This window comes from Phyllostomus discolor, chromosome 6 (genome assembly GCF_004126475.2).
Source record: "Phyllostomus discolor isolate MPI-MPIP mPhyDis1 chromosome 6, mPhyDis1.pri.v3, whole genome shotgun sequence".
NCBI classification, from domain to species: domain Eukaryota; kingdom Metazoa; phylum Chordata; class Mammalia; order Chiroptera; family Phyllostomidae; genus Phyllostomus; species Phyllostomus discolor.
In genome coordinates, this window is record NC_040908.2 from 147,722,716 (window position 1) to 148,011,073 (window position 288,358).

At 46.5% G+C, this 288,358-nt stretch overlaps 2 protein-coding genes and 1 long non-coding RNA gene across 11 annotated transcripts; 1 reads left to right on the top strand and 2 right to left on the bottom strand.

Annotated features, from left to right (window-relative positions):
- Positions 1-20,097: 20,097 nt before the first annotated feature.
- Positions 20,098-163,518, bottom strand: SLC1A2 (solute carrier family 1 member 2). 8 transcript variants are annotated; one of them, XM_036029246.1, is made up of 12 exons: positions 162,390-162,556; positions 77,378-77,517; positions 75,411-75,563; positions 73,334-73,584; positions 68,055-68,223; positions 63,826-63,952; positions 55,253-55,486; positions 50,138-50,332; positions 46,327-46,461; positions 33,834-34,065; positions 30,277-30,347; positions 20,098-29,578 (listed from the first exon to the last, which is right to left on the bottom strand). In XM_036029246.1, exons 1-11 carry the CDS (start codon positions 162,404-162,406, stop codon positions 30,312-30,314), a joined length of 1,689 nt encoding a protein of 562 aa, XP_035885139.1. In that variant the 5' UTR covers positions 162,407-162,556; the 3' UTR covers positions 20,098-29,578; positions 30,277-30,311. The 8 variants fall into 8 exon arrangements, with proteins under 8 accessions (XP_035885139.1, XP_028371519.1, XP_028371520.1 ...); XM_028515718.2 differs by lacking the exons at positions 30,277-30,347; positions 162,390-162,556 and adding an exon at positions 163,351-163,518; XM_028515719.2 differs by lacking the exons at positions 30,277-30,347; positions 162,390-162,556 and adding an exon at positions 163,136-163,234.
- Positions 162,741-164,465, top strand: LOC118501325. Its single transcript, XR_004903959.1, has 2 exons — positions 162,741-162,805; positions 164,112-164,465. It is a non-coding gene; the product is annotated as an uncharacterized LOC118501325 (long non-coding RNA).
- A 13,404-nt stretch (positions 164,466-177,869) lies between these two features.
- On the bottom strand, positions 177,870-242,620 carry PAMR1 (peptidase domain containing associated with muscle regeneration 1). 2 transcript variants are annotated; one of them, XM_028517297.2, is made up of 11 exons: positions 242,248-242,620; positions 225,381-225,557; positions 219,983-220,111; positions 208,621-208,735; positions 204,785-205,002; positions 201,327-201,434; positions 187,096-187,308; positions 185,239-185,305; positions 181,792-182,024; positions 180,280-180,572; positions 177,870-178,970 (listed from the first exon to the last, which is right to left on the bottom strand). In XM_028517297.2, the coding sequence occupies exons 1-11, from the start codon at positions 242,318-242,320 to the stop codon at positions 178,434-178,436; spliced, it is 2,163 nt and encodes a 720-aa protein (XP_028373098.1). In that variant the 5' UTR covers positions 242,321-242,620; the 3' UTR covers positions 177,870-178,433. The 2 variants fall into 2 exon arrangements, with proteins under 2 accessions (XP_028373098.1, XP_035885141.1); XM_036029248.1 differs by lacking the exon at positions 242,248-242,620 and adding an exon at positions 225,959-226,289.
- Between the last annotated feature and the right edge of the window lie 45,738 nt (positions 242,621-288,358).

A 288,358-nucleotide genomic window follows, 5' to 3' on the forward strand; every position in this document is an offset into this window, starting at 1 on the left:
AATCGTAAATCTTTTGTGTCTCCTGAAGGCTTCTGTTAAATTAGCACTGGGTAAAAAAAAAATCCAATAGGACAAAAGACACTTTCCTATGTATATTTTGCAGATTTTAGCTTGCAGAATGGAGTGTGCCAACAAAACCTCTCAAAAAGTTTTACATCGAGCCCATGACGCCAAGGATCAATTTCATAGCCAATGTTCATTCCATTCTGGCACAGTAGGAGTTGGAGAAAGGAAACCTCCCACTTCTCTGGGAGACTAAAATATACTTAAGAACAAGAAAAATGTGATTCATTCACCTTTCTGCCTTTTGTAAATCACCTCGAGTTTTTGAAGAATAGTCTGTTGTTCGCTCGTGTACAATGACCATTGTTACTCTGATTTTTCACAGCACTCCCTGCCTCTGACTTCTGTGTATTTACTGATGGTCCAGTAATAAGAAGGAAAGCATAATGTGTATATTGCCCAGCTAAGCACTTACTGGAAAACATTAAAAGGTTACTATGGAAAAGTTAAAGAAAATGGACTCGGGAGTCTCTGATTTAAGGGGCGTGGAAGCCTGGGAGGGGAAAACAGCTGGGGTTATCTGCCCATCTGGGTAATTTATAAGCACAAGGTTAAAGGCTTAGGAGGTGGCTGAAATTTCACACTCACATTATTTTTTCTAAAAGGAAAAAGTCATGGATTTCTATCCTTGAGCGTCTTCTTTTGGAGAAAGTTTAATTTTCCATAGAAGGTGTATGGTCCACGTATTTCAAACTAAAGGAGCTATTGTGAAGTGTTAGTTCTTTGAAGCCAAGAACTACTCCTGGACTTCTGGGGAAAGAGAGGAAAGTGAACATACCTCCCTTTTCTTATACAAGACTCAGAAGACAGTAAGAGGTACTCCAAAAAGGCATAAACTAACGGGGCTAAAGAGAATGGAAGAAGAAACAAGAGTAACTCAAATTTGATGTTGGAAGTGATGGTTCATTGTTGACTGGCTGAATTTGTAAATTTGGAAAAGCTGAATCTTAAGCCAGAAATTGGGAAAGTGGAGAAGCAAGCAGATCTGTGTAGCAGAACCCCTCAGAGGCTCAGGAACGGGCAGCACCAACCTCTGGATGGGGTAGAGAGGATGGGTTTAAAGTCTACTTAAGACACAGAGTTAGAAACCCAGATCTCCTCCCCCGCTCTGAGTAGCTTTGTGAGTGTTCTTTATCAATTCCAGCAAATGACTGGAAGTTTGTCCTCTGAAGAGGGCAAAACAAAGAGTCTCTGGCTGAAAGGCAATACGGCACCCACAGTTGACACTAGACGTCCCATACTGAAAAGGGAAGCCGTGCATGAAGAATGCTGGGACTGCCTTGCCTTCTCCCCCAACTCGGCTCCCAGAATGTCAGCCCCAAGCATGAGTCCTCCAGGCAGAAGTTCAGTCTTTCTGGGCAATCTGATAAGCCTCAGAGAAAACCATGGAGTTACTAACATAATGGTTCCCCAAGGAAACACTGAGCATAGCAATCTACAGTAAAGATCACATCTCAGACTTCACCGGGACCACACAAGACTCTTCGCTTTCTGTGGCTCCCTCTTACACATGAGAAGCTGAGATGATTCACAGAGAAGAAAACTTAAAAATAAAAAAAACATCATTAATAACTTCAATAAGATAAGAGAAAATAGTGTGTCTATGAAACAAGAACACAATGCTAGGGTAAAAAACATTCAGAGACCACCTTAAGAAAAGGAGATCTTTAACATTTAAACATGAAAGCACAGACTTAAAAGTAAACTCAATAGTAGGTTTAGAAACTACAGTTAAAGACCTGTCCCAGAAAAAAGCAAAGACAAAGCAATGGAAACAGAGAAGAAAAAGGAAGAAAAGTGGAAACCATTCTAGGAAATCTAACATGCAGATAATAGGAGTTGCAGAGACAGAGATGAGTGAAAATGAAGAAAAAGAAATTTTCGATGAAATAAATCAAAACGATGTCCCAGAACTGAAGAACATGAATATCTAAGCAGAACGAACCAAATGAGTGCTTAGCACAATAGATGAAAACAGATCCATACTAAAGCACATTATTTTAAGAATTCATAACATTGGAGGCAAAGAGATTATTCTATAACCTCTAGAGAGAAAAAAATGATAATACAGAAGATCAAGAATCAAAATAGAATCAGACTTTCCAAAACCACATTGAAGACTGTGAAACAGTGCCTTCAAAATTCTGAGAGAAAGATTTCCAAGCCAGAACTCCAATGTAGCTGAACCAAACTAAGTGAAAGGGTAGAAGGAAGACATTTCAAATATGCATTGTCTCCAAACCTGCTCACCCATTCTCAGGCAACTCCCAAAGAATGCACTCCAGCAAAACAAGGGAGTTACCAGGAAAGGGAAAGGCATGACATTCAGAAAACAAAGTGAAAGGAATTTCTAAAATGATAAAGATGAGATCCCGAGATGACAGCCGCCCAGTCCGTCTAGGGAGCAATCAGCCCAGATCGGAGTACAGACTAGAAAGTGAAAAAATAAATGCCTTGGCTTCACCGACTGCTAATTAAAAAGAAAATTACTCTTTGGTTACATCAGTTAACTCTTGATGCATTAAAAACCACTCTAAAATGCAATAGCGTAAAACAACACACCTTTGGGTTTTTTTCATGAGTCCACCCATGGACTGGGTGCTTCCGCTGATGTGGGCAGGGCTCAGTCGAGCATGACCGCACTCACACAGGGGCCTGTGGTCAGCAAACAGGTCCGCTAGAATCTATGGTGGCTTCATCTGGGATGGCCGGGTGACTGAAGTCTGTCTGTGTGTCCCTCACATGCCTTCAGCTGCCCAGCCCAAGCCTGGCAGGGATCCAAGTCATGGCAGATGCCCACAAGACTTCATGAGGTGTGGGCCAGAACTAGCATTATATCATATACTGTTGGCCAAGCAAGTCACAAGAGCGGTCCAGATTTAAAGGGTGGGAAATATATTCTACCTCATAATGGGAGGCACTGCACGGTCACGTTGCAGACAGGGTGGCTACAAGGAGGCCAGTGACAGGGGCCATGAGTGCCATCAGTCCACGACAAATGGGTTGAAAAATTCTCGTGCTCGAGGGCACCTCTCGTGTTTATGCGTAATAGATGCACACCACTTGGCCATAGTGGCAATAGCATTACTTTAGAAAAACCATGACCAACTTTATAAATGCCGTGTTTATTGGAAAAGAAAGGAGCAGGATCTGGTTTACATACTTGTCCTCCGGATTACCTGGTCTAGTGAAAAGGGCATGAGCTTTGGAATTAGACAATCCTAGGTTTTAATACCTACACTACCACTGAACTGTGCAAACCTTCTCGCACAGCTTAACTACTTTGAGCCTTAGTTTTCTCATCTGTAAAAGGGGGACGATAAAACCTTCATAGGGTCATTATGAGGACTGAATGAGGTATTAACTTCACAGCAGTGCCTGGCATATATTAGGCTCTCAAAAAGATTAATTCCCACAAGAATATTAAGTTATCTCCCTCAAACACACAGTAGATACTAAACCCCTCCCTGCATCATCCCCTCCAGTTTCCTGACCTCCAGCCAGTTTCTAAGTGTGTGTTGCTATTAGTGTAGGGTGCCAGGGACTAGAATATTTCAGAGTCCAAGGCTCTTTATAAGGGAACCCCCCGACTCTAATAGAAACGCTGTTTGCTTTCAAAGCAAGACTGAAAAGTAAGGAGTCCAGGAAGCAGATAAGCTGACATCCCTTGATGCAATCTTGGCCATTCCGATTGTGGCTGCAGACCAGTCAAAGTTGGGACTCCACCCATGCTCTGATCAGAACCTCAAGAAAACTGTCTCACGCCACCTCCGCATGACCTGAGCACATTTGCCCCTGTCGTGCCACCCCTTTGCCTTGTCCCCACATGTCACTGAAGCAGCTCTGACCCCGCCCTTTCATTAATGTCCCCATGGCCCTGTCCCTTCCATGAGAAAGCAAACCTCCTAAGGCAAGATCTGGCTCTGTATCTCCAACACACAGTGAAAGGCCAAGATCAACAATCACTTCATAAGTTACCATTTACTGAGTGCTTATGGATGCCTGCATTTACAAATCTTTGGGTCTTTCCTCCTTGCAGGGAAAGAGAATTGTTATCCCATTTTCAACAGGCGAGGTGCCTAGGGGTGTCAAGAAGCTCACTGTGGTCCCCAAACTATACAAGTGGGGAGTGGTAGCTGGATTGGAGCTCAGCTCTGTCCAAAGTCTCTGCATTAATGTGCTTCATTGCCTATTGTCAGGAGCTTGTTAAACTGAATTTGTTAAAATTAATAGACGTTTCTGAATGCTGCAAACCAGGTCAGCATGCCCTCACTCTCCATGCTTGCTGGGGCCAAAAGAGGCTTCCAGAAACCACAGGAAGTGTTTGGGGATGAATAAGTGAAGACACACTCACCATTTAGTCATATTGGAGATAGAATTAATTTAGGCAACAGTAAACAACCTCATAGGTGCTGTGTTTATTCAAAAGAGAAGGAGCAGATCATGAACAAATATGATTTTTGCTGCAATGCCCAGGGCAAAGGGTCAGGGGAGCAGGAAGTCTGGCTCAACCACACTCCTTTCCCAATAACCAGCACCCCAGCCTCCAGCCTCATCCCTGGCCCGTGTTGACATATGCCCTTTGCCACTAGTGGTTTGCGTGTCGGGCCTCCCCATAACCCGCCTCCTCGACCCGCGGCCCAAGGCTGACAGACTGCCTGCTCACCATGGGATGACTGCTGTTTTCCAGGGGTCGAGTCCAAACCACTTCCTCCTTCCTCATTCCCTAGAGAGGAATGGCAAGAACCTCAGGAAATGCAGCTAAAGTTTAGTTAGAAAATGGTGGCCTTTAAAATAAGACTCCAAGTTCAAATCCAACCCCTGCCACTTACTCCCTGTGCGGCCTTACAGAAGTTACTGAATGGCTCTGTGCCTTAGCTTCCTCATCTGTTAAACAGGAATAGTAATTACTAGCAGAAAGACTGCTGGGGGATTAATATGATAATACACGTAAAATGCTTGGAATACAATAGATGCACACAGGTGTTTCTCCCTCCTTCCTGCCGTCTTCGTAATAGGGACCTAGGTGGAATATGAACCATGATGTAGTCAGGGCTAGTCCAAGAATTTCTGAGCCCCTCCCGAACCTTTGTAAGAATTGGGGTTCTAAAAACCTACACCCTCCCACTCCGAGGGATTCAAATAGCCAATGGAAAGGAAATATGCTTCCCCTCTGTTTTATGGGGAAGGTTGGAATACGCAGGCTTATCACTGCCAGCCTTACCACACAAAGGCCCTGCCAGAGCCAAGCCTCAGGGTGGCTCCCACATGAGGAGGGAGAGGAGACAGGCTGGGCATTCCATGGGCCTCGCTCCACAGGTCCCAGGCCCACACCTTGGGAACTCTTCTGGGCAGAAGTGGCCAGACAGGTTTTCAACACTGAAGGCTTAAGGGCAATTCAAACTCCAGGTGAGGTTACTGGAGTTCAGGAGGAGCTTTACTTTTTCTTTTCTGCTCCTCCCAGGACTCTAAAGCTCATTAAGAAACGAAGAAAGAAAAGTCAGGGAAAGCTGTTAGATGGATAAAACTCAAGTTAGAGGAATACCAAAAAGAGGAAGGCTTGAAGGATTGTTCTGGAAGAAACGAAGTTACTGCTTATTTATTAAGGACCTTCTGCATACAATAGGTATCTAGATCAAAATAGGTATCAAGTAATCCCTAAAGAGGCCCAGTGAGGACAGCGTCTCTCTTCTGATTTTCAGGCGGGTCTGCGGCTGCACTTCCTGGGCAGGGTGGGCCCCACTTGGCCTCTCCTCTCCTCCGCCCGGCTGCAGCCACGTTCCCTGGGCTCTGGGGCACAGCCCCTTCAGGAGCGCAAGCTCTGGCCTGAGCTACAGAGAGTCCTTGGTGATGCTGGGCTCTGCCCTAGGGCAGCGCCACCCTGGGACCTCTCTCAACAGACAAAGACTTCCTGACCTCCTTCTCTGGATCATTTTCTCCTTCCGCAGAGCTTTGCGTAAAAGCTAACTGAAAAAAAAAAAAAAAGTCCTACGCATCCGTCTGGCCAGCCAAGGATGAGCTCAATGGGAATTTTTCCATCTAAGCGCTCATTCTTTCAGAAACTGGTCTTTTCTCTGTTCCTTCAACCATCTTGTCAGCCTCCGCGGGCCTGTTGATCATGCGCTCCCTAGTGGACAATTCAGGATCTCGCCCTCTTCCTTGTGGAAATTGGGTCCTGCAGCTTGACTCAGTCCTTGAATCCTCCAAGTAAAACCGGGAAGGAGTGGGTTAGGGTGGGTGTCCTTGCACTGACAGCTCGGTGTGAAGCGGGAATGGGACGGAGTTGCCCGGTGGGACAAAGGGTCAGGATACAACTGATGGTCCACACTTCCTTTTTAAGCAATATCTTGTATTTCAGAAAGGGATTCAAAGATTTTGAGAAGGAAATATTAGTTAAGTGCCATTTAATCATGATATGGAATGCCTCCTGTGTGGTGGGCACTGTGCTGGGCGCTGTGCTGGGCGCTGTGCTGAGGGCTGGGTACATGCTTGTCTGAGAGACAGAGCCACAGCAGAGGGGTGCATAGGAGGGCATCTACCTGTGATGCTGAAATGGGGCGTTTCCTATATCCTAGGTGCTCTTCAAAACCTATTGTATAATATATAATATAAAATATATAATGTATAGTTAACTCAATTAAGGTATTTAACCTCTGGTTAAATGGATTGTAGAACCTAGCTTATAGAGTTATCAGAACTAAACAAATTAATCTGCTACTTTAAAAGATTTTATTTATTTATATTTAGAGAGAGGAGAAGGCAGGGAGAAAGAGAGAGAGAGAAACATCAATGTGAGAGACAGACACTGATCAGTTGCCTCTCATACATGCTCCAACCAGGAGCAGAACACAAAACCTAGGGAATCGAACTGGCGACCTCTTGCTTTGCAGGACGACACCCAACCAACTGAGCCACACCAGACCTTTAATATCTTGAAGGTCTTGGAACAGTACCTGGCACAGAGCACTACATAAGACTATGCTAACACAAGAAACTGAAAGTAGACTCAGAACAGCCATGTGAGATACAGTACCTTATTTTCTTCATTTGACAGATGGGGAAACTAAGGCACGGGGTGTCTACTAAGTGGCAGAGCCAAGATGCCAACATGGGCAGCTTAGACCCAGGCCCCGCTTTCATAACAGCCACCCCACACTGTCCTGCCCGAACACACCGATCCTTCGAACAGGAATGATTCTCCCGGCAGCTCCTGAAGACGGCTGGTGGCGACACCAACGGGCTCTGAAGTGAGTTTCAGAATCATCTGACTCTAAAACCATTTATGTCGATTAATCAGTTTTAAATGCAGTGCACATTCCTTGTCTGTCTGGTGTCTAGGGAGAAGTTCACTTCCATATCCGATTTCGGCTCTCAGTTCTGGTTTGGAGTTACAGGTAGCCCCTGCTTTTTGCAAGTTCACTTTATACCATTTCCCTTTGACCAAAGGCCTACCTTAGTACCTGTTTTCACTAACTGAAAGAAATCCAAAGGGGATTTTTGCTTTTATAAGCAAAGGTGAAAGTAGCATTCAGTGTTTGCTTTGCAGCCCACTGTTACAGAGGCATCTCCACCGTGAGCAGGGCAAGGGGACCCGCCAGACCCCTTCCCAGAGCACTACACCACACCTCCGCATCAAGTCTGCATGGCTTTGAACTGTGTCTGTGAGCATCTGTGCTTTCATCTGGGTTCATTCGGTGCATCTGTTAGCAAGATGTATCCTGAGGTCATTGCTTTGCTTTATGTTTTTGGCTTATGAAAGGTTTCATAGACATAATACCCTACATTTGGATAGCAAGGGTATTCTTTTGGCTAAATGGATTTGCTAAAAGAATATAGGGATCCTCAAAGAAGATATTAGCTCATTTGTTCCGTAAAAAAAGATTTGACATTAAAAATACAAAATTAATGGTCTATTGCACTTCTTCTTCCTCTCTCTCTCTTTTTTTAAGATTTTATTTATTTATTTTTAGAGAGAGAGGAAGGGAGAAACAGAGGGAGAGAAACATCCATGTGCGAAAGAAACATCAATCATTTTCCTATCACACCCATCCTAACCAGGAGCTGGACTGCAACCCAGGTATGTGCCCAGTCTGGGAATTGAACCAGCGACCTTTTGCTTTGCAAGACAGCGCCCAGTGAACTGAGCCACACCAGTCAGGGTGGTCCACTCTATTTCTACAGAAGGGTAAACAGACAACCACCCATCTGTCTTCTGGGAAATTCTTTATTCCCAGAAGTTTTATGCTGGAAATGTTTCCTATTACAAAAAAGTTAATGAGTTAAATTTTAAATTTTAAATAATATCCGTGTGACTGGATAAACTGAGATTTCCTCCCGCTTCTAGGGTTTAGGGAAACGTGATTTGGATAAGATATTTGTGGTCTAATGAGAGTAAGTCATCTGATAAATTACCTCAGGGGCAAGATGGGTGTGAATCTTTAAGCGTATTAAGTCCATGGTATTAATTTTGTGAGGAGGAATGTCAAGATGAATGGGAGAAAATAGTATTTGTTATTTGTTATTAGGTGAGGACAGGGGGTTTCTGAAAGAAATTAATCCTAGAGCTGATGAGACATGTTTGATTTTAGGTAATCCAGGGGAAACCCAGCCACCACCCAGGGTGGCACCCTCTCCCTAGGTCTTTCTTCCTGCCTCTCCAGTTCCCAGAGACGAGGGCCCATCCCTGGGAGCCCAGAAGACACCAAGACAGAACCGCCACTAGCTGTGGAGCAATTATAACGTGAAGGAGGAGAAAAGCAATGGACTTCCAACATGGTAGGCTGGGAAAGCTGAGGGAATCAGCAAGACCTGAAATGCGCAGAGATTGATTATTTCCATGGGACCGGCCAGGGGTTACTGAGAGAGAGGAAGGATTGTGGGGACACCAGAGGTAGATGGAGTTAATGCAGGAGAGATGGGGGACAAGAATTAAAAGGGAATGGAGAGCAAATCTTGCAAAGGTACATCTCACATTGCCCGCTCCAGGAGGAACCCCTCCCCCCACTCTGTGTCGCTTACACACACACACCAGCTGATGTGGTTGGGGTGAGGAGGTCAGAGCAGGTTAACTATGTCTGGTCTCCCTCTGCCCATAGTTAGAACTGTGTAAGGATTTCCAATAATCAGTAGCTAGATATACAAACTTCATATTAAACTTCCTTCTCCCTGCAGTGTCCTCTCCACCTAGGAGAATGCCTGGCATGTAGCAGGTGTTCAACCACATATGTTGAATAAATACACAGATGAATCATAGCAAGAGACACCTCTTACGTGGCAGAAAAAGGGGAACCCAATTCATTGGTTGTATTTTGGAGGTTTTTCCAGAGTATTTGAATGGGGATGTGATGTCTGGTTACTTTCAATCTAAGTCATAACCTGGAACGAAGCTGGGAATATATTCCCCAGGCCAGCTGCTAAACAGTAGAATGCCACCAAGTTGTCAAAGTGGACATCGTAGCTAGTGGAGCACTGGAGTGTATGAGTTCCTGACGCAATGCTGTCTATGAGCAGGGGCTGTATGGGGGCCAGCTGAGCACTGGCCCAGTGCTGCCAGTAGGAAGGGGTGCAGTGTGTGCTGTTGCTCCATTTGAGGATGACTATTCCAGCTCAGACTTTCCACTGAGCCAACTTTCCTTCCTAAGACTTACTCAAATGACAGTAAACATAGTGAAAGAGCATAGACCCACAAATAGAAAAGGAAGGAAAGAGGGCACTTTAGCAGAGAAAGAGATCTCAGCTGATTTTGGGAGACAGAAAGTAGAGGGTGTTTCTTGGTTTAGCTGGTGTGGGAAGCTGTAACCCAGAGTGTGTGCAGAGTGAGAGTATCTCTGAGAGGGGCTCCCCAGCCCTCTGGGCGGTGCCTATGTCAGAGGCACCAACTGATCTGAGAGTGAGGAACACAAAAGCATGACTTAGGTTTGAGCTGGACAAGCTGGGCCAAAAGGACCCTGCTGCCCAGGACTTTGAATCTTGAGCAAATGGCACACAGATAAATGAGAGGGGAAGAGAGCTTCACAGCTGGAGGAACGTGGGAACTCTGTCCAGTGGCAGAGCTAGAGTGTGGAAGCTGTGATGGCAATGTCCTTGCAAAATTGATCTGCCTTTCAGCCCCAGGTATCCAAGAGAACAATAAAAGAGGGGTTTCCTTTCCTCCCTGATTATTACTTACTGAGCAGGCATTATGCCTGAGGGCATCTAAGCATCTTCGGGCCTCAGTTTTTTCATCTGGGAAATGGGGCTAATAAAGGTACCTGTGCCATAGAGTCGTTGTGAGGATATGGATAAAGGTGCCAGTGTCTGGCACCTGATAAATGCTCAGTAAACATTGCACAATAGCACTCTGTGCCCCACTAGGCAGGGCGAGCATTTCCCCACAGCAGGAATCCAGCTGGAGAAAGAGGCAAGTCCATCTTTCTGACTTCCGTCTCCTCAGAGGAAAGCTAGAGACCCATTTCATGGGGGAAAAATAGAAGTGTAACATTAGTTTTCAGTCATTTTTTATCAACAAAAACATCATTTTAACTTCCAAAAATACGCCTGTTTTTTTAATCCCATTTTTAAAAAATTATATTTTATTGTTTATACTGTTACAGTTGTCCTTATTTTTCCCCCTTTGCCCCCTCCACCCAGCCCCCTCCACTCCCTCAGGCAGCCCCCACACCATTGTTCATGTCCATGGGTCATGTGTGTAAGTTCTCTGACTACTCCATTTCTATACTATACTTTACATCCCCGTGGCTATTCTGTAACCACCTACTTGTGCTTCTTAAACCCCTCACCTCTTCACCCATTCCCCCAAAGCCCTCCCATCTGGCAACCATCAATGATTCTGTCTCTGTTCTTCTTGTTTGTTTAGTTTGTTTTTTAGATTCAATTGTTGATAGATATGTATTTATTGCCACTTTACTGTTCATAGTTTTGATATCCTTTTTTTTCTGAGATAAGTCCCTTTAACATTTCACTTAATAATGGTTTTGTGAGAATGAACTCCTTAGTTTTTTCTCCTCTGGAAATTCTGCCCTTCGGTTCTAAATGATAGCTTTGCTAGGCAGAGCAATCTTGACTACAGGTCCCTGCTTATCATGACTGAATATTTCTTGCCAATCCCTTCAAGCCTGCAAAGTTTCTTTTGAGAATACAGCTGGCAGTCTTATGGGAACTTCCCTGTGGGTAACTAACTGCTTTTCTCTTGCTGCTTTTAAGATTCTCTCTTTATCTCTAACCTTTGGCATTTAAATTACGATGTGTCCTGGAGTGGGTCTCTCTGAATCCATCTTGCTCAGACTCATTGAGCTTCCTGGACTTACATGTCTATTTCCTTCACCAAATTAGGTAAGTTTTCCTTCATTATGTTCTCCAATAGATTTCCAATTTCTTGCTCTTTCTCTTCACCTTCTGGCACCCCTGTGATGTGAATGTTGGAACACTTGAAGTTGTCCTAGAGGCTGCTTACACTATTCTCGGGTTTTGGTATTCTTTCTCTTCTTGTTGCTCTGACTCATTGTTTTGAAATTGGTGCAGAAAAAATTTTTGTGATTCTGTAACACTCTGGCCTCAATCTTAGAGAAACAACTTTACATTCCATCAGCTGCCGCTACCTTTACCTATGCTGCCTTTCCTCCCTCCTGACTTGGGAAGTCTTTGGTGATTGAATTTCCCTTTATTCAGGACAGTAGAACATATATCATTTCTATAGGTGTCATTAGAGAGTTACTGGCTCATAAAAAGTGCTTAATTTTGTTTCCAACTGAGGCTACAACAGAGAGGAAAAAATCTAAGCTGAAACCCCAGAGCAGGAGATAAAATTTGCCTAGTAGATCAGCAGGCTGTTTACAGAACCAACAAGTGAAAGTTGTCTGTGGCCCCAGTAACAAAGGCTTATTGCTCACTCAGGCTATAGGCCCATCACAGGTCCGAGACAGACTCTGTCACTGTAGCCACTCCGAGCCTTGATGAGTGATGCAGCTGTCATCTCAAATATTTTCATTGCTCGCCAGAGGGCAAGAGAGATTCTAGAATGTGAACTTTATAGAGTTAGAAGAGGCAACTGCTTTGCAACCCCAAGGAATAAAAGATAAATTAGTGAGATGATTTATTCACTAAAAGCCAGGAAAAAAATATATATATCAAAGGACATGGTTCTCTGCCTTAAGGCTGATTGGCTCAAGGTCCCCACAGTTAAGAGAAAGGGATGTGTTTCTAGAAGGGCTGTGATTGTGGCTTTTGGCATATGAAACTAGAGGCAAGCAGATAAACACCAGCAAAATTTTAAGAGTTGTGAGGCCAAAGACGCCACAGGCTGCAACTAGAAAATCCTGTGACTGATTAAGACTTTAAAGGAGCCCTGAACCTTAACTTTTTATGAGCAACAAGTAGAGGATGTTGCCACAGGAGAGATTATTCCCGAATGCTCTCTCATAGGAGCAGTGACAGAGTATAACAGAAAAGGAAGGGTTTTCCAGGAGGTGGACCAAAGGGCCATGCAGAAAATGGACTGTGGAAGCCCTCCTAGGGAGTTGGAATAGAATGTAATCAGGAAATTTTCCTCATTTGTAGTATAGGGAGCTTCTAATGTCTGTTCACCAGGATTTCTGAAGTGTTATGGTTCAATGACTTGTAAGTCTTCCATTTGTTCCCACTGGGAATTTTTAAGGTGACTGAACTGTCCTAGTTCACCATTGGAGCATGTGTGTGGATGGTGGAGGGGAGGGGAGGAGCTGCAGTACACTTGTATTTTCTCTTCATTGATTTCTGGGCCAACAGGAGCCATATCTGAACCACACATAGGGACTTAACATGCATCACCCCTAGATCCTGGACTTTGAGCTTGATGCCATGACCGGAGGAGACTGTGAAGTGCTCTCCCTTGGGAAGTTGCTGGGTACATTTTGCATTTAGAAAACACAGTGCACCAAATATTAATACTAGGTGACCAGAGAAGTAAGTGGACTGTGGTAATTTATTGATTTTGTTCAACAAATGTTCCTAGATCTCCCCCACTCTGAGAACATGGGGTTGCATTTCATTCTCTCTTGAAGCTGAGTGGGACCGTGTGCCTAGTTATGGTCAATGAGTTGTGAGCTGAGATGACATTGAACTTCTCCCATCAGGATATTCCTAGAAACCTTATCCCCTCTGGCATGGCAACAATCCTATTTAAAATAGGCTGGCTTAGCATCTAGAGTCCCTGAGTAACTGCAGTGAGCAGAAAGGTCTTTGCAGACCTGTGGTAGGACAATGCTATCAGCCCATGATAAACTTATCTTGCTGGTGCCTGCTCAGACTTGGGTGTGGTTTGTCACAGCAAACAACTCATCTTGATAGAATTAAGGAAGACAGATGGAAGACAAACATGACTCTGTCCTTCTTCCCTCTTCCTTTCTGTCATTGATAATCAATTGTGCTTCTTTCCTAGTGAGCATTGATAATGCCTGAGAATCTCCTTCAGTCTCAGTTGACCAAAGTTGACACTCAAGATGACACTCAGTGGCCTGTCTATTTAGGGAGCACTTTAGAGAAGAGAATAATCTGTTCCCACTATGTGGTCAGCTACCACTATAGGTGCCTGTTGGGGCTCCAGGTATGCTTTAAGATCTCTTTACCAAACATGAGGTTCATGACTCCAAGGAGCTGCTAAGTAGGTAATGTTGGACCTTATGGGATGACAGGGATTACCCATCCTCTTTGAGTTTCCTTAATCTCATGAATAATTGGGTTTCAAGATTAGACATCAAGGAATATTGCACTAGTCACAGAGGTTCAAACACCATGAAAAATTGGTAACATGGCAGGCAATACACTCTGCTGGGTTGTCTTGGAAACCAGAGCCAGTTTAGTGGGAAGCGTTGAAACTAGAAATACCTGCTGGCCAACCTCTTCATTGTGTATGTTTCTGGTTCTCAACTTCATTACCTGTAAAATAAGAAAGGTGATAACACCTAACTCACAGAAATGTCAGGAGAACTAAATGTGCTAATGATAAGTACAAGAACCTGCCACGTGGCGGGCCTATGTGGAAAGAAAGGTTTACTAGACACTGTGGGTATTTGACCCTGATCCCCTTTCTCAGGTTAGTGTACCCATCCCCCACCTCAGTGAGTTTCAGCCTCTCCCATCTCCTGGCACACATACTAATTACTAAAATCCTGCTGCATGCTGAAAAGTGTATTTTTTGCCAATCTGACAAAAAAATAGGCATAATTTTGATTCATTCACATCAGATGGCTATTGTTGTGTTGGCTGTTGTCTTTTTTTTTTTAATTTGACAATCTAAGGCAAAAGAGGTCAGTGCCCCTGACCAAATAGTCAGGTATTGCATGTTTTAAAAATTCTTGCGGCACACCGGTTGAAAATTGTTGCCCTAACTGATGCGTTGACAACTAACCACTCTCAGCTTCCTCCCTTCTCTAGAGAATGGCTCTCTGCAGACAGGACCTGCCCTACCCTGGTAGGGATGTCTCCCTCCCACAGTGCCTGACTTACACGGGTGCTCCAAGACGAGCCTCCTTTCCTCATGCACAGACGACTCGAAGTTAGACTTTTCCCGAGACCGTCTGTTTGCTCAGCTCTTTCTCTTTCCTAGCCTGTTTCCCTCGTGACCTTGTGGAGTTTCCTGAAAAGTCCTCTTTCAAGAAAAGAAAAATTGTGGGAACTTGAATCCTGTCTCAGGTGCTGATTCTAGAGAGATTGTACCTAAGACAATAGCTACTATTAATCATTTGTGTGTATGTGTCTGTATTTTTTTTAGTTATCTAAAAACATGTCCTTTTCACTTTCTGTCACTGAGTGATATTTCATACATGTGGTTACACCAATAATAATGGGCCTTGTAAGTCTTTTGACCATTCATGAATAATAAAAAAAATGTGTATTGCTGGTTAAAATATATATATATATAAATAGGTAGTGGTCATGCCCTAACGTTGCTGAAAACTGTAGTGGGCCACCACTTTGAGATGATGGAAATGGATGCGCTCCCCCAGAAAATGCTCCAAAAAGTTTCTTCCATGTCCTGCTCTTAAAGCTGTCGAGGGGGAAAGCGAATGCCATTTGTGACAGAACACAGGGCAAAGGAGAAAGCAATGATGGGAAGGGAAGCTGCTGAGAATAGACCCGGCCAAGGGAGTTCTGGACGGTCCTGCTGGGGTGAGTGCATTCCACAGAAATAGCCTTTCTCATGACATTTGTCTCTTCTAGGACATGCAGCGCTGTGAGCTGGGGACTCCCCGGGGGACTTCTCCGGTACGGACAAGGTCGCCTCATTTCTGGATGTCCTGTTTCTCGTCGGGAGAGCCAGCTCAGTCTCCCATCCTGGTGAGAGGCCGCTTTGGCCAGGCTGAGATTCACTTTCTTCCTCTAAAGAAATCCAGTGTCTTCCCGTGCTGCCAAGAATCAGAGTCTTGGCAAGTAACAGTGGAAAGTGTAGAGGGGCATCTGTGATATTGGATAGTGTAGGTTCGTGATGTCCAGGAAGTGTCTCCAGGAGTAGCGGCAGCATTAGCCCAGGCTGGGTCAGGAGAGGTCTGTCAACAAAGCTCAGACTTTGGGGCTGAGCCCTGGGTTACATGCTAGTGTCCATGCGATGTGGTTAGAAAAGAGGCCAGACTGAGAAGGAGGAAGCTTGGCTTCTTCCAGATGAGTCCCTAAGAAGTTGTGATCAATAATGCTGAGAATGATAATGTCACTGGCAATGGTTGTGACAGATCAGATTAAGTGAACCCTTAATATGAGCCAAGTACTGTGCTAACTGCTTTATGGGTGTTTTCTGGTCAAGCCCCCTGTATCACAGGCATGGTCAGCCCATCCCACAGAGGAGGAAAGTGAGATGAATTGGACAATCCGATGGCCCACAGCTAGGAAGGGGACAGAACCAGGATTTAATCTTGGTTTGCCACTGCGTTACCTCTGATTCATTTTAAACTAGGGTATCAAGTTCCTCATCTTCTCTCTGCAAAAAAGCCATGGCTAAAACTTCCCATATTTGCCCTCTGAGGCCCTTTCTGGATTCCCAGTCTGGAGAAACCTCTGCCTTCTTCACCAACAGGAGTGGTTAGTTTGGGATGAGAAGGATACACAAGCCACTGGAGACAGGAGACGGGCCTCCCGCTGAACTTTTCACGCAGATGAAGGCAGTTCAGAAATTTCACGGCCCCTCCCGCTGAGACCGGTATGTAATCCAGGCCTGGAAAACATCTGGGAAGTGACAGAAACCGTTGGAGAATTCTGAGGGAGCCAGGTCATGCTACGAAAGGAGTGTACCACCGATGACTGCAGTTCTATATTGGCCTTTTTTCCTTCCGCTGGACGACACCAGATTTTTCCAGGCAACGTTTGGACGGCTAACGTCTGATCACCTCAAATCAAGGATAAAAATAGATCTTTGGGTTTAACGTATCCATTCTGACCCAGTGAAGAGGGGGCGTGAGGCGCAGTCACTTTTTATTTGTCTGCTTTTTGGAATTCGTAAGAGTTTAAAGTCATTGCTTTTAAATGTTTGAAAGTTAAGAGCAGCATTTCCATTGGACGGCTTTATTCTCTTCATACTCTTTCTGACAAGCTTTGTGACCCAAAAAACATTCATGAATGTAAGCCTGACTCTGTGGTTCTTTTTTTTTTTTTTTGTCTTTCTTGTTTTTTGTTGTGTTTTTTTTTTGTTTTGTTTTGTTTTGGGGTTTTTTTTTTTCTTAAGACATGAGAAATATGGCCCCTCACTGCTTCCGTGGGAGGAGGAATTCACTGAACTTTAAAAACTACGAGGAAGTAAATTATCAGGCTAAAAACATTTGTGTTTTTGCCAGGAACTCTAGCCTCCCATTCTCGCAGGGCTCTGTCCAGTACGTGGGCATCTCCACCCATGCCTTCCTGTCCGGGCTGAGACGCTGCAAGTGGGGGTCGCACCTCAAGAAAACTCCCCTGGAGGTCCCTGAATCTTCTGCCACCTGAGGTTCTTTGAAGTACAGAATCCTGGCTTCCTGTTTACGCCACTGTGCCTAGATGGAGGGGTGCCCAGAAGTTCTATGTCTTCTGCGAAAGCCACACAGCTTGTCCCTGGCAGATACACTGCTCTGCATAGATCTCCAGTCTTCTGTTGTGGGGCAAGCAGCTGTAGCCAAAGGGCCCACAAGTGCCTCCTGGCGTGTATGGAAAGGTTGCTTTACTTCCTGTAACTTTTCCTTTCAGACAACCTGTCACATCCCAGCAAAGACCCTGCTGAGGGCGGTGGAGCTGGCCAGGCCTAGCACCTTGCTGTTCAAAGAAGAGATTAAAGATTTAATGGGCCCTGTGGCTACCAGCAGAGCTGTACCCACAGCCTTACCCTGTGAGCCTGAGGAAAAAAGCCTTCAGCTTAAACTTACCTTCCCTTCCTAAAAACACTCCGATTTCGCCTGCCTCAGTATTCCTGTTAAAGAGACGGACTCCATTAAGCAGTGTGTGGGCAGCCGGGATTGCAGCAGTGGTCCGCAAATGGGCCTGCTGAAGGCACCGTAGACAGGTCGGTGGAAGATTCTAGTAGAAACTTTCCCATCGCATGCATATGCATGCACACAGGTTTTTTTTTAAAGACTTTTTTTTTAAAGAATTTATTTATTTTTAGGGAGGGAAGGGGGGGAGATAAGAGAGAGAGAGAGAAACATCAATGTGCGGTTGCTAGGGGTCATGGCCTGCAACCCAGGCATGTACCCTGACTGGCAATGAACCTGCGACACTTTGGTTCGCAGCCCGCACTCCATCCACTGAGCTACGCCAGCCAGGGCACACACGTTTTTTTAATAGTGTGTCTGGGAGTGCATGTCCAAGCCTCCCTGGGTCAGGGCCCCAGAGGACATATACAAGAATGTTCATAGCAGCACTGTTTGACACAGAAAAGACAACTGGAAATGAGGCAACTGTCCACTGGCAAGAAAATGGATAACCAAAGTGTGGCACGTTTTACACACTATATCATACAGCAGTGCAAATGGGCCAAATACAGCTACTGGTAAGAGCATGGGTGAACTGAGAAACACAGTGTTTGCTGGAAAAGAGACATGTTCAAAAAGACAACGTGCAGCACGATGCCCTTGTTATCAAGTTCAGAAACAAAGAAAGCTTGTTTATGCATTGCATACGTGTAAGTTTAATCTTTTTTTTTTAAGCAGGGAATGAGAAACACAAAATTCCTAGCCTCAGTTTCCTCTGGGCAGTAAAGCAGGTGAATGGGATAAAGGAGGCACACAAAGGTCAAGGGCAATTACTGGTGATGTTCTGGTTCTTGTCCTGAGTAATGGGGACTGTGTGCTTCTATATCACCCAGTGTTATAACTTAGATACATACAGTTGCATATATTCTGTTGTACGTATGAGATATTATGTTAAAATAATAAGATGAAAAATAAGCTACCTATAGTCATGATGGCTGATAGGATTCCAATTTAGGAGTTCAAAAGTTTAGACATTATTTAATCCAAACCCCTAATTTTGCACAGGCAGAAATGACTTCCAAATTGTGAAGGGACTTAGCCACGCTTCTTCAACTTCTTACTGACTGTGAGGAGGAGATCAGAAGTCCTGTTTCATAACTCTTACTCCACAATTCCTCCTTCCATTCTCATCCCCCAAATTATTATTATTATTTTTTTTTGCAGTGGTAAGTAAAAGCAACATTTAACTGTCCTTCACAATGACAATGAATGGAATAAACGCCTCTGTTCCAGAAGAAAAGGTAAGAAACATGGGGATCATACTCTCTAAACCAGCGCAGTCAAGTTTTCTCTGGCTGTGTCCTCCTGTGATGGAGTGGCTGGCATTGGCGAAACTGTCTCCATACTAAAGTGTTAAGTTTGCCACAACTCTGCTCTGTGACTCTTTGCTGCCATAAAACAGAATGGCCACCTGGATTTTTACCGACCAACACATTTCCTGTAAATAAGATTTTAATAACATTTTAAACAAACACTGATGTGATATAGACTTGAATCCAAAGAAAGAAAAGGAGTGTCTTCTCAAATGAAGTGTCAATTTTCATCAACAATTTAAATAAATTGCTGACATTGGTGAAAAGAATTGCGATGTATCACATCTATGTTTTTAAATTTATTTTAAAACAAATATTTGCCTCCTTCCCCCCACCTCAAGGAGAAAGAGAGAGAACAATTCAACGGGTCCAAGCCATCCTCTTCAGGCTGGGGGTGCCCTGGGGTGTAAAAAGGGAACTTGCTGCCACTCTCTTGTTGTGTTTTCATTCATATATATGTATGTATGTGTGTATATATATATATCTTCCTTTGCCTGAGAATCTCATTATGCTATATGATCCTACTTTTGAAGACCATGCATTTTATTTCCTCAACATGACTGTTAAATGCTTGCCACTTCCTCCCGTAGCAATGATTGTTTCCAATCCTAGAGAAGGACTTGCTGTGTTGGGCTTACTGAAAGACTATATATGTGTACACTCTCCTTTATGAACGATTGAAGGAATTTTTATCAACTGATAGTCATTAGAGCTTTTCACCAACTACTTCCAGTTTTCTTCCTAGGCATCTAGTAAGGCTGAACTTCCCTGCCCCCTTGAAGTTAGGTAGAGCCATGTGACTTGCTTTGGCCATTGAATTACGAGCCGAAGTGAGGTATGTAACATCTGATAGTCAGTGTAAGATTTTCCATGTTCCTATAGATGAAGTCCCTCTCAGACCCTCTCAGACTCTTTCAGTCCAGATGACACTGGGAAAGAGTGCCTCTGTCAACTTGTGATGGACATGCCACGTAAGCAAAAATAAAACTTGATTGTTTTAAATTGCTGAGATTTGAGGGTCAGTCCATCCATAATGGCTTATCCCCGGGGATCCTTTTGATTATACACCGTATTGTCCAACTCGCTAATTTTAGATCATAAGATCTGACTCCAACATATATCTAGACTCCCTAGAAAATATTTATTTGGGAACGGCAGTTTTCAATCCCCAATTTTCTCCAAAAGGAACACTGGAGGCCCTTACTAGGGAAACCAGACTAGCTGAAAATGGGAACCGAAGGCAAGGCAGACAGCAACCAAGAGAAATTGAAATCCACATTTATTGATGAGATATATATGTACATAAAAGTTAAAACACTTAGTGAAATCTTGGATTCACAGATTATTTCCAGTATAGAAAGAATATCCAGTTATTTTATACATGAAATGTTACAGTAATCAGTCCACATTGTAAGAAAGCTTAGGAAGCTAAAGGTGAAGACAAAAGACCCCAACTACCCAAAATGTGCTTTGCCAACCAGGCATTTCCTAGTACCGTACAGAAGAAACACCCACAGATTTAGTTGATGTTTTTACCTTTGTTCCTTCATTAGTCTTTATACACTACGTGCTATACAGATGCTCTACGCTATGTGACTTCAGACCAACGGGGATTGTGAATGTGAGGGAAACAATCATTCTTGTCTTTCATTCTGGACACACAAGAATCTTCAGAGAGAATCCTGCCCAAAGGCTAGCTTTCCTTCAATAAGGGTTCTACCCTGAATTGGACAGAAGTTGAAGAAGCTACATTTTCAAGGAAAACTGTGGCTGTTCACCATGTGTAGACCCCCTGACTTCACTCCCTGGAGAAGCCACTGAAAATTAACCCACTTTGTGCCCTTAGGGGATCTCTTAGGCTTCACTCGTCTTGCAGAAAGAGAAGAGGCCCAAATGCACATGGCCATCCTTCTCTGTCCTTGCAGAGGAGGAGGGGGTTACAGGAACTATAGACTCCACAGCATCCCATTCAGTGATAATGCGTGTTTTAGGCAGCAAGTGTATCATTGCATTAGTTAGTATCACCTTCGGTCACTCAAAACATGCACGCAGAGCCTACTAGGTAGAATTCATACTCCCTTCACTTATGTGGGATCTGTGCTTTATCAGTTGCCTTTCTGCAACCCCAAAGCTGTACAATGACCGTGCTTGTGCTTCTAGTGCCCAGCTTTCACTGACACCTGTGCAGTTTATTGCCAGAACTGTGCTTTCGTGGGGTTTGGCCTGCATGGCAGCTAGTCAGGAAATACCTATTCAGTACCATGACTCAAGAAACCAAGGGAGACAAGGCTCTTCTGAACCTTTAAGTCGTGAGCATCATGATCAGCATTTGGCAATCAGAGAGGCAGACCTTTACCTGAGGACGTGATGCTAACACGCACAGAAACAGACTGACCTTCTGTGTCTCTGAGCCCCATCCACCAAGCAGAGGAGGGCTGTAGATAAATGCCCTCATGCTAAACCTGGCTCGGCTTAGGCAATCAAAAGCTCCACAGCTGCATTCACCATGGTGAATCATACAGGTGGCAGACGACCTTTCACTGAGGATCATGGCCCACGGCTAGCTAACTCTCCCTTGCGCTGAATTGCGTGTCTACAAAGATGCTCGATGCACACAAACTTCAGTCATTGGTACAAAGGATTCATGGATAAGTTCTTCACTGATAGGCATCCCCAAATCACATAAAGAAAAAGGAGAGCTGACTCACTACTAGGTATCTAAAAAAGAAAACAAGGGTTTTCAAAACACCAGTGAACAAGTCTACTACATTTAGATGAACAGTCAAGAATAACATTGAAATTATATCTATGCACCATTTCACTGAAATTACACATAGATACCTACAGTATTGCTACACAAGTGCATAGGCACTGTTCTTCATGCGTGAACCAAGTGTTACTGTGTACACACAAGAACTTCATGCTTTGACAGCTATCTGTACTTGGAAATCACAGGTACAATCGTTGCCAGTTGAGGGAACTTCTAATCTGTTTGCTTGATGAGGAGCAAGCTCAAATATATCCCAGTGCACTTACTATGTAACTGACTACATCTTAGAACATGGCAAGAATGCTAGCCCTATGAGCATATTGGAAAAGGTGTGTTTGGTGGAAGGAACTGGGCTGTCTCCAGTGCAAGGGGAGGCGTGTGGCTACATGGGCTCCAGGGCCAGTGCTGACTCTACAGAGTGGTGGGGGTTTAGCCTCAGCACACCAAGGCCCTCAATACCAACCAGAAGGGCTTTTAAAAACATCTAAATGGATACTTGCTCTGGAGGTAGGAAGGTGGAAGAAAGACCCCCTTTGAAGTGACTACTGATTTGCCTTGGGAAATGACATAGACTATTATTCACCTGAGGACAGAATCTACCTGGGCTGCTTCTAAACAATTTCAGTATGACTTGAACTCCCACCTATAGCCCCAGGATTGCTTTGTTGTTTTTTCCTGAAAATATGTGTCCAATTCACATAACAATGTGACATTTATTACCAATTTCCTTGGCAAGAATGAACTGCAATACATCTGTCCTGATTTGCTTCCTAGCATTAACCTCAATCTCAGCTGTTGGAATTTTCCCAAGCCAATTTTTACATAAATTACTAAGAAGGAGACTCTGGGATACAGATGATCCTGCGATTATCACCTTCTTTTCCAGCATCTCGGAGAAAAGTATACTTCAAATGCTTAACTGGAAAAACAAGGCCTGGTGTCAAAAATAAGAAGTCAGCACCATCCCTCGAGTTACAGAGACTAGCTGGTAAGATGCATATACTAATCAGCGAAGGGATTTAAGGGTTCCTTGTTCTTTAGGGTCATTTTGTTCATCGCACTGCAAAGGGCAGGATCCCTGCCTCTTTGCAATGTGGCTCAGGAAACAACTGATAGCTCTAAGTTGCTGCCGAAACTTCTTGTGCTGTGATTGGTTATAATTCTACGTAGGTGGTTATATAGAAAATACCATAAGAAAATATCTGTCTGCAAAATTACAGATACTAAATAGAGGAATTCAGTCTACACTGAGTTCTTTATGATTTATGAAGAATAGATACAAACCTGGAACATTATTAAAGGCTAACTCAATATTAAACATATAATATCCAGGACTATAAATACATTTTCTCATGCTCTTTATAAATAATAGCAAAGAAGTCCAGGGATTTGTTTAAAAAAAAAAAGAGTATAAGATTGGGCTGGAGGAATTCGTGAGTTTGGGGTACAATACTGACCGAGGGCAATATATTGATTGGCTCTAGTAGCATAGATTCTTATCAGGAAGCCAAAATAGATCTGCTGGCAGCAAGATCCAATTAGATTCACAGTTTGCCAGCTCTCTCCTCAAGCTGTAGAAAACAAATAGAAAAACAATATACAAAAATCCTCACAAAAGTAGTTTTTTTATATACAAATCTCTATAGTGACCAGATCATCTGATCTGTGCTGTGCAATGTGGAGCTACGAGGCTGAGGTTCACCGGGGGAAGGAGGAAGGGAGTGCGTGAAGGGGGATGCGTGGGAAGGTCTGGATGCCTAAGGATGAGCTCCTGGTGGGGAACAAACTCTCCTGGAATACTAAGCAACCAGAGTGCCAGCTTTCTGATCTTCCATCTCAGGGAATTCACTCCACACGGAGAAACCTCAGAGACACGCTCGACTGACTTCCTTGGCTCGTGTGTGCGTCTCTCTCCTACCCAAGGCAGCAGGCTGGTGTTGAGCCAGGCGAAGTGGTTGCTGAGAGAAGAAATGGGGCCCCAGGAGGAGTGAGGCTCTGCTTGCATCATCCCCATCTCCGTGGGGGACAACGGCAAAGGTGTCAGTGGCCCGTTACGTTCCAACACTCACCCAGAAACTGGGGTGTCTCCAGCAGAAGTGGAGACTTATTGCTACCCATGCCCTAGGTCTAGTGCTGATGCCGCAAGGCAGTGGGTTCTGTTCCAGTAGCAGGTTTTATTCTCAGCACAGGAGGGCCTTATATAACCATCAGAAGGGCTTTAAAATAGGAAAATGGACACTTGGTCTGGAGGTAGGAAGATGAAGCAAGGCTGGACATAGCAACAAACAGATTAGTCATTATGCAGAATATTATGTAGAATGAATGAAATAAGAATCAGGGGGCTTCTCTTACTTTTCTACAAGTTCGTCTATGGGTCACTTAAGGAATGATCTTTTTCTTGCTGCTCTTGCATCAGGTCTTCTGCCCTAAAAATGTAATGATGGAAAAAGCTAACCCAGTCCTTTCAGTCCTAGTCTTATATCTGGTTACCCCAAATCTAAAGAGCCGAAGTCTCCTCTAGTGGTAAAGGTGCTCCCAACACAATACACATCAAATCTGTTCCATATTTAGCAAGTTTGGACACAGGGCAAGGAAGCAAGCAGTGGCTCACTACAGCAGAAACAGGAAGTACAACAGCTTGTTCAAGGCCATAGCTGGTAGCACACGCCTCACAGACAGACCATGCAACCTGTCAATCCTAGAAACTCCTCAGGCATTGGAGAGGGCGGCAACAGCCAGCCTGACTCTATTCTTGTCAGATAGAACTTTTCTACCTGTGATGTGAAGCATACCAAGAGGAAAACTGGAAAATGAATTCGACCAAATACCCCTGTGTATCTCTCTGGAGAAAGGACTTGCCTCAGGCCCTGCTGCGCATGGGCCGTGCGTGTCTACGCACAGGAGGAGAGGGAAGGCATTTACAGACCATTGCTGTTATTGTGTAAGTCTTGCACCAAATTTCATAAGACTGTTCAGTTCATTTGCCAAAGGCTCCCAGACTCCCATACTGGGTTGGCAATTGGGATTGTTTGGAGAAAACTGTGTTTTGGGTGTTCAGAGTGGGCTCTGTTGCTATAGCAGGAATGATGCAAGAGCTCGAGTGAGGCTGTAGACGCGTCCAGTCCCGTTATGGTGACTCTGGCAGTATTTTTCCCTGAGCTGAATTGCGACTTTGACTAGGACAGTGAGTTTAAGTAAAGAGCAGTTTTATAAAAGTATGTCTGTTTGTGTTCCAAAACACCAAGTGGTGGATTAACGTGGCCATCTTCCAAGCTTGTAAAACATCAATAAAGAGAGAGGCTTGAATTTAATTTCTCCCAAAGGGAATGAGAAGAATCCAAATTGATTAGTCATTATTGTGGGCCCCTCTGACTTAAAATATAAAGTAATATTTTATAGTAATAAGCCTCTTAGGAAAAAAGAAATTAAAGCAGAGGTCATAATATCAAGGATTCTTAGGGCTGGAAGCTGGTTTTAATCATTTAATGCAACTCCCTCCCTTTATGTATGGGAAGGAATGAGGTTTGGGCATAAAGCAACTTGCATAAATTATACAGCTGACAACTGGCAGAGTCTAAGTCAAGTGTTTCCTCTACCCAACTGTGTTATTTCTCACTGTTTCTATGGCACTACCCAAATTAGCTGCGTTATGCTCTAAAATCAGATACTGTTCAATGAAGATCCCCTGTCATCTTTTCAACAACTAACCCTTGTACTCACTCAGGGTCATTTATGAAACTGTCTCTTCAGCAGCAGCAATGATACATGGAATAAGAAAGGAAGCAAAAGAGTGAGACATTGGGCTTTCATTCTGGGAAAACCATAAGCAGCTTTGAACTTAACTCCACTCAAGGAGAGCGGTCTGCCCGTAACGCAGCCTGCTCCCAATGGCACTCAGTAGCCTTCCTTCCGGGTGTTAGCCAGAAATGACCACAGATACAGAGACCACTAATCTCCTCTGACAACTGGAATTACAAAACTCTCACTTTAGAATGACTTCAGGCTCTCAGCTTAAACTTAATCTTCCCGGGCTCTCAGGTCCTACTCCCCTTATTCAAAGAGCAAGTATTACAATAACTGAAAATTTCCATGTGGTCCTTTGTCTCCTCTTGGGATGAGGTCATCTGGAGAACAAGCAAAGCAAAAGCAGCGACCCAGACAAGTGATGGACCCACGAGTCTGACAGCAGTGACGTGGCAGAGCTGCCCCACTGGGTGTAACTGCTGAGCACTTTCAGTGATCAGACCAGGCAGGAGCTGCTGAGACTTGTTGAGCAAGTCAGAACTACAAGGATTCTCTTCGAGCTTGTGTGTACCTATTTGAACTTGCTGCTGTACTCCTGGGAAAAGATAGCACAGACAGAAGCTCTGACTCGGACAAGAGTGAAATACTGTACCCTCACTTTTGCTGTGGAGAACAGAGGGAAGTGTGGTATTGCAAAACCATGGCAGGGTTGGGTTTCCTTTTGGGGACCCAGTAGGTGAGTTGCCCAACTCCGGAAGGGCTTCTGGACTTTCAACACACATGAAAATGACATACTTCTCAATCCACGAGTAGAAATGACCTGAGACCCTCGAATCGCTCAGTTGTGGGATTGCTGGTGTTATCTACCAGGAGAACATCCACCCCAAACTGATTTTCCCCTAAGCCTTTCTCAGCTTCCAGCCTAAATCCAGGTACAGGCATCTTGGTATCCTTGCTTTAGGTTTGCAGAAACATCCAGGCTAGCTAGCAGTTGGAGAACAGAAGTAAATATGTCTTTTACGAGACATGGTTAACTTCCGCAGGAAATGAGACTACAGGTGGTGTTTCTGCACCCAATGGCAAGTAAGGAGTTGAACCTGATAGCTATCTGGTTTGGATGTCATCACCTGAAGTCCTACACTGAGGTTCTCTGTGACCTATGATTGCCTTGATTCTCTGGTGCACTTTGCATGGGAAGTACATCCTCAAAGACCTCAGATAAAGCCTCACCTTGAGAGATACATCATTAGATTTGCTACATAGAATTGTTAGTAGGTAATCTAATGATAATTCCCCTTGGGTTTCCCCGTGGGCAAAAATGAGATAGGGAAGGATAAAAGTCTGCTTAGCTGGTTTTCTTCTGAAACAGTTCTGATGCCTAAAAAGAGTAAATGAGTTTATAATAAAATGGTTTTGCCAAAGCCAATTTACAAACCTTACAGAATGCAGTGTATGTATCTGGCCTGCCATATCTGTAAATAAATGTAACATGTATGCATCATCACATATTAATGGATGATTATAAGCATTTATATCTGTGTTGGAGCTATTAACATCAATCTAGATATATCACTGGCAGGTCACACATGTCCTATTTAGAAAAAGTCATCAGAGGTACACCCTGGGTCTATGTGTTCTGTTTATGGCACATATACGGGGCAAGGAAAACCCCAATGAACATGGCAGGAGAAAAATGAATGAGGCCAAAAAAAAAATCAAAGGACACAGTCATATGTCAGTTCTACATGTATCCTGGATTGTCAGGCTTGCCTTGAATTTGAGAAAGTGTTCGTTTTTAATATGATTAGTTGAATCCAGATTAAATGTGATCTCGTAAGTATATATTCTCATGGAACATACTGCATGTGGTCTCAAACCAGAAATGTCCACTTAGTTAAGCTGTGCACATTGTTTCTTCTGAACACATTGTCCCTTATATATCTATGAGCTAACTGGGTGACTAGAAGAGAGGTGAAAACAAACAGACAAGAGAAGACATTTAAGCAGCGTCTTGGGAAGACAGCCTTAGACTACCCCTTCAGGCGTGTACGCGTGTGGGAAGCTGGCCTTAAACAGCAAAGCCCGCAAGCTCCTAGCTGCCTTGCCCAGCTCTTTCTCCTCTCACAGAAAAGCTCTTGCAAATGCCACTTACAGACAATCCTTAACAGTTTCACAGCTGAATCCAGAAACCGTCCCCTTGGCCCACAGCATCTGCTGCAAAGGATACATTTCCCACAACTACAATTCAGCACATCCTTGGCCACCCGATGTTAACTGTCCATTGAATGAAAATAAAGATCAGTGCCACCTTTCAAAAGCAAAAATCTGCTTAATACTGCCCCATAATAATCCTTACCCAACATAACCAGGGTTTGAGAGACAAAAACAACAACCACCACAAAACCTGAAGTCTCATGTCTTTTGTATGATCCAAAGGTGTCTGATGTGGAAGGGAAAAGTCACAAGGAGTAGGTAATAAAGGGTACGTGATGTCCATGGGTAGCCTGTCTTTAGGGAATTTAGGGTCTGTCCCTGTTCCTGGATATCTCAGCATCTCTGCTGGCCTCAGGTGACCACCTGACTCCCATGTTTGGACCTAGGTTCCCGCACATGCCTCAGGGTCAAATGTGACTTTCTCCCTGATCCCTGTTCACGTCCTCAGCACAGTCCCAGGGCCAGACACCTTAGAAAAAGACTATGGGTTATCCAACAGAACATGATAGTAGAAACATTGAAACATTTTAACTTACACACTCATTCAGGACACGTTGGGTGTCTACAGCATGCAAGGCACGGTGCTACTCCAATTACATCATTTGTTCCCCAGCCTTGCACAGCCTTGCTAGCGTTCCATCTATGAGGTTGTGTGGAGCCATCCTCTGTCCCCACTGCAAGGTTCCAGGCTGCCTGGACTTTGCCAAAGGAATGTCCCCTTTTTAGAATTTTGCACATGTGCTTGTTTGCTGTTCCTTTCCACAGAGGAGACGGGGGAGGAAGGCTGGCTCTGCTCCCAACTGTGTCCTGTTACTGGTTTTATGTGCTTTGATATGATATAACAAACAGCCTTCTGCAGTACATACTAGATAAACGACAGTCTTCCCATTTATCCAGAGACAGTATTAAAAGAGGCATAGTCAACACAACTGTCCCCCATGCATAAGGAGAGTAAAATGGTTAGTTAGGCCTTCCGGTTAACTGAGAATCTGGAGGAAATACCTTGAGGATCAAAAACGTCTTTTTGTTAGAAACCCTAGCCAGAAGTTTATGGGGGAGACAAAGTGGAGCAGAGATCAAAATAATCCCTCTTGATTTCACTATATAGCAGAGGAACGCAAACCAAAGATAAATGAATTTGAATATTTGAATCTGGTCAAAATGTATGCTGACCGTGTGCTCCCTTACACAATATATACAGCGGTTCTACGCAAATTACATTCTAATCCATTATCACATTGAGAGCAAATCATGTAACACACTCTGAAATTTCAACGACAAATGCCCACAGACTAGGGAGGACAGAGCAGAGGCCCCATGGGGTCCATGCCAGCTGTCTTTAAGACTGTGGCCCCCACGACCACCCTCTGAAACATTTACCTCAAAGAGCACACAGAAGGTAAATGGTCACAGTTCCCCAAGACAGGTACTTGCTTTTATCAACACAGGGGCAAACTCTACAAGACATTGAAGGAGAACTACTTCTAGAGGCTTCTGACAGAATCTCGTGTGTGTGTGACAAGGTGAAGAAGCATGGAGAACACTCAAATAACACACTGGGTGTCCGCTCGTCATCCCAAGCCCCTGGAGTGGCGTGCTCTAGTCGTGTCCCCTGGGAGAAGAGCGGCCACGGCTCTGCATCGGGAGAGAAGAGGGAAGCTGGCAAGAATGCACCTTCAGTTCAAACCGGTTCCTCCAGCAGCCTCCATTCCGACGATAATACAAGTGAGAAAATTAGACGGTTACGAAGCATTATTTGGCAAAGACACAGCACCATGCCTATCACTGACTCACAACAGATCCTCTAAGCCTCAGCTAACAGATTAAGTAAACATAGAAACATAGGTATTTTTTTTTCCTTTTGAAAGAATGCTTGTTTATATCCTCTTTTACCATACGATATGCTGGGGATTTTATTCAAGAACTTGCTGAGAGTCATATTCTTATTTTTCACGTTTCCAAGGTTCTTCCTCAACACTGCCGTCTGCCGACTTTCCGTTGGCTGCCAGAGTTACCTGAAAATATCATCAATATCCAGCTTACAGGCCGAGAACCAGAAAAGCACCCCATGGGTCATGTGGAGGAGCACAAGATCCAGGTTAGACTACACGACTCCAATATTAGTTTTAAATGTGGTTCCTCACAAGTGGGTTTTGAGCTGGTCTTGGTTCTCAACACTGATTTGCGAACATTAAAAAAATAATACTTATTTGCCTTGGGAGTTGATATTGAGGGACCGGAGACACTTGGGAATTTCGGAGGATAGCTTTTGATATGCTTTTAGGGCTGTGGGGGTGTCAAACTACCCATAGACCCATCACACAATAACGCAGTCTTTAAATGACAGTGCCCATGTGCTACTCCATACAACCACAGAGAAAAACATCTAGAACTAAGCAGCTAGTTGTACTCATGCATATGAAAGGTTCAGTTGCCAGGAGGCCAGGTGAATTTCATACATGTCCAATTTTAAAATCAGATAGCCTGATGGTCTGGATACCAAATAAGCTCTGCAAGCTTTAAAAATTAAAAATAAAAAGGGAGGGAGTGAATCCGGAGATCAGGGACATGGATATGTAAATTACTTCAGTGCAGACATTTAGCAATCAGATATAATCACCAGACTGTACACTGTTTTCCTGGCTCTAAGCGAACTGAACCTTACACAGAATGGGAGGTTTTCCCCTCTGCTTCTACGTTGTTCCTAGCTTACCTTCCATCTGTCTGTCCTCAACGTCATGTGCAAACTTAAACCCACGACTGATATTCCACATAATGGAGAGACTGGATTTATGGAAGCATTAGAATATGGAGACATGACAAACGCAGCAACGTTTGAAAGAAATCTGACCTTCTTACCCAAGTGGAAGTGAAACGCATGCGTCATGAACACACACAACATGCTGGGAACAGAAAGTCAAGCGCCCCTCATGAACCAAGCAAATGAAAATAAAAACTAGTCATTCCTCCAGTCCCCATTGGCCCCCAAGTGTTTTTTTTTAGAAAAATCATGCAACAAGCAATGACCACCTTACATGCAGTTACTATGATTAAAATAAAAAAAAAGTTATTGCATAACTTCAAACTACTATCACAAGGCAAGAATTTGAAAACAGAGAGACCAACATGACATAACAATGCTCATCGTGGTTAAAGTTTTGACCAGAGCTGCAGCAAATTTGTTTCCCCTTCAGTGAACTGTCAGGAGAGACGTCCAGAAAGGAACAAACTGTCTGCGTGGAGAAAGCTGCCCGTTCACTCTGACCTTGAATGTGCCTCTTTGGTTTTCAGCGATGAACCAGATCCATAGCTGTGCAAAACTATAAATCACAGTGTGGTGCCTTTGCAAAACCAGACAGCACTTGGGGGACAGGGCTGTTCTTTTTTCTTTTACTTTTTTTTTTTAAATGGTGAGCCTTGTGTTTCAAAAGTAGCTGGGAGAGCAGCTTATTTGGCATTTCTTTTCTGGCTGGGCTAAAGCAATCTGGGACTCCTCTCCCTGATCCATTCCACCCCTCCTGCTCCAACCACCTGGGTAAGAGGAAAGCAAAAATGGGGAGGACGCTGCCAGTAAGCATTGATGTCACCCATCTCAGTGTTTGAAACAGTGAAACTAAGAATGGGCCAGAAGGAAATTCAAAGGCATGAATAAATGTGATTCAGCTATTCTGGGAAAGTGTGCAAATTCATCTCCATAGATCTGGCTGCCTCCTCACATTCGCGTCAACTCATTTAGTTGGTCTAGGGCAAGAAGAGTCTATTTGCCTCACCTAGTAAAGGCTGGGGACCAACTAAATTTCCCTGAGCTGAAGCCAGTCACTTCGCTAACAGAATGCAAACAGCCAAGATAGTTGTGAAAGCAATAAGGCCATATCATCCTTTCCATGACCTGCTCAGTTTCACCATTTGACATCTAACTGCTAATTCATCAATAACTTTGCAGGTGGTTGGTTGGGTAGTCACTTATAGAGAGAGGCTAAGCCACTATCTGTATCAAACTGTCCAGCAAAAAAAAAATGACCTGAATTAAAAAATAGGATCAAGATGCTAAAAGGATACATCCAACAGATACTTTTGGAGTGCCTACTGTATGCTAGATTCTTCTTTGGGTGCTAGGACATAGCAGTGACAAATGGTGACACAGTTCCTCTCTTCACAGCTTATTTCCCACTGATACAGACAGTTGGCAAACATCTCCTTTTAGAATTTAAATTGTTTTGCTTAAAAAATAAAGTAATTTTCTCCTGATGTACTTGATGTCCGTTGAGAAAAAAAATCCAGGAAGTCTGAAATCTAAGACATCTTCATGCCTATACACCTTCTTCAAAACCTGTCTTACACAACATTGTTAAGCCTTTGGAGATACTCCAGAAGAATCACAACACAGACAATTAAGCACTAGGATTGGTCTTCTATATAACTTGCAAAGTTAGAAAATGTATGTGATTTCATTTTGTTCCATACTGCTATGTTTCCTTGAATGGCAGTAATTTTGGATCAAGCCTTATTGCCATCACAAAATCGCACTTTCATCTACCTGTTCTCCCATGGCTAATTCAGGGCTTTTCAGATAATGGCCACTTGATAAACACTTGGTGAATGATCCAAATGTAGGTGGTCATAGGAATGAGATCGGAGTGCTCAACCAAAGCTCACAAGGCACACAATAAATTTCAGTAAATATAGCTGAGGATAAAGTCATTCCTTGGAAATGTTGACACTTGTTGACCCAAACTAACATTTTAATGGGATAACCCAGCAGCATATTTATTTAAATGTGAGAAATACTAACTTTCTAGAAGAATGGAGTATACTCTTTAAGTATATCTGGATTTCTAATCATTTAAATCATTTTCACTGAGTCAATTAATTTGTGCAGTTGCCTCTTGATGGGTGGGAGCCTCTCCCTGGTGGAGTCCCTTCCTAACTTATATCAGGGCTCTGGTTCACCTATACGTGTACCTGACACAGAAGGATGAGCTAAAGGCTGTGGTTGGCCCACTAGCCTTCTGGGCCAAAGTAACAGTCTAGTAGAGAGAATTGTTTCTGTGTCATCCTTAGTTGCCTGGCAGAAGCTGTTGTATATCTTGGGAATCATCCAGAAGTAACACAGAAAGAAATCAACTATTAAATGAGATCTTGTCACTGTGACTGGTGTGGGTCAGTGGACTGAGCACCATCCTATGAACCAAAAAGTCACCAGTTGGATTCTCAGTCTGGGCACATGCCTGGGTTGAGGGCCAGACCCCAGTTGGGGGCATGCGAGAGGCAACCAATCCATGTGTCTCTAGCACATCAGTGTTTCCCTCCCTCTGTTTCTCCTGCCTTTCCCCTCTCCCTAAAAAATAAACAAATAAAACCTAAAATGAGATCTTGTCAACAGGAGTCAAAAAGGTATCAAAAATCTGTGCTGGGTTCCAACTGTCCTCAGATGCTGTCTGGAACCATTTTAGCACCCCAACCCCCAGGGCTGACTCTGCTCACCTGCCAGGGTTTTTACAAGTTTGCTTCACTCTGGTCATGACACTCTGTCTTTGACAATGTCAAGTTAGTTACAGTGAAGGCTGGAAAGAGCCTATCAAGCTTGGAAACTTAGTACCCAACAGCTTGGAAGGGTCCAAAACATCTTGCCACAGGAAAGATGGGGCTGCCAGGCAGTGAGAAGTGTTGTGGTTTTTAGAAGACATCTGTGGATGATCGTACTGACGGATAGTTATCCTTTCCTTGAAATCTTCCCTAGACTTGGAGCAAAGTGACTACCAGGTCAAAACTCACATTCTCAGAAAAAAAAGGAAGACAAAGATAGCTGCACAGCTATGTGAGCACATTTTTGACCAATACATGATACACAGCAAGGAGGAATACTTGTGCTAAAAAAATAAAACGATTCTGGGTATTTCTCTTGGTGCTTCACTAGAGGAACAGAAAATCTGAAAGCCAGCAAAATCTTAGAGGCTGTAAATTCTTGGTCAAAATATTCAAGAAAACCAATCAGATTCGTGGAGTGGGTGGATGGGGGAATCAGAATGACAGTTTTACATCATATGGATGAAAGAAGCAACAGATCGGCTCTTTCACTGTTAGACCTGTTGATTTCCAGCCCTGTTAGACACAGAGTTAGATGATCTTGGACCCACAGATGTTTGGGTTACACTGTTCGTTAGAAAAACAAACGGGACAATAATACATGCAGGGCTTTGGTGTTCATTTTAACAAATCGAGCATGCACTATTATATACAGGTCTCAATATCCATGAATGGGAAAGGTACCTTGCACTCATCTACTATGACAGAGTTGTGTGCGGCATAGACACATTGACTAGAGTTGCTTTCCCTATGGTTCTTCATGTCATCGTAAATGGACTGAGTCTTGGTCATTTCAATATCTTCATGCGCCCGGTGCTGAGAGTCAATGGTATCCAGCTCGGACTTGGAGAGGTGGTAGACAATCCCAGCCCCAAAAGAGTCACCCACCACATTGACTGAAGTTCTCATCCTGTCCCTGGGGACAAAGAATAGAAATGTTTAGTGAGGAAGCAGAATGCTAATGGTGGTTAAAAGGTCAAGGCCTAGAACCAGAGACCTAGGGTTGCGTTCTCTACCTTTCCCTCTGCCTGATCTCGGGCAGGTTGCTTAAACTTGATTTCCCTGTTTGTCAATTGGAGACAACATCATACTTCTCTCATAAGCCTGTGTGAAAATTAAATGAGAAAGTGTATGTAAATTGCCCAGAAAATTGCCTGAGGAAGGTAAGCACCCGATAAACAATAGCAAAGAAGAAGGAGGAGGAGGAAAGGAGTGATTAGGGGGAAATAATGTGTCCAAGTTTCAGCATCAGTATCCTGACTCCAGACACTCCTAGCTGAGCCTGTCAATTCTTGGTTTAAACTGTTTGTAAGAGACTGTGTTTCAAAGATAACCTCCACTTACATTATTTATGAATTCTATAGGAAAGACTAATCACCTATGAATTCTAATAATAGAAAATTCATCTTTTTGAAAGAATCAAAACTAGCCCTGGCTGGTGTAGCTCAGTGTATTGAGAGCGGGCTGCAAACCAAAGGGTTACCGGTTCGATTCCCAGTCAGGACACATGGCTGGTTGCGGGCCAGGTCCCCAGCAAAGACCACATGAGAGGCAATCACACACTGATGTTTCTCTCCCTCTCTTTCTGCCTCCCTTCCCCTCTCTCTAAAAATAAATAAATAAAATCTTTAAAAAAAAAACAACTAACATTTCCTCCCACCTGCACCCCAGTCACCTCACAACAACAACAAATACACAGACATAACTGTTGAGTAAGAAACCCAGACACAGGTTTCCTCTTAACCAATATGTGTAGTGACCATGCGTTTTGGAAAAACCAAAATATTTTGTCTTTCTCTCTTTATTAACCTAAAAAAAAGCAAAACAAACAAACAAACTTCCAGAGTGCCTTTTGAACAAGAAACTGTTAAGAAAAATCCTTCCTCAAATGTTGTTTTTCAAGTTCTGATTTGAAAAAAATAGGATGGTTGATAACTCCCCCCTCTGAAAAGGTCAGCAACTGGAAAACTAATCAAGTGTTTAAGAGTAAGCTGTGCTTTCTCATCCATAAATTCAAATCAGTGTGAAGAGTCCTTTTGACCATGTTGATGAGATACTGAAAGGCCCAAAGAGAAGAATGCTGAAAAACCACACACACACATTAGAGAGAAGAAGGAAGGAGAAAGAATTTTTGGTAAAGATTGTGCTGAGACATCTTAGTCTAGAACACACACACACACATACTGTATACATACATACATACATGAATTAGTTCAAGTAAAAGTAGAAACATTAATACACTTATCATACACTGTCCTACACACACACACACATAAAGGAACAAAGGCCTAAAATAAATTTCAGTTGTTATTACCAAACCTAGTTCTCATTAGAAAATAATAGTAATGAAGCAATACTAGGAGGAGTCTGGCTTAGCTTCCTTGCAAGGAGCTGGTGAGCCAGCTGTCCTGGTTTCAGATGGGAAGATATTGCCTGACTTCAACTCTCAGGGGCACCTCTCCATCTGAGGCTGCTCTTTTCCTCTTTTCCACTTTGGAGAATCTGCCTCAGGGTCAACATGAATGAAGACTGAGTCTTGAGGTCATTCACAAAGTCAGGCACTTGTAGATATTGCTAAGAAGCCCCAGTACGAGGGTTTGGGAAGGAATGCCTGACAGTCATTAAGAAAAAGCATGGAGTCTGGAGGCAGCCTGACTTGGATTCAAATGCCAGCTCCTTTCCTTACCTGTTGGACAACCTTGACCATGTCTAATATTTGTGAGCTTAGTTGCCTCAACGCTAAAATGGAAATAATAAAAATGTCTACGACATTAGGATTGTTGAGAAGATTAAATAAGATAAAGTGTTAGCAGTTCCAGACATTTAGCAAGAACTCACGAAACATTAATTATTACATGATGTGCACTTTTAACTTTACTGTAAATCTCAAGTCAATTAAAATATATTTCTGACAGCTCCTAAGAACATGCCCAAATGTGCCTAGCTAAGCTACTATCTCTGCTTGAAAGCATTAACCCTGCTTATAGGACCGTTCCTATGGCAGCATTCCCAACGAGCTAGCTGAGTTATTTGTCCACCATACAGGTGTGGTCTGCTTTGTTGCTTTTCAGCTATGCTTTCAACCTTTCTTGGCATGTGTTCTGAGTTATGCACTCAATACCTTTGACCAACTGTTACATTCTTAAGAGTACAAAGTCTTCAAGAGGAATGGTCTGAGTAGCCATTCGTCTCATAGACCAGAAGAATCTGCCTTTTAGCAAGAAGAACAATCAAAGCTGGTAGTGTTAATGATGATAATGATAATATGTATAGGAATATGCTTTCTTGATATTACCGTATTTAATCTTCACCACAACTCCATAAGAAGTACTACCATCCACATTTAAGAGATGAAAACACTGAGGCCCAGAGGGATGAAGTGGTTCCCCAAAGTCACCCAGCCTAGTAAGGTCACAGAACCAAATTTGAACACAGGTAGTGAAACTCCAGAATTCACAACCTGCCACACAACACAAAGCATCTGGGAGCCATTAGCTCTGATTTTTTAATGTAGCTCAGCTACTTACTAACAGTGGGATCTGGGTGACTTCTCAACCACAATTTTTCTCATGCAGCCAAAACACCTATTTTATTGGATTTGGAGGAGACAAAACCAGTTTCTGTCCCAGAGTTGATACCCATTATAGGCTCCTTCCCCTTGGGGGATAACCATCACTCATACCCTATCATGTGGGCAAAAGCACAAAATACTGTGGTCAAGGGTCAATTACTTCTTCATATTAATAAGTCCATTTATCCCACTCAAATGGGTAACACAAGTTTGTAAACAGGTAACACCTATTTCTAAACTCCTTGACTTTCTTTGATACTGAATTGCTACTCTCCTAAGCAACCACTTAACCCACTTTTGGAATAGGATTTCTGGGTGAGCTTTGCCCAAATTCACTCACTGCTCATATCATTTCCATACTCTAAGATTTCCTTGAATTTGAAAGGGAATTCTGGCCAATGGAAATAGCACCAGGACAGAATTGAATGGAAGACAAGAGTTGGGTAGAATCAAAGCATACTGATGTTTGACTGACACCAAAATCAAGATGGGAAGGGCCCTGAACTTAGTGCTAAAGCTCTATCCCAGATATCCTGGCTCTGTTACCTTGAGCAAATCACTTTTCACCTGAGCATGAAATATGGAATGTGGCTAATCCCAACCTCGCAGGAAGTTGTGAGGGTCCAATGAAATGAGAGAAACATTCAGCATGCTTTAAGTACTCATTAAAGATGGCAGAGACACATAAGCATAAAAATGGCTAAGTGGAAAGAAGAAGAGAGCATAGATTCTAATACTTGTTAAGTTCCTTCTTAGTCTATTCATTCATTCATTCATTCATTCATTGAACAGATGTATAATAAGCATCTTGGGGTGTGCAGGGCATTATGCCAAGTGCCCAGGCAGTAAAGAACAAGTAAGAACTTTTTCCATGCTCTCTTTTCCCCAGGAACCCACAATCTCTCTTTATTTGTCAGTATCCCCCACTACAATGAGATAAATGTTCTAATAGCAATGAAGGCTGTGTGCTATGGAATTTTGTAGGTAGGACATTTATCTATCCTTGGGCTCCAGGAAAGGCTTGAGTAAAAGTATCTTGAGTTACAGTCTAAGGATAAGTCTGAGACAATGCATTAGAGAAAAGAGAAAAATAACATATGAAATATCAAAGGTAGGCACACTCAGGAGCCTTCAGGATGGCTAATGAACACAGTGAGAAGCAGAAAGTAAGAACTGATCAAATCATGTAAGGGCTTATCAGCCCAGTTCAGGAGTTAGGACTTTAAGTGTAATGAGGAGCCACTGAAGACAAAGATCATACCTGTTCCATTATGAAGAATGGACCGAAGAAAGGTAAGCCAGAAAGAGCAAAATCCACTTAGTGAAGAGGTGGTGGATATGGAGTGAGATGAATCTGAGAGAGATTTAGGAGACAGAATTACAGGACTTGAGGACTGATTGGTTATAGAGAATAAAAGAGAAAAGAGTCGAGAATGCCCCTCAGGGTTCCGGTTTGGGCAGCCAGTGTACAGGGCTACCATATCGATGGGGCATAGCCAGCTGGGGTGGGAAAGATTCTGTTGTCGCCTTGTGAACACAGAGAGTGGGAGGGCCTTGACCCAGCCAAGGGGAGATGTCCCACAAGTGGTTGCAAATATGGACTAAATAAAGATCAAGAGGGGCATCTGAACTATAGGTAGTGAATCAGGAGTCAACACCTAGAGGGGCCCTGGGTGGATGTCACAGGAGTGTTCAGTTTAATCCCTGGACAGAATCCAGAGTGAGAAGAGCAGGCACACACTTTAGGAATCAGAGTCTGCAATGGTGAAAGGAAAGTAGAGGTGTTTGGGGGGAAGTGTGTTCAACAATAAGGGCGTGGTGGGCAATGCCCATTACTACCTAGAAATCGTGTAACATGAGAGAAAGAAGCGTCTCTTGGTTGTAGCAACCCAGAGGCCATCATTGACTGGCCAGGGTACTTTTAGTACAGAGGCAGAGAGAGAAGTCTGCTTGCCACAGGTGGAAGATGGAATAAGAGGTGAGGAAGTGGAGACATGATGTATAATCAACTTAGTCAAGAAGATGACTGAGGAAGTGAGGAGAGGGAACAGTAGATAGAGGGAGACAGAAGAGGAAAGAATTTTTCATTTGATTTTGAGGGGAATATCTGGCCCACTCTGGGGAAATCTGACTCTGGCCAAAAGCAGGATATGGGAGCCTGTGGCTCACAAGTGGAAAATTTCTTCACAGGCAAACACTTTCACTTTCTCTGACAACCAGCTCTTATCTCTTAGGGAACTCTGCTGGCCTCAGGAGCTTCTAGGCTACTTGGTAGAAAGAATTTTAAAGCGTTTGACACTATCCTTGGGCCTGGATGCCACGCATCTGTGAGGCAGGACTGTGAGAAGGAGGCAGAGAGGAGAGCAGAATGGTTAATTGGGTTGGGTTCACTACCGATGACATAGTGTTTGGAGCCGCCAGGAACCGGAGATGAGAGAGGGGAATCGGCTGTTTCATGCTGAGGCCCTGGGTCTGGTTCCCTGGAAGAAAAGCCAAGGTGCTCTCTCTTGTTCTTGTCTATCTCTCCATCTAAATCCTCTAGCGGGAAGATGGTGGAATTGTCTGGGAGTCCTGGTGCACACAGAAGAACGGAGCCAGAGAAGCAAGGTCACCCAGAATTCATCTGGGTTGTTCTATTGGGTTTAACCATATGAAATTGCCATAGGTCCCCAAACGTCAAATATTGGCAGTTGTATATGATTCATCTTAACATCAATAGAAACAAGCCATCATGTCTGCCTCTCAGAATGCAGGGTACCCAGGTGGCAGAGGGGTCATCTGAGGCCCTAGACCTGAGAGGGTGGCACAATTCTGGGAATCCAAGGGCTAAAGCCACGTATGTTTGAGTAGGGAAGGAGAGCCCAGGAAGCACTGGCTGGGAGAGATTTGGATTCAAGCCTGTACTGCCACCCTGGCTCCAGCAGGGCCAGTTACGTAGCCTTTCCTGCTCAACATTCTCATTTGTGAAATGTGGGAAGTAATGCCCACCTCCAGTCATGTGAGAAGATAATAACTGTTAACATGTATAGAGTGCTTACCACCTGAGAGGTCCTCTGCCAAACTCTTTATATAAAAGGCCCAACACAAACAGTGATGAACAACCGTGGCTGTTATCGTATTATCATCATTATTACTGTTATTATTATTAGTATCATTGGTACTACTAAGGGGAGTATTACTTCCTCTTTTATTCCTTGACCAACTCTTATACATTCCTCTTTTTGCACCTGGTACATTCTGTTGGGATGTTTTTGTTCACCACATCTGTCCCCATTACTAGACTCTTTAAGGGCTTATTCCATGTTTCACCTCTTTATGACATGGGCAGGTGGTGGGCGAACAGGACAGGCAGGCTTATGAAGGAGGTGGTGTGGGGACGGATTATTAGTATAAGAGGGCAGATTAACTCTAGAAAAAGAACTATTTTTTGGTCTGGCAAATATTGTTTGGATGCTTCGGTGCTGAAAAGTTAGGACTCTAAGCAACACCTACAGGGAGGAAGAGGGAGACACAGAGAGCCGAATTCCTTTGCCTGTGGACATGAGAGAGGTGTCCCGAGAGCTGGGGAAGGAGCAGGAGGGCAAGGAGGCCCGGCGAGGTGGGGCGATGCTGAGACAGGGGCTAAACGCATGTAGGGCGAGATTCCCAGGGGTGGGGAACATGAAAGGATTTTCTCAAGGAAAGGAATGCCTAACATTACACTCTTACTTTTGGGCCACTAAAATTATTCACAATGATTAGTTCAGAGAAACCGGACTTGAGATTGTAGGGGTGGAAACACTGCCCTTCTTTCCCTTCTAGGCTCTTTGACTGGTCTAATAATTAACTGAACATAGGACAGATGAACAGGAAGAAAAATGAATTTAATTCTATACATATGGGAGCCCCAGAAAAATATGGGACTCCCAGCACTCAGGCAACTGAGGATCATATACCACCCTGAGCTAAGGAGAAGGAGTGGTGGTGGGGGGGGGACCTGGGACTTCAAAGGGAAGGAAGACGATTCCCAGGAAGATGAGAAGAGCCGATGTTTGGTAAACAGATGTTCACCCTGCCAAGCAAATACGTTGTCTCTGGTAATAGCTCTCTTTCTGGTAAAGGCCACCTTTCTAAATGCTTTCAGGCAGTAAAGCGGGGAAGTAAAAAGTTTTCCTGAGTCTGTTGTGTCTTGATTGCCTTCAGCTCGAAATAATCCACATGCCAACTGGAACATTTTGGTGTGGCCTATTCTGCTCCCCTTCAAGATCCAACTGTAAATGAAGGGAGTTGTTTTTTTTTTTCTTTTTCATCTTATAACTCTATGGAGCTTGGCCCCTCCCCTTGTTTGACCAAGAGCACACAGTTCTCTTGTGATACATGGAGAATGGTTTTGCTGTGCACAGCGATAGCCCCACCTCCCTGATCTGCAATTATACTGCATTGAATCAGGGACACTTTGGCAGGGGAAGGAAGAACTGAGCAGACAAGGGCCACATTCCAGGCTGAGCTTGACATAGAAGCTGAGGTAAGTTGTAGGAAAGAATTCAGTGGAAGAGGGAAATCAAAGCAAAAGACTTCAACATAAGCCCTTGCAATTTTCAGAGATACAGGAGATTTAGGAATAGCTTTTCTTTTTTAACAGACATGGAGTTAGGGGTTAAATCAGTTGTGTGTGTGCATGTGTGTGCACGTGTGTCTTAAATAAAGGAATGAGAACCCAAATTGGCAGGCCTGGGACGCCCAAGGAGCAATGGCCTGGTCGTTGGGTTTGAATTCCAGTTTAGTCATTCAATATCCACTGAACTGGGATGGGCTACTTCTCTCTGAGCCTCAGTTTCCTCAACTGTAAAATGGGTGTAGTACTACTAGCTGCCTTGTAACTTGCTCTGACTTTTAAACAAGTCCATGTAAAGTGCATAGCATGGTGTCTAACACTTAAGGAGCACTCATTCAGTATTAGTTATTCATATCCTGTGCCATTTCCATCGATTTTCATTATAGAGAGGCATGAACCGTCAACTCTGTCAACTGGTGCTCAAAAATGTATAGAGATGCTCAACCACCCATAGCCAAGAACTCCTGCTCCCCCTCCCCATCTCTAGTCCATTACTCCTGGAAGTGAGGTCCCTGGACTGCATCGTCAGCCTCACCTGGGAACTTGTTAGCAATGCCAATTCTTGGTCCCCATCTCAACCCTTCTGAATCTCCAGGAGATTTTGGTACAAGCTCAAGTTTGAGAATCATGGCTCTATTCCCTCCAGGGAGGGATGCTGATGGGGGAGCTTCCAAGCACCCCCTGCAGGGTGGGGGGCCCAATAAGACCTTTCTTTTAAGTGCCGTCTCAACTATATCCAAACTAGTAAATGGTTCACCAGAAATGATCTCACCTGCAGTCTCATGTGATAAATGGACCCATAATCCACTTGGCTTTCACTTTATTTTGGCTTTCCTTTCCCCACCTGGGTCAGACCTGGGTGTTTATTGCTTCTCCCTGGTACTGGCTTCCAGTTTTCACCCCACCTTATCACCTCTGAGTGAGGGGGGTGTCTGAAAGGACTCTTAAAAATATCCGCCACTGATTCCTGACATAAATTGCTTCCTGGACATTGGGGACAGCTCTAGTTCTACCAGCCCTGTCCATCTGGTGTTCTGGGACTCCAGCACATTTCAGGGCTCAGAATCTTGGTTTTCACCATGACATTTACAGAGCAGCTAGCTTGCCCTTTGAAAGGCATCCAGGGCTTGGCGGACAGTCATGAAGCTGGCTGGTCTCCAGCAGTTGGCAAACAGCATGGCATATTAAATGTCACTGCAGGCTTGGTTTGTTTTAAATTGGAAAATTGCTCAAGTTATGAAAGCTTACAAATCTGGCCGAGAGGAAAAACACATCCCACTGTACCTGGAAATGACCAGCCTCCCTCTGCACCCCAGTCTCAACTCATCCCCCTGCTGCACTCACACAGTAACGGGCACCCAGGAGGTTCGGTGCCCACAACCAACAGTGTGTTTCCAGAGCTCCTCTTGCCGGTGGGAAAGAATGTGGTACCATTACTAATTCAAAGCAGATCTGACCTAGCTACAGATCCCTATGCACATTTTCCCAGGATCCTCTACCCTCCCTTTTTCTTCTCTTCTTGAAATGAATATTCATGCTTATTTGTATACAAACACTCATCACTGGCAGAATCCTGGTCTGGGTCTTACAACCAGAAGGACACTCAAGGGCACTGGGTCTAGACTCTTTCAAGCTGGGAAGTCATTGTTCCCATTGTACACACGATGTGGTTGAGGCCCAGAGAATGAACAACCTGCCCGAAGTCCTACAGAGAGTAAGTGTAGGGCTCAGACCTAGGGCACCTGCCTCTCCCCCTCTCTTCCCTTGATCACCAGAGATCAGACCCCAGAACATGAAGACAGCTCTTCACTTGTTCCTTCCTTTCCAGCCCAGCTTGGGATGGAGTTTTCTCATATACAGTGTCATCAATATAGCTAATCCCAATGTATCATCATCTTGTTGTTGTTCAGCCAACTCCCTTCTGCGAGCACGTTTCAGCCCTGGAGTTAGGACACCCTGCTCTCTGCAAGTGTGAGCATGTGGGCGCCTGTGTGGGGTGATCAGGGAGGCCCGGCCCTTCTTTTCCATTTGCTAACATTTAGGTCAGAAGTAGGCAGAGTCTTGGGTGTTTTGTGATCTGAGTCTCATCCCACAGGCCAGGGAAGGAAATGGCTGCTGAGAAGACCAGGTCCACACTGGTGGACCCCCGGGGCCCAGACGACTTGAATTCTAAGAATGGCTGAGCCCTTGAGTGTAGCCTGTTAGTCCCCATGTAGGCTTTTTGGTTTGTTTTGTTTTAATCCTGGGAGTAGGAAAGAAAAAGTGGAACAAAAATCCTCTGGGTAGCATGTAGAACCAGAGGTGACACTAATAGGTCAGTCTTCCCCTGCCTTTCCAACTCTGGACCTTTCTGCTCCCATGGCCCACCATTCCACCTGCTAGGTACTAATTAGGCAGTGGTATGGGCTGGTGCGAAGGGCCCTAACCCGGCCACACAAGCTGTCCTGTGCCTTGGGCAAGAGATTTGGCCCTTCTGGTTCCCAGTTTCCTCTGTGAAACACATACAAGGCTCTTTAGGAATTAATTGTCAACAGGTGTAAAGAACACTGCAGCATCCACAACCATCAGCTCCTTTTTTTCATTCCTGAGTAATACTAGTGCATTTTTCTCCACTCAAAGGCATTTGCATTGTAATGGGGGGCAACCTTTTTAATGACAATTTTTAAGAGCTGAATCTCTGAGAGTGAATTTTGAGCCTCAGAAACAAGACCAAGGAAAGACTAGGCAATGTCATCGCAGCAGGCAAGGAACACTTGTTGACAACACAGGTTTGAGAGGGACAAAGAGGTAGTGGACTCAGTAAGCAAAAGTCACAGGAGAAGTAGATGGGATTTTAGTAGCTTCCTCTGTGTTTCTTCTTGTGTAAATAGGCCCCTGGTTATTGTGCAGCAATTCTGTGGTTTACTTGAGCATGCACTTATTGAGCTCTTACTGTGTGCTCTGTCCCCAAGCAATTGTCAATGTCTTTGTTTTCTCTTTCTCTTCCTTTCCAGCCAAATCCTACTCTACTACTTTGTCTTCTTCATCCTATTCTCCACCTGTCCTTCCAACCATACCCCACCTTCACATCCCAGCTGCCCCACAGCTGCCTTGTGTACAGACATCATGAGAAAGGCTGAATGCTGGGGCCAGCACGAGGCCCCCCACCACCACCCGAGAGAGATGAGCAGAGACAGAGAAGAGGTAACTTCATGTGCTCCTCATCTTCCCGCTAAAGCCACTTCCATAGAATTTCTCTGGTGACAAAAGAACAAGTCAGGAAGATTCCTGACTTTCCTTATGGCCCTTCTGAGTTAAGGAAATGATATCCAGGGAGCCACTTCTCATTTTAACCTAAACCTCAATAGTGGGCAAGTTGAAAGAGACCAGGCTATCTTCTAGCCTTCCCTGATGTCTTTTTTCCCTTCAGCCATGAGCATGGCTCTCTCTTTGGAAGGGTAAATATAGAGGGAAGGAACTTATTTTAACTTTGGGGAAACTCAAGTCCATCAAATGTAGCTTCTGGTTCTTAAAATCTCTGCTAATCCATGTCAGAAAAACTGCCACTGGTGTGTGAAATGGTTTTAAAAATGTGTGGGTACTTTGACCTGGACCTCTGTGCTAGCACTTGTCACTCCGTGCCTCTGACACTGAAGTCCATGGTACCCCCAGCCCCTGTCATGTAGCTCCAAGACTGGACAGGAGGCACCCGTGTTCATCCCACAGAACATCAGAGCCTGAGTGCACCCTTTGCAGGGGGTGATTCCAACCTCCATATCAGGGACCATCTGGCTAGACTGGCCCACCTTTGGGAATGGATGGGGAGTGTCCTACTCTAGGAAAATGTCCTTCAGTGGGAAAGGTAGCTGGGCTATGTATACATAGCCAAGTTCAAGCTTCTCTGCATGGCCATTATGGCTGTCCATCTTGCCTCACCTTTTCCACTCCCTGCCTCATACCTCGTGCTCAAACAATACTAAATCACTCATGGGTCCCCACAATGTTGCCTCAGTGCCTTTGTGTGGGCTGGCCTTGATTGGAACGTTCTGTTTCCCCTTCTGCCTATGTATACCTGGGTAACTTCTACCTACCAGTTATGACTCAGCTCAGCTGCCACTGCCTTTAGGAGCTTAAATATGGTCATAATTATGAATAGGATGGCCTCCAAAACCAAGCAGACCTCGGGTTAAATCTCTGTTCATTTTCAAATCACATTACCTCCTTAAACGTCAGTTTCCTCATCTATAAAATAGGAGTAATAACACCAAATTTCCCAGAGTTGTCAACGGAAGAGATAAAGTACGTGAAGCGCTCAGTATAACATAGCTGGCACTCAGCGGACACTCAAAGTCAGTAGCCATTCTCGTGGTTTCCTGATTTCCCTACTCTGCCCTCCCATCCTGGATGGAGCCTCTTTGTATCACTATCCTTTTCTCTGTGTGCTATCTGTTAATGTACTACATTGAAAAATAATTCACACACAACATATGTACCCATTTTAAATGCCTGGCTTGATGGGTTTTGACAAATGTAGACACCTATGCACACCTGTGCATGCGGAACACTTCTGTTACTTCCTAAAGATCCCCTTGTGCCGCTTCCCAGTTAATCCTCAGGCTCCCACTCCAGGGCTCAGGCAAACACTGGTCTATTTCCATTGTAAGAGACTGTAGTGCCCTTCATAGAGCTTCATATAAATGGAATCATACAGTATATACTCTGTGCTTCAATCACGCAACATAATCACTTGAGGTCTTTTGCATGCATCCCTAGTTGGTTCCTTACTGGTAAGCTTTTAACCTTGTATATAATTTATCTGATCCCTCTACTCAACTGTGAGGCCCTCAAAGATCCTATCTTTTTCTTCTTTGGTTCCCAGACAGGCACTCTGTAAATGTCAGAGGAAAGAAAGGAGGGAGGAAATGAGGGAGTTGCAATGAGGCCTGGCTAAGATCTCGGCTGCAACCGTGCATCTCGTCCACCTTGGAGGCAGCGCTCACATCCCTGGCCAAACCCCATCTGCAAACACTTACAGCAGCCAGTCCACAGCCACCAGCAGGCTGATGTCCTCCGTCGGCAGGCCCACGGCTGTCAGAATGAGGAGCATGGTGACCAGCCCAGCACTGGGGATACTGGCTGCACCGACACTTGCCAGCGTGGCCGTGAGGCTGTGAGAACAAAGAAGGTCAGGTCATGGGAAGAGAAAATGGCCTTGGCAAAACCATCTCTGGCAAGTTTAAGCTCTCATGTTCCCGGCAGTCATAAATTCTCTTTCCTTACCAAGAAATAGAGAACCAAGACCCAGGCATTAGGGTGTATTTGGATTCTGCTGAACTATGATGGAAACTTATAAATTCATGATTTGGAGCCTTATCCCCATCATGATATTCAAGTAGACTAGACTAAAATAAGTGTGGCCCTAAAAGCAGGTAAGAAAATATTAAAGAAGAAAAACAAATCACCCTCAATGCTCCCATGGGAGCTTATGCTTTTATGTCTCCCTGAGCACCCGAGACTTTTGGACCGGATGGTAAGAGTCAGCAGAGACCATTGCCAATGTTAATATGAGAACTCAGAAGAGCAAATATCCAACTGAGTGGACATTGAGGGGAACAAATCAACAGATTCCAAATGATATTAAGCTTCAGATGCTTGGACGTTTCATCACGGACTGGAAAATCCATTATTCAGACAGGGTGCCAAGAAATGATAGTGAAAGAACAGGAGGTTTTCTTTTTGAAGCATCTCATCGTTTTCTTTCCAAGCAATGCCGAGGGCACAGCCAGCACCATTTCGAAGTCATCTCTGGAAGTGGGTTCCACCTAGGACTCAAGCTCCCTGTGGAGACACCAGGGGCCTCTGTGGTCTAGCAAAGGGCAGTGACTTCTTCTCCTTCTTCCTGGATGCCATTTATAAAAGCTGTCATTTCCACGTGGAAGGATGCTTCTGAGAATAGATTCCCAACTTGCTTTGGTGGATGCTAGAAAGAAAACGGGGGCTGATTTCTTTGCAGGAATATCATTCTAGAGTTTCTAGAGTATTTCCTCCAGTTCCAAACGAAGAATCAGGCTCCTAAACTGGTGTAACCAAGGTTCAGACCACCAGTGTAACTAGGTTCAGAATCCCAGGTTCTTGCAGTTGGGAGGGACCTGAGTTTATCTAATCTCATATGTGAGGAAAGGAAGGCCCCGGGACATTTTGTGGTTTGCCTTGTTTTTCCATATTGCCCTCCTCCCATACTTAGGTCTGTTACAGTAAAAACAGCTCCCCTAAGTGGGATCTACAGAACCCATCTATGCTCTTCCCCTGCCCCACCAATACAGAGTTGGGTTCGTGGTTTAGAGAACTCCATTTTCCTTGGACCCATCCGGGTCACCAGAAGTAGCAGTGTGCTGTGGTTATCATAGAAGGTTCTGGAGTTGAATGACCTGGGTTCAAATCCCAGGTCTGCCACTTATTAACCACATGACTTTGGACAACTGAACCTCTTTGTGCTTTGATTTCTTTATCTGTGAAAAAGGAGATAATGATGTTGTCTCATTCATGGTGTCCTCAGAAGCTAATAAATGAAAAGCACTTAGAAGAGGCCAGGCACATTTTGCAAACCCCCAATAAATGTCAATCACTATTCTTATCAGAAAATCTCCACAGGGTGAGGCTGTTTTGCAATGAAAACTTCCCTAAAGCCCCAAGAGTTGGAACGTGGGAATTCTCAGCCAGCTCCCTGACATGGATAAAGCACCAGGAGAGGGGAACTTCCTGAGTTCCAACATCTTGCACTCAACCGTTGTATTTATAATACCACTTGCTTCTATTATGAGTCACTCTTACACATCCCTTTGCACAATGGCCATATTGTCTGGTTACTTCTTGGTTGTGTGTGGTAAATCCTGTAAAGAAAATGCTTGCTGGCAGTGGGTTCCCCCTCTGTGTTCCTCCACCTCAATCATGTCCTCATGGGCTGAGTGTCTGTGCAATTCTAAGTCCTATAGAAGCTCCCTAGGGGTGGTCTCTCTTCCATCCTTTTATCCCTTGCTGCTTTTCCTGCCCTTCCCCTCGCTGGCTCACTTCTCTAGGGCTGGTTCTTGAATGCTGTGCAAGGCACTACACACATGTTAACAGAACTTCAAGGTAGCTCTGCAAAGTTCACATGGTAGTACCTGTTCCACAAGGAAATCATGGATTGGGGGTGGGGAGAGAACTGTAGGGTCACACAGCTCTAATACGGTCTGCTGGGATTTCAACACTCGTCCACTTGATTCTAGGTCCATGCTGTTCCTAATGTCCCTTGATCCCTCCCTACGTTAAAAGTGCTGAATTCATGAATCCCAACCATGAATGGGTCACTGATCCACTCTCCCATCTCTATGTTCTCATCTAATGGTGTGAACTTGATGGGCAGTGTGGTTGCCTTCGAGGTCAAGAATTCAGGGACTGGAAATCATCTTTGCTTGGCTTCCAAAAGAAGGGGCTTTTGGAACCCCTTCAGTAAGGAACCCTTTTCATTTTTGAGTTTTAAAGCAAGGGGGGCTGGCAGTCTTCCATGCAGTCTGTTAGGCCATAATTTAGAAGGTTTGATGCTCTGACCTGAAGCATGTTTTCCCTCACTACATCACTGTCACATTCTTCTTTCTATATCTCATTTAGTGTCCACAACAATAATAATACTAGCAGCTAACATTTATTGATAGGTGACTATGTGCCAGGCACAATGTTCTTGACCCTCTACTGTTCCCATTATACAATGAGGAAACCGAGGCTCCGCTATAGTACTACTACGAGCTGAGCTGTGTCTCCCCAACACTCATTTGTTTAAGCCTCACTCTCCAGTGTGATGGGCTTTGGGGAGATAATTAGGTCATGAGGACAGAGGCCTCATGACAAATTGGTGCCCTTATGAAAGGAAACTTACGAGAGCCAGCAATCTCTATTCACAGACCAAGGACAGGTCACGTGAGCAAGCAGTGAGAAGCAGGTTAGATATAAACCAAGAAGAGAACATTCAGCAGGAGCTGAATCTGCTAGCACCTTGATCTTGGACTTCCCAGCCTCCAGAACTAGGAGATATAAATGTCTATTGTTTAGCTATCTGGTCTATGGTGTTTTATTATAGCAGCCTGAGCTGATAAAGACAAGCACATGCCTCATAGGGTGGCTGTGAGAATTAAATAAATCAATATAGGCAAGTAAGAATAATCTTTAAGTTCATGGGGAAGCCATGCGTTTTTGATGACCTCTTGGGAAAGAATTCTTTCTGAATGTTTTAAATGGTGAATATATATGGTAAAAAAAAAAGCTTTTGTAAAAACAGAAATATTTGCTATTTATTTGTAATAACATATTTTCTGTTGTGTTGCCGAATCTTTTCCTTCCAGTGTGTCATCATGTCATCCATCATCCCCTGGAATGCTGAAGGGAGCATATTTCAATAAAAGGAAAACTGGATCCAGAGTCCGATAATGTTGGCCTCAGATACAGCCCTGAGGGCTCATTGCTAATGACGTAGCCTCCAACAGCCCCCGAAGCCAGCACTTCCTCACCTACTAAATGAGCATAGAAATAACTGCCTTGCAACATCGCAGGGTTATTAACATTCAAATAATATCAAGTTCCCAAAGCTATTTCATCGGTGCCATACCAACAGAAGGCATCGGTATGATCCGGCTTCCCTCCCATCACAGTCTTTTCCCTTTGAGACCGCCAATAATTCCTCTCCCCTGTTATTTCCTTCACCATTCTTCTGCCAGGAGAACTGAAATTCAAGCAGCCCCTGTCAAAGGCAGTTAGTGTGGAAGGGGGTAAGGTGAAAGGTCGCTTCAGGGCCTCCCCCACCGCTTCACTCACCTCACAGTCACGATCTGCCCTCCATCCAGGACGACGCCGTTCATCTGGGCAATGAAGATGGCAGCCACCGCTTCATAAAGGGCTGTGCCATCCATGTTAATGGTCGCTCCGACGGGGAGGACAAATCTGGTCACGCGCTTGTCAATCCCCAGATTTTCTTCCAGGCAACGGAAGGTGACAGGCAACGTTCCAGCACTAAGGACCAGAGAGAAGGAGGGAGGGGAGAGGTTGAAGGAAGGGCAGGAGAGAGAGAGAGAGAGAGAAAGAGAGAGAGAGAGAGAAGAGAGAAGAGAGAGGGGAGAGGAGAGGAGAGGAGAGGAGAGGAGAGGAGAGGAGAGGAGAGGAGAGGAGAGGAGTTAGGTCTACTGTAGAGAAGCAGAGCAAAGAAACTGGAATGTCACCACAAAGTTTTTGTCCTGTTTCAACTGAGCAATGTGACATGAAAAATAAATAAATAAATAAATAAGGAGTGTCTGGAGCCAAATTAAAAACAGTAATTTGGAGGTTCAGATTCAACTTATTAAGATGTTAATAGGCTGAAAAATATTTTTGTTGGTTCTAGTTTTTGACATCTACTCAAAGCTTCAGGTTCTCTTTTCCCTTTGGTCACTGTTTCCATCTTGGATTCATACTGAAGTCCATCTAATTGCCCACATTAATTGGGATGCAAGAAAAAAATAGGTCAGAAAAGAATCAGCTGTCAACAGTGAAATGGAATGGGGAATTTTTGAATGACCCATAATTTGATGTTAGAATCGCTGATTCCAAGAAGATGACTATGTGGGTTGCGTCAGCCCCGGGGAATTGACCCGAGCCGGGCCTGTTAGTTTTGCAAATGCTGGACAAACACGTTCAGCACCATTCAGCCTGATCCCACACTTCTAACAACCCACTGGGGACCCTCACAGGCAGTCCAACTCCCTGAAAAACAGCCAACTCTACAGTCTCTCCAGAGACACAGGGCAGAAAAGCATGTGCTTTGTAGTTAATCAAAGACCCAATATGGAGTGACTTCAGCCCCACTCCGCCCAGGCGTGGGATGGGGATTCAATGACCACATGACCCAGCCTCTAAGGTCAGAACGCCTGGCGTGTTCATATGTCCTCTAAAATAGGCGACCTGTAGGGATAAGATTTACTGAAGGCCAGAATATTATTTCCATGTGGCTAGAAATGTGTGGGAGGGTAGGTGGGTTGGCTTCAAAGTTTAAGCAACTTGGAAAGCAATGCCAAACACGCAAACTGTCCTGGGAGTGCTTTGTGGTCTATTCTCTTAGTTGTTTGTTTGTTTGTTTGTTTGTTTGTTTTTTATGCAAACCTCCAAAGCAGACAGCACTTTTTGGGCTTGCATTTACATCCTTAGTCATAGTTCTTCCTTCTACCAGTCAGAATTAGGGCTCCAGCCGAGCTGGACAGACACCTGCCAAGGTCTCCATTTTTTGGAGAATGGGAGAGTACCACCGCCTTCTGAGAAGCTACATGAAATGCAGATTCCAGGGCCTACATAGAACCATTTCTTAGCCAAAGAATTGGAAGTTCTAAAACTAGGGTCACCTGAGTCTGCTTCTGATCAAACCACAGACCCACAAGCTACTGATAACAATCCAGGCAAGTCAGAGTCATCTGACTGGAACATTCTTAGTGATTTTAGCTCAGGCTTCTGTCTCAGGCCCCCTGCGTGGCCTCAGGTAGGAAGAAGAACTGAATTTTTGGAGAGCTCCCATTACTGAAATCTGAACCCAGGGAGAGACGTTGGGGTCTGACTTCACTCAGCACACCTGGCTTGCTGTCCTCGCTGCTGTATGAGAAGTTAGGGTCCCTGAATTCCTCTGGTCCCTGCACCTGGGATCCCCATCCTGCGCTTTCCCAGGACCCCGCTGAAGGATTGCCAGGACACCGTGACTGGTCTGAAATGGCAGCTCCGCCATGGTTGGCGGGCGGGTTTTCAATGGTATGAATCATTGGACACTTCTGGGAAGACTGGAATACGTTAACTCATATTACTGCATCCATTTTCCCAAAAGGAATCCTTAGATAACTAAACAGATTAGGAAAAATAATTGATAAAGACTAAAAATATTCTCAATTTCTGTACTGGACAGACTTCTGTCTTAAAAATCCATGTATACCTAACCAATGTAAACTGAGACGTGAGCACATTAACTCTTTCCTGTCTGTCCCACATTCTGACATTGGTTTTTTGGCTCCTGCCTCAATGACCGTATGACAGTCTTCAAATGTTCCTAATAATAACAATCAGATACTTGAGACCTGTTTCTGTTTTTTTGCAGATTAGTTCTAACAGCATGCATCGAAGTCAGAGGGAGGCAGAGAGGCGTGTCCCGGGCCAGTCCCCTCCACCCACCCTCTGACACCAGCCTCCATGCCCCCTGAGAAAAGGAGGCCAACCCCGTCCACAGCCCCAGACAGTCCGAGGCCCAAGGAGGGGCAGAGGATACTCAGCTGACAGTCCTGGGCTTTGCGTTTCCCACTCTGGCCTTGATGGCAAATGTCATTCTTAGTACTTGACTCCTGTCACATTGACTTCTCTTTTATTCTAAGAAATTCCACATCCACATTTTTTAACTAAAGATTAAAACCACATTGGTTTCATTCTTTCCTTTTTTTCTTTTTTTCCAAATGAAATACAGGGTAAGGAGGGAAAAAGGGACTAACATTTGTGTGGCTTTGGCCAAATAAACTGATCATTTGTCACATTTATGTACAAATGTGCCTTCAAGATTTACCTTGACCTATAAAGGTACTAGGGTAATTGTCTAGTTATTCAAAAAAAGGATGATAATAATGTTTTGAAATAGTTTAAAGATCAAAACCATAAATGTTTTGGAACAAAATATAATGTTTTATAATCTTTTGTGGAGGTGTTCCTGACCAAACACTAAATTCTAAAGGAAAATATCAATAGCTCCAAGAATATACAAATGAAAAACTTCTAATGGCAAAAAGTAATGTAAATTTTTAAGACAAATGCAAAGTAGAGGGGGACATTACTGGTGACATTTGACACATGAGTTAATTAATATGCTGATACATGAAGAGAGGTGAAAACCAATCAGGAAAGGATGAATACCCCGACAGGCAATGACGACCCCCCACGGTCCACAGAGTGGGGGAGGGGAGGGCAGGATGGTCAATAGGAACACAAAGAGGTGCTTCCTCTCGCTCGTAATCAACAAAATGCAAGTTCAGTGAGATCATTTTTCACAATCAGACTGGAAAGTATTAAAGTAACTGATAACAGCCAGTGCTGGTGAGGAGGTGGTGAAAAGCATTCTCTCACGCCGGCGGAGAGGGACTTAGACTAATGCGCTTGCCTAAATAGCGATCTGGTGATATGTTTTAAAACCATTCATGCGCTTACCATTAGACTCACAAATTCCACTTCTAGAAAGTTATCCCGAGGGGGTCATCAGACAGCCTTGCAGAGATGCATTTACAAGGATGCTTGTCACAGTCCCACTTGATAGACACGCCTCAAGTGTACGTCACGGGCTGGGGCTGGGGGGTGTACTGTGGTACGTACGGAATGCTGGTTACGCAGCTTTTAAAACGGTGGAAAGCCCTATATTGACAGATATAACTTATATGGTATGTTGACCAGTGAAAATAGCAGTTTACTGTGTCTCCACGTAGGAAGAACTGGAGAAGAATGTAAGTGTAAAGGTTAACTAGAAGGTTGCTTCCTACCCATTATCCCTGGGAGGTGGAGTCACTGTTGATGTTCATTGTCTCCTCCAAAATTTCACCCACTCTCTGCACTTTTCAACAATGAGTAAGTAATACCACGCTCATCACCAGAAAACAAAAATAAACCGAAACACCATTGTTTTTATGTTTGGAGAATAAAAAAAGATTTACTTTTTCTCCAAAGAGAGAAGGATCTTTACGGTTAGAGATACGTAGCCATAAGAAATTTACAGGCCTGAAAAAGAAAAAGCAAATTCTGGAATGTCTCCCTTCACCTTCGGGAACTGAACGCAGACTCCAGATCCCCGGGATTATATACATTTCAGACCTTTTCTGAAACCCCACTCTCTAGTAGACCTGAATTTGCATTGATTGGCTAGATGGAAATATAATCTGGCTTCCCAGGTAGTCACCGCCATTTGCCTGTTAAGTCACTTAAGGAAAACCTGACTGCCTGCTCAATAGCCTGGGGACAGCGGTAACGCTGTGTCACGGAGCGGCCACCTCGGGGGCGGTGCACAGTCCTGGGCTCTGTAACAAAGACCTGCCGGCTCGTGACGCCAGAGGGAATGCTGGGCCCTGGGTTTGCTGGCCTCCCTGCCACCTGCCGTATGACCTCGGTCTTCGCTGGTGACCCAAGGAAACACAAACAGCGATTGCAGACTGAAAGGATGAACTGCCAGGCATTTCTTATGTACTTGCTCCTGTTTGTTTTTGCTACATTCAGTCCAGGGTGACATAAAAAAAATGTGTTTTCTCTCCTGAGTCCTCATTGGTTTCTGACTTGCTTGAGCTAGGTAATGAAAAAGGAAGTGACCCTCAGTTAAGGTCAAGTCAAAACAACGCCAGCCTGATTTCCTTAGAATCGGTGGGGCACAATGGCCCATTAGAGGTTCACGTAGAACCCAAACACTTACCTGACTTCTGGTTCATTAGAAAAATCTCACCCAATACACCATTTACCCTATAAAAGCTCCTTCTCCTAGTTTTGAAAAATTACTCCAGTAGACTGATATTTGGGGATAGCATGTTTCAAATCACTGGTGGGAGAACTCCTTAAATAGAATAACGTCCTGTCATATCCTTTTGGAAAACATTTAAAACAAATAACTCAATGCTGCATGTGACAAGGCAGGCATGCCAATTAACGGCATGCATTCGTCTGAGAAATTTAATGTGAGGTCATATTTCCAACACAGTTGCCTACCAGCAAAAACATTCATCAGAAAGCTCCAACGTTTCTAGAAGGAACCAAATATACAAAGTGTTTGCCTTTTTCAAATATAGGTTAAGAAGATGTGAAAAGTGCTCTCACTGAACTTTGTGATGGGAAGGTTTCTGAAAATGAAGAAGTGGCAAAGAGGGTCAGACAGTGCGCAGAGAGAAAGGTGATTTCTGCGTTCTCTACCTGGAAGCGGTGCCCAGGGCAGTGATCCAAGCTTGGAATATGCCAGCAAAAAAGGAGAAAGGGTTTTTCCTGGTCACTAGAAAGTAAATCAAGGGGAGAAAGATGCCCCCATGGATGATGAGGCCCACAATCACTGTGACCATGTACATCCCCAGTTGCTGAGCAACCACTTCTAAGTCCTTGATGGCAATGATCTTCCCACAGATCAGGCAGGCAATACCCAGGGGAGAGTACCTGAAAAACATAAAAGGAAAAAAAAATACACTGAAGACATCTGTTCAGTTTTGCTGGAAGAGGGCCATGAGGTTCAGTGGCTGCTACTTTTGACTTCAGATTAATGGCATTATATGCAATCTGGTCCGTGGATTTGGTGGCTCCTGCTCTGATTAAAAAAAAAAATCCAAAGGCAAACTTTGTTGCTTGGGTGATTTTTAGGAATAGAGGAGACAAGCTTTACCACCTCTTAGGTAAGCACCAAACTTCAAGTTGAGAGACCCACAGGTTGTGTCTTTGAGAATCTTGTTGGATTTGTCTTGCCACAGCTCCTTCCTTGAACACTGGGAGAAGCCCTGACCAGTGTAGCTCAGTCAGTTGGATGTCATCCCACAAAGTGAAAGGTTACCAGTTCAATACCCGGTCAGGTCACATGCCAGGGTTGCAAGTTGCATCTCCAGTTGGGACATGTGCAAGAGGCAACTGATTGATGTTTCTCTCTCACATCAATATTTGTCTCTCTCTTTCTCCCTCCCCTCCCCCTCTCTAAAGTAAACAAATGAGATTTTTAAAAAAAGAAAATTGGGAAGAAATCTTGAGTTTCTCAGAAAGCTGATTAGCGTTTCAAGAAGCTATAAACTGGTGTTTGTAAATTTGCTTTGTTTTTGCCTCGGAAGATAGGAAATATATTTAAGTGAGAAAGAGAACACAAAGCAACCGTCTCAGCCAAACAGTACTTTAGAGAAACGTGGTTTTATCACTTCTAAGTCTGCAAGGATTTCTTTCCACACTTACTCTAACAATAACATTGGCTCTCTACTGGAGTGCTCCTCATTTAATTCTTACCACAATCCTAAAATCTAGGCATCATTATCCCTATTTGGCAAATGAGAAAATTGAGGATGGACAAAGTCAAAACACCAGCCCAAGACCACAAAAGCAGAAAGTAAAGAAGAGAACCATCCCAGATCTGAAAAACTCCACTAGTAGGATTTTTCCCCACCAAGCCAAACTACTTCCCTTTAATGAGTGATCGTAGCTCTCTGTAGATAAGCAGACAATTTGCCTTATACCAGTTCATGCTGTGTAAACTTATTTTAACTTCTGTATTAGTATTATGTTACAGTGCACTTGGAAACAATTTACTGTTGCGCTTCCTCTTGAGTGAGGTAACCACGTTCTCTCTCTTCTTGACTGTATTTTTCACATTGTTGGCAACATCCCTTTTGTATTGCCCAATCTGGTGTTGTGGGAGCTTGAACTTGCTCAGCTTGTAACAATGTCTGATTGAAATGAATGTGTTAGTGGGAAGCTTGACACCTTATTAAGAATTATGAGAGAAAGACGTGAGGAAAATGACATCCTGGGATAAGGCTCCCAACCAGAGTAAGGGAGCCAGGAAAGGAAGAGGGCACTTATGCCAGATTTTGTAGAGGATTTTTTGTTTGTTTGTTTGTTTTTGTAATTGTGCCCAGAGCAAGCCCTTCCATGGCTAAAGGAAGGCTCTTAGAAATAGATGAGAGTCACATACACAGTCACATAAAACATGGAGCTATCCCGCCACTTACCAGCTGTGTGACCTTGGTTGGTGACTCATTCCCGTTTTACAGATGTGCATGTTGAGGCCTCCTCTAACCTCTAAGGGTTGCTGTGAGGATTACATTGTGAGCACACGTATGCATGTGCTGCCCACAATCCCCCCATCCCTGCCAGCACCATTACTTCTCTGACTCCTCACAAAGGCATCCTTGTATGCTCTGTTCTCACACCCGTGTCTACGCCCTCTCAAAACCCATGCTTAACGAGTTCAGTTGAGTTAATGGGGTGTTCAGAAACATCTCACAGGCTCCTGCCACCCAATTGAGGATGTTCTGATGAGCAAAATATTTTCTCAAGAAGAACCTTCTCCTGAAAAAGGTCATTTGTAACTGAGATGAATTCGTTGAAACATCAGCATAGCCCTGACTGGTGTGGCTCAGTGGATTGGGTGTCCTCCCACAAAGAGAAGGGTCCCTGGTTGGATTCCCAGTCTGGGCACGTGCCTGGGTTGTGGGTTCAGTTCCCAGCTGGGGTGTGTGCAAGAGGCAGCCGATCGATGTTTCTCTTTCACGTGGATGTTTCTCTCTTTCTCTCTCCCTTCCCCTCTCTCTAAAAGTAAATAAATAAAATCTTTAAAAAACCCCAAAACATTAGCATAGCCACCGCCCTCCTCCCAGATAACCTTCTGCCTGTAGCTGCACTTCTGCTTTCCTGGGGGTGGAGGCTGGCCGTGTGTGAGTGCTGCTTCTGCAGGCCTCAGGGAGTCGTGCCCCTACACCCTGGCTTTCCCCTCGGGTGCCACAGTCACAACAGCTCATAGATCAGCGGGTGGTCTCAGGGGCCAGCTCTTTGTTTCCTGGGATTGTAAATAGCGGAGAAAACTGTGCCTTCTGATAAAACCAACAAACATTTATCTTCATGAACCAAGAGATTAATTCTCTCCAAAGCACCCATCACCTTTTAAAGATGTCCAGGAAAACACACACACAAAAAAGCTGTTTGGGGTGCCATCCAATTTTCCTGCTCTTTTGGGATGAGCAATTTGTAGAATGAAGAGAAAATGTTTTCGAGGCTCTTGGCCAAGCAAGACCAGCTATTGAGTCCCCTGGAGAACACATCTAGGCCGGGATTAGAGAGGGTGACAGGTCACCTCGGAGCACTCAGCTCTCTGGGAGAAACACGAGTTCCCACTGTAAATGGAGAGTGTTATTCAAAGGGCAGAAGGTAGAGTGTTCGGGGAAATGAATATGGCAAGCAGGGCTCTTGGTCTCCAGAACTAGAATGAGCATTAAGTAGGACAAAGAAAGTGTCTATGTGCTATGATATTTTTGAGGGCCATTACTTCCCTGCACCTGTTTTCAAAACAGGCAGCTTAAGCTTCCACTCAGAAGCGAGAGTTTTCAGTTCCTGGGCTTCCATATTAGTGAATTATTTCACTGAAAATGACACTCCATGGAAAAGACGGGGCTGATGCCCAGGGTCCCAATTTATCACTCGAAGCTTCTGAGCTGAAGCAAACAGTCAAAGCCACAAAACAAAGCGCATGAACAGGCTGAGGGCTCCAGGGAGTGTTCTGCAGCCACATGATGCCCAGGAATCGTCGGGCCAGTTTTCAAATGAGAAGAAGATGACTATTGAACTAGGAGGAGGGAACGGCTTCCATGCAGCCCTCAGACTAGTCGTACCCTCAGCTCCAGGCACTGTTCTCAAAGCCACTGATTCATCCAGGACTGGCCTGTAGAGTCTTTTTCTTACTGTTGCGTCCTTCTGTCTTTCCTCCGCCCACACGGTGCCTCAGTCCTTCTCAGGCTAAGCTTCCCACTGTGATGCCCCTCCTAGGTTCTGCCCTCTGCTCCACAAGTGCAAATTCATTCACAGCACTTAACCAACGCAGAACTCCATCGGTGTCTCTGTGCCTGTGCAGACACCTGCTTCAGAATCACGCCCTCTGCCTGGTAACAATGTGGATTCCAAGGGTCCATCACGTACCTACTGAGTTAGAATTTCCTGGGACTGGCCTGGGGACATTTCTATTTTAAACAAGTCCCCAAGGTAATTCTGATGTGTTGGGGAACTACTGTTTCAAGGAATAAAATAGGATCTGCAACTGATGTAATGCAGATATTGCTTGGTCAGCTGTTGGGAGCTGCTGACTTTAGCTTCGATGTTATTCAAGGCCTCTTTGGTCTTAACGTGCTCAGTTAAGTCAGGACGTTCAGGCACAGGACAGATGGTGAGCCAGACACTTGGAGCGGAGGTGAGTGGAGTTAAATCTCTAAAAGTTTTGGTTTCAGTGAATAAAAAACTCTCAGTCCTGCCGTAAAGCCACTCTGGTTCTGTCCCATGCATCTCCCATTGCAATGCCAGTCTGCCAGCTTGGGATACAGATCCCAAAAGAACTCGGAATTGGACGAGTAGGTCAATAAAGAGTTAAAGGTACACTCCAGTTACTTAGAGGCGCTGTCTGTACTGAGGCTCAGGAAGTAACGTAAATTTCCATTTTTGCCCGATCCGCTTAGACAGAGAGGTGTTTTGGCTATCCAATTTTGCTGACAGATGGCATATGTGGATTGAAACTTTTCATCAGATCGAGTAAAAATTAGCTCACTGGGCCTCCAGGCTGCTATCCACCCACCCCACCCACCCCACCCACTGACTTCCTTTCGCAAATACATAAAAGCTCAAAGCTCACGGTGGCCTCCAGGGCCCTGCAGGCTGCCCACCTCTCCCTCTTCTCCCCCTTCCACCATCCACCTCTCTTACCAAACAACCATATTCCAACCATTCTGGACCTTCCTTTTGATCCTCAAAAATGTCTCCCTTGCTGTTTGTTTCCCTGGCAAGATCTCCTCTTGGTTCTTCATATACCTGCCTCCCTCTCATTCTTCAGGTCTTCACCAAAAATCACTCTCCCAGATAGCCCCGCCTGTGAGAGTTCACTCCTTGCTTCCATCGCCCATCACTCTCTATCCCATTTCCCTGCCTAGTGCCTTCGCAGCACTGATTACTCTCTGAATTCTTACTTGCTTCCTTTTACTTTCTTCCTCTCTCCTTTCAGTAGAACGTGAGCTCCCTGAGGTCAGGAATCTTTCTCTGTCTTATTCACCGTTATGTTACCAGTGCCTGATATTGTTGTTGGCACTGAAGAAGTGCTTGAGAAATATCTACGGAGTGGAAGGATGGATGGGTGCATCCGTGCAGGCACGGATGGAGGGGGTTTAACTGCGAGGGAGAATGGAAAGAGTGAGCAGAGACTTCACTTCTCACTTTATGTTTCTATCACGGTGAGATTGTGAGAAGTTTCACTCTCTGTATAAGTTTCTAAGATTAAAAAGTATTTTAAAGAACTTTGCAAAAAATAATAACATGAAAATCACACCAAAGTTAAGGGTTTCTCTCTCTCTCTCTCTCTCTCTCATTCTCTGTTTGTAGAATCAGAAAGCCTTGCAGGCTTTTTGAAGCATTACGAAACAGAGAACAGAGAGAAACAGATTCTGGGTTGCATCAATGATGGCCATGATAATCACAATATAACCATAATAATTCTAGTTCATGCAAAGTGCTTGGGCAGGTCCCAGCACATAGGAAATGCTCCACCTCTGGTGGTCACAACTTCACTTGCTTCTCACGGCGATTCTATGGTGAGGATTTTAGAGTCAATCATTTTACAGATCAGGATGTGGGGTTTAGAGTGTGTCTAACTTGCCTCAAGGCACACAGCTAGCAACACGAGGATCCTGGGTTCAGTCCAGCCTGAATCAGACAGAAGTTGAGCCAGGTACCACTCTCATCCAGCTCCCATCACTTAGGCTGTGCAACACCAGGCAAGTCAGCCTCTGTGCTTAGTTTTCTCATCTGGGAAATGGGGCTAACAACAGTAGCTATGTTTGCCAGGTATTATTATAAAAAATAAATGAGTTAATGCATGTAAAGTAGTTGGAATAGTAGTAAGCCTAATTCAGGCACTTGGTGAGCCTTAGTTATGATTTAATAATGACTGTAATAATAGTCATTATCTGCTCAGTAATAAATGGGTAGAGTCCAGTACTCAAAATAGCACTGAGCATAGAGCAAGAATTTAATAACTCTAAGCTATAATTTAATAATTATTAGAATAATAATAACCTCCTCAATGTTATATCTGCTATTATTAATATTCTTACTACCACATAGAGAAGAATACACAAGAACTCTGATTCTTTAAGCTTTGGGGGGTCAGCTGAAGAGCGGTTGCCCATTTTACCCAGAACCTTCTCACACTTTTTATTATCAAGTGCTGACACGGCAGCTAAAGAATGAAAGAAATGTGCACAATTGTCATGTAACACCCTCCTAGATGAGGTAACTGAACAGCTGTCAGAAATCAGTCCACAGGTCTCATTCCTGACTCACAATTGCTCTTCATCTCCTGGGACATGATGCTGTATCTTTAGGAGTTCTGTTTTCAGTGAATAGGAAACTTCTGGATCCACACCACCCTCCATCCCCAGGGAGAAGAAAGACTGCATTTTATCCCATGACTCATCTGATTTCCTAGACGATTCCTTTTCTCTCAAGGGCTCAGTGACCATGACGTTGGTACAGATGAAGGAAGGAGCTTTCATACTCTGCCCACATCACTGGCATCATAATGCAGAGACTCGAACTGCACTGTTAGAGCAAGGATGCTCCCTCTGCTAGAAACTCTAGGAAACAAGAGGCCTATTCTGTTTTATGTATTACCACGTATTAAACTTGGCAAGCTCACAATGGATCGAAAAGACTTTTGCAAAATTTTACAGCGTCAAATTTTGTGTGACTTTCAATTTTTACACAAAAGAAATATTCAGAAATCTAGTGTTGCCTGGGGAGTTGAATAATCAGTACAATAATAGAGAACATATTATTTTACTAGCATCCTTTCCATGTTTTAAAAGTATAATAAAGCAATGATCTGAACAAGCCAGGTGTATTAAATATGGTTCATGAAATCACAAAGAGCATCTTCATAATCTGAGACTGGGGGTCTTCAGCTAGACCACTCAGTCCTGAAGTAAGAATTTACTGCACCCATGTCAGTGTGTTTGGGTTGGCAGTGATTAAAAAAAAAAGTAGAGAACAGACTTTTGCATTTGTAAGGTGGGAATAGGGGCCGAGAAAAAGAAGAGAGAAAGAAGGTAGAATTTCAGTGGAAGGCACAGCATAGAAGGGGAGAAGACAAGAGGGAGGTTGGTGACGAAGGTGGGTAGGACTGGGACATGAAGAGAAGAGGAATTCATCACCCAGAATTCCTATGGTAAATAGAATATAGATGTGGTTTAGTCTAATTGTGCTTTTTTTTTCTAGTCAGGCATAAGGACCATCATAAGGGTCTCAAACAAACGTGTGTAAAAGTCTGTCCGATACATGACCACTAGAAGGTTCCCGTGACAGAGGGTGGCACAGCTTCCTTAGTGAAGGACTGGGCACTCATGATCTCACAGGCTACCCAAGATTTCAGAACCACAGACCATAAACACACATGTCGTGAAGTGGAGACAATATTGCTTGGATGAGTCAGACAAAAACCTGGCCCTGGCTGGTGTGGCTCAGTTGGTTGGAGTGTTGTCCCATACACAGAAGGGTCTCATGTTTGATTTCCGCTCAGGGCACGTGCCTGGGTTGCAGGTTGGTCCCCCGTTGGGGGGGCATGCAAAAGGCAACCAATCAATGTTTCTCTCCCTCTCTCTACCTCCCTTCCTCTCTAAGCATGTCCTCAGGTAAAGACAAAAAATAAAACTTACCCCTACCCACTAACCCATTAAGGACTTTAATATCAATATGAACTCCAGCTCTCCCTAGCTATGTGATCTTAGGCAAGTTAATTCACCCCAGTGAGCATCTGTTGCTTTTTCTATAAAATAGGAATAATAATTCATCTTTGCAGGGTTGCTGGGATTACATTTGATTGGTACTAAGCAACTATCGTAGCTCTCGGCAGGTAAAAGAAAGTCAATAAATGATAGCTTTTATTATCATCATCACGATGTTAAAGAATCAAGATTTAGTGTGTTTGGACCACAGTTTTCACTTCTGTAAAACTAGAGGGTGGGGCCATATTCCTAAGAGCACTTACATACAGTTCTAATTTAACTCTGTGATTTCACTTTTGCTTGCATGATCTGCCCCTTTTTTCTTCTGAGTCATGACTAACTAGGTCAAAGATACATTGCTTTGGATAGCAGAGAACTGGAGCAATGGGTCACGCCGTATTCCTTGTATCTTGGGCTTATTTTAGTTTCCTGATACTGCTCAGCTTCAGCATTCCTGACTGGGTTTTCCAGCTTGTTTGTTTTCCTGTCTCTCTCTGTCAGTATTTTTGGTGGTGGTTGTTGTTGTTGTTATTGTTTTATTTTCCCTTCCAGGGCAGGGATCAGCAAACTCTTAAAGGGAACAGCCTAAGAGTAAATATTTTAGGCTTTGCAGGCTGCACAGTCTTGATCAGAACTACTCAACTCTGCCATTTGGCACAATAGCAACCTAGACAACATGCGAACAAATTGATGTGGCTGTGTTCCAATAAAATGTTATTTATGGCGTTGAATGTGAATTTCATGTAATTTCCATCTATTGTAGAATATTACTACTTTTTAAATTTTTTTCCCTGCAAAATAAATACACAAAACCCATTCTTAACTTGTAGGCCATACAAAACAAATAGCAGATAAAATTTGGCACGTGGGCTAGTTTTCTGTCCCATTTTCTAGGAAAAGCTTCAAAGAAAGAGAGAGAGAGAGATTTTCTGGGGACCCCATGGCCTTCTGACACCCCCACCATGATGAGGTAAAGACAAGCCCACTTACCACATGATCATGATCACTAACTTCATTACGATCTCGTTCAAAATGTTGAAGAAGTCCACCATCAGCTTGGCCTGCTCGCCCATCTTCCCCATGGCGATGCCGAAAGCAATGAAAAACCCAATCAGACCTGTTGGGTGAATCGCAAGGCACAGGAGAACACATTATAAAGCCCGTGTTTTCCCCCTTGTTCTTCCCCATTCCCGATATACAGAGACATGTGCTCACGCCTGCTACCCACCCTACGGATGCGGCGTGGAAAGACGAGAGCGTCAGATGTCACACTGAACAGACTGTCCCCCGAGGAATAATGGCTTTCCTCAACACTGTCCCTGAGCAAGTGCAACTACCAGCAGTGTGTTAGTTCCTTGATGAAAAACAAATCCGTTTTCATTCCAAGCTAAAATGTACTTCTCCACTCTCTTCTCACTCATGAGCTCACATATAAGCAGGTTTATTAGTGTATAGATTGATGAAGGAAGGCTTGCTGGGACTTGGAGCCAATATGAAATTAGCAGAGATCAAGTCGCCAATCGAGTCTCTGCCACGGTTACGTCTATTCTGCTGTGGTGTTATCCCAAATGAATACGTGGCTGGCATATTTCCCTCTAGGAAAATCAAAATGAAACATTATTTTTCTTCTATGGCCACATTCCTAACATGAGAAGGAGAAGGAATGTCAAGAAATCAAATGGAAAACAAAGAGAAATCCAGAACAGTTGGGAAACCCCAAACGACTGAGTGTATTTGGGTTTAAACTGTTATTTATGGATTGATCATAAATCTTTTCATGGTCAAAACATTAGAATGCAGTTTTTAAATTGTATTTTTTTCAAGAGCTTAAACACAAAAGGTAGACTTTGTTACTTCCTGGCCCCTCAGCCCTTCTCCACTCACTTGAGTGGAGAGCATTTGACCCACACACAAGCCCAGACCCAGCTCAGCCTCCAGGGTCCACCCCGATCGCGGCCAGAAGGATTGGAGGAGCTCCATCACAGCCCCTCGTGTCAGCATCGAGTTGCATGAGGGCCTGGACCAAATCCAACACTCAGCCTGGGTCTCATTTCTGGATCGGCTTTTTCCCCACTCCCTGTGCCTCCAGTTTTAGTTCTGGGAAGCTGCCCTCTACTTCAGTTCCTCTAAGACCTGGCTTTTCTCTCCTCACCAACCCCATGCCTGGTCTGGAGCCTCACTCAGATCACCCTGGGACTGGGCACACTACACGGCGACAGGTGTCTCCATACCTGCTTGGGAATGTCTGGATTTCTGATGGCCAGTCACTATGTGCCCCCTCCCCCAACTCCTGGCCCAGTATCGCCACTCTTGGGGGTCCAATGCTGATGACTTGCATGGACTATCAACCAATGTCCCCTTGGCCACAGGACCTTGCTGCTGCCCATCCGACTCTTCTCTCTGATCTGCAGCGTGCGCCAGCCTCTCTCCCCGCTCTGCTCCTCTTCTTTCCCATCCTACCCCGACCCAGTTTGGTAGGCCTGGTTTCTACCCCTCCCTCTGATATCCAGTTTCCCATTGTGTCCGGTTGTGCCTCAAGTCTTGAGCTAGATCTGGGGAATGATAGCACTATAATCGGATTCTCTTAGAGGGGAATTTTTTTCCTCTCTGAACCTCTGATTTTACCCTTTCCATAGTTACCAAAAACACTTAGCACCTCACCCCATGCACATTATCAACCCAGATTATTCAGCCATCCTTCAATGGACCTCGCCATCATCAGCAAAAAGAACCCAGTACTTGTATTCCAGATTGCTAACCCTCTATATTTAATATTTTCCCTTTTCCACCCTTGGCTGGAAAGACTGACAAGTGACTTACAAGGGAGTTACTGGCCATGAAGGCAAAGGCTCAATAAGAATTAGATCCAGGACAGAGTGGCCTCGTTCTGCAGTAATGTTTGAAACCAAATCCAGGCTACTGTCAAGCCCTTCTCTTGAGCCTATGGAGAGGAGTTTGCGAGGCGTACGATGAGAAACAGTCTGAACATTCTGGCCTAGAACAGCTAGTGTTACCTGGTTCATTGCATTTGTAACTTTTAAGAGAAAATGAGCAGGGTCTCAAGGTCCCGAAGAACTGGCATAAAAAAGTTCCCCTTGCAGGGTCAGCAGGAATGGGCCGTATGGATAGGTACCAGAGAGAGCTGGCTAAGGGGCGACCTCACACTGTTGATTTAAGCAGTTGGGCTTAGAGTAGAGCCCAGATGTGCTCTGGAGGCTTTCTGGGAAAGAAAGGAAACTTGAAAGAAGTGTGAGGCCAGAGCCAGGGTTTTATCTTTACTTATTGCAACGCTTGATCCTTGGGGCTTTCCAAAGCCAAAAACAAAACACAAAAAAAGACACCATCTCTGCCTTTGGATAACCATGGAAAGAACCGTATTTCAGCTATGATTTGTAAGTGGGAAGTTAGGCTGTTGAGTCTAACGTCCCTTGGCTTTCCAGGGCCTCAAACTGCACTTGGAAACCCACGTCCAGCTTGTTATTTCCCTCTGGAAACACTGACTCATTCAACTCACTCTGGAACAGTGGGGTTTCATTTGAACAAAGCCCTCTAAGACTTCGTCCTTGGGGTTGAGGGAGTAGTGAGCTGTTGAAACTCCCCAGTACAGTCAAAGGTCACGTGTCTTCCCAGAATCCACCAAGACTCTACAAACGACCTTGAAAGTCTTCTGAATGATTCACTCCAAAGCTTTGGCCCCGTAACTCATGGCTTCGACCTCCTCCAGAGTGTATGGAAGACTGGGGAGCCACTCTGGCCACAGGGTTCCGGAAAGCAAGGGTAGTTGGGAAGGTCCTGAAAGGGTCACAGATGTCTGGGCAGTGGGAGACAAAAGCTACTCGGGGGGTAATTGCTGAGGATATTTGTAAACCTTCCCTCTCAGAGGACTCTCCCATTCTCTCTTCTCTCCTTCCTCCTTCATCTCACACTGATGCAAACAGTGTTTACTGATTTTTCCATTGCCTGGCAACCGAGTCAGCTTATCACCACCCTCGATCCCCGCTTGCACAACCTGCTTCCTGCCAGGCCGGAAAAAAAAAAAGATGTCTTATTGAAGCTTCTGCTTTTCAGTAGCTGGACAATCCTGCCCCCTCTACCTCTTTCAACTATTCTGGATAAAAAGGAATAAGGTTACCCAATTTAAGACAAATAAACAAACAGGATACCTAGTTAAAACTTGCATTATAGAGAAACAATGAGAAAAAAATTTTAATATCAGTATGTCACATGTAATATTTGGAACATACACTAAAAATTATTTCTTGATCAGAAATTCACATTTAACAGGGCACTCTTTATTTTACCTGACAAGCCTGCTAAGGAGACAGGAGTCACTCACATTATAGAGGGTCTCTATCCCTGGTGGAGGGTGTTTCCTTATTGAGTTCCTCAGCTCACCTTTAATAATGATAGTAGCTCACATGAATAAAGCACGCGGCATGTACAGTTGTGCTGTACACACACAGTCTCACTTCATCTTAGCACTGATCTACGAGGGAAATGCCAGTCCATCCTCACTTTACCAATGAAGCTCAAGAAGTGGGGCAACATCCCCTGGTCAGATAGACAGAGAGCGGTCCATAAGAGACTGAAGCCCAGTCTGTCCAACTCCAGAGCCAAAGAACTTCTAGGATGGCATGCTAAGGCTCCAGGCTGGGGGAAAGCGCTCATTAGAAGTACAGAGAGTTAAACAAGGTCATCTCCTGTTGGGAAGCTGCTTTGGACACCAACACGTTGTCCTCCTGACAGCACTGCATTGTTTATAGACCGGGGGAGGTGGGGGTAGGGGCATCACCCATGCCCAGCACAGTACTGGTATCCAAGGGCAGCTAAAAACGTGCTCAGGGAATGAGAGAATTGCATGTATCACTTTATGAAATGGCGAGCCAGAGAAAGTGACTTGCTGATGCCACAGAGAGTATGAGGGAATGTGCCCATGAACGTTCATCCCGTCTGTTTTCCCACACCGGACCTCTTGTTGTCATGCCCCTCAGGCGACTGCTTCTGCCCATCTGCCTCTCCCTCAGTCCCTCAGCTACCAGTCCCAGTGACCCTCGCACTGCGCCCCAGAGACAGCCTCCTGCTCCCCCTAGAGGACGGCAGAGCCATTGGTTTCCCGGGGAGGGAGGGAGGGATGCCAGGTGCCGAGAGGCAGGCGAGGCTGCCCCTTGTTGTGCAGGCAAAGGCCCCTCCCCCAGGGAGTTGAATACCAAGTTGCCTACCTAAGACATTCATGCCGTCCTTGAACTCCAGTCCCTTCTTGATAACCACCTTCGTTTCCTCAGGTGCCTCTGTTGCAGCCTCGGCCAACAGGGAGACGACAGAGTTGGTGACATTGCTCTCTTCTTCTGACTGAGGTGCCACCAGGACTTTCTTCGTCACTGTTTGAATCTAATGCAGTGAAAGAAAGAAACACATGAAGATGAGGCTTGGTCCAAAAGGTTAAGCCTGGCCACTTACCTATTTTAAAGTTCCTAGTTATGTTAAAAAAATAATGAACAAATACCAAAACAAGGTTATGGAAACTGGGGAATAGTTTGCATCTGTGTTTAACAAGGTGAGACCTTATTCTTCTTATCCAGTGGGATGTGACCGTCCTCATCACATGATAATTATAGGATTTGTAACGTTCATTCATGACTGGCTACAGGCAGAATGGTTCCGTCAGGGGACACGGGCTTCAAGCTGGGGGTGGACGTCTGCTTCTTTAGTCCCGTGACAGTAGCTCTGTGCCTCGGGACAACATCGAATGTCCACCATGGACGTTCCTCGTAATTGTGAGGCCCAGCTGGATGGCCCTGGGGCCCCTTGTGATGGATCCTGGTCCAGGAGAAGAGGACAGGGGGCAGCACTTCCTGCTCTGCCTGTTTGTCCCCTTCCTGCCTGGTTCCTGTGGGACAGTCTTCACAGGCCAACTCATGTGGGTGCTTCCAGGGCCAGGCTCTGCGGGCATCGCCATCTGGGTGCCAGATGTACCAGCCTCCAGCAGCCGCCACAGCAAGGGTGTCGGCTTGTGTTTCAGACCCAAATGTAAGCCGGGAAGACACCTGCTCCTTCTGGATCCTGATGCCAGGCCTTATTCGATGTCCCCCAGGCATCCCTGTGCAGATGGCTTCCCAAGAACCTCTCCTGCTATTCCTCGACATCTGTGGCAGCCATCCTATTTTTAAAGGTGCCAGGCACCCTGCATGCACAGTGCTGTGAAAACTCACATCCGAGCCCAGAGAAACACTCCCTCCAGGGGCACTGAAAATAGAACTCACGCAGAATCCTAGAATGTCAGCACTGGCACGGAGTTGGCAACAGATGGCTGAACCCTCAATAGATACAGGAAAGAAAAGCCTGGGGAGCTCAAGTGACTTTTCAGACGTCATAGAGCTACTGGCAGAGCTGGGACTTCAACTCAGATGACATGACCACCGCTGAGTTCTTGGCACCACAAGTGCTGCATGATAAATTCTACGGGCCCCGTCCTACTGCAGCTGGGCCCGAGGGCAGGCAATGCTTAATCGGACCATTTATCGGAAAAGACAGAGAAGAAAGCAGTGTTCTGCAAGGTGAGGCAGCTGCATTCTGTTCCAGCCCAACCACATGCTCGCTCGTGTGCAGGGAGGAAGAAAGCCCAGGCTCAGTGTGTGGTGGGAAATGGGCAGATATGGGCCCCGTGGTCTGGGCAACGTTGGTATGAAGAGAGGATTCAGGAGTGATCATAGGGAAGATTCTATGAGCAATAGAGCCATGATCCCAGTAACAAATGGGGGACAAGAAGCCATCTGTAGACCTATCCTAAGAATACTAAAGAAACCAAAGCTTCAGAAGTTCAAAGTTGTAATGGCCCTAGACCGAAATAAATGGTGGCTTCCAGGATCATGTTGGAAGCAGGTGCTCCACATTTGACACCTATTACCTCTCATTGTCAAGACTAGGCCCTCAGGCTCACGGGGCTGAGTAACTAACCCCAGGACTGACAGCTAGTAGATGCTGAAGCAGGCTTCAAAATGAGTGATATTTGACTCGAAAGCCCAGCTGTCAAGTAGCACAGAGCAGTGGTGTAAGTTGAACATAGGGAGATCGGGATATTAAAACACAGGCCTGGTTCTCTAGCTGGGCTCTCAATTCAGTGCCTGTTTGTGTTGGACAACCCCACCCGGGTGCCAAGTCCAGTCTCCTTGAATGCAAACTGCCAGGGTCTCTCACCTCAAAACCTGCAAAAGCCTGCTCAGTGACCTTCCCACCTCTCTTCCTGTCTACCTGCAATCACCAGGTTAGTATAGCTACCCCGAGCTCTGTCTATATCCATAGATGCCAGGCTGTTGCTTTTTTAAATAGAAAAAGAGTCATCTCTCTGCCTAAAACTCTCTTAGAATATGAACCCAAGTCTGACCCCAGACCCCCAGGCCATGCCTGAGCTGCATTTTGCTTACTCCACTCACCCCACTCCGCACACACTGGCCTCCCGTCTTGTCTCTGAACCCACTAAGTACCTTCTAGCCTCTGCACGCCTGGGCATGCCTAGGCCATTCCCCGCAGTTCTCACCTAGCTCATTCTGACCCCTCAGTGCCTCGGCTCAGACGCCCCACCCCCACCCCAGGGACTGCCTAGCCCTCCATCCTGCCCCGGCCCTCAGAGCACACGTCTTCATTTCTAAGTATCTTGTGTGTTCACCTGATATTCTTTCTGATCTAGCCCCGCTCACCCTCCCCCAATGGAAGTAAGCTCCACAGGGCAGGCACTCCCACCTCCTCATTCCCTTGGCCTCCCGAACGCAGCAGAGAGCATGGCACCGGAGAGGTGCTCACAGCATCTGTGGAGCGAGCAGACACAGATCACTGAATTGTGTGGGAGAAAAGACCCACGGTGGCCCCCGTTGCTGAGTGCCGTTGAATATGACCAGGCCATCCCGTGCAGCCGTGGATTTCTTGGCAACCCCACCTAGGTTCCCAGTCAGCCTTAAGCAGCAAGCAGGAGGCCTCCCCGCTCTCAAAGACACAGGTCCTCTCAGTGGATTGAGCGTGGGCTGCGACACCAAAGTGTCGCAGGTTTGATTCCCAGTCAGGGTACATGCCTGGGCTACAGGCCATGACCCCCACCAACCGCACATTGATGTTTCTCTCTCTCCCTCTCTCTCTCTCTCTCCCCCTCCCTTCCCTCTCTAAAAATAAATAAATAAAAGATTTAAAAAATATATCAATACATTAAAAAAAAGACACAGGTCCTGGCACCTTGGGTGAAACAGACCCTGCTCTGGGGACAACCCACCTTCTTCTTGCCTTTGTTTTTTTTATTTAATCTTTATGGCATTTTTTCCATTACCATTTAGTTCCCTTATGCCCTCCTCCCCCCAGCAATCACCTCACTGTTGTTCACGTCCATCAGGCACTTTCTTCTTTACGTCTCTGTGTCTAACTGGTCACGAAGCCCCCTCTACCCAGGGAGGCGATCTGAAATCGCTTTGAGTGTTCCCTGTGGACAGGAAGGCACCTCTCCAGCACCCTTCCTCTCTGTAATGGAATGGTCACCCTGCAAGAGTTCCCTTTCTTCTACCCCTCTCCAAGGTCCACCTGAGTCCATGCAGGGTGACGACTTCAGGTGCCCTTCCTCTGGGCTGCTTAAAGTCTGCCTTAAGGAGTCTGTACCCTCCCTCTCTCTGAGCCGAAAGATTCCACCCAATTTGTTGTCTGTCTTAGCCCAAAGGGAATGTGACTCTGGGCTTAGCTGGGGGACTAAGGGCTCATTCCTCATATGAATCTTGCCAGTGGAGGGGGTGGTCAGGGTGGGCCTGGGACAGAGAATGCTATGGTTCTCTATTCTAGTGTCACACAGTACCCCCTGGCCATGCACAGCCATGTGAAGAGAATTCCCCTTGACCAGAGAGGTCACCGAGCTCAAGTGTGGCAGATGCCACCAAAACTCACCGCAAGACCAGAGCGACAGCACCGAGTGCCTGCCTGCCTGCTTCTCAGTCCTGCTTCACCCACGGACCTCCTGCGTGGGGCATGGTCACCACCAAAACCGGAAGGAGGCTCCAATCTGTCCCTCCTCTGTCCCTCTCATCGGCCCCCACCCCCAACCCTTCTACCAGCTTACCTATGGTTCCAGGGTGCTCTTTCCAAAACAGTAAGAATAGACTTGGCACCCAATTGTGTCTATCACCTCAAAGCAAGCAAATTCATCTCCTAAGCAGGCTGGCTGAGGGGCGAGCACAGTCTACAAGGAGAGGGCCAGTCAGCACCGGCTTCTTCCTACCCACTCCCCGCCCAGCTACCCCTGCCTGGAATGGCTCCTGTTAACACAGCTCCTTGCTACAGGGGCACCAAAGTGGCTTTGGGAATCAGGGAACATACCCCAACCCAGAGTAATCTACACTGGCCGTGGTAGGCAATTACATTTGGGGGCAGCTGGGAATCCAGAATTTTCGTCTAAGTGACCTATTTCCTAATCCCAGAATGCTTCTGGGATTCCCAGAAATGTCGGAAGGAAGTTTCTTGGTTCCAGTTCACTTCCCACTTGAGCTAATGAGCACTGACGTGTATTCTAACCTGAACTGGCCTTCGAGCCAGGCAACAGGCTGCCGAGCGGGGCCCAGGCAGCTGGCTCAGTGGCTCCGCTCAGCAGCCTCATCTGTTCCTAAGCACCACAAGTTTTCAAAAACACAGACGTGCCTGTACGCAGTGGGTAGGAGTATGCACCGCTGCAAACCTTTGCAGAGCCATTTTGCAACACCCAGCAAACGCAAAATATCAAACTTCTTGGCAGGACATTTTTGCTTCTAGGAATTTATCGTTTAGAAATGCGATGCAGACATCAAAAAGCAAGCAAGCAAGAGAGAATGCTGAAACACTCTTCAAGGAAAAAGCAAGATGCAACAGGGTACATATGATGCAGTAACACTTGGGTGGAATTTTTTTTGAAGATGGTATACACATGCATTTTACACACATACACGTACACAAGCAAAGTTCTCAACATGAGCAGCTCTAGGGAAGGAAAGACTTGAATTTTTCCTTCATGTACATACATCTGTACTATTTAAACATTTCACAAGCCTCATGGGCTACTTCCACAATTTAAAAAATACCCAATTCCCAGGCCCACCCTGGAGATTTTGACTTCGTGGCACATATGTATTTTTCGAACACACCGCATGTGGTTTGGCTATACTGCCGAGATCTAGAACCACTGGGAACTCTAGAGGGCTGTGGGCAAAGGCGATAAAAATGTGCCCTTGGACGATGCTGAGGCCAGAATAAAAATAGAAAGACAAAAAAAAAAAAAAAACAACTAGAAGTGGCACTGTGAGCTAAAAAACGGCAGTATAAAAAACCCCGCATGACTTCAAGTCCCAAACCCTGGCCCAGGTCACCTCACGCATACCTAGACAGAGATCATTAAATATTAAGAAAATTGCTCCCCAGAGCTGGTTCATTGAAATAGACTCCGTGTGAACACCTGGGGAGCCTGGGGGTTTGGACAGGCAGGAAAATCAGAACTTTGCGTCACCTGTTGGAAACAGGCTTGGACCAGGTTCTCCGGGAAGAGATTTCGAATAAGGTCCAGAAAGGCATCCAGGCTGGACACTTCATCGTTCTTCTTCCCAGGCCCCAGCTGCTTCTTAAGTCTGGGGTTCCCCGGGTGGATGGCCAAGACCAGGATGACCCCCAGCACCGCGGCGATGATGGTCGTGGACATGTAATACACCATGGCCCTCGTGCCTAGGCGCCCGCTGGCTTTGGCGTCCAGGCCTGACAACCCTGCATGGGAAAGAAACCCAGAAGAGTTAACCTGTGTCGTTCCTGTTAAATACCCATCTCCAGGTGCCTGTAACTTAGCCTCCCAGCATTCAGATGCATTAATGCTTAATGAAACCTTTTTCTACTAAATATCCAGTCAATCCCACAGTTTGCAATTCTATTTTTTTTAATCAGGGTATTTTTGAGATTCTACAAAACTGGGGAGAAATGACGACCTCTGACCCAGATTTATAAACTGGTTGGTGACTCCTTTTGTCAGTCTGCAATAGTGCGTTAAAAGAAAGTTGAATAAATTTAATTTTTAATTCTGAGAGTATGTCCTTCCCACTTATTTGGTACCAAAATACCCTTTTGTGGAGTGACGGTGCTGGTGCATGCTAGTTTTTCACTTGTTTTCTCTACTGTTGTTGCTCTTCATGCCCTCGCGTGGGAAAATAACAAGCTGGTGGCAGCCTGTTGAGCCTCAACATTTTTTAACATATTGCCGGTCATGGAAATCGAGTCTGGAGCAGGGAGGTAGGAGAGCCCTCTCACATTCTCCCTCTTGTGTAGGGGTTAAAGAACTCATGCATAAGGCACCTCCAAAAGATGGGGGCTTCATCGGTACTGTGGGAGGTTCTGTGATTGCTGGAGGGAATTCCAAGCAAGTCAGAAAAACTCCAGCCTTCGTGGGGTTTTTTTTTTCCAGTTGCTTCTTCAATTTTCTACTTCCTGGTTTCAGTTCCTGTTTTTACTAAACAAAGAGACGGCACCCCATTTTTTTGGGCATGGGGGAGGAAGTCCTTGATGTTAATTTCTCTGAATTAAGCTTACCCATGTATGACGTGACCCATTTCTTACAACCTAAAGCCTAGTTCTTGCCAACGAAAGCTGCGCTTCCTTACCAGGCCCGCCAGCATACAATCTGTTCCACAGGCGTGGAGAACATTTTCTCCAGTGTGGAAAGGAACATTTAAGGTGAAAGCACAGCTTCCCTCGATCTGAAGTTGATCAAAATAATAAGACTTTCTGGAACCCGAGACCCAGCATTTCTAGTCACCGGGTTCACTGGTCAAAGCTCTGAGACTTTAGGACAATCTGCTTTGGCATCTGAGTCACTTGGAATTACCAGAGGCTTGCTTCCTTCGTAAAGCGGACAGTCCAGAGGGACAACTTTCTCAAGGTCACCCACCCTGCTGGCATCTGGATATGGACCGAAGCCCAGCATTTCCCTTCATCTCAGAGGTTAGAGTCTAAACTACCACAATTTCCATGCTGTTCTAGTAATAGCACTCAGTATGGAGGAAAGTACCAGTATAAACTCATGAAGGGGAAATACTCTTTCATATAAAACAATTTTTTCAGCCAAAACAAGTGACCGTGATATACATAAGGCTAATTCTCTTCTGAAAAAGTCAAAGAAAGAGCTTTCCTATCTAGCATTTCATTTATTTTAATACTTATTTCCCTCTACACCCAATTAAACAATAAATTTTCTTTTCTGCTTATCACCTGTATCAGTTTCTGAACAAACTGTAGTTTGGAAAATGAGAAAAAGTATCCACTAAGAATTAGAATCATTACAGATACTACCATTTTTAACATAAGGCTGTTTCCTTTTTGTCTTTAGTTGCTGGACAGGCAGAGGGACTGGCCAATAGATGGCAAACTGCTTTTCGGGTTCATTGTCCCTGTCCCAGAGACAGGGAAACAAAGCTTCTAGTGTGAAATGACACAGATGATCACACTCATTCCTTCAACTAAACTGAGACGCAATGGCCGATCCGAAAGCTGAAGCGAGGGTGGGGCCCACTTCAGCCGGGCACCGGAGAGCGAGGTGGACTTACCTGTGATTAAACTGGAGATGATTAGAGGGAGAATGAGCATTTTTAGCATCCTCATGAGTATATCCCCTGGGAAGGCTATTAACATGACCACATCAGGGTGGATGGGGGACGCAAAGCGAAGAAGCCCTCCACAGACTGCCCCCAGGATGACACCTATAAATAAGGAAGGGGGGAGGAAAAGGGAAAAAAACTGGATTTATTTATTTATTTATTTATTTACCCTAGTCGAATGAATATAGCTCTGAGATCTAATCTCGGTGACATTGACCTTTCCCACCATTCTCTATTATCAGATGATGCATTACATGTAACCAAAATACCACTAGATAAGTGAGGCTGATGTTGAAGACTCGTCAGAGAATATTTTGTACCTCCAGCTACTCTACAAGGCAGCTCTGGGAGAGTCAAGGACAGCCTGCGCCAGGCTTTATGGGAAGTGTGTCACGGCACCTGGACTCCAACTTTTCTGAGACTATTGTCCACGTGTAGGGTCAGAGATTTGTCAGCAGAAACAATCCCAGTGCCGGAGATTGCTTTTCCTCTCAGCCTGGCCACATGGCACGGTGTTTCGTGCTTGTCTTCCCTTTTTCATTGCATGCCCTATAGAAGGGACATTTGATTGGCTAAGCTAACGTGAGTTTCCTTTTTTTCTTCTGTTTCCTTTAACTTCCAATCATTTCCCCATGGTCTACCCTCAAGAGTTTTTGTCCTTCACTTCTATAGCCTGTTATACAATCTTTAGACTCAAGAAGGGTCTCTAAAATTGTGTCACTTGGGAAGAAACAATTTGGGCAAAGACGCTGGCAGGAGCTTTTTGTTTTGCATGCTCAGGGATTCCACAAGGAAAGCTTCAGATTTCTCCGACCAGGCGGCCAATATAAACAACCCTTGTGGAAACCACAAATCAGGTCATTACACCACTGACTCTGAGCGAGGGGGGAGTTCCCAGTCTGTGGGCGATAGTGTTCGCCCTGGGGACACGAAGGGAGTCACGTGGCCAAAAGCCTGGGCTTTCCTTCTTCCTCAGGTGAAAAATATACTTCTTCAAAACCTATGATGAATGGCATGTCCTTATGTGGAGGCTAACCCTTGGGAAACCCTGCCATGCCTGTGGCTTCTTTTCATTAAGGGAGCTGAGCTACGGCAAGCTGCCAGTGCTGGCCCGGGTCCACTGAGATCCGAGACGACCGCTCAGAGCAGAAGCCGTGGCAGAAAAGGTGTGGGGAGGTGCGTGGGGGTGGGCAGATGAACTGTTCATTGCTTCTGTGTGTAGCCTGCGTGACAGAAGAAGACCAAGGGAGGGACCATAAAAGGAAATGGTGTGGTTACCTTTACAAGAAACTGCAATTTACCCACATTTTCAATAAACCCTGATTGAAGACCTAAGACCAAAACAGTCACACAGGACGACCGTGGTGGGGTGAGGCCTGAAGCAGGGGAATGAGGCATCTGCGAGAGTGCGGGAGCAGACCCAGGCTTCGGTGCAAGCCTCTCTCACATGGACCTCGATGAGCTAACGTGCTAAGTTCATCTAAGTCAATAAAACTTCAGGCTTGATCAGACCTATCTTAGTGGGGTTTTCTGCACCTGTCGCCTTTGCCTTGATGTAGGCATTTTTCTCAATGGGGTACATGGACCACCTGCTTTGGAATCTTCTAGAAGGTTTGTTAAGATAGAGTCCAGGCCTTTGTTTTAGGTGGCCCATAGGCAAGTTTCCACACATGGGTAGCCCTGGGGATCTGCTGCCCTCATGGGCCACATCTGTGCATGCTGAAATTTGGGAACCACCAGCACCCCAGAGAGGAACACTGATGCCCAGGGCCGGTGATGGGGGAGTGGTACCGTGGAAGCAGCCATGCTGGAGTCCACCAGAGCATGTGGGAGGGCCGGCTGCCAGAACCAGCTTCCTCACAGAACCAGGAGGGACGGAGAGAAGAGGGGCAGGTGGGGAGGTGCCCGTCACCTACCGAACACCGTCAGAGTGAGCAGCAGGTTCTTCCTCAGCTTGCCGCACAGCCGCCGCCCCAGGTGCCGGGGCTTCGGCTCCTCCGCGCCGAGGTGGCTGTCATGCATTCGCACTTCAACCTGCTTGGGCATGATGTTGGCACTGAAACAGAAGCGAAGGCTGTGGTTAGAGACGGCTGCGCACCTCCCCGGCCCTGTTTGAGGGGCACCCGTGGGAGGAGGAGTAACAGGCTTCCCGCAGGCATAGTTGGGAATCCGGAAACATTGGCAAGAAAATCAAAACAAAAAAAAAAGCATTCAGGTTATCCTGAAGTCGAGTTCCCCCAACAGCAGGACACAAAGACACACTGAATATCTACATACCAGATGCTCTGGTCCCTGTGACCTCGCATCATCACAGTAAAGAAAGGAAAGACTGCAGGAAGAAGCAGGCTTTTCCCGAGTTGTTGACCCCAGAACTCTCACAGGCAAGTATCCCCATCCCATTGGACAGAAGGAAACTGGCCCAGGGCCACAGGCTAAGAGAAATGGAGAGCAAACCCAGACACGTCTGGCTCCAAAACCTGAGCTCTTCCCTTCTTCTATAACAGTTGCAAAAGGGTGACTTTTGAACAACTTAAGTCACAGCCTAAGTCGTACCAAAGTAAAATGCCTCTGAGTTCTAGCCTTCCCCATCCTGGACACAGAAAAGTCACAAATGCTGGTACTCCAAGTTTTGTCTCTCCTTCAGAAAAGATGGTTTATCCAGTTTTTTTAAAAAAAATTTAATCCTCTGTGGCTTTCCAAAGATCACTTGCATTATCAGGGCTCCGCTAATCCACCCAAGAGTCCATGTGACTCAGCGTCAAAGAAGTAGGGTCTTAAGAAGCATGTGATCACCTTTACCCTGGATGCAGCCCAGCCCTTTTCCAGATAAACCCACGTGGCCCCAGGCTGTGCCGAGAGTCTGCAACAGAGCCCTGGCCAGGATAAGGGGCATACTTGCTCTTTTTTTTGAGCTTTGTCATTTCCCAAATCAACAAGGTTTCAAATTTAAGCTTGAAAATTGACATCGAGGGGCCAAATTTTTACTCTGACAACTTAGAGCACTTTTGTTAGCTGCCCTTTGCAATTACCATCATTTGACAAAAGAAAAAGATAGTCTTCAACATCTAGAAAGGCAGGTCACGATCTCTTAATAAATGACAGTGCCTTGCAAGATAGAGGGTGCTAGCTTCACCCAGATAATCTCACCACAGACTGGGGAAAACGCCCTTCAGAACCAACACCAATCTGCAGGCCTGTGGTTTGCCATCACTGGGTATAATGGAAATAGCATGGGGTTTGCAGTCAGAGAACCTGGGTGTCAGATCCTGACCCCATCATTCGCCAGCTGGGTGGTGTGTAGAAACACCAGGGCTCGATGCCAGCCTTGGGGAAATTAAACATGACCACATATGGTAGAGGCCTGGCATGGCAGCTGACACAGGTAGTTCCTTTCTCCAGGGACTATGAAGAAGAGACACACCATACTTGCCAAGTTCATGACACAGGTGACATTTAACCCAGGGATCTGCCCAGGTGCACCACCATTCCAATTAGACACCACGCTTAGCATCCAGTCTCAGAATTAAGTCCAGGGACCCAAATACAGCTGCACACTTACTTTTTCATAATAGGCTGCTTAATATACTTGCTACAAAAATGCAATAAAATTGGGAATAATGTTGTATGGTCGGGTAAAATAGCCAGAGGAAATTGTTAGTCAAAATTATAAGCTTCTTTGTGTCCATCCCCTCAATGGCCTAATTTCCTATCCATTTTGTTAGTTTCCAGGCGACCTTGGACCGTCTAGCATGTGTGTGTGCTAATGAGCACTCAGACCATCTGAGAAAGAAAATCGGACAGGGCCGCTCACAGCCAGCAGATGAGGCCCCTTCTGATCAGCAAGCAGTGACTCCCACTGCCTCTCATCACCGAGTGAAGCAGACAGAAAAGTCCTCGTTACAACAGAGCAGGGGGAGAGGATCAAAACGGTCTTTTCAACACGGAGAGACCGCATTTTTATGTTTGCATTGGGATCTTTTTATATCTTTAAACATTACCCTAGCCAGCCAGCATGCTGAAGCCCTAAGCCAGAAAACTGGCAACAAAGAGCAGAGGTCACGTGGTGACCGTGTTCCATTCGCCAGCCCTTGGCAAAGCTCTGGGAAACCCCTCGGGTTGTCACCCCCGCCTTCTGCTTCCACTGAATCCCTCCTGCCATTGAAGTTCGAATCGGGCACATGGTTGCTATTTAAGTGAGACTAACGAGTACTTAAAGCAAACATTCTGGCAAGAGCCATATGATGGAATGAGAGCGCCAGGCACTGAAAACAGCCACGTCAAAGGGAAAACACACAAATGCTAGGTTAACGCACACACCCGGCCCAGCAACGTGTTGGATGCCTGCTGCACGCGGTTCCAAGTGGCACAAAACACGTTTAATGGTGTGTTTTTTAAGCCATGACAAAATGTCCCTGAAGCCCTGAATCAAAACAGCCACATCAAAGTGGCAACATCAAAATGCTATGAACCCACAAGTATTTATTGAGAGGATTCCTGTAACTTGCCCTCTCGGAATTAAAGCAATGCTCCAGGCTCATAGGAGTTCCTAACATCTGCACATAGAAAATAATTTTTACAGCACATCAAGGCTTCAGCTTGCATCTGGGGACACAGGGAGTCTCCCGAGAACTCTTTGTAAAGAGTCTGTGCCAGTCTAAGTGACCCCTCCATGCCCAGGACCCCAAGAGCCTGAACGGGGGGATATTATAAAATATAATGTTACATAATGTTACATAACATAACACAGAGATGCCTCTAAGCCTCCTCATCTTCAGGACAGGTAGAGTTTCTGAAAGGCGGTTACAGACACAGAGAGCTATGTAAGCGCTGGTTGCCGAGCACACACATAGCAACAACGGCGACAAGGATAACTGGTATTACTGAGACCCTGTGTCAGACACTGTACTTGGCAATGAGGAAGGTGAAACCCTCGCTCTCCAGGACTTACAAGGGGAAACAGAAATTACATTGTACCTTACTTGTCTGCTTGACATATGGGCCATGGAAAAGTACTGCCCAGGATAACACAGGAAATGGTAAGAATGGTGCCTAACCCAGATTTGGGGAATAAGAAGAGTGTTCTAGAAAGGCTTCCAGGAGGGGCTGGTGCCAGCGTTGGATCTTAAAGGATGGATGGAATTTAAATGTGTCCATCCCCCACCAGCTGTGCACCCTGGGAGTGCAGGTCTGTGATCTTGAACACCCGGTACCAAGTGCTCGATAAATGTTTGCTCAAAGAAATGAAGAATTAGAAAGCAGCCATAAAGGGCACCTTGCTTTCTCCTGGGAGCGAGGCCCTTCTGTGGTGGACGGGAGCAAACCGCTTCGGCAAGCCCCCTTGCCTTCTTGCCTTTGTTCCACAGATTTCTACTGGGCACGTATCACAGGCCCCGTGCTGTTCCAGGAGCTGATGATAGGGCAGGTGAGCAAGACAGACAAAGCCCTTGCTCTCATGCAGTGAACATCTTAGTGGAAGAGCAAATAAATGGGTAAATACATTTCAAGTGGAGATGGGTGTTGGGAGGAGGGAGACATGTGGGAAGAAGGCAGAGGTGATTTTGCATCAGGAGACCAGGGAAGGCATCTGTGATAAAAGGAGGCATTTAAACAGAAACCTGAAAGGGATGAGAGGTCTCCTAAATCCACTGTGTGATATGTCCAGAGCTTAGCAAATACATGGAACACACACATTTTGGAAATCTGCATACCCCAATTAGAGCCTGAAGCTCCCACCGGATGTAACTGCTGGTGTCCATGTGTTGGTTTTTAGCACGGTGCTGATTGAAATGAATGACAATTTGGTAATGCTAGGCCCTATTGCCACCCTGAATATCATAGGTTTTCAACGACTCTCCCAGCTCCCAGTGAAAGAAAAAACAGGCCCAGGGAGAAGAGAGTCGGACACAGGCAGAGGCCTGAGGTCACAGCAGCATGTGGTTTCCTTCCCTGGCAATGAGCAGACAGGGCAGGAGCTGGTCCAGGTAAGTACACTGGGTAAACACAGTAATTATTGCAAGTGAGCACACTTACCCTTTATGAATACTCCCTCCCCGCCATCTGTGGCTGTGCAGAGAGACCTGAATGCTAGGGAACTGCAAAGCCCAGGTGTGGCTTGGTTATACCAAATACACCGAGCCTAATGCTTCCCAGCACTGCAGGCCATGTCTGGTTCTATTGGAGCCCCTTCTGAATGGAAAATTTAGCAAAGCAACTCCTTAGTAGTGGAAGTTTCTGCAAGCCGACACTGCCAGATCCCTCCCCACTGCCCAGCAGAGCAAGGCCATGTGATGAGACAGCTGTTGGATAATTAGAAGCTTAAACAATGAGCCTATAATTTCCTTCGGCCATAACTTCTCCATTAAATTATTTAAACAGCTGTTAATTTTGCAGTCGCTGCCCTATTCTTTCTCACACAAATGCGTGAGTCCTGCTCCCATGACGAGCTGGAAACTCTTTTTTTTTTTTTTGACTCAGAAAGGAACACATAATGGGACTGGTGCTAAGTTTTAAACTATTCTCAGAACCTGCTTTTTATTAGCATCTGATATTCCTCCCTCCGCCAAGAGCCTCTAATAATAGGCTCATTAGGTATGGGGTCGGATTCAGAGTCCCTGCCTGCACACTTCAGCATCGCCTAAGCTGGCACCACATTCTGTACTCCTCCCTCACTGGTTTGGGGAGGTAGTCACGGAACATTCCCTACGGAACCTAAAAGCAGCTGGGTTTGAGGTCTGCAACAAGCATCGCCCCCTCTGGCCTTCTGCTGCCCAAGCCCAAGAGCGTGGGGAGGAAACAGGAGATCCTTAATGGGTCAGATCCTTGAGAACAAAACTTGGGTTTGTTGCAGGGACTTTCCCCTAAGGTACTTGGTATGTTTGGAAAAGAATGCTGGAAATACCACTGGTGTCAGCTCTGAGCACTGGGCACCATGAAGCAGAGATTACAGCTGTGGCAGACCCACATCTGGGATTTCCCAGCTCCCTGGAGAATGCCACCGTTGCTGCGAAAGGCACTGGGATTCTAAGACAGCTGGGCATTTCCAGCAGCTCCCCAGGCCCTCCGCCCTCACTAGAGCCTGTAACACCCGGTTAATGTGGAGAACATTCATTGACCAAGAAGTCAGAATCTCCGTCTGACACAGATCCTAGGAAGGAAACCTAGAGGTTCACAGTCTTCACAGCTCCTTTCGTCCCTTCTTCTGTCCATTTTTAGCCACCGTGTCCATGTCTGGGCCACAAGAACACACGCGAGAAAGGTTCTGCCAGGGAACTCCAGACTTCACAAATGACACAGCTCTTCTGTAACGTCTTTCTGAGTGCGGGATGGTGCAGCTGGAGAGCACGGTGCGTGGTTATCCTGGGTCATGATGGGATCAGAACTGGTGGGTAACATGAGACGGAAAGTTGGGGGGTGGGGTCTGGGCTCCAGTTCCAGGGCTCCTGCTAACTGTGGTGTCAGAAATAGTATGTGTATAAAATGGATGGAAAGTTCCTTGACCACAACCAACAGAGGGAAGGGCGAGAGCTATGAAATGATAAAAACGAACTCTCACTGTAAGATACCAATAGCAGTTAGGTATCAATTTTGGCTGATTTTCATTTTTGAGGTCCCAGGCCCTCAATCTTTAAAAAATGAGGGTTGGATTGGAAATTCTTTAATGTTCTAAATTTCCACAATTCTCTAATGCTTGGGTTCAAGGGGGCATCACCAGCCCTCAGTTCCAGAGACACAGCCTCCACTCTCTCCCGTTCTGCCCAGGACTGAGAAAGCTGAGAACCGACCATGAGGCAAATCACTGCAGCAACCACCAGAGGACAGCCCGGCGGCTGCATCACAGCCCTCCCGGGGGAAGGCAGACGGGTGGCTGAGAGACAAGAGAGAAACCAACAACAACCACCCCTTCTTTGTCTTTATCTCCATGTTTACCTTTCCTATCTCTGCTACAAAATTTTCTGGCACTACTGGAGCTGAATTAGGGGTCAATTCCAGTACAGGGTTCAGACATGGACATCATCTTAACCACCATCCACACCTGCCCAGTTCTCAGTCTAGATTGCTAGGATGGGCAGGTCAATACCATGAGAATCTAGACGCACAGGTGAAAGGGCACTGGGACCAACCAACTGCCGAATTCACCACGAAGCCATCAAAAGGCCACCCACTGCATTCTCAGCCAGCTGCTTGGAACTGGACAGGCAGCTCTTCCAGAAACACTCAAGGTGTAAATTTGAGGGAAAGAGGTCTTTTCTCCGTGTCGTTTTCTAAGTCAAGGGACCCAAACTGGCTAATAAGTTAAATGGCAAATATGGACGCAGCGGGGGCCTTTGGGCGTCCTCACATAAGGGGGAGGGGGAGGCAGCAGGAGATAGAACTGTGAAAGGATCGGTAAAGACAGCATTCGTTTTGCCCAGGAACCGGAATGGGAACACCAGCACCGATAAGCAGCGTCGGAAGACAGCTTCGTGGACGACAATTCTATGGTTGCATGGCCGCTGGATTCTCGGTTAAAATCCTTGTGTGTTCCAGCCGTGGCCGGGACGAGGTGCTTGTTTGCTGTCTCGGACAATAACACCCAACTCCCCAGGTCACTACAAAGCTTAAATCACACTTACGAAAGCACCGGCAGTAACATAACTGACGCTCACTTTTAGTTTCCTTTCCCTCGTCTTCAATGGCTAAAATAGTGCAAGACACCATTAAGATAGTTTATTTACAGCTGAGTTTTTGAAAACCGCTTTGGCAACCAAGGATATCTGTGCTTTTTTACTAAAAGAAAGTCCCAGAAGAGTCCAAGCGGCTGGGGACCTGGAAGGCCCCGATGCTGTAAGCTCCCACGCTGTGGAATGACTGGAGAACCTCTCACAGAACATCAGGAGCACAGCCTGAAGGATAACACCTCCAAAGTTTTGTAAAATCCTCCCCAGGGTAGAGGCCCGAGCTGGCCTTGACCCAACGGATTTGCCCGTTTCCCGAAAGGCTCACCACCAAAGCAGAAGTAAGGAGGCACCAAGGAAAAGTGAAACTTCAGGCCTGGGTGCAAGACTGGGGTGGGGTGTTTGATCATCCCCAAACTGGGGATCTCTTCTAAAAATACAGATTATGCCACAGCCAAAGAGGCACACTGGCCAGCCCAGTCTCCGTAGGCGTGTTGATTCTGAAGTCATTTCTACCCGCCTCTGGTTCATGGAACAGGAACATGTGCTTGAAAACCTCACGCAACTACAATGAACTAAGGGAGATGCATTTGGCACGCACCCTGCATTCGAGCCGCAGGGAGCCTGGCTCCCGTCCAAGTTTGCCTTGAGGCGAACGGTGTCCTCCAGCTAAACCATCCTCCCCGCTGTCTCCTCCAACCCAGTTCTGAGACTAATTTCTATTTCTTCTTCAAAGCCCAATTCAAACACAAATTCCCTTGGGAAGTCTTCATGAAGTCCCAAGTTTGCTTTTTTTTTTTTTTTTATGTTCCTCCTGTAGCTTACCTGTGCATACCTGTGTTTACCTCCCTCAAGGTATTTTTGTGCTTGTCTTTTCTCCCCACTAGAATAGTCACTGTTTGAGGGCAAGGGCTTGACTTACTTGAATCTCTCTCCCCCACATCCAGCATGGTTTCTTGCATAAGATAGATGCTCAACTATTGTATGTTGAATGGCTAAATGAGTAAGTACGAAATAGACTTTTTAAAAAGCATGTTATAGTCACAGGTTCTATGTGACACTTGGTTTTAGTGGGTAGTGTTCTGAAAGACTAGCAAATCTGAAAAGGAGCAAGAAATGAGGGCAAAGGCACAAACAGCCGCATTAGTAAAACCAGTGGGTGGCAGGAAGGCGCAGGTCGGCACCGCACAGAACTGACTGTTCCTTCCTCGTGGCTATGACCCAGCCCCACCCAGGTCATGGTGGCCCCAGCACACAGGAGAAAACGCCGCCATGAACCAATCTTGGCTCTGCAAAAGCAGCCTTCAGGGGAAACACCCAATTGCCAAGACTGACCTCTCTAAATCTGGACCCTCCAAAATGTGATCTTTCTACCAAAGAGCATGAACACTCACTGTCTGCCCGGGACTCGATGGAATTATGATTTTGAGATGCTCTCTTGATGAACAGAGCTCTGGATGTGACCTCAGGTCTGGGAGGGTCTTTCTCTGGCCCCTGAAGCTTCCCCAAATGGGCCTTCCCCATCAGTCTCCGGGACAGGGGAGTGGCTGGGAGGTGGACTAAGTGCATTAATTAGCTGCAGTGCCTTTAGGCACCTGCAGCAGCTGGGCAAGGTGTGCAACAGCTGGGACTTTCTGGGCACTCTGGTCACACCTTACAAGTGCTTTTCCCATCCTGAGAAGGACAGACTGACTGTGTGTCTCTTCTCTCCTTTAGACGAAGCAGCCAGCCTTGTACCCGTGTCTGTTCCAAGCAACAAGACAAGTCAGCATCGTGACCACACAAATGGTGGGATTTCCCAGGGCTGGCATCCACAAGGCCACACTATGCTTTTGAGGGGTGATATTTCAGGACTTCTGAAGCCCCTCACTCCTGGCTCCAAGGGGCCTGCAATATCCTGAGAGACCTGTTTCTCTGCATCCCAGCCGGGGCCCCAGATCGAAGCCAGAAACCCATGGAAAAGCAGCCCACTGACTGACCTCAGTGTTAAAGAGCCTCTCTGATCTCTCCCTAGGAACAGGACCTGCTTGGGGAACCCCCTGTCGTGGGTCCTGGTCAGAACCGCATCCAAAAGCCAAAAAAAGGAGGGGAAGTCAGGACACGGGAAACAAACTTTGCCAACTCCGTGCTACTGCCCAGTCAGTTCCAAAGTCAACTGGTTTAAAGCTCTCTGACCTCAACAGGGTTTCTTGAAAGCTAGCAATTTTCTTTTTGCTTTTAATCTGGGTGCAAGTTTCACATGTGTACAATTTGTGAAAACCAACCAAGCCAGTCACTTAAAAGTCGTGTGGTTTTCTCTATGCACGTTAGGCTTGAAGAAAGCATTTGAAATAAACCAGCAAACTAAGTGCGGTGTTAGAAGTAAGTATATATAATTTATTTAGCTTTGGCCTTCCAGGGGCTGATTCCCATATTAATGATTTGCCAGCAAAAGCATAGGTGCTAATTTTGTCCAAAAAACCACTTATACTTCAGGCTCGTGTAAGAGTTTCCTTCCGAGGAAATGAGGCTTTGGGGCTGCCCAGGCTACAAGACAGCGATCCCTCTGGCCAGCGCAGAAGTCTGTCGTCTTCGTCTGCCTTCTCGTCCCCCGCGCCTCCAACTGCAAACTATTCTCCCCCGTTTCCTTGTTCATCTCCCACAAGAAGAGTCCCTGCAGGCTCTTCTCCTATTGTTTAAGTGATAAACAATAACCATCATTCCATCAGTTTAACTTATTAACAAGTAAGTTAATAATAACTTCACATTGTGGTGTTCACAGAATATTTTCACACCCATTAACTCATTTTGTCCCTGTGACCAAACAGGTCCATCTCAGAAATGAAGAGGCCGAGGCTCCGGGAGAGTCTGAAACTCGCCTGAGCTCACGAAGCCTGGATTCCAACCAGGGGGGTCCACAGCCAGAGTTAAACCTGTCCGTCCCCTGCCTTTGAGCCCAGGGTTCTCAGGGTACATCCTTTTTAGGGGTGTTTGCACAGCGACAGACACAAGAAAATGTCTACCTCCACCACGTCCCTAGTGACTTTTGAGATAGGCAGTCCTAGCTTCTGGGGAAGGAAAAGAGAGAGAAGAGTGGGCTTCCAGGCGAGGGGGAAGGCGAAGAGAGCTCTGGGAAGCCATCACCTGTTGCCTGCCTCAGACAATCCGCGCTCCTGCCTCCCTGGCCTCAGAGGCACCGTCTTGGAGAGTGGAGTCTACTTGGAGAGTGGAGTCCGCAGACAGCCAGAGGGCGCAGGTCCCATCCTGTTCCCGCGGACTCAGCCCGCACAAGCCGGTGTGCAACAGCCACACGGATTCGCTCTAACCCCAGGTCTTCACCTGGAAGGGCTCCTCACCTCGGAGGGGCTCAAATGTCTGGTGACTGGTAAGGACAAGGATAAAAATTATGATGAAAACAATGAGAGCAGCTAACATTTATCCAGAGCTTACACCACCCAAGACACTTTTCTAAGTGTTTTAGATGCATGAACTCATTTAACTCTCACAATAACCTCAGGAGGGAAATACTATTATTAGCAACTTTTACCAAAGGGGAACCTGAAGCATTAAATTGTTAAACTATTTGCCCAATATCACAGTTTGTAGGTGGTAGAGTCTGGATTTGAACCCAGGAAGAACTTGGAAGAACAGGTCAGCCCACTCTCTCTGCCCAGCTCCAAAACAGTTGCTCTCTGATATTCTGTAACTTTGTGCTAGCAGCAAGCATTGACCGGAACCTCTGGCCGAAAGAGTGATTTTGCTTTGGGGGAGAAAAGTCCAGAGCCTGGTGCAAGAGCTACACGCCGTCGTCAAGAATCCCAGGACCTCAGGCCTCGAGAGGCTTGCAGTCCCCCCTCAACCACGGACGAATGACTGCCTGGACCAGAGAGCCCAAATCTGTCTCGGGATCACTTGTTATAATTACAGGTCTTCAAAACTTACGTCCACACAAAACCTACACGCAAATGTTCATAGCAGCTCTACTCACAGTACCCAAAACTTGGAAGTGACCAAGATGCCCTGGGTAGGTGAATGGACAGATAAACTGTGGTACACCCACACAATGGAATATCACTCAGCACTGAAAAGAAATGAGCTATCAAGCCAGGGAAGGACATGGAGGAAACTTAAATGCCTATTACTATGTGAAAGAAGCCAATTTGAAAAGGCTACATATACTGTGTGCTTCTAACTACATGACATTCTGGAAAAGGCAAAACTGTGGAGACAGTAGAAAAAGAAATCAGAAGTGAGAGCGAGATGCATAGACAAAGTACAGAGGAGTTTCAGGGAGTAAAAGTACTCGGAATGATACTACAGTGTTGGATACATGTCGTTATACACTTGCCCAAACCTGTAGAAAGTGTAACACCAAGAGTGGACCCTGATGTACACAATGGGCTCTGAGTGCAAGTGATGTGTCAGTGTAGGTTCCTCCATTGCAGCAAATGTGCCGCTCCGGTGGGGGATGTTGATAGCGGGGGAGGTTGTACATGAGTGGGGGCAGGGTGTACGTGGAGCTCTCAGTTTTCCTGTGAACCTAAAGTTCCTCTAAAAAAATAAAGTCTATTTTAAAAAATATACATCTCCAAGGCCCATCCCTGTAGATCTCAATTCAGTACGTCTGGGTGGGGCTTGTTCCTCCGGACTTTTGTAAAAGCACCTAGAGCCCGCCCCTTCGGCGGTCAGTACGCATGCGCATGTCTAGGCAGTGCCTGAACAGTGCAGTGAGGCGGAGCTTGCGACTTCACCCAACTCACCATCGTGCCCTTGGGCAGCTTTGACTATGCAAAAGCGCTTCCCTTCGGGCAAGCCTAGATCCACAGTGGACTACATCCTCTTGCATTACCCACTTCCCCGCTTTTTAATAGCCATTTGCAGCTCATGGCATTAAGGACTGTATTACTTATTAGAATCTGAAATCTTAATTGACTCTTTGATGTGGCTTTTTGAAAAAATCCTTTCTTGGGCCTCCAACCTCCTTCCATGCCTCTGGATGCTGCACCTCACATTTCATCGCATTCATGCTGTTTTCTTCATGTCTGGGTGTCTTCCCTGCTAGACTTCAGACTGGGAGGGAAGGGCCCATGTCTGCCCCTGGACCCAGCACTTGCTCCATAAGACTTTTTCGAGAGACGTGATTTGCAGGCACTAGGGGGACCCAAGTCTACAGGGCCTGGGAAGCGCCTTAGGCAGCCAGTGGCGGGAGCCTGCCCAGCTCAGGCGCTGGATGAAAGGTTCCTCCTCTGGATGTGGGTATGGAGAGGAGCCTAACAAAGCAGGAGGAAAGGATGTACCAACTCCTCACCCTGGAAGCCGACCAGAAGCTGAAACTAACGTCTGAGGACCTCGCCAAAAAAAACCAGGGCTCCTAATTACCACACGCAGTCACAACTTGATTTTATGCGCTTCTTGAAGTCATTCCAGCCCCACCTGTCCATCACACTCGTGGAAGTGGTCCGCTAATGCCGGCCACGGGACCGTCAACACCACTTTACTCCACAGCCACTGAAGCGAAAGCCCTTCATCCCAAGGGCTTGGGAAGAAAGGTTCAATCTTGCTCACCTTGTAAAATCTTTCATCACGGTTTCTTCCCGTGTCAGGGAGTTGTCTGGGTGGCTCTTAAATCATGACATCAAAACAAAGATCACGTCCTGTCTTTACTTGAATCTGCTATATAATGGCAGGCACCATGCCAGGCACCTAATAGGTGTTCAGTAAAAACTAGTAGAGCAAATTAAATGCTAGGACAAAATGCAGTCATAAGGGTTAGATAAAAATCTGCAGTGTAACTTGAAAGGCATCCCCTGGACTCCAGGGGCATCCTTAGGGTTTTGAGTCAATACAGGCTTTTTTACCAGGGTGTTTTGTCTCCTTCCTCTGCTCACCCCCTCCCTGTCTACCCTGGTCCCACATTCAGTTCCACTCGGCCCACCACCTCTTACTTGAGAACAGATCCAACTCCACAGTCCATGACGGAGAACTCATCATTGCATGGAATCGGGCAAAGAGAAAGAGGTCTGACATCACACACCACCCAGCAAACACGGGATGAGATGTCACTGTAAACATCTTTGTTCCTCCGCCTTGCATTCCCTACAGTTTCTTACTCTCGACTTCCTCAGCCCCTGGAGCAAAACACAGGCCTGGTGGATCATCCAACAGCTGCCCAGCCGTTGCCCCTCAAGCATGCTCCTTGGAGCGGGTGTCTTCCCCATCCCTACACAGCTTCTCCGGGACTCCCACTGAAGTCTGCTCCTCGCCACCCAGAAAAAGTTCCCTTTTCCTTCAGGGTTACACCAGAAATAACAGATTAGGCATGGAATCCATTCGCCCCCTGTAGGCAGAGTCCTTTATTGCAAAGTTCAACAACCAATAGCTTTAACAATGTTAATGATAAAAAGTTGGGAATTAATTCTAAAACCTCTTGTAGTTTACAGTAAAACAATTCCAGTGAATTGTCAATCATGTAAAGTTTCCTTAATGAAGCATTGAGGTTCTTTGTTCCAACTGTGTTATTGAGAACTGCTAAAAGTGTTTTTCCACTTTCCTGTCTAAGGAACAGGATAAAACTTGAGTGAAATAGGCTGGCTTTTCCTCTGGGGGAGTGTTGCAAGAAATGTCATACACGGTTTTTGAGGTGTTAGTCTAGTGACCATTTTCCCCCAACAGTTCACCCTCTCCGTCTATGTAGGTGCTTATAAACTCAAGAGGTAACACAGAGAGTTTTTAAAAACTGAATTCTCTACCATTTTAAAACTAACAGACTTTACATTACAATCCACATTTCTCCAACCTCTTAAAGTACTGGAAAATCTAGCCGTCTTCAAATCTTGATTCCTTTAGTGGCAACAATCAGCTGAAACTGAGAAGTGATTGCCCTTCAGACAGATAGTGTTCTTCCAGTCTGCCACAGTCCCCTCCAATCCCTATTGCTCATTGACACAGAGGCCAAGGGTCAACTGTCCTTGGTCATCATGCTTGCACTGCTGTTTCCCTGAAAGAAGTATTACAAGGAGAGTAAACTACCATCTGGTTTTGTTTACACACCTGCCTGGCTCCTTTGAGTTCGCAGCCCCCTCCCGCTGAGTGGCAACATTGTATAGATGGGGCTTTCCTTGTGTGCCTAAATGAAACCCCCGAACAAGAATAGTATCTATTTGCCAGGCGACAAAGTAGGTCTAGTAAGGTTTAACAGAGTGAATCACATTGCTACTGAAGATGTCACATAATTCACAACTTTGACCAAAGTTTCCCCGGGGACAAGTGTGGAAACAGAAAAGCGAGTGCTCCGGAGCTCGCCTTCCTTGACAGCAGGTAGAGGCAGTGCTTGAGGAACAGCCAGTGACTCACTAGCTGATGACAGAGGGTGGAGCAGGGTTTTCACGGTCTTCTCAGCACGTCTCCTTGTTATCAATAACCCCAGGGTTAGAACTCCCTAGAGTAATGACTCAGCAAGCGCTGAATGTGGAGAATGACTTCAGCCTTTTCTTTTTCACAAACCTACAGTGGGGGACGGGGGAGTGCAGAGGCGGTCATTTGGACCCCAGCCTGTACAGTCAGGCTGGTCAGCAGTTTTTTGCAGCATCTCTTAACACACATTTTATACAATGTGAGGAGTGATTATTAGTCATTTTACAGATGAAGAAACACGGTTAAGTAATTTGTCTGTTGTAAAATAGCTAGGAAAGGGCAGAGGTGAGAATCACACCCCGTCTGTCTCTATCAAAAGCCCAATTATTTCTTACCACAATACAGTGGCTGCAAGAGCCTGGAAATTCAATGTGAGAATATATAAACCTTAGATGTTCCTTCAGTTACTGCATCATAGACATGGCCAACCTCAACCTCCTAGCTCATAATTCTTCAGAAATATTTATAAAACTTCGTTATTAAAAGCTGGATTCCCCCAGGAGGTTGAGCATATAGGTGGCTTTTAGCCAAATTCTTTCCAACTTCAGCTATAGCAACAGGAGTTGCAAAATCAAGGGCAGCAGGGTGAAGTCAGAGGAAACTCATTAGCTGAGGCCCCAGAGCTCCTGTGGCCCACAGTCACTCCTCACCTGTTGATCTCAGCCCACACTGATAACCTCGGCCTGAGACAGATCATTTGGCTTAGCTCTATGGCTGAAGAAAATGTTCAGAGAATAATTTTTCCATTTGAGATTTTTTCATTGAAGAATGTGAGGCCTCTTTTTTTGGAGAAAGGAAGATGGCCTGTCATGATTTAGCATTAGGGTCTTAGCAATGATGCAAAGCAAATATGATCTGGGCTCATATTATTTCCCGTAGAAGATAATGATGAAAAAAAGGTTACTTGGTCAAACTATATTACAAAGCTATAGTAATCAAAACAGTGTGGCATTTGCATAAAAACAGATACAAAGATCAATGGAACAGAATAGAGAACCCAGAAATAAAGCCACATCGATAAGGTCAATTAATCTATGGCAAAGGAGGCAAGAATACACAATGAGAAAAGGAGACTCTCTTCAGCAAATGGTGCTGGGAAAACTGGACAGCCACACGCAAAAGAATGAAATCGGGCCACTACCTTTCACCAACAGCAAACATTAACTCAAAACGTATTAAGGACTGGAACATAAGACCTGATACTATAAAACTCCTGGAAGGAAACAGGCAGTCAGCTCCTTGATACAAGTGTTGGTGATGGTTTTAAAAATCTGACCCCAAAAGCAAAGGCAACAAAAACAAAAATAAAGTGGGATTACATCAGAATAAAAAGCTTCCACATAGAAAATAAAACCATCAAAAGAAGGAAAAGGCAACTTACTGAAAAGGAGAACAATATTTACAAATCATGTCTGATGAGGGGTTAATATCCAAAATACATAAAGAACTCACTAGCAAAAAAATTAAAATTAAAATTAAAAAACCCAAAAATCTGAATAGATGTTTTTCCCAAACAAAACACACAGCTATCCAACAGGTACACAAAAATTTGAAATGGAAATCAAGACCACAATGAGGAATCACCCACACCTGTTGGAATAGCTGTTATCAAAAAGATGACTAATGACGAGCGGGAGGTTGCAGAGGGAAAGGGAGTCCTTATGCACTGTTGGGGGCGGGGTGTGAATTGGTGCAGCCACTGCGGAAAACAGCATGGCATCCCTCAAAAAGTAAAACATAAAACTACCATATGGTCCAGCAATTCCATTTCTGTGTACTTATCCGAGGAAAATAAAACCACTACCTTGATGAGATACGTGCACCCCCACCTTACAGCCAAGAAACAGAAACAACCTGAGTTTCCACGGAAGGATGGATGGATAAAGAAAATGTGATATATTCCACGCACATATACAGTGGAATAGTATTGAGCCAGATAAAACAAATCCTGCTATTTGCAACAAGATGGATGAACTTTGAGGGCATTATGGTAAGTAAAATAAATCACACAGAAAACAAATACTATAAGACCTCACTTATATGGGGAATCTAAAAATAAATAATTAAGGAGAACAGAACAGGCTGATGGCTTCTAGCAGAGGCAGGAGGCGGAGGGCAGGGGACATGGGCGAAGGGGGTTGTAAATAAGTCATGGTGACCTGTGTCAATGTATGGCGTGGTGACTGTAGTTAACAATACTGTATTGCATATTTGAAGGCTGCTAAGACCTTAAAAGTTCCCATCACAAGAAAAAAAAATCTGTAACTATGCAAGGGGGTGGGTGTTGACTAGACTCATTAGGCTGATCATCTTGTAAAGTATACAAACATCAAATCCTTGTGTTGCACACCTAAAGTTAACATGATGCTATATGTCAATTATATAGCATTTTTGTAAGAAAATAAGAACTACACTAGATTCTGCAGAGTTTCCCTTGCTGAGAAGTTGGCGTTAACGGTTCCTTACCAGGCATTCTCAATCACTGATACAAATTTTTAAGAGATGGCTTTTCTTGGCACTCCCCACCTAGTTCCCTTTGACAGTGGCAAGATAGGTCAGTTGCTTAACTGTACACTATCGAACAGTTTCTTTTATCCATTGGGCTTGATTATCAATAACTACTGATTATGCTGCTATCATTCAGAGAGCATAGCAGCTCTGCAGTGTGTATAAGGGGGACTGTTGCCATCCCCACTTTGTAGACAAGGAAACCGAAGGGACTAACAAACCTGAAAGCCCCCAGGAAGCAGCAGAACCACAGAGCCAAGGCCGCATGCCCAACTCTGAAGCCCAGGTGTCAAAGGCCACGTCTAGTAACTGAGCAGCCGGTTCAAATACTCCATCCTTTGGTCTGCTCTTTCTGACTAATGAGAGCTTCGAGCAGGAGTCAGCACATAAGTCATGGCCCACCAGTTGGCCACAAAGCCTGAAATACTTACTATCTGACCCTACAAAAAACAAAAGAAAAGTTAGCTGATTCTTGGCTTAGAGGAACGGTAAACTAAATCCCAAATGTTCCCTTCTGTTTACTGAGTTCTCTGTTGTGCTTGCGGCCAGAGGATGCTATGGCTTGTTTTTTGATTCATGACATATTTTTTATTGAGCCTTTGTAATAAAATAATTTGGGGGGAAATCAATAAAAGCTCAAGAGCTGTGGTTTCAAATATTTACCTCCTGGATCATTGCAGGGCTATTGGCTAACCAAAACCCAGGAGGGTTTTGCCAGTGGTGAAGAATTTGGCCCGTGGCGCTGACCCACTGAGGGTAGATGAAAGTGCTCCGGGCTTCTCTGTGGCCACGATGATGGGGGATTTGAGGGCACCCTTTCTCCAGCATGCAGCCAAGCTGCAAACTAGCTTAGATGGCTGCTGGCTTGCTAAGCCAATAGCAACAGGGACAAAGAGGGCAATAAGTAAGGCAACGAGTAACTATTCGTTTTATTCATTGTTCTCAAATGTAGCCAGAGGTGTTTGGTAACCCTCACGTAAAACAGATGTGTGCATCATCCCAGAAGCCGGGAGTTCTCGAGTCATAAAACACAGGGTGGTCCAGAATCAGGTCTTTCCACTGGTGCAAGGATGTGCCAAGAATCTCACCAATACTAGGTCATCACACAGTTTATCTTGTGTGAAAAAAAACCTGTCCTGGCCAGTGTGCCTCAGCTGGTTGGAGCATTGTCCTGTAACTGAAAGGTCACAGGTTCAATTCCTGGTCAGGGCCCATGCCTGGGTTGCAGGTTTGATCCCCTGTTGGGGTGCATATGGGAAACAGCCTATAGATATTTCTCTCCAACATCGATGTTTCTCTTTCTTCCTATCCTTCTTCTCCCTCTCTAAAGCAATGAAAAAAGAAGTCCTCTGGTGAAAATTAAAAAAAAAATCAATGCCTCTTTATTGTCTGACTCCATTTATGTGGCCAAGATTTATCTGTATAATGAGGCGTTGGCATTGGTTTTCTCTGCAGTTCCTTCTAACTCTACGGGTATGTGGAGTGGGCGCTCCACTAACTGTGTAGAAACACCTGGGAATACATTGCTGACTGTTACTCATAATTCATTATAGCTTGTTTATCCTGGTAGTGTTATTATAATGATCATCAATGTTATCATTGTTAATCATCCTTACTTGCAACATAGATAATAATAATAATAGCCAGCACTTATTCAATACTTTGAACGTACCAGAGGCCGTTCGTTGAGGTCTCTGGAACAGGTGCGTGAGGAGCATCCTACGCTCTGCCTGTGCTTCCTGCCTCTTAGACCAGAGGTCGGCAAACTACAGCTGTGGGCCAAATCCAGCCCACTGCCTGTTTTTGCAAATAAAAGTTTATTAGAACACAGCCAAGTCCATCATTTACCTATTGTCTACGGTTGCTTTTGTACTACAAGGGCAGAGTAGAGTAGTTGTAGCAGAAACACTAAAATTGTTTAATGGCGCCTTACCAAAAAAAGAAAAAGCCCACCTTGCAGACCTCTTCTCTGCACACCCGCTGCTCTTGCCTACCGAGTGTCATTTTACCACTCTTTTGGTTGGAGCCTCCGGGCTTCCCCCCAGGCACCTCCCCTCTCCTCCCTGTGGTTTGCTACAGCTGACCCACTTGCCCATGGCAGGCCTGGCAAATCAGTGCTTTTTGATTTGGTCACAAATATTCAGGGGTGGGAGAGTGAGATTCAGACCTCAGAATTTTCCCAGAAATAATGACAAGGAGAGTCACTTTTTGCTGAGGTTTCTGAGCTACTAGGATGCAAGTCCAGAGCTGCCAAGAGCCTGCAGGAAAATGACCTGCCTGTATTTGAAGGCAAAGAGAGATGGAGAAAGAAAGAGTTCTGATGATAAGATGTTAGCCTCTGGCTCCAACTACTTCTAGACTCTTCAGCTAATAAGCCAATACATTCACTTGTTAGTCTCAGTCAAATCAAGCTAGTTTTCTGTCACTTGCAACAGCAGCAAAACAATCCTTTGAAACAGACATAGTTATTTTCCGTACTGAGACTCACCTGCCCGATGTCACATAGCTAATGAGTAGCAGAGGCTAACACCCAGGCCTACAATGAGCATAAGTTGAAAAGAAAGGAAGAAGGGATAGGTGGATGGATGAATGGATAGATGGATGGATGGATGGATGGATGGATGGATGGGTGGATGATTAGGTAGATAGATACATAGATTGATAGATATATAAAAACACACACATATTTGTACCTACAAAGATTACGGATAATATTTCTGGAAGGTTCACAGGAGAATGAATAAAGGGGCACCTCAGGTGGGAGGGAGACTCACTGATCATCGTACACTCTCAAGCACAGCTTGCGTGGTCTGCCACGTGTTTATTACGGTTTCAATGTAAGAATTAACTATAAGAGGGAATTACCAAAATATTCCATGACAACCCCTCTTGGTTTTCTACTCCTTATGACCAGAACCCCATTTCCTCGGGCTCCCTGGTTCAGCGTCTCCCTCTGAGACTTTGTTCCACGGGCCATTGCACAACTTACCCTCGCGTGAGCTCTACTCACGTGTCACTTCTCCGAGCAGAGAAGAAGCTCGTGCCAGGTAAACAAGTTGCATGGGACCTGCTATTTTGGGGTCTGCCCCAGCTCAAAGGTAAAGGAAAGAGGGTGGCATTAGAGTCCAAAGTCTCAGCCACAAAGCCCCCAGTCCATCTGGGCATGGCCAGGTCCAGGACAGAGATTTGTTTCCCTGGCTGGTCTCGGCCTGGCCACCAAGGCACTGAAAGTCCTCAGAAAGGTCTGAGCTCCCTATTGACATTAGATCAGTCAGTGAACAAAGTTGAAGACTTCAAAAGAATGGGATATGATTCTGCCTCAGTCCACGTGCCATGACCCAGACACACACACGTCCCATGGGAAGAACATGGGTCTCCTGTAGAGCCCAGTGCTACCCCTCTCTTGTTCTATGATCCTCGGCACCTCACTTTCATCCTGAAAGCCTCAGTTTCCTTTTCTGCCCAAGGAGAGGGGATTGTAGAGAAGATTATACTGGATGCAATCATTTCTGCCATGTACCTGCCACATAATAGCCGCCCTGTCCTTTTCTTAGTTCCTCTTTGCCTTTGGCTATTTTGGAAATAAGGAATGCTTTGTAAAGAATTCAGTTGAGTGAATGACAACATAAACCTCTGTCCGAATGAACTTTAAGACTTCGAAAACTCCGCAGACACTCCAGTGAGACTCTGATCTCTGCACGCTTACATAACAAGTTACATAAGGGCCATCTTATTCCCCATCATGCCCTCTCAGATTACGCTGTGCAGGCTAAGGTCAGAGGAAATTATGTAAGCATAATCCCCGGAAATCAGCACACAAAGCGAGGACCAGTTCAAGAAGCAAGCCAGCAGTAAGTTAGTGAGAATCTCTCAGAGGCCAGAAACTGCTAAGCATCATAAAGCACAAGTTGAGTACATTTGGTTGAGAGTCGGGGAGGAGATTGCCAAGTATTTTTTTAATGGTACATCAGGCTGCCAAACAATCTGCATAGAGGCTGGGACTGTAAGAGACCAGGTCTTGCAGGTCCCCTGCAAGGCTGCAATGAACCTCGTAAGTGCTGCCTCCCAGGGAGGGGGGGGGAGGGGCCAGAGAGGCAGGGGGCGGAGCAAGGGAACTGACACTTAGAGCGGGGGCACGTTACCAACAAGTATGAAAATATCTCGGTATTTTAACCACCAGCTGCCGATCAGCCCTGGAGGAGAGACGGTTCGGAAATAGTCCTGGCAATGAAAATGCAACCATGTCAAAGAGAGACCGACATATGAACCGTCACAAGCCATACACAAAAAGGTTCCCAATCGCCTTGGAAATCAGGGAAAAGTAAATTAAAACACTTCTGGCACATCGGATTGACAAAACTTTTCTTTTCAGTTATAACATCTACGGTTGGCAAGGACACGGGAAAATTAACATGGAAGCCTAAATTGTAAGGCAGGGGTGGAGGGAGGGTTGATTTCGTCAGTTTCTATCAAAATCAGATGTATGCAATATGGTTTGACCCCTCACACATTTTTCTTAATATCTTGTCCTGAAGAAACGTGTGTGTGCACAGATGTGTATTCTTTGCGGGACGTTTGTAAAAGTAAAACCTGAGGAGTGACCACAATTTCATCAATGGGGGCTGGTTGAGTATCTGCTGCATTTTGATGCGATGAAAGACTAAGGCACCTGTTAAAAAGCATGACGCATCACTACACTGACTGACATGGAATAATGACCAAGATATAGATATATAAAAATTCCATATGTGCCTGTACATTTATTAGGCGTGGAGAGAAATTCTGGAAGAAGAAGCAAAAAACTGTTTGCAGGGATTAACTTGGTGAATGAAAGAAGGTTTTGGCACAGTAGGAAAGGGGGCTTTTAAAATATAGGGTGGGGCAAAAGTAGGTGTACAGTTGTGAGTACACCCACAGTTGTGAGTAGGTGTACTCACAACTGTACACCTACTTTTGCCCCACCTCATATTTTTGTTATCTTTTTTGTAGATTTTGACTTTTAAAACAATGCTGTATTCAAATGTCATGCTGTATAATTAAATCATAGTTTGAGGCATGGTGAGTCAGCTCTCTGAAAGTTTAGAAGAGAACAGTATATATTTTTAATTTAGGAAAATATTAATTTTTAAAAGAAGCTGTTGTTTGTTTAAAAAGTTATCGGGGAGGTCCTCAGCTCTGTGCGCTGAAGTGACTTTCAAGCTCACCCATCACGAAGACGGACAAAACATAAAATCTGTCTGAAGTGATTCTGAGGTTCACACTCAGGAAATGAAGCAAACGGCCTGTACAGAAGGGATCAGGGCTTATTTCTCTCCGAGGGAATATATCTCCTGGGAGAGTGTGTTGCCTTTTATTCTCTCCTTTAAAATTGGGTGAAATGTGGAATCTGTTCCCCAGTCTCATTCCACTTCCCCTTGACCAGAAACAGAGGCAGCCGTGCCCACTCACAAGGGCGTCCGTGTATCGGAAACAGCAGCCCACACTGGCCCTGGCCAGTGCAGTTTAACCCTGGGACATCTCCTCCAGATGTGATCATAATCACAGGGCACAAGTAGGGTGTCCACCACCACCCCTCTCTGACACATTGCGCAGGCTCAAACAAGGCACAAAACCCCACATCGGTGTGTCCTGCAATGTCAGGACGGCATCTTCAAATGAGGACAGCCCATCATCTGTGCAGCAAAACAATAACAATGAATAATAATAATAATAATATCTGTGCACCAGGACCCGAAGCCTCCATCTTTACGCACACACACACACACACTCACGGATCTGGTGTGTTCGAAAGATGACCTTAGTGATAGATGCACCAACATTGTGAGATTCCTAGAAGACTTCTGCCTAAACACCTATTGCAGTGCCCAGGTGCCTATTTCACAGCAGGCGAAACATCTGGGACCCAAGGTTCACACCCGAGAAGTGGCTCCATGGAGAACTCAGACCCTTGTTTCTGTTATTAAAAAAATTTTTTTACATCTGAGACCCAAATGTGATCACAGTTATTATTTTTTTCATGCACACATCCATTCAGTAGATATTCGCTGAGCTGGGCTTGGCCCTGTTGACCTTCGACAGATTCAGCAATGGACACAGTGGAGGCTTCGACACTGAAGAGTGGTTGTAAACAAATAATGTCATGGAATGTGGTAACTACTGTAAAGAACAATGAAGTGATGCAATGGTGAGTGGGCTGGAAAGGATTACTTTATACAAGGTAGTCCAGAGAGTGACATTTAGTCAGTGATGAAGTAAGTAGGGGTGACCATGTGGGATCTAGGGGAAAAGTATTCTGAGAGTGGGAACAGCACGTGCAAGGGCCCTGAGGCAGAGGCAATCTGGTGAATTCTAGAAACAGGGAACAGGACGTCCTCACTACTCTGCCCACTGGCAAAATTGTGTGAGTGCTTCTTTGATGGGACTAAGGGGCTCTCCCTGAACATGCACATGCAGCAAAGTTCCCCTTACAACTTAGGACCCATGAAGCCCTTTATCCTGGGCCCTTGGTTAAGAACCTCGACGCCGCCCCAGCCACCCAAGGTTGTTGCTCTGACACGGCAGCTCCAAAAGGCCGAGTCCTGGCTGCCATGGGCGCAGGAGAGACAATGGGGAAGCCACATCCATTCTTGAGAAAATCTGCTGGTGCTGAAGTTCAAAAAGGATGGGAGGCCCTGCCCTGAGTCTGGGGGACTGAGAGCTTCACCTGGAGCAGTGAGGAGCACAGCCTGGGCTGCTCACTGCCCTCGGTCTGCAGCAGACCTGAGCGCCTGATCGGACTCCACCCCTGCTGTGAGCGGAAAGTGACCGGCGCGCATCTGTAGTCTCCAGAGGCAGTGGGAGAATGGAACCACTCCGCTCGGCTAAGGAGCTCTGTTTCAGACCCAGAGAGAGTAACTGACGAATACTTTGGGTCTCCAAGTTATGTTCTGAATGCTCCAAAAGCCAAAGAATTAATAACAGAAATTTTAAAAACAATAAATAAGTTGATTTAAACAGCGCGCTAGATCCAAGCAACCCACTCCAGGACGCTCGCTGCGCCTGTTTCTCATTCCACTCCCGCCTCACCCCAGTCCCCGCCGGACTCGCTGTGTTAAGACCATCACGCCCAATAATTCTTGCTAACTACCAGGGTTCCAATTACTGCTTCACCATAAAACACTTCATAAAACGTGTGGACTTGGCTCCTGCTTTTTGCCGTCTGGCCCTCCCTCCTTCCTCCGAGTCCCGAGGAAACCCAGCCCTCGTGCTTGCTACTGTGTCGTGTGATGATTGCATCTGCCCCTTGGAGGGGCGGCAGGATGATTTCATTTCCTGATCGCACTGTGAGACGCGCTGGGTGCCAATCATGACACCATCCAGGGAGGCTGCTGGGACTGGGAGGGACAGTCTTGAAGCTTGCACCCCACTCCCTCCTCCCGCACCACGTGCACCAAGAAATACACATCGGGAGGGCCAGGGGCAGGGGCTGGTGGGGTTAGCTGTGATCCCATTACCTACCAGACTCTTTTCTGGTCTCTTAGAAAAAATAAGAAATAGCTTTATAGTATGTTTTTCAGATTATATAAATAACATGCACTTTCTTTAGAGAAAGCTCTATAAAAGAAAGTGAAAATCATAGCAAATCCTGTTGTCAGGGAAGTCTAAGTAATAGCCAATGTTTATGCCAAGCATTGTTTTAAATGCTTTACATTCACAAACTCATTTTCTCACTGAAACCTCACAACCACTGGGTAAAGGTGGAGTTATTTTAAGGCCCACTTTGCAGATGAGAAAACTGAGGCACAGAAAAATGAAATAACTTGCTCAGGTCTCACGGTCAGTCAGCAGAGGAGCTGGAACTCAAACGCACTCATGTTCTTCATGCATTTTGACCTCGACTGCTTTCTATGGGAGGCTCCCAGCTCCTGCAGCTCCGGGGTCTGGCATAGAGCAAAGACGTCTCCCTCTCTTAGCCTCCGCAGGCTGGCCCTTCTTTTTCCAGCCCTTCAACCTTCGGTGAGCTTCCCTAAGGACCACATATTCACCAGCATCTACAGCAACCCACTCAGCATGTGCTGAGCATCTAGTAGCTACACAGGACCTTGGGTGGACACAGTGACTGGGACCCAGCCCTTGATCACAAGCAGAGATGTGACATAAAAACCAGATTAACGAACAACAGAAATGCGACCAGACTCTAGACTCCCTGAGGGCAGGTTCCTATCGTCTTCGCTGCAGATGCATAGGAGGTGCGCAGGAACTGTTTGCTGAATGACTGAAAGAATAAGATCATCAGGACCTCAGCCTGTGACGTTGGCCCTCTTCTGAAATGATGAAGTCAGAAATGACTTTCCAGGTGAAGGGACTGTTCAGCTGAGGCTGAGAGGCTTGCTGAGCTCTGACAAAGCAGAAAGAAGGGGCAGAGGATGTGCCGAGGAACGGGGGCAAGATTCCCCACACTGACCCCACACGCCTTGGACCGCAGTTGAAGAGCATGTGGTCACAGCGGAGGCTCTGTGGGCGAGGAGTGGAGCCTGCAGGACGGTTGGAGAGAGAAACAGATTCGGATCCTACAGGTGCCCCAGTGCCAAGTACAGGAAGTTAGGCTTTGGGAAAAGACGTGTCTGAAGACAAAGATTTGAGAGCTCACTACTTCGACGGAGAGAACGGGCAAGAAAAAAGACCTCAAGAAGGATGAGAGTTGAATCTTGAAAAACAGGTACCTCTGGGGAAAGGCGGGGGGAAGAATCCTCTGTACCTTGGGCAGAAAGGAGCCGCGGGAGAGTGGAAGAGGCATGCAGGTGTCATAAGGGGCAGCCTCAGGGGCGCCCCACAGCACTGGCACTTCGGAACACCCTGCTGAAGGAGCCCCCTCATCTGCCCTGGACAGACGTGGCAGCTCTGCACGCTGGCTCTTCTGAACACCCTCCAACGCAGTGGCCTTTGGACCATTTAAAGACCAGCCCGATTACACACTGATTTCATCTCGTGGGAAAAACCCAATCCAGCAGGATTGGAAAGTAGGGAAAGTAGGAAAACTTTGGGGAAAGTTTGTTCTTTCCCCAGTTGGGAAAGTAGGTTCTTCCTGGAGCCGTGTGTTCAGAAGGGTTCTGAAGCTGAATCCAGATTCAAAATGAATGAGTTCCGTGACAGATGAGCAGTATCTGCCATGGACTCAAAATTGTGTCGTGGCCACACTTGTGACCACATTTGCCATCCTTGTGTTCAGTAATTAGCATTTCCTTTGTTTCTTAGATCCGGGCCCACTGAGAGCGGAGGCTGTCATGTTTGCTGTTGTGTCAGCCCCTGCTAGGTGGGCGCTGGGAAAACAGATCATTGTGCTCAGCACACGCTTGTTAAAGAAAGGACCAAACTCATTGGTTCCTAAGAAGAATAAAGACAGGGAAGCCGGATGCTGTGAGGTTTAGAAATGCAGAAAAGGCCGGAAGGGCCTCTTTCTCTGAAGCCAGCTTCCCATTCTGATGGTCCCTGGAGCCAGGCTCCCTGTGACAGGTCTGGGCTCCGCCTGGATCCGGGCTGGGTCATCTTGCTCAAGGGCAGTGCCCAGCCCAAGGACGGCAACGGGGACAGTGTTACCAGAGGAGGAATTGCGAACATAGCTAGTGAATCCTGGCACTGATGAACAGAGCCACAATAGGAGCAGCTGTGAGCCAGGGCCAACAGAGAAGCATTCTGCAGGCATCTGCTTTTACAGAAGAGCGACATGAACGCAAACAGCAGAAGCAGGCCTGGCTTGGCCTCCCCTGGGGTTGGTGAAAGTACCGTCTTGAACTGGGTTGGGCCAGCGAACACTCATTTCTGAGGGTCGCCTCTCACGTAGTTATTGATGAGCAAACCCAATATCCCTCTTTGCTGTCACCCAACCCTCAGCAGGGTGCCTCGTAGGGAGCAAAGACACAGTACACTAGAGAGAAACGTTACATTTAAAGAACGCCTCAATATACGGAGAGGAGGGCAAACAGGTGAGAAGTTGGGGTCCAAGAGATAAATAGCATTCTAGGAGGAGATAAGAGGAGGTGTGTGATTCATTGCCCAAGGAGACGCTGGAGACACACAGCAGGGCTACTGGAGTTGTGACGACAAAGAGGTCGATGGACAGTTTGAAACTGAGTCCCAAGGGGAAAGGATGTGCGCTGGGTTTGGAGGCTGTGGGAGACTGAGAGGGGGAGAGGAAACATCAGGCATAGGAAACAGAGACCAAAGCTCGGAGACAGGCTGGGAAAGGCCAGCTTCTGAAACAGGTAGAATACGGTGGGAGGTGAACCTGGGGGTGAGGTTCAAAGCAGAGACGTGAACGGGGTGGGGTAGCATCACAGGAACCCAGGTAGTGAGGTAGGAAGCTTGAACTAAGGTGTGAACTCTACAGTTGAAAAGAAAGATGAAAACCCAAGGCTACGTTGAAGGGGAGAGTCAGGAAGAAACCAAAGATGCAGGGGGAATCAAAAGCCCACAGGCCACCAGGAACAAGACATGAAGGGAAACGATGGAGCCAGGGGCAAGTTTCCAAGTGCCCTTAGCAACACGGATTCTTTCTGTGAACCACAGATCCCCCCAGACTTCCTCCAGCAGATGCCCGGGGCTTGGAAATCAATAACACGGATGGCGTGTTCTTGTGAAGCCCGCAGAGCTGTCTTCCAGGTCTCAGCACCGGGGCTCTGCCTTCCTGTCCCTTTGTGGGGACGTAACGAGGGAAAAAAATCCTTCCTCTCTAGATGCTCAGGGCCCTCTGCTCCAGACTTCCACCTGGGAAAGTCCTGAGAAAGTCCTGGTCTCTCCTATCAGAGACAGTTTTCCAGTTGCTACTCCTCATAGGGCATCTGCATGTCACAGCAGCCTGGCCCGGGTGCCTGGATTTCCCGCACGTTCCTCCATGACTTCCTACTTGCTGCGTGCCCGGGAGGGGGTGGAGAGGGCAGCACGCAGTCCTGGGGTTCAGGGGGCGCACAGTTTAGCAGTTGAAGGGCCATTCTAGTCTGCTTTGTCCTGACTTTTTCCAGGAGAGGGCAGAAGTCCCATAGCTGGGATGGTCATGAAGAGGGGCTCTGGAGACAGGAAGACCTGGATACAAATCCCAGCTCCACCCCTTACCAACTGAATTTCTTAAGGTCTCTGAGCCTCAGCTTTTCTCCTTTATGAAATGAAAGCCCCGAAGGGGCTCACCAGGCAAAGGGCTCAGTCGGGCACCCCCACATAGTGTACACTCAGTGGCTATCTGCCAGGACCTGCCAGGAAATATTGGAAGCTCACTACTGATTTTCAGGAAACGCTGACTGAGGATCAATGACAGGAGGACCAGTTCCCAGTCTCCCAGGATGCAAAAGGCTGCATGAGCCTGTAACTCATTAACTCTTCCTGTTCCAGTTCCTTATCATAGATCAAGACACCAGAAACCTCTTTTCAACCTTGTTTTATCTTACAGGAAGGGGAGTGAGGGCGGAGAGATGACGGTATCAACATTTACTGAGCGCCCACATTGACGGCAGCACAGTGCTAGCGGCGTCACAGGCTTTATTTACCTCTTCTAACCCTTACAAAAACTCAGGAGGCACAAACGTTTACCCTGAATTAAGAGAGAAGGTAGAGAGGGGCTGAGGTTGTGAGACTTGCTCGAGGTCCCAGAGCTAAGGAACTGCAAACGGGGATCCCAACCCAGGTCTCTCTGACTGCCTCCCGCTGCGTCCTGGCTCCTGACTGGAACCAGACCTGAACCCCACCACCAGGGGCTCTTTCTGCAAAAGCACACTGGGATGAGATTTTATCCCAGCTTCTGAAGTTGAGGCGCTTGGCTGACGCAACAAACATTTTGGTGATTTATTCCAAAACTCTTAGCTGCCCCATCAAGCCTGATTGGGAAGGTGCCTGGCTGGGGATGGAGCATTTGCCTGGTCCGGAGGCAGACCCTGTGGGGGTGACCCCCTGCCAAGCACAGAAGGCACCCTCAGCTCACCGCCTGGAAAATACCAGTGGAAGGAGCCTTCAGGTTCCATTCTTTGACCCCCTAAACCTCGAACCCATCCTCTCTCTGGAAGAACATGCTACAGCCCACCAACGTTCTTATTTCCAAATAGAGATTTTCTTACAGAGTAAACCCATCTACCCACTATCCTCTTTAAATGGAATCAGCTGACCCAGTCTTCATTTGAGAGATGAATCAGAATCATAAACTAATGATTGCTAACACGTATCAAGTACTTAGCTCTCCTCCAATAACCCAGTGAAATAGATATTATCATCAGTTCCACTTTATGGATGGGAAAACTGAGCTTCAGAGGGATAGCTGGGTTAATTCAAGTCAGGCAGCTGGTTAGTGGCAGAGACAGAATACAACACAGAATACTTTCCTTAGGAGCCCACGTTCTACCCACCGTCGACCGCTTTCGCCAGGGAGGCCGGGCTAATTCCCACTCCCTCTCCACCGCCCCCACTGACCCACACCCCTCCCCTCTCACGAACAGCCCAGCAGCTGCTTCTGGGACCCTGGAGCTTGTCTGAGGAACATTCCAGACCAGAGCATCTTCCTGCCCACACGGGCATGTGTGCCGCCATCCCACCCGCTCAGCCCTGGCCCCAAGGAGCTTAATAAGCTAAAACCAGTCTGGCTTTCAAGTAATATTTCATGACCTCATGAGCTACAACATCACTGTGAGGACTCTGCACGTACAGTTAAAACGCAAGGCGGAAAACTGCGTAGGATTGCAGTTTTACAAAACTGCCCATTGTGTCGGGGTGCAAAGTGAAAAGGCATGGAAGGTTTCCAGTGGCTGCTTGGGATGCTGGGATGATGGATGGGTTTTTGCCTCCTTATAGATTCTTTCCCTTGTGGTCAAACTCCCTACAACAGCCATGAATTAACCTTTATAATAAGAAGCCAAAAGTTACCAAAATAAGCTGATTGACCATGACAAGTGTCTACGTTACTCAGAGCAAAGACAAAGAGCGGCTTCATCTATAGGTAGCTTTACTGACACAGGTTCCCTCGCCTCGCCGCTCACCCTCCGTGCCCTGGCTGCGAACTCACCCCTCCGTCTACCACGACTCTCAGGCCTGCCTCTGATGTGAGAGGGAGTGTCAGCGTGTCAGCTGGGGGCGGGAGGGAGCGAATTACCTTAACCCGTCCATGGCCCCTTTCCAGTCCAAGCCACAGCCTTCTCTGGAGGGAAGGTTTAGTGACTGAAAGCCCGTGACGCAGCTGGACTATTTTTGGCTGGCAGGCGGGGCAGGTTAGCTCTTTATCCACTCCTGCCTTGGCCGAGGTCACAGAGAGGAGGCTTTTCTATCCTGTCCTGGTGCCAACCCCGTCTTTCTAGAAGCCACTTCGATGCTGTCTCCGGAGGAACCAGCCAGGCTCCAGCTCACTCCTCCGAAGGACTCACACATTATCTCCCCCTGCTATGGTCACTCCCAGCTGGAACCGTGAAACGCCTTAGGGTGTGCTGTTCTTAACCAGAGGGAGTGAGCACCCTGGTTTTCTAACCTGTCACAATGGACACCGCTCACCCTGAGGACGAGGCTGGGAGAGTGGAGCGAGATTACGCTAACCCGCACCACGGGTGAAATGGAAGGGAAAATTCCCTTCACGCATCCATGGCAAACATCACCAACAACAGGGTGGATGGGAGCTCACCCTCCAGAGGAGGAGAAGCCTTGTCATCTCCCTGCCACCACCGGACCGTGTTGCTGTCTAATCCACTTCCTGTTAAATAACATTTTAGGCTTTATTGTTATTTGTTCCTTTTGCTCTACTGGCCACTACTCACTGCTCCTTACTCCTATTTCATTTATAAGCCAAAGCTTCACCCGAAAGGATGTTAGTTAGATAAATAGAGAACGTGACTGCAGCAGTCAGTGCAATATTAATATCCATTGTCAACCGAGGAAGGAAGACTTCAACAGATGCGTTAGAATGGTGATCTGGGTTGTCATTATTACTATTCTTTACAGTCCTATAAGCTTATCAACCACTGAGAAAAATTTCACTTGTAAGAAAGGTCCTTAGAAGCCTGTGGGCATGGCAATTTCACAGATAATGGGCCAAAGACACAGGCTACTACGAGATGACAGAGGTGTCCTACTGGTGGCTCATGGGGACAAGAGACCCCTTGCAGGAAAAAGAAAAGCATGAAGGCAAAGGCCCTGCATTGGCCCATTTCTTCGGTGTATCTCTTTTTCCCTGGCACAGTGGCTCCCGACCAGGGGCAAGTTCATAACATCTGCAGATATTTTTGGTTGTCACGCCCGGGAGACTCCCAGGATGCTACTCCTGGACAGAGACAGGGACATTGTCAAACGCCTCCCACAACAAAGCATTATCTGGCCCCAGATGCCATAGTGCCAGGCGGGAAAACACTGCCCTGCTGGAAGTCAGAGAAGGCAGGAAGAGCCAGGAGAATACAAGCAACTCCTCCCGCTTCCCAGCCCTGGCCGCAGCATACACGCCCCCTGCCCCCCGCCCCACAACACACCTAAGGCCGTGCACCACACGCCAAGGCACTCACGTGTACTGTGACATGTATAGGAACAGGTGCCAGAAGGCAGGCCCGGCCCCACCAGAAACATGCCACATCTTCCAAGAGCAGTGATTTTACTCAGTGTATGCTGAACTGCCTCAGTTCTAAGATACACACTGTCCCCATACTTTAATATTTCTGAAAATGGAATGGAACTTATAATTAGTTCTCTCTCAAAAGGCTGTTGTGAAATCAGCCTTTATAAATAATAACATATACATAAATAATAAATAATAATAACATATACATCGGGAAGTTTTATAAATAATAACATATACATCAGGAAAAACATGGTAGTTTAAGAAATAATGTTGATACTGAAATAAACACAAATAGACAATGGAGTGTGATGTACAATCTGCTTGAGTTCCAAGGACAAAGCACAAGGCTTCAAAGACTTTCCCCCTTGTGCAGGCTCCTTCAGCCAGTGTGAGCTCACACACATCCACCTTGTCGGTAGAAAGGCTTCAAGTATAGACTCTGCTCTCGGGATGGAAAAGGACCAGTGGCCAGAGGGTCAGGGAATAAAGCTGACCCTGGAGGGCTTGCTTCACACCTCGGCATCCGGGAGGTCTGTCTCCCTCCTCCTGGCCCTCCATGCCTTCCTCTCACCTCTCCACTCCCATCATCCTCGGGGCCCCTTCTTTGTTCTTCCCCATAACTAGCAGCATTGCTGGTGGTTAGCGCTTGGGGGCACCATGGGGCTCACTGAGAGAGAAGCACACTTGGGTCCCGCCTGCTGACCATCTTGTTTCCCTGCGGGGATGCTGCAAATCTGCAGCAAGTGCTCGGCACCCCGGCTTGGGAGCGAGGCCAGCCACAGACGCAGACTCGATACCTCCGAGGACCGTCTCCCTGAACAAGAGAGGCGACTCCCCAGACCTTGGTTTTGCCACGCAGAGCATGGCAGGGGGTGAACAAGAGTCCTGTCCCCTACAGGGCTGTTTTCTCTCTTTAGATATAAATAAATTAGTCGTGTGAAATACAGAGCAGGTGGCCGACTGCCTACTACATTTCTCTGTGTCTTCTGAGCAGGTCCTAAGACAACCAATCACAGTGTTTCTAAAGCATCTGTAGCCTTGTACTTGGCCAGGCCTCAGGTGGGTGTTCCCGAATGGATGGCGTGCCATCAAGTACAATTGAATTAGGGGAGCCCGTCCGTGACTTTTGTTTTCCAAATTCATCCTCACAAACCTATAACCAACCCATAGAAATCACAAGTTGATTTTTCACAGGGATAATATGGGCGAGTGTTGCTTTACTCTACAAAATTTACAAGGATAAGACCCCTGGTGTCTATGGTGTCCCTGGATGGGAGAAAGGCTCCGTTGGAACGAATTCACTAATGTATATTTGTGAGCTCCTTGGACCGAGTGTCATGGCCGTGCACGTGCTCATTGCTAAGGCTCCAGGTAGCTCCAGGGTTCACCTGGATCTCTGGGCAGGATGCCTTTGGTTGGGATGTGGGCAGAAAGGCAGGGCATTCAAACACAGCCATTTTCCGTCAACAACGTATTGCAACTTCTCTGTCTGGGGCAATAAATTCAAGGACCCTTCTCCATCACTGGAAAGGAAATGGGTTCTGAAGGTATGCAGTAAGACTTATCTCTTGTTCAGGCTTGTCTGGAAGCATTTAGGATAAGTGAATGGCACTGAGAAGTATGAAGTTTCTGACAGTATGGGGAGAAAATAGAAAGGGAAAAATGAAGGGAAATAAAAATAGAAGCAATGCTTGTGTTTTCAGAACTTTTCCCAAACTTCAAGTCACTATGTTAATTGGATCGCACATGTAGAAACTTATTTTCTAACAATGCATTATGTACATTGTTTATTTAGGTAATAATTAACTTGTTACTCATTTAATGCCCACATTTTTATTGTAAGCATTGCATGGATCTCTTGGTATGAATGGGTAAGAGTTTTACAAAGTAAAATCAAATGTATTTAACTTAGTCTGAGACCCCCCTATCAAGGCAGCAAATGTGACTATTACCATGGCTTTCATCAGACACGGTGAGGGCTTCGTGTAAACAAGTGCACTTGGAAATCATGGGGGACACTGTCAACTGGGTCTAGTTTTTCTGGAAACTGGTAAGAAGTGTTATAAATCTGTTTCTGTTCATAGACCTGGTACCTCATTTTAGAAATATGGTGCATGGAACAATCACCAAGAAAAATAATTCAATCCAGGCAAAGATGATCCTGCGCAGCCCTATTTATAAAATAAGCAAATTGGAAGTAGCCCAGCTCAATCACAGCAAAGAGGTTGGGCACATGATGCCACAGCAATAGTGAAGTGTAACAGAGCCAGGAAGAGATGCGAGCCCATTCATACGCCCCTATGGCAACCGAGTGCATGTTCGTACAGTCGGTCCTATACAAGGCCCGAAATATTAGAGTGGACGGATGTAAGAAAGGAAGTTAGAATAAGAATTTATAGTAAAATGGTTTAAGTCCTTTTTCTTGAAAAAAAAGGAGGGGGTTGGAAACCTAAACAGCAAATGTACAACTAAAGGTATGTACCATGGCATCAACCACATGTTGTCACATATTATGACCAGGAGGGGGTGCATTTCAGTAGTGACTGTCTCTGGTTGGAGGGATTGAAGGTGATTTTTCCCCTTTAGTTATACTTTTAAACATTTTAACAATGCTTTCTAATAAGCATATAAAACTTTTATCATTGTAATATCAATGGCCTTTTAAAAAATATAACTATATGGGGATAGATGGAGGTGGGCAATGGGGGGAAAGTGGGGACATCTGTAACAGTGTTGACAATAAAATAAAATTAAATTAAATTAAAAACCATTAACAAATGAACTTTAAGGAATAAGCTGTAAACAGTGAGACGATATGGGCAAATATGTGAACAAAATATGTAATTTATATTCTTATCAAGGGAAAAGCATTAGGCTGTTCAGAGCTCTGTATCACCCACAGTGCCAAGCACACATGAAAAACCCTCACTCAAAATCCAACTTTCCCACACTTTATGACTTAAACTGTGGCTACCAGCAGTTTCTGCTTCCTTTGACTTATTTTTTATCATCTTTTTGAGCTTCTGGAAACAGAAATCAACATGCAAAAGGATGGAGCATTTGAATATTGTCCCAATTCTGGTAAACCCGAACACTGTGCCCCAAACATAGTGAGCACGCAATAGACATGCACTGAAGGACTAAATGAATATCAGCCATTTTTTCCCCAGTTCTGAAGGAGAAAAGAAATGATTTGAAAAGAACAAACAGCAAGAAGAGCTGATGATCACTGGAACACCCACACTCGGTTGCAAGAGGAAAGAGAAATGCAAAGGGGCCCCGGGTGGAACATTGGACCACACACCTTATGCGACTTGGCAACATCACAAGATACCTTTCCACCACGCAACCCAGCCTGCTGGCTTCCCCACCACACCACGCCCAGGTAACAGTGCAACAGCACTCATGCCTTTGCCTCTGAACGGGCACCCGAGAGCTTTTGCAGCATGGTTAACAGGCTGACACAACAATATTAACGAAGTCATGCATGTCTCCCTGCTCTCACAAGTGGAATGCAGTTATCACACGACAGGGAAATGGCAGAAGCGGGGTCTGTGGGTTGAATGCAGAAGACGTATCATGAAGGACAGGGTCCCATACTTCCTGGGAGCTGAAGTTCTTCAAAACGCAATCACGGATGATGATTTTGTACAAGCTACAGCTTTTCCAACATATCACAGAACAGGTCATGAATGTGTCATTTAAGCCATCATGGAAAGGTGGGCAATTCCATATGGAAAGATATAAGTATCATTTTATCCACTCATTCACCCATTCAATACACATTCATTGAGAAGCACACCAGGTGCCTGGTATATTGTTAGGCACTGGGGGATGGAGACCTAACACATTTTATCCACATCTTGAGACATGTCAGAATCAGTTGTTTTTCTGACAATCATATTATACTTCCCAACTTTTACTCTTCTTTCTCTGAATCTTTACATTCCTGGGGAAGGCTGGGTTCACGGGAGGAAGCTCACATTACTTCATCCCCTAGGAAAGGCTCTGAGTGTTTTATAACAACCTACCCACCCAGCCTGTCACACCTCCTCTTTCTCTGGGGCTACAGAGCGGTCCCTTCCTTCGCACTGGCCCTCACAGCCCACTGCACCCCACCCAGGCTCTCTGACCTGGCCATCCCCTGGTCTCCAGGCGCGCGCTGGCCACCACGTGGGGCTGCACCAAGCGGTCTTTCCTCAGGGTCCGAGGGACTTCGGAGGAAAATCTGTCAGGCGCTTTCAAGTTTGCCGAGCCAGTTCTTTTGATGTCAAAGACATAACAAACTGTTTATTGACTGTTGTCACTTGACTGGTAAGCTCAAGGCCGCTAAGTGTTTGTTTGAACATTGGGAAACCGCATGGGATCATCCCAGGCATTTAAGGTCCCGTTCCTCTCCTCAAGCCAGACCTGCGGCTACGTAGAGGGAAGAGGGTGTCGGTGAAAGCGGGCAAGGGGGTGGGGGGGCAGGAATGAGGCCAAAAAGAGCCTCTGCTTGGGGCGACAGGCACACGATGCTGTGTGCAGATGACGATTGACTGAGCTGTGTGCCCTGGGAGCCCGTATGGTTTTGTGAACCGGTGTCATGCCAATACATTCAATTACAGTAATACGTAATTGAATACGTTTTAAAAAACAGAATGGCAGTTATTGACTTCCCAAGTTCCTCGAATTTCCACTCGGCTCTCCCAGCAGCTCACTGGTGCCTCTCTCAGCGCCGGTCACTCTGTCACCGGGCGATGCTCCTTTGTCCCTTACCCTCACTGCGCTATTGCCATCCTTCCAGCCACCCGGGATCGTTAATTATCCATGTTCACCCCGGCAGCCTCGTTCCCTGGCATTGAACCTGGACTCAGCAAAGTACTTCGTCTTTAACTTCTAATTCCCGATGTAAATGAAAGAAGCCCTTTGCTTTCAAGGCCCAGAGATGTCCCGGCCTTCCAATCATTTCTCTGGGCTGCAATTCTAAATGTTTTGTAGCTTAATTCAGCCAAGGATTCTGTGGAGGGACCTCTGCTTTGTTTTCTAATTAAATGGAAGATGAAAGATCAACTGATTGTTTTGAAGTAGATTTGAACACACAGCGCCCTCATCGGCTCCCATGGGTGACAGCACCATTCCTCAGGCTGTGTCCCCCGAACGCTAACCCCTAAGAGGGCTCCTGGACACAGAGGTGAAGGGGCCAAATAAGGCTGGAAAGAGCCACTCCCCCTCGAAGGCTCACAGTGTGTATTAGTGCATTACAGGCTTTAAGAAGTTCAGCAGGAAAGAAACATGCTCAGCCAAGCCACAACCAAGGTTCCTGGAACCCAGAACACGTTTCACTTCTTGTTTTGTTTTTCTGTGCAGAGCTATATACATAGTATAGATTTAGAGATCCAAGGAACACACTCTGGGAAGCAACGATCTGCCATAGGAAGACCAAGAGGGCTCCGAACCTATGCTACGGGGTTGGATTTATTCTTGTGTTAGGGAGGAATCACAAAAGGTTTTGGGTCAAGTATTAGCAGGGTGCAGGCCTCCTTGAATTATAATCTGACTTCAGATTACTGTCGAGAATGGAGACTCAGTGCTTTTCAACCGGCATAGGTGGCGGTGGGGAAGGGGCCGGGTGGCTTACCCGGACCGCCACCCGGCCCAGACAGCAGACATCTGGGCAATGTTGCAGGGGACCTCACAGAGAGCGCCCCACGGTGGGGCCCTCCCAGGATGGCCGCCTCCAGGCGCCTCGAGCCACACCGCACTCGTGGCTCCTTCTCAAGCTGCTCCTGGCCCCACCAGGCGCCATTTCAAACCCAACCTGAAATTTTCACACGAGCTACTGCATCTGGGAAAGGACTGTATTTTAGTCACCCGCTTCATTGCTGCCTACATAAGTAGGTAGCCCACAGGGGATATCTTTTGGAGTTTCCCACCCTACTTCTACCTCTCACCAGCTGTGTGATATTGGTCAGGTTACTTAAAAACTCTGAACTTCAAAAGCCTCATTCATGAAGACAAATACAGATTAATAATGCTATCTCATGGGATTGTTGTGACAATGGAATCAGTTGGCATCTATGAAAGTGCCTAGAACACAGGCGGCATGTAGCACATGGTAACTATTATTCTTATCATCACTACTTCTTCATTCCACAAGTATTTCTCAGACAGAATAGTCATTGCCTCTGTGAGCCCTCACAGCCCTTTAGGCGAGTTTACTGCCGAGAGCTGCCATTAGGAGCCGCAGCACATCCGCATCACACGGGCTCTGCAGGCATCATGATCTCCCTGGCAGCTGGCCTCCGTTCAGTTCTCCTGGATGCAGCCTCCCCATCTTCCTTCCGTGACATTGACCGCTGTAGGCCTTGGGTTCTAGCTGACCTTCACCGAAGACTTAGTCTGTACTAGCCACGTCCTACGTGCTTTCCATACATTTGGCTTGTTTAAGTCTTTCGGCAGCCCTGTCAGGTAGGAACGGCTGTTATTCCCACTTGTACACAAGGAGATGGCAGAGAGAGAGAGGCTGAGCAACTTACCCGAGCTCACACAGCAGCTCACCAGCAGAGCTGGGATCCAAACCCCCAGAGTTTGGATTCCCGAGGCCGTGCCTGAAGTCATCGTACTATCCTGCCTCTCCCCGAGGGGTTCCCTGTCTCTCCGAGGAAGGGGCAGTGTGAGGTGTGAAGATGCAAGATATGCAAGAAGGGGTGGCAAGTTGGGGATGGGGTAGGCATGAGGCACAGAGAGGAAAGCCTTCTTTAGGGTGTCGTGTGGAGAAAACAACCAGCTAGTCAATGAGTCAGGCATAGGCTGAGCAGCATTCACACTCTCCCCCGGAATGTCCCGGGGCTGCTACGGACCCGTGGACGCCAGAGTAGGAGGGAGACAGCAGGCTGCTGCCTGGTGGGGAAGCAGGGGGCCCAGCCCAAGCCTGGGACACAGCTCATAAGAGCAAAAGTGCTACCAATGCCTCCTTTTCTGGGTTGCCAAAGACTTCTGTCATCTGTAAAGTAGGGGCCTGTCAGAGGGTTTTCAATGTTATTGGGGACACTTAACCAGAGGGTGACTCCGGATCCCTCCAAGCTGTGAAACTCCAGGACACCCGTTGCCCCAACGACATCGCCAACTGCTCTGGCTGGGTCCTGAAACAACGACAGAAGATCTAACACTGAGAGCACTTTCTACAAGCCAGGTGCTCAAGGCTGAATTCTTCTAGCGACCTTCTGCACAGAATGGTCACCTCAGCCTTCCTGGTGAGGCACAAAGAGAAACGGTAGCTTGCCCCAGGACACGGGGCCACCAAGGACTGGGGCCACCAAGGACTGGGGCCAGGGCCTGAGCCAAAGTGGGGAGAAACTGATGCCCGGGGGTGGTCTCGGCACTCGACAGGTGCTGTCTGAATGGGAGGAGCATCCACACCTTGGACTCGGGGAAGCATTCCGCCTGGACAGAGGCCCTGTGATGGGCCCAGAGTGTGGAGCTGCACATGGCAGGCCAGGCACGTGCCCCCACGGGGTTATTGCTGCTGTCCCTGCAAGGAGAGCCATCCAGGAGGACGGTTTAGTGAGCGCACAGGCAGGAGGAGGGCATCCCTGGGACCCTGGGACCCTGCCGCTCTGTACTTGGAGGCTGGATTTAAAATGAGGTCTTGGCACAGACCCGGCTCCCTCTCACACTGGGAACACCACGTGTGTCCCCACACAAAGCGGGAGAAGACAAACTCCCGGCGGCTGGCTGTTCCGGAGGTGATGTCCGCCCCGCTGGCAAACAACCCCCCAGCGTTTTCTTTCAGTGGCCTAGGGGGACGGTGGGGGGGGGGGCGAGGCGGGGGCGGGGGAAGAGCTGAGAAACTGCAGGTTTCCCTTTGTGTGACTCTCACAGATGTTTCTGGAAGGGGTCAGTTTCGGGTGATTCATCATCTACCCAAGTTGACTCGCACAGAGAAGCCACCTCAGACACTGTGGTTAAAAATAAATCTCTGCTCACCCACCTGCTTATTGACATTCTGTAAGCATGCTAAGGTGCTTCCACCAACAGTGAGAAAAGTCCATTTTAGCTTGTAGTTGCTACACTGGCTCTAACTGGTAAAAGTAACTCTATAGCTGAGCCCTTGACTGCATTTTAAAAGGTGATGGAGGAAGGCTAAGTACTACACCTAAGGGGGCAAGCACAGGGCCCACGGGCCGAATCCGGCCCTCCACCTCATTTTATCCCGCCCGGCGCCTTGTTTCTGCCCAGCAGCAGCACCAAGCTCCTTGCCCCTAGTTGAGGAGTAGTTACATTTATACAGTCCTAAAATTACTCTCGGCCCTTTGAAGGCAACTGCGAGGCTGATGTGGCCCCCGGTGAGAATGAGTCTGACACCCCTGTCCTAAACCACCCAGGAAAGCAGTTACTCGCTCGGACAGTCTGCGGGCGTTTGAGTGCCACTCACTAACCATACACGTTACTTTGAGGCTCCGAATCCCCATGGGTACAATGGAGACAATCACAACACCTACTGTACTCGCAGGCTAACACATACAGACTCCTAGGATGGCGCCTGGGGCATAACACGCCCTCCATACTAGGGAGCTATCGTCATGCAAACTTGGCTTCATTCATAATATTGAGGGGAAGGAGTAACTGTCATTTATTCCTCTCCTACTGTGTGCCAGGCACAGGGCTGAGGGCTTACAGGTGTAGCACGATTTAGTCCTCAAGACAACCCCACAAAGTGGGCATTACACCTGTTTCACAGAGGGGAAAATGGAGAGTCGGGGAAGTCCACACCCGGGGGATGGCGGCCGAGCAGGGCTGGGACCCAGGTCCCTCTGAATCCACAGACAGCGCTGTGTAATCCCCTCGTCTGCTTAGAGCAAGACTCTGAGGTGGGCAGGAGAGAGAACCTGGTGGTCTCTGAGGAAACTGAGGCAGAGAGCTTAAACAGGGAAACAACATCCAGTTTTCTTTGCAGTATAATAAGACAATGAACATCAAAGTCGTCAGGACAGAAAAGGGTACTGAGGGGAGACTGGAGAATTAACTGGCCTTCTCTCTTAACCACAGTAATAGAGCAGAGGCATTTCTGGTCCCTCTGAGTGCGGGCCGTATCCACGCCATCTGGGCGCCCCCAGTAAGAGCCCCCAACACCCTTGGCGATGCTCCTTACACACAAAAGATCACATGATACGGCCGATTTAATGGCAGTCCCGCAACCTGGCCTTTCTGAGCATGAGAAGGCTCTGAGGTCAGCATTTCTAACATCAGCTATTACAGCATCCCCGAGTCTCCACAATCATCAAAGAGTATATTATTTAGCTTCTACATGTGGTACCACTCATCTGCAAAACTCCTCTTCACCCTTCAAAACCTTACTCAGCTGTCTCTGCCTCAGTATAGCCTTCCCTGACCATCCCAACCCCCGCCACAGAAGCGATATTTCCCACTTCTGAATTACTTCTGCTTCCTTTACATAGTTCAAATTGTTGCAACACAGACTGACTTGCCATTATAGTTCATATGCGTTTGTCTCCTCCCTTAGGCTGTGAGCTTCTCCATTCAGGCACCTATGATTTATTTCAATTCTTTGGGGATCAGCAATGCATGTATGATAGACATCAGTAGTTCTCCATGGTGGCAGTTTTGCTCCCTAGAGGACACTTGGAAATCTGAAAACACCTTTGGTTGTCACTGCCGGAAGTGGGAAGTTGCTACTGGCATCTCGTGGATAGAGGTCAGGGACGCTGCTAAGCATCCTACAAGGCACAGGACAGCCTTTCCACAGCAAAGAATGACCCAGCCAAAATGCCAATGGTCCTGAGGTCGAGACACTCCAGTCTACCGGGTAGTTCTCCATTAAGCATCACCCACATTGCTAATTAAACAGTTTAGTGCCTTTCATACAAGAGGGCTCGGGACCTGCTGGAAATTGTGTTTTGGTCCTCAGATATTTGTGGGAGGATTATAGGTGCCCACCATCCCTGAAGACATGCTTTGCCTTGCGTCTTCCTTGAACCAACAGGCTGCAAGGTTGTGGCAGGTGTTCTTGGGGCCCCACCCATATCGCTGGCTGCACCCCCCTCACGCCCTCCAGCCAGCTTCCCACTGCCAGTGGCTCTATCTTCTTGCCTGAGGGCTTTTTCAGAAGCTAGAAGCCTACTCTGAACCCGCACAGGCCAGAAGTAGCCCCCAACCAACGACGAGCGGATCTAGATGTGCAAATCCACCAATCCCCTCGTTCCTTCACAGGATGACAGGACATGGGATTTGTCCTGTCTCCTCAGCTGTCCCCATGGGATTAAGCTGCAGTTGCCCATGATGGTAGCGGACTTCATAACCCCTTCCTTCCCCACTTCCCTACTGGTGTTTCCGGTACCTCCCAAATAAACGCCTTGTGCTGGAATCCTTGTTCTAGAATCTGCTCTTAGGAACCCAGACCAGCACAGAATGGAAGTTAACACGTGTCCCTTCCCAGAGGAAGCATCAAGAACCTTCACATGGTCCTGACATTGCTCTCTTCCCTCTGCATCTTCAGCTGGGTCCCAGATGGAGCAGGCACTGAGGACACTGGCAATTAGCCTGAAACCAACAGGTAACTGACTCAAGAAACTAACTTTGGAGGCTGTAAGCCACAGAGATTTGGGGGTTGTTGTTACTGAAGCATACACCGGTGAGAGCTGACTAATACAGGGCTTGTCACTCCTAGAGAGAACCTTCCCACCTGACTCTATGGCAGACAACCTGGCCGCTTACCTCCCAAATGATCCTCGTCTAAGGGCAAAATCCTGTAGCGTAGCCTTGTCGGCTCCTGAAGTTTGGAGAGGATGAGTTACCTTCTTCCCTCTGTGGAGTTTCTAGGTAACTCAGTGCCTTGTGCAGTACCGGGGATCTGGGGAGCACCTAGAGACCAGGAGACTGAACCCTGAGCTGTCTGGGTTTTACCAAGGACCAGTTCGGGCCTGGTGGCTATTTTGGGAAGAGATTAAGAATGAGAAATTTGGCCTGGCAATGGATGAAAGCACCAGGCACACTACGGCTGCTCTCAGCCAGGGTGACCTTGGGGGAAACCCCTTCCCCCACGCGGAGCCTCCCAATTGTAACGGAAGATTTGACCCTGAGATCCTAAGTTCCATCCCCAGCACTCAGCCGCTGTGGTTCAGGGAGGGCCCAAACCAACTTCACTGTCTCCATCTCCTGCTTTCTCCGGCAGCCTTCAGAAAAAGTGAGACTCGGATCCAAAATCGCAAGAGCAAGGCGGTCTCAGCCAGCTTCCCAACCGTTCATTTCTCCTGGTAGCAGCTTGGGAGAGGCCGCTGCATCCTTTCTCCTCTCCCCCCACCCTCCCGCTGCATCCCAGACATTTAGTGAGCGTGAACCGTGTGCTATGTGCCAGGCCGGGAACTCCCCACAGTCTGTCACAGCGTTTCTCATGATCCGTCACTCACATCTGGCTTTCGCTGTGCTCGCTGTATGTATCTGAATGCCACCACGACTAGTACCCACTCGATAATGTTTTACACTGACCAATTCTTTGTACTTAAGTGTGTTCTCAGAGGTATTTTTACATCACTACTACCAGGAAAAACTAGTAACACTTGTCATAAATAGAAGGTAGGTGTGAAAACGAATGTGACAACAATCATTTTCACTGACATTTAGGTAGAAGCTATTTGCCGAAGTCTCTGCTGCCTATTTGCCTCTTTGTTCAAAAAGGGAAGTTAAAAGGTCTTAGATGAATAGGCCTAGTAGCACCGAATGAAAGAACAAACCTTGTCCTAATCAGAAAGATTGGGAGACATTTGAACAGTAACTTTCTTACCAGGTGATCTGAGGTTAATTCGTCATCCCTGCACCCCCAATCATCTCACAGCCCCTCAACTTCATCTCTCATCTCATCGGCCACCCATCGCACACTCTGAGTAAAGCTGTATCATTCCCCTGGATTCTTGCAAGAGCACTGCTGAGTGAAGAACACAGCACAGATTTTACAGCCTATCAGATGCAGGTCTGAGTCCTCCCTGCTCTGCCGCTTCCTAGCTGTGCGACTTTGGCAAAGTCACTAAACCTCTCTGAGCTTGTTTCTTCATCTGCAAAATGAAGCTGTTCATAGTCCCCCACCTCATAATGGGAAGACCTTTGAAAAATGCTTGACCCACTGTCATGCTCAATAAATGATAACTGTCATTAGTACTGATTGTTGTCAACTCTGTGCGGGAAGTATTTTGACACCCTTTCTGCAGGTGAAGGAAGTGAGGCCTGGTTCAGTAACCTGGCCCAGTCATACAGCTTGCCTTTCCCAGTTCTCTTTTAAGCAACTGCCTTAAAGGATGATGAGGATTGTCATTTATTTTTAAACAGAGTATTTTTTTTGTTTTTCCTAACTCTGCTGGCTTGCTGAGTTGCTTCCCACTAAAACGCAGCGGGCACTGGTGCATGGACACAGCAGTCAGTCAGAGCAGATTCAGGCCCAGCTGTAAGGTCCAGCCAGGGCTTTGGCCCCAGATTGGGCCAGCTGGTCCTGGGACATTGCACTTCATGGAGGAAAGCACGTGAGCACAGAGACCTCATCTGACGCCTCATCATTCAAAAATGATGCATCATCACGTGCAGAGCCACGCCACCCCTACTGTGATGGGGATGAGTGTGAATAATGTCCTTATTCCCGTACCTTTTCGTTTTTAATGTTCCATGTATGCATTTCTCACCTGATTTCAATTAAATGCCACTTCAGCTCACCACCTGCAGACAACACGTTAAAATCATAGAAACGCACAAGTCTGGGAGAGAGAAAATGCACTGCAGCTGTTGCTTGGTTTCCCTTCCTACGACCCTGTGAGGTCTTAAAACACCAACACCAGCCCTGACTGGTGTGGCTCAGTCGGCTGGGCGTCGTCTCACAAACCGGAGAGTCACCAGTTTGACTCCCAGGCAGGGCTGTGCCTAGGTTGTGGTCCCCGGACAGGGCATGTGTACGAGGCAACTGATTGATGTTTCTCTCTCACATCGATGGTACTCTCCCTCTCTTCCTCTCCTTCCCCTCTCTCTAAAAATAAATTAAAAATTTTTTAAAAATCAATATCAAGTCCTCTGAAGTTGACCAAGAGGATTTTCTTCTCCGCTGCCTTCCCAGAGACAGGAGGCTCCAGGGACTAAAGTCTCATGGAAGGGTCTTCCCTCATGAAACTCAAGGCAGGCAGGCGAGGGGGGCCGTCAGACACTCTTAGCATAAAAATTACGAGCTATGTTTCAGCATTGCCCACAAGGTCTGACTGTGTGATAGATTCTCCGTCCAAGGCTTGCATCCCTGTACCAGGCTACGTTTCTGTATCCGAAGTCTGTGTCTTCCCCCTCCCGGTATGAAGCAAAGTGAATGTGCGAAGCATGAATGCAAGGTTGTGCTGGAGGCTGGATAGAGAAAGACATGGGGCCTCGGGGGTAAGAAGAGAAATGTGTCTGCAGGACTGGGATGCACTCACCCACCACGGGGTCATGCCCACTGTGCAGCCCAAGACTCTGGCTGAGGCGTGAGCCTGTGTTGGGGGCCCCAGGGCACAAATCACAGGCCAGAAAAGCCACTCCACCTCTCCAGTGTGCACGAGACTCTGCATGGCTTAGACTTGGTCACTTGATTCTGAAACCAAGGGGGATGCGAGCTGGCTGCCAGACTAAGGAGCTGACACCCAGGCTGCAGGTGGGTATTTGTGGGAAGCAGGAGGGGCAAATTTGGGCGGAAGCTATGTTCTCCTGTTTATGGAAATGGCTTTGTTGATGCTTTTCAAAGCACTGTCCCTAACACGAGATCCCTCAAACCCACAGGAAAAAGACAGAGCCAGACAGAGGGTCTGAAAGGCGTTTGGCTTTTCCCTTTCAGGATTTCATATGTTTACTCGGAACTTTCATTGATTGTCTTCTGTGCTACCCACGGTGGGCCTTATAGGACCAGACCGTACCCTCTGAGAATCCATCATCGGAGTTGATGGTGAGGCACACTGGGTGAGGCAGGGGGCCAGGGTAGGATGGCATGACAGTGACTCAACTACATAACTACTGCTTACAAAAGTTAGAATATAAGTATTGCAAGCTAGAAAAATAAGGGACAGCCCACAGGGTGATGAAGTAATGAGCACGTCTTGTTGTGGAAATCAAGAATTTGTGATAAGGTAAGACAAGATTTTAGCAGACTGCAATGTTGGGTGGGGGTGAGGGCAGAGGACACCTCAGGCAGAAGGAGCAGCCCGGCAAAGCATGGAGGGAAGGCACATGCTGCCTTCAGTCAGGCCAGAGCAAAGGCGGGTGCCAGCATCCACCATTGCTCCCACTCATGCCTTTAAACCGCCACTGGGGCAAGGGGCTTCACAGAGAGCTTCTGACTGAATCTGCGCAACATCTTGATGTGGAAATGCTATGTTACTGTGACAGGACATAGCTGAGCAGTAGCTATTCTTAAGGAGGAGCTGACCAGCAGCTGTTCCCAGGCAGCAGCCTTTCCCCAATAAGCAATAGTCTCAAGGCCAAAACACTAAACTTCACTTCTGCTTCTGTATGCTTGCTTTTAGCAGTTGTTCCCCCCTTCCTTTTTGCCTTGTAACAAGCATATAAAAGAAACTCCAGCTTGAGCTCATTGCTCAGAATTTGGGATTCCCCTCTGAGCCCGCGAGCAATAAAGAATCGTGCTCCGCCATCTCCCCCGCATGTGAGCTATTTCCGCAACATTGCCAATCTCATTTTTCAGATGAGGAAACTGAGGCTTGACCTTCCAGGTCAAGCAAGTGACAGGTCTAAGAATGGAGTCTCCCTCTGCATGACCCCAGCGTTGCCACTGGCTGTCACTGTCATGCCTCCTCGCCGCCTGCCACAGACTCAGAGGAGCCAGGTGAAGAGAGGGGGCAAAGATGAGGGGCTCAGAGAATATGGAACAAGAGGAACAGAATATCAGTGTAGATAAATGGGGCCTGGAGCAATTTCTGAGCAGATCCCAGGGCTGCTGGCCTGGGTTAAGGGTGGGGATATGCAGACAGTTGCGTTCAAAGAGCTGAGCATGGCAGAAGGCCCTGCAGACTGAACTTCTGCATGGCCGTGGTAGCCAAGGTACAACCCTCCGCTTGAAATGTGTTTTCTAGATGCAACACGAGGACCATGCCCAAACCCTAGGGCTTTGCTGCAATGTGACCAAGCCTATACTCGCAGGCCTGAGAAGTGACAGCAGGATGTCACTAGGCTTGGATTTCAGGGGAGGAAGAACTGGAGAGGGCTGTGGAGAACGTATTAATGGTAACAGCTAACACATACTGAGTGGCTACTAAATGCAAAGTGCTGTTCTAATGTGCATTGCACTTCAACTCAATTAATCTATACCACAACCCAAGGAGGTCAGGTCTGTATTATCCCCACTTTGTAGACAAAAGCATTAAGGTACAGAGAGGTCAAATAACATTCACAAGATCACACAGCAGGTCAGTCACAGAGCCAGGAGCAGGGCCCAGGCTGTCTGGCTCCAGAGGCCAGACTCTCAAGCTCCAGGAACTAAAAATGCCCAGCCAGGCTGAAATAACTAGATGATATATTAGGCCTTAAAACTTCCATTTGTGCCCTGGCTGGTATAGCTCAGAGGACTGAGCACGGGCATGTGAACCAGAGGGTCACAGTTTGATTCCCAGTCTAGGGCACAAGCCTGGGTTGTAGGCCGGGTCCCCAGCAGGGGGGGTGGGAAAGGCAACCACACATTGATGTTTCTCTCCCTCTCTCCTTCCCTTCCCCTCTAAAAATAAATAAATAAAATCTTTTAAATAAAAAAAAAAAAAACACTTCCATTTGTCAGTAGATCCCTGGTCTGGCCAGTAAAGTGTGTGTAGAGCAGTGAACTACAAAAGCTAGAAATGGAGAAAATATCAGATAATCCTAAATCGAGGGGCAATCTACAAAATAACTGACCAGCTCCCTTCAAGAGTGTTAAGGCCATGAGTGACCAGGAGAGACTGAGACACCGAGATGATGCATGGGTCATGGGCCAGCAGTGATCACAGAACACTGCAGATGGCTCGTCAAAGACACGCGAGAAAGAACATGCACAGAGACAGACTAGTTTCTGTGAAGTAGGGGCAGGATGGCCACCCCCTCTAGTGGGAAGCGCTCCGATTTACCGTCCAAACCTACTTTTATTGTGCTCGTTTTGTATAATAATTCAGGTAAAGTACATTACTCATTACGAGGAAGTAAGGAACTATAGATAACAAGGAACTCTGCGGGTCTATTTTGAGTCAGGGTCAAAGAGCTGTAAGACTTTTAAGGAACAAACTAACTTCCTCCTTGGACCCTCCTCATTCAACTGAGAGCATTCTAAACAAAGAAGGTTTCACAGTAATTTACATGTTCTTTCTTAGGCCTGATCACCTGGGGAATCTGCCCTTTTCAGCACAGAGCTGAACTACCTTGTCATTGTTTTAGGCTTAGGTGAAGCAAGGGAACTAAGGCAACCAAGAGATAAGGAGATTTTCTCCCAGATGATGAGAACTCAAGCTATGTCAAAGCTGAGGAGTGAGGGTCCATCACCCCCTTTTGCTGTAGCCCCCAAAGTCCTTCTTTTGGGGGCCTCCCACGTGATCGTGCCTGTCTTAGATCGTTTCCCCCTTGGGAAATCTTACCCGTCTTTGGCTAACCGACCAAGCTTTGGGGTTCAGTTATGAATGAAGCAGCAGAAGCAGCACTCCTGCCAGGGAGATAAGCTTTTGTGTCCTTGCTGGCTTACGGTTCCAATGGCGTTCCCTTAGCCTTAGCCTTAGCCTAGGTGGGGGTTACAGCTTCTGATACCAGGCAAGGCAGTTCCCAATACCAAGTCACCATCACAGATGGGAGACCACAGAGAAACCATGACTCAGTGCAAGTGGGATGCTCAGTCACATCCCAGAACAGAGAGGGCCTCGGCGGAAAAACTGGGGAAGCCCAAAGAGTTCTTAGTTAATGTACTGGCTTGGCCAAAAAGTCCATATGGTTTTTCCCAGAAAATGAAAGACACATTTTTCATTTTCATGAATAACTTCCTTAATTTGGATATTTTCAGTTTGTCAGCTACCTCCCGAGTGGTATAACGTTGCTTGTTCTCAGTTACTGTCTCGATTTGATTGCTGTCAACTTCAACTGGTTTACCCAACTTGGAAGTGTTGTCTAGCAAGAAGTCTCCAGCATGAAACTTTGCAAAGCACTTTTGATGTGTTTGATCAGTTGTGGCACCTTCACCATAGACGGCACAAATCTTTTTTTGTGTTTCAGCTATGTTTTTACCTTTCTGGAAATAATAAAGCACAATATGCCAAAAATGTTGCTTATTTTCTTCCATCTTCAATATTATAGTGGCTACACAAAAACTCACCAGTTTGGTTTCACGAAACCAATTTTGATTTCGTGAAAGAGACCAAATCAACTTTTTGGCCAACCCAATAATATCGGAGCAAGGTTAATTTTTTTAGTTCTAATCAGTTTTATAATCTAGGGCAGTCAGTGATCTTCAACCTTTTTCATCTCATGGCACACTTAATTAATTACTAAAATTCTGAGGCCAAAAAAAGAGTATAATTTTGTTTCATTCACACCAGACAGCTATTGTTGTGTTGGCTGCTGTCATTTTTTTTTTATTTGACAATCTAAGGGAAAAGAGGTCAGTGCCCCTGACTAAGTAGTCAGGTACTGCATGCTTTAAAAATTCTTGTAGCACACCAGTTGAAAAATCGCTGTTCTAGAGTTATGTAAGCTGTAACCATTCCAGGAAGCTGAGTGAGGGGTATATGGAAACCATCTGTGTTCTTTTCGTAGTTCTGAAGGCTAAAATGATCTACATTTTTGTAATTAAATATTGAAAAAACAAAAAATTAAAATGACAAAAGGATCAAAGCCACTGACACTCGGTTTATAAACTGATATCTGTGTAATTGTAATCAAATTATGTTATTTCCACCTCTCCATGAGAATAGGCACTCATCTTGACTTGACATCAAGTCTGTTTGAAATTGCAAATAACAAACAAAAGCTAGTAATACTTCGAGTTAGAAACCTGGACCTGCTTCAGAAGAACAAATCACTTACACATGCTTCGGGACGTGCTGCTCATCTTACATGCCTCTGATCTTTCCCTCTCTCTGACTCACGTCCTCAGTGTCGCTGTTCAACAAACCTAATTGACCCCCACATGCTGATGGCTGCCGCCCAGGAAAGGACTGCATCGCTTGGAGGTCAAAGGACCACTTGTAGGCAGAGGCGAGCATCCAGAAATGCAGCAGGTTTGGACACAGGGATAAATGGGCAGGCCAGGGAGCCTGGAATGTCTTCATGAGGGTCAGGGTGGCTGGCAGCCAGAAGGGTGAAGGAGAAACAGAGACACGGTTTCCCTAACTGAGGGCAGGGCATGGAGGTATGCACTCCGCCTGCCTTAGCTCCTTGAATCCACAGCTCTGGGAAGAAGGAATCAGTATTACTATTCATAATGTACAGTTAGGGAAACACAGATCACAGAGGTTAAGCATCTTCCCAAGGTCACACGGCAGTAGAGTTGGGATATAGCAAGAAAACCATCTATCTTGAGTGACATCTGTAGGCATCTCTTCTTTGTTGACTTTCTTATTTCAACCGATATTGGACTGGCTGTCTCTAGCAACTCATCCTCTGGTTCGTCCTCAACTCCGAGAGTGGGATATATAGTGAACCAGACGAGCATCACGCAACACACACGATGTACTAGATGCTCTTCATCCATCGTTCTATCTGATCATTACGTAAGGGAGGGATTATCACCTCCATGTTCAAGTGAGGTCACTGAGGCTCAGAGAAGTTATGTAGCCAGATAGCTAAGTGCTGCACCAGGATTCAAGCCCAGATCCTCCCGCTGGGCAAGACCAGTGCTCTTTCCATTCATTTGATTTCTGAGAAAGACTCACAAGGTGGAAAATATCACAAGCAGGTTAGAATAAATGGACCTCCTCTCAATAACCCCTGAAAAAGTAACCCTCAAAGACAGTCCCGAAAAGGCTTATCCATGAAGATTTTCCCATCATCTGATTCACTTTGTCTGCATACTGATCAAATCCAAGTAATTTGGACCTGAAACAACTAGAGTTGTTTTTGTTTGTCAATTTTATTCTGTTTGTTTGTTTTGCTTGTTTCCTTGTTTTTTGGCCTAAATCACCTATTTTAGAGACCGATGTGATCTAAATTATCTAGAAAATTCGAGACACTCCTTTCCCTCATTCCAGCGTGGGTTTTTCTTTAAGAAACCAAGATTCACGATCCCTTTCACAAAATGAAAACATTTGCACAAGGCAAATGGAACCAGCATTACCCCTGGGTGTTCCTTTGGTAGTGTCAGCCAGAAAAATAAAGCCGCGCTGAACCAGACAAGCTCCCCTAAACCCCAAGCCAGTCCCTTGGTTCCACACTTGGAAATATGATCAGCAGCCCCACTGCCTCCCACCCACAAAGTGCATTTCCAGTTTGGGTCTTAACATCCTGAAAGGAAGAGCAGGCTTCGGTGGAAGCAGCCCGATTCCTTTGCACAGCATTACTTCAGGGACCGATTATTCTGAAATGTTGTTTGGGTGATGATACCCAAGACACTCGGGGGACCCTGCCTCCTGGGAAGACGGCAATCTTAGAGCCGCTCACCTCTGCCTAGTACACATCTCTCACTGAAGACAGAGAAGAAGCCGAAAAAGAACATCAATGCCAACGGACCTAAAGCATTTTAAAATTCACAAACATGGGCTGACTCATTAAAACCTTCCTCTCGTCAAGAGCTCACCCTTTCCATTCACGTCAGCCGTTTGTGTCCTTCTGAGCAACTGTAAAAGTCCCCTGCCCTTCTTTTTCGTGAAATTGAATTACTTAGCTTAAAAGAAGAATTGTTCGAATATGCTGGAATCAAGAAGGTAGGGGAACAAAATAGGTCTTTGGGATTGAATCTCTTGATTGGATGATAAATGGTGTGCTTTGAACTTGCCCCCCCCCCCAAAACCAAAGAAGATATAAAAGACAAGTGTCCAAACAAACATGTAACCCATGGTTCTCTTGAAGTAAACTCTATTAAAAATCAAGTCTGTGTGATGCAGTTAAAAGTTGGCAGCTACCTGGCCATCCTGGTAAGAGTGCACAGCCAGTCTGGCTATTTAGCTCCGGAAGGAGAAGAAGATAGGGGGGTGGGGTTAAGCCTGAAACTCCACTGTCTGTGGAATAAATGCATTAAAATCTGTGACAGAGAAGTGGTTGGCATATAAGAAATGCTATAGAAAGGTTGGCTGTTGTTACTGCTGCTGCTGCGATTATTATTACGAAGATTGTTATTCGGTTGCCCAGATTCATGCAACGATTCAAATCCTTTGTGGCATCTAGACAGTTCAATTTTTAAAAGCAATGCAGATTTTTTTAGGAGAGGCAGGTATGAAATCCTGAATGAGCAAACTCCCACCCACAAAGAGCAAGGCGCCCCTGCCTCTGCCATGTTCCTTGGGAGAGACCACCTAGCAATTTCGGAGCTTAGACGCTTTCCTTGAGGCTTGAGAGGATGCCAAGAACTTTCCACGAGAACCCGTCTAGAGAGACATTTGATCGCATTTTCCAATCAGAAGCATATGTCCAGGGCACACACGCTTCTTGCACTCACGTATGGATGGAAACAATGTGGAGTACATTCTGTCCCAGGAACTTACTCATTCTTCCTCTAGCATTAACTTTTTAATTTAAGCCCCAGAATCCTGCCATGAAGCGGCCAACTGAAAGGTTGCTCTGAGAACTACTTCTGGACAATCTATTAACCGCGTGGCAATTCCCAACAGCTAAAACAAACATTTCATGTAGCCCAGGCAGCCATAGAGTTGATTAAAAGCTGTGGATTTTTTTTCCTATTTTCCACGATCCCCTCCAGTGACATGTAATAAATTCCACTTAAGCCCCAACGGCAACAGACTTGACTCACGCGCTCACATTGCGTTCAGGTTCATTATCTCGTTAAGGAGACATCTGACTCTTGCAGGCAATCTATAAAAGGCCAGATCTGTAATCACACACATATTTTCATAATCCATCTGATCTTATCATTTAATCCTTTGGTTAGGTTTCAAAGTACCCCAGTGCTCACTGGTCTGATAAGACAACCAACACTGAGCAGGTTCCTAAACCATACACGCAGGGCATACAACACCTTAGCTCCATGGTCCCATCAAATGGGACACCTCTTTGAAGCAAGAGAATCTCAGTTCCCTGGATGGTTCACCTCCACCTAGGAATTCCTTGGGAAGGGGATTGTTTTTTGCCGTGGAAAAGTCACCCAGGTGGAGACCCTGGTCCTTTTTGAGCACTAACCTCCAAATATGGTCCTCAGGTCTCTTCACGGATACATACGTGAGTTATTCTAGGTGACCTCTTGTCAAAGGGCTTTATTTTAAATCCCAGCTAATCTTTGCTGCTCCCTGGACTGGTCTGATCTCTTGACACAACATAGTTCGGGTCTATCGTGAGCTGTAAAACGACAGTGTGAACAAGTTCAGTTTGTCTGTCCCTTTCCCTTTCTTCCAGTTAGTTCTGTTCCATCAGTGACCCCTTTTTTTCTCCTCTGCATAAACAGTGGTATTGGTGATCCAAAAATAAAAATAAAAGAGTAAAAACAATAGCTGAGTCCATGGGGCTGCTGACAGCGAGAGCGCTAAGGCAACTCTGAGAGCCTGCGCACACGGCGCTCCCTGTTTGTTCCGAGTACCGCCTCTGGGTATTTTTAGAATCTGCAGGGAGAGGTTAAGCCTCACAGGGTTACAGCTATGCTACTAATGACACCCTGAGCTTAGAGATGCAGGATTCACATGACTGCTGGAGCTTCAGGTGATAGAAAGCAACACCTGACTTAAAAATCACACCTGCATGAGAGTGGAAGGAACAGGGAGGGGAAAAGTCTTTTATAAACTAACCTGGAAGTAAGTTTGCAGACCTCAGGTGAAAGTCGCCTCATTATGAGACTTTTATGAGTTTGTAGTAGCCATGTGTCTTCCTCCCTCCCTGCCTCCCTCCCTTCCATTCTTCCTCCTCCCTCCCTTCCTCCCTCCCATCCTTCTTCCTCCATTCTTTCTTTTCTTTTCATCTGCCCAGCATCTCCCTGGGGAACCACCCCTTTCCCTTAGGCTCCATAGAAGTGAACCCTGAGACCCAGACCTGGCCAATCAGACGAGCTTCCTACAACAGTTGGACCAGGAACAAGTATAACTGAAGTCCAGCTAATGAAACTGTTCCCTGGGCTTTTTCCTGGAAGTGTCAGAAAAGATGCACTTTTTACTGCTGGGACCATTAACTGTGAGGATGCTGCATGGAAGCCTTGAGCTGCCAGAAGCCATCGCTGCCTGAAACAGACAACCCAGGAAAGTCCAGCCCAGAGGCGGGAAGGGGGATGGATGTCCTGACAGTGTCTGCCCTTGATCCCTCTCTGTCTGCAGCCACTAAGTCCCTAGACACCCCAGCTACCTGAGCCAATACAGGTCCCTCTCCTTTCCCTTGGAGCTGGTGTTCCACCAAGGGCACCCTGAAGTTTCTTAATTCAGAGCTGCTTTGGACTTCAGGGAAAATAAAGGGCAGCATTTATTTCTCATCAATGTCACATTGCACCCTTTCATTTGTCATCTTTCCCAGACAAGCAAAACTCCCCTGATGGCGTCCATACTCCGAAACGGTGCGTGAGTCCTGACCTCTTATCACACCACCTCCTCCACTGAGTGATGGTGATGATGAAGGTGATGTAGGTGAACTTGAAACAGCCCAGCCTAGTGCCCTAAACAAAGAAGCCAACCAGCACTTATTGTATTTACACGATCTGGTTAAATCCTCACACCATCACTTAAAGCAGGTGCTGTAAGACACCCGTTTTAAGATGAAAATACTGAAGCTCAGGAAGATTTAACCACCTGTGCAAGATCATGCAGTCAGTAAAAAGTGGAGTCAGGGTTCACACTCAGCTCCGTGCACGCTCAAGGTCTGCATCAAACCACTGTGTATTGTTCTCTCTCCACTGAATCACCCTCCGCTGGAAGGACCTGTGCCTGCCACTCGTGTCACACCGGCTCCCCACCTGGCCTCGTCAGCTGTGCTCACTCTCACAGCCACAGGTCCCTGCCGAACCCACGCTGTGTCTTCCTGACCCCGTGTGTGTGATTCTCCACAACCCCACAGGGTCCTTGAGGATGGGCGCAAAGGGGCAAGCAGGCCAGCTAACCCCTGGTGGGACCAGGGGTCCATTTCTCAGGAAGAGGGCGCCTTATGTCAGAAGGAACAAATGACCGGTTTTAACATTTCTCCTGAAGAGCAGAAGGTGAATCACTTAAGTCATGTTTAGATACTTAAGGTATTACTGTTTCCAGTTCTCCAGGAGTGAAAGGAACTTAAATGGTTCTTTTGAACCTTACTCTGAAATCTGATTCTGATTTCCCCACCTAATAACCACAGAGTTAAAAGCCCATAACCACTTAAAAATTATTAAGTATATATGGAAAAGGTATATATAAATATGTGTGATTTATGATAGTGAAATGTTAGAACTAACCTCAATGTCCAACAATAAGAAATTAGCTCAGGCAATATTATGGGATAGCTATGATTTAAAAATATGCCAACCAATGGAGTCATTAAAGGTATGCCAAGTAAGAACATGTTGGGGAGAAAAAAACTAACATAATCCTAAATGAAAATTTTAGGCTTTTAAAACAGTATATAAGCATGCAAATTTAAAGGACATAAAATTATAACAGCAGAGAGGGATTATGGGTGATTTTAGTTTTGGGGTTTTGTTTTGTTTACCTTCTGCCTTTTTGGGTTGAGAGGTTTTTTTTGTTGTTTCTTTTGCTTTGTACAACATTATCTTTATGAAGGTTGTCATGGAAGACATAAGCCCTAAGAAAAAGGCCGTGAGGAGTAGGAAGATGAGGCTGCTACTGGGGTTACCAGAGAAAAGGAAAGTACAAGCAGAATACGTGTGGCGGGAGCCCAGACTCTGCAGGCAGCTATCTGGGTCCTAGCCCCGTCAGTCACAAGCTAAGTCACCGAGCAAGTCACTAAACTTCTCTGCATCTCAGTCTCCCTGTCCACGAGACATGGATGCTAATAGCACCTCCTCATGGGGTTGTTCTGAAGGTCGCATGAGCTACTATGTGTGACGCATTTAAAACAATGCCTGGCATAGAGTGTGTCCTGTATGTTATCCTTATGGTATGAACTACTCCAGAGCAAGCACCACATCCCGTTCGTCTCGACATTCCCAGCATGCATCACAGGGCCTGAGGCGCAGTGGGCGCTTCGTCGCTGTCTCCTGAGTGGTGCCCACTTGGATTTCAGAGGCCAGTGGTAATGTTCTGAGAAGTGGCCACCATGATGCCACCTCACTCATGACATATTTTGCATGACGTGTCCCTCCAGACGCTGTCCATAACCCTTGAGACAGCATTTGTTCTGATGGAATATTCAGAGCACAGATGGTTAACAGGAGAAAGGTGACCATGGAGACACTATTGCTACCTTCCCCCTCTGTCCTCGTCAGAACTTTTTTGGCCTATTGAAAGAGAAACAACTCACACATGTGCTCACAAAACAGGTGAGGATGATGTTGTTAGGTAGAAATATCTCAAGGATTCAAAGAGCAAGAAACAAAATAATAATAGAAGCTCTCTTGTCAATTGCAGTTTGGACCAGTGGTTGGATGACTAATTGACAATGTTGGGTTAGAGCTGGGAGTGATTTTTTTTTAAATGACACCATGATACTATAAACATTTTAACTGAAAATGTATAAAAACATGCCTTTGCTGAACTCTGGATGACCCCGCCTCCCTTGAAGAATATGAAAGGATGAAAGGAGACTCTTCTCACCCACGTAGCTTGCTCCTGGTTTGTCTAAGTTCTGACCTCATCCGTAGAATCCCACAAGTCTTTAAACGTAATGTGCAGATAAGTGAACATGACCTCCCTCCTTGAAAAAGAAAGACCAACCCAGAGGCCGTCTGCGCAGCGTCTGCCTGTGATTTAAAGTGACACGTACACATTAGATCCGAGTATCCTAAACGAGTCCTTGACAGTTTCCGCTTCAGGCCCCGTGGACGAGAGAACATTGATTCAGCATTGCAGCTGACTTGTTTGCCGAGTTACCTATCCATTGCCACTGTGGCATAGTCACCAGCGTGCCCACTTCCAAAGCTTCAGGTGATGGACCAGCATTGGGGGAGAAAAATGCCTTCACAAAAGTCTGGCCACTTATCTGCTTGTGCTTTGGGTAATTAAACAAAGAACTGAGAACTTGAATTACAGAATTTGGGGCAAGAAAGGGGTTTTAGAAACCCAATTGTCAACCTTACATTTTATAAAAAAAATTAAAAACAGCCTAGAGAGGTCAAGGTGATGTGCCAAGGTCGGGAAGCCTACAGTCACAGAGTCTGTGTGCAGTGGTTGTCCCTACACTACTGTGTATCTAAAAGGCAACCGTCTGCCTCAGTATGGCACACTTCTTAGAGAAGGACTGATTACATTTCCCAGAAATATGTGGTTGACCCACAAGCTGAATGACTGACAAGGTCATCCTCCACGTGGGCCTCAGAGGGAATTGACAAGAGAGTGAAATAGAAAGCTCCAAAAATAAAAGCTCCCCTGCCAGCCTCTTTCAAGGTTATAACTTAAGAATGCCAGTAACCCTCTCAGCTCAAACCATCCTTAGCTCCCTCTTTATGAATCAGAGAAACGGACAGCTTTTTCGGTATCCGGAAGGGGGAGAGCAGGCGCTGAGAGCCGAAGACATGACAAGCGCATCACAGATGGTTTATTTCATCCTCATCACAACTTTGCAAGGAAAATATTATCTCCTTTTCTTTTTTTTGATGAGCCAACTGAGACTCAGGAAAGTTAGGCAATGTCTCCCAAGTCATGCAGCTAGCCTGTTTAGTTCCTAAATCCTAACAGTTTTGCATTGCTTTGCTTCCTATTCTTTCCAGGCAGAAAGGTGTGGTTGGCAGTAAAGTGGTTTTTTTGAAATATCTCAGAGATATCCTGTCGCAGACGTGGGGGTCATCTCAACACCAGGTCACAGTGCGCCAGGCCAGCCATCCGCTCTCCTGACCGGATCCTTCCCCAAGGAGTGCTCCTTTGAAGATGCAGAGTTTATTCCACTCTGGTTCCCTACATCCTCCTTAGCATCTTCTCACCACCTTAGGTAATACACTTTGAAAATCTTGACCCTACAGAAATGTGTCTCACCAGAATTAGAAGAATTTACAGGAGATGGAAAGCAAGGAGCAAAGCCAACCTTTAAAATGTTTGCTTCCTCTGGCTCTTCACCATATTCCCTGCTACATTTCTTTCACACTGCTAGGTTTTCCTCTTCGGTGGAAGATCTCAATCCTTAGGCCCAGCTTGCCTTCTCTCATCCCTCACTCTTCTACTGTGTCAGCAAAAGCACGTGTCTCTTCAAATGGACATATTTTCTAGATGCTTTCAGACACGACACCCTTAGACACCATTGCAACAAAATTCAGGGATGTCAGTGTAAACCTAAACTCAACCCTGAGGGAAAGACATGTTATTACTTGGGTGGCTATGTTAAGCATTTTCTTTTAAAGGAAAGCGCCATAAAAAATCAATTTTTATTTTTGAAAATGAAAAAAAAAATCAGCTTTAGAAGGCTGCATGTTGAATATCCTAACAGATTTCAGGACATAGAACAACAATGGAGATTACTGACCCATGGCCCAGGGACCAGCCATTGTAATTATAACAGCTCACACGCCAGGGGCTTGCTGCGTACCAGGACCTTCTTCACACACTTCCTGTGCTTTTATTCTCACAACCACCCCTAAAAGATGAGGTTCCATCACTGAACCATTTTACACATGTGAAACGTGAGGCTCAGAATCTCAACGAGTTGCCGACATGCCCTTTCTCCCTTTCCTGTTTGCCAGGGGCCTCCCTCCCTCTCTCATGGAATCGGTTTATGAATTTATTCTTGGTCAGCCAATCGCCGGAGATGGCTGTCTGAATCTATAGGAAGAACCATCTGAGCAAGAATGGGTCGAACCTGTCTGGACGTGAAAGAACGTGCCAGTTAGGGTCTCTGGCCGCTGAAGAGGACCCCACGCAAATGGCTGGCCCCTGCAGGCCTCCCCAGGCTCGGTGTGGGCCAGCACGCTCATCCCCCACCTCCTCAGTGCGGTGACCACTGCTGCTGTGAGAGCCGCATGTCCCTCCCCTGGAGGACAGTGGGTGAGACCACTGACCAGTTCTGGACGAAGCTCACTCATAATTCCTTCTGGGTAACCGACAGGACAGTGTTGGCTGCCATGGCAACAACTATACACATCCTTGTTTGTTTTAAAAAGTGTCCCAAAAGTGTGGCTATTTTTTCGTGAATGTGGAATTCCTGACAGAAACTGTGTATGTAGGAGAGTGAGATACAAATGGGTGGGGAAAAGATATCTTAAAAATGCAGTCTGTAGATTATTAAGCCTCAGGACATTATGGGAAACTGTGTGTTTCTTGGCTTCACACTGCACCCTTCTGGAAGGAGGTGGAAGTAAAAGAATAAATCATTTCTATAATTCATTTACTATAACATCATGAAAATTGATTCGTATTAAAAACTCATAGATAGTCCTGGCCATTGTGGCTCAGTTGGCTGGAGTGTTGTTGCCCTGTAAACTGTAAGGTCACAGGTTCAATTCACAGTCAGGGCACATGCTTGGGTTGCAGGTTCAGTCCCTAGTCAGAGCACATGCAAGAGGTAACTGATCAAAGTTTCTCTCTCACATTGATATTTCTCTCCCTCTCTCTCCCTCCCTTCCTCTCTCCCTAAAATCAATAAACACATCCTCAGGTGAGGGAAAAAATTGTTTAAAAAGTCATACATAGCCCTGGCTGGTGTGGCTCAGTGGATTGAGAGCTGGCCTGCAAACCAAAGGGTTCGATTCCCAGTCTGGGCATATGCCTGGGTTGCAGGCTGGGTTCCCAGTAGGGGGCACGCGAGAGGCAACCACACATTGATGTTTCTCTCCCTCTCTTTCTCCCTCCCTTCCTCTCTCTTTAAAATAAATATATAAATCTTTTAAAAAATTCATATATAAAAGCATTTTCTCACACTCAAACCTTTTTTTCTCTTAACATGTAACTCCCGCAACTAATCTTTACCACAAACTTATAAGACTAACATTGTTTTTAAATATTATTTATTGATTAATTTTAGAGAGAAAAGAGAGGGAGAGAGATAGAAACATCAATCTGTTGTTCCACTACATTTATACATTCATTGGTTGCATATTGTATGTGCCCTGCCAGGGGATCGAACCTGCATCCCTGGACTATCGGGCAGTGTTCTAACCAACTTAGCTATCCAGCCAGAGTGAGGCTAAAATTATTACCCCTGTTTCACAGATGAGGAAGCTGAGTCTGAGAGATGATGGCCTCAGTCCCACGACCTAGAAGTGATGTCGGCAGGATTGGTACCCAAGTCAGCCTGAATCTCCTATTTCTACATACCAATTCAATGGGAAAGGAAGAAAACTGAATCCAGTTAGGAGGTGAGGTTTACCCTCCTAACCTCACCTCCTTGATTTCAGGAAACAAACCCTCCCCTCTGCATTGGGAGGTGTAGGATCCCAGCGCCTGAACCTCCGTCACCTTTGTTTTTGGATGCTCAGAAAAAAAACGGGGGAAGAATCAATGAAAAAAAAAAAACATCAAGAATGAAGTACTGTAAAGCAGTATCTCTTTAACTTTTGTTTCACATCTCTTTAATTTCTGTTTCAAAAATTCGAAGCAACAAATGACCTGTGACACATAAATCACAGGGTGCATTGACCTGGGCTCCATTCCATGCGCACGGGAGGAGCCCCAGCAGGTGAGGGGGGGAGCGTTCTCCAGCAGGCTCCCAGCCTGCCTTATTCTCATCCCAAACCACCACTGAGGTTGTGGGTCTCGGTGACACATTGCACCTCTCCGGGGTTTCAGTTTGCTCTCTGTCCCATGAGAATCCTTTGAAGCTGAGTATAGAGATAGTAAAGTACAACGTCGGGAATTTTCATGTATATTTTTTAAATGGTCAGCATGACATAAAACCTTTTTAAAAATTAAAAAGAATTATGGTTTGTATAACTCGAAGTAAAAGTAAAATACATTATTAAAACTAATTTTACCTGTTTCTCTTTCCCTTTTTCCTGTGTCTGTGAGAAGAGTTAATACACATGTGGCTCACATTATGTTCCTGCCGGACGACCTTGACCTAGAGCGGGGCCAATCCAACTTGCCATCTGTCTGTGTAAATAAACTCTTACTGGAACATAGTCACCGGCCCTCATTTACATGTTGCTGAGCACTTGCCACAGAGGCTGAATGGCCTGCAGAGCCAAAGATATTCACTACCTGGCTCTTTGCAGAAAAAGTCTGCTGATCCCTAGCAGCGGTGAGTGCCTCTTATCTGCCAGCCGTGTACCAGCTCAGTCATACACTCACATGCGCACACACGTACTACATATACATGAGTAGTGCTTGACTTGATACTGATGACAGTGCTGCTAGAGGAGTTTTATTCCTGAACTTACAGATGAGGCTCTGAGTGGTTAAGTAATTGACCCAAGGTCACCCAGCTGGGCAGCAAGTACAAGAGCTGGGACCTGAACCTGTGCCAGTCTGATGACAAAGCCTGTGCTATCAATGTCCACTTTGGATGCACCTGCCCCGGAGAACCCCTTCCTACTAGATATACAGCTAAGGACCACCTTTGCCGCTGGGAGAACCAACCAGCTCTCCTGACCGCCAACCAGTCCAGAAGGCCATGGGGCCAGGTTGGAAGAGAAGGCCTCCCCTCAGGGCACTGAAGGGTTGGGTCTGCACTTTCGGTTTTAGGAGGACTCACCTGCCTTCTACCCACCACAAAAATTAAAACCGCTCAGATGCTGCTCTCTGTTTCATTGTAAGCCTGTCCTCATTTCAAACAGGAATTTTCATGACGATGCCTTGTTTTTCATTTTCAAACCCACTAACTCAGGACTTCCAACATCAGATTTGATAGTCCCCGATATCCAAAGTCCCTTTTGAAAAAACTAGTAAGTGGGAATGTCTAAAAAAGCTCATTGGAGCTATTGGTAAGTGCAAAAGCGAATAAAAGGGTTTTTGAAGGAATACCCTAGTTTGGTAAATAAATTAAAATCCTTTATAATCATTTTATGTGTGTGTTGAACATTATTCTCAAGAGGAGATGAAGTTCCTTTCGCTTTTCTGTGCTTTTAATTGTTTGTTACAATAAAAAAATGTATTGGTTGCAAATGTTCTAAATTTCCTGGTTGAAGAATCCATGCACCATTTATGTTTTGTTTTTTTAGGGCACCTCCGGCCTTCCACCGATTTTCCACAGTAGAAGGCACAGCGGAGGTGAAATCGGGCAAGCACAAAGGAAACCCTCCATGAGCCTTCAGCACTTGACTCAGCCAGCCCGGGAGGGCTCCAGCCATCTTTGAGGAAAAGTAGGGCTGCAGCGCCCCCCTGCGTCCAGGGCTGCGGAAGCCACCAGCCTTGGGCGGAGGGATCCTGCCTCCAGGGCTTTGGGCCAGGGGTCCTGCCGGGCAATCCCACACAGAGTATTAGGAATTCCCAGGGCCAAAGAGTATTCGTGCTTACCGAGTTTGTTATTCCTGCTTCTACTTGCCAGGCCAGGAAAGTAGAGAGCTCGAGCTCCCAACCTTTGGGGTGCCTTAGTATTCGCTTCCCAGGGTCCCAGGCTCCTTTCCCAGTGGCAGAGGAGGGGCTGGGGGAAGACCCCAGGGGGATGCTCTGAGTCCTGAACAGCAGCTGCCCAGGCTTGGCATCTTCATGGTCTCCCTTTCTGCACGATTCCACAGCAGCTACATGTACGTATGTGTGGGCTTGGAAGGGGAGGATGCATAAGTGTAACATTAATATACCTTGAAGGTTTTATACACATTGAAGGCTCAGTTTTAGGTGTTCCGAGGGGGATATAAGCACAGTGATAATATGTTTTAAACAGCCACCTTTTTTCCTTTGAGCATCTATTTCTTCTGGCACTGGCCAAATGACAGGTAACCTCCACTACAGCCCTTCAAGGCAGAGGCTATCACCACCATAACAAAGGTAGGGAAGGAAACTGAAGCTCCCAGAAGCCTCGTCATTCACTAAGAAAGTAGCCGCCAGTCCTAGATGTAAGCATCTGTACCTCCTTCTTGGTGCCAGGTGTCCTATACTGAGGTCTTGGCCGGGATATAGGGATAGCAGGTGGATGCGTCGTCCCCAGTAACTGGACTGCCAGCCCCACTGGATGGCTAGACTTGACTCAAAGAGAGGGCCAGTCACCCCATAAGCATCGGTTAAGCCAATGAATGACAGCCCATTTTACTGCACCTTGAGCCGAGGGTCTATTCCCGGAGACCCCCTGGTCTGGCCTCTGCCGCACAGCTAACACGAGAGTCCCTTCCCCGGCGGCTTCTGAGACGTGGCTGCAGGTGGCTCACAGCCCACACTTCTGTTCTTCCCGCTGCCTCACTGTCCTGAGCAGACAGATGGCAAAAACAACTCCGAAACTGGTGTTCACTGCAAGCCTTGAATCAAATTAGGATTTGGTAACCAGAGAGAGGCGGTCAGACAACATGTGAGGGACATTTCACACACGTGGGAAAATGTCACCAACCGCTTTTCTTCTGAGCACTGCGCCCTCCCTTTAGGGATTTGTGAGCAGCCCCGGCACCCAAAACAACCAAATAAAAATCACCATACCTCTGAATAAAACATACACCTTACATGGTATGCAGACAGTATGAAGGTTTGTTTGCCCGGAATGTTCCAGTTTTAACAGACGGGAGAGAAGAGAGGCTCCCTTGTATTATCGTGTGTTTGTTTCACACAAAGCCTCTTCCTCCCGCCCCGCCCCCCCGTGGCTGTGTTCTCATGGGAATGGCCAAAGCAGCACCACAGCCCCCGTGGAACTCTCTTGGAGCGATGACTGAGCATTCTCCAGTCCCTTCGTAAAAGAACACTTCTTTGTTCGATGGAGCCCCTCCTCCCTTGGCAATCGGGACCGCTTCCTTCCTTCTACCACCAACTCCTGCCTCGGCCCCAGAACAAACCCTATAACTTCCACCCCAAGGTCTAACTTGCTTCTCAAAGTCTTGTATAAAGCCCCTCTGGGTGGGATCCTTCCTCCAACCCCCCAGCTACAGGCAGCAGTGGTGTCCTGAGGTGTTCTGATGTCTCAGTGAAGGGCCGAGCCCCACGCTCTGCCCCAGAGCACGCCCTCAGCCAGGTGGGAAGGGGTCAGAGACTCACCAGTGGGGCCACCTGCTGCTCGGGCACCGCCTCGAACTGCCGCTCTACGCCTGCACGGAGACCCGGCCCTCCGACAGGGGCCATGCAGACTTGGCAGCCTGAGGCTGAGGAGGTGAAAGGCCACTTCCAAATACAAGAAAGACCGAATCGCCAATTGAACTCTCAAGATTTCCTTGACTTCAGTCAAAGGAGCGTGAACTCTGTGGCCCGTGGACAATGACTGAGGGACAGGGCAGAAAAAGCCATAACAGGCCAGCTGGGCTGATGCCTTCTTCTTTCCCTGCAGAGTTCACCCCACTTTCTCACCTTCAGTTCCTCTTCATCTGCTGGAAAGTCACGGTCCCACCCACCTCCAAAGGGGCTAAATTCCAGGAAAATTCAAACCTGCAGATCTTAACTATTCAGTGGGAGGGATCAGGGCCCTGCAGCCCCAAGGGGTGGAGAGGTCCAGTACTGAGTCCATTTCTGTTGCATCCTTAGGCCACTGGGCATAATGTGGAAGCAGGAAGCTGAGGGAAGGAGAGTGCATAATAACGCTAAGCCAGCTCTTTGTGGTGGGTGGGAGATATGGCTGCAGGGCCTGTTGCCTTGGAGAAAGGCCTTTCTCTCCTTGGGAGGTAGGTAGGTAAGGAGGGTGCACTGGCCCCAAGGACCACTGCTGTCCCAGGCAGATGGAGTGCCCTACCTGCCCAACACCTCCCACCTCGGTGATAAGTGTGGGTTCTGGCCTCCAGTGACCCCAAGGATCCCAGAGGCCCAGGGGGAGGTGAGCTCGCCCAAGGGCCACAGAGCACCCTCCCTGCTGCCCCTGCCGCTGCTCTGGCTGCACCACACACAGTGACTAACTCCGATTTCAGGAACACCCCACCGCGGGCAATTCCAGGCTTTCCTGGAGCTGGGAGGGCCTGGGGATCCCAGCACACCACCCCGCTCCCCGAGGGCAGTGGTGGGGGTTTCCCAAAGACAGTGAAGACAAGGCCAGGCGCTCTTTCCCGGGGCCGGCCTCGGGAATGAGCTAGACTCTCAGGAAACCTCCTGTCAAAAGTTTAGGATTTTTTTTCCTACTAACTCAGAAGCCCTGAGGATAGTCATTTTTAGGCTTATCTCTTTTTTCAGTCATTACTCCCTCTAGTTAGTCCCATATCGTCCCCCTCATGTATGAGCGGCTCTAGGAATCCAGGGACAGGGAAGCTCGGGGAAGCCTGGCTCCCCCCACCTCACCCCTGCACTGAGACTACTTCAGGAAGTGACATCTGCCAAGATGACCCCAGAAGAGCCAGTGTCCAGGAAGTGGAGGCCCCAGGTGAAGGGAAGGACACAGGTAAAGCTGGCAACGTGTCTTCTAAAGCTCACATACTGGGCAGGAAGGAGGAACCTCAGAATGTGCCTGAGCCCCAGTCTTTGCCTTTAGGCAGAAGAACCTCACTTCCTTCTTTCTCCCAATCTTTAACATGCACAGAGCACATGATGAGATACAATGGACAGATTTCCAATCCAGGAGCCAAAGGCAGGACACGAACTAAAGCCCAGGTCTCTCCACCTGCTTTGCCTGTGGGCCTCAGAACAAGGAGCAGGTCGGACCAAATGGTCTGGGACATTCTGAGTCCATGGTGACAACAAGCAGAAACAGCTTATTATCCTTCACGTGATGTAGAAACCTAGTCGGGATGTATTTCCGACAAGCCCCGATGACTCCCACTTTGGAAAGAGGTGGAACAAAAGCATGGTCTGAGTGGGGTCAAGGAAACACAGCCCGAACTTGAACTGCTACCTACGGTGAGCAGCCCATCGCCAAGGATCCTGGCCCATGGCCACTCCACAGTGGGACAAGTACAGCCTGCTTGGGCTGAGGCCTGGGGGCCGCCATTGGTCAGGTGACAACAAGCAATGCCATGGCCTGTCTGCTCAGAGGACGGATGTGAGCGACCTGATCTTAAGAGAGCTAAACAAAGGCAGTCCTACCCTAAGCACAGAAGGCTTAGCCTCCTCCTCAGCTCCATGGGGTTATGAACCCCATGAGATGAGACTGTCTTGCATTTTGCAGTGAGCCACCCATTCAGGGCCCCCTGAACAGGAGGGAAGGGCACTGCAATAGCCCTGCAGAGCCTGCCCATGCGTGGCTGGGCCTCTGCCCAGTTCGGGGAGAGACTTCATCTGGGGGAGCTGATTTGCATCAGCCTGCAAGTCACACACTGAAAATTTTCAGCCACAATCTGTTCCTACCAGCCTGGAAAGGGCAGCCCCATCCACGCCGACCTTTAGCAAGTCCTTCTGCTTCCTCCTGCTTCCCCAATCGAATGGCTGTCCTCCCCACACGGTCTCCCTTCATCCCTGGGGAAGTCAGGGGTTGGCCTTTTACAGACATAGGCCCTGACAGACGTCTCCTAAGGTTTCTGGGAAACGAAATAAAGCAACCACCTTGAGCTGGACCTACCCAGGTAATGAAGCCAAACTGGATGGTCTACCTTTTTGATTGTTCTATAGTTGTCATCTTCAGAGATTAGGTTAAAAATCCAATCAGAACGACCACAACTGGAGCGGGGAGGTTCCAGGACGGGGGTACAGCTAGGTTTTGAGACAGGAAGGTCCGGGATGTGAGAACAACCCCTGCAGGAGGACCCTGTGCAGGATGCCCTTTCCCACGTGTGCGGCTTGCCAGGCGATCTACTCCCGCTCAAAACAGAGGGGGTGGTCTGCGCTTTCTGCCTGCAGCAAAAAGAAAGGAGCCAGCCCCTCGAGTAAAGTGGGGAGCCACCTTTTTGCTGACAGAGAAGAGCTCACACTCAGTGATGCAGCATGAACTCTGTGCAATTAAGGATGAAGAAATAATGAGAATCTCCTACAATTAGCGTAAACACCCTGAAACTAAAGGATGCGACCGGTCAACACAGACTAGTGTGAACTCGAAACAGCATCTGTAAAATCTGAAGCTGTCACAGGGGGAAAATTTTTTTTTAACCAGGTATGGGGAAAGACATTTCTTAGTGTAAAGCTGGCTCAGGTTTTGGCTTAGAATTAAAAGCTCACCCCAGAGCCGTTCCCTGTTACAGCCGCAACGAGGAGACACTGCAGGGAGGCAGACCCCGGAAGACAACTGCACTCCTGCTTTCCGATCTCCTGTCTCCCTGAGGCTGCGCAGTTGGGGAATACGTGTCCAAATGATAAATATGAAATGCATGAACCCTTTGACCCCGTCATTTCATTTCTAGCAACCTCCTCTAAGGAAAGACCAAGATGGGTTTGCATATGTAAACATACAAGGATGTTTATAATAGTGAAAATTAGAAACAAGATAAGCCATGACAATAGGAGATTGGTTTTAGGGGTGATTCTACATCCACAAAAATACCGTATCCGTTAAGCAAGGTTATAGATTTACTTATGGATACATGTTCATAACACATTGCCAAGTCAAAAAAAAGACAACTTTTATAAAATTATTTTATAGGAAAAATTAGTTTATAGGTTGTGCTCTCATTTTTCTTAAAAATGTTTTGATGTGTATATAAGCGTAAGTCCCAAATGATATTGTACTGTGTTAAAGACACACATGGCCTGTGAGTGACATGAAAGGCGTCATGCTTTTGTGATCTTGCTTGTGTCTAACCAGTACGGCTCTCGTGCATGATGAGGACACTTGTTGTAAATACACTCCCCACCCCTACAGAACGGCACCTTGGTATGGGTTACTCCTGCCCCAACTCATACTGGTGCATCCCTGCAAAATCCGAGTCCCGTGAACATTTAAGAAAAGTAACATTAAAAAGAAAAGGTAAAAAGCACACAAGTCTTCCTATGTGATCTCCCTTAAAAATAATTATGTCTAAATCTTTTAGTGCCCACCTGCCTATTTTTTTTTAAGTAGAAGACACAGGCATTTTCTTCCATAGCACACGCGGCAGTATTTTTTTACCCCATATACCAGCCTACCTGATAAAACTGTGACATCTGATTACCTGTTACTGGCCACGTACCACGAGATTACCACTCACCACCCACTGACACGCTTTAAGGCGGTCTAAGGTGTTGGAAGTATTGAAGCACCAGTTGTCGGAGTTGATGGGATGGCCTCCCAGAGAGGAAATCACGGATTCCCTGGGTTAGAGGAAAGAGTCGTTAGCCCTCCTTCTAAAGCTCAGTGGCACTCCCTCATGCCCCTGCCTGCTGATCATCTGACCTAGGTCTGAATCCCCGCTTTGCCCCCTGTCTCTCAGCCCAGCACCTCCTGAAACTATACCTTATCTTTATACAGTTTCAGAACAGACGAAGCCCTGGCTGGTGTAGCTCAGTGGATTGAATGCGGGCTATGAACCAAAGCATCGCAGGTTCGATTCCCAGTCAGGGTACATGCCTGGGTTGCAGGCCACGGCCCCCAGCAACAGCACATTGATGTTTCTCTCTCTTTCTCCCTCCCTTCCCTCTCTAAAAATAAATAAATAAACTCTTTTAAAAAATCTTTAAAAAGAGAACAGATGGATGAGCTTGAGCAGGACTCTTCTTGCTTGGGGAGACCCTGATATTATGGGAGGTGATATAATTGAAAAAATAGCTGGTCTTTGTCCCTTGTTCCTGGAAGGCACCCGGCTCCCAAAACCACAGCACTCTCCAGAGCGGTAAGAGTCTTTTGTAGGCTAACAGAGAGGGACGACTGGTGACCCAGGGCTCTGCCCCTTGACAACCTCAGAATGGGATGGGGGATCACCAGAAAGACCAAGGCTTGATTAGGAGTTTGGATCTTTCAGCCTCACCACCAACCCCTGGGGAAGGGAAAGGAGCTGAAAATGGAGTTGATGACCAAATGGCTGGTGAGTCCATGGGTCGTGCCTACTTAACGAAGCCTCCATAAAAATCCCTCCAAAAAAAAGCCCCTGACGGCTTCGGGAGCTTCTGGCCTGGTGAACACACCAAGGTTTAGGGAAAGCTCCGTGCCCCTCCCCCCATGCCTTGCCCTCTGCATCTCTTCCATTTGTCTGTTTCTGAGTTATACCCTTTATGATAAACTGGGAAACAAAAGTAGAATGCTTCCCTGGCTTCTGTCCCTGAATCAGTCTCGTGAATTTTCAGACCAGAGGAGGGGACTGGGGAGAACCTGCTGGATTTATAGCCTGTCTGTCGAGAACCCAACCTGGGCTTGTGACTGGTGCCTGAGGTGGAGGGAGTCTCCAGGTTGACAGTGGCAGGACTGAATTGAATTGTAAGACACCCACTGGTTTCAGAGAGCTGGAGACAGTAGAAAAAATACCATGTGTTTTGAGTTAGAAATGGTGTGAGGGAAAATAGTTCAGGGGTTAAAAGCACGTAAGAGAAAAACCTTCTAAGAAACTTCTGCTAGTACAAATACACCACTCATGAGATCAAGGAAGTCCAGGACCTACTTTCTAATCATATTGCCTGTGACTCCACGAGAAAGAATCAGCAAACACCCCTGGCTGTGTGCTAAATGTTAGCATCTAATTTGCAAAGCCAAGACACTGATGGGTAACCCCATCTAAGTTCAGCTGGCTAAGAGTAACCCACTCATGCTGTTCCCAGGAAAAGAGTGACTGGCACTCATCATTACAGGGTGTCGCCCACACACACCCCAGGCGCTATATGGTGTGATCCGCAAAGTCCTTCCTGCCTTAATTTTTTTTTCCAAAACCCTATCCGGTGAGCAACCTTGTCCCTATTTCATAGATAAACAAACTGAGCCTCAGAGAGGCTCATTAACTTCCTTGAAGTTATACTGCCGGTAAGTAAAGGACCGGGGCATTTTGCTTGGGTCTTTCTGAATATCAAACACATTATTTTAACCTCTGTGCAGCGCTGTCTCCCAGAAGCTGTTCTATGCAAAGTGTCTCATTATTGGAATATTCTAGTGCACTGCAAGAGATCAGATATTCTCAAGGTTATCATCTTTATCCTGTCCCCTGTCATCGTTAATAGCATTTCATAGAGGCCTGCACAGGTGTGGCTTCCTTGAAGGACTTGCTGCATAATTTGCAGAGCCCAGGGCAAAATAAGAACACAGGCCCCTTGTTACTAAGAATTCCAAGATGGGGCGATGGCAGAGCCTTAAACCAAGGACGGGACCATTCTGAGCTCAGGGCCCAGAAGCTGGCCCTGCGTCCCTGTGTCCCTGTGTCCCTGAACTTACACTCAAAGAATCTGAGATCCTCTTAAAGGAGGAATCAGAAATGCTTGTGGTAGCCCTGACTGGTGTAGCTCAGTGGATTGAGTGTGGGCTGAGAACCAAAGTGTCGCAGGTTCGATTCCCAGTCAGGGTACATGTCTGGGTTGCAGGCCATGACCCCCAGCAACCACACATTGATATTTCTCTCTCTTTCTCTCTCTCCCTCTCTCTCTCTCTCTCTCTCTCCCTCTCTCTCTCTCTCCCTCCCTCCCTTCTAGCTCTAAAAAATAAATAAATAAAATCTTTAAAAAAAAAGAAATGCTTGTGGTAAAGAACTCATCCAGTGAGCTTTTCGACCACTTTCACGCATTTATCCAACGAATGTCACATGACCAGAGGACACGAAAAACACAAAGGTGAACTTCAGACACCCCAAGCAGACACTGAAGCGTCCCTTCTGCTCCCTGTAAACATGGAGTGGTCTTCGTGGCTGCCCTCAGCCCAGCTTAGCTCCAAGGGGACGAGATCGAGTCCTATTTAGACAAACATATGGACACGTGGATAAGTCCCCGTCTCCTCCATGGCCGCCTCCCAGGGAGCGTGTCCGTAACAGAAACACCACATTTTCACGCCTCTTTTAATTTTGTTGCCTCTTTCCAGCTGGGTTGGGACACGGACCAGACTTCTGGGGTGGCTGGATAGTCCCTTTGAAAAGACAAATATCTGCTTTCATGCTTCCCTTCTCGGGTTGTTTATTCTGGGGCCTTTCCAACCTTTTCAAAATATACCTTTCAATCCCTCAAGCATCTTTTCCTCCCTCTTCAAAGGCCTCTCTGCTTCCCCAGGGTTGCCCCTTTACCTTAAAAAACCTGCCAATAATCAGGCAAAACCAGGTAGGACATACCCGAGTTCTGGAACCAGTAACTCTCGTTCAAACCCCGCTGGTGACTCAGGGAGAAGCCCGGAGGACAGGGACAAGGAGCCAGGGCCACGCTGGTGAATGGTGACCACTGTCAACTCGCTTCTCTTCTTCTGCCCACGTGTCCCAGGCTCCAGAGAGCTTGATTTGACAACTCCAGGTCGCTTGGAATGTAAATAATCGATGCAGAGGGGCTTCCTTTCTTAAAAACCAAGGCAACAGCTGCTGCTGGCCTGGGAAAGAGGCAATTTGCCCTCTGGCTCTTGCTTCAGCGCAGCGGGAAAAGCACCATTGTCTAGAGCTGCCCGGTCAGGTTCCACAGTGCCCCCTGCTGGACAAACTGGTTTGGTCTTCCTGATTCCTGAACGGTGACGTGGGGATCTGCGAGTGGGGGACTGGAGTCTGCTTTCCTGGGAACCCACTGAGAGTCTTCCCAGGGAGAGAGGAAGCCAGTCAAGTAAAAACATGATCCGTGTATCCTTGGTTCTCCCAATGAACAAAGACTTCTCTGCCCAAGGAAAACACAGCGTCTCTCCTTGGATTCTATTTTGACCTCAAAAACAGCACTTTGATTGCCCTGGAGGACTCTAGCACGGGCAGTGAGGACAGTGAGGGTGGTTTCGGCTTGCAAGAACTTCCGGGAAGGCTCAGGAAGGGGGTTCCATCAACCGGCCCTTCATCCAATCACAGAGTCCTCAGGGTTAAGAGAGAAGACGGGGGGCACAGTGTCTGTCACCTGTCTACCAGGACACAGCAAACACCCCTCCACTTGTCCCCCCGAAAGAAAACTCCAGAAGAGCATCCACTCCAGAAAATACAGAAATACCAAAGATTTCCATTTAGCTTTCCAGAAAACACACATACCAGCCACGGGACATTATTTCTAGACGCATGGCTCTTTTTTCCTTTTTTTCAATTATAGTTTACATTCAATATTCTATTAGTTTCAGGTGTAGAGCAGAGTGGTTAGACACTCACACGATTTATGAAGTGGTCCCCTGAAACGTCTGCCCCCCACCTGACGCCATGCATAGTTATTACGATAGTATTGACTCTATTCCCTAACCTGTACTTTACATCCCCACGACTGTTTTGTAACTGCCAATTTATATGTGCTTCTTAATCCCTTCACCTTTTCCACTCAACCCCCCAACCCCTTCCATCTGGCAACCATCAGTTCGTTCTCCATATCTTTGAGTTTGTTTCTGGTTTATTTGTTCATTTCTTTTCTTTTTGAGATTCCACATATGAGTGAAGTCATACGGTATTGCTCTTTCTCTGACCGACTTATTTCATTTAGCATAATACCCGCCAGGTCCATCCATGCTGTCGCAAGGGGTAAGATTTCATTCTTTTTTATAACACGGCTCTTTTTTTTTTTTGCCCAACCACAGTAGGAAGCCAGAGAAAAGAACTCTGTTGGGAATGATTAAACATTCAGAATCTCTTCCCAAGTTAAAACAGCATCCATTGAACAATGCTGTCCGTTTCTGGGCCCTTTCCTTTTTCTAAATCAGTTTGACAAGCAGTTGAACTGTTGAGCCTTGGATTTGATTCACTGACGCAACTTAAATATCATCTTTGACTTAAGCAACGCTTCCTTGTATCTGAATATCGAATTCATGCTAGCTTCTCGTTGCTTCCCTTCACAAGGAGCAAGGAAAAGGAGTAGAAAGCCAACCTTATGAGAGGAGGCAGGAAGCCCGGGAAAGAGGGGGAATGGCAGTGGGCTCAAAGCCTCATCTGGTGGAACTTCTTTGCTTTTTATAACAGCAGGTCTAGGAGTTTGTCATCTTTCCCAGACAGCGGCCTGGGAACGTGACAGACTGTGACAAATACATTTCTGGCTTCACAAAATGCACTGCTGCCCAACGAATTACTCTTGGAACTCACCTGAACCCTATCAATCCTGAGTGGTCAAAAGGCTGGCTGCTGACTCATGGGCAGGGAAGTCTGACTGACCACCACAACCTTAAAGGGAGGGGGTGCCCAGCAAGCAAAGGGGATTTCTTACCTTTGGCCCTGATGCCCCCCCCCCTTAAAACCATCCCCTCTGCCCTCTCCGTGCCCTTGATGTCTCTTTCCCAAGGTGGACAACTTAATTGCACTAACAAGCATTGTGATAATGACGATAAGTCAGGGCACAAAGGAATTAATGTGGTGCTGATCCTTGGAGAGATCCTGGGAGTCCAGAGCAGAAGGATAAGAAGAAAACACTTAGCACAGCCTGTTATAATGAAATGCTCTAAAGAGGTCTGAAAAATGTGTCATGGGGACCAAGTCCCTGGAAGAGGCCCAGCTCAAGTGTCACCTCTTCCGAGAGCCCCCTCTATGTCCCCAGGCTGAGGGGGATGAGTATCCCACCAAGGAAGGCTTTCTGAGCGCACCGTGTCAGGGTCTGGGGGAATGCAACAATGAACCAGCCCTCCCAGAGCTTGCTTTCCTGAGGGAGGCAGATACCAACCAGAAGAGAAATAAATAACATGTTTTAAAATTGTGACCGATGCCACAAAGGCAGCAAGCAAGGGGAGTGAGGTAGGACAAAGAAAGAGAGACCTATTTTGGGAGGAGTGGTGAGATAAGAGCTCTCTGGGAAATGGCCTTTAAGCTAAGAACGAAGGATTGCTCAAAGAGGAGCAGCGGGAAGAGGGTAGGAACAAAGGGGGCGGGTCCTGAGGTGGGCTATTTGGGGAACTGACAGTCGGGGAGATGGTGTGGCTTCCAACAGAGCTGTCTGGGCTGGTGTGATGGCCATGGCCATGGAGAGGAAAGGCCAGGCCTAAGGGACAGCTCTGACAAAGAACTGAGAAAGCTTGTAAGTTAGAGCAGAGAGAAGAGAAAACAAAACAAACAAAAAAAAAAACAGGAAAGACGGCTACATTTCTGGCCTTGACCATCTAGACAGATGGCAGTGCCCTTTACTGAGACGGAGGAAATTTGGGAGCGAGTAGGGATGTGTCTGCAGGAAAAACCAGCAACAGTTCCATTGTAGCCATGGTGATTCCAGCTGTCGGTGGGGGAGCTTGGAGAAAAGGTCTCCAAGGATAAAAGAATAGAAATATTCACTTGGCAGCTTTCAGGACACATGTTCTGTATAAATGCCAAAGACGTGATCTGAAGAGAATGCAGAGCTGGGAGAACGGGGATCAGGAATGAGTCCTACGAAGTGTCACAAGCTATGCAAGAGTGCGAACAAAGAGAAGGCGGAGAAAGAGAATTCCTCTATGGGACTTGGAAAGGCTTGTGGAAGGTCAGTCCCCATGCCCCGCACCCATCAAAAAAATAGCAACCCCTACAAAAATCGATCCAGCTCTAGCCAGCTGACTAATGAAGCTACGGAAATAAGGAGGAGCTAGTAGCAGCACCTGTCATTCTATAGATCACTGTGGACTGCAGGGATCTGGCAGCCTAGACAGGGGAGCTTTTCCTCCCTCACTGTTCTGGTTGTCTTTCCTATGCTGTGGGATCAGGAAGACTGGAGGGCGCTTCAGCCAAGTACCTACAGAGCTGCCCTACCTGCCCTGCCCTGCCTGCCCTGCCCTTCCCTGCCCTGCCGTGCCCTGCCCTAAGGAATCTCTAAAGCAAGCAATGGGTCTAATTCTTTCTTTCATCAGCTTGTTCCACAAAGGGTACCCAGGACCTCACCATCACTGATCAAACCTTTTCCTCAAACCATGTTCCTTACGGACATGCTTACAGCATCCCCACCCAACAACTAAAACAAGCCCAAATGTAATCCTGCTCTCCTCTCTACTTCCCTATGTCCACCCTCCCCTTGATTGACGGTCTTGAAATTAATTTTACATGCATTTTCTCTACACCTATTCTCAACCCACACCAGCACGGCAAATTAGTCAGCCCTTTGCTGACCCATCTCTGGCACACCCAGTGATGGCCTGGAAATTGATTACTCCAAAGGCCACTTTTCAGGACTCATATTACTTAACTTCTCTACAGCATGTGGCGCTGTCACCCACTCCAAGACGCCCACTCTCTCCCGACTGCCCTCCTTACCTCTCCGCATCTTTGCACCCCACATCACCTCCCTCTGCCCATCTGTAGACACTAGAGCTCTCCAGGTTTCTTCCCGCAGCCTGATTTTTTTTTCTAGCTTCATGGTCTTTCTGAATGAGCTCATTTATTTCTGTGATCATAAGTATCACTCCGTAAAGGCCTCAGGCTCTTATGCATCTAATGGCTCAGTGAACGTCTCCACCCAAAAAATTCTAACCCAGTATGCTAACCGAATCCATCACCTTCTCTTTCCAACTTGCCATCTCTTTCCTGAATTCCTTTCCCGCACTCTCCCCTACCACCCATTTGCCCAATAAGAAACAGAGAAACAGCTTTATGCCTCCCTCTTGCTCACCCACCACATGCATTTGGTCACTGAGTCCTTCTAAATACCCTTGGAATCTGGTAATGCACACACAACCCCATGCCCTGGTCCAGGCTATTACCTCCCGCCTGAATGATGTGGTCACCTAAGTCATAACTCGTCTCAGTGTCCTGCCGCATCCACTCCTCCCAAGTCATGTTCTACCCAATGTTGTTAGAATAATAGGAACTTGGAGAAAACCTATCAATCAGGGACTGCTTAAATTGATTACTCTATGACAACACGGTGGACTATTATTAGATACATATAATGTGTATACACACCTAGAGGTGTTAAGGAAAAGGCAAGTTATAGGATGGTCTGTATAGGATGATACAAGTCACAGACCAAGAATAGGATGTTTACGTGGCATAGAAACATGTCTCAAAGGATAAACCAAAAAAAAAAAATGAGTCTTTCTAGAGAACAGGATTGGGCTGGGAGGCAGTTTTTTACTTTATTTTATGCCATTCTGTAGTATTTGAAGTTTTTTTTTTTGTTCTAGCTTTGTAATAATGCCATGTGTTTTGTTATGGGGAAAAGACCCACCAGGTCAAGAGACAAAAAGGTTAAAAATATTTTTTGTTCAAGGTAATTTCTTTGAAAGTGGACAGTGGATCCTTCACACCCGTTTATTTAGCTGATAAAGGCTGCATGCACAATGTACTTTCTAAATGTAGATTGAATACAATCAGTCTGGCTTTACCTAAGTACTGGAAACACGGACAATGTCTTATCTGCCGTAGTCAATACCAGGCATGTAACTTAAAAACAGGCAAGAAAAAAAGAACAGGCACGTTTCAACGTCGGCTTGCTTCCCCTTCTTTACTCTCCACCTGAGCCACTTGGATTAAGCTGTTGGGCTAATAAACACACACACACACACACATTGATAATCAATGTCCTGGTTTCGGAGAACAGAGTCGACTGCTATGAGAAGATCAGGGGAAATGCCCACAGGTATCATTTACAAGGCCTCAGATGATGTACAAAAGTGTTCTTTCATCTCTGGACACATCTCCATGTTTACCGAGGGAACGGAGCAGGGAAATGTCAACGCGCGATCACCTTCGGCAGGAGGTCGACAGAACGCATGACCCTTTGAGTCAGCAGAACAATGCAGTGGATACGGCAGGAGGGGTCATCCAGTTCACTGCCCACACTTTCCCAAGGTGGGGACTCCGAGGGAAATAACTCTGCTGGCAATATAGAAACTATGGCTGCCAACACTGGGAAAGCAACAATAGGTATACTGTGCTTCCCAATGTATCTGTGTGTTGTTCCTTGCGGCCCCTTCCATTAGTTCGAGCTGATTTCCCTTCGTAAATCAGCAATTTCAGATAACCATCCTCCCACTGGACCAGATGCCTTTGGAAGGTCTGGAGCGAAGACAAGTCTTCTCTGGTCTGTCCTTGGGGACCGTGTGGGTCACAGCCAACACTGAGGAGCGCAATGCCTACTAATTCTCCCCACACTTGTCCACCAGAATCCACCTCCCACCCCCTTTTCCCCTTGCCACACACTTCTTTTAAGATATAGTATTTCACTGCAGATGATAGCTTTATGGGCACGTGAATATTCAGCTTGAAAGCAACCCTACCCATTATTTTATTATCTCTCAAACATTTGAATTTGGAGTCAATAATGGATGCTGTGGCATGCTGCCCAAACCCTCATCCCCTCACTGTCAGGACTGAGGCATTCATTCCCCCAGCTGCTGGGAGTATTGATAAGTGACAGTAGTAACCAATTCCATCACCCTCCAAAGCCTTAGCCTGTACTCACCCAGGGCCGCCCCCAGTGCCCAAGCACAGCCCGGGCCCAGTGGCTGATCAGCAGTGGTAGAAAGGCCAGACTCTTCCCTCAGTCTGGGCCATCCCAAAGGGCCTCGCTTGTCCCTCAGCCTCCTGTGCCTGTGTCAGCTTCTCCCTCGGCCCACCCTGGCTTCCTTCTCCCTTCCAAGGGCAGTTAGGCTGGGAACGCCCCTCAATAAACTTCACACACCCAAGTTTCCCAGCACCAGCCAGCAGCAATGCCTTAAACTCAGTGTATCCACATCATGAAAATAATCAAAATTTGAGTACTCTCAGACTAGTAGATAAGCTCCTTCACTGGGAATGGGAGCAATTAATCCCGGTCGAGAAATCAATGATCCGATCAGCACTTCTCCTCCATGAGGATTTTACGGACGTCTGCTGATGGATGACTTCGAATCCCAGAAACACACTGGGGGCATTATTCAGTCTGTGAGGCTACTCTGTATTCTATCCTTAGAAATTAGTCCCATGGTTATTGTTGACACTTTTCTAGCCCATATGTTGCATTGAAATATAAAAAATCATAACTGAACCTCTCCCCCCCCCAGGGAACTTGAGAGTGTCTGAGATGAGTGTTGTCGGCTGATATCCATCCACTTCACCCCTGGATGAGTTTATCTATGTGTGCTTTGTTCCCGTTGACTTCCGCCTACTCTCCTGACAAAGCTGGTGATCAGATCACAACTGTCCCTTTGAGCGGACTGAGATAAAAGCAAAAACACAACCTGGTCTGCAGCACTTGGCTTTGCCCGACACCTGATGGAGAATGCCTTCCTTGTTTCATCTGTTTTCTCTCACTTTCATGCATTGTAACTACTTCTATTTGAAATTCTCTAGTTTCATGTCTACAAGCTGCGGTCTGACCATCTTTCTTGGTTGCCCAAACCTAGTCTCACTTTTTTTTATGGTGGCTTTTTTTTTTTTGCAATGTCACATCTCTACTTAAAGATTAGTTAACTTCTTTTTTTAACATTTTATTTATTTATTAGCGAGAAGGGAAGAGAAGGAGAAAGAGAGGGAGAGGAACATCAATGTGTGGTTGCCTCTCACGCGCCCCCTACTGGGGGCCTGGCCCGAAACCCAGACATGCGCCCTGACTTGGAATCAAACTGGCGACCCTTTGGTTCACAGGCTGGCACTCAATCCACTGAGCCACACCAGCCAGGGCTAGTCAACTTCTTTCTGTAGCCACTGCAGTCCCTCTCATGCATTGCCTGTTAAATTCTTCATCATCTCTGTTTGGCTATTTCACTTCCTTTGATCAGAATGATTGGAGACACCCACCGGAGCAAAAAAGCAAACAAAGGGAGAGTTTGTGAAGTTTTAAGGAAATGTGAATTAAGAGCAAAATGTGGATAGTATGAAACACTGTAGAATGAGATGACAAAAAAGAACCCAATAACAGCGTAAAAATCAAAATTTCTTGAAGCTTCCGTTTCCACATCTGTCAAATGAGCATAATATTTCATAGGAGTTTTTCAAGGATAAAATGAAATCATATATGTGTAGTTGCACAGACTTGGAATAAGTTAAAGTGAATGGTTTTATTTATATTTGTATATGGTGATATCTCTGAAAACCATTGACATATGACAATCTTCTCATGATGACCAAACAATATATTTGGTGGAGACACTTGTTTTTTAATCAAAAGAGAGTGGAATGCTGTGGGAATTGGGATTCCCTAAGGCCCAAAGGTTCCCAAAGGGAGTCAAAGGAGACCAGTGAGTCTGAACAAAGGGCTGACGTATACTGCCACCTACTGGGTGATCAGTAAACTGTGCCACTCTGACAAAGTCATACACAGAAATGCATCTGAAAGATTTCTTCCTCAATTTTAAAGGCACCTGTTTGCAAGTCTTGTTGGTGGAAAAAAAGGCCCAACAACATCAGCCCCACAGGACTAGCAGCTGTTTTAGGAACATGGGTAAATCACCACTCTAAACAGCCACACTTGAAAGTCACATAAGAAAGGAAATTTGCCCACGGACATTTGCCAAAAGTGCATTCCTAAGGCTCGATATTCCAAGGAACAGAACCCATGTGGTCATGCCCTGGGCTGTTTCAAAGCTCTGCATCTGTTGTAAACACTATCGGCTTCCTGACCACCAATAGTTGCAAGAGAACTCTGCATTAAGAGCGACCCAGAGCAAAGTTAAAGAAATAACAAAAGGTAGTGGCTAAGGGGTAAAAAAGAAGAAGTAGCTGGAACTGCCTTTCATGAGACAGAAATGGGATTTCGGAGAGTTTCTCCAGCCCACAGTCACCAGGCAGCGGCATACCCTCTGAGGACGGAGCCCAAGCTCTGGGTGTCTGAGTGGCTGCCTGAGAAAAGGAAGGGGTCAAGCAGGTGACATATGTGAGTATTGGGTGCATGCCCTGTCTCAGGGGACAGCCACCACTCAGCCTCAGCCCCTCGGGAGTAAACGGTTGTGGCCAAGCGACCAGGGACGCAGGGCCAGGCTGCCTGGGTTTAAGATCAGGCTTTGCCCTTTACTAGCTGTGAAGTCTCGGGCAAGTTATTTAGTCTTTCTGTGCCTCCGTTTCCATGCCTGTGAAATGAAGGTATGATAGTCCCCGTGTGTCGTATCATTGTGGGGATTACGTAAGTGAATGCGTGAAAAGTGTTTAAAACAATGCTGGGCTGTAATTACGCGATATACGGTACCAAAACGAAGGGGCAGGGCCTCTGTCATCATCAAATCTGCCCATGTTTGACAAAAGCCAGAATCAGAATTTTGTTTTTAGGTGAAATGTTTTTAATTTTAAACAATTATAATTTTAATGAAAATTTGAACATTTTCAACATCCCGTGGGAGCCCACGCTATATGCCTGGGGGTCACAGTCGTCCAGCGCCTCCTGCCCCCCGGGCTGGGGGCAGAGCCCAGCTGGGGAGGCAGACCAGCCTCAGACCCACCTCCAGCGCTGCCACCAGCCAGCACTGTGGCCAGCGCTGCGGTCCTGACGGCACAGTGGCTGGGAACCGGGGTAGCAGGAGCCCAGGACGGAAAGTCCTGTGCCAGGTTACAAGCAGCGAGTAACAGATGGCCCTTCCGACCAAATGTAACTCCAGAAAGTACTCTTGGCGACTTCAATGCAGCCTCTATACAGAGGTGGGGGGACGCGGGCGGGAGGTGGGGCGGAGACTGTCTCCCTGCTTGTCCCCAGGGACTTCACTCAGGGTCTTCTTCCACAGGCACCCTCCTCTATCCCAGAGGCAGCCTGGACTGACACAGGTCAAGTCCAGCTGCCAAGATGGAGCTCGTTCCCTTCATTCCATCTCTAAAGGACCGCCCTCGCTCAGCGAGCCTGTAATCCAAAGCAGCTGCCACGATCGCCAAAAACACCAGCCGTCCCCGTCCTATCGGCTACGTGAGAATCTCGATAAACATGGGAAGGAAAGATAATAAACATCAACACTGCCGAAAAACAACCAAAGCCCCAAAGACAATAAGGTACTCTTTTTTTTTTTTCGAGTTTCCAATCCACCCTTGCCTCTGTTCCCCTCGAACACAGCTGACCCGTCGTCTTTTCTGCCATTGTCTGAAGCCAGCCAGATTTATAACGCGATGCTAGTCCTCTGCTATCCCACTGACAAATGTGCAGCCCATCTGCCTCGAGTCAGTGATGGAGCACGTGGAGATGGAGTAGTGAGATATTTTTAAACACTCCTTTAATTAATGCACTCCGAGGGCTTGGCGCTGGCGCGGCGGATGGGTGAGGGGCAGGCAGCGGGAGGAGCGTGCGAGCACGGGATCCTGGTAAATAAAGAGATTTGCCTTAATCTGGGTTCTAAAACCTTTGCTCTGAAACATCCCGCTTGCCCCCCGACAAGCTGTTAGGGGCACAGAAGGGAAGACGGTCAGAGAGGCGGTGTTGTGGCGTGTGTGAGATGCCACAGGCATCGGGGACACGTCCTTCCAACGCCAACCAAACGAAAATGTTATCTCAGGGAGGACTCTTCTGCCGCGCATTGCTAGAAGATTTGGAATGTGTCGTCGTCTTATTTGATTAAAATAATTATAATAGGTGATTGAAATGAAGACTAGAGTCAGCTCACTCTGAGAGGCAAGCCCGTCCCAAAGGGATCCAAATCAGTATGGAAAACAATTGAGTTTGCCTTTAATGTGATGGGGGAGAACCAGACACTGGGTATTGTGTGATAACAGCCACAGAGGAGGGGGGGAGGGGAGATTTTCATTGAAACCAACCTGTGTTGTGTTTCAAACTGTGAGGAGGCTTTGCAATGCTGGATCTGTAGGATTTATGGCACACTGACCTAGAAATCTCACACTTCGCTGTTAAGTATGGCTTGTCCCTACAGCTGAAGCACCGTCTCTTATGGGCTTTCCCTTGTCTGACCATTTCCTTCAACCTGACCAAAGGAGACAGCACCCACTCGTGTGGCACAAACGAGGCTAAGAAGTAGCCATCGGGAGCCATGCTCAGACCTGCCTTTCGGGTTTGAACAACCCGGCTTTCCACTCTACAAGCTTCATTTGGATTTGGAAATCATTTCTTGAGAATTAAGCTTTGAATCACTCACAAGAGGCTGCCTTAGTCAACACGAAATGGCTTTCTCCCTGTTCCTCTAATAGCTATTTTACCCAAGGTGGCTGATTTTCATATTCTTGAAAATGAGAAAATGAGAAATGAAAACTGGAGCCAAGCCGGAGGCAGGCAATAGGCAAACCCCTCTGGACGCCCAAACCCCATGCCCTCCACTCCCTGCGCAATAAGCCCGCCCCCCAGGCTCTTCCTCCAGCTGACCTCAACCTTGTTCCCGAGGGGAGGAGAGAGAAGGCAACCGTTCTGTTCTGCTTTTGTTTGCCTGGAATAATAAATCCAGAGGCCTCCCTTGCCAGAGTTCTTCTCTTGTCAGCAGTTTTCTGTTTCACTTGCTTTCTAAGTCTGACTGAAACCCAAGCCCTCCTGGCTGGCTTTCGCCCTGACCCCTGGCTCCTGGGAGCTGACCAGAAGACAGATAGCCTGGGGTCCCTGACATACATGACGACTTAGCCACCTTCCACCCCGAAAACGTATTTCTAAAATGCCCTCCTCTGCAGCCTCTGGGTGCTCGGCTGTATCTCAGTCAATGGTGGACATTATTAGCCTGTCTGCCAGCAACTACTGATAGATAATCTCTTTCTAATTTGGGTCGGGGACCTAAAACTGTATTTCTAGCCATGTCAGGGGGCTCAGAAAAAGAAAACAGTGCTTAACTATCAAACTGGACCTTGCTTTGCAAGAAAATACCTCTCGGAGCCTGGGAACGACCAGAGTCCACTGCTGACTTTTACAGAGACCGGATGCTAATAATCCCAGTTCCAAGTGAGAAGCCTCAGATAACCAGAGTGTGTTGCAGCGTGCTTTGCAAAGGCCAAGTGCACAGGCTGATATTAAGAATATTCCGCCCTGGCTGTCGTAGCTCAGTGGATTGAGTGCGGGCTGCGAACCAAAGTGTCGCAGGTTTGATTCCCAGTCAGGGTACATGCCTGGGTTGCAGGCCACAGCCCCCAGCAACCGCACATTGATGTTTCTCTCTCTCTCTCTCTCTTTCTCCCTCCCTTCCCTCTCTAAAAATAAATAAATAAAATCTTTTTTAAAAAAGAATATTCCAAAAGGCGATTTGTATATGTCAAAGATGTGAGAGAAAGCCAGCAAATTGCAGCACCAGGCATGCCTAGTATACACTTCGGTGGTAACTGATATTTCCAGGTGATAACCTCGAAGTTTTGCCAAGTATTAGAGTCTCCCTGGAAAGATGACATTACGGTCTGTCTATATCATTTATGCCTAAAGCCCATTTTCATTGGACCACCTACTTCACAGTTATTGAAAGGATCAAATGTGATGATGTACACAAGTGAGCTTTGAATGTGAAGGGCTAAACATCAGATGTCACTATTATTTCTAATAGTTCTTTAAAAATTGGCAATCAACATGTTGTAGACTCGGTATCATCAAGTAACTGGTACCCAGAATTGTCAGTTTACCGCACTATCTCATTCCCCAAACATTGTGGGTCAAACAGAGTTGAACTGAAAATACATCCAGTGAAAGCACGTAATAGCTCTACTGCTATTTTTGCTTTCTTCTCGCCAATATACGTTTCAAGGAAACAATTTCAACATTGCACAGCGGCTCACATGGAGAACAGCCTGAGGAGGCTTCGAGAACTTCCCTCCACCATGCACCTTAACCGAAGACATCAGAAGAGGTAAGAGTATGCCACCAAACCTCATGGACAAGTCACTAATCAGAGTCCTCAACAGGAGCCAACCTACAAAAGCCAGTTCCCAGACCCTTGAGGTCTTTGTTCCCCCTCAGAGAGCCTGGCATGTGAGGGCCACCCAGTAAGTAATCAGGAAGGACAGACGGAAGAAAGGACAGACCAGGACTTCTGAGAATGCCACCTGCCCATCAGTTACTGCTCTGAAATGAGAAGGGGCCATGGGGCTTTTTGAATTTGTTTCCCCATCTTTCAAATTTTCTCAACTCATTCATCTCCTACACCCACGTTGCCCCGAACAATCCTTTCTTCGATTGTTCATCCACAAATATAACATCAACTGAGTGAGTCTCGTTAAAGATCCTGAAAATCAGTTCTGCTCTGTATTTAATGTCAAATCATTTGGCAGCCCTCATTGAGGACAAACGTGAGACGAACACACTTAGTCTGGGGACTTCTGTTTTGGTCTCAACCTCTCCTTTCTCTGCCTGGCCATCAAAATAAGGAGCTGGGTGGAGGACTTGTAAGGCTGCCACCCTCCATGTCTTTCCCAGATGTTTTCCAACCCAGCCCTTACAAGCAGGGGCCAATCTAGAAGGGCCCTGAAGGCAGCCAGAAAGGCCTTAATATCTTTTCTGGTACGAAAGACTGTTTAATCAAACAGGGAAGACACTGAGGTGTAGCCAGATGGGCCCTTAATATTTAATTCCAGAAATCTGGTTTTGGAACATTATACCACCCTCCTCCCACACAGTGTCTTTCCACAGCATCTCTTTGGAGAAACAATAATAATAAAAAAAAAAAAAAGGTCTGCACTGCTGGACAGTTAGGGTAAAAAGAGAAAAGAAATCTCGTGCTAGCAGAAGACGCCAGACCCCTTTGGAAGGACTTCGGGGACAGAGAAGGGACGAGTCTCCTAAACACAGAGAGACAGTTTTGGGGACAGTTTCCCTTTGGTTGGAGTCTAGAAATCTAACATCAGGACCGGTTCTTCACTCCTACTTAGAGACTTAGTCCCTCAAAACAGGCCTGCCACACCGGTGACATTTATCAAAGAGAAACTATGGGACGGCCCGCACCATCCTTGGTGTCCGTCCACGGGCCCAGAGACCCGCTGACATTAGCCTTCCTCATAACATGGACCCGGGGATCGCCTGCAAGCGGCTAGTGCAATTTCGTGAATTAACCAAAAGTCTGAGCTCCCCAAACAGTCCTTTTATCCCTCCCCAGTCTCCCCTGAGTTGGAAAAGTTTCCTGGGACAGACGGGTCCAAGGGTGTTGTTCTGACTCTTCCGTGGTGATCTGACCATTGGAGGGATCCTTTTGCACCCCTCGCCCCACACCCTGCAGCCCCATCTCCCTTGTGTCTTTATCACTGAGAACATTCGCCACCCATCTGCAGCCTCCGAAGGCAGGAGACGACCCCACAGCTGTGGGCAGAATGGGAAAGCCAACACTTTCCCGCTGGAGTCTCGGGAGGGACTCCTGCCCCTGCCCCGAACCACTTATTTTCCCTCCTCTTCCCGGGAAGCACCCAAATCTCTTCCACTCTTCCTTAGCGCTGGCCAGGGAGATTCCGCCATCCAGGGTCAAGGAGAGATCAGAGCAGGCCGGGCATCTATTCGGCGGCTCTGCAAGTCTGACATTCAAGGCCTCGCGCGCTAGCCCTCGCCCCGCCCCGCCCTGGTCCCGGCTCATTCATTCCGGCGGGTCCCCACCTTCCAGCCTGCGCTGCGCTCCCAGCGCTGCTTCCCGGGCCCTGGCTGCCGCTCACACCGAGCCCAATCCCTTACTGCTTTTAAATCTCCAAAGTAACCTCAGGAGAATTTTAGCGTCACACTTTTCACACCCCCAACGTACTTTTTAAATAAAATAACACAATCCTCAATCTCTCGCATCCTCAAAGGGTTAAGCAGTAAGCTTGGCAAAAGAAAATCCATCCCCTCGCCACCCTCCCACTCCCAGCCATAGCTCCGACTCCGTCGCCGAAACCGGTGCCAGCGTCTCTCCGTCCCCATCCCGGAGAGCGGGCCATCACCCCGTGAGCGGCCCCTGCTTTCCTCTGGGTACAGAGATAAGCCCCCTCACCCTTCCGTAGATGCCATGGTGTGGGGAACGCCCCCTCCTCTTCGGCACAATCCGGCAGCGACAGGCGAGGGAGTAGGCAGGCGCCGGGGTGAGCGCGCAAGTGTGGCCGAGAGCGGTATTTAATGGGGAGCCTCTCCCCGCCCTTCCACCCGCCTCCTGGGTAAGCCCTTTAGCGCCTCAAGGGGAGCAGGAGGCTCTGCTGGCGCTAATCTGCGTCTCGGTTCTCCTCTGTGCGCGTCCTGCTCTCCCTTCCACCCGCCTCGGCGGCACTTGGCAAGGCGCTCGGTGGGTTCAGAGGGTGGCTTCCCGGAAAGAGCGCCGCCCCGGGGCTGCGGGTGGGCTCGCACGAACAGTGCGCCGCCACCGCAGACACCTGTGCTTGCAGAGGAGATTGCAGGCACCGCGAGAGGCGGAGAGTGAGAGCGGAGGGTGGTGGCGGAGGAGCCGTTGAGTGTGTGCTAGCGTGCGCGCGTGTGAGGGTCTGTCCCCTCCGGGGGAGGGGGTGGAGGCCGCTGCGCCCTGGCTCGGCGCCGGCCAGGGAGGGATTGTGAGGTTTAGCCCCGCCAGAGCTGGGGATTTGCAGGCGATCCCTCTCTATTTTCGTCGAGAGCTGACATCACGCGCGCCGCCGCCTCTGGAGACTCCTTTAATTGCCGCTCCTAGCCCCCCATCTCCAAGACGCGGCCCCTCCTCTGTCATCCCTCCCCCAGCCTCTCACCATAAATTAGCCAAATAAGAAAAGAGACCTCGCTAGTTGCCTGGGAAGGCCTGAGCAGCCCGTGGCAGGAGCCCAGGATCTGAGGAGTCGCTATTGTTCCCGCTCAAGCCCGCGTGGATCCGGGTCACCCCGCGCGGGGAGAAGCACAGGTTATAGCTCTGAGACCTGGGATGCCCCTGGGTCCCCGCCTCCCTCGAGCTCCCCGCCTCACTCCTTGGCTGACTTTCTCTGGCTCATACTCACCCTCAAGCTCACGCTCACAGGCCGCACACCCACTCCATCCTCCCACGTCCCGGGTACCGGGGCCCGTGGAATCCAAGCGACTGAAACGCGGGTGGCATGGCCAAAATGCAGCCCAGCTGCGCGCCCTCCCCCGTAGAGGCCCGAATAAATCTCTGGCCTTCTATTATTCATAGGGATTAATATTAATGCAGCTCCCTGGAGGCGGCGGGCGGGTGCTGGAAGGCCGTAGAGTTTTTAAGCCAAGGGAAATCAGCCTGGGGGTGCTGGCTGGCAAGGCGCAGAAAGATGGCCCAGGCTAGTGGCGAGCAACGCGTCTCCACCCACTGGGCTCTGGCTCGCCACCGGCTTCTGAGCCTCGGGGACAGCGCGGACAGATGGGCTTGGGCAAGGGAGGGTCGGAGCCTCCCCTCCGGCTTTACATAATAATGAAGAGATCCGTGCAGATTTTATTATCTTTGGTACCCTGCAGACACCTACAGCTCTACCACCTGCCGGACCTTGTGACCGCGGGAAGGAAAAGCCTCACTTTCCCCGCCTGCTAAGGGGGATCCAAAGTAACCCCCTTTGCAGAGGCGCGGTGAGAATTAAACTCCATCTCTCTCCCTCTCCCTCTCCCTCCCTCTCTCTCTCTCTCTCTCTCCCTCTCCTCTCCCTCTCTCTTCCCGCTCTCTCTCTCTCTCCCTCTCCCTCTCTCCCTCTCTCTCTCCCTCTCTCTCTCCCTCTCTCTCTTCCTCTCTCTCTCTCTCTCTCCCCCCCTCCAGGCGGGGTCTCAGAACTGGTGGTGTCTGCTAGACACCTGTCTCCTCCCTCAGCTTTCCTGGGGGAGACAATCTTCAGCCTTCTGCCTTGCTGGCCCTGGTCAGAGGAACGGTATGCGTCGGGCCACGTGCAAACTCGCGGAGCTCATCGGGGGACCGCGGCAGCGCCTCCAGAGTCCCAGCAGGACCGCTAAGTGGTGAAATGCCGAGCGCTGGTATGCGAGAGCCCGCGTGAGTTCTTCACCACCTTCCAGTGCAGTGATCGGGGGCAAAGTCCTCAACTTCTCTTCATCCCGTCTACAGAATGGGAGTAACGGCCTCAACCTCGCAGTGCAAAGAATGAAATGAAATGTAAAAGAAAGGCAAAGTCTTCAACTAGAGTTTTGCACACAGTGAACGCTCAAAAGATGTTCGGTTAAATTTTAGGAGGATAGTTTCTTGAACACAATATCAGACGAGATCAGGCACGTTCAGGGTGGTATGGCCATAGACAGAACACAATATCCAAGGATGAATAGGCAGCTGAGAGAAATAGCCAAAAAAGAAATAATAGAAGTTAAAAAAAAAAAACAACTCTGCTTCACCTCCTTCCTTCACCCACCTTCCCAAAATCTGCGTCCAAACATCTTCCCCAGGCATGCCTTCCTCCGTGTCTCTCCTCTCCTCTCCTCCTACCTTTTGTCTGCCCCAATAGATTAACCAGATCTATATCTTATTCATCCCAGGACTCTCACAACCCCTCTCATTTTGCATTTTCCTTTTTAAATTTTAGTTATTAAATTAATGTATAAATCTTTATGAAATGTATGCAACCCCCAGGACACACGTAGATGGAAAGCTACCATCTTGCCCCTTGGTGTTAGACTTGCACTGCCTTCTCTTTCGTCCTACCAAGGGTGGACGCGTGACCTTGTATTTGAAGTTGTCAGGTGCAAACCCCGTAAGTCTCGTTTTCTCTTCACAGTTAGGGATTTGACTTCCCTCTCTGCTGAGGCGGCCACTGGAGCACAAAGCCATGGGGATCTCTCCCAGACCTAGACACTGATGATCCCAGCAGCGCTGCTGCCACCCCCTTTCAGATGAGCGTGAAGGAACTCCCCCACCACGGTCCCTCCGTGTCCACACGCAGACAAGCAGGGGCGCTGAGCTGCACCGATTAGCAGCACTCTCTCTGCCAAGAGCAAGGTAGCTAGTGATACAGAAACACAGGGGAAGTAAAAGGAAAGAGAAAAGGGGTGGGGGTGTTTTTAACCCATCCAATTAAAAAAGACTCTCTTGTGCTAAGTGAGATAAGTCAGACACTGTATGATACCATTTACATGTGGAATCTGAAACAACCGAACTTGTAAAAACAGAGGAGAATGGGGGGTTCCTGGGGGCAGAGGGAGGGGGAATTGGAAAAACACCATTTAAGGTACAAACTTGGAACCGGTAGATTAGTAAGTCCCAGAGATCTCTATAGACAACAGCAGTGTGTTATAAACTTCAAAGTGTCTAAGAGACTAGATACTACTTGCTCCCACCACAAAAACTAAAGATAATTCTATGACATGATAGAGGGGTTATTTGGAGCTAAGGTGGCAATCATTTTTCAATATACAGGGTCCAGCACAAATAAAGTCCCCTTTTTATTACAAATCATAGGCATGTAATTCTGTAACATAACAATATCACACCCAAGCACATCCTATACCATTTTTAGGTGAGATGTTCAAATTAAAACTGTAAATTATTACACTCATATTATTACCCCACCAACCGCACTCAGCGCAGGTGGTACTTCTGCCAGACCCTGTATAAATGTAGCAAATCAACACATTGTACATCTCGAACTTACACAATGTGATATGCCAATAAAATCGTACTTCAATAAATATAAAACATTATTTAAAAATACTCAGCTATGTTTTCGGTGCTCAGGACCTGGGAGAATTCAGGTGACTCATCGAGTACGGCCAGAATGGATGGCAGTTCATGACATCACACTGCCCCCTTGTCTAGAAGTGACCATGTGTGGGAACCTGACATCCCATCCACACTTGAGAGACGTTTGTATTCAGCTGCCCTTGGAGACGAGGCCTATTAAATCCTGTGGAAGGGATACGCCACAGATAATTCTGGATCATATCCATTAAAATCAGCTATGAGGAGCTGACCCCTTGGTTCACACCAGAGGGCTCCTGCCAACATCCCCACCGATGCCCCACTTCTACAGCAAACTGGAGCAGTGCTTTTCAACCCTGGCTGCTCATTAGAATGTGCTGCGAGAGCTTTTTACAAAACAACAATGCTCAGGCCGCCCTCCCGCAACTTTGGTCCCATCAGCCTGGGGTGGGGCCCTGATTTCGGTGTTTTTAAAGACTTTCCCAGGTGATTGAACCTGCTATGCAGCCAACGTCAGGAGCCACTGGACTAGACCTAGTTCAACAAGATGGAGAGGGATTTGGAAACGAGGCCCCTAGAAGTAGTTGGCAAAAACGGGTGTGTTTAGCCTTTGGAAAGGCAAACCTAAGGAGGACACGATACAAGGCCCACCCTCCTCTTTTCAAATCAGGGAAATGAAATTTTTATCCAGGCACTTGTGTGTTATTCTGGACAACCAATGGGAGGAGCTATGGAAACATAGAATGTTCTCCTTAGGTTGTACACGCATGGAACTTGGAGGGTGAGCCCGTGAGACTGTACTGCACTGCCCCAGTGCCGGATCAGAGCCCACCTCTGGGTCAGGCAGACCTGCCTTAGACCCTGCCCCGCCATGTGCTGGACTCTGTGTTACCTTAGGCTGCGTGCTTCAGGTTCTCAGCTTCCTCATCTATAAACTGGTGAACATGATCACGGCCGCCTCAGAGTCACCATGAGATTCAGTGGGATAATACATAGGAAATGCTCAGCTCTGAGCCTGGCATGTCGTGAGTATGTAACAAAGGGTCATCCTAGACTTGTGGGAGCAGCAACATGCACCCAATTTAATTTACCACTGAGGTCCCTTGAAAACCTAGCCTCCCCTAAAGCCACCTCAAATGTGACCCTATGCACTCCGTTTCATCCTCACAACACTCTGTAAGTCTCCCAGCCAGCACTTCGTGGATGGAACCTTGAGATGAGAACAGAACCCGGTCAATCCCACCAGCCAGCAGGAACGATGTCGAACTATCTGCCCTCCCTGAGTGTCCCCTGGGGAGCCCATGGCTATGGCAGAAGCAGAAGGGGTGGGATGCTCTGACATTGGCATACAGGTTGCCTTTCCTAAGTCCAGCTTACGGATTCTCACACTTAGTGTAAGAACTATTCTGTCGGGCTGAGTACAAGAAAAAATAATAATAAGTGTACTATAACTCTGATAGGTAACAGGAGGGACTTTCAAAGTTAATTTTTACTGTCAGAATTTCTTTTTTTTCTTTCTGGTGTCTTTTTTATTTAAATTAAATCAAAGGCCTATCACAGTCATGAGAAGCTGAATTAAAGTAATGGTTAGGCTGGGAGTTCATGATGGTTGTAACATTACCCTAACATCTACTGAGTCCTTACTGTGTGTGTTCAAAGTATCTAAATATGTATAACCTTGTTTGGTTCTTGAAGTGGCCTTCTACAGGAAATATTATTATTACCTCCATTTTACAGAGGGGAAAACTGGGACCAAAAGAGGTTAAGGAATTGCCCAGTGTTACACAGATGAGCGGTGTTTCATCAGTCGAGGTCTGACTAGAAGAAAACAGCACATTCAACTTCAGTTAATTGTGCAAAGTTTGACAAAGAGATTATTTAGAAGGGTACAGGAAGGGTGTAGGGAAACCCTAGGGACAGTGCAGACCCCTGCCCCCGGGCTGGTAAGAGTAGGACACCATTATCCACCATGAGCCTGAAGGGAGGTTTCTGGGATCTAGGGGGGACTGCTGTATGGAAAAGGCCACCTTTCAGGAATGGAGACCTTGGTTGCCACAGCAACTGCTGGAAGGGGGCCTGGGAATAAAGAACCCAACTGTACTTCCCCCTGTTCTTTTCTCCCTTCTGGGCCTCCCTATTGACCCAGAAGGGAGAGAAAGGGGGGCAGGAAAGCCCACTAGTACAACTCATACGCACTCCTTGCAGTTCAGCCTCTCAGGGGTAACAGAGCAGGATGGAGAGAGATGGGAAAAGGATCTAAAGGGATGAGCTGGGGTTTGAGTTCAGGAAGTCCTTCCTGAAGCACCTTGCTTGCAACCTCTCGGCTATGCCACCTGTAGCACATAATGTCATCGTTTCTAGAACAGGTGGCTCCCATGGCCTGCAGGACCTTCTCCACCTGAGATGATCTTTCAGCAGAGAAGAAGACTCAGCCAGAGCATTTGTTAGAGAGTAGGAGATGGTATATTTATACCATGGATGAAGCCAGCAGATGGTCTCAAATGTTCCAGGCCAAAATTCTGTAATTCTCAGTGTTCTTCTCCACACATTATAGCAGCTTCATTGGAGTCTTTATCCCAAGAAGGGATAAAGACTCTCCCTTCTCCCACTTTGCTCTTCTCAGAAACTCATTCCCTGTCTTGGTCCTCCTTAAGATTGCCTAGGATTGGTTATTGCATCTGCATGTATGGGAAGTGGGGGGAGACTCCTAATATGGAAAAGGGAAAAAAGCCCTACACTGTTTTCCCATAAAAGACTTAAATCAGCCCATCCCCCCTCATGATGACAACAGAGGAGAAATGTCTCAGTGTTCCAAGTTTATCAGAAGAAAGTGACCTAGAGAGAGAAATAGCAGCCAAGTGACCCCAGGGTTACCCCCTCCAGAAGGGACTGTCGCTTAGTAATGTCTGAGAAACATGAATTTGACTCTTTCCCCCTGCACGCAATAACCATTTCATTTACCTTGCTCTTAAAGATGAGCAATTCTCTCCAGAACTTGGGAAGGAGAAAACCACCCACCAGCAGCTCATTAAGTGGGACATTTACACTTGTGGTTCTTTGCAAAGTCAGAACCACCCCGTGAACCAATGTCCTTTCAGTGTCTATGTTCTGGTAGGGGCTGTTTTGATAAAGCACATCTGGGCTTGGGAAGCAAGCAGGCCTGTGTTCAAATCCCACCTCCTCCACACATGGCACTGAGTGGGCCACCCAATCCTTTTGAGATTGAACTCTCTCATCCTTAAATGGAAACCATTCTGGTAGCTGCAAAAATTATATCTGCAAGGCACATATCACAGGGCCTGCCACATAGTGTGAGCATATTAAATGTCTGCCCCATATCCTTCGAAATAACCAAGAAACCATCAATTCCGTGTCTGTCTGCCATTTAAATGTTTGGCCCAATCATTAAGACTATAAGCCTAGACACCTTAAGGGGTATTTTTTAATTTAAAAATAAAAGGGATATTGGGGCCCTTTCATCCAATTAAGATGAATATGTTAATTTTTCAAAAAATGTGAGCTATTTTTAGGATAAATGAAAAATGTGAATGAAAATTATTGTATAACGTTTCTATTATGGAAAGATAGTATTCTCAACAGCATTGACCCTGAAGCCAAAATCATCTCAGAGACTGAAGCTCAATTGAAGAAGAAAAGGTTTTAAAAAGAAAAGGAAGTTTAGGGTGGTAACTGGTAGGAGAAGAATTTTCCCAGGAGAAGGCCCAGATCTTTGTATTAAAAATGCTCAGGTGTTCACAACAGAAGGTATAACACTGTCTTCAGAATTAGACTGATCTGGACCACCCATGTCAGCGGTGTTTGGAACAGTAAGTTTCAAATTGAGCTCATTGTTCCCTCTTTCCATTTTGAATGACCTTGAGTAAGTCACTTAACACTCTGGGCATTGTTGGGGATAGTAATGACCCCACCCACTGGGCTCAGATGAGAGCTAAATGAGGCAATGTCATGTTAAGGGAATGGGACACAGTTCCTGGCACACTGTGATAGCTATTATCATCTTTATTAAGTCTGCCTCCTGGCTGCCACTGCTGCTCTCGTCACTCAAAAATGATCACAGTGGGAACGCTTGGGACCCAACAACACAGTACAGCTACAGATCAGCCTATGGCTCTGTTTGATTGAGGCCACGGAATAGAGAATAAAGGGAACCGCCCACTCTTGGGTGTTTGGAACGGGAAGATACACGTTGAATTCATTCACTGTTTTCTTGTTAACACACATGAGCAGAAGAGAAGCAAGGGAGATCTATTTTTACCTCCCTCTCTGCGCCGATGAGAAAAGAGATGTTACTTCATCGAAATCTCAGTTCAGACTGAGAATTTGTTCTAAATATAACCCATTCTTCAGGCAGAGAGATCTTATTAAGTAGAGAACTCGGGAAGACTAGAACATTTGTTAGCTACGCTCATTGCCTGATGAATTCTAATGGGAAGGGTGTGAATTCATTCCATTTTCTTAGTGCAGATGAGAGAGGAAAGGACACAATGGAAGATGAACTGTGAGTTCTGGGCATATCATTTCTATATGTCAGCATCTTCTGCTACAAGATGACTTGAGGCTAAGTGTCAGGGTTGGCACAAATTCTTGAAGCCCCACCACAAAACCATGCAATTTTGAATTAAAGTGACTGTCTCTCTTTTTTTAGTAGCTTGATCCTATACAAAGTGAAATACTTTTTGAGAGTGGTTGCTGGTATTTTAATCCCCAGTTACTTCTAATCACAGCAAAGAATGCCAGTTATGCATCCTTCCCTTCCCTTTGTTCTGCTGGGACATTATTCAGTACTGACATCTTTATGATGAGCGAAAGGATGGAGAGAAAATTGACTTTATTTTCAGAGGGGATTTCTTTGCTTGACACCAGCTCACTGTGGTTAAACGCTAAATGTTTTGGCTAAAGGACCCAAGCAAAGGCCGAAACTAGGCTCTCGGGACCTTAGAGAAAATCCAGTGATGTGATTCTTGTTCCATTTTCTCTGCTCACTTTTTAATCAAATCACATGGTAATTTTGAGAAAGGCTTTGCAGCAAATTCCAAAATTACTATTCTTATGAAATTACTTTCTTTATTAAGAGGAAGAGAGGGAGATCAACCAGGCAATTTAGCTCACAGCTGAGATGATGAGCTAAAACTCTCTGATTCAGAGAGTTTTCTTAATCAAAGGTTGAGTCGTGCCTTGGCACAATGACAGTAAATGAGAAGGATCCCAATTCACTCAGAGGTTTCACTTATCAGCCCCTGGATACTGTTTGATTTGTCACACCCTGGTCCCCTTTCCAAATAAGGGTGAATAACATTCTTTCTCTTGGGTCTGGAATTACCTTTTCCTAGAATCCATGAGTTTGAGAATATAAAGCTGTTTTTTTTCTCTGAGAATTTAATTTAACTTCCAATATCATTCTTCACCTGAAGAAGCTCTTTGCTATTTTTATCTGACTTTTTCTCCTTGTTGTTGACAAAGCTTTCCATCAAACCTAGCCCACAAGCCATTCGTTGAATTGGAATACAAATGGGAAGTGAGCCCTAACAAACTCAGCCATTGAGGCCACCTCCTTAAAATGCTGGGCCTCAACAGCACATCCGGGCCGAGCCCTGCCAGGGAAAGCAGGTCCTGCTGCCAAGAAAAGCAAAAAGAGACCACAAATTGCTACCCAACCACTCCAAAATGTACTCATCTTTCCAACAGCTCTGAAAAGATAAACTTCTCCAAGCCCAAGGGATCGGAACTATTTCACTCAGTATTTTCACAGGATGCTAAAGAAGAAAAAAAATAAGACAGGAGTGAAGATACAAGTATCTCACTTCTTTGCATCTTACATTGGCTGTCAGCTTTCTTCTTTTAGTTCATCTTCATTTCAGACAATTCTCTGTTAGAACTACATGCCCTTGTGTGAGTGCAATGAGACCCAAGGTCTTCATTCGTGTCCAGGTTAGAAACAACAAAGGCCCTAAGTCAAAGCCAAAGGCTATACCTGATGAGTTGATGACCTCAGCAATAATTCCTAGAGCAAATGCAGGAATGTATGGGGTTTGACATGTACAGTGTGGTCCTGACTGTGCCCTTTCCCCTTGCTCTCCCAGCTTCTCAAGTGGTCGTGTACCATATCACACCGCTCCCCTCCTCACACTTTCACTGCAACCTTTCTGGTTTCTAGACGTCCCCCAAATATGCCAGGAGCCCTCCCTCTCAGCATCTTTGCATATGCTCATCTCCCCATTTGGAATGACTACTCTCTGCCTAGTAGTCAACTCCTTCTCACCTCAGCCACCACTTCCTCAGGGATGCAAACAGTTCACCTCATCATTTCCAGGTTAAACCAGTTACCCCTGTTGTATCGTTTTACAGCATGCTGTAATTTCCTTCCCAGTGCTTACTGTGCTCTCTAACTATGCATGTATATCTGGGAGAATAAGGCTAAGGGCCAGCACCAAACCTGTTCTGTCCACCTCTAACATTTTGGTCCTTTCCACACAGCAAGCACTCTAAAATTTTTGTTGATGAACAAATGATAGCCAAGCAGAAAGTCAATGAAATCACAATGCTTGATTAAATTCAGAATGAAAGAGATTTTTTTTTACTAATATCCTGATATAGAAGGTAGATGGAGAATGCCCATTAAGTGTTGAGTAGGTGGCACATTTGACAGCATGAGAACTCTTAAATCCAAAAGAACTATAAAGAGTCATAGTCAAAACCCATACCTGAAATGCCAGGGGACAATGTGTTACACCAGAAAGGAGGAAAGGAGAGGGGAAGATGACTGCAATTTTGTACTTGTCTTGATGAGCCAGGTACCTTTTAGTAAGTCCAGCTGGTACACAACACCCAGCATGCATGCACACACACACACAGATGGGAAATGTAGGAAAACATCACCGTGGCATTTTGTGTCAGAAATTTATCAAGCCAACTCCCACTTATACAATCCCATTGCTCCTTGCTGTCAGACTTCTTGGTTCTTCTAACCCATGGACCCATTGCTCTCTGCCCATGTTATCAACCCTATTCCATGGAAGGCCAAATTTATTTCCACATGCTTGGAACTCAACAGCATTCTAAAATTTCTCTTCCTCCCTTTGCCCCTCATGAGGTTTTACATAACTGGCTTCCCGATCTCCAATCTCCTTGTCCTGAGAAAAACGACAAACAATCATCACCGTAATAGTGGCCAATATTTGTGGAGTGCAGTGGGTCAGACACTGGTCTACATACTTAACTACATACTTAACTCATATGCGCATCATCTCACTGAATCCTCAGATCATTTCACTCCCATTTACAGAAGAGGCAACTGTAGGAGAGCGATTGAATGTCATGCTCAAGGTCACAGCACATTAGTGACAGAGCTGGGATTTGAGGCTGGGTCTTCTAACCACTGCCTCAGTCCATCACAGCCAACCTGATGGGCCTTTCTAGAATTCCACTTCTACCTTTCACTCTCCTGGAGACATCAACATGAACTTGTTTGCAATAAGAAGTCAAATGATTAATCTTATCATTTGAGATTCACCACCAAATGGCATCACCTTTCCTGGCCTTGCCTTGACTGGCCAACTTGAACTGTTGTTTTAATACAGGGTTCATCCTGGGAAACAATAGGCCCTTCTCCAAACCATCTTCCTCCATGCTTAATCTTGTGTATTTTCCAAGGTCTCTCTTTACTTAACAATATCCTACTTCCTTCCTATCCAGCACTCCAAAGCCTCAATTGGAGTCCTATCCTATGAATGACAAGTTAACTAAAAACACTGGCCAACTTGGACGGTCCCTTCCCCTCAATTCCTGTTGGAGTTTCTGTAAGAGAATACAGTGTGGGTCAACTACTCAGTTATTCTTGAAAGTCTACTTCATGTGTAAACCTGGACATTCCTAATGAAGGTGAGAGTCTTGCCTAAATCGTATAGACTTTACTTAAGGTTTATGCACCATATAATAAAAATTATATGCTTATATACATATATGTATATGTTTATGTGTATACATATTTTTTCAATGTTCCCCAGCCAAAGACCACCAGAAACACACCTATAATTGAACAACTTGGATTTGTTGCTTTTTGAAATGAAGGAGAGTATACATATCAAGAAGAACTATGGTGTGTCATTAACAGAGTATTAGAAAGAACTTATTGTAGAAGTTGGGCTTCTATTAGGTGATTGGGGGGTTGAAGAAGTGGGGCTTTACTTTGGATTGGATGCTGTCAGGAAGCATCCCAAGCATACCAAACAGGGGGTAATTCTATAATCGGGTACCTTTGTCATATCTGGAGAAAGGAAAAATAGTTGAAAATTAAAGCTGTAATTGGTCAAGAAGCAGCAATCACTCGTATTAAGCAGGAGAGGGTAATATCTGGTATTTTTGTGCTTTGTATAGTGACCTTGCTTTTGTCTATTCATAAACAAGATATAAAGTGGTCTTGTTTATTGCCTCGATCCATCACAGTCACAGGATGATCTTGACTGATGTCAGCATTCTGTGAAAGTACTGATCATCAACAGAACCACAGCAACCACATTGGGTGCTGGGGTCTGTAACTACTGGGGTCTCCTGCAGGTCACTCACATTACTGAGGCTGGGGTTCCTGTTGACCTTGGGTGGGTTCTACTTTGTCCTTGCTCTGCCAACTTCATATCCAGATTTCCTTCCCAACTGCTGGCCGAGTTGATTTCAGGTTCAACGCCTGATGCAAAGGCAACAGCCTCTCACAGATGTCTCCCAGGGCCTACAGTCTATGTAGTCATTGTAATCCCTTATTCTGTATGACTCTGATAAATTCTAATTATCTAAAACAAACAAATAAACAACAAACAAACACCCTGACATATACTCCAGATTTCAAGCAGAAAGGAGACTCCTCATCCTTGGAGCTCTACCCCAGGACACAAGGGCCATGCTATGGGGGAAGATGAACAGTATCCCTATAGCACCAGACATGGCCAAGAAACAGGCTCATGTCTCACCCTCTTGCCCTGATCTGGAGTCTTAGGTCAGTGTGGTTGAGTGCTTGCTGTTCATGAGAACAGAGCTAGAGTATGAAGATCTAGAGGAGGTGGCAAATGGCCATAGGATAATGAACCAAGCAGTCCAAGGTGGTGTCACCAAGATTTGGGGCCAGGTCCAGCTCCTGTGGGGAGCAGAGTCATTGCTGAGATTCCATAAATGAGAACTGAATCTGAGTGCTGAGACAAGGATGGAAAATGACACTGAGTAGTTTAAAGCATGTGGGGAAAGGAGGGAACACACGGTCCAGGGGAGGGGCCCGGATAGAGTTAGAGAACGGAGAGGACGAGCTTGGCACCCACGTGAGACGTGCCTACAGAGGCAGGTGTGGTGGCGCCATGCCCAGCTGCAGAGCCCTGCCCCTGCCGGGTAATCCAGGCAGCACCTAGACACCAGGCACTGTGTCCAGGCTTCACGCAACCTCTCAATCACCACAGCGACCACAAAAGACAGACGTCACCATGCCCACCTAACAGATGATGAAGCTGTTAGGTGTCTTGCCCCTGACCACTTAGAAAAGAGGCTGAAAGACAGGAATTTGAATTTCTTTCTTTTTTTTAAAGATTTTATTTATTTATTTTTAGAGAGGGAAGGGAGGGAGAAAGAAAGAGAGAGAGAAAGAGAGAGAAACATCAATATCCAGTTGCTGGGGGTCATGGCCTGCAACCCAGGCATGTACCCTGACTGGGAATCGAACCTGTGACACTTTGGTTAGCAGCCCGAGCTCAAGCCACTGAGCTATGCCAGCCAGGGCTAGGAATTTGAATTTCTTGATCAGACTTCCATTATGCCTCTCAAGATCCAAGCTTTCTACGTTTAAAAAAAGAGGGGAAAAAAACCCCTGGAATAATCTGATAAATATTTGTAGAATCTAATGCTCTAGCTCCAGTCAAGGCCTAAGGTGACTGCAACTTGATGGCAACCTCAGGTCCCCAACTCCTGACCCATGAAACTGGGAGGGAATGAACACTTCTTGTTTTAACCCACTCAGCGCTGGACGTTTATTACTCAGAAATGGATAATTAACATACTTCTGTTAGGTTAAGCCAGTGATTTTCAACCAGTGTGCTGCAAGAATTTTTAAAACAGGCACTACCTGGCTATTTAGTCAGGGGACCTGACCTTTATTCCCTCAGATTGTCAAATAAAAAGAGTGACAATAGCCAACATAACAATAACCATTCAGTATGAATGAGTCAAAATTATACCTATCTTTTGTCAGATCAGTAAAAAATGTATTTTTAGCATGCCACGGAATTTAGGTAATTAGTTTACATGTGCTGCAAGATAAAAAGGGTTGGAAATCACAGGATTAAGCCACAGGATGTGGGGAAGGAGTACAAGGAGCGCAGTGTGACTGACAGAGGGGCCCAAGGAAGCCTGACACACATAGAAAGCACCAGAAATTCTCTTCTGGTTGGGAGTTACGTAAAGACACAGCGAAGGAGAGGCAGACTGGGAGACAAATGTGTTCCGACCTCCAGTCCTGGGGCTGAAGTTTTTGAGATCGAATCTCTCTGATGGGCTGAGGAAGAAGACAGTTCCTATCTGGGTGTGTGGGAAGTGAACATCTCCCCCCGTGCCCTGTACTGACCCTGGGTTCTCAGCCCTCATGGGGTACAGGAAAACACGAGATGTTCCCATAGGCCCCTAAGGGAGGAAGAGGAGGTCACTGAAAGTCTGGCTGGGTAGCTGCCAGAGAAGGTCATCACTGTGACGATGAGGCTGAGAGACCCAAACCAGGGTCAAAGGGAGGTCACACCCACATCTCCGGAAAACCAGTGCCAGCCAGAGCTGAGGAGAAGCCAACCAAGTCAGCAGGGAGGACCGTTGAGCCCCAGGGAAGCAGAGAGAACATAGCACAAGTTACAGTAGTTACAGACCCCAGCACCCAATGTCAATGTCAGCAAAACACACGGGAAGGGGAAGACTCATCACACATATCCATGAGCCAGAGGGCCTCAGGAGCCCTACTTCATCCCCGTGCTTAAAGCCACACAGGCCCCCAGGGCAGCAGCTTGGAGAGGAGGAAGCTGGTGAGGGGAGCAGGGGAGGAAAGATAAAGATGTGAGTCCCCCCAAACGAATGTTACTGAAAAGATCACTTCAGGGGTTTGGGGGACTGAGGTCGTTTATTATCTATTCGTTTATTTTTTCAGTCCTTACCTGAGGATATATTTATTGACTTCAGAATGAGAAGAAGGGATAGAGAGAAAGGAAACATTGATGTGCGAGAGAAACTTGGATCAGGTGCCTCCCGTACGCACCACCACCAGGGGTCAAACCCGCAACCCGGGCATGTGCCTTGACCTAGAATTGAACCCGCCACCTTTTGGTGCACAAAATGACACTCCGACCAAATGAGCCACCTGGCCAGGGCATGACTGGGTTCATTCTTTATCTCCACTGTCCATCGGGAGCCAGGGGTGGGGCTTTACAGGAAAATCACTGAAGTTATAGAAAACAGTGAAGCTACAGTGTCTTGGCATATCTCCATCTAGTAAATAGGTGACTCCAATTCAGACGCTATGAAAACATGTCACACAGCTTTACGGAGGTTCACACAGGGGTTGTGCCAGACCTAGAACATGAGAACATGGAGGAACCACCAGAAAGAATCTAATTCCTGCTGTTTCCCTCTGTTTGTACCTATCTGATGGCATGCACGCCCCTCCTCTCCCAGCCCGTGACCCCACAAACTCCAACAGCTGGAACTGATAAGATGGCATCAGCTCTGCCATGCCCATTTTTGGCAACGATACCCTTAGGATCTATTTTAAAGGGCTGTCACCCCGCTGCTGGCCCCTGACACACGTAGCTCAGAGAAGCAGCATGCAGGAATCAAAGCTGTAGCATACTCGTTCCGTAGGTCAGAGGCCGACCCTTGTTTTATTAAAACATGTACAACAGAGGAGGAGGGAACAGGGCCACACTGAACCGTGGCAGTGTGCACCAATGCCAGCATCACATCACACCCAGGCTCTGCTATCCTGCGCTGTCCCTCCCACAGGTGGCTCTTCGGAACTTGGTGTGGCTGGAGCCTGGGAAGACACCTCATGAAGCCCAGGCCTCCCGGTCAGCCTTCTCTCGACCAGAGCTGCCCATGACATTTGTACCACCGAAGGGCAGGTGGGAAAGCCCACCAGGTCAGTTGAATGGGGATGTTTTCTTTGCTATTCATAGTCTTTTTTGAAGAAACTCAGTTGTTGCAAGCAGGTGTTTTCCAAATGGTCCGAGCAGTAGGGAGGCAGGGGCCTACCAGAAAAGTGAGCTCTTCCCACCCTCTGCTAGATCTATCCTTGAAATCAGAAGCCCTGGCTCAGCCAAATTCAAGGGCAGAGTCACACCTCAGGGCCCACACTGCCTCATGCAACACACGCATGGATGGACACGCAGACACGCTTCTCAGTGGGCCTGAGGCTCATTTCATGTTTCTCTCGATCCAGTCCTTAAAAGGCAGCACGTTGGTGAAGGCCGTGTAGAGGCCATGGCTGCACGTTTTGTCATAGCTCCAGCTGACCAGCCCCACCAGATGCCAGCGCGGCTCAGGGGACGCCCGTCCCGGGAAGGACACGGCTCCGACGCCCCCGGTCTCTGCTGTGCAGATGTCAGAAGGGCCAGTGGGGTCCCGGCTGGCGCAGAACATGTTGTCCGTGACACTCACTGGGATGCCGTGGTCTTCGTGCTGCTCCTCACACGTGAGCGAGTCCACCACCCTGACCACCCCCGAGCGCAGCACGTCGTTCTTGAAGCCGGGGCTCCTCACATCTGCCAGGACGTTCCAGCCAGCCACGGTGATGCGGGACTCCTGGAAGGAGGTGCTGAGGTCCCGCGCGGCTGCGAGGCAGATGGGCTGGACGCGGGTGCTGATGCGAGCCTTGTCCAGGAGCTTCAGGACGGCGATGTCAGCGTCCAGCAGGATGGGGTCGTAGTTGGGGTGCAGAATGATCGCAGAAATCTACACATGCAAGGAACGGACAGCAATGGTGAGCAGCCAACTCCGCAGTGGCCAAGAGCAAGCAAGTATCGGGGCAGAGCTATCGGGAGAAAATGTCTAAGAGACAGCTGCCACTATTTGGAGACACTACGCTATGGCATCGCAGAAGGCAACTGCTCTATTTCCAGGGTCGCAAACTGAAATGACTGCTGGGGGTGGGCAGATGGTGCTAACTAAGTGCAGTGGGCAGGGGAAGCTGCAGAGAATGAGAATGTACACCCCGTCCAAAGTGGGCGATTGCCACCTGGCTCCAGCTGATCTCTGCCATGCAGCCATGGAGCCAGCATTCTCACTCTGCCAGGGAATAGAGTCCAGATCTTTTTCTGAACCCCGAGTTTTAAGTATTGGCGAATAACTGATTTAGAAGTGATATGTTAGCACCATCTAAACACAAGCCCCTACTGGCTACCAATTTGCAATCCCTGGTCCACTCTAAACATTTCATTTGCCTTCAACCTGCTAAGACTGAATGTTCCACAAGACTTTTCCACCAAGTCTTCCCTGACTGTCCCAATCCTTGCTGGTCACTTTCTTTGATGGGGGCCTCTAGGAGCTTACGTCTGTGATACCTTGTAACATTTTATGTATATGTTCTGTTATTTCACCTAAATTTGGGTGCGTTTCCTCAGGGCTTCTCTTGAATTGAAGTAATCATGATACACTACTCTGTCTTTCCCACTGACAGCCTGTGGACTTTCAGGGCAAAAACCATGCCTTTTTCAGTTCTGTATCCATTCCCGTGAATAACATTCTGTGAGCTCAATGATGGATGGATGGATGGATGGATAGATGGATGGATCAGTGGATGGATAGATGGATCAATGGATGGACGGATGGATCGATGGATGGATCAGAGAATAAGTAGATAGAAGAGATGAGGGAAGAAGGCAGGCATGGAAAGAGAGAAGAATATTTTAAATTGATTAGGAATATCTTGGATAAAATTTCCCAATGTCCTCAAAGCCTACCTAGTGCAGTGCCCTAAACATAATAATAGGTGATTCACCTTTGACTACCACAATGACAGGTATTTGTTACTAACTTATTTTTAGGACAATTGGAGGGGGGGGGAAGACTGTAGTCTTTCTAGACACCCCCTTTCTTGTAGTTGTCAGTGTGAAACAGTGGGGACCTGCTGCGTGCCAGGTGCTGCGCTGGGTGCTAAAGTGCAAGAGTGCTAAGGTGACAGGACTGACACCGTCACCACTGTCCTAACCCTGGGCGCTCGCTCAGCCACAGACCCAGTTTCCATGCCGCAACCCGCTCTCACCCGCAAGCTCTGGATGGTCTTCTCATCCCGGTCGTCGTCCCGGTAGAATTTTCCCAGGACGACTTTGAGGTCTGCTGTCTTGACCATGGTGACCTTCCCCAGGTCGGTGACACAGTGGGCAGCCGCCACCACGGTGCGCTCATTCACCAGGGCCCCGCTGCAGACCAGGAACCACTCCTCCTTGTGCAGACTGCCTCCATGCACCCCGCTGGCCCTCCTGTAGACGGCCGCCTGCCACGGCCAGCGCAGCCCCTGGGTCTTCGGAGCGGTGGCGTTCTCGGTTTTCCCACAGACTATGGAGAAAGCACTGGCTCAGTCAGATCAACTCAGACCTTCCCATCCTCAGGGAATGTGTCACATGACCAAGAGAGCACAAGCCCATTGGTATGTCACGACCTCTAAGCATCTACCATATTTTGCCGTGTATAATGCACAATTTCTTGCTCAGATTTTTGAGGGAAAAATATGGATGCACATTACACATGTGTAGTACTAATTCCATATCTATACAAATGTTTTAAATTCTTTCATTTATGCTTATGTGTTAACAGTATAATTCTAGAAAGCAATAATGACATCTGTATGCAAAATAATACCCTGGAATATGACCATCAGTTTTATATATACATAAAAAATTGAATTAAAAATTTCAAATGAAAAATTTTTTTTCCTGAAAGTTCGGACCAAAAACATGGGTGTGCATTATACATGGCAAAAATTACAGGGTAACCTGTTTTCTTTTCACTTCATTAAGTATTAACCAATCACCTTGATTGGATCGGAGTCTAGAGTTAAGCTCAGAGACCTCCAATCCCAGGCACTTACTGTGCAAGTTGCCTCATCTCTTACAGCTTTACTCTTCTTGCTTGCAAAATGAGTAGAGGAATAGCAACCATCTCATAGGGTGAGATGATGTACAAAAACAGTTACACTCAAAATATTATGACTATCGTCATAAAGACGACCACCATGAACTAGGCCAAATGGCTTTCCTTTGACAATGAGGATGGGGAAGGTAGCTTAGTATATGCAAGACCCTATTCCAGATACTTCCACGTATTACCTTGGTAATCATCATTAGAACCTTATGAGTAATTAATACCTCATTACCTAATTAATAATGATACCCTAATTAGTACCACTAGATAATAAGGGTGAAAACTGGGGCATGACTAGAAGCTATCTGGCACCTTGAACGCCTTCCCTAGTTGGTGTTTAATGACTCTTTTCTCCTTCTTCTCCAAGTAAATATAATAGGATTATCCACAAGAAAGTATGTCCCCCCCAAAAAAATTACCTAAGATTTAATGAGTTGATTTCTGCTGGGTAATAAGTTTAAGCTAAAGGAAGGAAGCTCTAACTGTGGAATTTCAGACATCACCAAGCTAGAGAAAGTACTGGATTACCATTTTGGGGGGCAAGGAATTTTCCCCCCAAAAAAGGGTTCATGGCTTTTGGTAGGCAACCATGTCAGATGGGAGCTGCTGCGGCCAAGGACAAGCCTGGACTCACTAGGGATGCAGGACGGGGCGCGCCCACTCCACTTCCCAGTTCTCAGACACGTCCTCCGGCTGCTGCCCAGACGGCGGTAGAATGGCGAGATGCACTCATACTGGAGCTGGGTGTGCAGGTGTTGGTACCCCACGGGCAGGTCTCCAAAGGGAAGGGCTGGCTTCTTGGTAGGGGCGCCCTGCAGTTTCTGCTTGCTGAAGGCTGATGAGTACAGCTGGTGTAATGGTGTCTCCCTGCATCGGGGCACACGGGCCCAGAGAGAGAGCAAAGCGAGACAGTCATTGTGGTCTTTTTAGTTCCAGGCCAGTCCCCATGAAGATATTGGGTTAAAGAGGAAGAGAACAATGGCTATTTTGTTCTCTGTCTTTCCTTTTCCCTTCCCCTCTCCCCTACCTCTCTGTCTCTGTCTCTCTGTCTCTCTCTCTCTCTCTCTCTCACACACACACACACACACACACTCCCCCTGTTCCATTGAGCAAATTATCTCGCACACTTCAACCTTCCTTTTATTCTCCATTTCCGTTCCTGGCATGTCTCCAGCTGCCTAGGATTTTAACCAAAGAGGATAATATCTGACATAATAGCTGCCATCCAAAGGAACACTATACATGCGCACACACGAAAAAAAAATTAATTGTGAAATTAAACAGGAAAGGAAGTTAATTTGAATGAAAGAAATCCAGGCCTCTTTTTTTCTCTCTAACCATTATCATAATGGAGCAATATCAGAAATTGACTTGAACTAAACTGTGTTGATACAGTAGTTTGATTTAGCAATTAGAAGATATAATTAGCATACCTCGGAGAATAGAGCTTTCTCTCCGGGCACATTGACTGGGAAAACTATGGAGCGTTGTGTGTAAATGTCAGAAGAGTTTTCAAATGAGCCCTGAAGTCGAAGCCCCCAGGGACCACTCGGGGATTCTCAGGGGAGATGTTCGCACATAACGCAGCCTGTGTTCACTTTATACTGGTGCGTAATAACTGTTAACTGAAAAGTTAGGATTCCTTCAGGAATCAGTGTTCTCATCCTGCTTAATGAATGGAGGAAGGAAGCCTGGAAAGGTAAGTGGGAGTGCCTGAGGGCGCACAGGAAGCTAAGATGGGACCCAAGGCAGCACTTAGCAGGCATCATTCCCACCCTGGTGCCTCTACCGCCCCAGTCGGATGTCATCTGAAGCAATCTATCTCATGTGTCTCTACAGCGCTTTGCTCGGAGCAAATATTCCGTCCGCACTGATGCCATCCAACAAGTCTTCAGCTCACGTTCAGAACCAGGTCTGCAGTTCGGAGCTTCTGGACTTGCAGCCAAGCTCATCTCTTGGCCCGTCTGTGGAAGGTCTACACTGCCTTTGGGGGTCCTGGGTAAGGCTGCCGGAGACAAGCATAGCCCCACCCCAGCAGCCTGTCTTCCAGAAAGATCCTCAAAACCAAGTTTTAGGCTGACTTCCTCATCTACATGCAACACCTGGCACCCGGGCACCTGACCTCCCACTAACAATTACTTTAAAATGCAAAGCCAGAGGGATCTTTTTAACAGCTCAGGCCCTCCTTTAGGAGATGGCTCCTTGGGAAGAACAGGTGTATCAGGCTTCTCCCGCTTAGTGAGAGTCCAGCGCAGGTGAATCACAAAATCAGAAAAGAGGGCAGCATTTGGATTCCACTGCCACTCCCAAGGAAAGGCCATCCCTGAGGAGGGAAAGGCAGAAATGGAATGAGACGGCCAGAGGAAGGGTGAGGGACTGATGGATGAATATCCTCATGGAAGGTCATTTCAAGTCATTTGGTTGGGGTCAGTTCCAAGATTTTAATCGAAGAGGATAATATTTGTTACTATTTCCAAAAACAATAGCTATTACTGGCAGGTGTTCATACACGTAAGGTGTTTGGCTAAGGCCTTTACAGAGACTTAAAGTTTAGTGCATCAGGGAGTGGACCCTGAAGACTCCAGACCCCCCAAACCCTGGATTTGCATCCTAGCCTTGCCATTTCTCCCAGCAGTGTGCCTTTGGGCAAGGTCCTAATTTCTCTGAGCCTCAGTTTACCCACCGGTAATAAAAATGGTAATAAGATCTATAATAAAACAACAACAATAATAAGACCTACCTCAAAGGTTGTAGTGAGGATTAAATAAGCTAATATACACAAAGCACTCAGAAGAGCAATGAGCACATCGCAAACACTCAGAGTTAGTGTTGCATTTAATCCTTACAACGACCCCCAGAGACAGGTGTTATTATGATTGTCCTTATTTTCCAAAAGAGGAAACAAAAAGCTCAGCAAGTTTAGGAACTTGTCCAAAAATAGCCAACACTAAAGAGAGATAAACCAGGTCTTGAACCTTTGTTTGTCCATCCAGTGCAGTCATTCAATCAGTAGTTATCAGGTGCCTACTACGGGGCAGGTGTTGCAACTCCAGCATGAGCAAAAATAATGTTCCTGCACATGTAATGTTTACATTTTTTCGGTGGGGTTGGGAGGAGATGGGACAAATTATTCGAAAAACTGTATGTAATACATCAGGCTAAGATGTCTTAGCCTGCAGGATGCTAAGATGAAGAGTGAAGCATAGTAAAGGCCAGCGCGCACTGGGTAAAGAAGTCAGCTCGGCAGTCGGGGTGGAGGAGACGAGGTTGCTGTTTTCGGAAGGACATCGGGGAAGGTCTCTCTGCTAGGTCAAAACTGAGCAGAGAACTGGAGGGAGCAAGGCACTAAGCATCACTGAAATTCAGGGCAGCAGTATCCAGACGGAAGTTTCTGTGGCAGAACTGCACTTGGAGGGACACAGGACAAGCAAGGCGGTCTGCGTGGCTGGAGTGGAGACGTGAAAGAGGACAGAATGCTGGGAGGTGAGAAGAGAAGAGTATCTCCTATGTATAAGGGAAGGGGAACTAGAAATGGGTCTGTCCGCTCCCCACAGGGTGGCCCCCTCTGTCTGCCCAGGAGCAAGGCTGGGAAGGTACACCTGAGGGCTCACAGCCCTCCCCAGGGATGGGCATTTATCTCTAGCTCCCAGGCTCCACCAGCCAGCCTCACGTGGTTGGCTGCTACCAAGAGCATCTTCCCGAACCACAGCTGGCTGAATCTGGCAGGAATGCCATCTCCGTAGAAGCTACCATAATAAATGCATAGAAATCTCAGGAGAAATACAGTTTTGAAAATCAAGCTCATCAAAGATCATCTTAGAGTCTTGCTTCCCACCAGCCACCTACTTTCCCACAATCCAGGGGAATCTGTACATCTTCCAACGCGCTGCTACCTCTTGGCTAAAGGCAGCTTTTTAATAAGCCATCAAACACGCCCTGTTCTTTCATGGCCAGTCAGCACTGAATGTCCCCAAGAAACCCCAGGCTGACTGGCCAAACACAAGTGGGAAAAGGGGTGGGTGGGAAGGGAACATCCTTTAGCCTTCACCTCTCAAGCACAGGTCAGGTGTGTCAACCTCACCTTGACTGAACCTGCATTGGAAGAACTCTCCGTCTCACCAGGTCGGAGGTCTTTGGTTCTCGGCAGGCTAGGAAACAAGAGGCAATGCTGGGTAATTTTTTTTTCCATTTGAACCGTTCACATTCATTCAGTTCAGATTCACACCCGACCACCCTTCCTGGACACCGGGCGCACATTCCCCAGGCTCTCAGAGGCGTGAGGCATGCCAGCCAAGCATGGGCGGTGCTGTCCGCGGAAGAGCACCCTGCCGTTCAACCACGGCGACCCCGCCTCTGCAGAGCCCAGGGGTGCGCTTCGCCGGTGCGCAGACCCACCCGTGTGACTTGGAACAACAGCAGCTGATAGACCAGGTCTACCCATTCACATCAATAGTATCAGCAAACTGGGTCAAAAGGGAATAAAAAGTGGAAGTGATGGTCCTGAAATCTAGCCCCGCAGAGGGAACCACAGGGTTCTCCTCTAAAAGCAGAAGCCGCCCATCAGTGAGTCTCCGGCCACTGATTCCTCCGCGTTCGTTCTCCGCAGCTGCAGCTCCCGACAATCGTTGGAGGGCAACTCAAAGCCCATTGCGTTTTTGAAGTCTTTTTTATTTTTCTTTACAAGTGAAAAGAAATCCGACCCATCTCACTTTCTCAATCAAAGCAGCCAACACTCATCCAATTAGCAACCTAGAGAACTTTCGTTGTGTTAACAACTTGTAAGAGGAGAGATGACAGACATCTCCAAGGACGCGTGTGACGCCATTTCCATACTTAATGAAACGGAGAATCAGAGTCTGTGCTGGTGGGGATGAAAGTCGCTTCTGGCGAAAGTCTAAAGTGGCTTATTCCTTTCACAAACCCTTCTCTTTCATCCCCTTTCCCATGATTAGGGTTGTGGACAATTACCCAGAAGGGAAAGTGGAGGATGGAGGCAATTATCTGGATAATCTAGGCCAAGGACACGCTTTTCTTCTCTGGAAACAACCAGATAATTGTGACCTGCCCCCCCAAGAGAGGGGTTGTTGACCTGGAGCAAGTAGTGAGAAACTGCACATCCCCACTGCCAGGGGGTGAGGGCCAAAGTTCTCTATAGAGCATTCCATTTTTGGGGGTCCCAAACCACCTTTTTATTCAGGTACCTCCCAGATTCCCAGATTGCCTCACTTTAAGTTGACATGATTCTCTCCCTTCCGCCTACACCTCTCTTCTTCCCCTTGGTCTTCCGACTGGAATATCGTCCCAGATCCTCTCCACCTCCACCAATCTTCCTCAGCCTCCGTGGCTGGCTCCAATCCTGTTTGCTCAGTGAAACTGTCCACATTTCTGGCAACAGGATCTCTCCTTCCTCTGAACGTATACTACTCGTCTCTTCCTAGAATTCTGCCTCGAGTGTTCAAGGGTTTCCTGTTTTTTAAAGATGTTTTTAAACATTTTAACACCTCAAAACTCTGTCCACCTAGGCTGGCAGCCATGATGTGTCTATTTTGTTCTTTTATTTCCTGCACAGATGTATAGGACATAGCGAGTACATAAACGGAGCTATAAAAATGCATGTTGATTGCTTCACTCCTGCCCTTGGGTTTGCATGTGAAAGCTCAGCCCCGCCATCTTTCCTAAACTGCTGTGATACCTATGTCTCTTGTCTTGATCACATTGGGATGTTGTTATTAGGATGAGCAGGGTCGGAGCAGTGCAGGACAGAAGCAAATGGTTTCAGGGATGGTTTCCAACTGAAAATGAATAAATGTATGGTTCCAGGGAGAACTTAAGAGAGAAAGACACTTTTTCCCTGGGCTCGAAAACATGTACGGGAGCTACCAAAAAGTCCAGCACCTCTATCTCTATCTCAATAGACTTCAGAAATACCTGGGGTTACCTTTTATGCAGATGGGCTGCTTCCCTGACCACTCTCCATTCTGCTGGCAAGTTCTGTTTTCGTTGCCACTAAGAACATACGAGCTGTTACAAAAGAAGGAGACAACGGTGCCAATTTTTGCATAGCGCCCACTGATGAGCCCAGGGCCTCCTGTGATCTTCTTGTACCCATTGACGGGGCCCCCGGGGTCTGAGCAGTTTCTTTCTTCAACGACTAGAGAGAGAACAAAAGAAAAGGAGAATTTAACAGTCTGAAGCATTGCATCGTAGAATTGAATCTTTTCATGTCTCATTGAATGGAAAAGGCAGCGATACAGAGCCTGCTAACAGTGGCACTCAACGAAACCACCAAGACAAAGCTTACAATAAAGAATGCATGTATTAGTCATATCATTCCCTTTGTAAATGATTTATCCTTAAATGGAAAAGTATTTCGTTCTCTAGGTAAAGAAACTTGATGCCACATCTGGCTCACGTTCACTTCTTTCTTAGAGTGTGGGGGCTGGGCAGGCCTAGGCAGAATAGACATTCGCCTGGATTTTATGGCCAGTATACAAGGGTTATTATTTTTCAGTGTTTCTGTATTATCTCCTTTGTCCCCTAAAGCTTGGGCAATTAAACTAGACTATTTCCTATTTTTGTTGTACCCAGAAAGTAGAACTGATTTTTAAAAAGACTGCACATATACAATGAATTTAGATTTTATATTTCATCCTCAGGAATATAAATGTATTGGAAGTAATTGTTAAAAATACTAGAACACAATATCAATTCAGAGATACAACAAATTTCCCTTGATGTCCAAATATGACTTTGCGTCTAAACACCGACCAATGTTCATTACAAAGGTATTTCTATTCTCTAATTCATGATGGGAAGCTACTTAAACAGCATCACCAGCTCTTCTGAACACTGAACAGGATATTAGACATATCCTGAAAGTATTCTATCAGATAGCTAACAAACACATTTTTCTCAGATGGATTGTAGCACACAGTACTGAATACCACTTGCCTAAGGACACAGAGCAAGGTCCCTGAAGAATCCAACCTTTAATTCCTGATTTTGGGTGCCAATCACTCTATTAGTCTTCCCAGTCTCTTTTCAACCATTTTTTTCTAAGACACAGGCTCGCTCCTAGAGGACAGTCTCCACGCAATGCAATCATGCTTCTGGCATGCTGCACCCAAGTCCCTGTGTACCCTTTTACCAACTTGACCTTCCACGTGAGCTTTATTGCTGAGAGCTGGCCCCCGCCACCTTCAGAGGCCTGCCCTTGGGTGTGGGCACCGTCTTCTTCACAGGAAGAGCTGAAAAATGCCTCCATTTTTATCCCCTTGCTCACCATGCACATCCCAGGGTTGTCATAGCAAATGACTGATGGTTGTGAAAGTACAAAAGTCCAACTGCTATTCTTCTGGGTGCCATTTAACTCCCCAGCACCCGCACAGGGCTGGGCTGAGGCTGAGAGTTCAGTTGAAATTTTTCTTGCTTGATTTCTTTTTCTTTCCTCTCTTGCTCCCCCAGTTGCCGTCCTGGTTGGTCCTGGGAGTACTTCCTTTAATAAACCACTTGGACCCAAATGCTTGAATTAGAATCTGTTTTGAGAGGAAACTAACCTTCACCCAGGTCATCGGGCAACTAGAGAGGCTGGAGCTCATCAGGGGGCCCCCAGCCTCCACAGATATGCTCAGGCTCCAGGCCAGCCGCACACAAGGAAGAGCTGTTTTACCTGAAGGGATCCCATGCTCTGGAACAATGGGCTTCCCCGGGCTACACAGTGTGGACCTAGAACCCACCATCAGTAGATTCTCCCTAATGATTTGGTGCAGTCTGAGTAAAGCCAGGGACCTCTGTACAACCCTGGGACACACAGGAGGTCCCAACAATGACTGAGACTGAATCACTTATGATTCTGAACTATGGGCCTTAGAATTAGATCTAAGTAGATTTAAATCAAGTAAAGCTAGTATATCTTTCACTCTCCTAGCTGACTGGCACACTAAGATTCATACTCAGGGCAAGGTAGCTGAGATGACCGGGTCTAGAACACCCACAAGAAATGGACGTGATGATGGAGACATCAGGGAGCGTGTCAGGAAAATGTGGAGGCATTTTTTAGGAAACGTGGCCCTTCAGTGCCCACAAATATCACTCTTTCTGGCCCTGGAGTCAGGTCAATTATACTGAATGTGGCAAAAGGAAGTCCACACTCTTCCTCCCTAACCTGGGGGATGGACTCCCCTCACTCTCCCTCTGCTTCAATGGCCGTGAACTCGGGGGGCACATCCCAGCAGTGGCAAGAAAACAGACCTCTTCTTCCACTATATCACTGCCCACCAACTATGCCCTTGGTCATAAAATAAATTTTTCTAAGTGAATCTAGAATGTTAACTTGATACACCAGACTCCTGTGAACCTTTGCCTTTTCCTTTTGCTTCAATCTCAAAGCTGTCAGTTTACATTTGGAGACAAAATCTGTAAAAGCCCCCAGGAACCAAAGAATCCAGTCACTGCTTTGCCTTTTGGAAGTCCAGCATGTGCTTCTACAGAGAAAGACTATGAAATGTCGTGAGCTATTGATTTCACTGATTGTCTTGCACCTTCTACTTAATGAGAGCGTCTCTGTGCCCAGCAAGATAAGGCATCGGCAGATGTTTTTTTTCTGTAACTATAACACAGAAATTTTTGGTTTAAATCCAGACATAGAAATGATGACAGTTAAGCCTTGAGACATCTCAAAGTTCTCCTAAGCCTCACTTAAGTACTTACAAAAATATGGATTGGGGCCTTCCTTCCAGTTATTTATTCCCCAAGTCATTGGGGGAGTAGATATAGATGTTGTGTATATGTAAATGTATTTTTTTTCATTAGCATCAATTTATCCTAAGTGATTACGCCTTCCTCAAATGTACTTCTAAAATTACACCAGAACTTACGGCCCTAACCCAGGAATAAAGTAAAGAGAAATATGGGGGCCTGAAGTGAATTTGAATGGGGAAAGCATCTCAGAAACTATCACCCAACCCCAGCAGTTAACAATTGTCTGAGTTGCAACAAAGATTTCATCATGTACAATTGATAGAGCTGGGTTGGTACCACCTAGCCTGTGGTGTTTTCTAAAGAAAACCTCTTATTCTGCAGGAGGGAGCCTGGGTGAAATGGAACCAGGCCTAATTGAGATGCTCCTGCTAAGAAGAACCGCTGGAGATCTGTTAGAATCTGAGCCCCCTGATGCATCACATTCGTGTTCTCCCTGTGGCACCAAACAGTGCTGTGGACACAGAATTACTGTTTAACCAGGGCACGTGTTGAAGTTAATGCAGTGTGACCAGTCGATCAAGGGCATGATTACAAAAGATGAGATGGTTAGCAGAGGCCCAGTGACCCTTCCCTGTGACAGGAGCAGCCACATTCTAAGCCCTGCCTGAAAAATGCTAGATGGCAAAGTTTGACTGAGTCCCTCAGAAGAATCCAAGTCCTTTGAGAAGCATCGGAGGCTTGCTACACGAACGGCACTGCAGTCTCCACTCACTTCCACCACCCCACCCTGTGAAGAACTGGGCTGGCTCTTATGCACAGAGAACTCTGTGTGTGTGTGTGTGTGTGTGTGTGTGTGTGTGAGATATCAGTTCTTGGATCTGACACTGGGTTTTTTTCATCAATATACAGAAAGTCATATTTTGAGCATCCTTCCGACAACCCAACCCTGAAACAGGTATTATGCAGCACTGATCAAGGGCTTACATAATAGTTTAAAGAAACAACCCAGCGGTGATCTAGCGAACCTGAGCTCTGGCCCTCCATTAAGTCAGCTCCTCAGAGAGATACTTGCACGGAGTGGCTGCAGGTTGGGGGCCCCCAGAAGCAGGCTGGAAGATGAGGTTTGAGTGCAGGTAGTTTTTCAGGTGCACATCCCAGGAAAGACCAAACATTGTGTAGGGGAAGTAAGACAGGGAAGTTCACAGGAACAAGGAAGTTATCACCGGAGGCAACTGAGGCTCAATGCCTTTGGGAAACGCTGGGAGACAGTGCAGAACCTGCCGTGGAGTCATCCTACCCAAGGAGCAAGGGATACGAGTCATTACCTACCAACAGCCCTCAACCTGTTATTGAAAAATGACGAATAAACAATAACTTCTCAGAGCCTCCAGCCTGCCCACACACATGAGCCAGTGGGCTCTGAGAGGTACAAAGAGCCCTTTGGCGGAGTTGCCAGAGTGTGGGGTTGGAGCCCGTGGGGCAGTGAGCACAGGAGTGGTATAAGCATAATAAAGACTTTTTTTCTTTTCAGGGACGGTGAAAGGATCTAGTTTTTAGAAATATTTGGTATAAAATCAGACTAAATATTTGTTATTTACAAAACTGAAGGGGAAAACATTTTTCCAGCAACCCATTTTTAGACAAAGAGAGGAAAGGGATTATCATAAAATGGATATTTGCATTTCTGAATGAACTTGTTGTGTTTATGTTCCTTCAATACACAATTAGAACCTAAAGCATCTCAAGCACTTCTCTTTTTGCCTTTGCTGCCAGGAAGCTCAGAATCAGAGTCATTGGAGGCTGATCACTTCATCTGATGCAAAATCTGAAGCTGAATTTAACTCTCTCATCCTGTCTAGTATTTTTGTTTGCTCACTCTTGCCCTGCTCCTACATTATTTTATTTTCTGTTAATTACTATTATTTATACCTGCTTGCTTGGAGAAACAGTTTGATGTCATTTGCAAAGCTGTACTAAAAACATACACTTCTTTTCCAAAATGTTATACTAGTGAAATATTTACGGTACCCAGAGAGACACCAGAAGGGGGAAAATGAAGTCAGAGTACTATGTCTCTTCAGCAGGAGCTACATATCAGAGCTGTAAGATCATCTAGGAATGTGAGCAAAGCAGACAGATCCGGAGTCAACAGAATTCATTGCCCTGCTGTCTCGCTGGGTGGGAGCTGGGAGCCGGAGGCACGTGACCCTCAGTTCTTCACACGCTCTTGGTGTCCACTCGCTCTCACTCGTCACCGAAATCAAGGAAACCAACTGTGACAGAACTCCGGTCGTGTTTGGAAAAGGCATTAACTTTCCCACTGGGGCTTTGTTCATTCTGCAAACAGATTTATCACGAGACCAACCCCCTGGATGGGCTTTCTCTTTTCCTCACTTTTTTTCCCCCCGTTCAGTTTTCATTGGAGTTGGGTGCCTCTGGACCAAATCCAATTATCTTTTACTCCCACAAGGGTCTTCCCCAACCAGGAATAATGACACCAACTGGTGATGTAATCTCCACTGAAAACCCTTTTCATCCCTTTCCAGCTGATGGCATCCTGCCCCCTGCTGTTATCCAGCCCTCAGTGGACATGAAGGAGACAGTGCCTGTGTGAAATTATGCCTGGATTGCACACACTGCTATTTACTCATCCGGCAGCAGTTTGGAGGCTGAGGCTCCCAGTTAGCGATTTGATCTTAATCGGCATTGTCCTTGGCCCCTGGTACACTGTGCCTCTCAGATACCGCTTTTCAGGTGTTTGGATGGCCTAGTTAATAGAACAGCTGAAACCACCTGTGCCTAAGAGACAGGAACTCCCAGTCCTTTTACTTTGGTTCAAAATCACCCTGACACATCCTCATTTGGTAGAGATGACAACCTAGGTAACTGCTAGAAACTTCGCTGTCCTCTACCTAGTAGGTCTGCTTGGTTATAGCCTTCTTGGTGCACCCCCAAATCTCAAAAGGTTTCTGAGTGAGGTCTGGGTGTGTGCGATGGGGCTGGGTAATAACACAAAACCGCTGAGAAATGTCTCCCATGGTATTCATAGACAACCTTCAAAATACAAGAAATGTGCACCATGGAAATGGCCCACCCGGAGCACTTCTGCTCTCTCTGGCCTTGGGAGTCAAGAGCATGACCTTTCAGAAGAGTCCTGAGCTGCCCAGCACATCGGAGTCCTAAGAGGTCAGCACTTCTCACCGTTGCCATCACTGACGGCCTCACTGGAAGAAGTTGTTGCCTGGAACTATCTGGCATGTGGCATTCTCCTCCACACTTTGAGGAGCCAAGATTGGAATTGTCTTATGGGTCTGCCAAGTAGGAGAAAAGATATCAATACTGTATAGGCCTGCCTTACCTCTTCTGGTACCTGACAGATGCTCAAAAGCTCTGGCTGGATGAATCTGTAAAGCAAAGAGGATGATAGTGCCTCACCCGTGGGGATGTTGTGATAATTAAACAAGGCAATGTCTCATAAGGCACCAAGCCTGGCGATAATGAGAACGGAGATAATAATAACTCCAATTGCTGGGGTTTTTTTAATAGTTGGATACTAACAGACATGCTTTAAGTTTTACAAAGACGAAGCTTTTACCTTCTGAATCAGGGTGAGGGACAAGGAGAAAATGCCCCATGAGACAGGAGCCTTTAAGGAAAATGGGGGCTCTATGGCCTTTGCCAAGGGGCCGCAGTCAGACTCAGGGTCCCCAGTGGCAGGGATGCTTATTTCTGTCAGAAGTTCATTGTGCTTTGCCCTTATGTTCTACTCTTTGCACCCTCTTCCCTTGGCGGGCATACAGCCCATTCTAGTAATAATAGCTTAGCTCTTAATCCAGAACCAAAATAAAGTCTGCCTCCTGCATTAAGTCCTGCCTCAGTGACCTCATCTGCCCAAGAAAAAGCTAAGAGGGACTGGACAAGCAGCAGGCCCGTGGAAGCACATTGTTAACAACAGAATGGGGGGACCTAGCCCTTTCTGCACTGATGAGCGCTCCATTCCCAGCTCCTGGAGACAGTGGGGCGGGAGAGTTGATTACCTGTCCTCTTACTATTTGGTTGGGATGCTGTCCTAACTGAAAGAGTTGCCGACTAGCAACATGCACCCCTTATATGCTGACCCCCAAGCATCTTCCCTGAATGAGATGTAGCAACGCTTTGGTTAAGAGGCCACAGGCCCATGGAGCTCAGCAGAGTTAATGCTACAACGTTGCTTGGCCTACGCAGACTCAGGGTCACCCAATAAGGAATGATCCAAATGAAAGGGAAAAGTTTCCCTTGAATTATAAAAACAAGCAACAAACACCTTGATAACCACAGCCTCCACTGTGCTTAGTGACAACTTTCGCTGTCCAGATCTAAATTCAAATGGGATGGCATCCCTTTAAATACGCCAAGAAGGATGTCAGAGGTGCATTTCCATGTTAGGAAGGGAGAGTAGATGACAGGCTCAGGTGGAAGGTGGTGTGTAAGAGACTAGCTATCCACCAGCTGATGATCTTCCTGGGGCTCCTCCAGGCCCTGAAGGCTCTGAGTCATCAGTTCCTTGTGGGTACCAACCATGGATTTTCCAGGAATTATCCCTATCCGCACCACAACCTCCCAAGCCACATTGCTCACTCTCTTTTTGGCCTCGACCCTCTAGTACAATATGTAAATGATGCTCTGGAGTCCCAGTCTCCTCTACGACCACCAGGGGACTGACACACAGCCCACCATATGTTCAGCGAGTGACCGCTAAAAAAAAAAAAAAACCTGAGAAAAAAATGAAAGCTAACCATACAACATGATGCTTGGGTAACACGTTCTGGAGTTTCCCGTTCTTCCCGCCATTATTCCATTTATCCTCTCTAACAGTCCCCTGACTGGGCTGTCCCGGGTACAGAGGTACCCCATCCATCATGCCCAGCATGGGTGTCCTGTCGTGGGATCCACGATCCCTTTATGACAATGACATTGGTAGTGCCTACCTCCCCCTTTAAAGCCAGATCGTTCTTGCCCATAGGCGGTGCAGTGGTAGCAATGTGAAGTGTCTGGCAATGATTTGAGAAGAAGGGTTCACAGAGGAAGCTCAGAAAGTGTGGAAGAACCTTCTTAAACTCTGGAAGGAACCCTGCGGAAAGTGTGTCCTAACCGTGTAGTCTGTAGAAACTAGTGCCGTTGCCCTAACCCCTTCGCTGGAGGATCTACTGCTTTCTGCCAAACTTTTTAAATGGCCATAACGGGGCCAGAGTGGTAATAAAAATAATGGCTTCTATTACTCGACTCAGTACTCCTGGGGGTCATGTCCTTCCCCACTAACAGTCTGAGAAGTATTTGGCATTATTTTCCTGAACATCATAAATGGGGAAACTGAGGCTCTTGGGAGTTAAACGAGCCTCAGGAATTCAAGGTCACCTGGCTAGTAAACCGCAGGCCCAGAGTCAAACCAAGGTCTTTCTGAACACAGGTCCATGCTCTTCCTCCCCTGGAGTGCACCGTCTCTCTAGGAGTAAAGGTGCACCTGTCTTCCATATACTAAGGGCAAGATGGGACTCAAGAACAAAAAGCCAGTAACCAATGCTATTTGTACGATGCCTTAGCTGAGAGATCCGAGAACAATGCGTATGAAACCCAGCGAGGCTCCCAGCATATTATTTATCTGCCACTCATCGCTGGGGAGGGGAGGGTCTCGGCACACTCTCACTGCATCAGTGTTACCGTTTCCATGAAAACCCCAGAGTTCTTAACTGCTTCTTTCGGAACTTCACGGGTCGCCCCTTTGAAGCTCCAGTATAAAGTGCGCCTCTCATCCTGGGCTCTTTTCTTCCCAGCTCTTGGGACTGGCGAGTGGAAAACCTCCCGATGCTCCAAAACCCGAATGAATCCAGCTTCACCGTTTCTCTGTAATTGGTGGAAGCTGATTTGTTGTGTTCCAAGGCGCGTCAGAGCCCGCAGTGCCAGCATTGTGCCCGGACGTGGCCCGTTTCACGACGCTTCATTAGGATGCAGGGGGCAGCCCCGGCATCTCCAACTGGGCCAGAGGAACAAAGGCAACGTGGAAATTGGAGCAGGGCAATGAATCCCTCGCTCTCCACTTTTTCAAAACAAGATTCTGACCATTTACTCAAGAACTTATTTTTGTCCCTGTGTCCCACACAAAGAAACAGGAAACTTCAGAGGGAAAAGGGGGCCCCAGTCTCTTACATAGTGGCCCAAGGAGGCTGGGGTCACCAAGGGTGCTGGCAGGAGGCTGGCTTGACCCCAGAGCTGAAGGGAGAGCCACTCCTCCCCCGCCTTTGTTTTTCCTCTCAGAGAAGGGCACCTGGGAGCAGGGGAAAGTTCTTCTTTCCTGGGAAACAAGGGGAGCCTGAACACAGCAGCCCTTAAATATTGTATTTGGGGCTCTCGCACCCCCTCACCAACTGAACACGGATTGTTTCTTATCTTTCACCCACCACCCCCGGAAGTCCCAGTGAGAAATCTCCCCTCGGACCCGCGGGATTCCTTTGGAAATCAATCCATGTCCAATCTGAACCCAGTTTCTGAAATGCAAGTCCTAATTCTTATTTTGAGGATTGGTGTTAATAACAGCTCATTCTAAAAACTGGTCAAATTTTTCAGCGATCCTTCTGGCAACAGCCCTCAAAAGCTGAAATATCCACATCCTTTGAACTGACAGTTCAGCATCTACGAATGGATCTTACAAAAATAACCTCCACAGGTGAACCAAGAATTATGTGAGGACAGTCATTCATTGCAGCCCTATTCATGATGGTGAAAAACGAAACATGGTAACAACTTTATCTTAAGGGGCTGGATGGATACAGGACTGTCCCTCCATCCACACAATGGAATATGCAGCTGTTACTTTTTCAAGTGAGCTGGACCAGCGTGGACTGGCCTGGAAAAAATATCCATGATGGAGGCACTGAAAACAAGTAGAAAAATTGTATGTGTGCTTTAATCCATTCTTGTTTCTAACAGGGCTTTTCAACTGTGGCACGGCTGACATTTGGACTAGATTAGCTCTTGGTGGTGGGGGCTGCCCATGCATTTGCAGGAGGCTCTGCAGCAACCCTGGCCTCCGCACAGGAAATGCCAGTAGCATCCCCCCCTCCGGCAATCAAGACCACCAACAATGCTTCTGGACATTGCCAAAGGTCCCCTGGAAGTGGGAGTAGAGGACAAAACTTCCCCCGGTTGAGACCCAATGGTTTAAAAGAATGATTCATAGGCACCTTATGTTTGCACACCATAGAAAAAAGTCTGGAAGGATGCCCACTAAGTGGTTCACTGCTGGGAACCAGGGTTGGTCCGGAAAAGCAATGTTCTCCTTTTATCTTGCATCTCTCTGCTGCTTAGTGAGATGTAGGATGCCACAAGTATATACTGCTTCTATAATAAAGTGGACTATTTCTATTTCTATTCCACTCCCACTCACAGGCGCACACACAGAATTAGGATTTTCTTTGGAAAGGAGAGGCGAGCCCTGAGAGAGGACTCAACACAGACACGATGGGACAACCAGACGCAGCAAGTGATCACGTCGGGTCTCACCGGGCCCCGTGGGGAGAGTCATGTCTGAGAGGTTGGGAACGACGTGGGACATGTGAGAGGCTAGCCTGCAGCTTCGAATTGGATGCGGACCAGTGGCAGGCACCCTCTGCTTCCGGCCCTCCATCTGCCCGAAGCAGCATCTGTCTCTCCACAAGGACTTCGGGAGGACAGAGCATTAAAACAGTGGCTAAGAAGTGGTTTCCCTTATCTGATTTGGTGCTTCATAAATAAAAGGTGGAATTCTCACTAATATTTTCTTTGGTTCTTTTAAAGCTATTTTTAAAAAATATATTTCAGCCCTGCTGGTGTAGCTCAGTAGATTGAGCGCCGGCCTTGAACCAAAGCATCACAGGTTCGATTCCCAGTCAGGGCACCTTCCTGGGTTGTAGGCCACAGCCCCCAGCAACTGCACATTGATGTTTCTCTCCCTCTCTCTTTCTCCCTCCCTTCCCTCTCTAAAAATAAATAAATAAAATCTTTTTTAAAAATCAGTAGTTTAAAATATATATATATATATATATATATATATATATATATATATATTTCAGAGTTTGGAGAATCCCAGCATGCTTGGGTGTCTTATTAACCTTGAAAGCTTTACCTCCAGGGAGATATTTTCAGTTCATTGATAAACTCATGAGAAAAACAATAAAGCTTTTTTTCATTTTTTTGTTTTTCTAGATGATACATTGCTCTGGAAAAAACTGGTAAACATGGTTCAGGTTTGTTCAGAAATGACAAAGTAAAGTACCACAGACAAGGTTTCTGATGTCTCCTTCATTGACTTAGTTGGAACTCATGCTGAATTTCCAAGAAGAAAAAAAAAATCTAAATCTTATAGAACATAATCAAACATTGGGTCCCCACATTGGTGCCAGCAAATGACATAACTACTCACCACCAATATCTTCACTCAGTTACAACTACAGGGGACCAAGGGAATTATGGGTTTTGAACAATGTTTTGAAAAGTAGAAGGAAGGATTCTCTTCCGACATATACTGGTGTTTTGAGTTGACAGTTTGTAAATTGAGGTATGAATCAGTTCATAATGACATTTTATATTCTTTTTCATTATGTTCAGTTTGTTTTGTTTTTCTGAAAACAAAAACAATGCTGAGAAGTCCCTTCTTGGCTCATAAACTATTTATAAACAGTTTACTCAAAACTTTTGGACCAATTTCTTTTTCCTCCCTGATTAGAGACCCAGCTCTTACAGACACGTTAGCTTATTTGGCAATGTTTCACTTTTTATCCAAGTTTACCTTTTGTTTGTCAATATTGTACAGTTACTGCATCAAGAAATCGAGCCTTCTTCTTTTTTTTTTGCCCCCATCCCACCCCAAACTTCAGGGTTTGCCATTGTCAAGACTCCGGAATCACTCTATAGACAAATTCTCGAAACAAAGAGAAAACAACCCTTCTCTTCTCTGCCTCGCATACAACACAACAGCCCAATGAGGCAGGAACCACATAGGGGACAACATTCTCTAAGCATCTGGCACAATCACACTCAGGTCCGCTGTGCCAGACCCCAGCAAGGGCTGCTTTGAGTAGAATGGCATGGCACACGCAAGGACACGTTATTTGCAACCATGGCTTCCGTCTGCATTTGTTTGCAAGGAAAATTTGTGAACTCAATGGAAAGATGTATGAACTCGATACAATGCTGTCAGACCAGGCCCCTTATAGGTGACCACAAAACACCTGTGCATGCCAGTTAGAAGTAATTGTAGCAGACACTCTTGGTGCTCTGCCCTCGGATGCCTTTTCGCTCTTTCTGTGGGCCTCTTTCTATACCCCCCTGCCCCACCCAAGGCTGTATTGTTTTGTCTCCCATGGCCTGCACCCACCATCTCTTTGGCTGCTCAAAGGTACTGCAATCACTTGGTCCACGAGCATAGAAAGTAAGGCATGTTCTCCTACTTTCCCAGGCCAGCCCTTAGCCAATCACTGATTGCAGTGGGGGTATGAAAGCATAGCTCTCTTGCTTTAAAGCCAGGACATACTCTGAGATATAACTTACATTCCATTTCTCACTTCCAGTTAACAGGGAGGGTACGATTTCGCCCAAATTCAAGCTGTTATTTGGCTTCTTTCTCTTTCCAGCCCAGCTTCCTCGTTCCCTAACCAGCCTCTCCTGGGGGCATGTCTTTAATACATCACCTGTACACGCTTTCGCACTCCAGGATCTGCTTCAGGGAACCCTGCCTAGGCCGCCCTCAGTCTTCCTTTACTTTCCCCCAAATTTTGATTCTTCTTCTGCATACCTCATTCCCTGTTGATAGTTGCAGTCCATGACACCTGTTTTAGGTCTTACACTTCAGTTAGGACACATGTCATGCACAGGAACTTGGTTACCGGACTTGGCTCAGGCTTGATAAGCGATTTCTGGCCACAGTGTTTGAATTCCTCTCTGCCAGTGGCACAGTGCTGGGCACCACACCTCCACGATGCACAGTCCCGGTGCCGCCACGGGCAGTGGTCAGCACCGACTCTTCCCAAGGGCAGAGCCCCTGGCGGATACATGTTTAGACGCAGCAGATACACAGTTTCTCTCCTATGGCAAAAGTCTGAGTCTAATATCAGAGGCGAACCATGTCCTGCCTTTCAAGAACACAAATTAGAAACTTCCATTGCTTTGGAGTGAGTCATTCCTTTGAGTTAGTTTCCTCTTACTCCTGCTGTTTGGTGACCCCAGATGAATAAGGGCTACTAGTGAAGTGTTTTTTGCTTCTGTCTGCAGAAACTGGAGAACTTGGGGGATTCAATGGGACACCCAGGGATGGCCAGGCAGGAAGTGATGGGGGACTTGCTTGATGAGATTTATACTGGTGAAGTTTCATAGTCGGAAGATTTCTTTCCTCTCTGACTCCTCTAATCTGTACCCCTTCCTCCAACCCCATCTCATCCCAGAGAAGCAGGGAGCTTATCTCACTAATTCAGGATAAGAGGATAAGTTCCCTCACAGAAAAACATGGAATGCTTTCTCTGCATAGTCATAGGATACACAGTAGTCCCTCAATAAATGTTGGTTGGTTTATCTAGGACTTGCTTAACCTTCATTCCATAATTATAGGATAATCATGTAATTTGGCATCCAATTCAGGACACTTTTTAATTCTTACCCAAGGACATTTTTTCATTTCTTTTAAAGAGCAAGGGAAGGATTGAGGGAGGGGGAAGAGAGGGAAAGGAAGAGGAGAGAGAGAGAGAGAGAGAGATACCAATTGGTTGCCTTCTTGTACACACCCCAAGTGGGGATTGAACCCACAACCTGGGTGTGTGCCTTGACAGGGAATCAAACCCATGACCTTTCAGTCTATGGGATGACATTTTAATCAACTGAGCCATATTGGCCAGGGCAGGGACACTTTTGATTATTAAAGAGAATGCTATTAATAATTATGCCCAGACAAGATGCATAAACTGGGACTGTCCCTGGGAACTGGGGCTCATTATCACCCCACATAATTACCATCTTCAGCGCAGGGCTTCAGACTGCAGCAGCCACACTGGAGTCTGGGGATAGTGTCCCGGAGCACAGCTGCAAATCAGATCTTGGGACGGACAGGGAGTTCAGACTCTGAGCCACAGGAGAGCTGATGACCATGACCATTGCTTTGACTGTTGACACTTGCACATTGGTTTTGAGCTCTGAATTATTTGGGCCAACGAAGGTATATGTTTTCAGAGATACATGCAGCAGGTGAGGGCTGGAAATGTCAGCGGGCAAACCTGGGTGGTTCCAGACATCCTGATTCAGAGGCAGCCCAGCCTTCCTGAGATCCAGTGGACGGGAGTGTCCACATTATGTGCCACCTTGAGGAGACCAGCCCAGACACCAAGAAACAACACACCCAGAAAGCTCCCAAAGCCTTCTTCAAGCCGGCCCCACGTGACACTTTAACTCCCACACCCCAGGCATACTCACGGTTTTCACAGCGCTGCCCGGTGAAACCTGCCAGGCAGGCGCACTTGTAAGATCCCATTTGATCAACGACACAAGTCCCGTCATGGAAACAAGGCGATGAGGAACATGCTAGAAGAGAAAAAGCAATTTCTCTCAGTGCCACTGTGTGGTGCGTCCATTTCCTCAAGCCTGGGGCCCTGACCAGAGGCCTTCACTTGTCCATCGAAGTCTTCTTGCTATTTTTGCACTCCTTTTATTGAATGCATGCTACCATTGTTTGAGAATGCAAAAACAGGGACTCATGGACTGTCAAATGATGCTGATGTTATCTGATGTTCTCAAAGGCCCCAGAAGGATGCTCAAGACACCAACAGTCAGAAGAGCCCAAGCCCAACACAAACAGGCACACCTGTGACTAAAGCAGAAGCACCTTTCACCCTCACATAGGGACTCCAGGGGACAGAAGAAGCCTTGGGTAGCTTTAGATCATCCTTTCCAAGGAATCCCAGCATCCTGGATACTGGAGGAAAGGAGGTGGGAGATAATCTTCAGGGCCCTGCTGGAAGTGTACTCAAGAGTTCCCAAAGACACACTCTGCAAACAGAAGCCTCCTGAGATGGTGAAAGTTCTGGGCTCCAATGCGTTGGGGAAACACGACTGGTGTTAAGTGATATTAACCAGATTCCCCTTCTGCAGAACTTCTCGGAATACTCCACGCCCTCATATACAGTGCAGATATCTAAGAGAGTGTATGATGTTCCACCTTTCATGAACTTATTTGACCTGAGAACGTGCATTTTACAGTGTCTTGGGGAACATTTCTCTGTAAAGAACACTTTAGGGACCCCTTGTCTGCTTGGGATCCCCCAACCCTGTGTTCATTTCCTCACTTGTAGAATACATTGCCCAACCCAGTTCAGCAAGCCTGTGTTCGGTGTCTGCTCTGTTTAAGGCACCGGAGAGATGCAAAGATGAACCAAGAGCCTATGAGCCAGATCAAGCTTTTGGAAAAAAATTATACCATGACTATACCCTGAAGCATAACTCAGTTAGGGTCAAAAAAGAAAAGAATTATGAAATATTCAAAAAAGGGCAAAGCCGCAGCCCACTGGGACAAAAGAAAACATTTATCAAAAGAAGAAAGTCTGATATGACCTTGAAAGTCAGGATTTGACATGCAGAGCTGGGGAGGTGACTTTGTTCTTATTTTTTGAGTTTTATTTTAGATTTTTTTTATTTTTTCAAGTTTAATATTTTATTGTTTATGCTATTGCAGTTGTCCCAGTTCTCCCCCTTTGCCCCCTCCACCCAGCCCCCCACTCCCCAGGCAATCCCCCCACCATTGTCCAAGGGTCATGCATGTATGTTCTTTGGCTAATCCCTTCTCCTTCTCTCAACCAGTCCCCACCTCCTCCCTTCCCTCTTACAGCTGTCAGTCTGTTCCATTTTCGATGCCTGATTCTATATTGCTTATTAGCTTATTTTATTCTTTAGATTCCACATATAAGTGAGATCATATGGTAACTGTCTTTCACTGACTGGCTTATTTCACTCAGCATAACAGTCTCCAGGTGCATCCATGCTGTTGCAAAAGGTAAGAGCTCCTTCCTTTTGCTGCTTTATAGTATTCCATTGTATAAATGTACCACACCTTTTTTATCCACTTATCTACTGATGGGCACTTAGGCTGTTTCTAAATCTTAGCCACTGAAAATAATGCTGCTACCAACATGAGGGTATATGTATTCTTTTGAATCGATGTTTCAGGATTCTTAGGATCAAAAGGCAGTTCCAGTTTTAATTTTTTGAGGAAACTTGGAGAGTGACTTTAGGCAGAGAGAATAACTGGAGCACAGCGGACAGACGGGGTGTTTGAGGAACAAAGTGCTACCATGTATCTGACAATGCAGACCCGTGTTCCCCAACGTTCTCCAGCGGAGGGTGATGCGACCACTTTAGAGGGGGAAGGGACCCTCCCGACCCTCCCCTCAGTCACAGGGTCACAAGCTGGGGAGCTACCTCTGCTCCGAACTGGCTTCCCTGATGGCCAGCTCTTGCTGACTGACACAAATACCCACAGATGTATCTTGAGTGTGACCTGCTCAGCCTCAGCCCACAGGGCACCACCACTGAGAGGCAAGGATTCAGCCTCAGGCTGACCGCCCATGGCAGCAAAGCCCCTAGAACTGGCAGCCATGCCCAAGTCCTGCACAGTGTCCCGGGGATGTCCTCGGAAGGAGGCAGGCATAAGGTAATAAGGAGCAGCTGCTGGGTACTCACAGCTCTGTAGGAACATTCTACAGGAGAGGTGGGGGGCGGGGTGTCTGCTGGTCTCACAGAAAAAACAGGGTGGAAGACAGACTGACACCCCTGCCACCCACCTCCTTTCCTGAGGATTCTGTATCACATGTTCCATGAGGAAGCTTTAATGATCAAAGTGCCGTTTCCGTTTTTTAACATCCAGTATCTTAAAACAGAGAACTTTAAGCCCGAGCTTATTTTGCAAAACCCAATGCAATGCAGTCCCAGAATAAGGAGGGCTGGGATGATTCCTTGGGATTGAGCACTCTGTTCACTTTGGCCAAATCCTACTTCCTAACATGAACAGGGCAGGAGGCCAAATCGGGCTTAGAGTTACTCATGAAGTAAGTGGCATTTACCATGGTGGTTTGGAGCACTGAACACCTATTTTACAGACGGCAAAGGGAGGCTCAGAGCATGCCCGCAATGCAGCCACTGTTGAATGCTTCCTATGGACCAGACACCAGACACCATGCACCGGGCTCAGCTCTTCATCTCTCTGTCTCCCAGAGCCTAAGTGGAGTGGGATCTATGGCTATTCCCTTAGTCACTGGTTAGGAAACTGAGGCCTAGAGAAGTAACAGAACTTGCCCAAGGTCACCAGGCTTAATCTGCTAGAGATCCAAAGCTAATGCTCTTAGCCATGACAGGCCCCATAGTGTGAGCTCTGGAGCCAGACTGCTGGTGTATAAATCTCTGGTTCCACCCCCATAGCTGTGTGACCTTGGACAAATTCCACTGCCTCTCTGTGCTCCAGCCTCTGTACAAGATAGTAATTCCTAATTCTAGGTCTCATGAACATTTCTGAAATACACCTTGACAGTTCTTAGATTTTTCAGATTTTTTTTTCATTCTCACCTGAGAATATAGCCACTGAATTTTAGAGAGAGACAAAGGGAGAGAGAGAGAGAAACATCCATCAGTTGCCTCTAATACATGACTTGACTGGGAATTGAACCTGCAACCTTTTGGTGTGTGGGACAATGCTCCAACCTACTGAGCCACACCAGCCAGGGCACTTTGCCATTCTTCTCCTCCTTCTCCATGTTCAGGTTCTTTGGGGAACCCAGCATACTAGGTTTTAACCAGGCTGAGCAGGGAGTGGAGCGGTGCACAGAGAGGAAGTGTTCATATGGAGCACAGTCACCAAGCACCGCATTCACCTCCATGGCCTTTACCTGTGATCTCCTCAAAAGTGGCATGGAAGCCATCGAAATTCTTGGAGCCATCTGAATGGAAGAGGATGTGGAGTGAGGAGCCCGAGCTTCTGATAGGAGCTGGCCGCTCGTTGCCACAGAAACGCTTGATGATCTGGCCGTCGCTGTTGTCCCCATCACGGACCTCAACGTAGTCATACTGGCACATGTAGTCAAACTCCAGGCTCAGCATGACAAACCTGTGGGCAGAGAAGGTGACAGTGGGACACAAGTGGGCCCCAGATAGTCCTGAGACCCCTGGGCAAGTTCAAGGCCAAATGATGTCCAGGCCTCTGGAAACTGAGTGCCACTGGCCTGATCTGATAGGAATTGGGTTCTGGAGGGATTGAGGTCAGATGAAATGTTTTGTAGTCGGGTGGGTGTGCATGTACACTGTGTGTGTGTGTACGCACACAGAGCATGCCCAGTGAAGGGGTGCCCTGTTCCACTCGGGGAACCTTTGCACGTGTGGCTCCCCCTCCAGGGATACTCTCCTTCCCAGTCGGCAAGGCTGGTCCTTCCTGTCCTCAGGCCTCAGCTTAAACGGTCCCTCCTCAAAGAGGCCTGCCTGACAACTCTTTCCAAAGGAGATCTTGTTTTCTTCATCACATGTCCACAAATCTTCATTTCTCATTTTTGTCTTCCTGACTGTGTGAGTGTACACGTGTGCACACGCACATGCCCGTGTCTTCCACTAGACCGCAAGTTCCTTGAGGGTACAGTGCAGCCTCTGTCTCGCTCCACGGTGCCCCATGCCGTGCCCAACACACGGAGATGCAAAGCAGAGACTGTTCAGTAGACAGCTGAGTAGACGCTACATTGTGATTTTACAACCAGAGTGAAAAAAGTATATATGTTGTCTTGTAAGATTAAGTAAAGGAAAAAGCTCTCTGCGCTCTCTTCTGTTAGAGAAAAAGATCAGACAGTAACTATGCTCTTGGTGACAACAATTCTTGCCCCAAAGAATAGAGAAGAATACCAGAACTTCAGAACTGAGAGAGATCTGATCGACCTGTGGCCACCTGAAAGGGGTTGTGCATTTGGAAATACTGGGATGCATCAGATCCAAACAGCAGAAATGAGCCCAAAGCTCCCACTTCTAAGAAATGTGTGGAGACAAGAGAGGAAAAACTATGTTTCAAAAGATTCCCCACAGAATGCCTGCAACTCAGGTTCCCAAAATGTACATCTGTGTCTTCTCCCTCACAACCTGGAGAAGGAAGGACAGGCAGACCAGCCCAGACCTGGTGCCCAAAGGGAGTAGGTGCCCATGGTAAGGGAGGGTAATTCCTATTCATTGTACTTTGATAGACACCTAAGGACCTGGCTTCTCATCTGGGCGCCACCACTAACTATGGGCCTTGAGCCACCAGTCCCTTCTCTGGGCTTCAGCATCTTTGTCTGCAAAGGGGAGGAGCAGGGACAAGGCCACTACCCCACAGAGACCCAGGCTTTTCCTGAAACTAAAATATGAGACGTTACAACTTATATTTTACGGTCACACATTCATTCACTTGTTCACTCCTTCAACACAAGTGTGACAGGTCTGCTCCGTGTCAGACGCTGTTCCAGGTGCTGAAAGTGACCCAGCCAGACACAGCACCTGCCTGCCTGGAGGTGTGTTTGGCTTCAGGGGGCAGACAATAAGCAAGGAGACTAGAAAACACAGTGACTGCAGAGAATACTAAGTGCTGTTAAGAAGACGAACCTGGTGAGTACAGAAGAGGTGACTGGGGAGGGGAAGCTCGTTACACAACATGGTCAAGGAAGACATCTCTGCAGACATGCTATCCAGGCAGACCCTTAGAGGATGGAACAGCCAGTCCAGTCAAGGTCACGGGGAGTCTATGAGTGCAAAGGCCCTGCGGCAGCAATGAGCTCGGCATGTTTGAGGAACTGAAACAAGGTCAGGGAGGCTGCACGGTGGTGAGTGAAGGGGAGAGTGGCAGGAACTGAGGCCAGCCAGGAGGACAGGAGCCAAACCTCGCATGGTTAGGCATTCGGACTCGACTCCAAGCTTGACGGGAAGGCACGGGAAAGTTTCAGCAACAGAGTAATGACTGGATATAGGATTTTAAAGGACCGCTTCAGTCACTCTGAGCTGGCAAGAGCGGAAGTGGGGAAGTCAAGTAGGAGGCCACGAGAAAATCCTGGTGAGAGACGGTGGAGGCATGAAGCAAGGCAGTAGTGGCACAGGCAGGTGGGAATGAACTTGAGATCATTTTACAGCTGAGAAAAATATCTGGGGGTAGACTGGCTGTGGTCGGTGTCAGAAAGGGGGCAGCAGGGCCGACTGCTTGGCATTTGGGCTGATGGTTGTATGTACACTTCAGAGAATTTCCATCATGACCAGTGTCCCGGGCCAGCAGGCCCAGGTTTGACTAGAGGGAGGGAGTCCGTCTACCCCCAAGCCTCCCGAGGACCTCTCCCAGGCAGATGAGGTGCTTCTCAAGCCCTCCACTATTTTGGTCTTTGTTTGCAGGAGGGTTTTATTTTGCATCCTGGATCCTGAAGCAGTTCTCCAGCACCCCCAAGGGCACCAGTCAGCCTGGTCCCTCAGTTGCTGAAATACAAACATGTGACATTTAAGTCCTGCCCTTGTCCCTCCTGGCTCACCCACCGGGACCCCACTAAGCAGAACAGTGTGGTCCCTCACTTGCACCTTGAGCTGCCCTTCCTTCAAAAAAGTCCAATTAACAAGCCCTACTCCCAACCCCAGGTCTTCAGGGAGTGGAGACGCCAGCTACCACGGGTCAGTTTTGATGAGGACAATTAAGAAGGGGAACTGTTTTGCTGGATCCTTCCAATGTGGGGTGGACTGTTGCCCCTTCTGGGGGGACGGAGAGCTGCTTGAGGACACAGCTGGTAAGGGGCAACCTCTGGGTGCATTGATCCATCTAGAAAATACTTATTAGAAGCCTGTGCCTTAGACAATTAGAGATCTCCATCACCACCAACCTCCTTGCTGGTTAGAAAAGGGAAGCGCTGAGTGGACAATGTCCCTAGAAATCCCTGGGGTCAGTGGGCCACTCCGCTTGCCTAGCAAGGATTAGGAGAGGTGCTTGCCAGGAAAGAGGAGATACACGGGAGACAGACAGCAGTTCCTCAACATTTATTCACGCAGCAACCATCTACTGAGTGCTCACAGTGTGAACCATGTACTGTCCAGGCACTAAGATGCAGCAGTAAACAGTTCGCACCAAACAGGACTCTCCTGTCTACTCACCTACAGTTACAATAAAGCCAGGGCTATACTTTGGACTAGGGCATAAACTAAACATTGATGTGGACCTCAAAGCTCCAGAGAAGAAAAACCTTATCTTCCACTCACATGAGAGAACTGGCTAATTGGCTGCAGGGGTGGCGGCTGTTTTCTGAGACCATCTCTGAATGGATCTGTGAGAGGCATGCACTCTGATCTAGAGATTCAATTCCCCTAAGGTCAGACCTGTGCCTTTTAGTTCCTCATTTCCACCCGCCCCCCCATGGAACCCAGCCCAGTGCTGGGCAAACAGGAAGACCAGGTAAAGATTTGTGCAGGGGTAGGCTGCTCTCAGGGTCTTGCTTTGTCATGTTATCCTTGGGCCAACTGTTACAGTGGGGTGAATGACAAGCATTTGGTTGGCCATAGTTTTGGCCAGGCCTTATCCCACTGAGTCAATGAGAGGCAAAGAAAAAGGCTCTGCTATACCCTTTCTGCTTTTAAGGATGGAGTGCTGATGGTTAGCACCCTGGGTCACTGGGATCCCGAGCCCTTGCTCCTGTTACTCTGTTCCCTTATAACCTCGGACTCCCTCATGGTGACCCCAGCCCCTTACCTTAGCTGGATGTTATACCCAGGTTTGGCGTGAATGGTCCATTCGCAGTGAGCATTTAGAGGGTAGCTCTCCAAAAAAATCTGACCCTTCGAGGCTCTCAGAACCTGGCCACATCCTGAGAAGAGAAGATTAGAGCACGGAGGTTTGAGTCAATAGGAGAGAGAGGGAAGAAGGTCTCAAAGAACATTTGAGTGCATCCCACACCCCGAGAACAGAACGGAGAAGATTACTATTTCTGAAGCATCTAGCAATGTGCTAGCCAAGTGCCTAGGTTAACTTATTTAACCCACCCCACAGCTTCAGAAAGGAAGTGGTGGTGTTCCAGTTTCCCAGCTGGGAAAACGGATAACCAGGGAGTGCAAGAAATAACTAGCCTAGCTATGGAATGACAGAGCAGAGATTCAAACCTAACTGTGTCAGACTATAAAGAAGCCATTCTGTCATCTCCCTTCTCTGGGCTGCCATATGTCAGCCTGCTGTCTCTGCCTGAGAAAGCTCGGAAAGCAGCCCTTCCCCACAGCAATGTTTAGGGCCTCGTGGCTGTTGTCCAGAGTCTATACCTATATCAGGCCCTTTGGTCTATGTTCCCTGCGCATGCTCTGCCCTACACACGTAACCCCAATGCAACTCTCTGCTGACCCCCCTGCATCCGTTAGAAAATCTGCCTGCTCTATGAGCAATAATGGAACAAGGGCCTCTCTAATGCATGATTCCGGAGGGTGGACATGATCTTCAGCCACTTGGACTGGATTAGTGGGTTTCCATTTTTCTTCTAGCTTCCAACCCCTTTTTCTCAAACTCCTATGAAGACCACCAGTTAAAACACGGCCCCAAGAAGGGTTCTTGGTTAAAGCAGAAGCAGAGATTCAGCTCCCAACTCTCACTATCACCCCCACCCCCTGAGTTACCTACAAGGAATCCCCAAGATTTGAAAACCACTAGACTGAGTTGTCATTAAATTATATCATATTAAATTTGATATAATTTATGCTGAAGTGCAGGTGTGTAAGACGCACCCTAGTTTTACAAAGGAGTTTGGGGGAAATGTTGAGAATTGGTTTTATTTTAAAAAATGCATCTGGGTCATGTAAATAAATGATATTTTCTACAACGTTTGGCAATCTATGATCTGTGGGCCAAAACCCACCTACTGACTGTTTTTGTAAATCAATTTTTATTTGAACAGAGCCATACTCATTTTTTGCATTGTCTATGGCTGCTTTTCAGCTAATAACAGCAGAGTTGAGTAGTTGTAACAAGAGACAATATGACCCACAAAAATGAAAATATTATCTGCCTCTTTATATACAGAAATCCAGTTTGACAACATAAACTGTGGATATGCAATTATATTCAATAAGCCCCTCCCATAAAGTATAAATTGCCATTGCTAAAAAAAAAGTTAGTATCAGTGGACACTGCTCCATGGCAAGATGAGGGCAGTGATATTCCTATAGTGTTAGGAAAAGAGCCCAAACTCGACTTTGACAAGCTGGAAGGCCTGAGGCTTGTTACCTTTGTGAAAACTGCTGCCAGGCTGCACACGTCATTTCTTTATAGGGTTGTTACTATTGCCGCCGCCCTGCTCCACCAGCCCGCCAATGGGAAGCGTCTTCCACCACTTTCCATTCGGGGCTCATGTCTAGGCCGGGCCTCCACCCCGTCTACAATCTCAGCCTCCCCCCTGGTTTCCTTGTACCCCAACATCTGATTCTGCACAGAGCAGCCAAAGCCAATTGTTAAACAAACAACTGAGCTCATACTACTGTCTTGTTTCCACCCTCTGAAGGCTGTCCACCAGACAAACACCTTCCTACAACATTCACGGCCTTGCCTCACTGACTGCCCAGACTGACCCTCTGACCGATCCCCGCTGCCACGCACGTCCCTGCTCACGCTGCTGCAGCTGCACAGGCCTCCTCTCTGTTCCTGAGTCTGGGCCTTCACCTTGAAGGTGCATTTCCTTCCACATCTCCTGCCTTTGGGAATGAACCCCGACTACCACTCCTTCAAAGACGCCGTCCTTGACCACCCAGCTAAAATGGCCCTGCATGTGGCTACGGTCACTGTCATTATTTTATTTTCTCCATAATGCATATCACTGTTTGAGATTATTTAGTTTATTTGTTTACTCCATTTGGTTGAGCTGGACCCTTTTCTAGCTTGTACTCCTAGGTGGTACCTGGCATATCACAGGGGCTCCATAAATAGGCATAGATTGAATAAATGATGATAGCAGGAGAGGCCAGGAACCGGCTGGAAGAGTAATAAACATTTTCTCATTTAATCCCCAAGAGAAACCAGGGAGAACAACTTTCCTCTCCCCATTTCCCAGAGGCAGAACACTAAGGACGGGAGAAATTACATGACTTGCCCAAGGCCAGAAGGCCAGGAAGTGAGAAGACTGTGAATCACTCTTTCAGCTCTAAAGCCTTGGTTAAAAACAGAGACTTCAGCATCCCACTGCCCTCGGTTTGAAACTCAGCTTTACCCTCGCTGGTTGCGTGGCCTGGGGCGAGTTACTGCACCTCTCAGTACCTCAGTGACCTTCAGTCAAATGGGAGTAAACTGGCACTGACCTCATACGGTTTTGTGAGACTTGAATCAGATTATGCACAGAAAACCCTCAGCAGAAAAATTAGTACATGTTAGCTAGCGGCAGAGCGTGGATGTGAACTTGAGTCTGTCAAGTACCAACGCTAGGTCTCGGCTGGTGCCTTAAATTGTCTCTGGGGCTTTCTGACCCGGCTCTCTCCCACTTCATTCTGAAGCAGCAGGATTTTTCTGCCCTACTCCCCAAAAAAGATACACTGAGCCTTTACCACGCCCCCTACTTTTTTGGAGAGTGCATTTCTTCTTCCCGCGCACCTCACGCTCCTCATCACCCCCACCTGCTCAGCTGCTGCCCAGCTACAAGAAATGTACGCCGAGTGTGAGGGACGAAAAAAGAAATCTTCCTGCACAGCCTCTCTACCCCTCAGGACAGGAAGCTTCCCAGCCAGTAAGGTGTTAAATCTCAGCTCCCACAGCAAACCAGCTGCAGGAACCCCCAAGTCAGAACCAACAGCAAATGCTGCATCCCTGCATACGGAAGCCAGAATCGGACCCGACCGCAGTGTCCCAGGGCCTCTCCTTCTATCCGGGGAGCCGGTGCCCGTCCCCAGTCAGGTCTCCTTGGCAAGACCAGCGAAACATTGGCCAGCCCCTGGATCTCATACAGCCTATGGAGGGCTGGATGCCCCAACCCCACCCAGACGCCAGCCCCTGGCCCTGTGAGATGCTGGACCACTTGCTCCTGTGTTCCCGGGGGGCTATCCTTCAGAAGTAGCCAAGATTCCAAAACACACGCAACCTCTCTGATATGCTTCACGATGTTTTCTTTCTCACTCTGGAGGGAGGGCAGAGTCGGCGCTAAGACAGGGGACAAGTTCCAACCAACCGGAGACAAAGAGGCCACTTCTCAGAAATGTGCCTGGGGGGACGGTATTAGGCACAGGGGAGAGGAGGAAGGAGCCCGGCTCCGTGTCCACCCCACATCAAGGGGCTCCTTCAGCTCTCTTTCCACTTCTGTCCCCACTAAGGGAGTTGGCGGGCCGGGGTGCAGGGTGCTAACTGCACCTCTCTGTCTAGGGCAGAACAGTGGACACAGCGGAGTGTCCCCGCCAAGGAAGTACTGCTGGCCAACCAAGCAGGTGGTCCCGAGTCTGAAAGGCCAGGCAGGCAATGGGCCCGGAAGACGTGCTCAGACTCCCTGACAACGTCTTGTTGCGGGGGAGGAGGTGGGGAAGGAGGAAGGGGAGGAGGAGGAAGAGGGAAAGGAGAGGAAGGAGGAGGAGTGAGTGTGTGTGTGTGTGTGTGTGTGTGTGTGTTGGCATGTAGGGGAATGTGCCAACAAAGCCAGACTGTCCCCTGGTCTCCCCAATCCTGCACTCCTCTCCAACCCACCTACTCACACTTCCCTGTTGCTAGAACCCTAAGCAGGAGAGATCTCTGGATGGACCGCGCTTCTACAGAGCTGAAAGGAGATCTTATTAATTTCTGAACTAGTAAGAGAGCTGGAAGGTTCCCAACAAAAAACGAACAGCCCCAGGATTCAGACAAAAGCCTCGTTATCTCCAGTGTGGTTAGGAGGGCAGGAGAGAGACACAACATACTTCCAAGAAGTAGTTGGGTTTTTTTTCCTCTGTCAAGAAAAAAGTACTAAAAAAACCCATTCAGACACAGAGAGGTATTTGCATTTTCTCTGCTTCTTCAGACATGACTCGGCAGACAGGACTCTGCGGCTCAGGGGCGGCTTGCAAAGCCAGACTGGTTCAAACCTCAGGTCGGCCTTTACCAGCTGTGTGAGCGCAGCCCAGCTCCCCAGCTGTTCTCAGCCGAGGGGCTTCCTCATGTGGAAATGAGAATAACAGGAGCGCCCACTACCACGCTGCTGTTGTTGTTTTCTCATTTGTTTGTCCTAAGAATTAAACGAGATAGATACACAGCGCCTGGTACATAAAAATTACTCAATAAGTGGAAACCAATGTTACTTCTCTTGAGTCTTGTCTGGATCTGAGACGCTGTTTTGGCTCAAGAGTGACAGGGACAGCCCAGGTTCTGACCACAGCTCCAGGGTTCCTGAGAGCATCACGACGTCACCGGCTAGAGCTCTGAACCCGTGAGGCCCAGGAGCCCAGACAAGGATGACAGAACAAAGGCTGACAATGACGTGGGAAGGACCCACGTACCAGGGCAGGAACCGGAGGGAAGCTCGCACCTTCCAGGTGACTTGGTTCATCCTGCCACCACGACCTGCAAGCCCTCAGACAGGCTCGCAGAGGGGGAACTTCCAGCGCCTAGTGTAGGGAGGTGGCTTAATGTGGAGGGTGAGAGGCTGGGCTCTGGGGCCCCGCTTCTGAACCAGCATCTTGGCTCTGCCATTCACAAGCTGCATGACAGCAGGAGAGTTACCTACCACTGAGACCGAGTGTCCTCACCTGTACAATGGCCATGGTGAGAATCAATGAGTTAGCGCACTAGAACAATGCCTGGTTCATAATAAGTGCTAAGCAACGGCTTTTATCAGGGGCACAGGTCTTCAGCAGGAACAATCAGATGCCCAGAAGTGACTCAGGAGCTCACTCGGTGATGTGGCTGATAATCCCAATCAATATGATGCTTTATAATGATGGTTCTATGTAATTGGTTGCCTCCCCCAGGACACAGTTCTGTGAGACTGGGACCTTGTCTGCCAAGTTCACACCTTCATGTGCAATGAGCAGGTGCTCAGTTAATTAACTGAATAAATGGTTGTGCAACATAAAAGCAAACAGCTGCCCAATCAAACCATTTTCAAAGCCCCTCCCCTCTGTACCAAATGGTCTGTCCTGCACCCTAAGCAGAAGTGGAGCAATGACTGACGAGTTCTTTGACAGCATAAAACCTTCTACAAAGAGTCAAACATTAATTCCCTAGAGTCAAAAACCTTCGGCACATGAAGTATAAAATGTAATTTACCATACAATACTTGTCCTGGGATGATGACCTCCTCATGTCTGGTATATATTTTCTTGTCACTTAGGGAACCCTCCCTTATTACTTTTCCTCCCTGGCCCTACAATGATTTCCTTCTCAAGATAAAGGAAAAAAGAAAGAAGAGAGAGAAAGAAAGGAAAGAAAAGAAAGAAAGAAAGAAAGAAAGAAATAAATAAGGAAGGAAGGAAGGAAGGAAGGAAGGAAAGAAAGAAAGAGCGAAAGAAAGAAAGAAAGAAGGAAAGAAAGAAAGAAAGAAAGAAAGAAAGAAGGAGAGAGAGAGAGAAAGGAAGGAAGGAAAGGAAAGGAAAGGAAAGGAAAAGAAAAGAAAAGAAAAGAAAAGAAAAGAAAAGATAAAGAAAAGAGCTCCCTTTACAGCCCTGGCTTAGTAATAATAAGAATATCAGACCCATTTATTGAGTATTTACTATGTACCAGGCTCCATATGAAAGGATTTATAGATAATACTTCACTTAACCCTCACAAAAATCCTCTGAAGGCCACTATTAGTATCCCCATTTGGTAAATGAGGGAGCTGAGACTTACAGACATTGAATAACTTTGTCCAAAGTCATGGAAGGAGTAGCGATCCTCTGGTTCCCCAGGAGGACAGCTCCACTAATCGATACACACAGCTTTGAAAGAGCGCTCGCTCTCGCTCTCTCTCTCTCTCTCTCTCTCTCACACACACACACACACAAACACACACACACGGTTGTGGCTCAAGGACCAGCCTCACAAGTCACCTTCCTCTCTGATATTCTAGCCCACAAACATGCTGGGGCCTGGCTTATGGCCAGGTCCTCTGCTCTTCTGCCTCTATCCAAAATATGACTAAGAAGATAAAATGTATTAAGGGCCTATAATCTCCCCCTGTAAATCCTCCCTTATCTGGGTTGATTTCCTAACCTTCTTATATCCCCAGACCCTAGTGAGAAGTGCAGCGCACTGAGCCACTCTGGATCTCTCCCATGCTCATCTCCTTGGGAGGCTACAGAGCTCAGTCTGAGGGCCAAGTTCAATAAACCCCACTTGGGAGGTCAGCAGAGTCATTCCACGTCAGAGGCCAATCTTCCAGTTTGAGAAGCGTTGAGAGGAAGCTTAATTTTGACTCCAGATATCAGGCACTCTTAGAGCAAGCACACAGGCTGCAGTCCTAAATGCCTCTCCCCATGGAAGGAGCCAGGACTCGTGGAGAAATGGCCGGCTCCAGGACCAGAAAGCCAGGGTGCGCTTCAAGAATGACGCAGCAAAGCCAGCTTGAAGGGGCTTCCCTGGCCCAGTCTAGGACAATCTTAGCATTGACAAGGAAAATGGTGACAATGTTATGAAATGTGGGAGAAAATACTTCATCCATCTGTAGTGCAGTAAAATAGAGAAAGTCGAATGTGGGAAAATGGTCATTGGTATATCCAGATGAAAGGTATATGAATGTACTACTCTTTCAGCTCTCTGTAGATTTAAAAATTTTCAAAATAAAAAGTTGGGGGGACAAGAATCAGCTCCTTTCCCTAGCCTGGATAGTCTGAGCTTACTAAACCATTCTTTCCTAGGCAGGATGAGTCTTCTCCCAGGCTCAGCGACTTCAGGTCCTTTGTCATAAATTGGGTTAATCCTAATTACACAAGCATTGTCAAGGACATGAGCAAATGAAGGTGCCGTAACGTCTGCTCAGCGCTCCATAGGAATGCTCTATAACTCAAACATAAAAGTCTTTCTGAAATTTGCCTGTCACTTCTCTTTCTTCTAAGATTCTGTATGGCACACAGAGAAAAATGCCACCGCCTACAGACGGTGTTCCTTCAGCTGGAAGCCCTCCTGCAGAATGACAGGGTCCGAAAGGATCACTTGGGCGCCATCTACTGGGTAAATGCTTGCACTGCCGTAGAGCTCCAGCCTGGTGCCACAGCCATAGGCGGCCACTCAAGTGTGGTGTCCCCTTAATACAGGCAGGCAGCACGCAACACCAGGCAGACAGTCAACGAAGAGTGAAATAAATTACTTCGTCCTTTGAATTCCCCTCACATTAATTTCATGCCAATATGAGGTATAGGCGGTAAGAACTTAATAACGCCGTAACATTGCTGTCTTCTTGTGGTCAAGCCCTATTTCCATAGATGGAGTGTAAACGCATGGAGGGCTCACCGTTTCCCCTGGCGAGCAGCCCGGTGCTGCAGAGAAATGCTCTGTGCACGCAGGCTGTGACCGTGGACAGATAACACACACTGTGTGGAATGAGGCTTTCAGAGCAAACATCGTGGAATTGAACAAGCAAACTGAACTAACACAAGAGACAGAGTCTGACCATTATTCTGTTTGTTTCACAGCATTGATGACCATACTCCAATTCTTTGTTTTTGTCTCTCCTGTCTACATTGCAAGTTCCAAGATGGGAGGGATCTGTCCTGCTTATCACTGTGTGTCCAGCACCTAAGATCACCCATTCAAGAAATACTTTTTGAGTGGATGGGTAGATGAATGAATGAAAGCCTGTAGCAATAAGGCAGTTTGGTGTCCTTGACAGAACCTCAATCTGATACATGTGCAGCCTCACTGGTCCAAGCACTCAGATGTCGTAGAAAGCCAACTCTCACACTGAGGTTCAACCAATGAGTGCTCTTTGGAAACACACATACAGGATTTCTTTGAGCAACTGTGGTCCTTCTGTCTTGTTACTATGTGCTTGTTACTATTTATCATTGGCCTCCTCCATGCAAACACTCTTCTCCTTCTCTACCCTGTCCCCCAAACAAACCACTTACTCACACAGAAGGACTGGAGTATTGTTTAGGAAGTATCTGTACCCCTGCTCCTTGGGATGAAGTATACTTCCCCAGTGGACTGATCTGGGGCTCAGACATGTGTGACTCCTTTTGGAACATGAGTGAATGCGATGTGAGCAGAGGCCCTCAACATGCCTGTGTGTTTGGTTGGGCCTCTAGTGCTTCTGCAAATCCCCCCGGGAAGAAGGCATGCAAAGCAGCTGCTGCCCCTTCGGCCTGGGCCCTGAGGCAGGGGTGCCGATCCAGGTCAGCCCAGCTAAAATCAGTTGAACCCCAGCCAACCTACAGACTCATGACATTAAAAAAAAAAAGTCTGTCCTTTTGAGATCACTTGTTACACACCAAAACTGACTAAAATTTCTGAACTTATTATCATCACCACCCCTGAAAGTTTCAACTTGAAAATTCTATTCTCTGACACAATACCCCTTCTAGTTCTGTGTGCCACCGCTTTATAACCACTAAGCCTACTTTTCTACCACACAGAGACATTCATCCCTGTTTTCTCTCTACCAGACTCCTTCTGGTTTCATGTCCTACTCAGCCTGGACAGTCATGTCTTAGCAAGCTCTTGGATCAATCAAGTGACTGCTTCAATTCACCTCCGCTACCACACTGCTGGAGAGCATGGCCCACCTGCCCTGCCTGAGTCACCCACATAGAAGTTCCAGCTTGAACTGGGCCCTCAGTCTTGCTTGGACATGCTTTTTAACTTCTCACTAGCTGGTGCCTTCCCTTATTCCTGACGTGGCTGTTTCAAGCCTTTGGCACTCTCCCTCCAGCCTCACTTCCACTCCGCACTCAGCAGAGATCTCACTTCCCACTTTTCAGAGAAAACAGAGCTTTTGACTCGAAGGTCTCATAGTGCTGCGGTTAAGAACAAGAGGTCTAGAATTGCACCAACTTAGGTATCTCCCTGGTTTGCTCACACCTGAGCAAAGGCGTAGCTCAAGCATCCACTCCTGTCTAAAACCTCCCCTCCCCCAACTCCCTGTGATTAATAGTTCCCTTATCTATGGTGCTGCCTATGCCACACCCCAGTTCACAGGTTTTCCTTGGCTTCCCACGTGCTCGGAATAACATCTAAACTCTTTACCTACTTTATCTACCTACAAGGCCATGCACGACCCAACTCCTGCCTGTGGCTCCAATCTCATCACATAGCCCGCTCCACCCTCTGTATCCAGAGGAAGGAAACCCCAAAGTTGTCACATATACTGCAATGGTCAGTGTGAGCTCCAAAGCTGTGCTTTATAGCTCTGATTATGTCTGTCTTAAGTGGTTCTATTTCTGGACCACCTATCTCCTTATCAATTAAGGAGCCTATAGAATAACAATGATATCAGTACTGTATTAGTCTGAGCTATATGCCAGGCAAAGCACGAAGTGCTTCACACACACGTCTCCTTTAATTCTAGAAACTGCGCTGTGACAGGGATAGCATTCTTCCCATTTCGAAGCAAAGGAGCCTGAGATTAGCAAGGTTCAGAGACGGAGCCATGGTCACCATGCAAGTGGCTGGCAAGGCCACCGTTAACCCAGACCTCTGTTACCTCACAGCCTGCGGTCTTGACCGCTGTGTCGCCATGTCTCCGGAGAACAGCTGCCAAAGAGAGACCAGGGTGAAACCCCACAGCTAATCTACCTAGAAAATACTCCACCAAAGTACTAAATTCCATTTTCTAGAAACCACCTAAAATGACATTAATGTTTTAAATCTGCACCTGAGACCAGCACTTTAAAAATTACCGTATTTCGCCATGTATGATGCACACTCATGTTTTTGGCCCAAATTTTCAGGGAACAAAAAAAAATCTTTCATTTTAATTTTTTAGTTCAATTATTTATTTATTTATATTTAGAAACAAACCTGATGATCGTATTCCAGGATACTGTTTTGCATACAGGTATTGTTACTGCTTTCTAGAGTTAGACTTCTAACGCATAAGCATAAATGAAAGAATTAAAAGCATTTATATAGATACAGAATTAGCACTACCAATATATATAATACATGTTTTTATTTTCCCTGGAAAACTTGGGCAAAAAAAAGTGCACATTATACACGGCAAAATGCAGGATCTGTATTCTGGACACAGAATGCAGATGCGAACTCCGGCTCACTTTGAAGCACCAACACACCCCTTCCCCTCCAGGTGTAATCGAGTTTCTCAGCTGCAGACCACACACCTCACCCTTTCCCTAAGACTCTTGAAATTCATGGCTCTTTGCTATGGTTGGATCAGACAGAGAACACCAATCGCTCTCCAGCCCCATCTCTGCAATCGGGGAATATCACTATAAGAATAGAATTGCTCAGACTGTAAGACCATCCAGAGGGCTTCTGACTCAAACGGGGAGCGTGTGAACTAGGCTTAACAAACAGTAACGGTTGGTACACTGCCCCAGCTCCAGACCCTCAGGGGGACGTTCGCCATCAGAGCACCGCAGAGGGGAACCTCAGCCTGAGGGGCGGGGAGGTGGCATTTCTACTCCATTTTCCAAGGATGGTCGAAACTCATAGGGGAACCCTAATAAAGACGAAGTAATCCTTGGAGATCAAGTAGAACCCTGAGGGAGGGGGGAACCCCTTTCCTGGGACAAGTGGCATGCTGACAATCTGATGTGGGTCCTGGGAATTGAACTCAGGATTTAAAAATTCACTAATAGAAATTCGTATTTAAAATGCATTACAGGCTGAGCACAGTTGATGCCTCATTCACTGTGTGCTGATGGATGGTAATGCGGAGCGGCTTCTGGAATGGACAGGAGGCTGGCTGTGTGCAGAGTGCCTTGGCTTCGCTCAGGAAAAAGGGGGGGATTTAAGGGAAGATACAAACCTCCTGTGGCCAATTCCAAGCAGATGTCCACACTCCACAACCAGCAGATGGAGAAGCACATATTTGGGAGGTTTTTTTATGGCCTTATCTACAAAGCCCCCAGGCCGCAGGCCTTCCAGAACTCACATCCCAGCAAAAGAAACCTCAGTCTGCGTGCGGCAGGCTGAGACACTGAAACTGCGTGTACTGGAGAGGAGAGGCGGAGTGGCCTCGGAGCGTACTCACGCATGCAGTCTCCTCCGTACCAGCCGGCCCGGCACTCGGCGCAGTAGATCCCCTTCACGTAGAAGTCGTCCAGAGTGCCCCCCCACGAGCCGTTGCGGCAGGTCTTGCAGTTTTCAAAGATGGTACAACCTGAAACACGTCCAAGAAGAAACGTGTTCGAGTCAGCACCGGCTGCATGATCTCGGTTGCCCGGGAGAGAACCCTGTGCACCTTCCCAGGGCCTGGCGTCCACGAAGGGCTCCTGGACCCGCACAGGTGCGGACGTCCGCTCTCGGGAAATGCTGAGTCACCGGAACTCGGTGTGAGGAGGGTGGGGAGAAGGAGGGTGGGGAGAACCCTCTCTCTAGTCGGGGGCTGATGTCTTCAAGTAGCAGGAAACGATCTGCAGCAAAGGGCATTGTGAGTGTGTCAATACCGTGTGTTCTTTCTCTTTCTGAGTGTATGGCAGATTCATTGTGGAATGTTTAGGCTATTCAGAAAGCAGAAAGAATTAAAACCACCTAAAACAGCATGACCCAGAGAAAACTGGTCGCAATCTTTATCTATATATACACAAACATACTTTTCTTTTTTTAAATTAGGCTTATACTATATACTGCACATTCTGGTTCTATAACTTAGTTTTTCATCTAATAATACAAGTAAATATCTCCCCATTTCGTTGCAGATCCTTCTGTGTCCTGCACTGCTGTAACCACAGCATGCTGTTGGAAACCACCCTAATGTCTAACGCAGGCTCGACCTGGAAGGTGTCAGGCTGCCCCCAGCAGCAGGCCACACCGGAGACGGCTGAGCAGTTCCCAGACAGGGCTCATTTTTAACACACGGCCCCTTGAGGGCTGGGGGATGGTGAGGAAAGGTGGAAGTCGTTCAACCCGCCGAACACGGGCAGCTCTGCGCAGCCGCAGCCGCAGCCACAGCCGCAGCCGCGTGTCCTCGAGCAGTTTGCTCGGACTCTCTGCGCCTCGCTGTGCTCATCCGCGACACTGGGCTCCAAACAGTACCTGCCCCGCGGGGTTGTTTCCAAAATTGAATGAACTCCTGTAAAGGGCATGGCACATATTAAGAACCCCCAAAATATGGACTATTGTTATTATTATGCTTTCCCGTACCTTCACTGAGTGTATCGCTATTGCTGCATGTATTATGCTCAATTTTAATTGTCTATTATCTGTTTACCTATAGTAGAATAAAGTCTCAGACTTCATGTTGTTCAATATCATATCCTCAGTGACTACTCCAGTATCTGCCACATACTAAGTATTCAGTAAATATTGTTAGAGGGAATGAACAGATAGGTGGATGGGTGGGTGGATGGGTGGGTGGGTGGATGGATGGATGGCTAACGCAAGCTTCACTCAGGCTTCGCACTGTTTGAGATAGCCAGCGTTTCCTTGTTCTGATAGCACACTCCTTTGCTTCTGGCCGGGGTTAGGTCTTGTGGGCCTATGGGAATATCTGCGGTGTGGTTTCTGTGGGACAGAGGCTAGCGGCCCTCTCTTCACAGCCCAGCCTGGTCGTGTTTCCCTCTCCCTGGCCCTTCGCCCACCAGAGAAGGGTTGCTTATATGATGCCTCAAATTCATGTGGCCCGTTACTGGGTCCCAGTGGGGTCCCTGTGCCTTCTAAAGGCCCTCTTCATCCATGTGCCACTTGTCCCTCTTTGCGTCCCTTATCCGCTGTGCCACTGAGGAGGCAAACGGGCCCAGAGTATAACCACAACGATCCTGCCAACTCTCTTGGCACGGGAACATCCAGGCCACTACGTGCAAGCCACAGAAACCAGCCTGGTGATTAAAATGAATGAGGCCCTATTCAAAAAGACACTAAGTAACTCACAGATTTGCCAGAAGGGCCAGAGGACCGAATTCAGAGCCACCCAGCCTGGAGCCACATAGAAATGTCTAGCAAACTTGGTCCAGCAAACAAGGGCCCCGGTGCTGCTGGACATTCTGGAAGCCACCATTCACATCCCTGCCACTGCGCCGCTGGACCCCAACCCTCCTGCGACCACGGCCACCAGCACAGAGAAGGTCGTTGTCATTCACAGTGGTAGAAAGGATAGAAACTTCGCAAACCGCACTGAGATACCGTTTCTCATGCATGAGGTTGGCCAAAATCCCACAGGACACACGGTCTGTTGCAAGGCTCTGGGAAACAGTCCCCTCATACACAGCTGCTGTGAATGCCAAAGGCATGGAGGGAAACTTGGCAAAGGCTGGCAAAATGGCATCAGCACACTTTGACCCGGCAAGCTCTCTCCTAGGAATCTACCCCAAAGACACACTGAAAAATTACTAAATGATATGTGCCTCAGGCTACTCACTGTGGCATGACTGACATTAGCATAAGGCTGGAAATGACCCAAATATTCATAAACTATGTCGATCCACGCAATACGGTCACAAGTAACTGTAAAAACAAATGAAGAGGATGGCTTTACACTGTCAGTGAGTGACCTCTTGCACATATTGTTCTGTTTAACAGCTCATTTTATTGTATTTTTTCATTGCCATTTATCCCGCCATACCCTCTCCCACTTCTACCCACCCACACCCCCTGCAAACACGACACTGTTGTCCATGTCCATGAGTTCATTTTCTTTTTTTCTAGCATATATTGTTAAGAGCAAAAAGCCAGGTTAAAGTTAGCACTGTTTATTGTACACTATCCTTCGTGAAAGAAGGAAATAGATATGTAAATGTATAATATATGTATACCTGTATACGTATACATTGGCTTGTACTGTAAAAATAGAAAACAGATGGAAATAATAAATCTATCTGTATATCAAGTAGGTGACATACGTTACAGAGAAAAGAACTACAGACACACCTTGGAGACATTGCAGGTTTGGTTCCAGACCACCACAATAAAGTGGGTTATAAGCTTTTTGCTGGTGGAGGGGTTTGCCTTCAATTTGTAAAAAATGCAACATTTATGAAGTGCAGTAAAGCAAAACGCAATAAAAGAAGGTATGCCTGTGTACTGATTGGCTTGAAATCATAGCACTTTGTATATTTCTAGTGGGATATACTCTAAGGTCAATAAAAACCACAAAGAAACCATAACTTCATTCAGTGGTCTTATTGTTAGTCTTATAGGGCTTATAGGGCTCTTGTTATTTTGCACAATTATATTATGCTCTAATATACGATAAAGAAAATAAGTGATTAGCTTAGTATTATTAGAAAACAGGACGTGCACCATGGGAGAAAAGATATACAAATCTAAAATCAAAGAAGTAAACAACCTTATATAATTAAATTTGAACTTGGATATCAACAAATTCAGTTTTTTAAAAAAATGCATACTCTCTAGCTCCACTCAGTGAAAAGAAAACAAAAACAGAAGAACCTGGTAGCAAGGACGATCCAACAGCAAGGAACACCTCATGTGCCCAGACCCAGTTCTCAGACCAGAGTTCTTTGGAGAAATGGCTGCCTCCTGATCTCAGGTGGAAAATGCTCAAGAAGAATAGGAAGCATCTTATGATTCCCTCTGGTAATCACCCTACTATTGTCTGTTTCTATGAGTTTTGAGGGGGTTTTTTTTCATGCTTAATCCCTTCACCTTTTTCTCCAAGCCTCCCAATCTCCCTTTCCCTAGTACTGTCATTCTGTTCTCCATATCTATGAGTATGTTTCTATTCTATTTGCTTATTTATTTTGTTAATTAGATGCCACATGTAAGTGAGATAAGATGGTACTTGTCTTTCTCTGACTGGATTATTTCACCTAGCATATTACTTTTCTGGTCCATCCATGCTGTCACACGAGATAAGATTTCCTTTTTTTTTTATAGCCACCTAGTATTCCATTGTGTAAATGTACCACAGTTTTTTATCCACTCATTTGCTGATGGGCACTTGGGCTGCTCCAAATCTTGGCTATTGTAGGTAACACTGCAGTAAATATATGGGTGCACATGTTCTTTCCAATCAGTGTTTCCAGTTTCTTCGGATGTATTCCCAGAAGTGGAATCACTGGGTCATAAGACAGTTCCATTTTCAATTTTTTGAGGAAACTCCATGCTGTTTTCCACAGCGGCTGCACCAGTCTGCATTCCTACCAGCAGTGCACGAGGGTTCCCCTTTCTCCACATCCTCACCAGCACTTGTTCTCTATTGATTTATTGAGGCTAGCTATTCTGACATGTGTGAGGTAGCATCTCATTGGGGTTTAATTTGCATTTCTCTGATGATGAGTAATGTTTGGCATCTTTTCACATGTCAGCTGGTCATCTGTATGTCTTCTTTGGAGAAATGTCAACTTGGGTCCTTTTTTGTTTCTTTTTTGTTTTTGTTTTTTTGTTTTTGTTCCAGCTTGTTTCATAATTTCTTTCTTTTTTTGTTGCATTTTTTCCATTACCACTTAGTCCCCTTATGCCACCCCACATCACCACTTGGGTCCTCTGCCCATTTTTTAATTGGATTGTTTCATTTTTTGGTGTTGAGTTGAGTTCTTTTTAAAATTTTTTTAAAGATTTCATTTATTTATTTTTAGAGAAGGAAGAGAGGGAGAAAGAGAGAGAGAAAGAAACATCAATGTGCAGTTGCTGGGGGCCATGGCCTACAACCTAGGCATGTACCCTGACTGGGAATCAAACCTGCAACACTTTGGTTCGCAGCCGGTGCTCAATCCACTGAGCTACGCCAGCCAGGGCGAGTTGAGTTTTTTATAAATTTTGGATATTAACCCCTTATCAGACATATGATTGAAAATATGTTCTCCCATTCTGTGAGTTGTCTTTTTATTTTGTTGATGGTTTCCTTTGCAGTACAAAAATCTTTTAGCTTGATGTAGTCCCATTTGTTTTTTTCTTTTGTTTCTCTTACCCAAGGAAATTTTACTTCCTTTGTTTTCTTCTAGGGTTGTTATGGTTTTGAGCCTTACTTTTTAAGTTTTTAATACATTTTTAGTTATAAGGGGGTGGTCTAGTTTCATTTTTTTGCACATATCTGCCCAATTTTCCCATCATTTATCGAACATACTGTCTTTACTCCATTATTTGTTCTTGCCTCCTTTGTCAAATACTAATTAACATAAAGGTATGGGTTTAATCCAAGCTCACTATTCTGTTCCATTGATCTCTATGTCTGTCTCTATGCCAGTGACATGCTGTTTTGATGACTATAGCCTTATAGTATACTTTGATATCAGTCTGTTTGTTCAATGAAAGAACGAGTGAATGAATTCACAGCTTTACAAGTTTAACACCATACAGGGTATTAACTCCTCCAGTTCCTCCAGTTAAAAGGAGCTGAATTATGCCACTCTTAACAACCACAGCATCACAGCCTCCTGATGGCTGCCTGCCAGAATCCAAGTGTTCAGCCTGGTCCCATTCATGACCTCAGAAAACACAAGGTAACCTGAGGTCTCCCATTCGACACTCACCTGGGTGAATCAAGCATGAGTCACACTCGTTGTCCTCGTTCCTGCAGCAAGGGATGGTATAACCCACGACTTCCTTCTTTCCAGGGCAGACACACTCAATCTGATCATATTCACAGCACTCCCGACACATGATGTTCCACTCAGCTCCAGGGCAGGCTTCGTTAATGACTGTGTACTCTGAAACAGAAATCAGCAGGTAAGGACAAAGGTCCTGCAAGAAGGGGTAAGACCCGTAAGTACTCTACTACTAAAAAGCAACTTTGCCCTACAAATTACAGAAGGTGTCACCCTCCCTAAATGACAGAGAAGATCATTGCATTCTTCTAGGCCAGTGCCTCCAAAGTGAGGTGGTTTATCTCAAAGGGCATTCCACACTATCCATTGCTTCATAGATAAAATTTGGTAGAACAGCTATTCATTTTTCTCTTATAATGAAAAAAGAAATCATGTTTTATAAATATATAATCTAAGTAGACTGACTCACATACACACATACATAATTTATAAGCAAGGTATACATCTTCTGAGGGTCTATGCTCATTTCTATTTTTGCTGGGGTGCGTCAGGTAATTGCTTACAACTACGTAGGTGGTGCACTGCACAACCCCAGGAGGGACTACTCAAGTGCCCAGGCATACAGCACGGCCCAGAGATTCAGGCCATCAAAAAAGTTTGGAGACCGGTCTCTAGATGAGGCCATTCAAGTGCAAGACTGATTGCCAAGCAGAGACCATGTCATTTCCTCCAAGCTTGGCTCCTCCATTTTTCAGTGTGCCATTTTTATGGTATCTTCAAAGCTAAAACCAACAGAAAAGACAAAAACTATCTTAATTAGTATGTTTGGGAGAATTTCAATGTTTACAAGGGTGAACTCATTGGCAGAACTTTATTCAGTCCCCAAATTCAACTGAGTGTTCTTTCCCATGAGAAAAAGTATTCCTTTTTGGGGAAATTTTTGTATTTCTTTTCTTAAAAAAATGTACCTTAAATAAATGAAAAAGAAAAACCATCTGGCAAAACCTATAACAGGAATCAGTTGGAGGCTGCCCAGAGGAACCCAGGCTAAGAAACAGACTAAGCTTTGACTCTTCTTTTTTCCCCTACTCTCCATTTCTAAAAATTTTGCACAAAGATGATTGAAGCAGAAAATAGGTCAGATGTTTGAAGAAGAAAGTGAATCTGGTTTTCCCTTGAAGCCTTTTCTAAAAGCCCGAAGCAGGGATCTCCAACATGCCTTGTCGCCTGCTTAAACCAACCATAGCACCTGTGGTAGCTTCTAACCTCTTGAATTTCATAGCTGAGTTTTCCATTTCCCACCAGTAAACATGGAAGTCTGACACAGAGTTGATCATTCTTAATTTTCCTAGAGCCATTTAAACAAAGCATCACCATCTACTTGCAGCCTCGGGTCATAAGAACAATCTAGCATAATTGAAAGGAACCACTTGCGCAATAAGGTTATTTTCCCCCCCACAGACATTGGTGGAGCAGCAAAGATCCTCACACCGGCATTGGGGGGAATAATTGGCATAGGTCACTGAGATCCTCTCACCACTGAGGTTTGTTTTGCTTCCCCTACTGCTCTGAGTCCCTCCAGCAGACACAGGACTTATTTAGCTCAGCTTCCCGTTTTTCTGATGTTTACTGGAGGAAGTGAGTGACTTCTAAAATCTAGATGAGAACCTGAAGGTTAAAGGTGAAGGAAAGCAGGAGAAAACATAGGGGTAAACCTCCACGATCTTGGATCTGGTAGTGGATTCTTACATATGACACCAAAAGTATAAGCAACAAAAGAAGAACAGATAAATTGAAAGGTCGACTCACAGAGTCATTTAACCACTCTGTTCCTCAGTTCCCCCAATAGGCACAGTGCTAAGATTGTGGGTGAATTGATGAATTCATTCTTCCACCCCACAAGTGTTTATTGACTATCCACTATGTTTCAGATAGAACACTCAGTGCTCAGATACAATGGGAAGAAAAACAGACACTACCCCTGGCTTTCTGGAGCTCCGAGTTTTGCAGAGGAGTAGATGTTGGATAAATGACCCCCAAAACACGTAATCACTAACAATGGTAAGAAAAACTTAGGATGTTATGAGAACGCATGAATGGTCATAAAGGGACATTAGCATCAAGGCTACAAGACTCACACGACTGGGGCAGCAGATAAAAATCACAGAGAGAAATCTATTTATTCACTTAGTTGAGACCACCTCTCAGGAATATGGAAGTGGTGGACGAGGCAATGGTTTCAATGGTTTTATGACTTGGTTCTTTCTCCTCCGGTCTGTCAAATTCACCCCCTTCTTTCTCCCCACTGAGACAGGTTAATGTCCCCATAATATGAAAAATAAATAAATACATTAGTGAAATATTCTTTAGAAATATTTACAACTGACCAGCTGAAGAGACTTAAAAACACAATAAGCAGACAAGATCCATGTCCTAGACTTTTCTCCACTTAGTAGAACTATTTGCAGAAAAGGCCCACTAGTCATTTAGAATTAGCCATACAATCACACAATTTTCAATATGGTGCTAAAGGCCAGGTCCAGAAACTAGGATTTAGAGAAACAACCAATAGCAGAAGAAGTTATTGAAGGTTTTCGTATATGTATGCTAAAGAACTTGAACATCTGTTTAGCTAAAGTGCTTTTATGTATATTGTTTGTGCAATTTAATCATCAAAATGGCCTGGTGAGGTGGGTAATACATTTTCTTTTATCTTAAGAACCTCTAGTCCACCTCTTCACTTCACCAGTGAGGAAAAGGGCTAAGTAGGGCAGAAGCAAAGAGAAATGCCGAGGGAGCTTTTTTAGAGAAGGAGTTCTGGGAGAGAGAGATGCCCACCGAATCCCAGGCCTCATGAGGAAGTCTGCTGCTGAGGGGAAAGCGCCTGGACAGCCTCCAGCTCCACCATCTACGGGGGTTGGGCAAACTGAACTTGCCTTCCACATTTGAAAACAAAGTCTTATGCAAGCAGCAAATCAATTTTATCCTTTCATGGTTTCCCCGGAAATAGAGTGGTCCCCCCTTGTCCACAGGGGAAGTGTTCTGAGACTCAAGGCGGAAGCCCGAAACCACAGACAGTTCCAAACCCTATGCATGCTATCCTTTTCCCTGTACAGACAAAACTTTCCACTTGCAGGAAGCAACGTATGCCTTCTCTTCGGCATATCTGCATTGCCATCATCACTACTCTTGCACTTTGGAGCCATTATTAAGTAAAATAAGCGTTACTTGACCACAAGTACTGCGATACCAGGACAGTTGATCTGATGACCGAGATGGCTACTATGTGAGTAATGGCCAGGTAGTGTTTATAGTGTGGAGACTGAGACAAAGCAATGATTCACATCTGGGATGGGACACAGCTGGAGAGCACGCGATTTCATCACGTTATTCAGACGGGTGCACAACTTAAAACTTATGAATGGTTTATGTCTGGAATTTTCAATTTAGTATCTTTGAAACTCAGATGACCATGGGTAATTAGAACTGCAGAAAGTGTAACCGTGGATAAGGGGTGTTACTGTAAGCAAATAAAGCAAAAGAACTCATGGAGCACTGCACTGGGATAAACCAGCAAGCAAGTGCCTATAATCACATAGCAAAATTAGGGTTCTGGGCACCATACACAGTGGTTCACCCCTAATTCTTTCATTGGATAAAATATTTATTTTTATCTCGATAAAACACAATATGTTTTCATATAAAAGATTCCCTGTGAAAGCTTTAAAAATAATAATAATAATAAAATCATAAGTAAAGGGAAAAAGTATTCAAAAGCATCCTTAATATTGTTGTCTATCCTTCATATTGTCTTCTTTCAATAAACATATTATATATATCCCCATGTAGCTACTACTAATGTATACACATAGTCTCCTCACCTCTCAAAACTGGTAACAGTATTTTTGTTTTAAAAACTGCTTTTTTTCTTTATGCAGATCATGGATACATTCTCTTGACATCGAATCATCTTTAAAGGTGAGTTCCACTGCTGGGATTATATCCTAAGAACCCTGAAACACCAATCCAAAAGAACCTATGCATCCCAGCATAGCAGCACAATTTACAATAGCCAAGTGTTGGAAGCAACCTAAGTGTCCATCAGTAAATGAGTGGACCAAAAAACTTTGGTACATTTACACAATGGAATTCTATGCAGCAGAAAGAAAGAAGGAGCTCCTACCCTTTGCTCCTACCCTTTGCTACAGCATGGATGCAACTGGAGAGCATTATGCTAAGTGAAATAATCCAGGCCACGAAAGACAAATACCATATAATCTCACCTTTAAGTGGAACCTAGTCAACAAAACAAACAAATGAGCAAAACAGAACAAGAAACTTGGAAATAAAGAACAAACTGATGGTGACCAGAGGAGAGGTAGGAGTGGATAATGGGGGGAAAAGGGTGAAGGGTTTTCAGGAACAACTATAAAGGACACATGGACGAAACCAAGGTGGGATAGAATCAGGGGAGGGAGGAGGGGATGGCTGGGATGGGGGAGTGATGGTGGGGAAAGACAGACAACTGTACTTGAACAACAATACAGTTTTTTAATGAAAAAAATTGCTGCATCCTTATCCTATGGGTACAAGTGCTCCCCTCCCTTCTTTTTGCCATCAGGTTGAACAAATATCAAGAACGTTCAAGTACTTTGGCATCATAAGCTTTGCTCAAGCCCTTCTTTCATGCTTTAGAGCAGCCAACCTCTCATCTCCTATCCAAAGTGGAGAGTCCAGTCATATCTCCAGCCCTGGATCTTCTGGAATTGACCTTGGAAAATGCAAGACCTTTAACCTCTTAGTCCTGTTTTAGCAATGGGAACACCAAGGCAATGACAACAGTGCTGACCAACTGGCACAGGTTCAGCTGGTGACGAACAAATGAGTGAATGAGCTGGCTGTCATCACGTCATCAATACTAAGAGCAGCCCCTCATTAGCCTGACAGTTTGCTACAAGGCTCTCTAATGCTGAACCACATCTGTAGCTGAAACATGGAGAACACTTAATCCCCCAAACAGGAGGGGCTTAGTGCCCCAGAATGGCAGGGTGAGCAGTTGTGTCCCCTCAGCTTGGTCTCCAAGAGCCACATTTTCAACATAAAATTTTAAGGCAATATGTTGACATAATGGCTGTTAAAGTCAGTCTGGAAAACTCAGAGGATTCTTCCTGAAAACAAAGGTCAGCCTGTTCCACACACATGACTGATACATCAGTTGTCAGATTAATGATTCAGGCCAAGACCACCCCAGCAGGTAGCAAAGAAAGGCACCTTTATCATGGGTCCCCTCATCCTGGATGTTAGAGTCTGCCTTTGCATCCACCAAAACCCCATAGCCCTCCCATCTAGCCATATTAAAATTTCTGCTGCATTTATTTTTACTGCCCTACATTTTATAAATGAGACTAGTGTGAGGGGAAAAAAAGACATATGAATCAGAGAGATGTACACCGAGGCAGCTTGGGCTCCTCGCTCACCCTCACCCACTTCCCCACCTCCTCTGTGCAAGCCGAAGTTCCCGGCTGATATCTAACCAGCCATTCCTGACCACCTGAGGGCCTGACCAGCCATTCTGTGGGGCCAATGACAGACAGGCAAATCCCAAGCAGGAATGATTGGCAGCCTGGGTGGTGAAATAGTTACTGGGGTCCTTGGTGATTTTTTATCTCCTCTTGAGCCTTTAAGGGCCATCCTATCTCCCAACGACCTTCTGTCACAGCCTGGCTGGAGTCCCAATCTCAGTGACCTCAGTCTTCCCCTTTTCGTAGCTCCTCTCGTAAGCGAGATAATGATAGCTGAAGAGTCAAGGCCTTTATCAGCGCTCTTTTGGGTATGAGGAGTGAGGAACATTTCCATGGATTCCTCAGAGATCTTGTTTGTAGGCGCTTGTACATTGGGGAGGAGGAGGGAGGCAAAAATCAGTTTGTCACCTCCTTTCCCACCCCATCCTTTATTGAGCACACTGCTTCACGCTGTGGCTCTCATTCACCCTCCTCTACTTCCTGCGTCCCAACACCCACAGGGAGAGTATCCGAGCCCCTGAATAGCATATACCAGCACACTGAAGCTTCATAGCCACCCTTCAAAGTAGTATTTCCTTCATTGAAAAGATGAAGAAACTGAGGAACAGAGAGGGTAAATAAATTGCACCAGGTGACACACCTTTCAAGTAAAAGAAGAAAGATCAGAATCCAGCTCTTTCTGGGGCCAAAGTCTTATTCCTTCCCACACACCACCTTGATTCTAGAGTTCACACCTCTGACTGTACAGAGTAAGAATGTATTACTGGCAAAGTGGACACACCTGGGAATCAAACCACCCAAACTTTAATCCTGAATCTGTCCCTCATTGATGCAGCTGGACATCGTAGGCAAGACATCTTGGTGCAGTGTCTTCCCCACACCCCAAGAGGATGAACACAAATTGATGGAGTTGTTGATGTTACTGCAGTTGAAGAAGGCCATGACCGTAAAGGGCTTTGGAAGAAAAACTGCATATTTGTCAAGACATTACCATGATTCTCTACAGAATAAAAACCATCACATGTTTGGCGGAAACACAAATGGCTAGTGGAGGGAAGGGGATGAGTAATGGTGTATCCCCTGGAGACCCACACATGCATGGCATTCATTTCCAAGCAGTCTGCTCACGTCCTGATCATGGCTTGCTGGGTCTTCCCCTTTGCTTTTAGACTTCCTAGTCTCATTTTTCTAATGTCCTCTCTCAAAATACTTCTTTAAATAGGACACACCTCACCTCCTGCTGCTGCTTTTCTAGAAATAGAAATTACACATCCACAGCCAAAGGGAACAAAACCCAAATTGTAGCATCATGGAAGAGCCTCCATTTGCCGTTATCTTCAACAACTGTGTTACTGGAAATGCTTGAAGGGCAGCTGCTTCTGGGTTATTTCAAATGTTGTAATATGAGCTCAATAGATCTTATTTTTTATTAGCATTGGCTATTAAAAAGAGAATTTAATAATGCATCTAGAAGTACTTGGCAGTAGAACTCAGCAAATGTTACATCAACCAAAGTTAAGAGAATGGCTAAGTTAAAAATAATAAAACTTTAGCTATATCCTAAAAATCCAATTTGGTTTTCCCCCAACCCAAGAACTCTACAAATTATCATGACTGCTCCCCAATATTCTACACTTTCAACACCTTTTTTTCTGAGTCAGTGTGTCAGGGGTGCACAGGGGTCTTAGTCAACTACACTTACCTCTTTGCCAAGAGCTTCCACACTTAGTGTTATTGTCTTCACATCCAGGTTACCTGATGCTGGGCTGAAGCCAGGCTTTCCTTCTAACAAAGGCAGCTGGACAACAGCAGATGTAAAGTGTGGATGTTGAGCAAGGGTGGTGCATTAATAATGGCATCTCTGATGGTTCACTAAGCCCTAAGCTGGCAGCAGCTTCTACATAGGCTAGCCCTCATTATAGTTACCTCCTCCAGCTCTGCAAGCTAGAACAAGAAAAAGGGAATCTTCCTTTTGCCTGAGGATTCCTGGCTGGCTCCGCACTTGAATCACAAGAGGTGATCATGAGCAACATCTCATGTTTAGGAGGCAACATCATTGACCCAGAACCACCTACTCTGCAAGACACCATCCCTTCAGCCTCCACAAGATTCTACTAGGGGCCTCATTTCAAACACAGAGAAACTGAGGCACAGCACATGGAAGAACTTCCCCTCAAGTCAGGAGGTAGACACATGATAAAACCAGGAAGACAAAGCAAGCCTCAAAGAGATAAGTGTATGTGAATCTTCAGGAAATTTGTTTTTCCTGACAGAATCACAGATAAATGGAATAGGACTATGGACAGAACTAAATAGTGGAACTCGTGAGGACCATGTAACTTCTATTCCACTATACACAGAACACCCAATACTTTCCCTTTTCAGTTCCTCATGAAACCTGTGTGAGTGGGGAAAATGGTAGAAAGGAGAGTAGGTGACTTTACTGCCCTGAGTACTCCCTTTCAGCAGGGCATTACACTAAGTATTTTAAATAGACTACCTATTTAACACCTGCAATAAACCTACACTAAGGACACTATTATCCTCACTCTATAGGTTAGAAGGTAGAAGTCCAGATTTAAGAGGTCCAGTCATTTGCCCAAGAAAACCAGCCATAAATGATGGAGCCAGGACTCAAATCCTGGCCCATATTTTAAAACATAATACTCTATACCCTATGTATATACATATTCAAGCATATACACATAAATATATACATTTCCACATCTATAGTTTTATTCTTTTATGCACATGTATATTTGAACTTGAACACATCTACACCAACACATCTGTATCAAAGGTGATTTCCATAAATATGGAAAGTGAGGAATGAATCTATGCTGAGAATCTCAGGAGTTAGCTACTTAAGTCTACCAAGGCAGAATACCTTTTAGAGAAATGGCCAATTTTAGTTCTCACTCATTGCCACTGTAGTCATCCAATCTGAAACAAGTCTGGGCAGAGAAAGGAGGCAAGCATGGCTAGGGCCAAGGAGAAGCTGTGTTGCATGACAACAGGAACAATATTTAACAAAGGCAGGAATAAAGTAGTTCCTAGGAACAATAAACAAGAAGTTGGTGAACAGCTCAAACTCACATGCTATCTCCAAGGGATACGGCTCCAATGTAAACAGCCCAGACCACTACCCAGTTGTGCAAATCAAGGTCACAGTGACTGGGCCATACTAGAGCTGGCAAAATAAGGATAAATAACAAGGGACTGGGGATGTGTGTGTGTGTGTGTGTGTGTGTGTGTATGTGTGTGTTAAGAAGGGAGGGAAGAGGGTAATTGGTGATCAATTGGACCTTTAATTCAGTGTCCCCAGGGATGAGAAAAATGCTCAAATAGTATCCTTAGTTTTAAAGAGGAGACAGGGTGACTGTCACCAAAGACACAGGCTAGTCGGGAAGTCACCATTCTTAGCACTCCCCAGAACTGCCCCATCACCACGGGGTATATAAAGAGGGGTGTGCATTGATCAGATTCACACCTCAGTTTGTCCAACAATCCCAACCCAACCACCTTATTCTAAGTGATGAGTTTAAATTTTGAATACAAGAAATGCATTTTCTTTTTTTTATTTCATTTTTAAATGTAGTTCAAGTATTTTTTTAAGATTTTATTTATTTATTTATTTTTAGAGAGGGGAGGGAGGGGAGATAGAGAGAGAGAGAGAAACATCAATGTGCAGTTGCTGTGGGTTATGGCCTGCAACCCAGGCATGTACCCTGGCTGGGAATCAAACCTGCGGCACTTTGGTTCGCAGCCCATGCTCAATCCACTGAGCTATGGCAGCCAGGGCTAGAAATGCATTTTCTTGATGAACCTTGCAGGCCAATGCTGGTGAGAACTTTTCTCATAGCAACATTGGGGGTGACCCCCATGGTCCGCTCAACGTCTCAGCAAATGTTAAATGACAAGGACACCAGACTTCCTGCCCATCCCTCAGCAGAAGCCTGAAGAGAAGCCAAGGTTCTGCAGATTTTTCAAATTCTCTTCTTACTCCATTCTCTGTAATAGTGAGCTATTATTCAATGTTTTATTCATTATGGGCAAGCGACCAGAGTTTTCCAAACTATATTCCATGGGGCACCAATTCCACTGGATGGTATAAGGTGTTATGTGAAAAAAGGTTCTGTGGCCAGACAACTTTGTGAAATGCAAATAACAGCTTTCTTTATTACAGGGCTTTGCAGAGTCTGTGATATACTTTGTGCATAATCTCCAGATCCCCCAGACTTCTTGCACCATAACATCCTACATTTGTGTGTTTGTCTTTGCTGAATATCTCCCAAGACTGTATTCTATGAAACCTACTTTGAGAAAAACCAGGCTGGACCACACGCTCTCTCAACAGATTGCCAGTGCCTTAAGGAAAAAGACTTTGTCTTATTCATCACAGCATCTCTAGCACCTAGGGTCATGCCCAGCACCTAGTAGGTGTCTGATAGCATTTGCTGAATAAACATATAAATATGGAGATGTGAGGCATGCGTGATTTCCAGAGTAAGGGTGTTCATGACAAAGACTGATGTTAGAAATGCCCTTTGCTGTGGCCTTTTGGAGTGTCTATTTGTAGTACAGGGAATTAACTGGGTCTATTATTGCTGAATATTTTTGTTGTTTACAGAATGTGTCTCATTTCCATAAAGGCTTGGGATGCTCATTTGGTCTGTTCTGCCAATAAGTTGGCCAGAGGAGCCAGGCTTGCACACGAGGGAGGTCGAACATCATTCAGAAGCAGACAGTCAACCACCCACTGGGAGGCAGAAAGCCAGACCAAGAAGCCCTGCAACAAAGATTCTTTACACCAGCCACACCCTTCCTTCTCTTCCATCCAGGTGAGCCAAGGGTATGTTGGAAGATACGGGAGTAGAGGTTACCAGCTAGAAGCTAAGCTCAGGCGACTTGTCCAAGATGTGTCAGGTGTTCTCCACCATCACTGTTGAATCCTGCAGTGGAATTCCCATGACATGGGGCATTATCTGATCATCGCCAAAGGGATCCTATGAAGTAAATGGACATGGAACTGGGTTTGAAAACACTGGCACTTGAGTCCCTCGGAGTCCTCAGACAATTCATTTGATTTGCAGTGAAGTGGGCCCACATCCCTCTCCCATGCAGTGGTTTTCCACTGCACTGGCTGGAAATCTTCTTTTAATGGATCATGAATTCAGCTTATGAGGACACATGCTGCTTCCCCCCATAAACTAATGTTACCTGAATGTGGTCCTCACTCTCTTCTGGCAGCAGCAGCAGCCCTGGCTTTCCAAGCACCAAACCAACTGACCAGACTTCTACTTGCACGAATACTTGCTGCCAAACCACTAACTCAGCCCTCTGAGACAGCCAGAACCTCAGAGAGGGCGGTGATAAAGATGTCCACACTGCAAGAATAGGGGCATTTCCCCAAGTCCAGAGGCAGAGGAGTGACAGAAATAGGTGTCTTCATTTTCCGCTCAGCCAAGCGGGGCGCCTCTCTTAACCACTTGACATAAGGCCCGGGACATCAGGATCTGGTAGAGGTTGAAACGAATTGTTTGAAACTCATCTTAGCATTAATGGAAAGGGATCACATCTCCATCTCCTGCAATATCCATCAACTGTGTTATGCAAAAAAAAAGAAGAAGAAGAAGAAAAAAAAATGCTTCCCCTTCCTGACTCCAGGCCTGCTCCTCCTGTTCCATAGCCTGAGAGTGTTACACATTGATGATCTTGACGGAATAAACCCAGAATGGAGCAAGGCTACGAAGTGTCAGGGCCAGACTTGAAACCTGTCTCATCCTTAATTCTGACCCGCAGCAAACAGACACACGACTGTGATTTTAAAAGTTGACCATGGGACAAAGAAATCCCCACCTCCCACATCTAATCAGAGTGAGATGCATGATCCTTTGGGCAGAGATCCCAGAAACCTGTTGGATTTTTGGTCTGCTTACCACCCCTGTTTCCTTTAGGGAGGGGCTCCTTGTGGGCTCCATGAGCGGATACTTCTCTCTGTGTCTCTCTCCCTTCCCACACCCACTCTGCCTCCAGTGAGCATATGACCTCACTTAGGCCACTTTCAGCACTTGGAATGTCCAAGGGATAATTGGATTTCTTTACTAATATGATAGTCTCATGATTTGGGCAACATACAGTCAGTAGATTTACTTGAGTCGGACCCACTGCTTTTGAGGCTGTGTTGTATAGTGTTTTGTGGCACACATTATGGAGGCAGAGTATCTGAGTTCAAGACATGATGTTCAGCTATGTGACCTGGGCAATGACTGAACCACTCCACACCGAAGTTCCTCACGTGAGAACCAGGGATCATAACACTGCTACTTACCTCCTAGGTTTATTGTGAGGATTAAATAAATATATATAAAGCATAAAGGAGAATGCCTAGCATCTACTACAAGCTCAATGAATTATTTCCGATCAGGTCCCTTAGGTGTGATAGGATGGGAGTGCCCTCCAAAGAGGCTTCTGCCATCAATGTTCCATCACCAAGAGTGAAGAATCTGATGTGCAACCCCTGCCTACTCCACTCTCAGCCTACTGCCCACCCCTTGCTACTCTGCTCTCAACCTGCGTGGGCTCTGCACCTGTCTTACTGATGACTGCAGCAAGGAAAAATGAAAGGAGTAGGGTTGAGTGGTGAGTAGTAGTAAGTCCCACTGATGAAGCGAGTGGAGTATCTCCAGCTAACTCTCTGCTCCCCTTGAGTGGTTTTGCTTACAGGTATGAGATTTGGTTCTCCCGACATTTTTGCTTCTTTCTCCCCATTATAAACTGAATGCTTTGGCTTAGAACATGTGATGACTGACAAACAGAATTCCTTAAACATAAGCCAGGCTTGGAATCTGATAGACTTTCTGCCACTGCCCTAGTAGCTTGCAAAGCTCCTGCTGGCCTCTGGGTCCTCTGGCCTGGAATTCAGGAACTAGAAACTGTAAACACTGCATTTCCCTCTCCTTGAAAGTACAATAAGAGAAGAGGGATCTGGGCTCTTGTGACTTTCAAATATCCACAGAGTGGGGGTGACAAGTCCTCCCACATGTGGGGGGAGCAGGCATGACCTCCCCTCATTTATCACTGAAATGGAACGTTTCCCAATTTGCACATACCCCAAATCAAGTGCAGCTTCAAGGGCTGGTCTCCGGGGAGCCAGGTAGACAAGTTTTCTTCTGCACCAAGATTGGCTGCCCCCAGTGGGGCAGATGGAAATAATTTTCTGACTTAAGACGAGTCATTAGGTCCCTCAGACATCATTATCTCTGCCATTCCTGTCTAGCCAGATGTAAATAACTTTAAGTCAAACCCGAGGTCCATGCCAGTGGCATTCCAATGCCCTCCCTAAGACTTCTGGGTATTTCTAAGGGACTTAAATGCTCTAGGTCACCTCTGCTTCTAGACGACCATGCGCAAGGGTGCTCTGTCGGTAACTTACAGACACAGACATAACACCCATTCTCAGCTTCCACAAAAGCTCCATACCCAAGGGCATTCGTGAGAGTAAAACATTTTTCCAAAGACTTGGAGGTCACAGAGAGAGGTGAGATCATATTCCATAACACATGCATGGAAAATATATTCATGTTCCTACTTTTAAGAGTCCCATCAGCTACTCGGTCCTTGAGAGCTTTACTCACTTGCGTTTCTCCCCATTCAACACCTAGTCTCCCACCTTCTCTTTTGCACTTTTCATTTCTGCCCCACCCCTCTCAGGAACAGGGGACAAAACCTCAACTGTCAGTAGGGACTAGATGGCAACACAGGAGTGGGATGAGACGCTGGGGTGTCAAGCCATAGAGAGGACGCAGCCTGCCTCAAAGCATTCAGGTTCAAAACATTTGTAAGTGCTGCGTCCTACTAAATATTTCTTTAGGCCTTTTGGCCTGAAGGCTGCCCATTAGCAGACCCTTGGGTCTACAGTGTGTCTTTGCCACAGCTAGCCAAGACAGAGCAATGGTGCCACCCAAACTGGGCCTACCAAGGACTCTCTCCTCTCACCACCATGTGTGTTCTGGAGCCTTCATGAGTGAGCTAAAGTCAGCCAGGTACCCGATGAGCTGGAGCTCCAGACAGTCTGGGCTCACCCCCGGCTCTGTTGTGTATTATTTTTATATTATTATTGTGGGAAGATATGAATAACATAAAATTTGCCGTTTTAATCACTTTTAAGTGTGCCGTGCAGTAGCTTGTGCAACCAACACCACCATCCCTCTCCAGAGCCCTTTCATGATCCCACAGTGAAACTCTGTGCCCATTAAACAATAATGCCTCCTCCCCTCCCCTGCCGGCCATGGCATCCACTGTGCTACTTACTGTCTATGAATGTGACTACTGTCAGCACCACATGGAAATGGAATCATACACTACATGTCCTTTTCTGTCAGGCTTATTTCACTCCGCATAATGTCTTCAGGTTCATCCATGTGGCTGCATGTGTCAGAATGTCCCTCGTTTTTAAGAATGAATGTATTCCATTGTGTGTATATACCATGTCTTGTTTGTCCATGGATGGACCATTTAGGTTGTCACCTTTCGGCCATTGGGAACGATGCTGCTGTGGACACTAGTGTACAAATATCTGTTTGAGTCCCTGCTTGTGTATACACCCAGAAGTGAAGTGGCTGGATCAAATGTTTAATTTTTTTTGAGGCACTGTGCCTGTGCATCCTTGAGCAGGTCAAGAACCTCTCTCACCCTCATGCAGAGACCAGGGAGAGTAACAGGGAGAACTGCCTTGTGAGGGTGGGCTGAGGATCCCTGCATGCGAAGCACATGGCTCAAAGACCAGGCCCATCACAAATCCTTATAGGTGCTTAATTCCATTGTCTTCTGAATTTGAAAATAAAGTCATAAAAATTCTCTGAGAAAAAAACAAAGTACTCAAACGAAATGATCTCTAAAGTCACTCCCAGCTCTAAGCTCCATGATCCCACCATGAAATTATTTTCCTGTTGGAGAAGCCAGGAGTTTTCAGAGTATATATCAGGGAAACACCCTCTCCGTGGTCCCCACAAAAATCCACGCCTGCCCAGAAGGCCCAGTATTCATAGCTCTCTCCTTGGAATTTGCTAACACATCCCATTAGAAACCAACATCTAATTTTTCTTGCCACTCCTTCCCCGCTTCCTTCTCTCCACATCCCCCCTCTCTCAGCGCCTTCTCTTGCCCACTGAATATCTGCGCTTCAAATTATCTTCCCCTATTGCCTTTCCACTCATTCCCCACAAACTAATGTCTATTGGAAGCAACACTTGTGAAGTTATCCATATTAAGGTTTCATTCCCAAGAGTCACATATTTCAAATGAGTTTTTCCTCTTGGGCAGGATCCTGCTGGCAGAGCTACTGCTATTCGGTGAAGTCAGTGGAGTTGGGTTTCTCCCTCACATGCTGTTTATGTTGGGCTATCGCTTGGCCTGATGTTCGGCGTCTCGTCCTCCAACGTGGGTCCCATGCCGATGAGCAACAGCGATCTCCCGAGCCACCCCCGCGGACGCTCCCGTCTCACCGAGTCCTCATTTTAGAAAAGCAATTAGAGGAGAGACACTTCCAAGCTTCTCCTGACGGGGCCAGGTTTAGAGTCCAGCAGGGAGTGGACTCATTCACTACTTAAAGAAATATTTTCCTTCTCCACGCCATTCCTTCACCTTCCCTCTCCATGTGAGCGCTCCACAGCTGAGATGTCCTTGCTAGACACGTGAAGTTGCTCTGCGGCTCAGTCAGCAGCGCGGCTGCCAAGAAACCACACACCCTCCCTGATGCTTTTCCACAGCAGAAGGTAAAAAGAGCTTGAGTTAGGAACAAATGGGTTTTTCAGATCCTGGGGGGGAGGAGAAAAAAGGTGGGGGGGGGGGCAGTGGCTGAGCTTTGTTTTTGTTCTGGTTTTTTTTTTTTAACTTTTATGGGTTTGAGATGCCTCACCTGCCACATTATAAAGAAAGAAGCAGGGAGGTGTTGCTGTAGCCATGAGGAGACCGGTCCTCTGAGAAGGAACAGGGCTCTGCTGGCCCTGGCCTGGGGCCACACCGCGCCTGGAGGTTCGGCTCCAAACGGCGCAGATGGAGCAGGGAGCGGCCTTCACGCACAGCGCCACCCTACCCGCTGCGCAAGTGTCTGGGTTAAAGGGTGATTAGGCCCCCTCGTGGGCCCCTTCTGTCTTCACTATCATCTTGGGGCTGTTCCGGATGAGACAAAATTCAAATGAAACCCTCTCTCCAGCTTGAGAGCAAATCACCAAGAAAGATTTCACCTGCGCTGGCAGGCTATAGGTAGGCGGAAAGTATGGACCAAAATGAGGTTTTGGTCATGAATTGATTTTTTTGTTCACTGTCAGGAAAATTGGCAGCTAATTGCAACAATGGAGCGCCCACCTTTCCGATAGAGCCCAGGTGACAGGTAATTAGCGCAGGTGACAGGTAACCAGTAAACACACACTCCCTGCTCCTATGCGAAGCTACCCTGTTTTGTCCTATGTGCACACTTCAACCTGACTGACCCCATGAGGTCTCACCTTACCTCCTGACCCCTCGCCCCGAGAGCCACAGCAAGGACAGACGCTCCTAAGAAGTCTCCCTTTCCCTGCCCACCAGCGCCCCCCTCGCTTCTGCCTTCAGCTGGGTCAGGAGGCCCCCAGAAGCTCCATGCCTGCTCTCAGCCTCCCTCGACATGGGTTTGTGGCTCGGAAAATCACATGTGAAAAACACAGAAGCCAGAGCTCTTTCTACACAGACCGTGCATCCCCAGAAATAACTTGCACTTTTAACCTCAGCTTTTTCTTCTTCTTTCTCATTCTTACCAGGAAGGAACTATACACATACGGCATGTGCTGAGTGAGGAAATCTCCCAGGCTGGGAGCTGCTCTGAAGGAACGTGACAGTAACTTCTCACCAAGCAAGACACCAGCAGGAGCACCCCTACCGCACGACCTGCTCTCTGGCTCATTTCCCTCCTTCCCACTCACCTCTAAGCGGGCTCTTTCCAGGGGAAACTTAGCTTTTGCAAGTCAAAGTGGGTAACTCAGACTGGAGAGATTCCTGGAGGTAATGTTATGCCTTAAGGAGCTAGAGCATGCTATAAAATAAATAAATATATAAAGCTGCAGCCGGTACCCCTTCCTGAGGCAGTTTCAGGGCCACCAGTTGGGATGACAAAACCAAGTCACAGTCTCAGGGACAGAGGCAGGAGCCCCAGCACCACCCACCAAGCCCTCAGGAGTGTGACTAAAAGAAGCCCCCACCCCCCAGCCCCCGCACCAACTACTGTCCCACTCCCCACCCAACCCCAGCAGGGAGATGCCCCCTTACTGGGGAGCCCTGAAGCCCACTCACAGTACCTCTCGGCAAGGGTGAGACGAGTAGGAGCTGCAGGAAAGTGAGTGCCAACTGCGTCCACCAGCCCAGCTCCATCGTTCCAGTGGCCAGTGCCCCGAGTGACTGCAGGGGAGGGACCGAGGGAGGTCGTCGGGCAGGCGGCTCTTACAGGGACCTCCCCAAGCCCCAGCTGAGCGGGAGCTCCGGTTTCAGCTGGCTGGGCTCTCCCATCCTCATCTGAGGGAACCACCTTCAGCGAGAGCAACGACGTCAGCCCCAAAACCTCTCCTCTCTGCCGCCTTAACCCTTGCGGGGCCTGGGGAGGTGTGGCCACGCGGGAAAGCTCGGGCTGTGGCTGGAAGGGATAGCTGCAGGCAAGGCGTGGAGGTCAGCGCAGGTCAGGCTGGACTCCCCGGCCAGGTTGGGGGAATGGGGCAGCTGGCCGGCCCTTGGATGCCTGGGTGGGGCAGAGGTAGGCGGGGCTGTGGGGCTGCTCAGGTGAGCCCTGGAGTCTAACAAACATTTACCCCCTCTGCCCCCACCCCCACCCCCATCTCTGCTGTAGCCTGGAAGGGGAACTAGCTGCCCTGCCCACCAAGAGTGGTCTTGGGCTGGTGATGGGAGGAGAAAGGGAGGCAACCCTCTCTCCCTTCCACCTCTCTCCCCAAGCTCTCTCTCCCACTAAGCTCTCCTTCCCGTGAGCACTTGCTCCAGGCGATCACAGTTTGGAAACCTCCTCTTGTGCATCTATAGGCTGCTGGAAAAATTCATCGTCCCACGATGCCCATCATGGTGAGCGCAGCAGCATTAATAGCAGCTGCGCACATGCCTGGTGGGGCACTGGGCTCAGGGATAAAAGAACATGCGACACTTCCTTGGTTGTGCGTGCGGTTGTCTAGGCACAGAGACTGCAACTGACATTTGAAGTGAGGAGGGAGGAGGCTTTACAAGACAACTGCTGACATTTTTAACCAACTTCTCAGCCCCAGGCATTTAGGGGCCTTCCTAGGTAGAAAAGGAACCACACACTAAACGGTACAAGCCCAGGGGAGGCCTGCATGGTGGGCGTTACAAATTCAGAGACTGAAAGTAACCACATAGGATGGTCTGAAATTCAAAATTCCTAACTAAAAGTGAGTCATGGTGGGTAGTCACATCCTAGGCCTATAGCTCCCTTGGCAAAGGTCAATCTTTGCCTTGAAAGAGCCTGTCTCTTGTCTAATTGCATCTAAGATAATGTACCTTTAAAATGTCTGGGTCATCTTTTCCAGTCCCCTCAGGGCACACCCACCAAACCAGAGCACAGGCCACAGAACCCTCATTGTCACCTTGCTCCCCCCATGCCATCTCTCTGCGCTATAGAGGTCATCAACTATCCTGTACCCACCGATGTGGAAGTACGTGTCTCTGTGTTTTAGTTTTAATCCAGTCCCAGGGACTTCCCCCTCTGCTTTCTCTCACTGCCTTAGTCTACCGGTGGATTTCATGTAACTCTCCTCTTGTCTCCTCCTTTGATTCTAATAAGCTGCAAAACTGTGGTTCTCTGGGGCATTATCTCAATCTATTGAGATTTTGCTTCTGGGCAACTGTCATCGGTTTGGCTCATATAAACTCATATAAAAATTCTCTACAGGTTTGAATGTTTCTTACATCAATGCCTTATGTGTATTAACTCACTTATTCCTCACAATAAGTGTTATCGTCTCCACATAGCACATAGGGAAACTACGTCACTGAGAGTACAGGAGTTCATCCAAAGTCACACAGTGAGTAAAGGCCAGAGCCACAGTTGGAACCCAGGCAGCCTGGGTCTAGAAGCTATGCTGCTAGGTCCCAGTTCTCCTGCTTCTTAGGATGCCGTGTACACAGCATCTTCTTACCATGATAGTCACCATGTACAATAGACGGTATTGCCCACATAGTATGAATGCAGAAACCAAGGCTCAGAGAGTAAGTGACTCACTCTAAGTCACTTGGCTGAAGTGACAGAGCAGGACCCACACCCAGGTGTAATTCAAGGAAAAGCTGGCGCTTCCGGCCATGCTTGTTCCCGTGCTTGGTCCTGATTTGTACGATCAGAAGAAGAACCAAAGGTGAGGGGTCACTGCTGTCATTCAGGCCCGGGGGCAGTGGCCGATGGTAGAGGTTCTCTGAGCTGGGGAAACCTGATCTGGGGACTGAGAGAGAAGTAGAATCTCAATCCATGGAGGGAATGGAGAAAACTTTCTAGAAGGAAAGACTTAATTTGGCCAGTACAGTAGGGAATAATGCATGTTTACATGTTGATATTACAATTTATATTTATTCTTTCCCCAAAGATCGATGGCAACATATACCATTAAAGTGCTTGTTAGTTTATATATACGAACAAAAGCCAACCCAAGAATGTAGACAATATGTATAGTTTGGATGTGACAGAGAGCAGGAAAAGAGGAAGAGTATGGCCCATGGTGGCTGGATTTTATTCTGTGGTTAATGGGAGGTGGTAGGGGCGTGAGGCGGGGGTGGCGGGGGGCATCTAGCAGTTTAGGAACAGGGGTTATTGGGGCCAAAGCAAAGTCTTAGGAAGAACTGTCCCCCTAGTATCCAGACTGAGGGGTGGAGGGGGCCAAGACTGGCAGAGAGAGGACAACTGGGACTGTGGACGGAGGCCTGGAGTAAGGAGTAAGCAATGGGACTGGATGGGAGAGACTCAGGGAAGGGAGACTCCCCAGGGCCTGGGACAGACTGCGTGGGCAGGAGCCCTGACGCAGGTGCTCCTCTGGGGGAAAAATTCCTAAATCCCAGCCCTGCATCTGGACCCACAGCAGTGAAGTAACTGGGAACAAGCATCCAGCAGTCAAGGACATGAGTTCAAATCCTTGATTCACCACTTTCTGCCTGTCTGACCTCCAGCAAGCTAACTCCCTCTCTGAATCTGCTTTCTCATCTTTAAAATGGAAATAATAATCAAACCTACTGTGTAGACTGTTGGAGGAATTTGACGAGATTACGTACGTAAGGCCCTTGGTGTAGGGCTAGCTCACACTACGTGCTAATAACTAATTAGATAGACACTAACCATTATCTGCAACATCTGCCTGAGACTAACCCTAAGGCCATCCCCATGTTCTGAGCCTTCTTCCTCACCCTTACCTCCCCTATCCAGGCGAAAAGTTGTTTAAAACAAGCACCAAGAGTAGCCTTAAAAGCGAGGGGAAATACCAAAGGACAGCATATCTAAGCAGAGGAGGGCAAGGTTAGAAGAGGGGTGGTTTACTTGGCATCTGGTCAACCAGCCCTAGTCCCTTGGTGATGGGAGGAGGGAGGAGGTGACTTAATTTCCAAATAACAGTGGGTATTAGAGCCTCTCAAGGGTCTGTTTCTACCATCAACTGACGGTCCCTCTTCCTCCTTCCCTTGTCTCCCCTCTCCCCTACATGCACACAACCTCCCTGAGTTGGTACCCAGCAACCTCATCCCTACAGCAATTAGACCCCCAGCAGGGTGGGGCTCAGCTGCTGAACCTGCCTGGATGCTCCCTAAGAAAGTCCCTGTGCCAGGTGTTTGCTTCTCCAGGCTCATGGGCCTAGATAAAGACTTCTCTTCCTGGAATGCCCTACCCACAGGAGTCATCGGTCCCTACCAGTGTGCTGTCACTAACTCGGGTTTACAAATTTCCTAGGGCTCTGAAACCTGGAAGGGAATTTGCAAAAAGGAAGGAGACACATTTCTCTGGGGACCTCAAATCAGTGATCAGATACTATTTTGTTTCACTTTACAATGTATGTGGGCTGAGAGGGGAAGAGGGAAGCTACTGTGAATTTGACAAGGCAGAAGTCAGTAGTTTGCCAGAGGCTGGACGGCCCTACACACCTTTAGCTTCGTCTCTTCCCTCCATGGTCAACTCAGTTTTTCATATTGATACAGTTTAGTGTTGTTCTAAATCAAGGGTTCTTCACCTGGGTTTCCTGAAATCTGTTTGGATGGAGTTTTTAGATGGCATTTGAACCTCTGGAAATTATATATTTTGCATGCTTTTTCTTAGGGGGGGAGTAAGAGGGAGCCATAGTCTTCCTTAGGGAGATCTGCAGACTCCCAACTTAAAAAAAATCACTGATCTTCATAAACTGACATTGAAAAAATGACCAAATATTTCTTGAATTTGGCAGATGTAGTTAACTACATAGGATTGTTGACTCTGGGCTGTAGCCTGCACAGTAGATATTTGAAGACATCCCCCCCACCCACCCACACACACACTTTTCTCTTTCTACCGCAAGGACACTTGCTCTGGATCACATGCCCTGTGTTGAATCCTGATGGACCACTTACTACCTGTGTACACCTGGGCGGGGTTATTCCACTTATGATAGCTTTAGTTTTCTCATCTGTGAAGTGGGAAGAATAATAGTACCTAACCCATAAGCTGGGAGTAAAGAGCTCCAACAGTGCTTAGAGTATACTATGCACTCACTCAGCATTGGCTATTTGTATTACGGTTATTTCTCCTCCTGCCCTTACCCTCTGAAGAATAAACCACTAGAGAGGTTTGGAGTGTAAAAGCCATGCTAGGAAGCAGGGAATAATACCTGGAATTAAGAATTATCTACTTAAAATCAGTACTGAGAAATCCACAAGTGGCTATAGTAGATGGAGTCAGGCCACCCACTTAATAACAAGTCACAATACCCACCAATTTTCTCATGAAAGGAGGAGGTACCCTAACAAAACCTGCACCTTTTCAGTGCCTCCAGGCACATGCTATTTGTATGTGAATGCACAGAAAGAAACAGCAGAGAAGGCTGTCTTGTGAATACCAACAGCTCCCTATTCTCCAAGCTGTAACTTTCACAGGTCAGTAGCTGAGCAGCAACCATACAGAGTGGGAAAGCCAGAAGAAAGAGCTGGGGTGGAACTGGTCTGCAAACCTGAGAAAGGCATCCCATATTGCTGGCAATTAAGTTAGGGTTCCATCAGCTGCACAACACACAAAATTCAAGGCAACCAGGGCCAGCGATAGAGAAGGATAGGTCTGGGAAAAGACAAAGGGCCCTTCCACCAGAGCCTGCTGTAGCTGGCCCCACCGTGGAAGTCTCCAGCTCTAATAAATACCGGCTGTTCACCTACTCAACAAGCAATAATGTTCTGCCTCCAGATCTGGCTCAGCTCCACTCTCTTTCCACTGGGAGCCAGGCAAGCGGGTAGGTGCGTCTGTGGTTCTTTCTCTGGACACATTCTTCTTGCTCTATGTCATTCTTCATTCATATTACTGAAAGCCAGTGAGCCTGCATAGTCAATGTGCTCCTGACTCGCTTGGGGAAACCCACACCTGACTTCCATATGTATATTTATAAACTTCAATTTAATAAAAAGTGTTGTCAGTTATGTGAATGAACTGCAAAGCATTACAAAGAACACCGGCAAAAAAAAAAAATCTGACGACAATCCAAGTGGCTAGGTTAAAAGTTACACGCAGTTGAGCCATTTTGGGTGAAAAAGGAACAAAAACTAGGATAACTCCAAGAGAAGGCATCAGGGTGCGGTGGCACAGAGAAAGACACTGTGGTCCACAGACCCCACTAGGGATCAAGGCTGTGTGAACTTGGGCACGTTCTTTGGTCCCTCTAAGCCTCAGTTTCCTCAACTGTAGGAAGGAGGTAGTAACTACCTTGTAATTTTGGTAAGAAGATTAAAATGAGGCTGGCATACATAATTTCAGCTCAGTTGATGTTGACTATTATTATAACTATCAATGACGATGTAATTGTAGAGTTTTCAAAAAATCCTCCCATCAGCTGTTTAACTAAAATGAAACTTAATAGGTACCATTCTCCTCAGCTCTGGTGATGTAAGTTAGGTTATATTCCTATCCTGACACAAATGCACATCTGAAAAATATGTTGCCTTGTACATTTATGCTTCTAGTTGGAGGTCTAGGTAAAGAGAATGCATTTGTTTGAAGACAAATTGAGAGGCCTGTCCTGAGTGGGCCCTGTCTGGGTGTTTAGAAAAAATTTATTCTGACACTTGTTAAAGACAGGAAGGAAGACGTTATTCAAGGGACCACTGCAGTGGGGTGCTGCAGTGGGGGAAAAAGATCCGGCTCCGTTCTGAATACAAGAGGAAACAGTGGGAATTTACAGCTATAGAGTAGGGTGGGGCTCAGCGGGTGGAAAATTACTAAGAGGAAGCATTAAAGGGAAGGGGACATTCTGACTGAACTGATTTGATAGGATTCTCAGTGAAGGCAGGCCAGGGCAATCAATCACATAGAGGATGGTGGTGTGTGAGGATTCTGAATGGATATCGAGGGCAATCAGACAGCAATGACGGGGGACTCTCCCTAAACTGGCTTAGCAGGATGTTTACTGTTGATGACGAGGCCCGAGGATAGGGCCTCCTTGGAAAAAGTCTCAGAGGATCTTCTTGATTAAGAGAAAGTGCTTGTCACTGGGCCCAGAAAATTCCCTGCATTGCACTGGCTGTCTGGTTCAATACTGCCACCTGTTCACTGGGATAAATAGGATTTGTGCATAAAGCAACTGGCCTCCTCCTATGGAATCTCCTTGCACGTGCTCAAGGAGAAAGCACAAAGAGTAACCAAGTAAAAACCATTCATTCACTTACTCATCACAATTTATTGCATATCCCCTACATACAAGGCATCCTTTCAGCTCCTCGGAGTAGGGCTGTGAACTACACCTGTGTGTCCCTCACCTTGTGGGTTGACTGACCAGATAGCAATGAGACATTGAGCAAAAGCAACACAGGGAGGACAGAACACTCTGGAAGCATGTGTTGGCGGAAGACAGCAATCTTGTCTGAGGATCAGGAAAGCTTGCCCAAGGAAGTAACACTAAACTTCAGACCTAAAGAAAAACAAGGAAAAGAGAGTAGAGGATAGTGATGAGGAGGACCATGTAATACACAGGCTGGAGATGCAGGCAGGCCTTGAAACCATGAACTTGATTCTATGGGCAATGGGAACCAATTTGAGGACCAGCTTCTGGGTCTGATTCCTGCCTCGGACTCAGCTCTCTCTATATCCTGCATCCAATAAAATGGAGAGAAGTGGCTTGATGTGAGAGCCCCTGAGGAGGTACAAAGGGTGGGCTCATTGATTATGGTGCACATGGGGGATAGAGCATCCCATGTGCATGTTAGGGGGTGCATGGTGGCATGCTGGAGGGCCCCCTTATTCTCTCTCTCAGATCACTCGCTCTAGGAGAAGCCAGCTGCCACGCTCTGTGAACAACCCTAGGGAGGGTCTCACATGGAAAGGAAACGAAGGTTGCTGACAACAGTCCCACAGATGAGCTTGGAAGCAGACCCTCCAGCCCTTCCAATGGCTCCCAGCCTACAGCTTGACAAGAGTGTGGTGTGAGCCCCTGGCCAGAGCCACCCAGCTCAGCTGCTGCCAGATTCCTGGCCCGCAAGAAGTGGGTGAGATGATAAATTGTGTTTTAAGGTGTTAAATGTGTTACACAGAAATAAATTACTAATACAAATTGTTTCTGAATTGAGCGATCTATGTTAGAGGAGACAATAAAACTACCTTGGTAATCATACAGCCAAATGAAAACTGCTAGCCAGCCACAGGCAGGGGTGTTCAACTTGTGACCCAAGGGCCACATGTGGCCCAGAATGGCTATAAACACAGCCTAACATAAAATCATAAATTTTCTTAAAACATTTTGTTTTTGTTTTTGTTAGTGCTTGTGTGTTTATTGTATGGCTCAAGATAACTCTTCTTCTTCCAGTGTGGCCCAGAGATGCCAAAAGGTTGGACACCCCTGGTAAGGACTCAGTAGTGAGAAATGTTACTGTCACAGTGAGGAAGTATTCAGCTGCCCATAACAATAAACCCAATTCATGTGGCTTCAAGAAAAAGGAACCTTACTATCTTGTCACAGGGGTGTAGCAAGGTAGCAACTCAGGGGACAAAAATTCCACACGTGGCTACTTAAGATAACACCCTGGTGAAGGGGAATGCCTTGGCTGGTATGATGATTCAAGCCTTTGAACATTATGGAGAAACAACACACTTAAGGACAGCAGAAAGATATAGCTGCTTACTAAATTGAATTTATGCCTACAGGGGGGTGGTCAGAAGCTGAGGGCAATTGACAGACTTAAAAATTAAGTGTGAAAGCCATTGGTCCTCTTTGGTCGCTCCTGCAGTAGGAACATGGACACAGTGGAGAAGAAAACTCAGGTTCTGATATTTATAGTCATCAGGCTTCAAAGAGTGTTGAATATTTAATCAAGGCAGGTCTGCTATGCTAAAACCAGTGCCCCGGCTGGGAAAACTTGAACTCCTGAGCATGCCATTGAGTCATCTGGATGGATGCCCGCAAAGACTGTGGTCCCATTGATTTCCCTGAATCATCCATGACTACAGAGATGGCTCATCAGTCCCTGTTAGGAACTAGAACTTGTTCCTGTGGGCCTCTCCCCTGCAAGTGAACAGGTGTCCCCCTCAGGACTTTCAACCAGATTAGCCCTGGCTGCTAGGCCAGTAACTCTTGTTAAATCCCAGCATAATCCCAGTTTAGGAAGTGATGAGTCTGATCTGAAAGAAAGCGACAATACCCATGGAGCTGAAAGACTTCACTAGCATGTACCAGCAGGGGCCAGGGGAATACCAGGAGAATTGGATCTGGAGGGATCTTAATCAAGGAGTGCAGAACGTAAGAATGGATAGGCAAGAGTTCATTTACTTGGTAATATTCTTCAGGAACATGGGATATAAAATCCTAGCAAGAAACCCAGAGTATGGACAAATTTGCTGCTAGGTAACTCATAGAGACCTGGAGAAAGCAATAGCCCATGCTGAACAAAGTGGTAATGCCTGAGCTATCACAGAGATGGTGGGATTAAATGGCTCAGGGAAGTAGATATGCTGGATTGGATACATTATGAGAGGACACAAGATCCATCAGAGATTTTGTTCCATGGAAGGACGCAGAGAACACACTATTATTCATCAAGGCCCTCAGGAATACACTGATCACTACAACATTTGGTGGTGGCTTTCTCTACAGGCTAGGTTTGACTGTAGGAAATATACCACAGGACTTGGCCTACTAATAGCAAGGAGAATGAAGAGGACTTGAAGCAACAGAGTCCAGTTAATGCTAGGGAACCACCATAAAAAGGGGTCCTACAATTACCCTTACAATTTGAAGGGGCAACCAAGGGGGCTTAACCCACAAGGAGTTGTGGAGATGGTCAGTAGAACACAGTGTCCCTAGGGACAAAACAGACAGATGGACAAGGAGGGCGCTGCTTAATATAGTCAGTCAAGAAGAGCAAGAATGGGTGTGCAGAAGACTGAGGCTGAAGGTCACCCCAACAGTAAGTCATGAACCTTGCTCAATTCCTAGACCTGAGCCAGTTTTCATACCCAGAACTAATTGGCCACAGAGGTGGATCGATCCCCAAAAAGAAGTACAGCAATACCGTGGCAAGTACATATTATAATGATTCCTTTAATAGTTCCATCAAAAGACCTAAAACCACTGAAGAGAAGGAAATGCCCATACATTTTGAGGATTATTGGATACAGAGGCTAAGATGACATGGACACCTAGAGACCTGAAATGACATCATGGCCACCTGTTAGGGGCATATAAAAGTAACTTAATAAATTGAGTCCTGGCCAAATGTCAGCTTACAGGGAGTCCAATGAGTCTGGTCTCCAAATATATAATTAAGATTGACATACTCAGCTGTTGAACTCCTACACAAGATCCTTTTCCCATCATAATAGAAAGGCTGGATAAAACCTTTTGAACTGCCTTCCCCTTCCCACCACAGTGAGTCAAAAACAATATCACATTCCTAGGAGATGGGGGAGATTAGTGCCACCCTTAAGAATCTTAATGAGGCAGTGGTATCATATCTCCCTATCTTAATTGAATTCACCAGTCAAGTCCCTGAAAAAACTGAATGGAAACTATAGATTGACTATAGACTACCACATAACACAACCAAGAAGTAGTTCCAATATGTAGTTCAAAGGTACCACCACTATCTCGCCATTCATGGTACCTTTGCTAGAGCAGATCACCATGGACTTGGGTAAACAGTACACTGGCAATGAGTTCTTTTCCATCTTAATCAGAGAAGAGAATCAGAAACCATTTACATTCATGTGGAATGGACAGTAACTTACAGTACTGTCCTAGGTCTTTGTTAATTCTCCTGCTGTCACAGTGTAGTCAGAAGAAATCTGGACCATCTGGACATCCTGCAGGATATCGCACTGAGTCATTATATCAGTGACAGACCGGGGACAGTAAGAGATGGCTAGCACCCTGGAGGCCTTGCTAAAGCAACTCACTTTGGATGGTGGAGATAAAGCCTATGAAGATGCAGAGGCATTGCACACTGTAAAAGTGTTTGGGGGTCCAGAGATCAGGGGCATGCTGAGAAACACTGTCCAAAGCAAAAGACAAATTGCTATATTTTTCACCCCTATACCAAGAATGAAATATGATATCTGTCAGGCCTCCTTGAATTGGGTTCTGGAGATAGCACATTCCATATCTAGTGATATTATTCCAGCCTCTGCACCAGGGAATCTGAAAGGTAGCCAGCTTTGCATGGTGCCTAGAGCAAGAAATGTATCTGCAGTCAGTCCACAGTACAAATACCTCTGCCACTTTGAGCATATGAGCCACCAGACCGTCTGTTGTAGGAGATGTCAGTGGTGGGAAAAGATGCAGTGAGGATCTTATAGCAAGCCCCAGTGGGAGAATCACAACATAGACCCCGGGGTTCTCAACTAAAGCCATGTCATCTGCAGCATTTTCTTTCAGAGGAACATACCCTAGGGTATTACTGGGCCCTCATGGACATGGGATATTTGATTCTGGGGTATGAAATGACCATGAATATATAACTGTCCATCATGAACTGACTTCTAACCAGACATTCCAAGTCATAAAGTTATGCAGGGCCATAGAAGGCCATCCTAAGATGAAACTGGGACAACCGGAATGGATTCCAGGCAGGACCAGAGGGTACAATCCAGCTTCATGAGTAGGAACCCCAGACTCCCAGGACATCCTCCATGGTTGCCCAGTGCCCCTCTCTCAGCTTGCACCTATGGCCAGATGGCGAGGGGGGATTACTAACACAGCTGCTGAAGGAGAAACATCCCAGATGGAACATCTCGGAACGTGAGTACAAGCTGAAAATGGATGGTGGGTGTATTGGAGAGCAGACTTGAATAACAGAGCAAAGGGAGGGTCTTTCCAATAGGCAGAGCTTTGTTCAAGTCATTTGCTTTGTGTGGAAGGAAAAGTGGCCTGAAATGAGATCATATATAACTCGTGGACAGTAGCAAACGGCCTCACTGGCTGATCAGGAGCCTGAAATGAAAAGGATTAAGTGAGTGGAGATAAGGAGGTCTGGAGCAAAGGCATGTGGCTGGGCATATGGGAGTGGGCACCAAATACGACCAAAAACTGTGATCACGGTAGACAAGAAAGCATCCACCACGGGAAAGTCATTCAGTAGTTAAGTAGACAGAAATGACTCAGCTGGGTGACAGTAGCCAGTATTTGCCATCAGCCACCCAAATCTGACATGATAGGCACATGAAAAGAATGGCCACACTAGCAGAAATAAAGGTCCCACTACACAACAGCCTGGAATGCCCATTGATGACTGCCACCTCCAAATAGCCAGCAGGCAATAAGGCCCAGTGCTGAGCCCCTGATACGGCACCATTCTGATCCAGGAGGACTGGGGCAGGGACCTGAGATGTTGTATATCTAACAGGAACCCATATGATGCTAGTGGGCCCAATGACGCCAATGATGCTGGTCTATGCATTATAGTTTAGAAAGTAAGAGCTTAAAGGAGAGAAGTTACCTTCTCTAAGGTCATAGGCTGGACTTACAGGGACATTCTGTATCTAGCAATACTATCCAAGCTTATGTGCCTTCCTTACTGATAGAGGGGAAAGTTCTTTCCATTGACTCCAAAGGAGAGTCATGAAGATTTTTAGCAAGGACACTTTTCCCCTGAAGCAACAGTGGTGGTAAGAAAGAGCTGGCCCTTGAAAGCTGGCATCACAGACCTGGCCTGACTTGATCAACAGGGTTTTCAAACTATGCTCCCTGGGAATGAAGGGGTTACTCTTAGCTAAGCAGCTTGGAGGTGAGCAGCATGAACTGCTGCATCTTGAGGGATTTGGGTCTTGTAAACAAGTCTTTTCTTCCCTCTGCATTGCTGGCTTGACCAGTGGCCTCAGACTTTCCATCCTGAGTTTCATTGAGCTGCAACATAATCATAACCAAAAGTATGCTCCTCTCCAAAGGAGTTAGAGGTTGGGAGGGATCTGGCGGGGGCTCCCCCATAAATCCAAGCCCACGCGTGCTTCCCTTGGGCTCTGCAAACCTACGTTACTCCTTCTCCTTGACAGCAGGCCTCCCAGGGCCTCAGGACAACCATAAGTCAGGCTGGACCTGAGCCGCATTGACACCGGGCAGCTCATGAACGGCCCTCTAGTGGACTGGGCCCATTTACCTGTGATTTGGCTCTGGACCCTTTTTTTCTTATCATATTTCATTGGAAAATCTGATCTCATTTAAGGTTTGTGTTTCCAATTGTGTTTCTGGGCAGGTGACCAGTGGAATGCAGGCAGGGAAATGTAAACAGTTAATGAAATCTAACAGGGTCCACACTTTCAGTGATATTTCATGCCTCCAACAAGTCTGTCTCTCCTGTTTCCTCCACGGCGCTCTTCCTCCTGGGTTTGGCCTGGGTCTGTTCTCCATCACCATGGTGAGTGCCTCAGGAAAACACAGGTGTCTGCAGTCATTAGAAATTCAAATCCACCTGCTGGACCACGTGCAAGAAGAGGGGTAACTGGGGGTCAGCTGGGATGTGATGGGTGAGGGGTGGCTGTCTGGCCACAAGCCCAGAGGGACCCATAAATCCTGCTGGTTTCCAGAGGCAAGGAGCTCTAATGGGAGTCAGGTGAGAGGCCCACCTGCAGCAGGAGGCTGGCTGCTATTGAACAGCGGCCCCAGGAGGTCTTGAAGGTGGTGCCTGTGGTTCCTTACACCCTGGGAGCAATTTACAGCCCACACCTGCTCTTTCTCTCAGTCCGTCTCTGTACATCTCCCCCTCCTCTGCTCTTACCCTCTCCCTGCTCCCATTTTCTCTTCCCCTTTCTTTGTTCTCCCCTTTCCTCTCCTCTTCCCCCTCTTTACATACAATGAAGTCAGGCTCCAGGGCCTGAGCCTGAGGTCAGACTGGCACCTCACTTACCCAGGGACAGAGGAGTTTCCAGCACAGTGGCGCATGCACCTCAGGCCACTTGAAACCCAGGAATCCTGCCTGGAGGGGGCATGGGAAGCGGGCCAAGAGCCTTCAGTTAAAATATGAAGTGATCCATCTTGTCACTATCCTCTGCTGCCACCCCATCCCCCTTTGAGCATCCGCTCACCTTTCCTGACATCCTCCCGACTTCCCCTCCTAGGCCTCCCCAGGACCTGCTGTTCCTGACAGCGGCTGCAGACCTTCCACTCCTTCTCTAAGCCCTCTGCCCCGCTTACCCAGGGGGCCCAATTCCTCTAGCAAAAGCGTCAGTGTTGGGGCTGAACCACAAGCTTTCAGACCAAAGGAATGATGTCAGAGAGCATCACTGGAGAGACATTTCAGGCCTGCTGGCTTTCTTTTGTCCCTCCAGCCACATGTAGCAGCTCACCCAACCCAGAGGCCCATTGGCCTCTGGGCACCAGCCCATGCCTCCAAATCCCAGTGCTCTGAAGGAAGCATCAGGTACATGGAAGTTCCCCAAACTCCCTTTGTTACCAAGAGACAGCAAGGCTGGAACTCAGTTCTCTACCTTAGCTGTCTGCCCTTGGGAGTCTTGCTCTTCTCCCCTGGGTTTCTCCGCTTCCTCCTCAGCGAAGTGAAGGGTTGGGCTGTGTGATCTCTGAGGTTTCTCTCAGTCTCTAACTTTAGTGGTTTATTCTATACAAATCTAATCAAGCCTCCCTGGTCTGTAGCCAAAAACAGGTCGCCTATTATAGCCATTTTCACACATCACTGGCTTGTGTCCATAGGATCCAAGAGGACATCAGTGCCCCATGAGAACTCAGCTTCATGTATCCTGCTGTCCCCTAGAGGTGTCTCCCAGCTGCTCACAAGCCAGTCAGTTAACGGAGACACAATGCATCCAGTTGCAGCCGCTGGGTTTTTCTCTTCGCCCGCCCCACTCACCCATGGTGCCTGCATCCAAAGGCCCTGAGAGCATACTATGTGGCCTCCAAGCTGCTGCTGATACTAGTTCAATGGCAATGTCCATGCAGTACCTGCCCCTACTCCTACAGCGGCTGGGCCTCCCAGTGCCAACAGGTTCTGGTCCACCACGAAGTAAGGTGATTGTCCCCTCCCTCACTCACAATCATATGAGGTCACCCAGACCTCCATAAGTGTCTGCTTATGCACCAAAGGGTGACAGGTCTATTGTACAAACAGTTCTTCATGCTTTCCCTTAGAAGCCTCCTTATCACAGGACTCAGACACAATCTGTGTCTGACTGCATGGGGTGCTCCCTGCCCTTTTCCTCCCAGGGAGGGTAACAGCGCCTCCCTCAGATCATCTCCTGGTGGTCCCCACACCTTTCTACAGGCACACTTGAATTCCATTCTCAGCCTAGCTGAGACATATCGTCTGCCCCACCAACATACACACATACACAAACGTATATATGATTCTGTAATTTCCATCATCCTGCAAATAAATAAAAGGGGAGAGTGTGTGTGTATATAAGGGTAGGGAACTAACTGCTCTGCTCCAAGTGACTCATGCAGGATGCCAAACCACAGTCCCGGGTATAAACAGAGAACTCTCTTCCCCAACTCTTCCCCACAACACAGTCTAGGAGCAAGACCTGATCTCCAAAGAAAACCTGTGGCAAAGAGGGCTTCCGGTGACTTTTAAAACCATGTGCTTGATGACAAATGAGAATCAAAGTGAAAAGGGAATAAAATAACATATTGTAAAGGAAGTCGCTTCTCATGGTTAATGAATAGACCTGGAAGCAAAACCATAGGCTAGATGCTCAGGCTGGAAAATCAGCATGATCCTATTTTTAGGACTAATGAAAGGAGCCTTGTAAAGGACAAGGTACAATAACAGCTGTCTTTCTCCCCCTGGGGATAGGCGTTAAGAAGTTGTTATGAGGAGTATGGACACAGGATTCCGAGTAAAGAAACCTGGAATCTAGGCCTGGCCTCATCATCTGTGCTCCCGGGCCACAACCCAGACAGCACAAGTCAGACCAATTAATTAGTTGATGACTTGAGTATCATCAATACAGACTTAGTTTAGGAAATCAGGGAAAGCTTTCTGGAGGACATGTTGGCAGAGTTGAGCATTAAAGGATCAAGAGGAATTAATGAGACATGGGAGTGCTACAGTAGTGTTCCAGTGATGAGACATGGGAAGGAGTGCTACAGTAGTGTTCCAGTGATGAGACACAGGAGTGCTACAGTAGTGTTCCAGTGATGAGACATGGGAGTGCTACAGTAGTGTTCCAGTGATGAGACATGGGAGTGCTACATCAGTGCTCCAAGCAGAGAAAGCAACACTTGCAAGGTAAGCTGGGAAGGGGCATAGTCCTACTTGAGGAAAAAGACCAGTGAAAACGGGAGCCCAGAGAGAAACAATAAGTGGAGGCAGGTGAGGAAAGCGGTGCCTGTGGACCACGTTAGGACTTTTGTCCATAAGTCTTGCGTAGTAGCCATTAAGTGGGTAGTCAGTCTCGGAGACAGTATTCAATGGTCTCCACCTCCTGGCAGTTGTGCCCGTATATAAGCCCCACCTCCGACAGTGTACCTGAGTTGATCTGTGTGATCAACAGCATGTGAGAGAAGTGTTGGTCCATTGCATCTGCAATTAGGTTATAAAAGATACTGTCACTTCCACCTGCACTCTTGTGGGTCACTCACTCTGGGGAAAGACTTGTCACAAGCAGCCTTGTGGATAGCCTCACAGGAACTGAGCCCTCTCGCCCACAGCCATGCTTGTGAGCTTGCAAGAAAATTCTCCAGCCCAGCCAAGCCTTTGATTGACTGGAGCCCTGGTTGACAACTCAGTCCAAAAAGACCCTGAGCCAGACCATACACCTAAGCCACTCTCAGATCCCTGACCCTCAGAAAACGGGAGGCAATATGTTTGTTGTGTCAAGATGCTACATTTTGGAGTCATTTGTTATGTGGCAATAGATAACTAAAACACAAGAATAGTAATAGAGTTAGATTGGCTAATTGTGTGACTTTGAACAAGTCACTTAGCCTCCCTAAGCACCAATCTCTTTCTCCGCCTATAAAATGAGGGGAAAGGACATGGGCAATAGAATGTTAGCACAAGTAGGGATTTAGAGATAATCTAAGCAGGCCATGAGCCCCAGGAAGGCAGACCAGTGGCCATAGATGAGAACCCTGAATGATACAGCTCGGGAGCAGACGGGGAGTGGGGTAGGTAACGTGATGAGAGCCCACCATTTATCCGCTACTTACTCTACGCCGGGCAGCACTCTGTACCTGCACTGTCTCACGTAATCCTCCCATCTAGCCTGAGTTGGACACTAGATTATCTCATTTTACAGAAGACAAATGAGGCACAGAGACATTAAGCCAATGGCAATCCCATCCTTCCATGCTTTGGAAAGCTTCTCACTGGGCTGAGAAGTAATTGCCGAAAAAGGCAGACCAGAAACCTCTTGTTCTCCTGCCATCACCTTGCCCACTCCCCATGTCAGCCGCGGTCAGCCTCCTCCTAGAAAAATCACCCCAGCCACCAGGCGAGCCCTCTCAAAATGGCACCAGCTACCTCCAGGGCACCAAATTTCAAATGTCCAGCCCACACCTGGCTTAGGAGTTTGGGGGTGGGGGCCACCCACCGCCGGTGGGATTTGGTGTTTTGGTTGCGGGCCAAACGGCAGCCACACAAGGGTCCCCCCACATCACTCATTTCCCGACACTTGCCCTGAAAACCACAGCCACTGAGAGCTTCCCCAGACTCAGTGGAATCTTTGGGGGTCTTTGTTCCCATGTCCTGGAAACACATCAACCTGCCAACGATGGTGACAGGGTCATGACCACGCTCTTGGCTCTTCACCATTGTTTTTGGCACAGGCACTGCTAACTATAATTTAGCTTTTAAATCTCATTCTTCAGAGAAGATAAATTGACTATAAATGTATGTCACGAACACCATCTTGGCAAGCGAGGTCTCCTGGAGAGGAGCAGGGATTGCTTTATTTTCCATTATCTCAGGGTAAAATAAATAGATTTATCTTGTTAAGATGTTCTTGTAAGGTCATCAGGAGCACAGTGATTTAAACCGTGGCCCTTGGCTGACTCAAGTCCAGATCATGATCTAATCAGGCCTGGAATTCTCAAAGAAGAAAAGAAAGGGGGAAAAAAAAAAAAACAGCTGGCTTTAGAAATGAGGGTTTCAAAGTTATCTCAATACAAGGAAGTTTTCTCTTTGTGCTTTAGCCTCCTGGGGACCCTCCAAAGGTGGCCTGATTTGCAACATATTTTAAGGTTTCTTTGTTCTGTTAACAGTGAGTGAGGTTAAATCTGGGCAGACCTGGCCCTTTTCCCCATCCCTCTCCTGACAGGCTCCGGCCTTTCTCGGCCTCATGGCTTTGCCCCGGAATGTGAGTAGCTGAGCTACTCCGCACACCGTGTTTAACCCACTGGAGCCCCCGTTCCCTCTTCTGGGTGGCTGCAGTCAGACCCCACAGTGAAACGGGATTGCATTCATGAAAATTAAAAGAGATGACTGATGTAAAGTGATTGCCAGGCCTTCACTTTAAACACTGCCCAGTCGTTTAATAGAGAAGCAGCATAGTGTTCAAGGGTGTTAAGTGCCAGAGGTGAAGATGCTGCATTTGGAACTTGGCTCCATCACTTACTACCTCTGGGCAAGTGGCTTCATCTCTCCATGCCACAGGGCTGTCCTCTGCACACAAGGATAATAACGGTGCGCATCCACTGCCTTACAGGGTGTTCACGGGGATGCTTAGAACACTGCCCGGAACACAACAAATAATAAGCAAATCTTAGTTATGACCACGATGACTTTGAAAATTATGAAAATAGCAAACACAGCTACAATGACTAATATTACCTCCCAAAGAATTCTTTAGGATTCTTTGATTACTGAGCAACACAACTAATCTCCAGCTAACGTGTAAAGAAACCAGAAAACGCACTGGGTGGCTCTGGGAGAGTTGGCAGAATCCAAGGGGACGCTGAACGGCCGGGCTTTGGAAGAGCCAGGAAGCAGGAGTCAGGAGGCACCTCGGGTAAGTCGCAGGAGCTAGTGACAGCGCCTTCAAGGGGCTGCCCGGAGAATGAAGCAGCTCCACCAGTTCCGAGTCACCCTCCAAAGATGGGTGTCCTCTTCGACACCCCAACCAAGACCACATCCCATGGGAGGGCAGTGATGACCCAGAGAAAAATCTAGGTACAACCAAAAGCAGGGCACTGGGATGTTGGGTAAGCAAAACAGCTGGTGCCAACTACGATTATAACCACTGCTATGCCAATAGTAACATTTATGACAATAATAACAATGTAATACTATTATTGCTGGTAATATTATTTGTCACTCAAGAAAGGGTGAAATCAATCAAAAAGACAGCCAGTGAATATGTAGACCTGAACTTCATGGACAATCTGATTCCTAGACAATCAAATTGGCCGTGACACTAGCATTATTTTTGGTCCCTTTTTGAAAGCATTGTTTTTCCAAAAATACTTTTCTCTTTTGGAGAAATTGTGATTTTCCCATGATAAAATGACCTTCCTTTCTCGTCTGCTTTTTAAATGTCTCACACTGTGCTAAGAACTTGGCATATTTTATCTCACTAACTATATGGCTGGGTTGGCTCGGGGAAAATGATTAACCTTCGTTTAATAAAATTTAATGGAAGTGATAAAAATTAATGTTGAAGTCATAATTTTTGATAATTGTTAGTAATCAATATCAAGCTATGATAGTTTTTAATTTTACAAGCAAGCATCTTTAAATAGTGAACTGGCCATTCAGTCCCCCAGGGCATGCGCGGCTGCCCCTTGGCCTGGGTCATGCTCCGTGGAGGCGCCTGCGTGAGCAGCGGTTCCATCACTGGTTAGTGCCTGAGACTCACGCCCCAGCGCTGTATCTGCGGAAGCACAGCAGAAACCAATGCTCGGTGGCTCGACGGATGTTTGTTGTATTATGAAATGATTCGACACATCGGACATCCAGATGCTGTGACAGCATTTTAAAATCCTTTGGGGTAAAGAGCCACTTCTTAAAATAGCTGAACTCCCAAAAACTGCAGTGCTGTTGGGTCCTTCAGCTTAATCCATTCAGGGCTCATAGCTGAAAGCAGTGTTTGTTTTCTGTCTTAATGGAGAGCCCATCTCTATGGAAAGGCAATGCGGTATCCTCTGGGTTAAAATGTTATCGCTTGCATGGACCTGGACAACAATGTGATGACTGCTGGGGGGAGGGGATATAAGGAGACTAAATGGTAATGGAAAAAAATATAGTAAAGATTATGTATTTTAAAAAATAAAGCTACCTCTTCAGAGAGAAAAAAATTACCACAACTGCTGCAAAGGCGTAGGCTTCTCCCATCAGCTGTCAGGGCTCTCAGACACCAAACTTCGGCTGTTCTGGAGCACTGCTGTAGGGAAAAAAAGATTCGAGTCTCAAATCTTTGGCAAGAGACTCATTATGAAGAGTGTACTGCGAACTATTTTTCCTGGAGTGGTGGTATGTTTGTACTGACCATTCTTTCCTCTGTTGACGTTTCTGCTGTGCCCAGCAAAACATGTCTGTGACACCAGGACCAAGCAGACTGAGTTCTCTGCAGAACTGAGTGCCCGGGAGGACGCATACTTCCACCTTCCTTAGCCCCCTGAATAGCACCCAGAGGAAGACAGAAGTGGGAGGAGACTGGGAATCTACCCATAAGGACAGACCACACAGGCCACCCGGAGGGATGTAGTCATCGAGAGACCAATGGAACATGCTTTGGCAGGAAAGCTGTGGAAAGTCTTAGAATGGCATTGAAACCAGCTATTAAAGAAAAATTATCCAGAAGAATTCTCTCTCCATTCTCCTTGGGGATGCATGCTTGGTACTAAAGAATTTGCACTGGCCCCAAATCCTGTCTAAAACCCTTAGAGCACAGAGAAGGGGCAGGGGGTGGGACCCATGTGGATGAACTGACGTATTTACACCATTTTGCAAGAATTTTGACCCTGCACGTTTCTCCCTCAATTAGAACGCCTCCTCTCACAGGTGAATGTTAGAAACCTGATCATCTAACTCACACTGCAGTAGCTGGGCGTGAAAAAGAACCGGAGGGGGAAGGCAATGCCTAACTTGAAAATATAATAGTAAGAAAATAACCAGTCAGTGCTCACAGTTGGGCACTAACTATGTGAAAACACTTGACTTGGCAAGTTTATAACCATCCTAAGAGGTAAATGCCATTAATCTCCCCATACAGAAGAGGGACTGGACGAGGCTCAGAGAGGCCATGATTTGTTCAAGGTAAGCCCAGCAAAAAAAAAAAAAAAAAAAACTAGCCAGAGATGACGCTCCACCTAGTGTCAGCCTATCTGTGGAGCGTGAGGCTGAGAGAGCTGTGCATCTGCGTCCAACCTGTGTCTTAGAATGAGCTGAGCTGCTTTTAAAATGACAGATGCCTGCATTCTTCCCATGACAATTAAATCAATATCTCAGAGGTGGGAACCAGGTGTTTGGTTGTTTTTATTAAGTTCCCTGAAGGTGGTTCTATTGGGCAGCCAGCGTGGAAAACCACCGAGACAGGGTACCACACTACCCTTGAAAGAGACAGAATCGGTTTCTCTTTCCTTCTTCGAGTCTAAGCAAGACTCTTCAGCAACCGGAACTCTCTCACGGCCCCTCTGCCCGGTCCTCTGCTAGAGTGAAGCTGCTGCCTCTGCTCCACCGAGCTAAGGGGAAGTGCCAGGCCACAGCTAGGAACCAGACCAAGCTCAGGTTGAGAAGCCCACAGATGTATCCCTCTGTCTGCTCCAAGGGAAGTAAAGAGATCAGAGGAGAGTCAGAAGGGAAACAAACTAAAGGGCAGAGGAAGATAGGCGTGATTGGTCCGGAGGCCGCGGGGATGTTGGAAGGCAAGATTAGCTGCAGGGTGGGGAACAGGGCAGGACTGATTCTTGGAAGGGGAGGGGGTGGGGGAAGCTTTGGAGCAGAGCAATGGTCTGGGAGCCAGGAGAACTGGGGGCTCCCACTGCCTCAAGGGCCTCAGACTCCTGGTATTTCAGAGGTAGCTACTCTGGGGTGGAGGGGTTTTCTCCTAATGGGCATGGTTAGACTTGGGTTTTCAGGTTTCCTTAAGTAATCCCACAGGCCCTGGCCAGGTAGCTTCAGTTGGTTACAGCACTTTCCCGATAGGCCAAGGCTGTGCTCCCCATCCACGCTCAGGGCACACATGAGCATCAGCCGATGAATGCGTAAATAAGTGGAATGACAAATCGATGTTTCTCTCTCTAAAAATCAATCAGTAAAATAATCGTCATCATCATCACCATCATCATCATCATCCCACAGTTGGGCAGATGTCTAATGGAACTCTTTGCCCGAAACTGCCCCACCTTTACGCCCTTCTCCATTGGTCCACATGGTTTTTCTCAACTTCAAAACAGGTTAATCTTTGTTCGAATCCCCTCCAGGCCTCCTATTGCCCCCTGAATAGGGACTGCATGCATGTGTGTGTGTGTGTGTGTGTGTGTGTGTGCAGAAGTTATATATATATATGCAGAGGAGATATATATACACACATATATATACAAATACACACACACACACACACACACACACATAAAACCTCTGTGGGGTCTTTCCTTTCCCACCATTTCTGTTTTCTGCACAAACTTGGCTTTGCTTGCTCCAGGCCTTTGCACAGACTGTGCCTCCCTCTGGAAACTCTTCCCCTTCCAGTTTTTACTCGTCCTGCATGGCTCAGGTTAGATATTATTTCCTCCAGGAAGCCTTTGCTGATTCCTCCAGAGCACTGCAGGGCCTGTTTTAGCTTTTATTGTGCTGGATTATGAATGCTTGTTTATTAGCCTGCTTCCCTTTATATATCATCTCTCTCAAAGTTAGGACATATCAGTATGATGTTTCCATCACCTAGCCATTTTCTGAGAGAAAAAAGTCCCCAGCATTGGAGAAAAGGAACACCTACCACAAAGATTTACTTGAAAATAGCTCATCCAAATAAACTCTCCACTGGTAGGAAACAAACAACAACAACAGTGCTTTAGAACAATATTCTTTTAATTCCCGAGCTTTACTGAGGTACAACTGACAAAATTGTAAGATATTTAAAGTCTACAGCCTGATGATTTCATATTCACATACATCATGAAAGAATTCCTCTCAAAGAGTTAATTAACATATCTATCACCTCACGTTTACCTTCCTTTTTTCTTTTCCTTCTGTTTTTGGGGTGGTAGGATGGTGGTGAGAACATTCCAATTCTATTCTCTTAACAAATATCAGTTGCATAGTGCAGAGTCAGCCATAGTCGCCATATTACACATGAGCTCCTCAGGCCTTATTCATCTTATACCTGAAAGTCGGTTCCCTTTCACCAACCTCTCCCTATTCCCTCCTCCCCAAGCCCCTTTCTACCTTCTGTTTCCATGAGTTTGACCATCTTTTTTTCGATGGTTCCATATGTAACTGATACTGTGAGTTATTTGTCTTTCTCTGTCTGGCTTCTTTCACTCAGCATAACGCCCTCCAAGTTCATCCATGTTGTCGCAAATGGCAGAATTTCCTTCTTTTTAACAGCGGAATTAAAAACATCCCATATCTCTCACGTTTTCCTTACCTGTGCATCTGTCAGAGGACACCTCGGTTGCTTCCACACCTTGGCTGCCGTGAATAATGACCTGATGAACACGGGGGTGCAGACGTCTCTTTGTGATAATGATTTCATAGAACGTTCCAAAATCAGAGGTCCTGGTTTGACTTTGGGACATTGAAGAATCTTCAGGGAGGTCATAAACTCAGTTCCCAAAGAAATTTTTTTAAAAAGTCATAGAAGAATAAGGGAGGAGGTGAGGAAACCAAAGCTCTGAGAGGCTGGCTCGTACATGCCAAGCCACGTGGCAACCCCTGCTTGGCTTTCTCCGAGGCCAGCAGCTCAGCCACATTACCCTCAACCTGCCTGGCTCCACTCTGCCTCTAGCAGGATCTCCGGGCCCTTGGCTAAGCACACGCCACTCTGCAAGTGCAGGTATATTTACTCATCCCTTGTGCAGAAAAAGTATGTGCACTGAAATCTGCAGCCTATTCCAGGCGCTTATAATGTCCTTAAAACAGCCACAGTCCTGAGCTCACTGGAGATGCCTCACCAGAGGGCTGCAGCCTGCCTGGAACTTTGTCTCCTCTGGAGTTCCGCGGCACCACATCCATCGCTCACCCAAGAGGCTGCTACATCAGAGCAGGAGGATCCACCGAGCAGTAGCTGTCAAACTTGCCCAATGATTCCTGAATTTATTTTCCTTTCCTACATGATCAGTCTCTGCATTTGAAGTCCAAGGACTCTAATCTGAACACCAGATCTGCACCTTGAGACCAGGTAGTCTTGGAAGTGTCACAACTCTGAACCTCAGTCTCTTCACCTGTCAGGTGGAATTGTATTTGCCCATAGGACTGTTGTGATGAGGAAGAGTCAAAGGCCTGGCAATGACGAAACACAGAGCAACTTCCCTGGGGGATCAGCACGCACTTGGGCAGTTGGCGTAGTGCACACAGGTGCCCAGGTTAGGGGATGAGTACAGGCGAGGATCCAGGCTGGCTTCTCCTGACCCGGCCATGTGTCCACAGCTGTATTCATCCACCCAAAGGGAGCATCTTTCAGTAATTTATACAATGCACCTAAGAATGGTCCTGGCAGGACCTAGCAAAAAAGTCGCAGTAGGCATTAATTAGATCTTAAATTCTTTGTTATCCACACACAGAGAAACAAAAGCTATCATTGCTGAAAGAGTAATACTCTAAACACACTTCCTCCAGAGGAGCGGGGGTCGCAATAGTAGGGGGTTGCAGGAGTTCAAAATAAAAGCCTTGGAAGTTAGGGTTGAAGCCCCAGTTTCTCCACTCGCTACACTGAATGATCATAAGCAAGATGCATAACCTCTCTGAGTTTGTTTTTTATCATCTGTAAAAAGGGAATCATTTGAAGAGGATTAATGTGACTATCATAATTACTATCTCCTGAATGCCTCGTGTTTCAAGTGTTCTGGGACCTAGCTTTATGGGGAAGGAGACTGCAAATCACCAGAAGTACTTAAGCATTCATTATTGTAATTGGTATTTATTAAAGTCCTAATGTGTTCTAGGCTCTGGAGGGCTGATACCATCTACAGAGAATTTTCTGCTTACGAGATAATGTGCTAAGCACCTCACACACAGGAGCTCTGCTATACCCACAACCACCCTGAGAGGTAGATACATGATTATCAGCTCGAGAAGAAGTTACAAAGTAGTTAAGAAAGCAATGAATTCATGCTTGAAATCATTAGCGCAAACACTAAACACATAGAGACAGACCGCCTTTCGGAAGAAGTGCAAGAACATACTTTGAGCGAGGTGGCAGATAGGAACTAGAGTTGAGTTGTTGTAGGCAACCTAGGCATCCATCTCTAGAGAGTTCGGTATAAATATACAATGAAATATTATATAGTAGTCAAAAATCATAATTTACACCTAGAAATAGGGATAGACCTCAAAAACCATGTTAAATGAAAAAAGAAAGAAAACAGAGTGAGATTTAAACACACAAAAGAATAGGATAGTACAATAGCCAAGTGCTGGAAGCAACCTAAATGCCCATCAGTAAATGAATGGATCAAAAAACTAGGGTATATTTACACAATGGGATACTATGCGGCAGAAAGAAGGAAGGACCTCCTACCCTTTGTGACAGCATGGATGGAACTGGAGAGCATTATGCTAAGTGAAATAAGCCAGGCGGTGAAAGACAAATACCATATGATCTCATCTGTAACTGGAACCTAATCAACAAAACAAACAAGTAAGCAAAGTATAACCAGAGACATTGAAATTAAGAACAAAACTGACAGTGGCCATAGGGGAAGTGGGAGGGGATAATGGGGGGAAAGGAGGAAAGGATTGCCAGAAACATGTATAAAGGACACGTGGACAACACCAAAGGGATACGATTGAGGGTGGGAGGTGAGGATGTCTGGGGGTGGGGGGAGTGGTGGGGGAAAAATGGAGACAACTGTACTTGAACAATAAAAAAAAAATGCAAGAAAGACAACTAACACCTGCCCCCTGCCAAAAAAAAGAAAAGAATAGGAGAGTATGTGCCAAACAATGGGGCAATCGCCGCAGAACTTTACACATCAAATAGGGCCCCTCAGCCCTGCTAGCATGTGTCAAGGATATGGTGTGGGGGGGGTGGGGGGGTGGCAAGGATAGCCCTGGGTTCTCCTTTTGTTGCCACTCCAGATGTTGTCACCAACGTGCATGGGGAAACAATGGTGACTAAGATATGGACCTTGCCCTTGAGGAGCCCATGACCTAGGGTGGGTTTCCTGAATGAGAAACTTCTGCTAGAAAATGATCTCAGCTTCTCTCCCACAGTTGTCACTCTTGGTTGAGAGGTTCATTTTTCTCTCCCAGATGTGCCCTTATAAAGTAGAGGAAATAAAGTCCTAGTCAAAGCGAGCAGTGGTATCAGCTGAGAACCATGTCAGCCATTCTGACGAAGCTAATTCACCAATATAACCCTTCTCTCAATAACTGCTGTCCTTCCCTAGTTGTTGAATTAGAAGGAGCTGCATGGCGTAAGGAAAAATAGGCTCAGCCCTCTCTTCAATCACCTTGACCGCCCACCCCCAAGTGTAGCCTGACATTTGGCCCCAAAGAGCATAGTCTGTTGGCTGGGTGATGATAGGAATATCCTGGGCCTGCAAATATCGGGAGAACTTCAGAGAACAACGGCTCAAGATTGGGTCAGAACATCTGCCAGGACCTCTTCTAGTCTTTCTTTAGCTCCAGGACCCATTGGCTGCTGCTCATACATATTTGATCGTCAGACTCCTCACATCTTAGCAAAACTGTGGCAGATGAGTTCTCTAACATGGCCCCAGGATCTGTCTACCAAATCCCAAGCCAGTGGAGAGGCCACGGCTCACATCACCTTCATACAGAACTGATTCTCAGCCCTTTGGAGCTAAGGTACATTTGACCACCATCTGCCACTCTCCAGTGTTTGGTCAAAAAGAAAATGAAGGACAAGGGCTCTGGTCCCCAGTTACTCTCTGGTGCCCAGTTATTCTCCATGGGACGCACTGAGCCTTTGCAAGCCTGGTGAGAATGTAACTGTGAATTTTGGTGTATGGTTTTAGAAAGAATGGGGGAGTCTGTGATATAGAGAAGGACCAAAATGTAAAGCCATGCAACCATCAACATGGGCTTATTTGAAAGGAGGAAACAAAAAAGGGAGACCACAGTAGAGAAATCAGAGATGTGTTATGATTGGCGGGTGGGGGAGAACCAGGCAATGAAGCTGGTGGAACAGAGCAGTAAGCCCTCCCCTTGGGCATCCTTGTCTTCCATCCTTGTCTTCCTTGACGAGTGATGAGGAAGACTTTAAGGTCTGGGCTGCACAGGGACTCAGTAAGGCGTAGACCCTGATCACATTGTGGCAGAACCCACTTTTTCCTGCAAACTCGTGTTTTCACACATTGTATGCAGATTTCTAAAACATTAAGACTGGAAGAGCAAATCTTCACGGAGACACCACTCCATTTTCCAGACAGGAGTAACAGTCCCAGGGGAAGAAAGGAATGAACCCAAGGTCAACGATATCATTGGAGCCTAATGAGTTTGGGGAGAAGTTCCCGTCTTCTCTTGCTTGGTGCTGGGGTTAATTACTGATGAGTTGAACAGAAACACCCCTGTTGGACTGGTCTGACTCATATAATTCATTACTCCACTTCCCAGAGACACTAATCTAAAGTCAGTTCAAGACAGAATAATCCTTGGGCCTCAACAATCTGTCTATGGATGATAAAAGTATCTTGAGATTTAAATACAGAGAAAAATATTTGCAACATATTTGCAAAAATATTTGCAAGCAGTTATGACTGAAACATGAGTTCTAAATATCAGAAAAGAAAATATTATCAAAGAATATAAACATAATTCACAGATTTACAAATGACTAGCAAATGTATGAAAAGATGTTCAACCTCACTAGTGATCTCGGAAATGCAGATTAAAGTAGCAATGAGATAGAATTTGACAATATGCAATGTAGACAAGAGTGGGGAAAAGGACACACCCCTATATTGTACTTTTAGCAGGAGCATAAATTGTTACAATTTTTTGAAGGGTAATTTGGTCCCACTTATTAAAACACAAAACATGCTTCCTATCAAAATGAGTGAACACTTTGGTCAGCAACCACCCTTTCAATGTATACATAAGGGCACAAGAATAGATGTTAAAGGACTCTTCATTGCAGCATTGTAATATATTAAAACCCCACGTAAACAACTGTCAACATGGGTAAATAAATTATACTACAGCCACATGTACCATATAGAAGGTTGTGCAGCTGTTGAAGAAATGTATAAACTGCCATCCGGATGCAAAGGCCAAGTTTAGGACTATACGTGAGTAGATAACACATGTGTAACAGATTACTAGATGGGACTTTTCCTATTGGCCTTGAATTCTGCTAAAGCCCAAAGCTGAAAACAACTAGGGGGCGGGCGTACTCACATTCTAAAGAGAAGTTCCAGGCACATCCACGCAGGTCTTACTACGAGGTACCCAAACAGGCCCTTCACTACCACTCCCCCTCGCCCACCTCCAGGTCATATACGAAAAGGATGCCATCCATTAGAGAAGATCTATGGAGTGGAATTCACAGAAACAAAGAACAGTCATGTTTCTCCTCTCCTCTTCCTCACCCTGAGGGCGATGCCCCGCCCCCAGAGAACCATGCACGGAATCAGGATTCATCCACCAGCAGAAGTGTCCACGTCTCACCCTTTGACCTAATGCATCCTGAGAACAAGTCACAAGCCCACCACCAGGTGTTGCTAGCTGACTACAGCACGGGAGTGTTCTGGGAGAATCTAGAAGGTAGCTCTCAAAGCATGAGGAGTATGGACAGGGAGCTAGAAACCCTGCCTCTAGCCTGGAAAAGAGTATAGGTGGGAGGCTGGCTGAAGCTACCTGTGATAAAGAAAGGAGAAGAGACAGCAGCAGAACCCACCTGTGCTTCCAAGGTTGAACTTGTCACGGACATGTGAGTGTTCCTATAGGCTAAGTCATGGCCACCCCTAATACTCCAGGGCCCTGGCCAAGAGTACCAATGGAGGCTCACACACCCTATGTCTAAATATTTTAAAGTATAAATCAAGCTAAATAAAACACGTTTTGTCATCTTACCTTGACAAATATGCTTCCATCATGACCTGGGAAGGTGGATTCAAAGACAGGATCATCACCATCCTTGGCGTTTACTCCTGAATGCAAAGCACAGTGAGAATGGGCCCCCCAAGCCTCCCTGCACTTCCCACCCAGGGATCCTCCCCCAACACACACACGAGGTCCATCCACATTCCCAGGAAGCAGCACCCCTTGGCCGCTCCTTGGGTCTCGCGATGTGTGCACCTGCACTGGGGCCCAGGGGAACCTGGAGAACAAGGTTCTGCAGAGGCTTTGAAAGTGCATTTGAGGCCTTTCAGGCAAGGAGTTCTGGGATCTCATTGCCCAAGATGTCTCACCCAGGTGCAGAGTTTCCGGTAAAACGGGGTGAGAGTGGGGTCCTCTTCAGAGTGAGGTCCAGGGCTGCTGCACTTCTGGCCCAAATCTGAGGACAGCACTGGGCCAAACAAAGGGTGAATGGGGCTGGGAGGCAAGCAGGGCTGAGAGTGTACCCAGGGGTAGGGCCCAGGTTTGGGGAGCAATAAATTCATTAAGAGAGATTGATTTCCCTGGGCAGTAAGGGCCACGGGGTCCCTGAAGAGCCAACCTTTGGACATCTGCCACACGATTACAACAGTGCCAGTCAAATACGAAGGCATCTTTTCCTTCTAATTCCCCCTTCCCCACCCTGGAGGAGCCAAAAGCCACAAAGGACACTGGGGTGCAAGAAGTTTGAAATATCAGATCCTATCACCACCACTGTTCCTTCCCAACAGGTAAGCATTGAGCTGGGGTCAGGACTGGTGGGGCAAGAAACTGAATGAAATGAGAGACTAAAGTTTATGTCTATTGGGTTAGACTTTTTAATTTCTGCCAGAGATCAAAAAGCTTTGAGATCATCCAAGACACCTTCAAGGGACTGAAAAGGGGTATCATTAGAGCTCCTTTGAAGTAAGTAATGAGGGGAAAATTGAACCAAGTCTCACCTGCTCAATAACAGACCAAAAACCCAAACCAATTAGCAATACATTTGTATGTATGTATGTATGTATGAAGTTATGACAGTTCCTACAGTAGTTGTTACTCCAGAGAAGTAAGAATGAGAAGGGCTTTTGGACTTTTCAAATCATGCATCTGAGTTACTTTTGTTTTAAAATGTTTCTGGAGAGACCTATGGGGTTTTGCAAGATGTATAACTGCCTCAATTTGCCCAATGAAGGCACTTAGCAAATATCCTCAGTGGAAGAGGGAAAAAAATCAAGCCAAACATGAGATCTAACTTGGGCAAAACTTATTTGCCTTCTTAATGTGGCCACAAGGCCAAATTCTATGATTTTCCTCGGCGGGGAAGTTGTTATTACTCCAACTGTTGCCATAGCAGTCAGTGTTTCCATGTTATCGTCCCTTTCTCCCCAGACGTTACTCCACTAATACATGTTCCAGACCTGCAACCCCAGGCATTTCAGACAGAAGGAAACGCACTTGAGCGGCTGAGTCTGAGGCCTCATGTTCTCAACCGCTGCATTGTGAAGCCGGGGAAGTGGGGTCTGTCTCTGCACCAGCAGGACGAGACCCTGAAGAGTTTCAACCAGTCCCACCAGCTCCCATCTTCCTCTACCCACGCCTTTGGCCACAGAGCTGAGGTCGTCTGCTAAAAGAAATTTTTAAAAAAGAAAAGAGAAAGCTGCCCCGGTTGTATTCGAACCAGCACAACGGCACAAAGAATCGGGGCGATTCCTCAGTTCTCATCAAGACAGCTGCTGTCTGGGCATCGCCGAGTCTTCCCAGCTCAGCGGATGGTGGCTCTTTCACTTCTCGTTCTCGGGGAATAGTAAGTGAACCGGCAACCGGAATACAAACTATTACTCAAAGGATGCCAGGGGTTCTTTGGGACCGTGTGTTTCTTCTGGTCACCTCTTACCCACATTTTGTCTTTCTATTGAATTATTTTTCTCCATTTCATGACTCACCTCTTTGACTTCTGTCACCTCTGTCCCACTTGCCACACTCTGAACACTCCATTACTTCCGTCCGCACAAGTACCACTAAAGTTGTGTGCAGCTTAGTGGAAGGTTGTAAGCAACAGAATTACAGCATCGCGGAACATAAAAACTGGCCTAATTTTTTCTTTTCTAAATTAAACTTATCAGGGCAACATTGGTTAAGAAGGTTATGTAACTTTAATCCCGTATTTGCATATGAACAGAACATCCTTGGAAGCGTAAATGACACAGAAGGATCCGGAGTCAGAGGGGATAGAGACACTCTTGTTCATCCCACAACTTCTGTTTAAGCACCTAACATGTGCCGAGCCTTGTTCTAGATACTTAGGATACATCAGTGAACAAAACAGAAATCGTGCCCTCAATAATCTGTTTTGTCAAGGCAGACGAAATAAGCAACAAACTAACAAGTAAGTAAATGACGTGCTGTGAAAACCAGAGCAGGGCAGGGAGCTCGGGAGTGCAGGGGGTGGGAAACAGACAGCGTCAACTCCATGGCCAAGAGGAAGGCCCCTGAGAGGAAGGCTGCATCTGAGCGAAGGCTGGCAGGAGGTGAGAGAGGCAGCTGCGAGGACACACGGAAGAGGAGCATTCCAGGAACACGGAGCAGCTGGTGCAAAGGCCACGTGGCTGTAGCACGCCTGGTGTGTCGGGGAGAGCATGGAGCCCAGTGTGGCTGCAGCAGAGTGAACAAGAGGGAGAGGAGGACAAGCAGGACGGGGGCAGAAAGGAGGCCTGGAAGGCCACGATCAGGACTTTGGGTTTTCTCTGAGCAGGGTGGCGGGCCATGAGAGAGTGCCGAGCGAAGGAGGCACATGATCTGACGTGTGTTCCCACAGGAACCCTCAGGCCACTAGGGCAGGCAGGGAATCATTGGTGCATGGCTTAAGTGAAAGCCAGGATATCTGACGAGATCACCAAGGGAATGAGTACAGACAGAAAAGAGGGTCAAGAGCTGAGCCCTGGGATCCTTCATCACTCAGAGGAAGGCAAAAAGAGAAACCAGCGAGGACCTGAACAGGAGCAACCGCTGAACAGGGGCACAACCAAGAGAACGGGGTGTACCACAAGCCAACTGAAGAGACTGTATCCGGGAGGAGAGAGCGATCAGCTGTGCCAAATGCTGGTGAGAGGTCCCATACAATGGGAACTGAGAATTGACCATGGATTTAGCAACATGGAGGTCAGCGACCTGACCTTGAACTCAAGAACTGTTTTGCAGTGAAGGCAAAAGAAGGGCTGGAGTCGAGTTAAGACATGTATTCTCAGTGGGGCTGATAATAGTCCCAAGAAAGGGAAAATCTGTTCTTGGAGAATGAAAATAATCTTGCTTTTTTTAATGTGTAAAGCATAGATAAATATACAGTACATAAACGACTATACGGTACATCTGTGGGATTAAAACGTCATGGGTGAGAGGTGGCCATTTTAAAAAAGATTCCTTAGGGGGAGGAATAATGCGGAAAAAAAAGCTTGAGAAACACTGGCTGAAGAGACAACGGGAGGAATTAGAGAAGATAAACAGTGCCCTGATGCATTTTACTACAAACCGAAGAAATGGAGCAGCCGCCGGGGGACAGAGGCGGGGCAAGGGAAGCATCTCTGAAATATTTAATACTAATATAAATACAATGCTTAGGAAGTGCTTACTAGAGGCTAAATACTCTTCCTAACCCTTTTCAGATGTTAACTCAGCTGAGCTTCCCCCCGCCCCTCTGTGAGGCGGGGGCCACTGCTGTCCCACTCTGGTGCCTGGGGACAGCGCAGCGCACAGGGGGGTTAGGGCGCCCAGCTGCCCAAGATCAGGCAGCCAGCACGTGCTGGACCAGACGTTTAATTAAACCAGGGCAGTCTGGCTCCCAGACGGATGTTTCAGATTCATTCTAGATCCTTTGTACGGTTGGACTTTGTTTTCTGTATTTCCTACACAAAAGCATCTGTAATCGTACATTGTCAGAGATCGATATTTGACCTTTCTTCCCCAGGAAGAAACCCCAGAGGATGCCTGTCATCCTCTGCGATGGGGAATCCCTCCAGAGGAATTCCTGTTTCTTTCATCTCTGGGTCCTTCTCCCTACGGAGATCTCCACTCTGCTCCAGCTGTCAGCTTCCCAAGCCCTAACTCTTATGATTCGAACTCCAGAGCAACTTACTCAGGCTTGTCCATCCACATTCCAAGTTCAGTGGGGGTAGGGGGTGTCTACCTTTCTTTTTTTAAGATTTTATTTATTTATTTTTAGAGAGGGAAGGGAGGGAGAAAGAGAGAGAGAGAGAGAGAAACATCAATGTGCGGTTGCTGGGGGCCATGGCCTGCAACCCAGGCATGTGCCCTGACTGAGAATCAAACCTGCGATGCTTTGGTTTGCAGCCCGCGCTCAATCCTCTAGCTACGCCAGCCAGGGTACCTTTCTCAATCCAAAGGTCCATCAAGGCCAATTAGGGTGATTTCCTTCACAACGGCTCCTCCCCTGGGGTGCAGAAATGCAGCCAACCATTTCATTTGTTAAATCATCATTTTCCCCACTGCACAAGACTCCCGACCACCCCTCCCCTCCCAGCAGCACTTCCTCCCACAGACAATTGCTTTATGAACAGAACCCAAGGGCAGTTTGGGAAAATTCAAGTAAAAGAATAATGCTTTGCCTTAATTAGATGAATTTTTCAGGGAAAACTATATTTGAAGACCAAATCATTTGTGTAATTGTCTTAATTCTTCATGAGTTTTAACAGGTTTATACCAAGTCAGAATGGTTTAATTCTGGGAGATGAGCCCTAACTGGCAGTTAAGATGTATCTGTCCATGACAAATTATTTTAATTAGGGCTCAATTTGGGAGCCAAGACATTTTTTCCCTCTGATGTATCAGGGCCAAATGATTCATGAAGAAAACAAATGATATTCTGGAGTGGCCTGTCTCTAAGCTCTTTAGGGAGTGCCCTGTGAAGGGACACACCAGCATCCCCAGTCTTGCTTTCTGTCATCGGGTCCAGGAAAGCACCTCCTGTTACTCTCTCCCACAAACTTCTGCAGCAACCTTTGGTGCAACCCTGTCTTAGTCCAGAGAAATCGAGTCGTGTTCCAGGATCCATTGTCCTGCCGCCAGCACTCATTTAGTTCGTTTAGCCTGGGTGGGGGGCTGGGGAGAGCTTGTCCTTGTCCCCACACAAGGATCATATGTGAATAGAAATGTGTGGGGGTGATATTACTTCACAGGTAGTCCCAAATCTACTCTACCATCTCGACATAAATCAGTTACTAGCTCATATCAGCATTTGCATGATGGTAAATTACATGCAATATACCTGGCAACCAATTGCAGGTACACGGCACTTCTTTGGTTGAGCTCTCCTGGAAAGAGAGTAGAAAGAGGGAAACACAAAGACATGATAGCGTGGCGCGGTGAGTTGAAGTTATGAATACTGGGTACGAGGCAGGAAATGCCACGCTGATGAGCTTGAGATATGGAGCCCAGCAGACGAGGCTTGAAACCCGTTGTACCCTTCAGTAACTTTAAGACTGTTGGCAAGTTACTTAAAACTTACTTTGATGCCAGGTGTTCCTTTTAAAGGGGTAATAACAGTATATGCCTCACAGCGTTGTTGTGTGAATAACAGGCAATGATACTGGTGAAAGAGTAAACACAAGGGAAACCCACAAAGTGCTGGCTCTTCCCAGGGACGCACACTCCACACAACCCTAACCCAGCGGGCAGAAAGACGGGGGCTGCGATGACAGTTTTGCAAAAACAGTTTTTATATTATAAAGAAAATGTTTCCATCCATTTGCACATTGCTGGTTTAATTTTAAAAAATATGTAGCTGATTTTGCAATAATGTGAAGTTTTTGCTGAAGCTCATATTAGAATGATGGGAAACCAATGTTTTGAGGCAATAAAATGGTCCATATATCACTGCATGTTATCTGGATGAGCCATTTTCGAAGTCTACAGCTTCGAAATCTGTCTTGGATCCAAGCTATTTTGACTAAATGTTTTGAAGTTAAATAGTGTGAAACTAATCCAGAAATCTTGGTACTCAGATAAATTGGTTTCTAAAGAGTTTTTAAATTGTTTGCATTAAAAATTCTTTAATTTTTAAATAGCATAAAAATGTTACAAAAATATTTTGCCTAAGTGGCCTGGTTTTGAAAAGAAAAAAACAGTTTGAAACCACACAGGCTTGCACTGTCTTAAAAAACCACTTATATGCTTGAAAACCATAGAAAATAAATTCTGAATCAGATAATTTCAAGAAAATGATTCCAAAACCAGTATTTTGAAAAACTTTCCAAATTTAACTGTTGATGGAAGTGACTTTCAACATTTCAAAGAAACCAGATGTAAGTTTCACATTTTCAAACTTTATAAGCTATCTTATTCTTTTCTACCCCTCGTTTATTTTAGTTGTTGGCCTGGAGGACTCAAACAGTGAGTGCAAGTATAGTGTTGCAAATAAAAACATTAGGGAAGAAAAATTTTAGAGTAGGAGGAAGAAAGGGCTTGTTTGTGAGTGAAGCTTGGATCTGAATTCTTTTTCTACTATAAATTATCTCTGGCATCTTGGCAGCTTCCCGTCCATTTCTGAACTACAGTTTCTGTCTTCAGCTGCGTTTCCCCAGAAAGCAGAGTTTGGTCAAAGGCTTTTATGTAGGTATTAGGGGAAATGACCTAGGGAAAAGATTGGGAACTGAAAGAAGTACAACAGGAAAAGAGAAAAAGCCATTACAAGGGGTGTTCTAGAGTTAGCCACCACTGTGGGCAGCTGGGTCCGACAGTACAGGGACCTTCTGGGGGCCATACTGAATGCCCAAGGGACATAAGAGGGGACAGTTTGATGTGGGCTCCATCATTCACTCATGCCTCACCCCCTCCCAGAGCACGCATGAGTGCCCCGTGCGGTCCTGCAGGCCTCCCACACAGCCAGTCAGAGAGTCCTGAGGCAGTAAAGGGGATCAGAACATGCCACCTGAAAATAGACTACGTTGGCAAAAGGATTCTTTTGAGCTGAAAGCAAGGGAGAATCAACAAATGCAGAAAGAAGCCTTCTCAGAGTTTCTCCTATTTGATTTAGAGCAGCAACTTCTGGGAAATGAGGCTGCCATAGATTCCCTCTTTGGGGGAGGTAAGTGCCCCTAAAGAAGAGAGAAGGCCTGGCTGGTATAGCTCAGTGGATTGAGTGTGGACGTGGGAAGCAAAGGGTGGCAGGTTCGATTCCCAGTCAGGGTACATGCCTTGGTGGGGGGCCAGGTCTCCAGTAGAGGGTATGCAAGAGGCAACCACACATTGATGTTTCTCACCCCCTCTTTCTCCTTCCCTTCCCCTCTCTCTAAATATAAAAGAAATAAAATCTGTGGGAAAAAAAGAGATGAGAGAAAGACCACTAGCACTTGCCTAAACAAACATCATCACTAACACTCTGATCTTCTGTTTATTCTCCTAAAACCCACTCACCTTTCCTTAAGAAATATATTTATTCATAAGAGCCTTTTCTCCCTCTTCCCTTCCCCTACTATGGTAAGTTAGGTATCTTAGCTACTTACCTCCTTGTTAGCTTCCACATGCAAGTAAAATTTGTCTCCTACTCAACTGTCTTTGTCAGTTTAATTTGCAGCTCCCCAGAACAGAGTCTAACAGGGCAGAGAAAAAAAGTGTTTCCTCCGCAACAGCAGAAAGTGAGAGAAGTGAAGTGCAACCCAAAGGGAACATGGTTACGTAGGTTGCACCGATGCCGCGCTGGCTGCCGCAGCCACGGCTGGAATACACCGTGGGCCCAAGGGGCCGAGAGTACAAGAGATGGCCAGTGCCTTTTCCTCATCTATATAATGGGGGTAAAAGCACCAACATTACAGGGGCTTTGTTTGCAGAGCCTATGCTTCAGCATATGCTAGTCCTTGAGCTGACACCCCCTCTTTCTTTACCTATCTGGTGAACAATTCCTCAGCATCAAATTTCTGATCTGTGCACTTTTTCCAGATGTAAAGAGGAGGCTCCCTTCCCCTCCCCTTGCTTCTTCCCAGGCCTCCAAAGCAGGGACTTCTGCCCTCCTCTCCATCCCACTCCGCTTCACCACCACCCTTTCCTACACTCTTCTCCTGGTGTGAAGAGCAGTCCATCTGAATGTCAAGGTTAGGAAAAGCTCTCTCTTTCAGGCTAATCGGACCCTCCCTCCATCCCTCCCTCCTTCCCTGCAGTAAGACGGTAAGCACATCTGGGTTAGGGCCTAGGGCCTCCCATCTTAAGGTCAGTCCTGAGGCTGGGCAAGATGAGGCAGGTTTCAACTCCCCTGCAAAAAGTGGCAGGGAAGGGGACTTGAGGGGAAAGAGGAGCATTTGACTCCAGCCGCAAGTCCAACTCATGACCTCTCACACAATCTTAGCAGCTAATAAATCATCCCCATCTGATGCCCCAACTGATTTTGTCCCCTTGTTACACTATAAGCTCTAGTAAAGCAGGAATTTTTGTTTTGTTCACTGAGGCATCCCAAATGCCTGGATCAGAGCTTGGACCTATAAGAGGGGCTCGGTATTTATTGAATGAAGAAAGCCACAGGGGAAGGGGCATAGTGAGCACCCCAGAAAACCCTCCATCATCCCCTCCAGACAGAAATGGGCTCTCCTTTGCATTCCCTCAGCACCTCCCAGCATGTCACGTAACGCATTGTGTTAACTTACAGAAATCCAACTCTGGGGTTTGCTTTGGAGCTTCCCAAGAGCAGAGATTGTATCTTCCCTATTTATCTTTGTCTCCCAAATGCCCAGTAGCAGGGACTGACCCTGAGAAGGTCCTCAAAAATAATAGCCAAAGAAATGACAAAGATAAGGAATGCAATACTGTTACATTTTAATTGTCTCCTTTTATTTCCAATGCCAGAGATGCTTTTCTTTTAAAGTTAGAACACATGACTAATGAATCAGTCCCAAGCTTGTTCCAGAACTCTGAAGACAAGAAATGGAAAACACTAGATACGCCAAGAGGAAAAGCCCAACGGGCAAATGTAGACAGTGAGTCTTGGCCCTTCTACATCTGGTTTTCGAAATCCAGGAAGCATGAGTGAGTCAAGTAAAGGCATTCAAGTTCTTTGAGGATTTGTTTAAATTGCTATGAAAACTATGATGCCAAGAAGGAAAAGGAGAGCACTCAAGGATATAAGAACAGAAGCTGTTATAACTTTAAAGAATGACACGGATAACAAGCATGGGAGATACTTCCCCCCAGCTGCTTTACCCCCACCTTCGCCCTGCCATCCCTGGTAAATATTACTAATCAGTTAGGTAGAGCACTTGTTTCCACGGAGGGCTTCACATCCTTCCCAACCGGCATGGCAGGACTCCACTGGTTATTCCTGGTCTAGATCAAGAGTGCCCAAACCTGAATGAGCTTCAGATTTATCTTGTGTCTTCTTCATTCACCATGTGCGGGGGTCTTAAATGACAGGCATTTATTTTTCTCACAAAATCTGGAGGCTGGGCAGACCAAGATCAAGGTACCAGAAAGGTCTATTTCACCTGGTCTCTCTTCCCAGCTCATAGGAAGCAACCACCCCATAAGCTCCCTGGTGTCCCTTCTTATAAGGGCACTAATCCCATCATGAGCACCTCATCCTCTTGCCCTCAATCTAAACCTACTTATCATCCAAAGGCCCATTCTCAAAACACCCTCACATTGGGGATTAAAGCTTCAACGTATAAATTTGGGGGGACATAATTCAATCCACAGCATCTGAGTAGCTCCTGAAATATTCAGATGTCTGAGCCACACCCTGAAAATCTTGACTTAGAGGGCCAGGGGAGGGCACAGGAATCTGAGTGCTTAAAAGTATTCGTGTGAGGACTGTTTTATCATGGACATGATTTAGAATTGCAGGCACATGATGATAATAAAAAGCAGACCTACTTTCCATCAACTCTACTATTGTTTTTAACTTTTTCTGCAGACAACACACTCTCGTTGCCTCCACCCACCCCACCCACCCTTAGGACAGCACTGCAGAGCACCCTGCAACTTTCGTAATGAACTTTTCAGTTGTGTAGACTTAGGAAGCTTTCTCCCCAATCTTTCATCTCTGACTTGAGGTCTTCAGGTTCCTCTAGAGGCTCCAGTTCTTAAAATACAAAAGCCAGAAAAATATTCTTTTCTCTCTATATTACCTACAGTCCCATTCGCTTCCTGAGGTCACAGAGGGGCTGAGCTACTTGGATGGCAGATGGGGACATGGATGAGAGAGAGCAGAGAGAAGCATAAGAAAATGGGGCTGGAGAGTGGGTAGATGGGAATAATCTGTTAATATTTCAAAAGTGTTATTTTTCTCCAGTAAGAGTACCTGCTACATAGGATTGTTATAAGGCTTATTAAGTGTGACACCACAAGTACAACACTTAGCACTTTGGCTGGTACTTAATTAGTGATCAATAACTGTTAGTGGCTCTTCTCTGTAAAGTGAGAGGATTTAACCTCAAGTCAATGCACAGCAAAATTTCTAAAATCCCTTCCAGTCCTCACATTCTCAGTTCTGAGAATCCCTGACCAAAGAGAAGTACCAGTGATCTTCCACTGGAATCTCCTGAGGGACCCTCCTTCCTTAGCCACCCCCTCCACCCCGGGAGGCTGATCTGTGTGGTCATGTCACAGAACTCCATTCCTTCTGGCTTCCAGCAGCTTTGGACCACGGGGACCCCAGAACACTTGGAGGGGAAAGAGCAATGTGCTCCCCTCACTCCTTCCCCAAGCTGTCTTCTTGAGCCAGCTGGTCTCCCCCCCGGAGAGTCTTCGTTCCTCTCTGAGCCACTGTATTGGCGCTTTCTAGCGCTGCCGTAACAAAATGCCACACACTGGGTGGTTTAATGACTGAATTTATTTTCCCACAGACCTGGAAGCTAGGGAATCCAAGATCAAAGGATCAGCAGGGTTGGTCTCTCCTGAGGCCCTTCTCCCTGGCTGGCAGATGGCCACCTTCTTGCTGTGTCCTCACGTGGTCTTACCTTTCGTGTGTGTGTGCCCCTGGTGTCTCTCTGGGTCCAAATCTCCTCTTCTCATGAGGCTATGGTCACATTGGATGAGGGCCCACCCTTATGGCCTCAGTTTACTTAACCACCTGCTTACAGGCCCTATTTCCAAATACGGTCACATTCTGAGGGTCTGGGGCTTAGGGCTACAATCTACAAACGCGGACACAAGTCAGCCCATAACAATTAACGAATAAATGTTAGTTATTTAAACTTGAGAACTGTGTAGACAGTGACATGACTTTGTTGCTTGAAGGAAGGTCACTGACAGCATATGTCACCAACAATAAAATTCGCGTTTCCATCTGAAAATTGGAATTTTTGGAAAAATTTTATCCATCACTATGAGCTTGAGAGTGTCCCAGTACTTAAAGATTTTTTCTGATGAGACAGTGGTGATTTTGACAAATGTGACATGTTGATATTGCCTAATGAAATGTGTAAATATTTGGAAGGTATGCCTTGCCATTCAACCTCAGTGAATGGGTATTTTCCATGATGTTACAAAACCATGCATAGCTAAAAGATCCATGCAAATTTCAATAAATAACAGATTTTAGTGTAACAGAGTACGGAAAGTTAATTGATATGGTTTTAGATCCCACAGTGCAAATAATCTTTAAGAAATTAAAGCTAAAAAAATCTGGAATAGCACCAAAGAAGAATACCCACAATGACCTAAAAAGGCTATTGAAATGCTCTTCCATTTTGCAGCTACAGATCTGTGTGAGGCCAGACTTTCTTTCTATACTTCAGCGAAAACAAAACATCACAACAGACTAAACACAGCAGCAGAGATGAGAATCTAGCTGACTTCTGCTAAGCCAGACATTAAAGAGATTCGCAAAAATGCAAAGCCCTATCACTCTTCCAACTAAACTGGTCCTTTGTGTGGAAAGCATTTTTTAATTAAAAATATTATTTTAGTTAACATGTAATGGGTTTGTTGTTGTTTTAAATGAGTTAATACAGATTTTAATATGTGTGCTTTATTATTGTTTTAATTTCTAATATAGTATATGTCAAGAGATATAATGCAGAAAAGCAAAAGAGCTTCAGAGTTCTGCATAAATTTTAAGAATATAAAGAGCTTCTGAGACCAAAAAGTATGAGAAGCACTGATTTAGTTGACGGTCATTTCTGAACATCTACTATACACCCAACAGCAGGTACTTCATGCCCTGGGCTGGGGTAACGGGGAGAGAAGTCAGAGTCTTTGTCCTCGAGCAGCTCGCGCAAGGGGGAGGAGATGCTGAGGACGAGACGGGCACTGTAGATTCACCACTCTGAACACTCAAATGAGGGCACACAGGGTGGCTTTGGGAACGCAGAGCAGGGCCAGCCCTTCCTCCTTCGCTCAGAGGAAGTGTCACCGCTTCTCTGAGACCACCCCGACTCCCTAAGGGGGACAGGAGAGAGTCAGAGGAAGCCCAGAGAGAAACCGGGCCAGGAAAGAGAGTCCAGACACAGAGAAACTACACATGCACGTAACCTGAGGCGAGCTGCCTATTCTCAGACAAGGGCAAGGGTGTGCCTCACGTGGCTGCTGTGCGGACCACACGAGGATTAGTGAACAGGGAAGCTGGATGCCTAGAAAACAAAATAAATCAATGTTGCAAAATCTCTGGTTCTTTCCTTATTAGCAGATGACAGCGGTGAACTTCTCCAAGTCACGGGAAGTAGGCACTGATGGCTCAGCAGAGATGGCCCATCGAAAGGGAACTGCTGCTGCTGTGAGGTCTCGGGCTCCTCAAACCAAATCCACATGCCGCCTCGCCCTGGAAATCAGTTTTGCTCCGTGAAAAGTAATTTTCATGCTTTTATATTCAAACAAACACATATATTATGGGCTAAAGTACAAAATTCATGAGAACCTTGGTGACAAAGCATAAAACTTAAGGAGATTTTCCTGTTTGCTACCAACTGCTCTGGGACTCATTTATATGTTTATAAGCTTCCGTCGTTATTAGTATTTCAGTGGAGGAGTCTGCCTAGTGCTGTTTGAATGCTAACCAATCATGTGTCCCCAGCAAAAGCCGATAAAGCCCTATAAACATTCACACCCTTGGAAGTGGAGTTTCATCTTCCCGTTCTGCCGAGTCATCCTAGTATGCCCTCAAGGCAAGTCTACTTAGAGTCAGGCTTCAGCTGTGTTTTGTGTGGTGGGCAGCTTCTGAAATGGCTCTCAGTGGTCCTTTCCTCCCAGTCTGCACGCCCTTGTGTCATCCCCTCCCCTTGAGTGTGGGCTGCACCTAGCAACTTGCTTCTATCGAATGTAATATGGCAAACGGCGATGGCATGTCACTTCCAAGATTAGGTTACAAAAGACTCTGGCTTCTGCCTTATTCGCATCCTTTCTCTGGCCTTCTTACTCGCTCACTCTGATGAACTCCAGTGCCACCCACTGTGGGTTTCCCTGTGGAGAGACTCACCCGGCAAGGGGTGAACAGCCTCCAGCCAATAGCCATCAAGAAACAAGGCCCCTTCGTGCGGCAGCTCACCAGGAACTGAGTCTAGCCGGTGACCACAAGGAAGTGGACCTTTTCCCAGTGGAGTTTCAAAGAGGCAGCAGTCCAGACGACCCCTCGACGACAGCCTATGACAGACCCCGAGCCAGGGGGCCATCGAAGTTGTGCCAGAGCCCTGACCCACAGACACTGAGAGATCAAAAATGTTGTTTTCAAGTCTCTGCATTTTGGGGTCATTTATTAGGCAGCAGTCGATAACAAATACCTTTTCTTTTGTTGTGTTACAAATTAGTAAAGTCATCTTCACCTTTCATAAACAAGGGAAAAGACCTGTGTCCGGCCGGTGCTCCTGAGAACACGGCAGGTCCTTGGAAGCCGACGTTCACATCCGTTGTCTTTCCCCAGGGCACATTGTGAAATTGTGTTTTTGACATGTCTGTGATTACACGAGGCCAACCAAGCTGGATGTGTAAGTGTTTCCACTCCAAGAGCTGCTACTATCCACTCGAATTCCCTCATCTCTCTACTTTTGCCTTTCAAAATTCAATAAACATGCTAGTGCTTGTCAAACCTGACATTCTCCCTGATGGCAAGGAAGGCTCTGAACTCAATAGAGATTTTTTATGCCTTTGTCTTTTCTATTCAACTCCGTATCCTTCTTCTCATATTTACTCTCCCTGTCAGTGCTTGTATCGAGCGTGGACTAATAAATAGGACTTGCATTCTACTTCTGCTCTTCCATGAGTGTTTCCGAATTTAGGCTGGGTCAGGTAAGTCTAGGTATGGCAGGCAAACTGGATGGCAGCTCTGTGAGAGCTGATACTGCGTTCTAATTGGATCGTGCCTGGGGTGAGCCAGCCTTCCCACCAACAGAGGGCCCAGAACTCTTTAGAGGCTGTGAGTCCAAGACCTTCAAGAATTGGACTCCAATACAAAACGAAGTATGTGAGGGTTTGGTCAGGGAACCACCAGTGAGAGAAAACTGGGAGAGAGTCAGAAAAGGCTGGGAGCGCAATCAGACTGTGATATGGGTCAGCTGCTGAGTGAAGGAGGAAAGAAACATGGGTGGGAGCATCCTGGAGCCACCATGCAGTCCAAGGAGGATTCGCCGAAGCTCTCAGGGAGGCTTCAAGCCCGAGTCGGCTGTCAGAGGGGCCCTGGGTCTCCCGGGAACAGGTCTTCTTTAGTATCCCTGACACGCCAGTCGTTGACTAGGAGTGTTACAGAACAAACAAGGGGAGCCTGGGACGATATACTATTATTGAAAGAAGCCCCCAGGTCCGTTATGTCTGCCGCCAGAGGAAAGACATCTCTCAATGCCAGAAATTTGTGAAAAGGAAAGGAAACGTTTATTTAATGCTATACTGACTTAAAGTAGGGACCTAATGTCTTCACCAAAAATCCTAAAGTCCCTTAAAGCACCCACAAACAGACACAGTCCTTCCTTCCTTCCCCCTCTGCCCAGTCCAGAGTACCATATCTCCTAAAGCTGCAGGGGTCCCTACTCTGGCAAAGGCACATGGTCCTCTCTCCCCGGACCACGGGAGTCCCCACTCTGCCAGAGCCGCGTGGTTCTCTCCCTCAGGGCCGCGAGAGTCTTCACTCTGCTAAAGCTGTGTGGTTCTGTCTTGCAGGGCTGTGCATGGTTCTCCCCACTTCGGGGCTGCACATAGTTTTCCCCCTCAAATGGGTGCCGTGCCTCGGTTTAAATCCCGGCGCCAATCTTCCTCTGAAGCCCCATTTCCGGCTCCTCTCACAATTGGCTACAGCTGCCAGATTCTGGGCAGGTGCGGCCCTGTGGTGTGGAGCCAATTATCTCCAGGCTCTTCTGGATCTTATTACAGATCCCTATTTGAGGCTCCCCTCTTGGCTGCACCCTGTTACAGGAGTAGGACGTATGGCATCAGCCCACTCACAGCAATGGATTTCGAAGTGCAGCAGCTGGAGCCCACAGCCAAGCACACCCCCTGTAGGAGAGGTCTGAAGGAGCATTCTCCTGGCCACCACAATGGCATATGACAATGAAACTTCTGGAAGCGGTGGAGCAGGGGTGTTATTCTGGAATGATAGCACCTCTCTAAGAGGTAATAGTCACAGTTTTTCTTTGCCTTTATTGAAAACACATTATTTTTGTGGTCACCGAAGAAGCAGAACTGTGACATTTCTTGATTGATGTAGCTCATTTTCTGTATTGTCACATTGACTATTCACTCATTCATTTCTTCTATTATTCACTCAGCCATACTTTAGAAAGCCTAACTGTCCTGGTCATTAGGGAATCAATGGTAAACAAGTCAGCTGTGGAAATAAATTGTTTTAGGGAAAAAGAACAACAAAAGTGTGAACAAAAAGCGAAGATGAAAATTGCTGATCATGAAAACGTCTTAAAGAAACTAACAACAGAATGATGCAATGAAGGATGACTTTTGGGCGGAGGGGAAAGCAAACCTGTTGTGTTCAGCCATGTTTCTGCTACGTCCTTTTCCTGTGCATCAGACAGTGTTTTGTTACACTCAAGTGGGGCATTTAACCTGACTCCGGTTTGTTTTCTTCTCCAGCACAAACACAGGCTTAATCTACTCCCTCCAACTTCTGCCTTCTCCTAATAATGTTATTTCTGGCAAGCCCTGAGATACTGTGAGCTTCCCTGTACATCCCTCTATACACAGGGGATAGGGTTGGTCCTGAAGTAATGAATACACATTTCTCCGGCATTACTAATTCCCCTAATTTGTTTTAGGCTATCCTTATTTTTCCATTAAAAAAAAAATAAAAACCCCCATAAACAGGGGCCAAACAAGCCATGTGAGAGTAAAGCCAAACAGGCCACCCTCCGATCTGGGAACCCTGGGCCTTCCCCTAATGAATCGCAATGGTTGGAGCATTAGTCAACAGCTAGATGAGGAGGAGGCATGGAGTGGCTAGAGTACTGGGCTGGAAGTCAGAAGGCCTGTATTGTGCCTTGGCTGTACCATCAACTAAATGTGCAGTCTCCAAGAAAGCCCTTCCTCTTGGGTTCCTGGCACATTGTAAGTACATAATGTATATTGTTGAATGAATGGAACAGGATCTTAAGCTATCACGTTCCGTATCAACTACAGAATAGATTAGGGGTATCAAACTCATTTTCACCAGGGGCCACATCAGCCTTCAAAGGGTTGAAATAATTTTAGAACCGTATAAATGTAACCACCCCTTAACTGTTAAGGAGTTGACGTTACATTCGGCCCTTTAAAGGCAACTGAGAGGCTGATGTGGCCCCCAGTGAGAATGAGTTTGACACTCCTGGTATAGATTAAGAGGCTACCACAAAAGACCCCAAAATACAGTGGCTTAAACAACAGATGGGTTTATGTCTCTGATATAACAGAATAATGGTGAGCAGAGGTGACTGACAGCTCTGCTCTATGAGGCTGTCCTGGACCCAGCCTGCTTCGACTTTCTTCCTCCAGGTCTTCCTAGGGTGAGGCTGCATGGTTGATGCTGGTTCATCAATATCACATCTGAGCACCAGCCAGAGGAAAGGAAAAAAAGGGCAGAGAAAGCAAGCAATGGTCCTTTCAGAGGAGTGATGTGGACTTTGCACACTTCTGCTCCCACTCCATTCACTAGAATCTAACCACATGGCCACATGAGCATCAAAGGAGGCTGGGAAATGCAGCCTCCGCTGAGTGGCCAGTTCCCTGAGAGCACCTGCGCAGTGGGGGCAGAGGGACCTCCTTTATTAAAAAGGAAAAGGAAAGGACAGATGCACTTGGACAATGAGCATCTGCCAGACCCACGACAAGAGTCCATACTTGAATCCATGATTCTGATAAGGAATGCATTCCAATTGTCGTGCTACCTTCTGATTTTATTTTGGGTTTTTTTTTCCTCAGAATTTTTCATCAATTCCAGCTTTAAACCTATGATTGGCCTACACCTAATGACTTTGGATGTATGCCTTTTAATATGGGGTCCATGGCTCCCACAGACCCTCAGGAAAGTCTTAAAATTTTTTATGAGGATTTTTTTAATTGGGGGTTCTCCTTTTGATCATAGTTTTAAAATTGAATTTTACCATCTTTTGCCTCGTACTAATGACTACACATGACCAAATCATGCCCGGGGGATCCCAGGGGCCTTGTTTGTTCCTATGGCGCGGAGGCAGACTTAGCGCAGAAATGTTA

What these genes read in the sequence shown, in the direction of transcription:
- PAMR1 (XM_028517297.2), bottom strand. Translation starts at nt 242,320, where the DNA reads ATGGAGCTGGGCTGGTGGACGCAGTTGGCACTCACTTTCCTGCAGCTC. An exon ending in CGTCTCACCCTTGCCGAGAG is followed by an intron (nt 225,558 to 242,247) that starts GTACTGTGAGTG and finishes TTTCTGTTTCAG; the next exon opens with AGTACACAGTCATTAACGAA. An exon ending in CCAATGCAGGTTCAGTCAAG is followed by an intron (nt 182,025 to 185,238) that starts GTGAGGTTGACA and finishes GCCCCGATGCAG; the next exon opens with GGAGACACCATTACACCAGC.
- SLC1A2 (XM_028515717.2), bottom strand. An exon ending in GGACGGCATGAATGTCTTAG is followed by an intron (nt 63,953 to 68,054) that starts GTAGGCAACTTG and finishes TTCACCCAACAG; the next exon opens with GTCTGATTGGGTTTTTCATT. An exon ending in GTGGCTGTGGACTGGCTGCT is followed by an intron (nt 34,066 to 46,326) that starts GTAAGTGTTTGC and finishes CTTTGTCCCCAG; the next exon opens with GGACAGGATGAGAACTTCAG.